This window comes from Cervus canadensis, chromosome 2 (assembly GCF_019320065.1).
Source record: "Cervus canadensis isolate Bull #8, Minnesota chromosome 2, ASM1932006v1, whole genome shotgun sequence".
NCBI lineage: Eukaryota > Metazoa > Chordata > Mammalia > Artiodactyla > Cervidae > Cervus > Cervus canadensis.
This window is the reverse complement of record NC_057387.1, coordinates 48882226-49109171: the sequence shown is the minus strand read 5'-3', so window position 1 is coordinate 49109171 and position 226946 is coordinate 48882226. Positions and strand designations below refer to the sequence as shown.

Below are 226946 nucleotides of genomic sequence, written 5' to 3'. Positions count from 1 at the left end.
CACCAATTTCTCAACTGTCTCAAATATGTCTTACTAACACACCTTTCCCTAGTCAGCTTTTTCTCCTGTTCTCTATAATTTTTTTTTTTTTAAGATTTATTTACTTCTTTGGGTGGCTGCACTGGGTCTTTGGGTGTTCGTTTTGGCACAAAGAATCTTTTTATTTTTTTTTAAGTTGCAGCATGCTCCTGCATTAGGAGATCAGAGTCCTATCCACTAGACCACCAGAGAAGTCCTCCTCTATGAAGAAGTGAAAGTGTTAGTCACTCAGTCATGTCCATCTCTTTTCGACCCATGTACTATAATCCACTAGTCTGTCCATGAAATTCCCCAAGCAACAATACTGGAGTAGGTAGTTGTTCCATTCTCAGGGATGGAACTGGAGAAGGCAATGGCACCCTACTCCAGTACTCTTGCCTGGAAAATCCCATGGATGGAGGAGTCTGGTAGGCTGCAGTCCACGGGGTCGCTAAGAGTCGGACACGACTGAGCGACTTCACTTTCCCTTATCCCTTTCATGCTTTGGAGAAGGAAATGGCAACCCACTCCAGTGTTCTTACCTGGAGAATCTCAGGGACAGGGGAGCCTGGTGGGCTGCCGTCCATGGGATCGCACAGAATCGGACACGACTGAAGTGACTTAGCAGCAGCAGCAGCAGGGATGGAACCTGCATCTCCTACACTACAGGCAGATTCTTCACTGTCTGAGCCACCAGGGAAACCCTCCTCTCTAATTATTCTAAATCTTTTCACCTTCTAACCTCCTTTTTGCCTTCTCCCATATTCAGCCTGGATTGTATTTTGGTTTTTGTTTGTTTGTTTGTTTTGTTTTGTTTAATTTTTTTTTTTTGGATTGTATTTTGAACTGTACAATAAACTTCCTATTCAAAATCTCTACCCATAAATCTTACAGGCACCCTGAATTCATCGCATTCAAAACTGCACCAATGCTCTTCCTTCCATTTCAAACTTGCTCTTCCCTCCTACAATTCCCTTCCCAGTAAATGGTGCATTCCTTAAGCCAGAAGCCCCAAATCATCTTTATATCCAATCTAACACCAAATCCTGTGAAATATACTCCCAAATTAATTCATTCTCCATATTTTTCATTTTGCAACCATTTTAAGTTTTTAAAAAAATAAAAACTCAAATCTGGTTTTGTCACCCTCCCTCTCCTACCCACCCCTACCCTTAATTCAAATCGGATTTTGTCACAGTTCTTAAAACTCAGCAGGATCAAGGGCTAATGGACTCAAAGATAATACACTTTAGAGCCTTTTGATAACTTGCACTCATTGTGCTTACTGTCTAGTGGGGAAAATAAGACATGAAATATACCCATGGCTATATAAGTACAATCTAGTAATAAGTGCTATATAATTAAGTTGTAATGAAAGTGCCTTAAACCTGAAGATATAATCTAGTGGAGGCCTCCTTGAGGAAGTGACTTTAGGTTGACACCAGAGTATGGGATGGAAGGAAAAGAGAGAAGAGCTCACTACAGAAGCAGAGAGACAGACGGAGAGAGGAAACAAGGCACTTACCAAAAGTAAGTGGCTGGAGATGGGAGCACTGCAGGAGGGGTGGTTGGAGCTGAACATAGATAAATCACATAAGACTTTGTAGTTCATCCTAAAAGTTTTGATCTCTATCTTTAAATAATGGGAAATAATTGAATGGTTTTAAGAGTGTTAACATGATGAGATTTAGCCTTTTTAAAAAAGATCACTCAGGTTTCTCTGTGGAGTATGCGCTTATTCCTTCCACTGGTTCTCAGGAGAAGGAGAGCCAAAAACATGAGAGTGAGCAAGATTTGCACTAACTCATTCCTGAGTTTCATTTCCTTTGACCTCTCTTAGCTCTATCATGGTGATGGTCACACCAGAGGTCTATACCTGGGTTACACCCTAAGTCTTACTTTTGTGCTGCATGATGAGGTTTTATACAATAAAAACAAGTATTAAATCTAAATAAAGTAAATGCTGTGGTATTAACTCTTCCATACAATTCTTGGTCATTGGGTTACTTGGAAACAAAGACTAAACAAACAAACAAGCCAAAAAAAAAAAAAGACTTTCTTTGAGTAAGATTCTTTCTGATGTAAAAATGCCTACAACTCATTATTTATGTTGACCTCTAGTAGTTGTGACTTTCTTGTGAACCCTTGGTCCTGATGACCTTTGCTCCCACATGAAAGAGACTGGATCAAGCCATACCAAGTTGTTAATGACCCTCAGATTTATGCTTCAGGAAACTGGAGTTGATTGGGTTTTGATGGGTTTATCAAGCAGTTCTCAGCTGTTTTTCTCCTCCCCTCCCTCAACCACTCTTCCATCTAGGAATGAATATTAAGGAATTTAGAAACACTGTTTGCAATTGGATCCAAAGGCAATTACTGTGCTGAATACATTTTTCGAATTCACTCCCACAAATAATGAGGAGGTACTGGCCAAGACTCTCAAAATCCAAACTGTCCCCTTACCCAGCTGTTGTGAAATACATCATTAAGTGCCATTTTAAACCCAAAGAGCTCGTGTTGGCTCCAATCTCAGGTTTTACCAAATGCTAAGCACTCACTACTTTCAAGAGAATGGAGTTTTGGGGAGGGTGGTAGGAAAGTATGAAAAACAATGAAAACATCACAAGGCAAACTCATGAATCCTCATGACAACATGGAAGCTAATCCGTTGATTTGTTTTGACGGTACACGCCTTTAGGGCGGCGCTCCTACTCCTATATCCTTCGCTCTCTGTACCCGGCCTGGCTCTCAGGAGGAAGCAAGCAGTCAGCAAACTTGCACTTGGTGCACGAAACACCCAGGCCCCAGCCTAGGACCTCGGAGCTCAGCCCTCAGGCACCCTTCCAGCCGTCGGGAGCCAGGCTGGGTCACGTGACGCGCTCCAGCCAATGGGCCCGCCGCCCGCAGACCGTCGCGGATAAAGGCGCCTGTCGCTGCCCGCTAGCGGCCGCCATTGGGGTGAGAGCTGGCGGCGACGGACTGTGGAGAACTGCTTCCCTGCACCGCTTCATCTTGTGCAAGCTGAAAGGAGCAATCCGAGAGGTCCTTTCCACAAGGGGTAAGGGAACCCCAGCAGGAAGCACTACTCTGGAATCCAGGCCCTCGCTGTCACCCTGGGTAGGGAGTAACCGTTTTTTTCCTTTTCCCCTCTCCTCCCCTCCCCCATCAACATTGTGCAACAGAAAAGGCAGTTACAGAGGCCATCCCGGTGTGTGGCTGCGGCCCAGGTGAGCTGCCGGTTGCTTTCCTTTGGTCTTACCAGCGGCAAGCTCCTTGCCCCAGTGGGCCCTCTAAAAAAAAAAAAATTTTTTTGTTTTTTCTCTTAAACCTTTGGTTCTTCCCCCCCCACCTCCACCCGCCAAGGAAGGAGTGGGGAAAGGGAGGTTGGGCGAGGGGGGTTGGGAGTCTAGTTGTGCAACCGCCTCCCATTTTGAAAAACACTCATGTTCTTTGTAGTTCTCGTAGGTCTTGGATTGGTGGATCGCTGCTTGTAACTGTAGTTTCGTGAATGAAGGAGAGAGCAAGGAGCTTTAGATGTAGCTGACGTTTTAGTTCTGTTTATTCTGGGCGTCATCATTTGGGACAGGAGATTTCTCGTCCTTGATTCATTAATCCATTCAACTTAACGTTATTGACTAAGCCCTTGGAACATATTAAAGCCTCTGTTGGGTGTTGCGGAATCTGGAGATGGGCCTGGCCTCAAGGCCCTGGCTTGTGTTAATAATTAAAATAAGGTATGTACAGGGTGCTTTGGGACCTGTGGGAAGCGCCTGTAGGGTTGGAAGGCAGCCTGGGAGGCTTCTGGGTAGGGGATTACTGATCTGGGTCTTGAGACCAATAGAAGTTAGTCTGAAGAGTGAGGTGAGCTCTGATGAGGAGGAGAAATTTTCCAGAGGCTTGGACATGCTGTGAGTACAGAGTAGGGTGGGACAGTGGAGAAGGGCACATTTTTTAATGTGACTGGCACCGTATTGGGAGAGTAGCAAGAGATGAGTCTAGTGAGGTAGGCAAGGGGCTATAAGAGGATTTGTCTGTGTATCATGAAAGGCTATGGGTTGAACAGTATGAGCTTAAGTTGATGAACAAAAAAATCAAAACATCCCCATTGCATTAATTTAGGTGGGAGATTATAAGTGATTGAATGAAGGAAGTGGTTTGGAGATAGAAAATAGGAACACTTAAATATTTTCTGAATATGTAAACTTATATTCAGATAAATTGTTTAGAGGTATTTGATACTTGAAGAGCCTGAGAACTGCAAAAAGGGAGTAAACAAGACCTCTGGGGGATATTAATGGGTTAAAGAAGATGAGATTATAATTCCTTTGAAATTCTAATCTGACCCACCTATTTGTTCCCTTAGCACCCTCTTCTTATCTCCATCACAGCAATAATAATATGTATCCTGTTTATAAATCTTTGTGAAGAGATTACTGTATCCCCATTTCCTAGCTCAGTCCACCATTGTAGGTGCTTTGTAAATATTTAATAAGTGAACAAACAGAATCTGGGGAAAGTGGTATCCTGGAAACCAGAAAAGAGTTTCAGGAGAATCACAATAGACTGGTGACAGATACAGCTGAGAGGTCAAGTAAGGTATAAGATTCAAAAAGTATCCATTGGATTAAACAAGTGAATATGGTAAGTATTAACTTCAGTCTAAGGGCAGTTTTAGAGGAATGGCAAGAAAAAGTCATGTTTGAGGTGGGGAGTAAAAACATCATTTTTCGAGGTGCTCTGATGTGAGATACAGAAGAGAAGATAGAGACCCCAGGGACAGAATAGGATCAAGAGAGGAATTTTTAAAATTGAGAAAGTTTATCTGGCCAGTAAGCTAGTATAGAAATACTTAAGATGTAGGCAAAAGAGAGCAAGTGTTATTCTAGAGTATCTGGGAAAAGAGTTCAGACAAGAAAATTGAGGGACAAGCAGATGAGAAGATTGAACTGTTATGAAGAATATACATCATCTACAAATCACCTGTTTGACCTTATTAAATGAAGCCTAAAGAAACCATTTTCTCCCTTGAACTGGAGATGTCTAGCAGTATTTGAGCTCATCACAAGGGCAGATTACTTTTGACCTGAGTCCTAGAGGCATCAGGTATTCAAAATCCACACTTACCATCACTTTTATTCAGGATATACAGGAGATAAGAGTGTTTGAAAAAAACTAAGGATTAAGCGGCCTTTCACAAACCTAATAAAGACAGAAAGCCCAAATACAAAAAAAGAATGCTTTGAGGGATGTAACACCAGAGGGATATAACACCAGAGGTGTATAAGCAAAAATAACTTAAAATAGGGAAGGAAAGATAGCTTAAATTTAAGGTATACAGTGTAATGATTTGCTTTACATACATCATGAACTGATTATCACGATACATTTAGTAAATCCATAATCTCATATAGGTACAAAATTAAAGCAATAGAAAAAAAAGTATTTATTCTCATGATGAGAACTCTTAACAGAATCCAAGTTCTTTATGCTGTACTGCTTCCTTGCATGTGTGAGATCTATGAACTCAACCAGAAGTGTCATCATTACAACAAAATAACCTATTCTCTGACACTTATCAAAATAGAAAATATTTTTAAACAATCTTTATTCAAAACATCAAAAAATTTCAACTCTATTTTACATTGAGAAGTAAGTGTGAAAAAACAGTTTCTAAAAGGAAATGCAAGAAGTTGCTAAGAGTTTGAGGAGGGGTATCTGGTTAACTGGAGGACAAAAATGGGAAACTTTGTTGTGTACTGTTCAAACCATGTGGATGTTAAAATTCAAATAAACAATTTTTATGAAATCCATAAATGGTATATTGTCAACACTCAGTTCTTAGTGATATGAGATTTCATCTACCCATGCTATCTATATATCTTTGAAGAAATATATCCATGAGTAAAATGTTAAAAGAAATAAGATGACAACTCATCATAAACATTAGAAACAACAGTGGATTTTCACATAGGCAGTAATAGGTTACAGTTTATGCATAGTTGCCAGCAGACTTGTAACTCCATCGTTCAGTATGTTGAAGTATAAGTGATTTTAGATGAGTGGTTACCTTGAAGTAACCAATCTATTTAAGTGACAAATTACTTCTGACACCTTACTGATTGTGACCTACCATTATGTCAATAATGGTAAATCTTTGGAGGCTATGTTGCTAGACCATTATGCTGGCATTTTGTGTTTACTCTTGGTTATTAAGAGTAAAAGCTAGAAAGAATAAAAGTCTTCGGAGAATGTAAAATAAAACTGAGCTATCTGACAGAAATTTGCCAGTTATCTTTTAAAGCCACATGAGCTTTTAAAAGGTTTTTAAATAAGGAACAAAATAGGGATTGGTTTCTCCAGTGGCTCAGCTGGTAAAGAACCTGCCTGCCAGTGCAGGACATGCAAGTTCTATCCCTGGGTCAGGAAGATCCCCTGGAGAAGAAAATGGCATCCCACTCCAGTATTCTTGCCTGGGAAATCCCATGGACAGAAGAGCCTGGTGGGCTACAGTCCATGGGGTCACAAAGAGTACAAGCACACACACAGGGAACTCCCTGGTGGGCCACTGGTTAGGACTGTCACTGCTGAGGGCTCAGGTTCATCCCTCGTAGAGGCTGAACTAAGACCTCACAAGCCTTGTGGTGTGGCTGGGAAAAAAAACAGGACTAACATAACTTTGAATACTAAGACTAGGATAATTATAAAGCAGTTTTATAAAGGAGTTAATACTTAGTCCTCTATTGCTGGATAGTTTCACCTCACACTAGAAACCAGGACCTCCAGCCAAATAATGCAGAGCACTTCTGAGATAATTATCAGATTACCAAATATTTGCTCTTTTTTTGCCCAGTGATGATTATCAGAGCTTTTGTCCATAGTCCATCTGCAGCATTAAGTCACAATGTACTTTATTATTAAAGATTGCTGACATAGAAAAATGGATAAAATAGTACAAAGGACCCCTGTACAACACCAACAGTTGTCAACATTTTCCTGTGTTTGCTTGTCTATATAGGTTTTCCCCCCAAATCTTTAAACATTTCACAAATGTGGCTATTCACACTGAAGTTTTCATTTATTTATTTTTTAATTGAAGGATAATTGCTTTACAAAATTCTGTTGATTTCTGCCAAACATCAGCATGAATCAGCCATAGGTATACATTGGAGAAGGAAATGGCAACCCACTCCAGTGTTCTTGCCTGGAGAATCCCAGGGATGGGGTCGCAGAGTCGGACACGGCTGAAGTGACTTAGCAGTAGCAGCATGCATATGTCCCCTCCCTCTTGAGTCTCCCTCCCCACCCCATTCCTCTAGGGTTGTCACAGAGCCCCTGTTTGAGTTCCCTGGGTCACACAGCAAATTCCCATTGGCTGTCTGTTTTACATATGGTAATGTAAGTTTCCATGTTACTCTCGGTACATCTCACCCTCTCCTCTCCCCTGCTCCCAACCCGTGTCCATAAGTCTTTCTCTATGTCTCCACTGCTGCCCTGCAAATTTCATCAGTATCACCTTTCTAGATTCCATATATATGCATTAGTATATGATATTTTTCTTTCTCTTTCTGACTTACTTCACTCTGTATAATAGACTGTAGGTTTATCTACCTCTTTAGAACTGACTCAAATGCATTTCTTTTTATGGCTGAGTAATATTCCATTGCATATATGTACCATAGCTTCTTTATCCATTCATCTGTCAATGGACATCTAGGTTGCTTCCATGTTGTAGCTATAGTACATAGTGCTGCAATGAACATTGGAGTACATGTGTCTTTTTCAATTTTGGTTTCCTCAGGGCGTGTGCCTAGTTGTGGGACTGCTGCATCATTTGGTGGCTTTATTCGTAGTTTTTTAAGGAACCTCCATACTGTCTTCCATAGCGATTGTATCAGTTTACATTCCCACCAACAGTGCAAGAGGTTTCCCTTTTCTCTACACCCTCTCCAGCATTTATTATTTATTGTTGTAGACTTTTTGGTGATGGCCATTCTGACTGGTGTGAGGTGACGTCTCATTGTAGTTTTGATTTGCAGTTCTCTAATAATAAGCAATGTTGAGCATCTTTTCATGTGTTTGTTAGCCATCTATATGTCGTCTTTGAAGAAATGTCTGTTTAGGTCTTTTTCCCACTTTTTTGATTGTTTTTCTGGTATTGTATGAGTTGCTTGTATTTTTGGGGAAATTAATCCTTTGTCAGTTGTTTCATTTGTTGTTATTTTCTCCCATTATGAAGGTTGTCTTTTTACCTCCTTTATAGTTTCCTTTGCTGTGCAAAAGCTTTTAAGTTTAGGTCCCACTTGTTTATTTTTGTTTTTATTTCCATTACTATAGGAGTGAGTCACAGAGGATCTTGCTTTGATTTATGTCATCGAGTGTTCTGCTTGTGTTTTCCTCTAAGAGTTTTATAGTTTCTGGTCTTAAATTTAGGTCTTTAATCCATTTTGAGTTTATCTTTGTGTATGGTGTTAGGAAGTGCTCTAATTTGAGTCTTTTACACATAGCTGTCCAGTTTTCCCAGCACCACTTATTGAAGAGGCTGTCTTTGCCCCATTGTATATTCTTGCCTTCTTTATCAAAGATAAGGTTCCCATAGGTGTGTGGCTTTATTTCTGGGCTTTCTATCTTGTTCTGTTGGTCTATATTTCTGTTTTTGTGTCAGTACCATACTGTCCTGATGGCTGTAACTTTGTAGTATAGTCTGAAGTCAAGAAGGTTGATTCCTTCAGCTCTACTCTTTCTCAGGACTGGTTTGGTTATTCAGGGTCTTTTGTGTTTCCATATGACTTGTGAAATTTTTTGTTCTAGTTCTGTGGAAAATGCCATTGGTAATTTGATAGGGATCAAGTTGAATCTGTAGATTGCATTTGGTAGTACAGTCATTTTCACATTATTTATTCTTCCAACCCAGGAACATGGAATATCCCCATCTGTTATTGTTGTCTCTGATTTCTTTCATCAGTGTCTTATAATTTTCTGTATACAGTTCTTTTGTATCCTTAGGTAGGTTTATTCCTAGATATTTTATACTTTTTGTTGCAGTGGTCACACTAAAATTTTTGAGCATGTATTTAAAGTAAACTTTTTTTCCTTACATAATTGTCCTACTATTCTCACACCTATCGAACCAATTCCCTCATTATCTCCAAAAATGTCTTTTTTTTTTTTTTTTTAACTACACCACACAGCACACAGGATCTTAATTCCCCAGCCAAGGTTGAACCTGTGCACCCTGCAGTGGAAGTGTGGTGTCTTAACCACTGGACCTCCAGGGAAGTCCTCGAAAATGTCTTTAATAGTTGCTCTCAAACCAAGATTTGACATAGGGTAATAAGTTGAGTTCAGTTATTATGTCTTAATTCAGAGCAGTTTCTGATTTTCTTTAAGTCTTGAGTTTTTATTAAAAAAAATGGGCCATTTGTCTTATAAAATATTCCATGTTATAAATTTGTCTCATGATTTTTGTTTTATTCTAGCACTGTCAAAAAAACTTTTCTGCTGTGATGGCAGTGTTCTGTAGCTGCACTGACCCATACGATAGGCACTAGGAATATGTGGCTATTAAACAGTTAAAATGTAGTTGAACTTTTTTAAAATTAATGTTTTGGTTGCGCTGGGTCCTTGCTAACGTATGTAGTCTCAGTAGTTGTGGTACCTGGGCTTAGTTGCCCCAAGGCATGTGGAATCTTCCCCAACCAGGGATTGAACCCATGTGTCCTCTGCATTGTCAGGCAGATTGTCAACCACTGGCCCATCAGAGAAGTTCCGAGGCTAAATTTTTAATCTTGGTAATTTTGGTTAATTTAAATTTAAAGTTACATATGGCTAGAGGCTATCATACTGTACAGCACAGCTGTAGCCATTGAATTTTCTGTTACAAAAATGTTAAATCTATAAGCTTGTTACAGATTTTTGGTAAAAATTCTTTATAGATGCTATGTAGACTGTAGTTTGTCTTGTCTGGACATGTGTGTGTGTGTGCGTGTGTCTGTGTGTGTCTTTTATCCCAATACATAGTATTTAAGTCTTTACTAGTTAGTACTGTTTTCCTAAATAATACAAAAGCCTCAGTTTTGGATTTGACTAATTTGGTACAGATGTCTGATTAAAATACCACAATTAAGAAAACGTGGACAAGTGTTGAAATAAAACGGTCATATGAGGAAGTGGTATGAGTAGTTATGGGTATATCGAATGCAAAAGGGAACAATTTTAAGAGTGTTGCTAGCCATTACAAATACTACAGAGGAGTCTGGGGAGATAACTGAGGAAGGCCAGAGAGGGATTTGGAATATTTCAAAATATGTTAGTGATCTTGGGAGAGCAGTTTCAGAAGAGAGCTGGAGAAATCGGATGGATATATTTGACCTTCACAAAATTTTTTGCATCCAAGGGTTTTTTGTTTGCTTGTTTTAGAGCAGCTTTAGGTTCACAGCAAAATTGAAATATACAGAGATTTCCCATGTATTTCCGGCCCCAGCACATACATAGTCTCTTGTTAGGAGCATCCTGAAACAAAATGGTATATTTGTTACAATAGATGAACCATTTTGTTCATCTCTATACTTTTCAATTTTGTTGATACAACATTATAATTTAAAATCTGTTGTTTGTATTAGGGTTCACTCTTTGTGTTATTCTTCCTAAAGATTTAGGCAAATGTATAATGGCATGTATCCATCATTATGGTATCATACAGAGTATTTTCATTACTGTAAAAATTCTCTGCTCCATTTTTTTCATCCTTCTTTCTCCCTACCTCCTGGCAACCACTGAGGTTTTTACTGTCTCCATAGTTTTACCTTTTCCAGAATGTCATATGTTGTTGTTGTTGTATTTAATATTCCTTTATGTCTTTTTGTGTCTGTATAAATCATTTCTTTTTAGCACTAAGTAATATTCCATTGTCTGACTGTTGCTTCACAGTTTATCCATTCTGCTGAGGAACATCTTTATTGCTCCCAAGTTTTGGTAATTATGAATAAAGCTACTATAAACATCCACATACAGATTTTTGTGTGGAAAGGTGTTTTTAAGAAAAATAATTTTAAGATGCTGATTAGAACATGTTTGTAGGCAGAGATATCAGCAGAAGTTAATAACAGATAAACACACAAAAAATGAGACCTTAAGACAAAGCAGGAAGCAGAACCATGTGTTGCATAATCTTTATTTAAGTAAAGGAAAGCCTTCATAAACATAATAAAAAAAGAAACATATAATAATGGAGATAAAGGAATAATGAAACAATAGGTTTCTGGAAAAAGGAAAAGAAGATCCTTATGGAAGAGAGGTGAGGCACTTAGGAAATAAGAAGAAATAGACTAGGAAATAAAAGAAACCAAGAAATTAATGTTTAAAGTTTCTTATAAACTTTATAGGATCTGAGATCATTTGCAAATGGGTATAGTGAGGCTGAGGTTTTTTTTTTTTTTTTACTTTTATATCCCAGTTGTAGCATGTGGGATCTTAGTTCCCTGACCAGGGCTCAAACCATGCTCCCTGCATTGGGAGCCCAGAATCTTAGCCACTGGACTACCAGGGAAGCCCTGAGGCTGAGACTTTGAGGAGTGGAACAAATTTGAAAACGGTGTTTTATAATTGATATACATTCATTCATTCATCATTATTGTTATTTTTTGAAGACAGATTCCTGAGCAGCAGGAACTAACTTAGAAGTAAAATATTCTTGATTTCTCTCCCCACTTCTCCCTATATAAACAAGTCATATCTGCTCTATCTCTAACATAAAATTGAACCTGGACACTTTAATTCAGCATATGTGGGCTCTGTCTTATGCACTGAATCAATGCAAACAAGGTCCATAAGCTGAAACAGCGTTTACATTTTGGGGATTAAGGGGAGGGTTGGATTGAAAGTCTGACAGTGACAAGTAGGTAAAAATAATAGTAGTGAAGAAGGTATTAGCTGATAAATTAGAACTGGGGAGGAGCTAGTTAAGTATGCCTATTTAAAATGAGAATGTGAAAGAAAGGTCACTCTAAGGAGCTGACAGTTTTGAATAGATCTGGAAGAAGAGCATTTCAAGCAGAGTGTAAAGGCCCAGAGATTAGAACTGGCTTGATGCAAAGAACTGAAAAAAGAGGATGGCTGGTGTGAAGTGATTGAGCTGGGAGAGTAGGAAAGGAGGTGGAAGGAACAATGAACCAGGCCTTGGAAGGTTTCAGCTGAGTCTGGGGGTGATGGTGTTAGTCTTTGTTAAAGGATGGTCACTGGGGCTAGGGTCATAGTGGTGGAAGAAATGAGAATTTGAGATTTATTTTGGAGGAGGAATCATCAGAGAAATAAAATCAAAATTACAGTGAGATCCCATCTTACACCCACCAGAATAGCTAAAATGCAAGCTGTCCATAATACCAAATACAAAGATATGGAATAACTGGAATTTTTAGACTATTGTTGTGTATATAAATTGGTACATTTTGGAAAACTGGTGGTATCTACTAAGGTTGAACATATACATAACCTTTGTCCCAACAGTTTTACTTCTGGGTTTATACCCAACATAAGGCATGTACATATACACTAAAGCATTTCATGGCATTGTTTGTCATAGTTAAATATTGGAAAACCTAAAAGCCCCAATAGGAATGGATAAATTTTGATATGATTTTACAATAGAATACAACAGGCAAAAACACAGATAAATCTCAAAACAATATTGGTTAAAAAAGCCAGATACAATGTAACACATAGTAAACAATACTATATTTATGTAAAATTCAAAAACAATCACAATTTAATGTAGGGATAGAAGTCATCCTAGTGGTTATCTGTGGAGAAGGGAGGATGTAGTGATTTGGATATTCAAAAGGTAGGCTACCTTTAAATAATTACAAAGCTAGAATAAGTGCCAGTTTCAGTTGCAACACTGAAATAGCACCTTCTTTCTTTTCAATGACTTTTTATTGAGTTCTAGTGCGTATAAGATGAGAAAAGTGAAATGGTGAGAGACTGATAATCATCTCCAAGTTAATTCATTTTGATGTAGTGGTTCTTTTGCTTAGTGGCTCAGTCATGTCCGACTCTTTGTGACCCCGTGGACAATAGCCTGCCATGCTCTTCTGTCCATGGGGATTCTCCAGGCAAGAGTACTGAAGTGGGTTGCCGTGCGCTCCTCCAGGGAAACTTCCCATCCCAGGGATCAAACCCAGGGCTCCATCATTGCAGGCAGATTCTTTATGGTCTGAGCTACCAGGGAACCCCAAGAATACTGGAGTGAGTAGCCTATTCCTTCTGCAGGGGATCTTCCTAACTCAGGAATCGAACTGGGGTCTCCTGCATTGTAGATGGATTCTTTACCAGGGAAGCCCCAGTAGTGGTTCTTAATCTTAACTATACATCAGAATGTCCAGGGAACTTAAAAAAGAAATAACGCAGATTCTCAAGCCATATCTCCAGAGCTTGGGACCTAGAAGTGGGTTTATTTAGATACACATTCTGTAGACAGTGATTCTCTGAAAAGGCAAGACAACCTTGGGAGAAATACACTCCACAGACAGTGGGTGGGCCATCTCAGAAGGGCACTGGTATTTTTTTAAATGATCCACAGTTCCTCACACCCATTACAATGGCTACTATTAATCAAAAGAACAGAAAATAGCACATGTGAAGATGTGGAGAAATTGGAACCCTTAGATGGTAGGAATGTAAAACAATGCTGCTGCTATAGAAAACAGTATGGGATTCCTCAAAAAATTAAAAATTTCCATATGATCTAGCAATTCCACATCTGCAATTGTGGGGATATATCCCTACAAATTGAAAGCAGGGTCTTGAAGAGGTATTTATTTGTTGTTTAGTCACTAAGTCATGTCTGACTCTTTTTGCGACCCCATGGACTGTAGCTCACTGGGCTTTTCTGTCCATGGGATTTCCCAGGCAAGAACACTGGAGTGGGCTGCCATTTCCTGCTCCAGGGGATCTTACTGACCCAAGGATTGAACGTGCATCTCCTGCATTGGCAGGTGGATTCTTTACCAGTGAGCCACCTGGGAAACCCATATATTTTTTTTATAGCAGCACTATTCACAGTAGACAATAGGTGGAAACTACTCAAGTGTCTGTCAGTGAATGAATGGAGAAACAAAATGTGTATACATACAATGGAATATTATTATTAAGATGAAGGAAATTCTTACACAGGCTACAACATGGATGAACCTCAGACCTTATGCTATGATAGATAGTGAAGTGAAAGTCACTCACATGTGTCCGACTTTTTGCAACCCCGTGGACTATACAGTCCATGAAATTCTTCCTGCCAAAATGCTGGAGTGGGTAGCCTTTCCCTTCACCAGGGGATCTTCCCAATCCAGGGGTCGAACCCAGGTCTCGCGCATTGCAGCTGGATTCTTTACCAGCTGAGCCACCATAAGCAAGTCACAAAAAGACAAATGCTGTGTGATTGTACTTATATGAGGTTACTGGAGTAGTCACATTCATAGAAACAGAAAATTAAACAGTGGTTGCCAGGGGCTGGAGAGAGGGGAGATTTAGGAATTGTTTAGTGAGTATAGTATAGAGTTTCAGTTTTGTGAGATGAACAAGTTCTGGCGATTAGTCGCTCAAAAATATGAAAATGCTTTTGAACAGTATGCTTAAAAAGAGTTAAGATAGTAAATTTTATGCTGTATGTATTTTGCCACAATTCTACAGCAAGAGTTGAAAACTAACACTGCTTTAATGCAATATATGTGTGTGTGTGTGCATATACTGGCTAAATGTTAACATTGATCTCTAAAAATGGACAATTTATTTAATAATCATACTTTTCATTTTGCTGATACACTTGGTAGTACCTTTGCTCTTTTATCCTTAAAGTAATAATATTGTCTAGGGAAGTTAGATACCATCTCTCTGAAATATTCATGAAGCTCTAAATTATTCTATGTTAGTTGTAGTAATATGCGCAGTAGAATTTTAACATTTGTCATTTTTCTTCCTAATAATTCACTTTTAAAATAAATCACTTTATTTAAATTAGCCAGAAAAATTCCTTTGCCTTTCTCCCTTCGCTAATTAATAGTTGTAGAATAAACTGTATACTCACATTACCTTTAATATTCCCTATTACTTCTTTTTTTTTAACCAGGAATTTATAGACTTTTCCTGCTAAGACCTCAATTTGTGTTTAAGAAAGGCAGAAAGAAATTATTGTAAAACACTGGAGTAACTTAAATCACCCAAAACGAAGGCATACATAATGAAACAACTTTTAGTACTTACATAGAAAAAGGTTCGTGTTTGTTTTTCAAATTGACTAATTTGTTTTTTTTTTCTTTTTTCTTTTTCTGTCCTAATCATGATATGCTTTAAAATATGAAATCTACTTTTGAAGGAAACTTTTCTGTTCCTATAGAAACCATTTTAAAGGTGCTTTGAAAATAACTCCATTTTTTTGTTGTTGTTTTGGTTTCTTTTTTTTAATAGGATAGGTACCTGTAGACAACACTAGAATATAAGGATTTGAAGCAGTTGAGAATGTCTCTGCCAAGTCGACAAGCAGCTCTTGTTAACCCTGCACCACCAGAGTACATAAATACTAAGAAAAATGGGCGATGGACAAATCAGCTGCAGTATCTACAGAAAGTTGTCCTGAAGGCTTTGTGGAAGCATAGTTTCTCCTGGCCTTTTCAGCAGCCTGTGGATGCTGTCAAACTAAAGTTGCCTGTGAGTATGTCTTATAATTATGTTTGTTTAAAACAAATAAAGCCCTGTAAATGTCCACTGACAGAATAATATTATGAAATATATTTAATAAATTATTCAGCACCACTAAAGAATATCCCAATGAATATTTTTTCCTTAGCCAAAAAACTCATTTTTCTGAGGATTGAAATTCTCATTTTAGCAATTTCTGGTAAATTATAAGTATATGCTTTCTTGTTTATAGCATATGTTCTTGATTTTTTATGTAAGGTTGTCTTACATAAAGAAGACAAGTTAATTTGTATGAATTTTAGAAGCTCCTTCGCCAAGAAGTCACTCTCGACAATTCCTGGCAGACACAGGTGCTTCATGCACAGAATTCAACTTTAGGTCTTATGTTAGAAATTTTTGTGCATACTAAGTCACTTTAGTTGTGTACAACTCTTTCGGACTCGATGGACCATAGCCTGCCAGGTTCCTCTGTCTATGGGATTTTCCAAGCAAGAATACTGAAGTGAGTTACCATGCCCTCCTCCAGGGGATCTTTCCATTCCAGGATTCAAACCCACCTCTCCTGCATTGGCAGGCAGATTCTTTACCACTAGCACCACCGTTTAGCCATCTGATAGTAGAATGCTTAAGAATTTGTAATGTAACTAGTAAACTATGGAGCTGATATTGTACTCATAAATCCTAGTTCCTTTTTCTTCATGCCCTTTACTTGTTATTTTCCAGGATGGTTCTACTCTTTTATTGTTTTGTTATGCTTTCTATTTTGTTATTGGCTTTTGTTTTTCTTCTCTCTGAAGAAAAATGTCATGGTAATCAACTTTGTTTCTTATCACAAAAGGTTTTATTTCCATATTATGGCTTTTAAAGGTAATCAATTTCTGTCTCTAGTTACAGATGTTTAGTTTCTTAAAATTCTTTATGTACCAATTGTTGTGAATTCATTTTTACAACTAACATTTTGAATTTCTTCTTACACCACAGGATTATTATACCATTATAAAAAACCCAATGGATTTAAATACAATCAAGAAGCGTTTGGAACATAAATATTATGTGAAAGCTTCAGAATGCATAGAAGATTTCAATACAATGTTCTCAAATTGTTATTTATACAACAAGGTCTGTAAGCCTTATGCCATACATGCTAATTCTTTGCTCTTACATAGAGGAGATGTATATAAATGAACAAGTGTGTGGATTTCAAATTTCAAGTATTGATTTGGGGTACATTACATATTTGTAAAAATACTGTTTTTTACTTTATTTCCTAATTTTCACATAGCAGTATTTGTTCATTTTGTTGTGTGAATAGCTATAATGGCTTATTACATTTTAAAAAAATAAAATACCAGTGATCCTGGTTTCTGTGAGTAAAGTGTTATTTCAGAATGTTCTCATTTACGCTTCTGCTACTTTAGTTATAAGATGAATGATAAATCTTATTATATGCTAAACTTAGTTAAATTTTTATGGTATGGATTGCTAGCTATAACCTAAGAAGCCAAATGAATGATATACTTCTAAAATTCATACAAATTAACTTAAACTTCAGACATGTTCTGTTTTATCCCAGCGGTAGTATTTGCATTTATGTTAATGTATTAGCCTGTATGATAATATATGTGTACATTGTGAGCTTAATCTTCACTTTTATTTTCATCCATAAAATTGGATTTGTGTACTCAGTCTTCCTCCATATGGGATTCCCATTTCCCTAAGTACAGCATCTTTTTCAAGTGGTCCTATCACATCTAGAAATTTTTAAAATTTATATCTCATTTATTCAGATACTGAAATGTAATAGAAATGTTGGTTTGGCTTCCAAGGTAATCATCAGTGCCACCTTATGTGTAATAGATTTAAGACTATAGTCAATATGAATTTTTTAAAAAATCATAACTAATGGTGTTCTGACAATACCATTGGTAAATTCATTTTAATTTAACAATTCTGAAGAGTCCACTTACATTTAATTTTTTAAAAGTTCAGTAATTTTCCTAAACTATTAATAGCTAACTTAGAACTGTGTCTCCACTTTAGGCTTTTGCTTTGTAATTTACTTTTTTCTCAGTAGTCAAGTAAAGCAAGTTGAAGACTTCTAAGCAGATAGTTAAGATTTAAAAACTTAGCTCTACAGTGTCACTTTATTGCTTAGTTAATTGAAAATTGAATCACATCAAGTCAAACCATGAGGTACTTTCCACAGCCATGAATATGTTTTGTTTGTAGCCTGTTTGTAAGGTGGAAATTCTGATTTCTAATACTTTCGTGTATAAGTAGATTGGTTGGATTATAACCCTCTAGTGCTCAGAAAGGCATCCCCAGTCCTTTTTAGAAGTTAAAGGGGTAGGATGTTAGAATTTTAAGTGTGAGCTGCTATACTGTTTTCTAAACTTAATTTAGAAGCAATAAATACTGTTTAGTAAATACTAAGAGTACTATGGCACTACCTTCACTAAGGTAGCCTGAATTATAGAAATTTGATACAGTGGCCATACTGTGTAAACTTATGTTGCATTTTGTGTATTTTCTAGCCTGGAGATGACATTGTTCTTATGGCTCAAGCTCTAGAAAAGCTGTTCAGGCAGAAATTATCTCAGATGCCACAAGAAGAACAAGTTGTGGGTGGTAAGGAAAGAATAAAGAAAGGTAAGCGAGAAAAAGTTTATGTTCTCTTTCTTTGTCATATCTATTTGAATGCTTGTGGATGTATGTATAAGTTTGATGACTGGAACTAAATAATAAATCCCTGGGAGTTCCCTGGTGGTCCAGTGGTTAGGATTTGGTGCTCTCACTGCCAGAGGAATGAGTTTGATCCCTGGTCGGGGAACTAAGATCTTGCAAGCCATGCAGTGCTGCCAAAAGTAAATAAATCCCTGAAAGGAGACAGACATCTGGAGGTCCTTCTGCATCCTATTATATTGGTATAAAATGTCCCTTTAAACAATCTGAACCTTGAGCACAAAGATGGCTGTCGTAATGACTGTCACACGAGATTAGGGTTACATCGATTATGGCCTTGCAGCCAGGTTTCCTGTAGAATAGGGCCATTCTCATTGTTATTGTTGTTGTCTAGTTGCTAGGCTTCTTTGTCCATGGGATTTCCCAGGCAAGAATAGTAGAGTGGGTTGCCTTTTCCTTCTCCAGGGAATCTTCCTGACCCAAAGATTGAACCCACATCTGCTGCATTGGCAGGTGGAGTCTTTACTGCTGAGCCACCTGGGAAGCCCTATGCCATTCCCATCATAGTGGGCACCAAAGAAATCATAGTTGCAATTGCTATTTTAGTGGATCATGTATCTGTGTTGTATTAATGAAGAGGGCCAAAATTGCCAATAATTTCTGTACCAAAAGATCCCCTAGCTAAGAATGAAAAGTTGCTCTTGGGTTTGAAGATTCTCTTTTTCTAATTCTTAACTCAAAACTCTAGGAGGGAGGGGAATTTCCCTGGTGGTTCAGTGGTTAAGACTTTGCTTTCCAGTGAAGCGGGTGCAGGTCTGATCCCTAATTGGGGAGCTAGGATCCCACATGTCTTGTGGCCAAAATAACATAAAACAGAAGCAATATTGTAACAAATTCAATAAAGATTTAAAAGTGGTTCACATAAAAAAATGTTTTTAACTTTAATGGGAAATGTTTTACAGCTAATATCATAATATTTAAATAAGAAATTATAAAATTAATCTTAGGTGTTCAGAAGGATTATTGAAGAGGTAAACCAAGACTGTCACAGTTCAAATGTTGGTTTATCTTTGGGTCACTGAAGCTATAAACCTTGGTTAAGTTCTGTAATCATTCCATGTTTCTTCATCTATGATACCTGGAAATTATTTAGCTTTCATTTTTATAAATATTTGTAAGGTATATGTTAAGTGCCTGGGACATAGGAAACTTGTTCCACTTCAGGGGATGGTTGAGGTTGTTTTATTGATAGTATGATATACTTTTTTCCTAGTTGTTAATAGATCTTTCGGGTGGATCATGACTTATAGCTTACTTTCATCCATCCTGTGAGATAGATACTTACTGATTAATAACTTTTTATTTTATTCTTATTTTTGAAAAAGATTGATCTTAAGTCTTACAGAATAAGCCTAAGCATTATAAAACTTCTTAAAATAATAAGGCAGTGCATTAGAATAACTGTCGGGTGAAATTACACATAGCATGTGCTGTGGTTTGAGTGAGAAAGTGACTTGCACTGGAAAAGCTGAAGAAGGCTTTAGAGGTGATAGAACTCAAGTTTGAGAAGGTGTAGATTTCCAAGTGACTTTTAGTAGAAGCTTTCTATTGCTTAAGTCATGTTATTTTTATGCACGTTGGTAGGTAAACTGCCATACGATGGTAGCTAGTCTAAATAATGTGATTACATGTTGATACTTTATGGCAAAGAAAAAACTTTGCCATAATTGAATTGGTGTTGATTTATTGATTGAACAGATATTTAGGTACTTCTTATGTACCAAAACACTATTCTGAATTAGAGTTTACATTTTAGTAGTGAAAGATATACATACATGATAGGTTCAAAGAACATTCCAGGCAGAGGGGTCGGCAAACGCCTATAACAGGATCCTTTTCTCTTTTGTTACTTTGGGCCATTGCCTTCATTTATGATCTGAATCTTGCTTCCCTCCTTACCTTCTTAAGGATTTTATTGCTTTGGGTTATCCCATTTCATGTATCATTAATCTTTCGTTCTCTATCAGGTTAATTTTATTATGCTATAAATATGCTCTAGTATTTCATCTTTAAAACTCACCTTTTCCCTGTATCCTTCCTGCTTTTTTGCTTGCTTCTTACATACTCATGAACTCACTTCAGTATAGGCTTTAGCCATACTATATCACTAAAAAGGTTCTTATCATTTCAATTCTTATCAATTCTTTATGTTGCTAAATTTAAGTAATATTTTTCTATTCTCATTTGTCAGTATTTGCTTTAGAAGGCTACTGTCTCTTGAAATGCCTTTGTTTCTTGGTACACATTAGTTCTGTGGGTTTACTTTCTATTCTTTAGTCCTCTTGGCCTTATCAATCTCTAAATATTGAGGTATTTTTCAGGGCTTGGTATTAGGTATACTTTTCCTAAATTCCATCTGTGTTCTATTAACTCCTAGATTTATAGGATTTGGGGAGTTAGGGATTCTTATATGTTGTATGTCAAATATGATAACAGCATAGAAAAAAGTGAACCAGCAACTGGTGGAATAGAGAAAGGGGGTTGTCTTATATAGGTTGGCAGGAGAAGGGAAGGTGATACTTGAGAATTTGAGTAAAGTCTGAAGGGAATGTTGAAGTGAACCATAAGGCTGTCTCCTGACAGGTGGAACAAATAGTCTGCCTATGCTTATCAGACTTGAGGACAGCAGGCCAGTAGTCTGGAGTGAAATAAGTGAACGGGGTAGGATGATAGGAAAAAGAGGTTGGAAGGACAGTAGACGTATGGGGAAAAGGGTAGAGAAGTTTTATGGGGTCCTGAGCAGCCACTGTGAGGACTTTAGCTTTTACTTGGAGGAAAAGTTAGAAACCACTGGGCATTGAGCAGAAGTGTCTCAATCTTATTTGAATTTGATTGTTATTTTTGAGAATAGGATACAGGGTGTAAAAAGCAGAAGGAAAGAAGGCCTCTTAGGATGCTAGTGCAGTAATGCAGGTTATTACCACCTGTAATAGTTGAATTCTGGATAAGAAGATAGAGCAAAATAGTTTGCTGATGGATTGGAAATGGGGTTTGAGAGAGAGAGTGGAGTCACAGATGACTCCAGCGTTTCTGACCTGAGCAATTAGAAGAATAGAATTACCCTGATGGAAGGATGGGCATTTGAAATATAATCATGCCTCAAAATCATGAGGGACAGGTTCCAGGACCCCTCCGTGGATACCAAAATCTTTGGATGCTTGAGTTCTTTATATAAAATGGCATAGTATAGTGGTCCTTCATATCCATGGGTTGCATCTGAGCATTGTATCCAAGGAGGGTTGAATCTGCATGTGCCCAACCTATGGATCCTGGGTGCTGATTGTAATAGATTTCAGGGTGGTGTGATCCAATTGTCTCCAGTCTTAGCACTCTCTGGGAACATACAGGACAAAAAAAAACATGTACAGATATTCCTTTGATGAGAGAATCTTGTTCACATCTGTTCTGTGTCGGCCAGTGATGGACTAATATGCAGAGCATTCTGAAGACCTCACACAGTACCATATAGTTGTCTCCAATGTGTCTGAAATTTTTGCTGAGGTTTACAGCTATGTGAAGCTAAAATCACAAAAGTTGAACTAAATGTATTAAAGTAGGATGCTAAGAGAAAAATTGCTTTATGTCTTACTCAGATACTGACTCTTGTTTACATTTTACTAGGTACTCAACAGAATATGACAGTTTCTGTTAAAGGAAAACAGTCCCCCAAAGCACTGGGAAAACTGCTTACACAGCAAGTAATTCCTTCTGTATTTCCTGAAACATCTGTTTCTCCTTCAAACCTGGCACAAGGTGCTCCACTCAACACTGTCTCACAAACAGTCACCCAGGTAAGTTTACTTTCACTTTAAAATGTTTCAATGTAAGTTTTTTTTTGTGATATCTATACCTTTTCTTGAAGTTTATAGAAAAATTGGTCTTAAGCATACAGCAGTCGGACTTCCCTCATAGCTCATTTGGTAAAGAATCTGCCTGCAGTGCAGGGAGACCTGGGTTCAATCCCTAGGCTGGGAAGATCCCCTGGAGGAGGAAATGGCAACATAGTATTCTTGCCTGGAGAATCCCAGGGACAGAGGAGCTTGGCAGGCTATAATCCATGGGGTCGCAAGAGTCAGACAGGACTTAGAGACTAAAGAGAGAGAGAGATACAGCAGTCAAAAGTCTTTTTGTCTGCACATATTTTGTGAACAGAGACCTGGGGTGCAAAACAAATTTTAGAAATTTCTTAGGTAGAATCTGAACCGATTTATTATCTCTGTAGTATTAGTATCAGTTGTCTAGCTACTTTTTGTGTGTGGGGGGGGTGATGTAACTTTTATTGGTTCACAACTTGGTGGGTTAACAATTTTCTTTTTAAAATTGTGTACTGATTTCAGGTATTCAGAAACTTTTTTTCCTTTTTTAATATAACCATGACTTTTCCCCACCTTTGGTTGGTCTCAAAGTTGACCAGACAATTCTTCCGGATGTGGGAAGGAAATATTTGAACTATTTATTTTACCTATGAAAGAAAAATTAACTTTTCCTAAAAACATGGATGACCTAGTGCTAAATATCATTTCCTTTTTTTAACTGATAAGGGTAACGATCAAAGTTTGAAAACTGTTGCTCTGGATGTCACCTAAAATATAATCTTGTTTTCAAATTGTTTCACTTTAGGTTACAAAGGGTGTGAAGAGGAAAGCAGATACAACAACTCCTACAACTTCAGTAGTTAAAGCAAGTGGTGAATCTTCCCCAACACTTACAGAAAAAAAATCAGGGAAAATGCCACCTATAAAAGAAAATATGCTAAAGAATGTTTTGCCAGATTCTCAGCAACAATATAAAGTTGTAAAGAATGCTAAAGTAACCAAACAATTAAGGCACTGTAGTGAGATTCTTAAAGAAATGCTTGGAAAGAAACATTTGTCATATGCATGGCCCTTTTATAATCCTGTTGATGTTAATGCTTTGGGACTCCATAACTACTATGATATTGTGAAAACCCCAATGGATCTTGGAACCATCAAGGTAAATGTTGTCCTAATAAGAGGAACTTCTTTTCTTGACTATAAAAGTAATCTTGTCATCATAAAGAAATTTAAAATTCAAAAAAAGATTAAAAAAAAGCACCAGTCATACCACCTGAAGTAAATGATGGGAACATTTTTAAATAATGGGAATATTTTAAAGTGTATCTTCTTATTTTCTTCAGTTCAAGCACATTCTTGGTTATTTTACCACAGTGTTTGAGTTATAGAATGTAATATAACTCTGTACCCTAAACTTTCACTTTGTAGATATTGTTATATATTTAAAATATTTTTAATTTGCATGATTATATTACAAAAAAATTTTTGGCAAGGCATTTATGTGGTTTCCAATCCTCTGCCAGATTGGTAAGTTTTCTTTATTGCTGATTTGGAAACTTTAAATTACTGGAAAATTTTCGTTATGTATATTTATAGGGAAACTACTAAAAGAATAGAACTATACCATTTTCAAAATGATGCATTATCTCAGTGTTCTTCCTAAATAACTACTCATTGTACTCCCTGTTCTTTATTATCTAGAAGTTTGGTTCTTCTTTTATTAAATAAACACAGTTTTGTTTTATTTCATCAACATTTTTAGTGAACATGTTACTAATTTTTGTGTTCACCCTTATTTCTTGCTTCTTACTCTTTCCTGTCTTGATTTTTCTTTTTGCCAAAGTGCAAGCTTTAGTGGTTCATCCATGAGCATTTATAGGTAGTAAACTCTTAATAGTTTTATCTCTGAAAGTATCTGTGCTTTGTCTATTCTTGAATGGTTCCTTAACTAACTGTGGCATTGTAGAACTAGTTGTTTTCCCTCAGCACTAGGACAGTATCTCTTGGCATGTATTGTTGCTGCTAGGAAGTCTGCTGTCAGTCTGCTTGTCATCCCTTTGTAGATAATCTCTTTCCTCTCTCCAACTGTGTGTTTTATTTTATTCTTCTTGATTGGAAATTAGCACTTTCAAGACGAGGCTCATGTTTTAAGTTCTGAAAAAACATCTAACCGTTATGAGTTCAAAATATGCTCTTCTACTTTCCCCTAATACTTATATTAATACAGACTGAAAGGTCATGAAACACTACCTGAAATAGGTAAACCTGGGCTGAGTCTTAAAGGGTAAATAGGACTTAATAAGTTACAGGACATTTCGGGCAGGGGAAGCAACTTGGAACACCCTGAGGTGATAAAAAAAAATCCAGAATACAATATTTAAGCCAACATGAAATGTAATATGAAGCAGTGATTAGGAGAAAATGAGACTGGAAGGAAACTGGGACTTGAACATGAAAAACCCTCATCGTAGAGGCCTAGAGCTGGCATTAAACATGAGGATTATGTCATCATATTTGTTTCCTATAATGACTTCTCTAGTAGCAATGTGAAGACTGGGCGATGAGGCTATTAAAGAATTCCAGGGATAAGAAGATAGTGACTTTATTTAATTTAGTTCTTTGAAATCATTCCAAATTGCCAGTGATCTGAGTGGTAGAAAATTATGCTTCTTGTTTTAGTTTTGTGTTTCTTTAATTACAAATAAAGTCTGGCATGCTATATTTGTTTATTGGCTTTTTGTATTCGTTCATAGATTTTATGTTAATATACACTTGTTTTTCCCAGCAGTTTATAGGATTTTTTTGTCTGATCATTTTTCATTGAACTGGCTACTCTACATCCTCACTCTTCTATCCACTTTATATGCAGCTACCTGAAAATGTAACCCATCCTGATATATCTCTTCTGTTCAGTTTTTAATGTCTTTCCATTCCCAGGAGAATTTTAATATTATAAACCCTTCATTTAGATGTTCAAGGCTGATTTAAGGAGTTTATTTACTCATTGTTTTGCTACAATCAAACTAGTCTATCCTAGGTTATCTGGAAACACTCCCTTTTCCCCTTGCTTTTGTGATTTTTGTTTCTGTTCTTTTCTTTACTTGGAATGTCCTCCTTCATCTCTACTTGTCAAAATTCATTAGGTCTTTTTCAAAGTCTAAAAATATAAAACAAATGTAGCAGAGTTTTAATTTTGTCAAATCTGGATGGATATCTGGTTTTGGTATTACCTGTTATTCTATTGTATGTTGGAATTATTTTATAATTTAAACACTTAATATAGGTGCTCAAAATTCTGTAATTTTTTAATTTAGGCAAAAATGGATAACCAAGAATATAAAGATGCATATGAATTTGCTGCAGATGTTAGATTAATGTTCATGAATTGCTATAAGTACAACCCTCCAGACCATGAAGTGGTTACAATGGCAAGAATGCTTCAGGTAAGTTTTTACTTGTGCTATGAAAGTAAGTTTCCTCTGAACATAGCTTAAAAAGTTTCATAACTCAAGAGATAAAAAATAACACCCCCTACCCCCACTAAGTAAAGCATAATTTGTACTTTTAAAATTGTGGGGGTGGGTTGTTTGCTTTATGAGGTATAGTATACATTAGTAGTAAATGTTTTAATGAAGCTTTCCTACATATAGAAGACATTGGGGAAATATTAGTGAAGAAAGGACAATAGATACCTGAGACAGAGTCGACTGGAGTCAGTGTCCCATTCAATGAGCCTGAACGGAAGGCTCGAGGACTTTTGAGGCTGAGTCATTGGGAATTAGTAGAATGATGCAGTCACAGGGCAGAAGATCTGAAAAGAAGTCCCCCAGTTAATCTGAAAGATCTGTCTTACCTGGAAAAACACAAAAGTTGCTAAGGTTGGTAGTCAGGGAAGCATGAGGTCTTAACTATATTTCTGGTAAATCTTTTTTTTCCCTCCAGTTTTATAGGTATATAATTGACATTGATTAGTTTAAGGTATATAAGATTATGATTCAATATATGCATATACTGTGAAATGGTTACCACAAAGAGAGTTCTCATCAACATATGACACTGAGGGAATTCCCTGGCAGTTCAGCGCTTAGGTCTCCACCACGCTTTCACTGCCAGGGGCTAGAGTTCAGTCTTGATTGGGGAACTGGGATATAGCAAGTTGCACGGTGCAGCCAAAAAAAGTGATAATGAAATGTGCATTTTCTTAAAAGATGTTACTGCTGCATTAAATCAGAAATGCAGAGGCCCTTAACAGTGTGATTTTCCATTATAGGATGTTTTCGAAATGCATTTTGCAAAGATCCCAGATGAACCTGTTGAGAGTATGCCTGTATGTTACATCAAAACAGATACCACAAAAACCTTTGGTAGAGAAAGCAGTAGTGAAGCTTCTTCTGAAGATAACTCTTCTGGTGATTCTGAAGATGAACGAGTTCAGCGTCTTGCAAAGCTTCAGGAGCAGGTAGTTCATTTTACTGATAGAAGTTTTTATTTTCTTTCTATGAGCTGCTGCTGCTTGCTGATGATGTATTATAAAATCCTATTTGCAGATTAAAAGTAGATTAAAAGCTGTTATATCTAGATCACTTAGCAACTGTGACTTTACTTATTGGTACATATTTAATGTTTAATAGTTTTTTCTACTCAAAAATCTATACATCTTAAAATTCTGTTATTTATATTATAACTACAATGAGTTGATTCTTACTGAAAAATTTATATAGCATAACCTGGATAGTTAATGGGTAGGATCTTTATTTAACATTTGTTACCTTTTATGATAAAATGTTAACCTGCTATGAGTTCAATCTTGAAAAATCAATGATTTAAGACTTAAGACTACCTGGAAAAATAATGATTGTTGGTCTGTTTTTAGATGAATATTTAAGTTTATGGGTTAAATACATAATATTCTTTGAAACACACCCTTCAAAGTGATGAATTTATGAATGAAATATCAGTCTGAAGTAAATGAATTTCATAAAGGATACTGTTGACTTTTGAGTGCCTTCATTTTTTTCTACTCTATTTAGAATCATTAATGTTTAAAGCATTTTTCCTTTATCAGCTTAAAGCTGTTCATCAACAGCTACAGGTTCTGTCCCAAGTACCTTTTCGTAAGCTAAAGAGAAAGAATGAGAAGTCTAAAAGGGAAAAGAAAAAAGAAAAGATTGATAACAGAGATGAAAATCCGAGGAAAAAGTCTAAGCAAATGAAACTAAAGGAAAAATCCAAGTGCAAGTAAGTATCTTTAATGATGCCTCATTAAGATAACATTATCTGAAATACATTTGATTAAATTTAACTTTTGTTACAGTCTGCCAAAGAAGAGGAAACAACAGGTCTTCACTATGAAATCTGAAGATGAAGATAATGCAAAACCTATGAACTATGATGAGAAAAGACAGTTGAGTTTGGATATAAACAAACTCCCTGGAGATAAACTTGGGCGAGTTGTTCATATAATACAATCCAGAGAGCCTTCATTGAGAAATTCCAACCCTGATGAGATAGAGATAGACTTTGAGACACTGAAATCGTCAACATTGAGAGAACTGGAAAAATATGTTGCTGGATGTCTAAGAAAAAGACCACTAAAACCTCATGGTATGTATTAGAAAGCAGTCTAGTATTTGTGTTGTACTCACTCTTTTGGTTGTACTCACTTTTTTTTTCCTTCTAAATCACATAGGTAAGAGAATAATGAAGTCAAGAGAAGAACTTAATTCAGAGAAAAAACTAGAGTTGGAAAAACGGTTACTGGATGTCAATAATCAGTTAAATTCTAGAAAACGTCAAACAAAACGTAGGTATCTGGTTTTTTTGTTGTTTTTTTTTAATTTATTTACTTATTTGTTTTTGGCTTTGCTGGGTCTTAGTTGCTGTGCATGGGCTTTCTCTAGTTGCAGCGAGCTGGAGCTACTCTTCTCGTTGCGGTGCATGGGGTTCTCATTGCGGTGGCTTCTACTGTTGTGGAGCACAGGCTCTAGGCACACAGGCTTCAGTAGTTGCAGCTCATTGGCTCTAGAGCTCAGGCTCAGTACACAGTTGTGGTACACAGACTTAGTCGCCCCGCAGTGTGTGGAATTTTCTGGAACCAGGGATCAAACCTGTGTCTCCTGCATTGGAAGGTGAATTCTTAACCTTTGGACCACCAGGAAAGTCCCAGTAGCAGTTTTTAAAATGTTCCTGTGACAGTTTAATATCTGCCATTTTTAATGTCTTGTCTTATTTTGTAGCTGAGAAAACTCAGCCGCCCAAGGCTATTGGAAGTGGCTCCCGACTGAGTGAAAGCAGCAGCAGTAGCAGCAGCAGCAGTTCATCAGAGTCTGAAAGCAGCAGCAGCGATTCCAGCTCTTCCGACAGCAGTGATTCCGAATCAGGTTAGCTTACTTCTGCTTGTGGGGAAATATGTCTCTTGTGATACTGAGACTTAATGTTTGTTACTTATCCAGAATCTACGGTGGGATGCCACACTTATTTAATTGCATGTTGACAGTCTTACAGCTTTTTCTTAAAAGAGATACTGTGTAAAGTGAAACTTCTTATTATACATATGTGACTTACAGGCTTGTAATATTGAAAATAAGCTTGTACTGTTGAAAATAATTTACTAACGGTGGGATAATATCAATATATAATTCAGATCTTAATATCAAAAATATCAAAGAATAAAATGCTGATCTTCTTTTAATAAAATATTATTTGAGGACATCTTTTACTTTGACATATCAAATCACTCTAATGTTGCAAAGTGTGCAGTGTTTTGACAAAATATTCTGAATTGGATAATCATTTTGAATTAAGAAACCAGTCATCCTAGAAATGGTGTAAAGCAGATTTTTTTTCACTTCAGTGTTTTCTTCACTGTAGGTTATCTTCCATTTGTAGAAAAATATACTTTAAATTCAGAGTCTCAGTTATGCTAAAGTATGATATTACCTCATAGAGTTTATCATCAACTATATCAACTTTAACTCATTCATTCATGTTTTGTTTGTACTCTTTCATTGACACTTACATAGTTGACAGGTATGGCTGCCCTCAGGATATGGTCTTGGTAGAGGCATTCCATCATTGTTCACCAAAAGGCACATTCAAATATAGGGCACTTTTAGGCATCAAATTTTGCTTTATTTTAAATAAGATATTTCTTATTTGTCATGAGATTCAGTTCTTTTTAAAACATCCCACACAAAATGTTGTCACATCAGGAATTCTTACCATTTGTAAGAATATCCATCTTATTTCAGTCTGGTATTAAGAGTCTGCTGCCTTGCAGTATATTGTTTCACTTCTGGTTCTTTTTAGTTTGTGGTGCTGATGGCCTCATGTTGTTTTAGATTTATAAAGTATATAGTGGTAAACATTTTTGTTAGAATAAACAGAATTTTTACTTTTATTGAAATTTGTCATCCTAGAAAATTTTTTAATTAATTTAGGACTCCGTATACATTATTTCCTTGTAGTTGACTTTTAAGCAAAACATGCTGGAAAACTCTTTAAGTTGCATTTAGTATTTTAAATTGTGACTAGCATTTGTAATGTCATCTAATAAAGCATTTGTTGCCTAAGAAGTTAGACCACTTTGTCTTTTATTTATAGGATAAAACTCTTATTAAGTTATCTTATTTTATATTGACTACTGATTAAGACCTTGAGTATTAGCAGAAAAATACTTCAGAGTGCTTCAGTGAAGTACTTTAATTTGAATTATCAGTTTCCAATAGAATCTTACAATATGTTGCTTGAGGGAAAGATTGTCATCTACTGTGTTCTTAAAATAGTGGTAGTATGTGTTTTCCTAACTTTCAAACAGAATAACTCAGCCTCAGAACTCTAATTTTAAAGCACTATTGAATTTTTATTTTATGACTGACGTTCTTGTTTGCTGTCATCTTTTTCAAATAATGAAGTGTTTTTAAAAACACCTGTTAAAATCAATGAAGCAAAGTTTTACATTTCAGTCTACTGTATGGAGAGTGTATAGATAGATTTATGACACTAAGGTCAGTTTGTCTTCTAAAATGATAGGATAATAAGAGTTTTTGTTTATGTTTAAAATTTTCATTGTTTTATAAACCAACTATGTACTTCATTGAAAAAACACTGAATATATATATAAGTTGCAAATGCAATGCTTAACTTAATGCAGTAATTAACTTTGCTTAATAAAATAGTAAATGAAGCAATAGGACCTTTTCTCCTATTAACTTCAGTTGTACCCTTTATAATACTGTAAGGCTCTTTATTTCTGGTGTATAAGTTAACAACATTTTCTTTAACTTTCCTGAGAACAACAAAAACTAAGTAAAAGGACTGCAAATTGTGAAAAATAATTAATTCAGACTATCATTAGCTATACCTATTGTAAAAATAAGCAAAGCATCTATCATTCTTAAATTATGCACATGATGTTATCAAGAAATGGACAAATCCCAAGTCTTAAGTTTCAGGGTGAGGGGAAATGGAGATCTGGAGAAAATAATAATTTGTAAAAATTAGGTATATTAGTAAAAGTTAACTGAAAATATAAGTAAGACTTTGTAACTTTAAAATTTATTATGATTTGTCAAGAGCTGAGACTTTAACAAGGAATATCTCAATTATCAGAACTCGGGTTAAATAAGAGTTTGGATTATTCAAAATAGGACATATGCATATAATTTCATTTCTTCAAAATTTTAGTAGTGGCATCTTTTCTGAAAGTTTGTGTGAGAAATTCTTCTCTGGTCTACAGTCATACCACCCTGAATGCGCCTGATCTCATCTGATCTCAGAAGCTAACCAGGGTCAGGCCTGGTTAGTACTTAGATGGGAGAAATTCTTCTCTGATAGAAGAATATTGATCTCAAGTAATTTTTCTTAATATATTTTTTAATACTTGTCTTCCTGGATTTTTATAGCAACTTGAGACCATATGCAGTTTTCTTAACCAAGTCACAATCTTTTATAATTTCTGTTATCAAGGACACATTTCTAAATTAATAGATCTCTAAATTAGATCTCTAATTTCTAAATTCCTTGACAGTATTGACTTAAAGTTCTCCTTATAGCTTTCTTGTATTATGAGTTGCTTTCTTTACTGCAGTATTATTCTGTTCCAGGCATATTAAAATATTTTAAGGGCGACATCTGAAAAACATTTATATGTTATAGATAGTGGTAGAGCTGTTTATTCCACATTAAATTGTTATGTTCTATGTAATCTTAAATCTTACTTTATGCATGTTTGAAAAAATGGACTAATTCTGCTTGGGCTAATTAAATTGGATTAATTAAATGGAAGAGGAGTAAGTTACAAGGAAAGATTTAATAATTCTTTAATTATAATTTCAAACAAGATATTAAATCAGTTCCAAGATAGAACTGTCATGAAATTCCATATCTTTGAAAAATACAAGCAAGAAATCTATTGGCTGGAAGCAGTACTTAATTGCAAATTTCAGTGTGACTTGATATTGTCATTTAAAGTATCTTCTTGAGTTACATTGGCATATGCAAATTATCATGTGCTGATAAGTCAAGAAGGATGATGGGGAATTCCCTGGCAGTTCAGTGGTTAGGCCTCTGCACTTTCACTGCCAAGGGCCTGGGTTCTATCCCTGATCAGGAAACAAGATCCCACAAACCATGAGGCATGACCAAAAAAAAAATAATAAAATCCTATCCTATTTATATTTATGCCAGTGATTAAACATTGGCATAAATATAAAACCTTTCTATTTTTCATAACCCAAAATATCATTAGATGCCAGATCAAAAGATACAAATAGCCTTGACAATATAAATGAATTTCAGATGCATATATCCTGTGTTAACTAGGCTGTACTAGAATGTACATACAAGCAATTGAGATTTTTTTAATATTCAACAAAGATTGGCTATCTTGAGTGATATAATGAGGAGGAGTATTAACAGATTTAATAATACTGAGAAACCATCAAATGGAGCAGCTCATAGATAATACTGCTTTTTTGATTCTAACTTTGTAGGAAATAGCTTCAGGAACTATCCAGATATTAGCTCAAATACCTAACTAGTGTGGAATATAATATTTTTCAGGAATGATTATCATTTCAATTCTTAAAACAGTTATATACAAAGAAACTGAATGGTTATGGCAACAGTTCTTTACCTGATTAAGACAAAATGAATTTGTCACTTCATATTTTGGATTTTTTGCTTTTATTGGCTTCAGTGTAATGTTCTGAAAGTGAAATTTATGAAATTCCTTAAGTAACAATTGTTCCTTTTTTTTTTTTAACTTTCTTAGTTACATTGACTTAAAAGTAGGAATAAAAGAATCATTTCGCATTTTAGCTATATCCAGGTCTTCTGTAGAAGTGACAATGATGCAGTTTTTGGTTTTTTTTTTCATTCAAGGAAGAAAGGGAAAAACTTGGTTAAAGTTTAGATTTTAGTTTACCTTTTAAGGGGGAGGGTGGTTTAGTAAATATAGGAAGTATGAAATGATGGATTCTTTACCAGCTGAGCCACAAGGGAATACTGAAGTGGGTAGCCTATTGCTTCTCCAGTGGATCTTCCTGACCCAGGAATCGTACCAGGGTTACCTGCATTGCAGACAAATTACCAACTGAGCTATCAGGGAAGCCATGAAAAGACAGTTTGGAGTAATTTTTCACCATTCAAGCTAGAAAGTTTAAGAGAAATGATTAGTATTCATCATTTAAGTATTTTAAACTTTCATTAGTTTCTTATCAATTAAGGTGTTTTTAAACCCCCAGAAGGATAAATTCAGGGACCCAGACTTGCTTAAAAACTTGCACATATTGAGGTCTGTACTTGAGCCAGGAGTCTTAGAAACAGGATAAATTGTGTCATGTGCGTTTTAAAAACTGCGTCTTACTGAATAAACAGGCTGTCTAGAATAATGTTTTTCAACCTTGGCAGCAGTACATTAGAAATCACCTGTAAAACTTTAAAAATAGTGTCCAGATAGCATTGGAGAGTGGGACCAGATAAATATAGTGTCAAAGTAAGTATCCATGTGACTAATGTGCTGCCATGTTTGAGAACCATCAATCTAGATGTTTTTGTTTGTTTCCACTTTCTAACTCTAGTTAAAATGACTTTGGTAAAAGGAAGAGACAGCTTCAGTTTGTTCTATATTAAAATAAGTACCACACACATAGATGAAAATGCTCAAAACATTCTTTAAAAGGGGCAAATTTTTTTCGGTTCAAAGTGGTTGATTTTTATTCGTAGAACTAGATGATAAACTTGGGCAGATTCTTTAACATCTCTGGATATGCTTTCTTTCCAATAAAATAAGGTAATGACCTCTAATCACTTTTCTGTACCCAGTCTTTTATAATAGAAGTGTGATTTGTTTTTCTAATTTAAAAATCTTCAGTAATTTTTTTCTGCTATAATAGCATTACATTCTGGTTTTACATTATGTATGGTATTATATTCATATTCAGTTTATCAAGTTTTTAAGTCAGTATTGGCTTGATGATAATATTTGGCATCACTGGAGCATTGATCTCAGTGCTTTGATAGATGATGGGTATTATTAACAAATCCTTCAATCAAATAGTTAACTCCAGATCTCTCTTTTTTGATTCTGTGATGAAAATTTGTTGGGTTGGAAGTAAAAACTTTCAATCAGAGTTTTATATTGAAGTTTTGGGGGAAATATGAAAATAGCACACATTATATACTGTACAAAATATTCATTTGTTCAGTAGTTAACATATTTTATCCAATTGGATCCTCATAAGGTAGGTATGCATGTTATCACAGTTCCCTGGAGAAGTTAGTTGATAAGCGTATATGTTGTCACTGTAGTGCTCAGTTTTATTAAGACCTGGCAGGGCTTCTTCATTTATTGAAATGTGGTCTTAAGCTTGATAGTGAAAATATATATATTTGCCTTTTAATTCCAAAGGCCAGGAACTTATAAACAAACAGAAATATGCACTTTTATTTTGTTTCTGGAACATCAACTATGTAAGAATAGGAGAAGCAAAATACTGAGTTTTAGGCTACCATTATTCATATATCTATAGTCTGTAAGACTTGTTTGAGGCATCCTATACTTGGTGTTGGGTTTTTTTTTAAATTAAAATTCTTTGATGCCTTTTGCTCATGTTTTTAGATTTTGAGGATAGTTTTTGTAATAGTTGTGAGCTTTAGTTTTGTATCAGAAAACTAAGATAATGCCCTTAAATTTTTCATCACAACACTAATGTGATATGTTGTATTTTTATTATAGTTAAGAGTTTATATCATTGAGTAATTTGTTTAGGTGCATATTTGGATAATTAAGATAGATATATGGATGTATGTATATGATCATATTAATGAAGTCTGTTTTTCGTTTTTGTTTTTTTGTTCAAAGCTGAAATCATAATTTTTCTTCTAAATGTGAAAGCTACCTGGATCTATACCCTCAGTCTTTGCAGTCTGTCTTCTTGCCTTCCCTTGCCCCTAACACTTAAAATAATATTTAGTGGAGTGACATTAAGATGGTTCATGTCATTTTAAATACTTAAATTTTTAAAATTAAAGCATGTCCTTGAGTGGCATTTAGCAATTTTAACAATGTCCAGCATCAAACATTTTAGGAAAGAACAGTAACACATCCAGTGGAAACTGATGGCATTTCAGGAAACAGAAGGTAACTATTAAAATTAGAATGTTAAGTTTGAATAAGATTTGGTGTTGACCAGCCTTGGTGCCCTGAAGCCTGAAGCAAATGATGCTCGGGTGGCTCATGAAAGCTGGCTTGGAGAGAGGGATCAAGGCATTAACTACCAGTTTGGTGCTTTACCACACCGACTCAGGCTTGTGACTGAGGAGGATAGCACCAGAATGAATTGTAGGATCAAGAAAGTGGAACCTGTGAACACCATGTCAGAGAGGCCTCTTTTAATATCCACTCTACTGCCAGTGTCAGCTGTAAAGGCATTTCTGCAGGTGAAGGAGGTGCTGTGAAACCCACCTGTTGCTCTGTAGCAGAGGCTATCCTATAGCTCAGAAGTAAACAGGATTAATTAGATGGGATCTTTACTATAATGCTTAGGAGCAGAGCAGACTTTATCATGCCTAATCAAATAGCTTCACTTTTAATAAGATTGTATCCTCTCAGATACATTCCTTTCTCTTATAGTAAACTTGTAATTATTTTAATTAAGCCTCTTAATGGCTATTTGGTAAAAGATGGTTTTAGTATAAATGGTACTGCTTGTTTAAACTCTTATCTCTGCTGTAACTTGTTTCTTTTTAAACTATCACTTATTCAAGTGGTTTACTCTGAAGTAACACATAATTCTTTTTGCCTAAAAATCCAAGTTGAAATTTGTAAGGAGAGATTTATTCCATTAGGTAGAAAAGAAAATATCCCTTTTCAAAGCAAGTATCTCTTTAGAAATTTTGACTGATTCCAAGAGGGCAGAAACCTGGTAAGTGTAAGAATTTCTTGATTTCAGAAGTTGACCGTTTTCTTAAAATCACTTTATTTCTAATATGCAAGACCTACAATTTAGATGATTTTTAAGTTGGCAAATAGTAAAATATTTTTTATATACATTTGCAGAAATGTTTCCTAAATTTACTGGAGTAAAACAGAATGATTCTCCTAAAGAGAGATTACAGGTAAGTTAATTCTTCATTTTACCTCAGAATTTTAAGATTATATGGGTTATAACTACATGGTTATAATTGTTTGATTTTATTTAAATGAAGAGTTATCACTCATTTTTAAAAAAGATTTTTTCTTATTTTTTTGTGTTGTCACTCATTTTTTCACGTAGATGTTCATAGATTTCTTCATAAAAAAGATTGAATAGTGAAATGATTTGGCTGCATTTTTCTAATGTATTTTTTTAAATATTAAGTCAAACTGTAAGTAGAACAAATTATAGAAGTTTTGGCTAAGTCTTAAGGCTCTAAATACAGAAGGAGAGTCTTGGTATCCCCATGTGCATGCAGTAAGATGTGCACAGTAAGGTGGAATTTCTCCCCAAAAAGTAGTAGGGGGGTGGTAGTAGAGTTTCTAAAGCTTATAATTACCATTTATTGATTTTAGCACATTTATGTTTGATTAATAGTTGACATGCTTTGAAAAGGGTAAATAATTTTATCTTTTACTACTAATTCAAGTTGTCATCCTCATAAAACTTTTAATCCTTTGTACCCATTTCAAATACAGAATTATAGATATATACCTTTTATTATTCCCCTGGAGAAGAGAATGGCAATCCACTCCAGTATTCTTGCCTCGAGAATCCCATGGACAGAGGCACACGGCAGGCTACAGTCCATGGGGGTCTCAGAGTTCGGATACAACTGAGCCACTAACGTACGACTTTTATTAAGGGCTCCTGATAACTCAGACAGTAAAGAATCCACCTGCAATGCAGGAGACTGGGGTTCAATCCCTGGGTTAGAAAGATCCTCTGGAGAGGGGAATGGCTACCCACTCCAGTATTATTGCCTGGAGCATTCCATAGAAAGAGGAGCCTAGTAGGCTACTGTCCATGGGGTTGCAAAGAGTCGGACCCAACTGAGCGACTAGCACAAACACCCCTTTTATTAGATCATAAGCTTGTGTAACAACATCCAACTCCAAGGGGAACACAATATAAATAATACTGTCTTGAAGGAGCTCTTAGTTGTAAGAAGAGAGATAATCACACAGTTAAAGAGATTGTATGGCTAGTGCTGTAATCATCTATAATCATCTATATTGAGAAAATGAAGGAGGAATATATATATATATATATACACACGCATATATATATACACACACACACATATACTACATGAAGGAGGAAATGCTTAAAATGGGTTTTAAATTACAGAGAAAGGGAAGAAATGGTTAGTATATTGACATGCTGATTAGGGACTTTTTTAAACAGAGTAGCATGAAGCGAGTCAAACAGCATAGGGAGGTGTGTTCAGGAAAATATGGTAGCAGATGGTGTTTGTATGGGATTAGTTGTCTTTGGAGATGTAATGGGGGGGCTTTGTACACCTAGATAAAATGTTAATATTTAATTTGCTAGATAAGATAAGCATTAACTCTTAAAGGTTTTTGAGTGGGAAAAAGATCCAGGTGATCTGTCTTGCCATAGGTATTAGTCGAAACAGAAATTTATGTCAAGTTATAAACAAACTTTGGAATAATTCTCAATATATAGAATTCTATCTTTATGATCTGTTTGTGACCAAGTTTTTCTCAGTGTCACTCACTGAAGAATTTAATGCTCATTCAAGACATAAAAACAAAGTATATTTATAGAATAATGAATAAATGTACATACTTATGTGTTTCAGAAAGTAATGTTTTGCTGATTTAAATCTTAGCATTTGACTTTAAAACTTTGGGCTTGGGTCTCTATTATTGTTGAGATAAACATTCCTATGGCCTTAATTTTATTCAAGCTAGCATAAGTATTCATACACTTGCTTATGCCTTATCAACTGATGATAATCCTAACCCCTTTATTCAGTGGAGAGGGAAGATTGTCTCATTTGTCTCTGTACTGTCTATAGTTTAGCAGATAAGGTACCTGGGCTTGGGCACTGTAACTTATCTTGCCACTGAATAAATGTGAGAATTTAAGTTACATCTAAGTCCTGTTGTAAACTGTGAAAATGAAAGTCACTCACCCAGTCGTGTCTGACTCTTTGTGACCCCATGGACTGTAGCCCACTAGGCTCCTCTGTCCATGGAATTCTCCAGGCAAGAATACTGGAGTGGGTAGCCCTTCCCTTTTCCAGGAGATCTTCCCAACCCAGGAATCAAACTCAGATCTCCTGCATTGCAGGCAGACGCTTTACCATCTGAGCCACCAGGCAAGCCCACTGTGAACTGTAAATGGGGATAATAACTATACCAAACTCATAGGATTATTGGAGAAGGAAATGGCAACCCACTCCATTTTTCTTGCCTGGAGAATCCTGTGGACAGAGGAACCAGGTGGGTACAGTCCATAGGGTTGCAAAGAGTTGGACACAACTGAGCAACTAACAGGATTATGGGCTTTCCCGGTAGCTCAGCTAGTAAAGAATCTGCCTGCAATGCTGGAGACCCTGGTTTCACTTTCACTTTCTTTCTTTTCATAGGATTATTGTGAGAAATTAACTATATAAAAGGCTCACCCAAGTATTAAATAAATATTTATTATAATACAGCTTTTCTTAATAAGTGGTTAGTGAAGTGAAAGTCGCTCAGTCATGTGCAACTCTTTGCAACTGTATAGTCCATGGAATTCTCCAGGCCAGCATACTGGAGTGGTAGCCTTTCCCTTCTCCAGGGGATTTTCCCAACCCAGGGATTGAACCCAGGTCTCCCGCATTGCAGGCAGATTCTTTACCAGCTGAGCCACAAGGGAAGTCCAATTAGTAGTTAACAGAATACTCAATCAGAATTTGTTGATAATCTGTGGGTCAACCGCCATGTGATTTTTTTTAAAAATAAACACACCCTCCATTTATAGCTCTAATTCACTAAGGAAAAGGAGGTAAAAAAAGTGGATTAGTCTCTAGATTTGGTATAAAAGCTCAGTTTTTATTTTCAGTAAGTCACAGGAAAACATTTGAAAATAGCACTGTTTAATAACATATGAGTTAAGTCTGTGTATGCTAGTAACTTAAGACCATAGACTTTGATGCCTGACTCTACTTACAAGCTATATAATGACCAAGTTGTTTAATCTTTCTAAACCTTTTCTCATTTGTAAGATCGTGATAATTATACCTTATAAATTTATGTGACTTTAATAACATATTCAAAGACAGTGTTAAGTTATATTCTATTCTCTTGTATTTTTATTTTGTTATACTTCTTCTGTGGTTAAAGCTCTGAAAGATTTGTTTAACTCTGTCTTAACAGGTAAAATCTTCTGTGCAAGATACAACCTCTGGAGTAACTAGCCCGGTTCATCAGACTGCACGTTCAAATGGAACACCACCAAACCACCACCAATTAGTATTTAATCATCAAGAACCAGAACATTCACAGAGTGTGGAAAACATTTCACCTTTACAAATTCTGCCTCTTTTAGGTAAGAAATTAATGAGTAAATAGCTGTGATTGAATAGTTGACTTCTAAATGAAAATGCCAAGGTCATCTTAAATGTTATGTATCTGAAATACTGAAAATCATAACTAGTAAATTCCAGGGTAGAGATAATCCCTGAAACATATTCCTTTATACCCAAATGTATTCATTACATTTGAATGAAAGAAAATTATATGTACAGTTCACTCACAACTTACTTTCATATAGATTATATACACTGGCATATGGGCCATACATAAAAACCTGTCACTGCTGTAGTTCATGGGCTTCCCTGGTGGCTCAGAGGTTAAAGTGTCTGCCTCCAATGCAGGAACCCAGGAATGATCCCTGGGTCGGGAAGATCCCCTGGAGAAGGAAATGGCAACCCACTCCAGTATTCTTGCCTGGAGAATTCCATGGACGGAGGAGCCTGGTAGGCTACAGTCCATGGGGTCACAAAGAGTCGGACATAGCAAGCTCTGAGCAGACTTGTGAAATGTTGCTCTAATTTCCATGATGTCTTTGTGTGTTGGAAAGGTAGATTAGAATGGGGAAAAGATTGTTAGAGACTCTAGAGGTAGAGAAATAGTTATAAACATTAAAAACTGTTCACAGTTAAGGAAACTTGAGCTAGAAATACTAGTGGTAGTTGCCATTTAGTAGTAGTTCCCACTACTAATACCCATTTAGTAATAGTAGTAGTGGGTAGTTCCCAGTAGCCTACGATAGTTCCCATTTACCAAAAACATCTTCCAAAACTGGAAATTTTTATATTGTTAGATTCATTTGACTTTATAAATGTCTCATCTATTAGTCTTGTCAGAAGTGAATTATCCCCTTTCTCATCATGGTTCTCCTGGGGATGCGTGGCACAGGGAGATGCTTCTCTGACAGGGGTGAGCCCACCTAATGGGGTGCCTAAACCTTGAGACAACACAAATGTATTCAGGCCTAGACTAGGAGCAGATGTGAACATACCATATCCAGGTCTTCTGTCTAGACTGCTCCATGGTTTCCATTTGACCTTCCAAGGGCAGAAGTTTCTCCAAAGCAGAAGAAATTTCTAAGATGTTTTACTGAAGCACAGATTAGGAAGAACATGATGATCCTCCTTTATTGCTTCCAGTAAAAGCTCCCTACTGTTCTGTGTTAGAATATTCCATTTTGTATTTAACTTGAGTTATAGCTCTTGACTGGAGGAGTGGAGATAAGGGGGAAAAATATCAGAGGCAACACTGGGGGGTATCCCAGGAAGAAGAATAAATAAAAGATCCAAAATATGAAATGTTTATATCCATTCTTTTTTGAAAAAATATTTTTAAGGTCTTTAGGAGAGTAACTGAAGATGTAGTTGTTTTTAAGTCATAAATTACCTTAAATACCATTGCTACATTTTGGATCTTTTATTTTGCACACAACGAGCAGGTTCAAACAAGAGCATGACAAAATCAAATTTTACATTAGGAAGAGATTGCTGCTTGCTATATAGGGGATGAACTAAGATGAAGATGCTCTGATATAGTTGGGACCAAGTAAAGAAGCTGAGTGCTGTAGTCTAGGAAAGAAACTATGATGACCAAAAACTAAGGCAGTAAGTACAAAAAGGATGTGGATAAATTAGATATTTCTGTGGCAGAATTACTAAGCTTTATTAGAATCAGTGCCTTACCAGAGTATTATCCAATAGCTGGCTTGAAAATAAAAGGGATTTTTCATTTTGGACATGTTTATGTGCTAAGTTGCCTTAGTCATGTCTGACTCTTTGTGACCCTATAGGCTGTAGCCCACCTGGCTCCTCTGTCCATGGGATTCTCCAGGCAGGAATACTGGAGTGGGTTGCCGTGTCCTCAACACTCCAGGGGATCTTCCCCACCCAGGGATCGAACCCACTTCTTTTTAAGTCTCTTGTATTGGCAGGCAAGTTCTTTAACACTAGCACCACCACATTTAAGATATTGCAGAATATCTAATTGGAAATATATAACTAGAAATAGGTTTCTGGAACTAACAGGGTATAACAGGAACTATATTTAGGAATATATAGAAGCTGTTTGAAGCTGTAAGAATGAAGGAAAAGATACAAAGCAGGAAGAGAAAGGTCAAGAACAAATTCTAGGTAACCAGACTCCCTCAGTAAAAGTAGAAAAAAATGAATGTTAAAACAAGAGGTAATCAAAACCTAGAGGAAAAGGAAAAATGGTATAATAGAAACCCGGCAGATACGTTTTTAGGAGGAAATCATCACAAGTATCACGTCCTTGTACAAAGCATTAAAGTACTGTGAGGAATGAGGAGAGAAGGTTATAATTGGCAATGTGATACTCTGGGTTTTTTGTTTTTGCGGGTGTTTTTTTTTTTGTTTGTTTGTTTTTTTTGATTTTACAAAAGCTTCTTTTGTGGCCATTGTGATGGAGCAGAGGCAGATTCTTGTAAATTGAGAGTAATGGAATCTGAACATAAACCAGTCCACTTGGAAGTTTGCTGGTGAAGAGAATGGGAGGATGGCTATGGCTTTAACCAGGAAGACAGGTGTTTGTTTTTGTAAGACTAGAAGAGAGATTGTTTTGTTTTGGACTTTGAAATGTGAGAGATTTGAATGTGTCTGAATGTCAGTTGGATAGGGAAACATTGTTTTCATTATAGCAAATTCATAGGAGAATGGTGGGGATAGCTTTGAAGAAGAATAGACACTGAAAAGTAATGGAAAGAATGCAGTCTAAATGGTCTTTGGAGACTTTCCTGGTGGTCCTGTGGCTGAGACTCCACACTCCCAATGCAGGGGCCTGGGTTCAATCCCTGGTCGGGGAACTAGATCCCACATGCTACAACTAAAGATCCGGCGTGCTACAACTAAGACCTGGTGCAGCCAAATATATATATGTGTGTGGCTGTGGGTGTGTGAGTATACATTTATATTTAACAGTCTTTTGTTCCTATTTTAACATCCTATCTATGAAATATCAGGCTTTGATTAAGTCTTCAATTGGATCAGTTGTATTTTCTTGTATTTTCTTCAATTTCTGCTTTTATATGATTGTTCAGTTCAGTCGCTCAGTCGTGTCCGACTCTTTGCGACCCCATGGACTGCAGCACGACAGGCTTCCCTGTCCATCACCAACTCCTGGAGCTCACTCAAACTCATGTCCATCAAGTCCGTGATGCCATCCAACCATCTAATCCTCTGCTGTCCCTTTCTCCTCCTGCCTTCAATCTTTCCCAGCATCAGGGTCTTTTCAAATGAGTTGGTTTTTCGCATCAAGTGGCCAAAGTATTGGAGTTTCAGCTTCAGCATCAGTCCTTCCAGTGAATATTCAGGACTGATTTCCTTTAGGATGGACTGGGTGGATCTCCTTGCTGTCCAAGGGACTCTCAAGAGTCTTCTCCAGCATCACAGTTCAAAAGCATCAATTCTTCAGTGCTCAGCTTTCTTTATAGTCCAACTCTCACATCCATACATGAGTACTGGAAAAACCACAGCTTTGACTTGATGGACCTTTGTTGGCAAAGTAATGTCTCTGCTTTTTAATATGCTGTCTAGGTTGGCCATACCTTTCCTTCTAAGGAGCAAGTGTCTTAATTTCATGGCTGCAGTCACCATTTGCAGTGGTTTTGGAGCCCAAGAAAAGAAAATCTGTCACTGTTTCCATTGTTTCCCCATCTGTTTGCCATGAAGTGATGGGACTGGATGCCATGATCTTAGTTTTCTGAATGTTGAGCTTTAAGCCAGCTTTTTCACTCTCCTCTTTCACTTTCATCAAGAGACTCTTTAGTTCTTCTTCACTTTCTGCCATAAGGGTGGTGTCATCTGCATATCTGAGGTTATTGACATTTCCCCCAGCAGTCTTGATTCCAGCTTGTGCTTCATCCAGCCCAGCATTTCTCATGATGTACTCTGCATATAAGTTAAATAAACAGGGTGACAACATACAGCCTTGACATACTCCTTTCCCAATTTGGAACCAGTCTGTTGTTCCATGTCCAGTTCTAACTGTTGCTTCTTGACCTGCATACAGATTTCTCAGGAGGCAGGACATGTGGACGGGAATTTTCCAGTTTGTTGTGATCCACACAGTCAAAGGCTTTGGCATGGTCAATAAAGCAAAAGTAGATGTTTTTCTGGAACTCTCTTGTTTTTTCAGTGTTTCAGCGGATGTTGGCAGTTTGATCTCTGGTTCCTTCTGCCTTTTCTAAATCTAGCTTGAACATCTGGAAGTTCTCAGTTCACGTACTGTTGAAGCCTGGCTTGGAGAATTTTGAGCATTACTTTGCTGGCGTGTGAGATAAGGGCAATTGTGCAGTAATTTGAACATTCTTTGGCATTGCTTTTCTTTGGGATTGGAATGAAAACTGACCTTGTGGCCAGTCCTGTGAATTTTCCAAATTTGCTGGCATATTGAGTGCAGCAGTTTCACAGCATCATCTTTTAGGATTTGAAATAGCTCCACTGGAATTCCATTCCACCTCCACTAGCTTTGTTCATAGTGATGCTTCCTAAGGCCCATTTGACTTCACATTCCAGGATGTCTGGCTCTAGGTGAGTCATCACACCATCATGGTTATCTGGGTCATGAAGATCTTTTTTGTATAATTCTTCTGTGTATTCTTGCCACCTCTCCTTAATATCTTCTGCTTCTGTTAGGTCCATACCATTTCTGTCCTTTATTGTGCTCAACTTTGGTATATAAAGTAAAAATAATTTGCCCAAAAAGAAATGAAAGTAAAATTTAAGGAGGTGAAGGAGGCAGAAATTACCTGATCTCTTTGAAAGATGAATATTTCTATATTTGTTGTCGTTTAGTCACTAAGTTGTGTCTGACTCTTTTGCATCTCCACGGACAGTAGCCCACCAGGCTCCTCTGTCCATGAGATTTTCCAGGCCGGGCTACTGGAGTGGGTTGCCATTTCCTTCTCGAGAGGATCTTCCTGACCTAGAGATGGAACTAGTGCAGGGATTAACCTGGTCTCCTGCATTGCAGGTGGTCTCCCCACCATTCCAAAGACCGGTCTTCATCCAAAGAAGATGTTGTATATGTGGAGGGATTGGAAGGGAGTCCTCTATTATGAGCTCCTTCCAGAAAACCAAATGATTAATTCCAAGGAGTACTGCTTCCAGTTAGACCAACTGAAAACAGCACTTGACATAAAGTGTCTGCAATTAACTAACAGATAGCATACAGATGCATATGTGTGTGCTTAGTTATGTCTGACTCTTTGCAATATGATGGACTGTAGACTGCCAGGCTTCTCTGTCCATGAAGTTTTCCAGGCAAGAATACTGGAGTGGGTTGCCATTTCCTACTCCAGGGGGATATTCCTGACCGAGGGATCAAACCCTCATCTCTTGCATCTCCTGCATTGACAGGAATTCTTTACCACTGTGCCACCTGGGAACCCCAGAAAAGGTGTAATCTTCAATTTATTTTGATCTTTACAAAATTCTCTTAATGGAAAAAATTTCAATTCCCTGGAAGACTGTAAAAGTCACCTGGAACAGTTCGTTGTTCAAAAAGATAAAAAGTTTGGGGAAGATGAAATTATGAAATTACCTGAAAAATGGTAGAAGGTAGTAGAACAAAATGGTGAATATGTTGTTCAGTAGTTCTTGGTGAAAATGAAAAATGTGTCTTCTATTTTTATTTAAAAACCAAAGGAACTTTTTGGCCAATAGATCAGGTTCAGGTCATAAATAACCTTAATTTCTAGAGACCTTGGACTTAATTGTAATGGTATAGTTAGTGGAGAGCCAATGAAAATTTCTGGAACAAAATGTGTGCTTAAGTGCAATTAATCTGCCAGTATTGTGTAGGTCAGTTGGAGGGATGGGGAATAGAGACCAGAGAAGAAGGCTAAAAACTAAGCTATTAAAGTAGTACAAAAAAATTAAGTGATAGAAAAAGGGAAAAGTTGAAAGAAAGCACAAAGGTTGAGTGAGCAGGTGTACTAAAGATGAATATATGCCAAGTTTTAATAACTAAAGGTGTATACACTTTGGGGCTCAGTCCATAACCCAGGACTGGATATGGGTCCAGGCTGACAGACCTGGAACACAGATGAATAACAGATGTCTGATGAAGGATGAGCTTTGTAGTGTTTTAAGGTGCCAGAGGGCATTCCTATGAAGTTGTTTTTCAGTCAGATCCTTAATATACTTGGTTTCTGTGACACTGTTCTCTTGATCATTACATCTCTGAATGTTCTTTACAGAGACCTACTTTTATCTGCCTGCTGTATATACTGATAGTACTCTGAAGTTACATCCTTAAGCCTTTATCATTTTACTTTGCTCCAGGCTTTTCTAGCCAGATTCTGAAGCACAGGCTTACTAAAGTAGGATCCCCTCTACCCTCAGCTTTCAGCAATAGGCTTGCAGCAGTCTTCCTACTTACTCAGGTATGCCATACATTGATCATCTTCCACTTATTATGGCATGTAAACCCCTTCATGGATCACAGCCTTGTCGTGGCGAAGGGGCTTGTGTAACTCAATGAAGCTATGAACCATGCCGTGCAGGGCCACCTAAGACGGACGGGTCATAGTGAAGAGTTCTGACAAATTGTGGTCCACTGGAGGAGGAAATGGCAACCCACTCCAGTTTTCTTGCCATGAAAACCCCATGAACAATACGAAAAGGAAAAATGATATGACACCAAAAGATGAGCCCCCCAGGTCAATATGCTACTAGGGAAGAGCAGAGGCCAATTATTAATAGCTCCAGAAAGAATGTAGCAGCTGGGCCAAAGCAGAAATGACACTCAGTTGTGGATGTGTCTGGTGGTGAAAGTACAGTCCAGTGCTGTAAAGAACAATATATCACATGAACCTGAAATGTTAGGTCCATGAATCAAGGTAAATTGGATGTGGTCAAGCAGGAGATGGCAAGAGTGAACATTGACATCTTAGGAATCAGTGAACAAAAATGGACAGGAATGGGCGAATTTAATTCAGATGACCATTATAGCTACTACTGTGGGCAAGAATCCCTTAGAAGAAATGGAGTAGCCCTCATAGTCAACAAAAGAGTCTGAAATGCAGTACATGAGTCTGTATCAAAAATAACAGATGTTTCAGTTCGTTTCCAAGGCAAACCATCCAAAATGTCATCTATACTTTATGTTGACTGCCTCCCCAGCCAAAAAAAAAGGAAGAAATATAGGGAGGTAAAATTTCAAGTGAAAAATGTTTATTTTACAGTGTTACAATTCTCCAACTAACAATACCCCAAAATTAAGAAGCATAAAAATACTGGTTATTTTGTTTTCATAGTTTCTAACATAGAAAGGGGGAAAATGTCAAACTGTGGAGAATCAAGACGAAATATATTAACTTGACTGTACTGTTCTTAAAATGTGTGCATCTAGATGATTCTGAACAACTTCTGAACGGCCTAACTGTGATGCCTCAGTCCAGCGATAATGACACAGTGATGTTAGAATCAGAGTATCAGGGTCGAGTTCCAGTGCAGAAGGTAAGAATAACATTATTTTTTTCTCACAGATTTTGAAGAAATTTACAATTGAATACAGAAATGGCACAGAGGTATTTTAAGTGCTAATTTGAATGAATTTTGGATCTCTAAGACTTAACTTTTGCTTATTTGTTAAAAAACAGAAGTTAAACTGTGAGCAACACCTTTCCCCACCCTCTACCATCAGTCCTCATATTTGTATTTAATTTTAAATTCTTGAATGCTGGTATTTGCCAGCTATCCTTATTTTTAAACATGTTATAAAACTAGCTTTTACAATCTGTTGTAGGTGATTTCCTCATGGAGTCTTCTGTGCACTTAATCTCAGACCACACATTGATCAGTCTTTCAACAAGTATTCTAGATGTTTGGGATACATTAGATACATCAGGTACTATTCTAGACATTTGAATATAGTTGTTGTTTTTCAGTCACTAAGTTGTGTCCGATTCTTTGTGATCCCATGGCCTGCGGCACACAAGGTTCCCCTGTCCACTATGTCCCGGATTTTACTCAAATTCACGTCCACTGAGTTAGTGATGTTATCTAACGATCTCATCCTCTGCCGCCCTTTCATCTTTTGCCTTCAGTCTTTCCCAGCATCAGGGTCTTTTCCAGTGAGTCGGCTCTTCGCATCAGATGACCAAAGTATTGGAATTTCAGCTTTAGCATAGTCAGGGTTGATTTCCTTTAGGAGAGCTGGTTTGATCTCCTTAAAGTCAAAGTGACTCTCAAAACTGTCAGAAACTGACCATGAATGAGATATTCACATATCCCCACTTTTTCCTCTCCCTTCCTCCCTTCCATCATTTCCTATTGACATTTTGGACTGGATAAGTTTTCGTTGAGAGTAGGGTCTATACATTGTGGGATGCTTCACAGGGACCCTCAGCTCTACCCACTAGCTGCTAGTAACACCCTTGTCTTCACCACTGTGTGACAACCAGAAACTTGACTGACGTCACCATGTGTCCTCCCTGGGCAAAGGAGTCACCCTCAACTGAAAAGCAGTACCTTAATTCTACCTCAGATCTAGCTATTGCCCCATCCCTGTAAAGCCCTATCAGAAGAACCAATGATGTCTGAAATTGCTGCATCCCTCCCAAAGTCTTGATGGTGTGAGGAAATCAGGGTCTTCTACTACTTCTCTCTCTGAATATCCACTGTGGTGATTTCCATTATGGTCTCTCTGCAGATGACTCAAATATATACTTCTAGACCTGGCATCCTGTGAGTTTTAATCCTTTTGGATTTCTCAGTCTCCTGAAGTCAAGGAATTGCTAATTTTATTTTCAAGATGTTTCCTTTTCCACTTCCACTTCATAGACCAGGCTTTATTGCCTTCAATGTAAGCTCTTTGTATTATTTATAACTGCAGGCTAACTTGAAACCCTCCTTGTTCTAATCTATTTTTATTTATTTATTTTTGGTTGCACTGGGTCTTCATCACAGTGCCCAGGCTTCTCATTGCATTGTCTTCTCTTGTTGTGAAGTACAGACTCTAGGCACATGGGCTTCAGTAGTTCCAGCATGCAGGCTCTGTAGTTATGGCATGCAGGCCCTAGAACATGGGCACGGTAGTTGTGGTACATGGCTTTAGTTGCTCCATGGCATGTGGAATTGTCACAGACCAGGGATTGAACCTATGTCCCCTGCACTAGCAGGCGAATTCTTATCCACTGTACCACAGGGAAGTCCCCATTCTGCTTTTAACATTCTTTTAACTGTACTTCTTGATGTATTGCTCTGATCATATAATTATTATATACAAAACCTTCAATAGTTTCTAGCCTCGACTTCAAAACGAAGACTAAGCACCTTTACATTGTGACTCCAATTTAGCTTTTCAGTCTTAAGCATATGCCTGTGTTCTTCCTTCAGTGAGGAATGCTTTCCATTCTCACCTCAAAATCTTCTTATTCTTCTCTGTAATATCTGAGAAACTGTCCCATACTCCAAACCCAAATATGAACTTTCCTGTTTTAGGGTCTGCCAGAATTGTATTGCAGTTAAATAGACATTTTAAGGACAAAGCCAGAGACCAGGGTTTCATCCTCCCTCTATTTCCTATTAAGTATACTACCATGTATTACCTGTTCTATTTTATGTCTCTATCTGAAGGCAAATATTCTTTACCTGACTCAATAGAAAAGTGAAGTGTGAAACTAGTATTTAGTCCATTCCATGGGTAGGAACAAAAACAGGTTTTATTGGCAACATATAAGAAAGACTTCATAAATACAACTGGGTGACCAATGGTGAAGGTTTGTGTGTGTGTGTGTTAGGGGTGAGGAAGGATGTTTTGACTCCTTTAATAAAATATATTATTAAAAGTTTACTTTTTAAAAAAAAATGTGGTACTGGAAGATTTTCAACTACATACATTTCTATTGGTCAGCCACTGACCTTTACCTTGGCCTGTCTCCATTAAGAAGAGCGATCACAAGCAGTTAATTCTTTTCTTCATACCAAAGAGAGGAAAACAAAGCTATGTCAGAGGGTTTTCAACAAATACTGTACCATTCTTACTTCTTACATTCTTTTTGCCATCATCTTACTTTGCCTCTGATTAATCACTTGTATACTTGCGTTAATTTTTGCATAGAATTATAATTTTTTTTAAGATTTGTAACTTAATTTTGTATTGAAATATAGTTGATTTACAGTGTTAATTACTGCAAAGTGATTCATATATACATATATATATATAATACATACACACACACATTTTCCATTATGGTCATGGAATATTGATTATAGTTGTCTGTGTGCTATACAGTAGGACCTTGTTGTTCATAAATGTCTTGATTACAGTGACCAGTTAATTTTTATATTCTTTATAGATTATCATACCCTTAACATATGTTTCATATTAAATTAACTGTCAAGCATGCTGTTTTAATTTGGTCTTAGATGAATAAATTGAATTTAGCTAATTTATTATCCTGTTTTTTTTTCTACTTTAGTAACCTTTAACTTTAGTAAAATTACCTAAAGCCTTTGGAATCTTTATTTTTTATCTATATCAAAAATAATGTTTTTCTTCCAAATAGTTGACATCTTTAGATGTATACTGAATCAAATATTTGTTTTAGGATATAAAGATCAAGAATGCAGATTCTTGGAAAAGTTTAGGCAAACCAGTGAAAACATCAGGTGTACTGAAATCATCAGATGAGCTCTTCAACCAGTTTAGAAAAGCAGCAATAGAAAAGGAAGTAAGAGCTCGAACACAGGAACTAATACAAAAACATCTGGAACAGAATACAAAGGAACCAAAAGTATTTCAAGAAAATCAGAGGTCTGTAATTTATTGGATTAGTGGAGATTTGGGGAGATATGGACATGTATTTTAAATATATATATATATATATTTATATATATACTATATATAGTATATATTTACTAATATATACTATATATTTATATACTATATATATATATATATAGTTGTTATTTGTGTATTTTAAATATATTAAATTTCTTTTTTGTAAGTGACTATATTCAGCTATTAGACCACAGAGCAAATTATATTTAAAATGAATTTTTACTAATTTTTAAAAAATTAAGTAGTAATACCTATTTTAAAGGGGATATAAATAATCAAGTGATTAAAGAAGCTATTAAAAATACTAATATTACTGAATTATGATGGTATCATTATTTTCCAGAAATGTCTTAATATTGTTTCCATTCTATGTATAAGAAGATAATGGTAAACTTTGGTCATAATTTTCCAAAACCTTCTGTTAACATATATTGCCCTATGTAAAATTTGACATCAGAAATATTAAAAAATAATGTCATAACATGAAGAAGGACATCTAGAACACTGCTTTATATTTGTCATTTAACAATGTATCTTCATAATAAAAGGTTTTAAGGAGCTTGAAACCTACTTTTCACTTTCCTGTTTCTTAAGGGACCATGGCTTCACTCTAGAATCTTTTCCAAATAAAATGCAAAACAAGTGTCTTGGAGAAGAGCAGAAAGAACATCAGCAGTCACAGGAAGCTCAAGATAAAAGCAAACTGTGGCTTCTCAAAGACCGAAATTTAGCACGGGAGAAAGAGCAAGAGCGGAGGAGAAGAGAAGCAGTAAGTAAATTTTAGTTTACTGAATCTAACAAAGGAAAGATTTAACAGAGCAGTGTCTTTACATGTTCAAAGATGTATTCTAGGTGGTTCTTCAGTAACAATTACCTCTTTAGTGTGAGGAGTTACTACTTTAGTGAGGATCAAGTTCATTCTAAAATCAGAGAGTAAAATTAAAATTTCATAGTCAAATGACAGAAGCATAGTATAATAATAGAGTATCAATCCTCGAGCCTTTGGGTTTGGGTTTGAACTTTGGGTTCAAATCCTGGCTCTTCCAATAAGCAGACCTTAGAGCCTGGGCTATTCATTTAACCTCCTTGTGCCTCATGGCACAATAATAGGGATAATATAGTAGGGATAATAAAGGTAAAAGGTGAAATGAATTTACTTGTATTAAGCACATCTGAAAATGCCTGGCACAAAGGTAAAATCACATATTGTTATTATTCTTGAAAAACCTATAAACTACCTGTGAATTTTGGCCAAAAGATATGCCATCTTGGTGTTTATTTAGTTCAACTCTGCATCAAGTTATATGTCAGTTATACCTTGATGAAACTGGAAACAAACAAACAAAAAAACCCACAAAACTCTGTTTAAGGTGTCCAAGGAAATGGCAATCCACTCCAGTACTCTTGCCTAGAAAATCCCATCGACGGAGAAGCCTGGTAGGCTACAGTCCATGGGGTCACAAAGAGTCAGACACGACTGTGCGACTTCACTTTCAACTTTCACTTTTCAATATTTAAAAAGTGTAGAATTCTTCCTTTTATCTGTGGATTATTTAGAAGTGTGTTACTTAGTTTTCCAAATATTTGGAAATTTTCTAGCTAGTGAAAATAATAGAAAAGTAGTGATTTCTAATTGAATTCCATTGTGGTTAGAGAACACACAATGTCTTGAATTATTTTAAATTCACTAATAATAAGACTTGTTTTATGGCCCAGATTATGATCTACCTTGGTAAATATTCTGTATGCACTTAGAAGAATGTGCATTCTGCTTCTGTTGGGTAGGGCATTAAACAGGACAAGTTGGTTGATAATGTTTTTTCAAGTCTGTTAACTTCTTGCTGATTTTCTGCCTGTTTGTTCTATCAAATATGGAGAAAGGGCATTGGTACCTATGACGATATAATTATAGGCTTGGCTTTTTACCCTTGCAATTCTATCAATTTTATTTCCTATATTTTGAAGTTGTTCTTCGGTACCTAAACATATAGGACTGTTATATCCTCTTGATTAACTGACCCCCTTTCATTATAAAATGACTTTTTTTATTCCAAGTAATATTATTTTCTCTGAAATGTAACAATTTCACCTTTTTTAAGACTAGTGTTGGCATGGTGCAAACATTTTTTCCATTCTTTTAACTTATCTGTGCTTCATATTTAAAATTATTTTCTTGCAACATATAGTGTAGTCTTGCCTTTAAAAAAAAATCCAATTTCTGCCTTTTACAGGAATGTTTAACCAATTACATTCAATATGATTATTGATATGGTTACATTTGAGTTCATCTTATTTTTTATGTGTGTCATCTATTCTTTTTTTCTCTGCACTCTTTTAGATTAATAAGTATTTTTATGATTCCTTTTTTCTTCCTTTATTGGCTTATTATAAGTAACTCTTTGTTACTTTAGTGGTTGCTTTATGGTTTATCATATATATTGATAGTTTAGCTGTCACAGTCTTCTTTCAACTTATATTACACCACTTCACATTTAGTATAATATCCTTAAAATAGTATAGTTCCACTTCCTCCCTTCCAGCCTTTAGGCTATTGTTTAAGCCGTCAAATTATCTCTCAAAGTTTAAATGACATTTTTAAAAAACTTGTATTTACCTAGTTACCATTTCCAGTGTTTTTATTCATTTAGATCTAGATTTCCAATGGTTTGATTTTCCTATTCCTTTAAGGACTTCTAAAGTGTTTTAGATTCACAGCAAAACTGAGTGACAGTAGAGTTCCTACATGTTCCTCCCCCTTCCCTACCAACACGGTCTCTCCCACATTAGTGTGGGACATCTGTTACACGATCTATGAATTAACATTGCCACACCATTGTCAATCTTGGTTTATCAAGCAAAGTCCATAGTTTGCATCAGGGTTCACTCTTTGTGTTGTAATTTATGGGTTTTGACAAATATATAATGACATACATCAACCACTGTGGTACGGCAACCATTATGGTACTCTCCCTTTGCTGAAACTTCCCTGTTCTCCTTATGTTCACCCCTCCCTCCTGAACCTTTGCAGCCACTCTTTTTACTGCCATAGTTTTGCCATTTCCAGAATGTTGCATAGTTGGAATCTTTAGTGATTCCAGTTACTTTTGTATTAGACCACTTGAAGTTGTCCCATCTCAGACATTATAGTCATCATATCAAGAAGTTTGATTTGGGTATTTTTAATGTTTTTAGTTAACTCTATTAAACTTTTGAACAATTATCATAATTGTTTAATGGGTTCTCTGCTAATTCTGACATTTGTTGGTTTCAATTGATTGATTAATCTCCTTTACGATAATGTTTTTCTCCTCCTTTACTTACCTGGTAATCATTGATGCCAGATATAAATTTTATCTTGTTGAGTGCTGGATATTTTTGTAATCCTGGAAAGGTCATGTGAATTCACAGGTCACACAGAAATGCTAGTTTCAGAAGAAAAAAGTCATTGGCTTTTGCTGTAGTGTTGACTGGGCTTACCAGATGGCTCAGTGGTAAAGAATCCACCTGCCAATGCAGGAGACAGGGTTTGATGCCTGGGTCTGGAAGATCCCCAGGAGAAGGAAACGGCAACCCACTCCAGTATTCTTGCCTGAAAAATTCCATGGACAGAGGAGTCTGGTGGGCTGTAGTCCATGGGGTCACAAAGAGACATGACTAAGCAACTGAGCACACAGGCACACATGTAATATTGCTTATGATACAAATGAATTTCCTAGGAAATAAAACACAAGTTTTATCAGCTTATTTATAACGTGAAGACAGAAACAAACTGTATTGACCAGTGTTGTAACATATGATGGAGTTTACTTTAGAGCAGCAGTACCCAATCTTTGGCACCAGGGACTAGTTTTGTGGAAGACAATTTTTCCACAGACTCGGGTGGGTTGCTTACTAAGATGATTCAAGTGCATTACACTTATTATGTACTTTATTTCTATTATTATTATTATACTGTGATATATAATGAAATAATTATACAGCTCACCAAGATGCAGAATCAATGAGAGCCCTGAGCTTGTCTTCCTGCAACTAGATCCCATCCCGGGGGATGGGAGACAGTGACGTCTGAAGTGTGTTGCTTGTGTCCAGTCTACTCCATAATCTCACTTTGGTTGCTGTCACTGCTTCACAATGACAGGATGTTGAAAACGGAAGCAGGCTTTTCAGTGCTTTTTGGGCAGTCCAGGACATTCTGCCTTGACTTGATCCAGGGTGTGGGGAGGTGTGACGTGTGTGGAGGTGTGACATGTGTCGAGATGTGAGCGAGCTCAAACATACCTTACGGCCACTGTCATTTGCAGTCTCAAGTGGTAATGTGAGCGGTGGGAAGCAGCTGTAAATACCAATGAGGCGTCACTCGCTTGCCTGGCATTCACATCCTGCTGTGTGGCCCAGTTCCTAAGAGGCCATGGACTGGTACCAGTCTGTGACCTGGGGATTGAGGATCTTTGTTACAGAACTTTCTACAATTACAGGAATGTGCTTAACTCAATCAACTATAATAGCAACTAGCTACATGTTATTGAGGACTTAAAACATGGGTAATGCAACTAAGGAAGTCAGTTTTTCATTTTGTTGAATTTTAATTAATTAGCAAATTTTTATACATTTTTTGAAGTTTTTTATTAAAATTTAATTAGTACTTTACTAGAAGTATTTCACTAGTGACCTAGGAATTTTTCCTTTTGGTACTCACAAGGGCCTGACTTTAGCTACCCACAAGTGTTATCTCAGCAAGCTTCCTCCTACCCAACAACCCAACTAGGTAATCTGGTATTTCTAAAATCCCAAGCATTTTTCTGGAACCCACTGAAATGTGACTAGAAGTGTCACCTCTAGCAGCTTGACAATTAAAAACTTGACTTTGGAGCTACCTACTATCATTCTTAACACTCCAAACTCTTATGCTGCAGCTTCTGGACCAGATTGGTACTGTAAATGGCAGCAGTAACTTGACATCTAGCATTAGCTCCCTAGGAGAGCCTCTGCCAGTTCCCTTGACCCAAGTTTTGATCTTAAGTTTGAATGGTTGAAGTGTATATTAGGACCACCGAAAAAGGAATATCCAGGTTATAGTGTCAGCTGCAGAGAGCCTTAGTATTTAAATTGTGGTATCTAAGGTTAATTAGTACAGGCAGTATCCAGTTTGATATCAATCAATATCCACAAATTCAGATTTAGTCAAGATGGAAGAGAATCTAAAATAAAGTACTTTTAAACAAAATAAGTTTCATTACATATTTTTGGAATTTTGTGGTAAGTCTGGATACTTACAGATAAGAGTATCAGTGATATTTAAACCAGGACAGTATATCCAACATTCACTGGAGCGTTAAAATAGAACTTCTGAGGAACTATTTGCTTGAGCTAAACATTTGGTATCCTAATAGCTGGCACTAGGAAAATAGCTGGGGTTAAGATCTAAGAATTTACCCTTGTCTCTAAATCATATTTAAAGGCATTTTCATAGTTTTTAAGAATCACACAACTTCTCATTAAATAATATCCTTTTGGTAGCCAAGTCATAATTCCAAATCTCCCACATAATCAAAGAACACTGATTCTCATCCAGGAAGTCAACCAACTGGTTACAAACTGGTGCTGCTACTGTGAGCTGTTACTGTTCACTGGTCTTAAAAAAAAAAAAATTTGAACTTTCATAGTTGGTGTCATTTTACATGTGGCAAAGACTAACTTGTGTCTCACGGACATTTAGAGATGTCTTCAGAGTATAGTAAGAAAACATTTGTTTCTTTTGTCTTAGTTTAGCTTTTCCTATACTTCAGCTTATTTTATTTAGTTTTTTGGCATTTAATGAGCAAAACTGTGCTGAATGTTATACTTTCAGTCTGGTTGCTCTTCATAAATACCTATATATAAAATAAACTTGGTTAGACAATTTGCCTTAGGTTACACAGTATTTGGCAGAATCATGACTTTAGCATTACATATTATAGTTCTCTCACATGGGTAAGATACTAGTTCATTTAGAAAATAATTTTGTGTGTTTATTCCTGTGTTGGTTAGAGAGATACATCAAACCATGTAATCTTAGTTCACGTGTAGATTAACACTGAGAACTTTCTTACTTGGAGAGAGAAATTATACTTGTTCTTTGTGTTCTTGTAAGTTTTAATTTTTATTTATCATGTGAGTGATATTTTAACAAAAATCAGTAGTTGAACAGAAATTAGAAGTTATATACAAACTCATTATGTTAAATGAAGTGCATTCATTTTCTGTGTTCCAAATACTGTCTTATCATTTTCTTATATAGATGTAATACAATGAAAGCATAAACTTTTAAAGTAACATTTATATTTTCTCTTCTTTTCTACAGATGGCTGGTACCATTGATATGACTCTTCAAAGTGATATTATGACAATGTTTGAAAACAACTTTGATTACAACTCAGTTTTTTGATTAACCATCAACTTAAATGAATTATAAAAGATTAAAATGCAAATGGTAAAATGATTGCTTTCCAACACCAAGATACTAACTTATATTGTATTTTGACTGCTCTAAGATGATTAAACAATTTTCACTTACATTTTTTTGACAACTATATGTTCATTTTTTTAATGACATAATTTATAGGAAATTTTATAGTTTTAGATACCTAAAAATTGAATAAACTCCCAAATGTTATTCATTTTACCAATATTCTACTATATATTATAGGTCCTATCTAAGCAATGAAAATCCAAAAAGATGGTCCCTTCTTGTTTCAAAGATGGTCACTTCTTGTTTTGATATAGGAATCAAAAAAATAGTTCTTTTTGAGTTTCTAACTTTGTTTTTTTTTTGTTTTTTTTTTACAGGGAGTTGTCCTTTAATGGAGTTCAGGCCTCTTTTTGGCGTATAGGGCCCTTTTGTAATGTAAATAATGTTTCAGTGAGCCACGATTCTGCCTGGGTTTCTTTAAATGACTCTGGGTGGCAAAATGTAGGGCCAACAAGCAGGGTTGTTTTGTTTTGTTAATTTATTATTTTATTTACTTTTTAAAATTGAAGTATAATTAATCTGTAATACTGTATTAGTTCCAGGTATACAACATAGTGATTCAATATGTCTGTATATTACAAAATGATCACCATGAGTTTTTAACTTTTAAAACAGATATATTTGTCTGCCTTCAGAAATATTTAGAACCTCTAACAAATAACACCTGGTTTCTTTGAGTGTCAGATTACATAAGATTCTCTATTGGTTCTATATTCAAAATTTATATTTATTATCTGTGGTTTGAAAGATGTTAAATTTGAGACAAAATAACAGTGAATATTAATTATGTGTCTTTAAGAATCTATACATTTCTTAATATGCATGTGATAGCAATGGATGTCTAAATTTTTACTTAACTATACTAAGTATTTAAATCTGTGAAATATTTTGTTTCATCACCCTCAAGTTGGAATTATGTATAATTATGTATATCAGCTTCATGTATTTTAAAATTTGGACTCTTGTAACATTCAGGCACTATTCCAGTATCATCTAAACTGAAAATTCAAAGTGTATATGTATTATAGAGAGAAAGAGAAAGTTTTCTTGACTTATTTTTATAATCAATATGATAATTTTCTGAAATATCTTTAAGCTGTCAACCATTTAAAAAATATGATTAACTAGAGGCTGAAATGGTGGTGATACCTTCATGAAACAGCCAGAATAAAAGTCATAGTCATACATATTACACTATATTTTTAACCGAGAAGTTAGTATGTATATATTAAACAGTATGCATTGTTATTTTCCTAAAAGAGCATATGGACTTATCTATATATTCTAATTTATATTTATATATAGTCTAATTTATATATCTATATATTCTAATTTGTTTTTATATATAATTTATATATGTATATATATATAGTCTTAGACACATCAGAAATGCATAGTGGTTATCTCTAGGTGATGGGATTATAGGGTTTTGTTTTGTTTTTTTTCTTTAGACCTTTCAATATTTTCTGGTTCATTTAAATATTATGTAAATGCTTTTAAGATCTATGGGAAGTTTTCCATTTTGAAGAGAATAAAAATACTAAATAAGAACTTACTTTTAAAAAAGAAACTAACTTCTGTCAAATACACATTAACTCTTTCAACAACTGCCTTTAAATAATAAAACTGCTCAATGAATGATCTTTGTCTACACCTAAAAAGAAAGTTCAGCTTCATTAATATCCTTTTACATTAAATGGTTTACTTGAGGTTTTTCTATAAACCTTTGGAACATCCCATATAGAGAGCGATGTTATGGTTATCAGTGTTTAACCAATTTAACACTTCAACCTTTGCTCAGTCAGTAAGAGATCTGGCACATTTTAGATAGTCAACAAAATTTTAGTAGGCTTGTTTAAGTCAGTTTTGCAGAGAAAATACTGATGTATAACTGATCTTTCCTCAATTTGTACATTATTTCTTAGTTAAAAAACGCTTGGCTTCTCTTAACTTCTTGCATGAATTTTACTTGTTAACATTATCTATATAATCAACCTTTTTGCTTTTTTTTCCTCTTTTTTTCTTGAGTTGTTCTGGAAGAGTGGTCCATGGACCAGCTTCATCAGCATCATTTGGGAACATGCAGATTCTCAGACTTCAGTTCAGTTCAGTTCAGTTCGGTTGCTCAGTCGTGTCCGACTCTTTGCGACCCCATGAATCACAGCATGCCAGGCCTCCCTGTCCATCACAAACTCCCAGAGTTTACTCAAACACATGTCCATTGAGTCGGTGTGCCATCCAGCCATCTCATCCTCTGTCGTCCCCTTCTCCTCCTGCCCCCAATCCCTCCCAGCATCAGGGTCTTTTCCGATGAGTCAACTCTTCACATCAGGTGGCCAAAGTATTGGAGTTTCAGCTTCAGCATCAGTCCTTCCAGTGAACACCCAGGACTTATCTCCTTTAGGATGGACTGGTTGGATCTCCTTGCAGTCCAAGGGACTCTCAAGAGTCTTCTCAGACTTAAGACTCACTATATCAGAACCTCTGGTATGGGGACCAGCAACCTGTATTGAACAAGCCCTCCAGTGATACTAACACACACTAAAGTTTGAGAACCACTGTTCTAACTGAATCCTGGCTGTCTGCTGCAGGCTGTCACTCAGCACCTATTTTTTCAGTAACAGTTTTCTTCCCTCTGGAGTGCTACTTGCAGACTATCCTTTCCTTCCATAAATACCCCAGGTTTTAAGTTTTTCATGATCATCAGACAATACCACCCATAGTCATTTACCATCCCTGGTTCACGCCTCCTTACTCCCCAGAGATCTTATCTCTGTTTCACTGTCACTCTCATAGTTGACAACTTCTCAGTCCCTTGACTTCTCTGCTAATGATCTTGATATCTAATCAACTTTAGCCACTCCCTTGTTATTGCCAACAAGTGTAACTCTTAGTCTCAATTTCAAGCATCCTAATCTCTCACTTGGAGAAGGAAATGGCAACCCACTCCAGTATTCTTGCCTGGAGAATCCCATGGACGGAGGAGCCTGGTAGGCTACAGTCCACGGGGTCACAAAGAGTCAGACACGACTGAGCGACTTCACTATCACTATCACTAATCTCTCACTACTTGCCCTTAACTTTTCTTACTCTGGGTAGGCCCTGACTCCAGCAATCATTAGACCTCACTAGAACCCACAGTCCTTTAATCCTAGTGCCTTCTCATAGTATTTCTCTCCTCTCTCCCTCACTTACCCAGAGTCTATAGTACATTATTATTAATAATCGCTCCCTTGCATATACTCTCAACTCTACCACTCCATTCTTCGTTGAATTACTTGGCAAAATTCCAGTCTTTATTAATCTTATTGCCTGCTCTGCAGCCATGAAATTGGTTAGAGAAAGGCATAAACCTCCAAGAAAAAGGCACAAGTCTACAGATTCTGATCTAATCACTGCAGATTCTAATCACTAAAAAGATAAAAGGGGATACTACAAATAACTTTATATTCATAAATTTGAAGAAATGGACCAATTCCTCAAAAAACATAACCATCAAAGCTCAATATGAAATCATCTAAATAGCCCTATACCATTAAAATCTTTTTAAATTCATAATTAATAGCTTTCAAAAAAAATCTCCAAGCCCATATGATTTCACTGAAAAATTATACCAAACATTTAAAGGATTAGTACCAATGTAAAGGAGACTCTTACAGGAAAAAAATCTATTTCAGAAAATATCTCTTCCAGAAATTGGCCTATTCTGTAATTTTTGTCAATAGGACAAATTCTATCAACAAGAATACGTCCCAACTAATGAGGCCAGTATTACCCTGATAGTAAAATCAAAGACAGTACCAAAAATAAGTAAAAGCTGCAAATTGTTTATCTCTAATCTTCAGCAAAACACTAGCAAACCAAATCCCACAATGTATGAAAAGAATTATCAACCCTAAAACCCAAGTCATATAAATTGGAAATGAATAAAACTCTTGTTTTTGGTGTGGTTTTTTCCTTAAATTTCTTTACCTTTAATTTTCCAAAATATTAAATAATGGAAGCAGGAATCATAACTCCAATTTTAAAGAAAATGGCTGCAGTATTTCACCATACGCTATTTTGGCGGGTAATGATAATGTTAAACAGTTTCTAAATAAATTCAGTAATAGCTAATGAATTTTTGCATGTGTCTTTCTACACACAAATCCAAAGAAATGTTAAATCACAGTTAATAAGTGATTTAAGCAGTGTCACAGGATACAAACTCAACATACAAAAATCTGATCTCTATATGCTAATGAGAATGTGAAAACTTAAAACGTGGAATATCTAGGTATACACTTAAGAAAACATACAGGAACTGTATGCTGTAAAGTACAAAATGCTTATGGAACAAATCAAAGGAGAAAGACCTAAATAAATGAAGTGACAACAACAAGTGGTGCTCAGACAACTAGATATCCACAGGCAAAAAAAAAAAAAAACAGAACGATCTCAACCTAAATTTCACATTTTATGCAAAAGTTAACTCAAAATGCATCTTGGACTTAAATGTAAAATAAACCATAAAACTTTCAGGAAAAAAAAAATCCTAAGGCTCTATGGTTAGAAAGATTTTCTTTTAGACTTCATAACAAAAGCATGATCCATAAATAAGAGACTGATAAATTGGATCTCTTCAAATTAAAACTTTTGTCCTATGAAAAGATAAGCTACAGATTAGGAACAAGAATTTTCAAACCACTTATCTGACAAAAATATATACAATAAAGACCTCTCAAAACAACTAAAAATTTTAACTAGAAAGTGGGCAAAAAGACATAAAACATACTCAGAGAATATACATATGGCATAACACATGAAAGCATGTTCACCCTCACGCCATCGGTGACATACATATAAACCACAAGGAGATATCACTGTACACCTATCAGAAAGGTTAAAAAAGAAAAACAGTGACAACACAAAATGCTGGCAAGAATGGAGAAAAACGGTCACTCATACATTGCTCATGGAAATATAACGGTACAGCCGATGTAGACACCAGTTTGCGGTTTCTTACAAACAAAACATGCAAAGCCATATGACCCAGAAATTGTACTGGGCATTTATCTAAGATAAATGATAACTTACATTCACACAAAAACCTGTACATAAATGTTTATACAAAAACCTGTACATAAATATTCATAGTAACTTTTTTTGTAATAGTGAAAAACTGGAAACCACCCAGACGTCATTTAATAGGTAAATGGTTAAACAAGTAGTATATACATATGGTGGAACACCACTCAAAAGAAAAAAAAAAAATTGATATATACAATAACTTGAATTTATAAGGGATTATTATTCTGAGTAAGAAAAATAATCCCCTAAGGTCATATACTGTATGATTTAATTTATATAACACTTTTGAAATGACAAAATTTGGCAATGGAGGACAGATCAGTGGTCAACTAAAGATCAGGGACAAGGTATAGGTATGGTTATTACAGAGCAACGTGGGGTATCCTTGGGGTAATGGAATTTGACTTTCGTGGTATGTACACAAAGCTACAATATTACATATAATTAAAAGCAAAAAATACACTGGATAAAGTATATGCAAGTTCTATTATTTCTCTTATGACTGGATATAACTATGTCATTTCAAATGCCAGTGTCAAAAAAGGTAATACTCAAAACTAAAAAAAAAAAATACTAAACACTGTGGTAATCATTTCACAATATATACAAATACTAAGTCATTATGTTTTTTTTTTAATTTTTTTATTAGTTGGAGGAAGTCATTATGTTTTACACTTAAAACTAATACGATGTTATATGTCACTTATATCTAAATTTTCTAAAATTGGGGAATCAGGCTTCTACTTGTGATCTAGAAAACTGGAAAAAGCATTTCTCACATCATTACAATGAATTAAAAAGCCAGGAATCTCTACATCCGCAACTTTTCTAACATTAATGAGGGCTAATATTGCAGGGTTACCTGAAATTTAAGAGGATAAATGCACCCAAGGAGAGACATAACATAAGCACTGGTTCACCTGAGGCAGACACCACCAAATGCTACATAACCTGGCAACAAGGACAACAGCAGATCATCTGAAAGTCGTAACAAACTGCTCAAGGCCGGGTGTAGGCTAGCTTGAGAATACAAAACCCTTGGGAGCACAAGAGAAATTTGTAATCACTTTCAGGCTCTTCTCCACAGACCTCCTCAGTACTTATAGAAAAGATTTAGGTGGGGACGGGACAGGATGAGGGTTCTAAGTAAGCCATCCTCTTGATGCAGGCTTACAAGAGAAGAGCCGCAGATGCAGGAAAAGCACAAAGACTGCCCAGAACCTTTTCCCCCATTTTCCCTACAAATTATAAACCCTAAACTTCTGGAGGAAGACTAGCAAACTCTTAACAATTTTAGGGCATAAATGAAGACCCCCTGCAACTGGTGGGAAGGAAATAGAATTAAAACTTGAAATCTTAGAAGACGTGCAGGAAATCCATTGTGGGTTCAGACCATTAGAGATATCCTGTCACTGAGGGCAGGGAAGGATCATTGAGAAGGCATCACTGATATCCAAAGACATAGTGCCTGCTGGCGTAGCTTAATTAATAGGACAGCAGAGAATGCTCCTCACTGCCCTGCACTTCTTACCATTAGGATAAAATGCATTCAATAACAAGCAAAAGCAGTCTACTGCAATCAGAGGTGCAAGAGCATAGAGCGAGTATAACACTAAGCATAAAGACTTCAAGGCAAGCGCGTAGCAGCTGTTGAGAAAAAATCCCTGGCAAACCAAGAGCCATCCTCATGGTACCACCAGAGACTACTGAAAATCTGTGGTGTGCTTGGGATAACTGTAGCAACAATAAAATTCAATTCCAGCTCAACTTCTGACTAGATTGATTTCACCTCCACAATTAAGGCTAGCAAAAGAAAAAACTGTTAATTTTCAAGCTTAAATATATGTATACTTTTGTCTCTTGTTTTATACAAAATGTCTTTCAACAAAAAATTATGAGGCATAAAAGGAAGCAAGGGAAAAAAAAATCCTACTGTTAAGAGACAAAGCAATCAACAGAAACAGACTTAAAGATGGCACACAGTTGACTATCAGAAAATTTTAAATGACTATGATTATTACAAGCTGTAGAGGAAAAACAGACAATGTGTGATCAGATAGGTAATTTCAATAGATAGAAATTATAGGAAAAATAAAACGCAAGTGCTAGAAAATAAAAAACATGGTAATAGTTATGAGGAATGACTTTGATGGCCTCATCAACAGAATCAACACAGCCAAGGAAAGAATCAGTGAAGCTGAGTTTAGATTAAAAGAAATTACTCAAACAAAAAAGCAAAGAACACAAAAAAGTGGGGCATGGTAGGACCAACACAACAGAATATCCAAAAGCTACAGCACAATATTAAAAGTCTAACATATGTCTAACTGGAATCTCAGAGACGAGAGAGAGAAATGGGAATGGAGAAATATTTGAAGGGACATCAGCTGAGAATTCTCTAAAATTAATTTGTATTGGGAAAAAACTAGTTTTTCCTTCTCCTTAGTAGGGAAAAACCCTCAGCTCTTCCTCCTGTGTGTCTAATCTCCAAATGTGTGTGGGATTCCCCACAAATGAATTCTCTGTGACATCATCTAGGTGTCCTACAATATAACTCAATTCTAAATGTATTGATATCCACCTGGAGATAGTATCAGATCCCATAGGTTAAGGGCTCAGTACCACAAGACTGATGCACATTTCAGATGCCAATCAGATGCCTAGATTACCCACAACTTGTCTGATGTAGACAAATCAGAGATTCCCATGACCTTTTGCCCCCTGGATTCAGTTATTTGCTAGAGCAGCTTATAGAACTCAAGGACACATTTATGTTTACCAGTTTATTAAAGGATATAATAAAGGATACAAATGAAGAACCAGATGATGAGATACACAGGGCAAGGTCTGGCAGGGCCCCAAGTACAGTAGTTTCTGTCCCTATGGAATTGGAGGTGCATCACCTTCCTGTATGTAGATATGTTCACTAACCTGGAAGTTCCCCAAACACCTTCATCACAGAGGCATGATCAATTATTAGCTCCATTTCCAGTCTCCTTCCCCTTTGGAGGAGGGAGGTGGAGCTGAAAATTCCAAGCTTTTAATCACATTTTGATCTTTCTGGTGACCAGCCCCTATCTGGAGCCATTCCAGAGCCCACCCAGAATGTCCTCATTAGAACAAAAGATCCTCCTGGGGCTCTTACCACTAGAAATTTACAAGGGTTTTAAGAGCCCTGTGTCAGATATGAGTCAGAAACCAAATATTAGAATAACACATGCTCTTAGTGCTCTTATTACTTAGAAAATAACAAGGGTTTCAGGATCTGTCAGGAACCAGAGGCAAAGACCAATATATTAATACATTTTCTAGTGTCTAACATAATGACAGGCTCAAAAGCACAAATTCAAGAAGCTCAGAGAATGCTAAACAAGATAAAAAAAAAAAAACCCACACTAGATATATCATATTTAAATTGCTGAAACCAAAGACCAACAGGAAATCTTGAGGCACCCAAAGGAAAAATAACACAACAGAGAGGAAAGAAGAAAAGAATACAGCAAACTTCTCATCAGAAATTATAAAAATAGTAAGAGAGTGGAATAACATCTTTAAAGTTCTAAAACAAAACCTTGTCAACTAGAATTCTATATCCACTGGAAATATTATCAAAATTGAAAGAGAAATACTTTTTCAAGCAAACAAAAAGTGAAAGAATTTATTGCCAGCAGACCCGCACTACAAGAAATGTTAAAGAAGGTTCTTCTGATAAAAGGGATGTGATTCTAGAGGTCTCACCTGTATCTATACAATGAATGAAGGACACTAGATATGGCATTTGTTGTTGTTCAGTCACTAACTCATGTCTAACTCTTTGTGACCCCATGGACTGTAGCACGCCAGGCTCCTCTGTACTCCACTACCTCCCACAGTTTGCTCAATTTTAGTCCATTGAGTCAGTGATGGCATCTAACCATCTCTCATCCTCTGCTGCCCCCTTCTTCTTTTCCCTTCAATGAAAGTAATTATTAAATTTGTTTTTATTGTTTATAAATGCTCCAAAAGATAACCGGCTAAAGCAAAACCAGTGGCACCGACAGAAGAGAAATGGGCAAATCCACCATTACAGACAGATGTCGCCATTCTTCTCTCAGCAATTGATAGAACTAGTAAGCAGAAAGTCAGTAAAGATCTAATGGTCCTGAACAACACTGCTAACCATCTTTAACTAATTGACATTAATGTTATACTCTCACTAAAAACAGCAGAATACACTTTTCAAATGCAGTTGGAACATTCACCAAAATAGACTATATTTAGAGGAGTAAAGCAAACCTTGACAAATTTACAATAGGTAGTTCATAAGCTATCACACCAGATTTAAAGTAGAAATTAATACAAAAAAGATATCTGCAAAATATTTGGAAATTAAGCTTTTCTAAATAACCCATCTTAAAAGAGAAAAATCACAAGAATAATTAGAAAGTATTTTGAATTGTATGAAAGTTAAAATGCAACACATTAAAATTTATGGGATGCAGTGAAAGTGGCATTTAGAGGAAAATTTTTACCACTCAGTGTTTATGTTAAAACAGAAGAAAAATCTCAAATCAGTTACTGAAGTTTCTATCTTAAGAAACTAGAAAAATCAAATTAAATCTAAAGCAGAAGAAAGAATAGGAAGAAGGGAAATCATTTACATTTAAACTTAAATGAAATCTTAAGCAAAAAAAGAGAGAAATCAAGGAAACCAAAAGCTGTTTTTTTTTCAAAAAGACAATAAAATTGATAAGCCCTCTATCCAGACCTACCATATAAAAATGAGAAAATGCAAATTGCAAATGTCAAGTGTGAAAGAGAATATTACAGATACACACACACACACACACACAGATCTGCAGACATTCAAGAAATAACAAGGACATATTATGAAGAACTCTATGGCCAGAGATTCAACAACTTACAAGAAGTGGATAAAATTCTTAAAAAATACGAACTGTAAAAGAGGAAATAATCATGAATAGTTCTATAAGTACTAAGTAAATTGAATTGTATTTTGAAACCTTTAAAAAAGAATTTAAACAATAATAACAACTCCAGGCCTACATGCTTTTTGGGAGAATTCTACCAAACATTTAAGGAACAAATACTACCAATTTTATATACATTATTCCATAATATAAGAACAAATATAGACGCAAAAATCATCAACCAAATATTAGCAAATTGATTTCAGTAATATATTAAAAATACACTATTTCATGATCAATTGGGATTTATCCTGGGAATGAAAGGCTGGTCCAACATTCAAAAATTTATAGGTGACCACATCAGTAGATTAAAAAGGAAAAACTATGATTATCTCCAGAGAAACAGAAAGCCCTTTTACAAAATTCCCCATTTGTGGGGAGAAGAAAAAAAAAAAAAACCTCTCAGAAACTAAAAATAAAAAGGAACTTCCTCAATATGATAAATTGCATCTTAAAAAAAAAATCTTCAGGGAATTCACTGGTGGTCCAGTGGTTAGGACTCCCTGCTTTCACTGCCAAGGGTGCAGGTTCAATCTCTGGTCCCAGGACTAAGATCCTGAAAACTGTGCAGCATGGAAGAAAAAAAAAACATTGAGCTAATAGTATGCTTAATAGTAAATGACTGAATGGTTTCCCCTTGTGGCTGAGAACAAAGTAAAAATTAGTATTGTACTGGAGGTCCTAGTTAGTGCAATAAGTGAAGAAAAATAAATGGCAAACATATTGGAAAGGAAGAAATAAAACTGTCTCTATTCACAAATGACATGATTATCTATATAGAACATCCCAAAGAATTTTTCAAAAAGCTACCAGCACTAAAAAGTAAATTTAACAAGGTCCAGGACCTGAAACAAACAAACAAAAAATCATGTAAGCACCTAGAATTAGTAACTAGAAATTGAAAAAATAACATTTACAATAATATTTTTTTAAAGAAATTCTTAGGTATAAATCTTACAAAATACATACAGTATCTGTATGTTTAAAGCTATGAAAAACTGATAAAGCAAATCAAAGAAGACTCTAAATAACTGGAGAGACGTATGTTCATGGGAATCCCAGCGAGTTGCAGTCCCTGAGGTTGCAAAGAGTCGGACATGACTTAGCAACTGAACAACAATGTTCTGAATAACTCAATATTGTTAAAATATTAGTTCTCTCAAAATTGATTAACAGATTCAATGGATTCCAATCAACAATTTTTGTCAAAATTGACAAGCTAATACTAAAATTTGTATGGAAAAGTAACTACAATAGCCAAAACAATCTTTATTTTGATAAAGAAGAACAAAGTTGAAGGACTCATACTACATGAGTTGTAGACTTACTATATTACTTCACTACTTTCAATAGTCATGACAAGTATGTATTGGGATTTCCCTGCCAATCCAGTGGTTTTAAGACACCTGTCCCCCAATGCAGGAGGCACAGACCAGGGAACTAAAACCCTGCATCGCTCATGGCACAGCCACAAAAAAGGCAAGTGTATACTGCAGAAAATATAGGCATATAGATCAATGAAACGGACTAGAGGGTTCAAATATAGTCCCACATGTAAAGTGAGTTTCAACAGAGGTGCAAAAGCAATTCAATAGAGGAAGAATATTCTTTTCAACAAATGATACCAAAATAATTGGATATCCACATGGGAAACATCAATGTCAACCCATATTTTGCATCTTATGCAAAAATTAACTCAAAATGGATTATAGACCTAAATACAAAACATAAAATAATTTTTTTAGAAGGAAACACAGGTTGGGGGTCACTTGCTGACCTTAACTTAGGTAGAGATTTCCCATATGCAAGACCAAAACTACTATATATAAAAGAAAAGTGATAAATTGGATAAAATCAAAATTAAGAAATTGTGCTCTTCAGAAGTCCTTAAAAATGAAAAGACAGACTGGGAAAATATTTGCAAATCACATGATGTGTGATAAAGCATTTGTATCCAAAATACATAAGGAACTTTCAAACTCAGTAAGAAAATAAGCAACCCACTTTTCTAAAAAATAAGTAAAAGATTTGGACAGCTGTTTTGTCAAAGAATAATACATTCAAGTGGCACACAAGTATATAGAGATGCCCAACATTATTATTATTGGGGAAATGTGAATAAAAATGTCAATGAGATACCACATTATACAACTCTTAGAATGGCTAAAATCAGGAATTTTTTTTTTTTAACAATATTAAGTGCTCTCAAGAATAGGACCTAACAATAACTCTCACACATTGCTAGTGTGAATTAAACTTGCAGCCACTCTGGAAACCAGTTTGATAGTTTCCTATAAAGTTAAATGCATACCTACCTGACCCAGCAATCCCACTTCTAAGTGTTAACCCAAGTGAAATGAAACTTACACGTTCCCACCAAAAATTTTACATCAGTGACTTTATTCATAACCACCAAAAACTGGGAAAAAACTCAAATATACCTCAACTGTGAAGTGTTCCGTAAGCAAATATGGTACATCCATCTAACAAAAGACTAATAATAATAAAACAATATATGTAACAGTATAGTTGAGTCTCAGATACATCACGCTAAACGAGAGAAGCCAGAAGCTAGAAGTTGACTAGGACATGATTCTATTTACACAATCTTCTTTTTTTTTTTTTTATTTATTTTTATTAGTTGGAGGCTAATTACTTCACAACATTGCAGTGGGTTTTGTCATACATTGACATGAATCAGCCATGGAGTTAGATGTATTCCCCATCCCGATCCCCCCTCCCACCTCCCTCTCCACCCGAAATCTTCTTGTAAAGGAAAAACCCAGAGGGACAGAAAAAAGACCAGGGGTTGCCAGAAGCTTGACTTTATAACCAGACACCTAGCTGGTCGGATAACGACTCAGAACCTAGCTGGAGAATAGCAACACCTTCAGATGAGCGTTGGGAATGAATAAAGAAATGTCTTTCGGGTGGTATGAAAATCGTTTACTGCTCCCCCTCCCCCATGCGCCCCATAATTCCACGATCCGGAAAGAAGGCCTTAAATTGGGGGGCAAGGAGGGGATATGAACACTGGTCAAAATGAATGGCTCTTCCTCCCACAGTATCTAGCATGGCTTGGGAAAGTCTCACCTTCATTTCCCCCCCAGTTTATCGGTTTTGAAATGGGGCTTTACTCCCTGCGGAGGAAGGCCGGCTCTCCACCCTTGCCTATCCGGTGCGGACCTCGCAGCGCTTGGGGTCCGCGGTGCGCCGCTCCGGGGCTGGGCGCGGCCGTCCCGAGCGCCCACCGTGAGTGTGGTAGCCCGGGGCTGTGACAACGGACCCGAGCCGGGCGCTGCAGCACGGGGACCCGCGGGGAGGCGTGCGCGGGGCAGGCGGCCGCCGACCGGCCGGCGGGTCTGACGCGCCGCCGCGCTCGCAGTCTCGCTCCGGCTCCAGAGTGCGCGCCGCTGCTTCCCGCGCCTCGGAAGCGTTGCGTTGCGTTGCGGGCCGCGCCGCTGCCGCCACCGGATGGCGAAGCTGCGGGATTGCCTGCCCCGCCTGATGGTCACGATCCGCTCCCTGCTCTTCTGGTGCCTGATCTACTTCTACTGCGGGCTCTGCGCCTCCATCTACCTGCTCAAACTTTTGTGGAGCATCGGCAAGGGACCCACGCAGACCTTCCGGCGGGTCGCCCGGGAACACCCGCCCGCGTGCTTGAACGACCCCTCTCTGGGTACCCACTGCTACGTGAGGATCAAGGTGAAGGCGGGCGCGGGCCCGGCGTTATCGCGAGGGAACGTGACGGCCGTGACAGCAGAGGCCGCCGGGCTGATCGCATGACGCCCAGCCCAGCGGCCCCTAGTGTTCTCGGGGCTAGCAGGGCGCGCTGCAGGGACCGAGAAGATGCTAGAGGGGCGAGGTGCCCCGGGAGAGGTCAGGGGGTTGTGTGTGTCGTCATGGTCCTTGCGTGTGTGTGAGAGAGTCTAATAATCTGGGTCCTGTTACTGTCCCCTACTTCTCCACCGCAACAGCCTTCTCCAACTGTAAGGGGAAGCGGTCGTCTGTCACCTTTTTGCCCTTTAGAGCTCAGATAAGCTGTAGGGAATTGTTTCTGGTGACGCCCTACTGTCTCAGGAGATGGTCCTTGCCCACATTTTCGCGATTGGAACAGTAAATAGAATAAGTCATTGCAAATCAGGAGTTTATTCAGATCAGCAGAATGGAGCATTCACAGATGACCTAAGCAACATCAAACAATAAATAAATGGTGCATGTTTGTGGAGGAGGAAGCAGTGCTATGATGCCAGAGACCGAAGGAATGGCACAAAAAGTAAATGTCAGCTCTTCATGCAGACTTTTTAATTGTCCATGCTTGTCCCAAGCTTTCTTACAGCCCACGATTATTCTATTTCCTGAGGCTCCAGTTGGTGAAGGGAGATGGCTTTTTGTGATGCACCCTACAAATCTGACTCACAGGCCTTTCAAAAATAGCCTCCATGAAGGAATATTTTTGTCACCAGGTCTGGGGTTCCTGTTAGGAGCTAGATTGCCCTGCAGCTGGAGTTCAGAGGGGCATGTCCTTTTTACCCTGCAGTTGACATGAGAATTAAATGAGTTAATATTTGCGAAAAACAAAAAAGCTAAAACCAAAAATCTTGTAACAGTGCCTGGTACATAGTAAAATGAGATGAAATATTTATTCACTAAATCCAATCAAGTTCCTACAGCCTTTCATCTTCTGAGACTCACTACCAATAAAAGAAGTTACTGAACTTCCAGGAAGGCATTCTGCAGTAGAGGGTAGAAGTCAGAGTTGTTATGTTCATCCTCCCTGAGGGGGAAAATCAGTCTAAGAATCATTCGGAATTCATCACAATGACTCTGTTCTGACTCTGGCCACTTAAAGAGTTTCCCCAGAGACCTAGAACCAAGGAATAGAAAGAGCATTGTCCTGGGCAGTAGGACAAGATGGAGGTTCTAGCCACAGTCTTGCTCTCAACCATCTTAATGACCTATAGTAACATCTTTGGACTTTAGTTTCTAACTCTGCAAAAATGATAGGGTTGAACTAGATGAGCTTTAAGATTTTTTTCACATCTGGAAACCCAATTACTTGGGCTATCTGATGTAAAACCTGGTCAGTCTCTGGGTTTTGTTTTTACCTCACTTCCTTCTGAGTTTTTTTGTTTCTTTCTTGCTCCACCTTCCTTTCTTCTATTTGCTTTGTGTTTGCTTTATATTTGCTTTATATTTCTGTGATTTTTCTCATTTCTATGATTTTTGTTTCCCTTGGGCAATCTTGTCTCCCATATGCAGAGCAAAGGTTTGAGCACCCAGAGCATTCGGCTGTTAGACATACACTGACGTGACGTGAGGAGCAGGCAGCCAGGGGAACTGTGCATGCAGCTCTCAACTGAAAATAATGTGGGAGGGAGAGAACTAAAAATAAGGAAAGGAGGTGTGAATTATATAACTGATGGCACAGCTCTGATGGCAAGCTGAGAAAAGTATATGACTAGGAGGTAAATAATGGCAGGAATATAAATGCAGATCACAATTACTTACTTGTCCTGCAGAATTTGAGTGAGAGGAAGTGTGACACATCAGTAAGAAAATTATAACTGTTTCAGAAGCTCATAATATAGATAAATTGACCTTGTAAGTAGAAGGGAATGTCAACAAAAGCGAATCTGTTAATTTACCCTGCTGATAAACAATGGTTATTTTTTCTTTCTGAAAATTAATGATAGTTATTTTATCTCTTGATATTAAAAATAATGCAAGTGAAATTTTTCAATGGAATGGAAATGCTAATTGTACTTTTACAGTCAACACAAAGCGTCACTGAAATCTTATGCACTCTATTTCTTACTGCAGGATTCGGGGTTAAGATTTCATTATGTTGCTGCTGGAGAAAGAGGCAAACCACTTATGCTGCTGCTTCATGGATTTCCAGAATTCTGGTAAACTTAACAGTAACTGTTTCTTTTGCACTAAAGATTTGGCTTACCATAGTGTCATTTTCTTGTAGTGATTTTTAATAGACCCCATGCTATGATCAAGTGCTGGCCTAGAGTTATTACTCCTAAGTGTTCCTCAATCACAAGAATGATATTCCTTCTGTTTTAAAGAAATGTGCATATTATTATCCTAAATTTATTTATTTTTGAGAATTAAAACAAGTATCATGTAGTGTTTCAAATTTTTGAAATAGTCAATTGAAAGACAGTTTTTAACTTTTTATTTTATACTGTAATATAGCCAGTTAACAATGTTGTGATAGCTTCAGGTGGACAGCAGAGACTCAACTATACATACACATGCATCCATTCTCGCCCAAACTCCTCTCCCATCCAGGCTGCCACATAACATTGAGCAGAGTTCCCTGTGCTATACAGTAGGACTTTGTTAGTTATCTATTTTAAATATAGCAGTGTGGCTCAATGTTATGTGGCAGCCTGGATAGGAGGGGAATTTAGGGAAGAATGAATACATGTATATGTATGACTGAGTCCCTTCATTTTTCAGCTGCAACTATCACAATATGGTTAAAGACTAAATTAGTACAGCAGTGTGTACATATCGATCCCAAACTCCCTGACTATCCCTTCTCCCTATTTTCCCCCCTTGGCAATCATAAACCAGTTTTTATAGTACCTACTGATGGACATGAGTTTGAACCAGCTCCAGGAGATAGTGATGGATAGGGAAGCTTGGCATACTGCAGTCCATGGGGTTGCAAAGAGTCGGATACGACTGAGCGACTGAACTGAACTGTGGACAAAATGCAACACTGGGTGGTAAAGGAGATTCGAAAGAAACCAAAGAATTAGAGTGCCTGGCAGCCTTTGGTAAGGCTTGGCTGAGGGGAAGGCAGGAGGAGAAGAGGGCTCATGGAAACTGAGAAAGGACTCTTTCCTATGCACATAGTAACAGGCTCAGATGAATTCAGGACAAATTAAGGATCAGAATATTTCATGTGGAGAAGAAAACCTATAGCCAAAAATACACATTTGCTAGTTACCTACGGGAAAATACTCTGTTCCCCTTTGGACCCCACAGAACCAAATAAGTACAGATGAAACAACACATGATGAAACTTTTAAAAAATGAATATCTTTTAAAAGATGGTACATATTAAGGTGGTAAAAAGAAAATCAGATTTTTGCTAGCTCAGGGTTATAATCTTGAAATGGAAAAATGGACCTGAAAATTATATTCTCTAAACTGACTTAAATGTAGAATGTGTGGTATGTTTTTAAAGTTCTAGGACAATGCCCTGTCCCCAAATTTCTCCTTTACTTTTGCTCTTAACACCTAGAATTCCACATTACATACTCCTCACTTCCTTTAGAATTTTAAAGATTTTGTGTCATCCAAATTCCTAATTTAAAATGCATCTAGCTCTGAAAGAGTATTTAGTTAATACTTTTAGAGTAAAAGGGCCTTTATTAATAAATGCTTTGAGATTGCTAGTGCACTAGGAAGTGTTAGGCATTGAAGAAGAGAATGGAGGGGGGCAAAACCCCATCTAGCTCATCATTTTTCTAGAGCAAAAAAGTCTATGACATGCATGCATGCTAAGTCACTTCAGTCGTGTCTGACTGTTTGCAACCTCATGGATGGTAGCCCGCCAGGCTCCTCTGTCCATGGGATTCTCTAGGCAGGAATACTGGAGTGGGTTGCCCTGCCCTTCTCCAGGGGATCTTCCCGACTCAGAGATAGAACCTTTGTCTCTTACATCTCCTGCATTGGCGGACAGGTTCTTTACCACTGGCACCACCTGGGAAGACCCAATGACATGACTGGCTTACAAATAAAATGTTAGTCTAAAGTATTCATCAAATCTGCATAAAGTAATATGGGCAGTGGATTCTGGCTCAGCCGCTTAGTTGCTGAGACTTCTGTTTGTGTAAGTCATACCCTAAACCGAGACCTCTATGTTGACATTTTGTCTTTCCTTCCAAATTACCACTGTTACTCGTTATGCAATCTAGTCAATTCCATTCATGAGCTCCATTCAGGAAAAAGTCAGTTCAAATCAGAATTTAGGATAACGCTGTTTTGATTAAACCACTTCATATCTCTCTTTCTTAGACTTTCCTTTTTCTGTTCCCAAAAGCCCTTTCTCTTGCACTTTTCCCCTTTTATGCTTGCGTGCTCAATCTCTCAGTCGTGTTCGACTCTTTGCAACCCTGTGGACTGTAGCCCACCAGGCCCCTCTGTCCATGGAGTTCTCCAGTCAGGAATACTGGAGTTTGTTGTCATTTGCTCCTCCAGGGGATCCTCCTAACCCAGAGAGTCTCCGGGGACTCCTACACGGGCAGGCAGATTCTCTATCCCTGAGCAACCTGGGAGGCCCTCCTTTTTTTTTTTAAGAGCCAAAAAGCTTTGGCATTTTGAACCAATTTCAATTTATGTTGCCCATGTAAACATCCCTTTATTAATCAAGTTTTGCCTAAATGCACATGAGTTTATAATATTGTAGATCAAGTAGGTCAGATTATTTGATTCAGTGAAAACAAAATAATCATAAACTGGCAATGTGTGTAAAAATGCTTTTTAAACAGAAAATCATTATACAAATATAAGGTATTATTTGCATTTATCATCATTAACTAAGAATAGCTGTTGAGAATTGGTGATGTTTAATATATACTATTAGATGTTATACAGAAACAATAAAATTCTGGGTCTTCTTAAAATATAGAGGAAACATCAAACAATATACAGATCTATGAATCTTTTAGCTAAATTAGTGCCAAATAAGGCTGTCACAGATGATTTTCTCCCCCTCTATCTCCACCTCAATTTGCATTGCTTTTAAAAATATTTTGAGCTGATGCAGGCAGTTTCTGGCAATAACACCAGCTGTAGGGACACACTCGTCATCACTCAAGTGCTGAGGCAAGTAAGGGCTCTTCATGCATGCAGCTGAGCACGGAGCCTGATGACTGTGGCTTTTTCTCCATTGTAAAAGGGAAGAGTATATTCTGCATCTCAAAGAGGCTAGCCTGGTAAACTAGGAGCCCTCCTTGTGTTAAGAATAACTAAGAAAGAAGTTGCTTTTTCTGAAGTATCCTCTGCTGCAGCTTCCCAGGTGACTCAGTGGTAAAGACTCTGCCTGCAATGCAGGAGACTCAGGTTCGATCCCTCGGTGGGGAAGATCCCCTGGAGACAGAAATGGCAACCCACTCCAGTATTCTTGCTTGGGAAATTCCATGGACAGAGGAGCCTGGTGGGCTATAGTCCATGGGTTAGCAAAGAGTCAGACAGGACTGAGCGACTAAACCACAACAAAGCAACTGGGTGGGGGAGGAGGGGGACAGTGTGGATGAAAGTAGCTAGTTTTGTTTATTTATAATATTTTCAGGAGTTACTGATTTTATGTTTCATTTTTGTCTCCAGGGGGTTATTTTGTTTTATTCATGTGAATGACATGCTCATCAGTCTATCACTGGGGTGATTTCTTTTTCAGTTTAATGTGTAAATCAAATATGCTTTATTGATGAACTCTAGGAAGATTACATTTAAAAAGTATTTTGTCATTTATTAAGATAGCAGTTGCAGCCTTTAAATATCCCTAGAAATGTTTAAGATATTGTTTGGCTCCACTCATTGATAATAGAAATACTTGGATTTATTTGGAAGGCAATTTAAATTATTAATAACATAATGACATATGCAGGTATTATATTTACATTAAATGTAAAACGCTATAGGATTGTACACATTATTTTGAGTCAAATTTCTACCTTGACATCTCTACTCAAATGAATTCTAAATGAAGACACAGGTATTTAGGATATTAAAACAATGCACAGAATTGCATGAGTAGAAATTGAATATAAATTTCCCAAGAGGAATCTGGGAACTTTAGTTCAGAGTTGTCTCAAGGTTTGAACTGGGACAGAGTTTTAATGAACAACTGGTATTTCTAGCACTAACATAATTCAGTGCTTTTGTTTTTCCATCATTTCACTCAGTCAACAAATCTTTATTGAGCACCTTCACATCTGCCAGGCAATTCAAGGAGCTCACAGTCAAGTGGAAATGCCAGGCACCCACAGATTAGTATAAAGCACATGCCCAGTACACTGAAGAGTGTGCAGACAAATGGAAGAATATGGAAGGGGCCACCCAACCCACCTGTGAAGGAGGGAACCTGGGACGTCTCCTAGAAGAGAAGATGCCCAGCAGGAGGAGTTCAGTGATGGGTGAAGGACAGGGGTTGTGGGGAGTAGGGAAACGCTGAGGAGGGATGATGTTTCAGAAAAAGGAAATTGTGTAAACAAAGTCATAAAAACAAGACCCATGTTTATTCACCGCAAGCAGAGAAGTGCTGCCGGGGCAGCATAGCATGGGTTCTCAGGCCAGACCACCTGGGTTTGGATCCTGGCTCTGCTATTTGCTAACTCTGTGACTTTCAGCACATCCACAAACTAATCTGTACCTTGGTTTCTTCATCTGTAAAATAGGGATTATAATAGTACTTACTTTATACTACTATTTTGAAGATCAACATCACTGTATGTGAAGCACTTAGAATTGTGCCTGGGCATGTAATAAGACAGATATATATGTTAGCCCTTTTTTATTATATAGCAAATGATAGAGGGTATAAGGTAGTCAAGCTGGAAGATTAGGAAGGTCAAATCTTAGAGGTTTTATCTGCCAAAATAACCTGCTTGGGCTTCATGTTGTGAGTAACAGAGTGTCAAGAAAGAGTTTGTGTTTTTATTACATCACTCTGGTTTTATAGAAGATAGAGCCAAGGGGAATGAAACAGACACAATTAGACCAATCGATGGCTGCTGCATAAATGGATGCCTGAATGAAGGTAATGATATCAGGGATGGATAGGAAAAGTGATTAAGTAAATATTAATATTTAAGAGGTTAAATTTACCGAACTTTATTGATTGGATATGAAGGATTATAAAGAAGAATTAGGCTTCAGTTACAAAGACATAAAAGAAATCAATTCAAAATATTAAGTAAGGCTATGAGAAAATAGGTGCATGGGTGGTTCAGTGGTAGAATTCTCGCCAGCCACATGGGAGGCCCAGGTTCGATTCCCGGCCCATGCAGCCAGAGCGTCCCCTTTTAGGGCTTCTCTGGTGGCTCAGAGAGTACAGAATTGGCTTGCAATGCAGGAGACTGGGAGTACAAACTCTTGGAGATGGTAAGGGACAGGGAAGCCTGGCGTGCCGCAGTCCATGGGGTCACAAAAGCATCAGACAAGACTGAGCAACTGAACAACAACTACTTGAAAAGTTAAAATCACATGTGTTGACAGATGAGTATCTTTTAAGGAATCAAATTGCTTCTTTTGTTTATTACAACCCAGAGAGAAGATTATCAAGATTGTTAAGAAAGACACTTTTGTTAAAGTTTTCAAATCCATGTTCATTGGCAGTGCTTTTGCAGATTTTCACAAATCATAGATATCCTAGTAATAGACCAAAGACTCTATCCATTCATAAATGTGATTGTGTGTCTGACACCTTTCCTGGTAATCTAGCTGTTGATGTAAAGTGGTCGATTTTTTTCTTTCTTCTCATTGCTTTGTGTTATTTTACATTGCAGTCTCCCTTCACTATTGGTTTATAATCTCAGATCACTCTGTTCACGTTCCTATTGTGCTCCAAAAATCTTTCCAGACAATGATCTACCATTTGGCTTTGTCAGATTATTTTATACTGTGTTTCCATGAACAGATGTGCATGCAGATGCTTTTAATGCATATTTTGAGTTCTGTAACACAGAGAGTCACTTTGAAAAATCCGAGTCTCTTTCTGTTTGTTATCCATAATGATTTTGCTCCTTAGACGAAGGAACTCTCATGGAGTTCTGTATTTCAGTTAATTCTGCAGTTTCATTATCAAGCACAGGGGGAACACCTGATCTAGCAAACTTCCAGGGCCTGGCTGTCACTGTGGCCGTTCTAACTGATCAATGCCTGGGCCATTTTGGTTGTTAAATGTTTTTAACCACACACCTGCTTGTCTTTATAGTTCAGGATCTCATCCTCAGAAGAATTTTGTTTTCGCAAGCAGAGGTTTATCTTTTTTCTCTCCTTTAAATTTTATTTATTTATTTATTTTCAGCTGCACTGTGTCTTCATTGCCACGTGTAGGCTTTCTATAGTTGCTGTGAATGGGGGCTGCTCTCTAGTTGTGGTGTTGGGGCCTCTCATTGTGGTGGCTTCTCTTGTTGTGGAACACAGGCTTTGTTGCCCCTCAGCATGTGGAATCTCCCCACACCAAGGATTGAACCTGTGTCTCTGGCACTGACAGGCAGATTTTTTTTAAATATACATTTATTTATTTTAATTGGAGGCTAATTACTTTACAATATTGTAGTGGTTTTGCCATACATTGACATGAATCCACCACGGGTGTACATGTGTTCCCCATCCTGAACTCCCCTCCCATCTGCCTCCCCATCCCATCCCTCAGGGTCATCCCAGTGCACCAGTCCCGAGCACCCTTTCTCATTTACCACTAGCTCTCCATGGATGTCTCAGAGATTTATCTTAAGTAGTTGTTTTATTGGATTCTTTCCATTATCATCTTTTTAAAAATCAGCAGACTTTTTCATCCATGAGTAACTGTTGTTAGGAATGAAAACACTGAGTACTATTTGACATGTAGCAAGCTGAGTAAAATCCCCCTTCTAGGAAAATATATTTTCATCTTGCAAGTTTTTTGAAAGAATCAAGTAGTACAATATACAGAAGCACTTATAGGCACAGACTAAGTGATAGAGGTAAGCATTATTTAAGCAAAGCTTAGAAAATTGACTTCTTAGGTACATTTCTTAAGGTTTTAGTATCTGGTATTTTGTAGTTTCAGTAAATCCTGGCCGTTTTGTTACATTCCCACTGAAGCTGGTAAAAAAAAAAGTCAATTTTAATAATGTGAGTGCTTTCTTTTCAAACAGGTTTTTTCTTTCCTGCCCACACATGGCTACATAACCTTTCTCAAAAATGAGAAGTTACTTACAGTTTTCCACTTAGACAATCTGTAATGGTATTCTTTATATTCGTTACTGTGGTATTTTTAACATATCTTATTTTCTGCAGGTATTCTTGGCGTCACCAACTAAGGGAATTTAAAAGTGAATATAGAGTTGTAGCACTGGATTTGAGAGGCTATGGAGAAACAGATGCTCCTGTTCATCGAGAGAATTATAAATTGGACTGTCTAATTACAGATGTAAAGGATATTTTAGACTCTTTAGGTAGGTTTTAAAAAATAGTATTAATTCTTTTTAATGGACTAACATTCAACAAATTGTGAATTGATAACCTCATTTCTTGGGAGGCTGCTTTCCATTTACCTGAGCTGTTATCTGGATCCTGTCATTTGGTGTATACAACTCAAAATATCTGTAGAAGAAATTTAAAATAATACATCCAGAATAACTATTCAGTTACCAGCCAAGAGTGACTCTCAAAATTTGTTTTTAAAAATTGACTTAATGTATACTATTTATTATTTTCAGAACTAATTATTAGAAATTTGATTCTTGTTCTCAGAAAGTTTATTTCTTCAGAACCCACACTTAAATATTCATTTAAACATATTGTTAGATGCAGAAACACTTGCATTATTTTTTATTGATCAGTTAGTGCCACAATAATATTGTGTAACAAACAACCCCAATCTCAGTGACATACAGTCAAAGGCATTCATTCCTATGCTGGATCTGCAGGTCAACCTTAGGCTGAACCCTTCTGGGTCTTAGCCTCAGGCCATAGGTCCAGCTAGGATTGACTTGTCAGTGTGAATTGGGTTGCAGCCCCAGCTAAAGGAGAGAAGCTACCTAGGGGAAGCTCTTCTCGCTGTGATTGAAGTGGCAAGAGGATGAGCCCCATAGCAAAACATATTTCAAGTTTCTGGTCACTGCTCATTGGTCAAAGCAAGTCACATGACTGAGCCCCAAATCAAGTCATACAGCCACCAAGAAACCAAAGCAAATCACACTGCCAAGTCTCACATGAAATGGATAGTAAAGAAACTTCCCTGGTGGTCCAGTGGTTAAGACTCCATGCTTCCATAGGAAGCACAGGTTCTATCCCTGCTTGGAGAACCTAAGATCCTGCATGCCTCAGACCAAAAATGGTGGGAGTGGGGGGGCTTGGTGGTAAAGTATACTACCTCTATGCACTGGGAAAAGGGGAATAAGGAGTAAATATTTTTTAGTAATAATCTAATCCACTACATCCCGTTTGACTAAAACCCAGTGTGTTTACAGAGCCAGTATAGTGAGAAACCCATGAAATCAAAGACCCATTTCTACAAGAGTCTAATGAGAGCATAGATCAGGTCAAGATTTTTAGAGGAGAAAAAATGGATGCAGTCTGGGGGTGTCACTGCAGCATTGTAATTTAGTGTGATTACAATAAAATCAGAGACACTGATTTCCAGCAGCCATATATCATTCATATTTTGTGGTAATTCAGTCAGACTTGGCCTAATTTTGTCATCATGCTATTTTCTAGTGAAATCAATAATGTAATCTTGCTTACGACCTAGATATGTGTAGTGTTTACCATGGTTTTCCAGGTTTATGTAACCAGAGCTGAACTATTTCAGATTTTTTCTTTAAGTATAAATTCACAAGAGAGGTTCTGAATCTTTCGGTCTATAATGGACCTGGGCATCTAAATTTTTGGAAAAAACTACACTAGTAGATTCAGACATACAGATTTTGGAAACACCAAACTCAGTATCTGGAGAAAGTACATAATTATGGTTAATTTTAGAAACATATCTAGTATATATGTGGTAAAGATGCACCCACCTGTTTCTTTTCAATGATGTCAATATTCATTTCTCAATTACAGGGTATAGCAAATGTGTTCTTATTGGCCATGACTGGGGAGGCATGATTGCTTGGTTAATTGCCATCTGTTATCCAGAAATGGTGATGAAGCTTATTGTTATTAACTTCCCTCATCCAAATGTATTTACAGGTGAGTTTAAATTTCCATTAAGACATCTTTGATAGCATGATAATTCACTGTTGTCACTGGCACTTTGGATTAAAAACAGTAAAAGTCAATTAATGTAATATTTTTTTAATTAAGTGATTAAAATATGATATTAGCACAATAGTATCAGTTATCTTGGCTTTAAATGTTCCTGAAGAGGCAAAGGAAGTATAGCTTTATATTTGCTTGCATAATCTTATTTTTTTTATAAGACATTTTACTGCTAACTTGGGGAGAGTTAAAGGAAAAATGCAGTAACATTACTTTGACAGTAAAGAATCTTGACAGCCTAGAAATAAATTTTCCTCTTGCTTGACTGCTTTGAATATCAAGAATGGCAGCATTCTTTAAAGCAGCAGTTCTCAAATTTTTGGTCTCCTATATACTTTTAAAAATTATTGAAGACCGCCACTGAACATTTGTTTATATGAGTTATACCCATATGCATTGACTGTGTTGGAAATTAAAAATGAGAAATTTCTAAATGTTTATGTATTCATTCATTAAAAAATAATTAATCCAGTACATATTAACATGTATAACATTCTACTGAAAACTAACTACATCTTCCAAAACAAAATTTTAGTGAAAAGGGTCATTATTTTACATTTTTGCAAACCTCTTTAATTTTTGGCTTAATAGAAGACAGCTGGATTCTCAGATCTGCTTCTCCATTCAATCTGTTGCAAATGTTTGAATTGAAGTATATGAAGAAATCTGGCCTCACACAGATTTGTAATTGGAAAAGGGAGGAGTATTTTAATAACCTTTTCAAATAAGTGTGGATATTCTCCTTAAATACTACACCAAACTCAAAAATTGGTGATTTCTTAAAGGTTAGTAACAATGTGCAATCTGATGTCATATTAATGAAGTTTTCATATTCTGTCACATTAAAATCCATTGGTCTCTGTAGCCCTTTGAATGGATTTTTTTTACCTATGCATGATTTTGCAGTCATCATGCATTGAAAGATATTGGGTCATTGAGTTATGCAGGTCTTCCATAAATTGACACGTTTCATTATATGATATCAAAGAATCACTTTCATTAATATCACCCCAGTTTCATCAAAAAAATCTTTATAGAAAAGCTGTTAAGCTCACAGTAGCAGACACAAGTTTCCAAAATTCTGATTTTCATTTGAAAGCTTGAACTTGATAATTGACAACAGACACTGTTTTCCCTCAAGTGACAGGCTTGCTTTGTTCATTTTCAGGAGACTATCTGCTAAATACCCAAGTCTGACTGATGACAGTTTGTTAGTCATTCTCTCAAGTAAAAATGAATTTTATTAAAAAGGCAGCTAATTCAGCTTAACAGCTGAAGAATTGCTTTTTCTCTAGATAATCATTGATTTTGGTGTTCAACAGAACTGCCTTAATATATATTTTCTAACTGCATCACAAGACACATACAAAAGGTAGAAATTTAATAAAATTAATAATTTTTGCTGTTTCATCAAACACATTCAGAAGTGAAACTGCCACTTCATTTTATGTATTTATTCACAGCAAGTGTGTGGTGTGAGGACTACGATGTATTATAAGCAGCGTGGTGTTGTTTAGTGCCACAGCTCTGATCTGTGCTCAGGCAACAACAGCTTTGTCTACTATTGCCTTTGTACCTTATGTGCAAATGTCAACAAAATGAGAAAAACTAATAGTACTGTACTGAAATGGTTTGACCACCCGGATCTTTTGAAAGGGTCTTGAGGATCCCCACAGGTCCACATGGGATATGTTTCAGAACCTCTGCTATAAAGAGAACTTTATAGAGAACTTTAAAGAGAACTTTAATCATTAAAAGAATGATCTAAAACAAGCAAGCAAACAAAAACAAAACAACAACCACCTGTGAAAATGGCTAGGCACATTTTTATTTGGTTTTGACGTAAGTTATAATTTTGTCCTCTTTAACTATTCTTGTCAAATTTTCTGAGATTCAGTACTGTTACAATCTGCAGTAGTCCCCCAAGGAAAAAAAATTATAATAACATAGATTTATTTTTTCTTCAAAATTGGAGAAAGTGAAGGAGAAAGGGAACATGATTACATAAATATTGTATAAATATGTATAAAAGTTAAATTTTAGATACATATCCAATTATCCTATCTTGGTTAAGGTAAATAGTGTGACTGCTTAGGAGTCAAATATCAAACTGAGGTTCATCATATTTCTCTCAGTTGCATTAGGCAATAGAAATTGTGCTACATGCTTGTTCAATTGATCAGGACCCTAGAGTAAATGTTATTTTGGTGATACTGCTTGCTATACGGGAGCTTCCTAGGTGGCACTAATGGTAAAGAACCACCTGCCAATACAGGAAACATGAGAGATGTGGGTTTGATCCCTGGGTCGGGAAGATCCTCTGAAGGAGGGATGGCAACCAACTCCAGTATTCTTGGAGAATCCCATGGACAGAGGAGCCTGGCAGGCTACAGTCTATTGGGTCGCAAAGAGTCAGACATGACTAAAGCAACACATGCACTGCTGTTGTCCATACTGGAATTGATCATTTTGGTAAGAAAATACTTGAATATTTCTGGAACCATTAATAATAGGTTCAACCCTGGTCAGGTCAATATGAGGTCTTCAAGTAATAGGAATATATTTTCCCCTTCATGGTATTGATATCCCTTAATGCAGGGCTAAACATATCTTACTGAATGATGACTTTACAAAAAGTATAAGCATAACAGTGCTCTACTTATCTGAGAAATAAAATTTTAAAAACTCCAACCATGTTGAGTACAGTTACAATATTAGAAATGAGGGGAAAAAAGTCACCTCTATAGTGAGGAAAATTTAGTACACAATACACAAGTATGCACATTTAATATGTGTGTGTGTTAGTCACTCAGTCATGTCCAACTCTTTGCGACCTCGTGGACTGTATCCTACCAGGTTCTTCTGTTCGTGGAATTCTCCAGGCAAGAACACTGGAGTGGTTGCCATTTCCTTCTCCAATATTTAATATGTATGATCACATTATTCCCTAGTTTTAAAACTTCAGTGTCTTCCCAAAGCACTTAAATCCATTATCATTCTGGCCTTGCCTAACTGGGCTTCTGCTTTTCTTTCTAACTCATCTCATACCATCTCCTCTCCTCATTCACTACACACCAGCCACCTGGCCTTCTTTCTGCTGCTTTAATGTGCCAAGCACAGGGCCTACTTTCTGTTCCTTGACATTCTTCCTGCATCCCCAGAGAAGCCTATTTCACCAGCTTTACTAAATAGTTCCTCTTCCACACCAGCCAACCATTGCTTTCAATCAGATTACCATGTTTAATTTTCTTTATGGTATTTTTGCTAACTAAAATGATCTTTTAAGTATTCATTACTTATTTATTATGTAAGTTCCTGGTGAATGGGAATCTCTTTTCTCTTGTTCACACTAAATCCCCTCACACATAGTAGATATTCAAAAATTCATTAAATGAATGCATTTTCTAGATACATGAATGAATTTAAAGGAAATGCTTTAGTTTCTGTTGAGGCCAAATGAATTTAAATCAACCTGCCAGGAAAATTTTTTCAACAATAGACAATTACTTCCCCATGTATCCTTAGGAAAAGTGTTAAGTCACTGATAATAACCTTGGAGAAAAGGTACTGTTGTTTGAGTTTTCTTATTCCTTTTGAGTTCATACTTCACGAAATGAAACTTTATTTTTATGCAAAGTGCTATAAATATTTAAAATACCAAAAATATCCAAAATAAAATATAAGAACATAGAAATTGTTCCAAAGAGAAATATACGGAAGCCTTATTTGAATACTTTTATGGGATCATCTCAAAGGTGAAATTGTCTTAAAAAGAAGTTACTTCAATAGTTAATTCATATCACTTGGATAAGGTCTAACATGGCATTTTAATTTCAGAATATATTTTACGACACCCGGCTCAGCTGTTCAAATCCAGCTATTATTACTTCTTCCAGATACCATGGTTCCCAGAATTTATGTTCTCCATAAATGATTTCAAAGTAAGTCAAATATGGTGATGGATGTTAACCAGACTTATTGTCTGTGAGCTTATTGTTTATGATTATTTTGAAGTATATACAAATATTGAATCATTATGTTGTGCACTTGAAACTAACATAATATGATATGTTAATTATACCTCAATTAAAGTAAGAAAAGACTGGTGCCCAAGAGGATAACAAATTAGGAAGTTAAGAATAAAACAAAGATAGACTAAAGTACTGGAAACAAATAAAAAAAAAACCCTAACAAAACTGGTCCTCCTTATGTTGCTCTGATTTTAAATTATCATTTATTGTATATCTGTTATGTGTTATGCACTGTCTTAGGCATCTCCTCCTATGCCAAAAAAAAGAGGTAAGTCAAACAAATGTACTGTATTAATGTAATATAATGTAGTAATGTATTATTATTAATGAAAAACATTTTAAATTAAAATCCATCTTTAAGAAGAAAAACAGACAAATGCTAAAACTTGATAAATGTTTGTAAGGTTTCATTTATAGGCATGCACATTTATTTTTACAGTCTGTTTGTATGGTTGAATGCCTGGCTGTTAATTCAAATTTTTGTGAGAGCCTGTGTCCCTAAAGGCATACCTCTTTCTAGAGAACATTCCATGCAGAGATAAATGAATATGAATGCCAGATGAGAGAGTGTGACAATAGTAGAAGCGGAAGCCCTTGGGAGTAATGAAAACCCCAAGACAAAGTTAAACCTGCAGGTATTGGTGTACCATCTACAGTGACACCAAGAGTCTTGTGTAGTATCTATTTCTTCAATTAATTGGTTGCTTCTTATTTGTCCAACATGGTGTTAAGTATTTAGGGAGGTTAAAAAAGACATAGTATTTTTTACTTGGAAATGATTCTGCATATACTTCTGACAATGAGGACTTTAAAAGAAAACATAACTCTATGCCATTTTCAAACCTAAGAAAATGAACAACTTCTTAATATCATTTAATGCCCTTCAGATTCTCTTAACTGTCTCAACTGTCTTTATACACTTTATTTGTTTGAATCAGGAACCAAATAAGGACTGAACATTGTATTTGGTTGTTAAGGCTTTTAAAATCATTTAACAGTTCTTTTCTTTTTACCACCACTTTTTTTTTTATGAAGAAATTTGTTCATATGTCCTGAGGAATGGTTCATATTCTGGATTTGACTGACTCCTTCATCATGGTATTATTTAACTAGTTCTGCTAACCCTTGTCTTTCCTACTTCATAGGTGCTACTGCTCTAGAGGCTTGATGGTTTAATTTGACAAGAATTATTTTATAGGTAGTACTGTATATTTCCTAATGCATTATGTCAAAGAAGCACAAAATGTCTAGTTGTTCCAGTTTTAGTAATACTAATACTCACCAGTGAGCTTACAAATTGTCAGGCTATCCAAATTGCCTAACAACATTTCACCAAATAATTCTAGCAGACCTTGAATATCACTGCCTAGGTTCATTTAGAAAATAGTGATTTTCTAGTTCTATTATTCTTTCTGCTTTTATTAACTAGAATTCTTCTATAAAGAAGAGTTTTCCACATCCGTATTTGGTTATTCTGAAATATAGTTCCCACAAGAATGGCAAGATAAATGCTTCATTATTTCCCTTTATGAACAATGTCCAGAGTAATGAGTTGGTGCCCTGGAAACCCCCAATGATGACCAATGCACGTTTTTTTCATATCATTATGAGTTCATGATTTTTGAAAATCTGTTTGCTATGGATGGCATCACTGACTCGATGGACATGAGTTTGAGCAAGCTCCCAGAGTTGGTGATGGACAGGGAAGCCTGGTGTGCTACAGTCCCTGGGGTCGCAAAAGGTCAGACATAACTGAGCGACTGAACTGAACTGAACTGATGTATCAACTGATCACAGTCTTTGTTCTATGTGATGCCCAGATTATTACAAGCATGAACTCCTCCTTGTTGGCTCCTGTGTCCCCGTGACACAAGAGCCCTTTAGTCAGGAGTAGCTTGCTTCCTTGATCTCCTAAGTTCATTATTTATGTCCTGTTCCAGATCTGGAATCAGTCATTTATTGAAGGAACTCTGGCTCCTATTAGCAGGATATAGTATTTAGAGACCATGATTTAAGTGATAATTGTTACTGAGTTTTCATTGCTTCTAGATCTTTCCAGTGGATGGGATTTGGACATACATATTTTTTAGACAGAAAAAAAATTATGAGTTCTTATCCACATTTCCAAAGCAAATTTAAGACTACAGGATTTTTACATAACTTCTGTGATGTTATATGAAACATATATATGGTTTTAAGTTAAAAGTCTAATAAAACAACATACATTCAGAAGAGTCTTATCTCTGTTTCTCTATCTCCATCCTATTTCTTCTTTCTCCCATAGAAAACCATTTTGGCTAGTTTTGTTTCATCTTTTTATTGTTTCTATTAAAAACATAAGCAAATGTGCATATATTTGTTTTCTCCTTTTTTCACAAAAGATAACATACTATTAATATAAACACTATTTTCCACCCTTGCTTTGTTTTGCCACTTAACAATATATCCTGCAGGTGACTCCATCATCAGCATAGAGAATGTCTCCATCTTTTCTTAGAGTGCTAAGAACACTAATATGCCATTGTGTGGCTATGCCATAGTTTATTCAACCACCGCTACCCCACCCACTGATAAACATTTGTTTCCATTCTTTTTCTGTCACAAATAATGTTGCAACGAATCACCTCCTGCACATGTCATTTAATATTTTTGCAAGCATGTTTTGGGGTTGAGGGTCTAATTTTAAACAAGAATCCCAAATAGCCAGTGGGAATCTGCTATATGGGAATCTCCTTGTATGACTCAGGGAACTCAAACCAGTGCTCTGTGACAAACTAGGACAGTGGGATGAGGTGGGACGTGGGGGGGAGGTTCAAGAGGTAGCAGACATATGTATACCTGCGGCTGATTCATGTTTTTATATGGCGGAAACCAACACACTGTTATAAAGCAATTATTCTCCAATTAAAAATAATTATTTTAAAAAAGAATCCCAATAATTCTGATTCAGCTAGTTAAGAGACACAATTTGAGAAATGCCGGTATAGAGATTTCAGATTGTAGGGGGGACCCATTTGTGAGTCATGATATAAGTTTTGCAATTCAGTAAAGTGACTTGCAATTTGAATTCTTAAATATAAAGTAGAACAGAATTGAAGATATCACTACATGCTGTAATAAGAGTTATTTCTTTAAACTTTTGTTTTAGAAATATATATGTAGATCTATAAACTGGATCATGATGTAAAATGTGTTTGTTACTCTAGGCTGTGGTCAAAAAGAAGTTCAAACGGGGTGGTGATAGATTCGTTGTCAGTAAACAGACAAACAGTTGTTAGCTGGAATATTAGGGAAGGCTTTAGGATAGAGATAGTACTTAGCTCAGCAGAATGTGAATAGACACCAAGAAGACAGGATACTTTTCATAAAGGTGAAGTGTGGAAAAAAAAGGTGAAGTGTGCATGGGGGACTAAAGGGAAGAATATAAAAAAATAAAGCCAGGTCGGCAGAAATGTATAAAATGTGCTTGTAAACAATGAGGTCTCCAGCCTGGCTAGAGCAGAAGTTGGGAGCAATCACTGCACACTGACCATCATTCTCTTTCAAAAGCCGGATATTTAGTTATTGTTAAGTAGCTGTAAAGTCTTAATTATTCTTTTCTCACTTACCAGGCTTTGAAACATCTGTTTACTAGTCATAGCACTGGCATTGGAAGAAAAGGATGTCGACTAACAACAGAAGATCTTGAAGCTTATATTTATGTTTTTTCTCAGCCTGGAGCATTAAGCGGTCCAATTAACCATTACCGAAATATCTTTAGGTCAGTATAATTTGTTCTTTTTAGTTAAACAAAATATTCATTCCATACAGAGCCAATATTTGATTTTTAAGATTAAGTTCACCATTTATCCAAATACTCAAATTATATTGGTTTTTATAAGTTGCATAATCTTTTTTTATAGAAAATTAAACATACGGAAAAGTAAAGAAAATAATACAGTAGATCTCCCATGTAGGTGTAACTTGTTTTATCCATAACTCTATCCACTTCTGTCCCTTTGGATTTTGAATAGATGTATATTTTTAGTTATATTTTTAAATAATCATTTAAAAAATATCTGTTAAGCACTTTCTATGTTCTGGACTATGCCAGCACCAATACTTTAAGGAGCAAAACGAGACAAGGTCCTTGATCTCACAAAACTTGTAGCTGAGTAGAGAAAACAGCATGAAGCAAACAACTGCAGTAACGAATGTATGGTTATAAACTAACATAAAGACTTTGAAAGAAAGGGATGAGAATGGAAGAAATAACGTTTGAATGAGGACATTAAGGATGAGTTTGGTATTGACTAGATAAAGTTTGGGGTAGGGAGACTGGCATTCCAGAAAAAGGAAACAGCCTCTTCCAAGGCTGTGCAGGAAGATGGAAGGCTATGGTTTTAAGGAACAAAGTGGCAGACAGAGCACAGAAAGTGAGGATGCAAAGAAGAGAGGGAATGAGAATGAGTCCGAGAGGTAGGCAGCGGCTGGTTAAGCAGAGCCAAGCAGACCATATTAAGAGCCATGAATGTGAAGCCAGTGAATGAGAGTTTCAAGCAGAAAAATGATCCAATTTGTATTTGGATATATTCACTCAATATGGAGAATGTGTTGAAAGAGCGAATGTGGCGAAACTTCAGAAATCCAGGCTAAAGAAGATGGCAGCTTGAACTATTCTGAAAGCAGTAGAGATGGGGAGAGTGGGTAGATGTAAGAGATATTTAAGAGATGAGTTGACACAGTTGGTAATGGGTTGGATGGAGAACTGAGAAGAAGAGAGATGTCAAAGATGACTCCCGAATCCCTGCCATGAACAACTCTACGAGTAGTCAGGCCAATCACTGAGACAGAAAGTACTAGAAGAGAACTCATTTTGAGGTCATAAATTATATTGACCTTGCTGCTGCTGCTGCTGCTAAGTCGCTTCAGTCGTGTCTGACTCTGTGCGACCCCATAGACAGCAGCCCGCCAGGCTCCCCTGTCCCTGGGACTCTCCAGGCAAGAACACTGGAGTGGGTTCCCATTTCCTTCTCCAGTGCATGAAAGTGAAAAGTGAAAATGAAGTCACTCAGTCATGTCCAACTCTTAGCAACCCCATGGACTGCAGCCTACCAGGCTCCTCCGTCCATTGGATTTTCCAGGCAAGAGTACTGGAGTGGGGTGCCATTGCCTTCTCTGTTATTGACCTTAGACTAGTTGAGTTTGAAATGGTGCCTTAGATTATTCAAATAGTCAGTAGGATATGAGGGTCTGGAACTCATAGGAGAGAATCTGGGGTGAGGATATGTGATATCTTGGAGTCACTAACAGATAAATGAGGCTTTTGTTTCAGAAGATACTGTCTAGAGAGAAAATATATTGTGAAAGATAAGACATGGAAATTTGTTTGAGTTTGGACTCTACACAGGAGAAAAAAGATTCTCTTTGAATATTAGCAGCCACAGACTGCCTTAAAAATGTTTAGGGGTTTGAATTTATGCTACTTCCATAATACTAGAATTCTTAGGAGAAAAAATTATATTTTAACATCATCATAGGCTGGTAACATTCCCTAGGAAACATGCAGAAACAAAGACAGAATCTCTCTGGAAGATACACCTCAATTCAGACTCACAATATCCCCACAGATAAGGTCCACTGAAGATGAGTTGATAATCCAAATTACAAAAAATACCAACCCACCAATAGTGAGTCAGAACACAATTGCAGCAGAACTCATAAAAATTTCAAATAATAGAAGTAATAAAGACTGTAAAGTAAGTTTAAATTGTTAAGTATATGAAAGAATAAAAACATGATTAAAGAATAAGAAAAATATCACGAGAGGGTGGAAAGGGCTGGAAAAGAACCAAAAGAACTTCTGGAAATGAAGTGTATGTTATTGAAGTCTTAAAGTCCCTAAGTAAGTTAAATAGCAGGTCAGACAAGCTAAAGAGGATTATGAATTGGAAGGTAGATCTAAAAAGAATTACCTAGAATGTAACTTAGAGAAATAAATGAAAATAGAAAAGACAGGTTATATTTGACATGTACAATAGAATTATAAATCATATAGATAGATAAATGATAGGTAGACATATAAAGTTGGAAATCACTCACATAAAATATATATGTAATAATTTGTTTTGTAAAATAAAATAATAGAAATAGAATGCATTATTTCCAAACCAGTAGAAAGGGACTAGAAAACTATCAATTCAAAAGAAGGCAGGAAAGGAAAAAAAGGAAGCAAAGCAGGGTAAATAGAAAGCACAAAATAAGATGTTAAAAATAATTTCAATATGTCAATAAACACAATAAATATTGATGTGTTACACCTACCAGTTAAAAACCAAAATGTCAGAATGGATTGAGACACAATTAAATCACAAAGACACAAGAAGGTTGAAAGTAAGAGGATGGAAAAAAGTTGTAGCAGGTGTTACTTTCAATGAAACAAAATCTCTCAAATTCTTTGAATATGGAATCCGTGAGACTATATGAATGAAAAGAGAGGTAAATCCACATCTTCTTTTTTGACTAACAACAATAGCAAAATGTACAAGTATAAAAATATATGTGTATTTTTTGCAAAATAGAGATGTTGATTTAAAAGGTACTTGTGTTAGTCACTCAGTCATGTCCTGGACTCTTTTCAACTCCATGGACTGTAGCCCACCAGGCTCCTATCTCCATGGAATTCTCCATGCAAGAATACTCGGGTGGGCTGCCATTCCCTTCTTCAGGGAAACTTCTCGACCCATGGATCCAACCCAGGTTTCCTGCGTTGCAGATAGATTCTTTACCATCTGAGTCACCCGGAAAGTTCCAAAAGATACTTGTAGGTAATAATTTATCAAGCAAGGCAGACATTGCAAAGGCTACAGGTTACATTTTATAGGATATAGCAACATTGTCTGAAGTTCATGTTTTGTCATTTGCTTTTCACAAATAACTTTTAAGAAAGTTATTATGAGAGAAAAATAGAACAACACATTTTCACACAAGTCTAAATTTTGAACAGGAGATAAGAATGCTGGTTTTAAAATGTTCTCAATTTATCCCTTTATCAGAGGGATAGCTTTGTGATGCAAAACAGTATGTTTTAAGTAGCTAAAAGGAAAGAGGGAAAATATTCTCATCTTTTTGAGATTCTCTTACTAACGATTGATCATTCATTAGGAGGACTTGCATTCCCAAGAGTAAGCTCTAGAATCCTGTTAATTAGCTTGGAGAGAAGAAACAAAACAAAATGGAGGCCTGTGAAGTTCAAAACTCACAGTTTTACATAAAGGCAAAAGATAATTTTAAACTAGATTGTTGTAGGTTAGTGTTGTGTTAGTTGCTCAGTCATGTCTGATTCTTAATACGACTCCATGGACTATAGCCTGCCAGGCTCCTTTGTCCATGGAATTCTCCAGGCAGGAATACTGGAGTGGTTTGCTATTCCCTTCTCTAGGGTACCTTCCCGACCCAGGGATGGAACTCAGGTCTCCTGCGTTGCAGGCAGATTCTTTACTGTCTAAGCCACCAGAGAAGCCCCTGCTGCAGGCTAAATCTAGCTCAAACCTTCTGAAAGCTCAACTGACCCTTGACTCCTTTTACATACAGTAATTAAGGTCAAGTACATCATTAAAAACAAGGTTATACAAATATAATAACTACAAATATAGTATAGTACATTATACTCAAATATGAAAGTCACCCTAAGGTCTCCCCAGGACCATACTTCCATCCAAGGACTCTCCAAAATTTGGATCCCAGGAATCATAATGAACTTGGAATTAGACTGCAAAAAGATTTTTGAAAGTCTAAACTCATAACAAAGCAAAATTTGACAGACTTACAAGAAAAAAATGGGAAATCCACAGTTACTATTGGAGATTTTCATCCACCTCTCTCAGAAGCTGATCAATCAAGCAGAAAATTAATAAGGATATAGATCTAAATGATCCAATTAACATCTTTAATATGATGATCAACTCTAGAATCCTGCACCCAACAATTAGAAAATACACAATATTTTTAAGCACATATCATATTTATAAGGAGTGATTTTTACATACTGGACCATAAAGCAAGCCTTAACCAAAGGATCAATATCACATAGATTGTGTTCTCTGAACACAATGTGGTGGGAAATTGACAGCAACAAACTTTTAGAAAACACAATACAGTCAGAAAAATCTCAAACTTCTGTTTTACTTGTGGATCAAAAAAATCATATCAGAAACTGGTAAAAACAGAAAAAAGTATTACAGCCTGTAGACAGTTAAAACAATGCTTAGAAAGAAATATATTTATGGTTTTTCTTGCTTATATTAAGAAAAGAAGATTTAAAACCAGGGAGCTAAGACTTCAACTCAAGATATTTGGAAAAGAACAACATGTAAACAAAAGTAAATTAGAAGGAAAATAAAATTAGGTAAAAAGCAGAAATTAATACAATAAAATAACAAAGACACAATAGAGAGAATCAACAAAAGCAGATTTTTTGAACACTATTAATATAGATAAACTTTGGGCAAGATTGGCTTAAAAAAGGCATGAACGAACTATATCAGGAAAGAGAAAATAGATATAAGTACAAACAACAGATATTAAAATATAAAATTTATGTTAATAAATTTGAGAATCTTGACAACATGGGTAGTTTTTAGGGAAAGCTTAATACACAAAACTGAGTCATGAAGAACTAGAAAACCTGAATAGATATACACATTAAAGAAATTGGGTTATTAATTTAAGCATATCTACAGACTACATATACATACACACCCATACAAATAGGCCTATGTGGTTTTACACATAAATTCTACCTCAGAAAGTCCCACTCTTAAAAAAAATTATTTATTTATTTTTGATTACACTGGGTCTTTGCGGTGATGTCTTTCTGTGGTTGCAGTGCGCGGGCTGCTCACTGTGGTCACTTCTCTTGCCACGGAGCACGCACGGGCTCTAGAGTACAAGGGCTTCGGCAGTTGCAACTCATAGGCCTCATAGGTGTGCTTCAGTAGTTGTGGCTTGTGGGCTCCAGGGTATGAGCTCAGAAGTTGTGGTGCATGGGCCTAGTTACTCCACGGCATGTGAGATCTTCCTGGATCAGAGGTCAAACCCATGTCTCCTGCATTGGCAGACGGATTCTTTACCAATGAGCCAACAGGGAAGCCCCAGAAAATCCCACTCTTAAATAGACTCGGCTCTTTCAGACATTATAAAAAGAAGGTATATACTTCAGCTCATTTTCTCAGGTTGGTATAACTTCCGTAACAAAACAAGGATTGTATAACACAGGAAATTAGATCAAATTGTGTTGTAAATATAGACCCATAAATTCAAAATAAAATACTATCAAACAGAATCTAGCATGCATTAACAATTAAACCTAACTTAGCATTAAAACCCATTAACTTACCACATTAACAGATTAAAGGGAAAAATAAGATCATCTAGGTAAATTAAGAAAAAGCATTTATTAAAATCCAACACATCTTCTATCTACTGTGTAGACTAGAAACAGGATAGAAGGTGGACCTCAGATAAACCTGAATTGCCTGAAGGGGTATTTCTGGGGGAAAGATATTTGCTTTACTCAGCTGTCCAAGAAAAAAATCAGGGGTTTGTACTGGAGCACTGGCAGGGATATAAAAATATATTCAGGGAATCAGGGCCAAGAGGATCAAAAACCTCCTCTAAAAGGGCAAAATACTTTGTGGTACTGTTCACAACTGTATTTTCATGGGAAACTGGGGGACCTGAGAAGTCCTAGTTCTGTCTAAGAGAATAATACATTATTTCCTGCTTTATAAAATCATCTTTATAAGTTTTCTTCTCATTTGCCATTAAACTTGATATTCTCTATGTCTATTAGTGTCTTTCTGTTAATCATGTTAGGCTTCACTTGTGGCTCAGATGGTAGAAGAATCTGCCTTCAATGCAGGAGACCAGGGTTTGATCCCTGGGTCAGGAAGATATCCTGGAGAAGGGAATGGCAATCCACTCCAGTATTCTTGCCTGGAGAATTCCATGGACAGAGGAATTCTGTTAATCATATTATGGTTCCATTATGACAACAATGCAGAAGGTACTTCTGTCTACCAGAAACCTGTAGTAAACGTCATACCTTGTGATGAAACACTGAAAACATTCCCTTGAAAAATAAAGACTAAAGATAAACTTGTCTGCCATAACTGCTTCTCTTCTCTTCACCACTGTATTGAAAGTCTTAGCTAGCACATTAAAAAAAAAAAAAAAAACTGAAGAAGTTTATGTATAGATAATGTAGTTATATGGGCTTCCCCGGGGGCACTGGTGGTAAAGAACCCACCTGCCAATGCAGGAGACATAAGAGATGCTGGTTCAATCCCTGGGTCAGGAAGATCCCTGGAGAAGGGAATGACAACCCACTCCAGTTTTCTTGCCTGGAAAATCCCATGGACAGAGGAGCCTGGCAGGCTACATACAGTCCATGGGGTTGCAAGGAGTTAGACACGACTAAAGCGACTTAGCACACACACACACACAATGTAGTAATATGGGCTTCTCAGGATGGCACTAGTGGTAAAGAATCTGCTGGCCAGTGCAGGAGACATTAGAGACGCAGGTTTGATACCTGGGTAGGGAAGATCCCCTCAAGTAGGAAATGGCAACCCACTTCAGTATTCTTGCCTGGGAAATCCCATACACAGAGGAGTCTGGTGAGCTACAGTCCATAGAGTTGCAAAGCATTGGACATGACCGAGCAACTGAACAGGCAGGCACGCAATGTAGTTATATATTTAGAGAAAGGGAAAATCTACAGAAAAAAATTACTAGAACAAAAACAGTTCAGCAAAGTTGGTATACGTAAGGTTACTATACAAAAGTTAAAATCTTATAAACCAACAACAGTTATAAAACATTTAAAAAATAGATATACCTACAATAACAACAAAAATATTAGGTATAAAGGAATGACTCTAACAAAAAATGACCTTTATGGATTATCAAAATGTATTGGAAGCAATAAAGAATATGAGCTAGGGGCCTTGTCTATTTACTAACCCATAGAGAAGTATTTTAATGTTTTAACATTGATACAGACTTGCTGATGTAAACTACTGAAAATAACACTCGTTTATCATCTTCACAAGTGAAAAACTTCAATATCATAACATTGTTGATTTTTCCCAAATTAATCTATAAACAATAAAATTTCAGTCAAAACTGTCAGGAGGTTTTTCATGAAACATAACAAGCTGATTTTAAAATTTGTATGGGGGAGCACAAGCCTGAGACAATTTTAAAGAATTCCATTTTAAAGAAAAGAAGAGGTAGGTAACTAAGCCTGTCAGGTGGCTAGGTAAAGAATCCACCTGCAGTACAGGAGACCCGTGTTTGATCCTGGATCTGGAAGATCCCCTAGAGAAGGGATAGGCTTCTTCCAGTATTCATGGGCTTCCCAGGTGGCTCAGATGATGAATCCATCTGCAGTGTGGGAGACCTGGATTCGATCCCTGGGTTGGGAAGATCCCCTGGAGGAGGGCATGGCAACCCACTCCAGTATTCTTGCCTGGAGAATCCCCAGGAACAGAGGAGCCTGGCGGGCTCCAGTCCAAGGAGTCACAAAGAGTCTGACATGACTGAGCGACTCAGCACAGCACAGCACAACCCTGTCAGATCTTAAAACTTACAGTGGGGCTAGAAACTAAACAGGATATGGTGTTGACTCTGGGCCAAAGTGACTAAGGGAGCAGAGAAGAAAGCCCCCTGATGGGACCGCATACATGGGAACTTGGTATGACAGAGAGCATTTAAAACAAGTGGTGACATGGAATATTACTCAGCCGTTAAAAAGAATTCATTTGAACCAGTTCTAATGAGATGGATGAAACTGGAGCCCATTATACAGAGTGAAGTAAGCCAGAAAGATAAAGAACATTACAGCATACTAACACATATATATGGAATTTAGAAAGATGGTAATGATAACCCTATATGCAAAACAGAAAAAGAGACACAGAAGTACAGAACAGACTTTTGGACTCTGTGGGAGAAGGCGAGGGTGGGATGTTTCGAGAGAACAGCATGTATATTATCTATAGTGAAACAGATCACCAGCCCAGGTGGGATGCATGAGACAAGTGCTCGGGCCTGGTGCACTGGGAAGACCCAGAGGAATCGGGTGGAGAGGGAGGTGGGAGAGGGGATCGGGATGGGGAACACATGTAACTCCATGGCTGATTCATGTCAATGTATGACAAAACCCACTGCAATGTTGTGAAGTAATTAGCCTCCAACTAATAAAAATAAATGAAAAATAAATAAATAAAAATTTAAAAACAAACAAACAAAATAAATAAATAAAACAAGTGGTGAAAATATTCAATGCATTTTCTTGGAACAATTGAATATCCATATAGAATAAAATGAAATTAGATCCCTATCTTTTACCAAGCAAAAAATAAATCTTAGGGAAATAAAAAATCTAAATATGATAAGCAGACTTTCAAATGTCTAGAAGATGATATAAGAGAAAACTTTCATGACCTCAGCTAGGAAAATTTTTTCAAATAAGACACAAACAGTTCAGCATATGGAAAGTGATGATTTTGACCATACTAGAATTTAAAACATCTGTATATTAAAAATATCATAAAATGATGAGACAGCCTCAGATAGGGAGAAGTTATTTGCAATGCACAATTAATCATGAATTAATATTATCTAGAGTTTATAAAGAATGTCTCCAAATTGATAAGGAAAAGACAACCCAATCAAAAATGAGTAAAGGATATGAAATGGCAATTTGCAGAAAAGGGATCTAGGGGCTTCTCTGGTGGCTCAGTGGTAAAGAATCTGCCTGCCAATGCAGGAGACACAGGTTCAATCCCTGGTCCCAGAAGACCCCACATGCCTTGGAGCAACTAAGCCCATGTACCACAGCTGTTGAGCCTGTGCTCTAGAGCCCGGGAACCACAACTACGGAGCCCACTGCTGCAACTACTGAAGCCCATGTGCCCTAAAGAGCCCATGCTCTTCCACAACAAGAGATGTCACCACAAGGAGATGTCCTAACACTGCAAAGGAGAGTAGCCCCTGCTCACTGCAACTAGAGAGAAGCCTGTGTAGCAACAAAGACCCAGCACAGCCAAAAATAATTTTTTTTTTTAAAAAAGGGATCTGTCAATAACATGAAAGATGATCCACCTTAGTAGTGGGACATAGGTTTTACTGCTTGCGATAAAGACCTAAAGTAACAGTGGCATTAAAAACGTTAATAGTCTAAGGCTGATATGGTGGCTGTATTGTGTGTAGTCATCAAAGCTGTTAGGTCACTCTTTGGTCAGAGATCTCGGTCTTTCTATTTTGTTATTCTACCATCCCTCATATATTGTCCTTATCTGTGTGGTTCAAGATGGTTTAACAACACATCTGCATTTCAGTGAGTGGAAAGTGAGAAAGGGAAGGGGCAGGCATACTGGACACAACTTAGATGATGCCCAAATCATTTCTCATAAACCACATACCCTCACCTTGCTGCAAGAACCCTGGGAAACGTAGTCAGTCTTCATTCTGGATGGTCCTTTGTCCAGCTAATAATTGGATTTTCTATCACTGTGGTAGAAGGGAAGAAGTTTGGGAAGTAGTCTCTATCATAACAGGTAAACAAAGTATCTTAAATTCATTTGATTGGAAAAAAAATTTAAACTTTTGAGAACAAGTGTTGGCAATGATATGGTACAAAGCAAATTCTTATATGCTGAGGGTGGAGCATATGGTCAGTTTGGAGAACAACTTGATAATATCAAGTAATATTGATGATGTGCATATTCTCTGAGGTGGCAAGTCCATTTGGGGGATATACTGAAAGAAAACTCTCCCACTTGGGCACAAGTGGATGGTTACAAGAATGACCTCAGTATTATTTAAATTATCAAAATAATTGGAAGTTTTAAAATGTCCAACAACAAGAGAATGAATCAGTTGTGGTCCATTGTATATGTAGTCATACAACAGAATTGTATTCAACAGTGAAAGTAAATGAAGTAGAACTACATGTATCAAAAAAGAAAAAGAACTACATGTATCATCAATAGATAAATCTTAAAAATATAATCTTAAGGCACAGAAGCAATTTGTGAAAGGATATCTGCAATCTGACACTAATAAAGTTTTAAAAATACAAGGCGCCTCTATGTACTATTTATAGAAATACATATGCTGTATTTGGGGGGACCTGACAAATAGCATCCCTTTTTCCTGCCCAGTTTCTTAACCAGTTGAGAAATCACATTGAAGTTAGCAGATGAAAACCAAAATATGAACTTCATGACCCATGAAGGATAGATTGAAGACTGTGGCCTTCATATTAAATGAGAGCTGAAATGGTCTTGATAACTGTTCCCAGTCTAGACTTTAGAGCAGTTCACCTATGGGAAAATTTGAAGGGCAAACTCAAATCTCCTCAGCCCCTCAGTCCATCGGCTCCCTCGACTCTGATAAGAGAGGGAAGGAAAAAGAGAGTAAATCTCGCCTCAGGACATATTATTTTATATACTCTCTTTAGTCCAGAACCCTGAATCAACAACCACCACTCAGCAGCCAGGGATGAGGCAAGGATCAAGGAGGGTTTAAGGAAAATCTCTCCTAAAGGAAACTAAAGAAATGAATGAGAAGTATCCTAACACTTATAACCGTCTCATGGGGATGGTAAGAACCAAATTTGACCTAGTTATTATTCCTAAGCCCTGTCTAACTCCCCAGGGACTGTAGCCCTCCCAGTTCTTCTGTCCATTTACCTATTCACAAAGAATTTAATTTTTAGGAGCGTTACAACCAGATGATGGCCACTTGCATGGAGTCAAAAGTTAAATCTTTGGTGGACATATGTGATATCCTGCACATTCCAGTAGCATCCTATCAACCCCAAATAGACACACATTAGGGCTTTTCTATAACTAGTGAAAATATAATCCAGTGCTGGAGAGTGTCTAGTTAGATGTTCATTCTCATTCTTAGTTAACAGGGATGAAATTAAGACCATCCCACCTTTCTGAAAAACAGCCTAGCAGAAGATGTCAAAAGCTTTAGAAATATGGAATTCCACTTCTAGGACTCTGTCCTAAAGAAGTTATCTGAGATGCCAACAAAGAGTTGGGCATAAAATGCTCATTGTAGCATGTAGCTTCATGTAAAACACCCTCCTCTTCTTTTAAGTGACGCTATAATCTAAATATTCAATTATACAGGAAGAGTCAAACCATTTATGGGTTATTATGCCATAAAGTCATGTTTTACAATTATTTTTGAAAAACCTTGTGAAATAAGAAAGTTATGATTTAGTATAGAATTTATATATGTATATTGTGTATAAACTGTATATTTGCTGTACTTATGATTTCAACTATATACATAGAAAATGACCATCTTTTAAATGATGCAATTATGCATGATTTTATTCTTTATATTTTTCTGTATTTAAGAAAATATATAATAAAAGCTTTATATTTTAAAAAGAATCTCCTTGAAAAATATAGTATCATGTAATATTAAAGCTCATTCCATATATATTTTCCGTCTTTTCAGTTCTAATTTTCACATAAAATGCATTAGATTATCCAACAAACAATTAAAATATATTTAAACAGTAACACTGTTTAAAAGCTCCCTTTTATCACACCATTCAGAAATTCTGGTTTCCTTTTAAAGCAAATTATCCTTCAAGTGATGAATTTCATATTTAATTTATAGCCTTCATTATCAATTTTGCCATCCTCATCCAATTAAAACTTTTATCGGGCCCTTTGCTAAATAGACCTTTAAATTTTTTATGATACGGATTGATTGCCTAATGCAGTGTTTCTCAGTCATGTATTTGTTTATTATCTTTCTTTGAGGCATACAGGCTTCACTCTAGTTATAGCACAGGCTCAGTATTAGCAGCATATAGGCTTATTTGCCCTGTGGCATGTGGGATCCTAGTTCCCCGAACAGGGATCAAACCCACGTTCCTTGCTTTGGAAGGTAGACTGCTAATCATTGGACCACCAGGGAAGTCCCCTCAACCATTTTTTGTCATCACCTCCCTTCAGAGCCTTTTTAGACATTTTTTCATAATTTCCCCCACCCCACAAAATTTTAATATCTGTTTATGTACTATGTGTATATTCATGGCTTATATCTAAAAAGTGTAAATTTTTCACTCTCCCAGGAACTAATTTTCACCCTTTTGGTGGTGATAACTGCCTTCCTTAAAAATATGTGGCCTAAAGAAACATTTTGGAAAAATGTTATTTTAACTCTTACACTGAGTCTCAAGTCCACATGTTTTGTTTTTATAGCTGCCTGCCTCTCAAACATCACATGGTGATCACTCCAACACTACTACTGTGGGGAGAGAAAGACGCATTTATGGACGTTGAGATGGCTGAAGTCACAAAGATTTATGTTAAAAACTATTTCAGGCTAACTATTTTGTCAGAAACCAGTCATTGGCTCCAACAAGAACAACCTGACATAGTGAACAAATTGATATGGACATTTCTAAAAGAAGAAACACGAAGAAAAGATTGACTTTTTCTATGAGGAATCTATAATGGAATCTCCAAATAATTTTTAAAAATTGTTCATCAACTTCTTTAAGCTTCATTAGGAAAAAATTGTTTTAATATGCTTTATTATAAATAAGTATCCTGACAAATGATATTGAAAAAAATCTGAGAATGTGTGAACTTGTAGTATAATGTTGATTTTCTTCTTCTGTTGTATTTTGCACAGAAAAGCATTTGCCTTAAAATGTATACACTTGGACAAAAAGGAAGTTGGAAAAAGTGGCTCAGTTTTGGGTTTTTTTGCATTCTTTACCTTGTTAATATATGGTGCCTTTTACAAATGTATATTAAAGATTAGTTGTGCCATATTAAAAGGCAAACGTGCAATGCTATACATTTTTATTTTATTGTTCAAAAGTTCTTTTTACTATTTTTTAACCATTAAAAAATTCTGTTATCAAATATCTTGGATTTAGAGTATATTTATTAGTTTGAAAGCAAATATGACAAGGTGAATATGCATCTTAAAATAGGCCATAAATACTACTTACACTGGGAAGAGTAACAAGAGAGGATATGAAGATTCTTATATTTACATACATAATTATTATTAAACATTATAGGGAAGCAAGTCCATTAAATTATTTGCCTTAATTCTCTAGTTAAATGGGTGAGAGATTTAGGAAAAGGATCAAAATGTCCTTTTGCCCCATTTAAAGCAAGAAGAAATGAATACTATACTTTCTATGTGCACTAGAATCTCAGCTCCACAGGGCAGAGACTTTTGTTTCATTAACTGACACAATATCCAGCATCTAAAATAAGAGCCTGATTCTTTGTGTGAGCTCAAATATTTGCTAAATAAATAAAAATTATCTGATACACTGTTAGGCACTGTGGGGGAAATATGAAAGAAACATAATATTGATCTTTCCCTTAAGAAGTATACACAGAATGCATGTGTGCATGCTAAGTTGCTTTAGTCATGTCTGACTCTTTGTGACCCTATGGACTGTGGCCCGCCAGGCTCCTCTGTCCATGGGATTCTCCAGGCAAGAATACTGGAGTGGACTGCCATGCCCTCCTTCAGGGGATCTCCTTGACCCAGGAATCAAACTTGCGTCTCTTATGTTTCCTGCATTGGCAGGTGGGTTCTTTACCACTAGTACCACATGGGAATGCAGTTAAATTAAACAAGGGTTCAAAAGAGTAATGAACATTACAAATAAGAGTGGGAAAGGAATTCCCTGGTCCAGTGGTTAGGACTCAACCCTTTCACTGCCGGGCCCAGGTTCAATCCCTGGTTGGGGAACTAAGATCCCACAAGGGTGTGCCCCCTCCCCCCCCAAAAAGAGGGAAGAATTACAGAATAGAGGATGACACCAACTTGAGAGATTACTACTCGTTCTCTTGGGTTGCTCTCATTTGGAATGGGAGACAAACAGAAACAATGCCAAATCATGGCTTTTTAGCGTCTACAATGGTGTTCCTAATGTTTCCCTCACTAAGCATAGTTCTGAGAAATGACAGAAGTGGAATGTCTCTAAAAATTCTTATTATCATATCCTAGCAACATGTGTTTACCAATAAAAGCCCAGTTTTCTATATACACTGTGGTGCATGAGGTACTTCTACCTCATAACATCGCAAGGTAGGGAGTATCACCACTTTAGATATGTAAAAATGAGATTGCTGCCCACAGTATAACAGTCAGAACCAGGATCTGACCTATATTTATTTGGTTGTAAAGTCCATAATCTTTCCACTTAGATCACATTTTGTTTAACAGTCTTTGGTATCCATACTGCTTTTCCTATTTTATGGGTAACCTGGTTATATTCCAATAATTAGAAACACCTTTCAGAAACCTACAATTTGACTTTGAATTCTGAAGGAATTTAAACTAGCATATAGCAAACAGGAATATTTTATATAGCAGATGCTACAAGCTACAGCAGAGAGCCTGGTTCAACCAACTTTGATTATGCTGCCCTCTTGATCATTTTCAAAGGGCAGCAACTAAGAAAGGAACAAGACTTTATTGACCATGTGTCGTGACATAATAAAGTAATCCTGACTTATTTTAACGAAAACCTGTTTCTGACAAATGTGATTTTAAGGTTTCTTGTTTTTGTTACTTATGTCACTTTGGAATGCTGACCAGTTCATCTGGACTAATATTAAGAATATGGGTCAAAACGTGCTATGGATGATCCTGGCCTATGATAATGGATGTTTTCTAATTTTCACTGGATGTTTCCATAGAAGAGTGCTTGCAACAGATATAAAGCCTCAAGGGTGCCATCAGTTAAACGTAGTATAAAGAGACAGTCCTGTCTCTGCAGAAGTCAATTTGTAGGAAGAGTAAATAAATTTGACTTACCAATTGCCAAAGCATCTCACAGTAAGCAAACTTGACTGGTAAAGGCATTTAAATTAAAAAGTTGTGATTAACAAATATTCATCTATTTGATAGATCCTTAGTAGGTATATAACAGACGACAGAAGTTGTTATGTGAAAATAATTTACTAAGCATATATGTCAAAAGGAGGCCATTTACAAAAAAGCAGAAAAGATTGTACAGTTGATAAGGTTCTAATTCTCCTGTTACATCATTTACCATTTTTTTATTCTTCTGATTTTAAAGGTAATACATCATTTCCTATTAACTCACAATTGCCTCAAAGCATTCCAATTATGTGCAAACAGAAAGAGCACTTAAATATAGGGAAGGGGTGCACTCCGGGGGCTGCCCCCAGATCCAAGCTACAGGCATCCTGAGACTATGGAAAAGTCAGCCTCATGGCACAGCCCACCTCGGACTTCGAGCCTGAAAAGTTGGACTCTGAGCCAGCGGTGTTGAGCTCCATGTCTCCATCCTTGGACTCCGAGCCTGCGGTGTTGAGCTCCAGGTCTCCGCCTTTGGACTCCGAGCCTGCCGTGTTGAGCTCCACGTCTCCATCCTCGGACTCCGAGCCTAAGGCGTTGAGCTCCACGTCTCCGCCTTCGGACTCCGAGCCTGCGGTGTTGAGCTCGCCGTCTCCACCCTCGGACTCCGGGCCTGCGGTGTTGAGCTCCACGTCTCCACCCTCGGACTCCGGGCCTAAGGTGTTGAGCTCCACGTCTCCGCCGTTGGACTCTGAGCCTGCGGTGTCGAGCTCCACGTCTCCGCCGTTGGACTCCGAGCCTGCGGTGTCGAGCTCCACGTCTCCGCCGTTGGACTCTGAGCCTGCGGTGTCGAGCTCCACGTCTCCACCCTTGGACTCCGAGCCTGCGGTGTCGAGCTCCACGTCTCCGCCGTTGGACTCTGAGCCTGCGATGTTGGACGCCAAGGCCGCGTTGGAATCTGCTTTCAGCCGACAGACGATCAAGTCCCTGTTCCCGCCGGCAGTGGACAACCCCTTCACGCAGCACACGCATATCAGCGCGTGGCGCTGGGCCTGCATCGTCCTCATGGGGACCGTGTTGGTGCCCGTGCGGGTGTCCTGCATCGCCTTCCTCTTCATCTTCCTCTGGCCCGTGGCTGCGCTTTCCACCATAGGCCGTCGTGCTCAACCAACCAAGCCCGCCAAGAACTGGAGAAGACTGATGCAACCAACTCTAAAGTTCTTATTTCGGGTGACTTTTTTTTTAGCAGGGTTCCTGGTTAAAGTGAAAGGGAAAAAGGCCACCCGAGATGACGCCCGCATCTTCGTGGCAGCCCCGCACTCCAGTTTCTTTGATGCGATCGCCTGTGTCGTGGCTGGGTTACCCTCGGTGGTCTCTGCGAGTCAGAACGTGAATATCCCGGTGGCTGGGAGATTCTTGCTGTCGACGCAGCCGGTGCTTGTGACCCGAGATGACCCCAATTCCAGGAGGACCACCCGGGAGGAAATCCTGAAGCGAGTGACATCCAACAGAAAGTGGCCACAGATCCTGATTTTCCCAGAAGGAGTGTGTACCAACCGCAGCTGTCTGGTCACTTTTAAACTAGGGGCCTTCTCTCCAGGGGTGCCCGTGCAGCCAGTGCTGCTCAGGTACCCAAACCCCCTGGACACCGTGACCTGGACCTGGCAGGGGTTTACAGGCTTCCAGGCCTGTATGTTGACCCTAAGCCAACCATTCACCAGGGTAGAAGTTGAGTTTATGCCTGTTTATATTCCAAATCTCCAAGAGAAAAGAGACCCTGTCCTTTTTGCCAATACAGTGAGGATCATCATGGCCAATGCTCTTGGGGTGCCAGTGACAGACCACACTTATGAAGACTGCAGATTGATGATTTCTGCAGGCAACCTGCAACTACCCATGGAAGCTGGTTTGGTGGAATTTACAAAAGTTAGCCAGAATTTAAAGTTAGATTGGGATAATATTCATCAGTGCTTGGATAAATATGCTGAAATTGCAGTTGCCTCCAAAGGAGGGAAGATAGGAATTGAGGAGTTTGCAAATTATTTGAAACTCCCAATTTCAGAGCCCTTGCAACAACTTTTTGCCCTCTTTGACAGGAATAAAGATGGCACCATAGACTTCAGAGAGTATGTGATAGGTCTGACCGTCCTATGCAATCCTGTCAACACTGAAAAGATTCTGCAAATGTCATTTAAGCTTTTTGATCTTGATAAAGATGGTTTCATAACTGAACAGGAATTAGCAGCTATACTTCGGGCAGCTTTTGGAGTACCAGATCTTGACGTTTCCACACTCTTTCGGGAGATAGCTGGACCAGACTCAGACCACATTTCATACAGGACCTTTAAGACATTTGCCCTGAAGCATCCAGTATATGCCAAGTTATTTAGTTCATACTTAGACCTCCAGGCGGCCTATGTATATTCATTACCACAACCAGTACAGGCTTGATGATTGCATTCAGATGTTAAAGTCAGCCCTGAAAATGGTGAAAGTAACATCCAAGTTGAAACTATGATTGAAATAAAAATTATCCTTTGAGGAAAAACACAATGGTTTTTATTCTAAGTGGCCTGTGTACTTAATTATGATATTTAAACTTTACTTAAGGAATATATATTTCAATTTGATTTTATAGTACCTAATTTTCTTCTTAAGATAGTAAGTTTGTTTCAGTGTGGTCTAAAGGTAGAAAAATAAGAAATCTGCTTGTAACTTTGTCCACTCAGCATGGTGCCTTTATTATTCTGCTTCAAGTAAGTAAAATGAGTAAATAAGTAAAAATGAAGTGTCTTTTGCTAAAGTAAAGCCAGAGGAACATTATAGCCCACCACCTCCCTCACTGTTGCAGAGAAAATATCTCATTAAGAGCTCTATTAGCAATAAATACATTGTTGCCATCATTAGTCTCTCCAAATAGGATTGGATCTGCTGCATAAAGCCTTCTTTGCTCTTTCTCAGAGTGGCCCAATGTCCATATTTTACAAGACAAAATAAAAATAAACATCAGGAAGATACAGTACTGGTAGTACCATTGAAACAGTTATAGATGGCATAGCTGCCTGTATTTTTTATTTATTTATTTTTAAGCTATGAAAGTGATTATTGAGAATGTGAAATCACAAGAGACCACAATATCTGGAAAGTTAACTAATATAATAGACATAGTTGTTATAAATACAGAAATTCTGATAAATTCTGTTATGTATGATTCTCACCAAAAGCAGAAAAGTTTATAGTTGCATGTTCTGCATTACTGAGAATATTCCTTCCATTCTGACTAGGCACTCATGAAAACTGAGGCTTCTGCTTATTTTTTTATACTTTCTTCATTATCCACATATGTCCAGCATCCTTTACTATAAGACATCTTCACAGAGTGATGTGATCTTGAGCCCTAACCCTTCATGTCACTTTGTAGGACAAATCAGTGAAGTAGTCTTAGAAGCCATTTCTACACCAGGACAGGGAACTACAACTTATCCAGATGTAGAAGTGATTTTGAACCAATAAATATGCCTTGCAAACTCAAACTACTGTATCCACAACTCAGATTGTGGCTGAATCCCCAAAATGCCTACAGCCACTCAATGCCACCAGATATGAGAGGACATTTTACTAAGGAGAAAGAGGCTGGATCACTTGTAGCCAAAATCTCTTACTTTTGCAAACCTTACAAAAACATACCCAAGTAGACACATTCCTAGGACTTTGCACCTACTAGAGCTTTGCAAGGGCTTGTGCAAGTGGGATCCCTAAAGCTTAACTGTTATTAGTTAGCTTCCCAGTATTTTGAAAGAGTAGAAAGAAGAGATAAGAATGGGAGAAAGGTAAGCAAATGGAGAAAGATTAAGGAAAGGGAAAGAAAAAAATCAGATTTTGAAATAATTTCCATGCAGTTCAGATTTGAGAAAAGAAGACGGATAAGTGACATTTCATAATCCACACTATTTTAGTCCATTCGGGCTGCTATAACAAAAATACCGTAGACTGGGTGCCTTAAACAACCAAAACGTATTTCTCACAACCCTGGAGGCTGCAAGGTTTAAGATCAGTGCACTGGAAGATTCAGTGTCTGGTGACAGCCTGCTTCTTGGTTCATAGATGTCTTCTCACTGTGTACTTACCTGGCCCAAGGGGCAGAGGGAGCTCTCTGAGGTCTCTCTTATTTATTTTTTCTAATTTTTATTTTTGGTTATGCAGTATAGCTTGTGGAATCTTATTTCCTCTAGAAGTGCTTGAACCAGTGCCCAGACAGTTAAAGCACATAGTCCTAATCACTGCACCTCTGCGACATCCCCTGGGCACTAATCACTCTTAGGCAGGCTCTTCCCTTGAGACATGATCATCTCCCCCTGAGGATGATCTCCCCTATCTCCAAATACCATCACACTGGGGATTAAGTTTCCACAAATGAACTTTGGGAGGACACAAATATTCATTCTCTAGTACCCACCCAGCTTGATAGTCCCATGAAAATAGTGCATACATATGTAGTTAAAATGCAGTAATTTTGTTTTAATTTTTATTTATTTGGCTGCATTAGTTAGTGTTAGTTGTGGCATGCAGGATCTTTAACTGTAGCATGCGAACTCTTAAGATGTGGCATGTGGCATCTAGTTCCCCGACCAAGGATGAAGTAAGCCTAAGTCCCTTGCAATGGGAGCCAGGAGTCTGCTTAACTACCAGGGAAGTCTCTACAATGATCTTTTTAAATGTACTGGAAATTACTCATTTAAAAAAGAGATTTTCACTTAAAAAAAGTTACAGGGTATATTTTTATTCAAACAATGGTACTATTACTCAAATATTCAGTAAACTTTGAAATTATTTCTAATTAGATAGTTAGCTATACAAAATATGGGCTTTCCTGATGGCTCAGAGGTAAAGAATCCACCTGCCAATACAGGAGACATGAGATGAGGGCTCGATCTCTGGGTCAGGAAGACTCCCTGCAGGAGAAAATGGCAACCCACTCCAGTATTCTTGCCTGGGAAATCCCATGGACAGAGGAGCCTGTTGGGCTGCAGTCCATGGGATGGCAAAGGAGTCGAACATGACTTAGTGACTAAACAACAACATACAAAATATGAGTCATTATTTCATTATACTCTACAAAATATTAAACACAGCTTTATCTAAACTCTCTTTAACACATAACATTTTTTATTGAAGTACATTTGATATACAATATTATATAAATAACAGGTGTATAGTATAGTGATTCACAATTTTTAAAGGTTATACTCCATGTATAGTTATTATAAAATATTGGCTATATTCCCTGTGTTGTACAATATATTTTTGTAGCTTATTTTATACATAGAGTATACCTCTTAATCCCCTACTCCTATTTGCAACCCCTGTCTCTCTCCCCTATGGTAACCACTAGTTTGTTCTCTATCTCTGTAAAAGGTAAGACTTAAAATAATCTTTTTATTGTAAAATGCATACAGATTAAAAACTATATCAAATAAATCTGTAGCTAATAATAATTACATGAGTATATTATATATTATAAATATAATCTATTTTAAGATAAACACTGTTGCAGCTAACTCAGATCAAGACATTAAAACTTTTCCAGCCTACAAGTTCCTCTATGCCACCAATCATAATTACAATCTCTTCCTTCTTCCCCAGATTAGATTATCTTCTTGATTTTTATAGTTTCACGTCCTGTATCTCTTTACATTTTTATTACCTAAATATGCATACTTTGATACTGTGACGATAAATTATATATGTTGTGAAATAACAGAAAATATATATTGGCCTCTGCCCCAGTTCCTAACACAAAGATCCTAAAAACTCTTGTATTTTCCTAAGTGATAAGAGGATTAGGTTTCCCAGCTAGCAGCTAGTGGTAAAGAACCCGCCTGCCAATGCAGGAGACATAAGAGATGAGGCTTCAATCCCTGGGTTGGGAAGATTCCCTGGAGGAGGGCATGGAAATCCACTCCAGCATTCTTGCCTGGAGAATCCCACAGATAGAGGAGCCTGATGGGCTACAGCCCATAGGGTCACAAAGAGCAGGACACAACTGAAGCAGTTTAGCACACGTGCAAGAGCATTAGGAGCATCCTTAGTTTTAACATTTGGTCTTCGATCCCCATTCTTGACATACGGTTTCTAAATCCCTTGGGATTTTGTGAGTGATAGGAGCCTCTTTTGTTCTTTTGAGGTGACTCTTGGGCTTCTGGTTGGGGGCTAGTCACCGGAAAGACCAACCCATGATTAGAAGTTTGAAATCTTCACCCCTTCATTCTCTAGAGGGGCTGGAAATAGAGTTAAAGATCAGTCAACTTATGTGATGAACCTCCATAAAAATCTTCAAGGTATAGATTTTGGAGAGCTTCTGGGTTGGTGAATACATGGAGGTGCTACCAGAGTTGCACACTCAGAGAGGACATGGAAGCTCTGTGCCCTTTCCTATATACCTTGCCTCTCTCGGCTGGATGTTTACTTGTATCTTTTATAACAAACAGGCCAACAGTACAAAAACTGTTCCCCTGGGTTCTGTGAGCTGCTCCAGCAAATTAATTGAACCCAAGGAGAGGATTATGGGAACCTTCTATTTATAGGTGATTGGTCCGGATCATAGTAAAACCCTGGACTTGCAATTGGCATCTGAAGGAGGGAGCAGTCTTGTGGGACTGAACCTTTAACCTGTTGGATCTGATGCTATCTCCACATAGTGTCAGAATTGAGTTAAATTGTCTGGCACCCAGCTGGTGTCACAGAATTGGTTGGTGCATGTGCAACACCCCACATATTTGGTGTCAGAAATATTGTGAATGTGGTAGTAGTGTGAGTAAAGGAGAGACACACAAGAAGAGAAGAGTGAATATTTTCTAAACATATGTCCACTTGCCTAGGCCATGGTACCCATATATCAGTATTTGGTCAGTCATTATTCTAGATGTAAAGGTACTTTTTAGATGAGATTAACATTTAAGTGAGTAGACTTTGAGTAAAGCATATTACTTTCTATAATATGAGTAGGTCTTTCAGAAAGGATAATTTAAATAAGATAATTAAACATTTATTCTGCCTTGGCAGTATGAAATGTATACCTGAATACCCAGTATTTCTAATAGATGAGGGAGAATTCTTCTTTACAAGAAGATTTCCAGCAAATTTCTATCAAATAAATGTAGAAAGAATGATAGAATTATAAAATGATTTTACTCCACAGTTCACTGATTAAAGTGAGTCTTCAACAGATAAAACTATCAGATGAAAATTAATGATATATTTTAGCAACATTAAATTGGGGATAACTAAAAATTATGTGCCTTCTGATTTGATTCAAAATGAATTACTTCTTGTAGAAGGCAGAATAATGCCTGCTCCCTCTGCCCTGAAAGATGTCCATGTTCCTAATTCTAGAATCTGTGAACGTGTTAGGTTACATGGCAAAGGGGAATTAAGGTTGCAGATGGAATTAAGGTTGCTAATTAGGTGGCCTTAAAACAAGGAGATTCTCCTGGATTATCCACTTGCTCCCCAGTAATCACAACAGTCCTCAAAAGAGGGAGAAGGAAGGAGAAGAAGACTTCAGGATGATGCAATATAAGAAGGACTCAGCCTGTTAGCTTTGATGATGGAGAAGCAAAGCCAAGAACTGAGGAACATAGGCAGCCTTGAGAAGCTGGAAAAGGCAAGGAAACTCTGCCCTAGAGACCTCAGTAAGGGATGCAACCTGGCCCAAGCTGGATTTTAGCCCAGTGAGATCCACATGGGACTTCCAAATTATAGACTTGAAAGTAAAAAATACGTATTGTTTTTAAGCCACAAAAAAAATGTATTGTTTAAAGTCTGTGTTGATTTGTTAAAGCAGCAATAGTATAAAATTATTTTTGCTAAAAAGTTAAACTTGAATATAATGAACCAGAGATCAAATTATCAACATTCACTGGATCATGGAGAAAGTGAAAGAGTTCCAGAAAAGCATATACTTCTGCTTCATTGACTACCTAAAGCCTTTGACTGTGTAGATCACAACAAACTGTGGAAAATTCTTAAAGACATGGGAGTACCAGGCCACCTTACCTACCTCCTGAGAAACCTATATGCAGGTCATAAGCAACAGTTAGAATTAGACATGGAACAACTGATTGGTTAAAAATTGGGAAAGGAGTACGTCAAGGCAGCATACCGTCACCCTGCTTACTTAACTTATATGCAGAGTGCGTTCTCCTGCATGCTCAGTCGATTAGTCATATCTGACTCTCTGCGATGCTGTGGACTGTAGCCTGCCAGGCTCCTCTGTCCATGGGATTCTCCAGGCAAGAATACTGGAGTGGGTTGCCATGACCTCTTCAAGGGGATCTTCCCAACTCAGAGATCAAACTTGATTCTCTTATGTCTCCTGCATTGGCAGGTGGGTTCTTTACTGCTAGCGCCACCTGGGAAGCCTGTATATGCAGAGTACATCATGTGAAATCCCGGGTTGGATGAATCAACCAAAAACTGAAATCAAGATTGCTGGGAGAAATATCAACAACCTCATATGCAGATGATACACCACTCTAATTGCAGAAAGTGAAGAGGAACTAAAGAAACTCTTGAGGAGAGTGAAAAGGCTGGCTTGAAACTCAACATTAAAAAACTAAGATCATGGCATCTGGTCCCATCACATTATGTCAAATAGAAGAGGGAAAAAATGGAAGCAGTGACAGATTTTATTTTCTTGGGCTCCAAAATCATTGCAGATGAGGACCACAGCCATGAAATTCAAAGATGTTTGCTCCTTGAAAGGAAAGATATAAAAACCTAGACAGCATATTAAAAAGCAAAGGCATTACTTGGCTGACAAAGGTCCAAATAGTCAAAGCTATGGTTTTTCCTGTAGTCATGTATGAATGCCAGAGTTGGACCATAAAGAAGGATGAGCGCCAAAGAACTGATGCTTTCAAATCATGGTGCTAGAGAAGACACTTGAGAGTCCCTTGGACTGCAAGGAGATCCAGTCCATCCTAAAGGAAATCAGTCCTGAATATTCATTGGAAGAACTGATGCTAAAGCTGAAGCTCCAATACTTTGACCACCTAATGGGAAAAACTGACTTATTGGTAAAGTCCCTGATTCTGGGAAACACTGAAGGCAAAAGAAAAAGGGGCAACAGAGGATGAGATGGTTAGATAGTATCATGGACTCAATGGACACGAATTTGAGAAAACTGGGAGACAGTGGCGAACAGAGGAGCCTGGCATGCTACAGTCCATGGGGTTGCAAAGAAAAGACACAACTTAGTGACTGGATAACAACAACAAACAATATGCCTCTTATTTCTCTTTTTACAATTTCCATTTACAGGAAACATATGGGATAAATGAGCATACCAAATGATGCTTGCAGAAGGCAGTCAAATTTAAAATGTGGCATACTCTACAGCTCAAATTGCTTAGGCTTCTGGCACAATGTCAATGTCATGAGGGAAAATCCAGGAGAGGGAACTCTTTTAAATTAGAAGAAACTCAGGAGACAAAAGAACCAAATATAACCTTGTATCTTATTTGAAAACTGATCCAAACAAATCAACTGCAAAATATAGTTTGTACAATAGTTGGGAAAATTTTACAATGGGCTATATCATAAATGGAATTATTGTCAATTTATAAGGAATACCATTAGTGGTTTTGTAATGTTATACAAGAAAATTTACAGCTTTTTTAAGAGATGCAAACTGAAGTATATAGGAGTAAAATGAAATGATGTTGGGTTTTTACTTGTAAATTTTTTAGAAGAAAGGGAAGAAAGAAAGAGAAAGAATGAAAAGAAGAAAGGGACTGAAGGAGAAGGGAGAAGGAGGGAGGACGGAAAAAAGGAAGGAAGCAATAAAAGATAAAAAAGGAAAGAAAAATTGGTACAGCATATATACCCAAATCGTGATAATTGCTGGTTTCTATTTGTTAATAATAGCCACAGCCTTGTCTAACTCAATGAAACTATGAGCCATGCTGTGCAATCCAAGTCTCTGCCACAACCAGTAATGCTGAAGAAGCTGAAGTTGAAGAGTTCTGTGAAGACCTACAAGACCTTCTAGAACTAACACCCAAAAAGGATGTCTTTTTCATTATATGGGACTGGAATGCAAAAGTAGGAAGTCAAGAGATACCTGGAATAACAGGTAAATTTGGCCTTGGAGTACAAAATGAAGCAGGGCAAAGGCTAACACAGTTTTGCCAAGAGAACACACTGGTCATAACAAACACTCTCTTCCAACAACACAAGAAAAGGCTCTACACATGGACATCACCAGATGGTCAATACCAAAATCAGGTTGATTATATTCCTTGCAGCCAAAGATGGAGAAGCTCTATACAGTCAGCAAAAACAAGACCAGGAGCTGACTGTGGCTCAGATCATGAACTCCTTATTGCCAAACTCAGACTTAAGTTGAAGACAGTAGAGAAAACCACTAGATCATTCAGGTATGACCTAAATCAAATCCCTTACAATTATACGTGGAAGTGACAAGTAGATTCCAGGGATTAGATCTGATCGACAGAATGCCTGAAGAACTATGGATGAAGATTTGTGACATTGTACAGGAGGCAGTGATCAAGACCATCCTCAAGAAAAAGAAATGGAAAAAGGCAAGATGATTGTCTGAGGAGGTCTTACAAATAGCTGTGAAAAGAACAGAAGCCAAAGACAAAGGAGAAAGGGAAAGATATACCCATTTGAATGCAGAGTTCCAAAGAAGAGCAAGGAGAGATAAGAAAGCCTTCCTCAGAGATCAATACAAAGAAATAGAGGAAAACAATAGAATGGGAAAGACTAGAGATCTTTTCAAGCAAATTAGAGATATCAAATGAACATTTCATGCAAAGATGGGCACAATAAAGGACAGAAATGGTATGGACCTAAGAGAAGCAAAAGATATTAAGGAGAGGTGGCAAGAATACACAGAAGAACTATACAAAAAAGACCCTTATGACTCAGATAACCACAATGGTGTGATCACTCACCCAGAGCCAGACATCCTGGAATGCCAAGTCAAGTGGGCCTTAGGAAGCATCACTACGAACAAAGCTAGTGGAAGTGATGGAATTCCAGTTAAGCTATTTCAAATCCTAAAAGATGATGCTGTGGCTGCACTCATTATGCTGGCAAATTTGGAAACTCAGCAGTGGCCACAGGCCTGGAAAAGGTCAGTTTTCATTCCAATCCCAAAGAAAGACAATGCCAAAGAATGCTCAAACTACCGCACAGTTGCACTCATCTCACATGCTAGCAAAGGAATGCTCAAAATTCTCCAAGCCAGGCTTCAACAGTGTGTGAACTGTGAACTTCCAGATGTTCAAGCTGGATTTAGAGAAGGCAGAGGACTCAGAGATCAAATTGCCAACATCCGTTGGATCATTGAAAAAACAAAAGAGTTCCAGAAAAACATCTACTTCTGCTTTATTGATTATGCCAAAGCCTTTGACTGTGTGGATCACAACAAACTGTGGAAACTTCTTCAAGAGATGGGAATACCAGACCACCTGATCTGCCTCTTGGGAAATCTGTATGCAGGTCAGGAAGCAACAGTTAGAACTGGACATGGAACAACAGACTGGTTCCAAATCGGGAAAGGAGTACATCAAGGCTGTATACTGTCACCCTGTTTATTTAAATTATATGCAGAGTACATCATGCGAAATGCTGGGCTGGATGAAGCACAAGGTGGAATCAAGATTGCTGGGAGATATATCAATAACCTCAGATATGCAGATTACAGCACCCTAATGGCAGAAAGTGAAGAACTAAAGAGCCTCTCTAAAAAGTCTCTTGATGAAAGTGAAACAGTGAAAAGTTGGCTTAAAACTCAACATTAGAAAACTAAAATCATGGCATCCATGATGGGCGGTCAATCCGAAGTGATCCCGATGGACGATCCGAAGTGATTGTCCCATCACTTCATGGCAAATAGATGGAGAAACAATGGAAACAAAGAGAGACTTTTTTGGGGGGGATCCCCAAAATCACTGCAGATGGTGACTGCAGCCATGAAATTAAAAGACGCTTGCTCCTTGGAAGAAAAGCCATGACCAAGCTGGACAGTGTATTAAAAAGCAGAGATGTTACTTTGCCAACAAAGGTCCGTCTAGTCAAGGCTATGGTTTTTCCAGTGGTCATGTATGGATGTGAGAGTTGGACTAAGGAAAGCTGAGTGCCAAAGCATTGATGCTTTTGAACTGTGGTATTGGAGAAAATTCTTGAGTGTCCCTTGGACAGCAAGGAGATCCAATCAGTCAATCCTAAAGGAAATCAGTCCTGAATATTCTTTGGAAGGACTGATGTTGAAGCTGAATATTCTGGCCACCTGATAGGAAGAACTGACTCACTGGAAAAGACTCTGATGGGGGGAAAGATTTAAGGCGGGAGCAGACAGAGACGACAGAGGATGAGATGGTTGGATGGCATCATCGACTCAATGGACATGAATTTGAGTATGTTCTGGGAGTTGGTGATGAACCGGGAAGCCTGGCGTGCTGCAATTCATGGGGCTGCAAATAGTTGGACGTGACTGAGCAACCGAACTGAACTTAACTGATTTGTTTGTTTGAAATGCTTCATATGAAAACATTTTTAAAGAAAGAAAAAACACTTCCAAGGGAATCACTTTTTCATGAAATCATAGTGCTTGGAGTGTTTCTTTGCCTTCCAAGGCAATTTTACCACATGAGGATCACAGTTAAGGCCAACCCTAAATAAAAATTATGAGATTAGTATTGTTTACACTCAGAGCTCCTGTTACAGTAGAACTTTCTAGTGTTCCTGATCATAAAGCCTCTGAGGGAAAATTTTTTATAATTTCACTCCTATTAAGGTATAAATGACTACTTTTGTAAATAAACTAAGAATATTTTAAATAAAAAATTTCAGACTGTGGAATACATAGCACCATTAATATTATTTTTGTTTTGTTTTGAATGAGGGTACTTTTTCTTGAATTACTTAACAAACTTGACTAAGCTGCCTAAGGTAGTTTAAGAGAATTAAATTTACATGAACCAGAAACCGTGTGTTATCCATTCCCAACCAGAGAGTAGACTAATTTTAACTTCATCAGCGTATAAAGGGGCATGGTAGAGATCTTAGGTGACTTTGAATAGAAAGGACCTGACGCTGACCTGCCTGGTTTTAATACCTGTATCACCACTTACTGGCTGTGTGACCTGGGCTAAGTTATCTAGTATCTCATGCCTCAACTTCCTCATCTGTAATGGGGCTCATAGCTGCTGCTGCTGCTGCTAAGTCACTTCAGCCGTGTCCAGCTCTGTGCGACCCCATAGACAGCAGCCCACCCAGCTCCCCCTTCCCTGGGATTCTCCAGGCAAGAACACTGGAGTGGGTTGCCATTTCCTTCTCCAATGCATGAAAGTGAAAAGTGAAAGTAAAGTCGCAGCCTACCAGGCTCCTCCATCCATGGGATTTTCCAGGTGAGAGTACCGGAGTGGGGTGCTATTGCCTTCTCCGGGGCTCACAGCAGTACCAACCTAAACAATGGTTGTAAAAATTAATTAAGTTAATACATAGAAAGCAGGTAGAGCAGCATTCTCACCTAAAAAGCATTCAGTAAATATTAACCTATTATCTCTGACACTCCTTTCTACAGGAATAATTAAGAACCAATTAGCCACTATGTTTTTCAGAAATAAGGTGTCTGAATAAGTGAGAAGGTCATTATTCTGAGAAAATGGCTACTTCTTGGCTAATATTATGGTACAAGATCCATGTATTTGCCAAGCAATTAGTGCCTACTTGTTATTACTTGTTACCTTGTACAGAGTTTCTGAATGAAGCAAAAAGACTGAAACTTCTTCCTTCGGAAGAAGTAATCAAACAAAAAAATACCAAAACACTTTTAAAGTGATTTCGATCTAGCTCTTTTCTTCACTCCAAAATAATCAAAACTCTGTAGTTCATCAATCCACCCACTTCCGCTCGAAATTCGAAGCTCTGCTCCTACAATCTTACTTCCTTTTCCCACCTCATACAACTTTATAGGTTTATACGCAGACCTCTGCAATATTACTGACATTGCTCTGCTAAAGTTCAAGGGCAGTTATATGAGCCACTCCCTGGATTAGAAGGGAAAGGAGTCTTCTAGAGGCTGTACACACCCTTTGCAGGGAGCTCAGGAGTGTTGTTAACTCCTATGATTTTACTAATTTCTTTCCTCAAGACACTTTGTGACCCCGTGGATTGTAGCCCGCCAGGCTCCTCTGTCCATGGAATTCTCCAGGCAAGAATATTGGAGTGGGTTGCCATTTCCTTTTCCAAGGGATCTTCCCAACCCAGGGATCGAACCCAGGTCTCCCACATTGCAAGCAGACTCTTTACCGACTGAGCCACCAGGGAAGGCTTCCTCAACACTCACACCCCCAATTTTTCTTGCCCAAAGCAGGTAAGTGAGGGAGTGTGACTCGCCGCAGGAAAGGGCCAGTGAACTTGTCTTTCCTGGGGGGGGGAAAGCGCTGACATCCAGGAAGATAAAGTGCTGAGAGACTGCACTTGCCGATTTGAACGCTGCTCTCAATAAAGCATTTATTTACATGACTGGTTAGTACCAACCAGAAAGCAGAGGGACAGGGCTAAAGGGCAGAATCGGTGAGTCCCGGCGGACAGTTCGCTCCCTGGGCAATAGGGGTCGGAGTGCCTGCTGGCGGAGGTAAACAGAGCTACCACGCTTGCGCAAACCCTCCCAGGTCACGTGCCGGCTCCGGCCCGGCCTCTGACATTCTCTTGAATTGAGGGCTGGCGGCCCTAAGGGACCGTCAACAAACAGACGAGAGGCCGTCAACCTTTTCCTTTAGGGGGCGGATTCCGGGTAGGAGCCGAGCTTTCGGTTGGAAACGCCCCCTTCTTCTTGAGGCTGGGAAGTGAGACCTTGTCCTGGGCCTGCGTGGTGGCGCCGTGCTGCTTTGGGACATGGCCCGCTGTGGGGAGGATAGCGCGCCCCCCGGGGTACTTCTGGGATCCCCCGGAGTTTGCAGTAAGGGGTTGCAAAAGAAGGGACCCTGTGAGCGGCGCCGGCTGAAGGCGATGCTGTCGGAGCAGCTCAGCCAGGATCTGCTCAGGTAGGAGGAGGCGGGAACTCAGGCTCCTTCCGTTCTAAACGCTCCCCTCTCTGGACCAGAAACTGTGGCTCTTTCTCTGTTTCTCCATCCCTCCCTTCTTTGTTCTCCCCGCCTCGGGCCCCCGAGGGAGGCTCTCTTGTCTCTTCACTAACTGGCGGGTTCGCTCCGCTTGTATAACCAATCCGGAGACCAAGTACCAGGTTCTAGAGGAAAAGCAAACTATCATAATTCTGTGCGGCATCAGTTGATGCCAAAATACTCCCAACACGGGCAGACTTAGGTCTTGAAAGGCTTTCGCTAATGTCGGGTGGACCCAGGTTTCGGGGTCCTGAAATACAACTTTATATAAGCTTAAACGAATACTCGACGTCTCCCGGCAACTCCCAGCTCCCGTGAGGACTTAAGCAAATGCAGAGTTGTTGTGAAGCTTAACTCAGGCTGTGATGAATCTCGGGAGAGTTATCCCTGTTTTTAAAGAAAATGAAGCTCAGAAATATTCCCTAGTTTCTATTTCTACCAAAACAGTGATTCTTGAACTTTAGTGTGCATCAGAATCACCTGGAGAGCTTAGCTATACTGGGGCCCAGACCCTTGTTCTGGTACAATTGGTCTGGGATGGGGCCTGAGATTTTTAAATGTCTAACGAGGTCCTAGGTGACTTTTGCGTTTTTAACGAGGTCCCGTAGGGTCGCAAAGTCGGACATGACTGAAGCAACTTAGCAGGCATGCACCCCAGGGAATGCTGATGCTGCTGGCCTGGGTCTCTGGTTGAGAACTACTCAACCAGTGTACACCTAATTACTGTCAATACTAATAACTAACAGTTGTGCAAAATTTAAAAGTACTTACTGTGGCTCACAATTAAAGCTCCAGAAGCTATTAATATAAACTGAACTTTATAAAGTTAAAAGTTATTTTTTTTTTTTTTTAAAGAAAAGTCCTTTTAATGTGGGCATTTCCATGAGAGAGTCTGCCTTGTCTCCACCACTCAGGGAATTGATGTAAAAGACAGAAAAATAAAGAGTGAAGTTGTTCTGCTTCTAGAATGAATCTCTAAGGATGAGGCAGCCTTTTCTTTTTTTTTTTTTTTTTTTTTGAGGCAGCCTTTTCTTAAGTGGCTTTATTCTTCTGGCTGTATTGTTAGCTCTGAAGTTGTCATGAATTTAAGGAAGGTAATACACCTAGTTTATATAAAAATGAAGTTAAAAGTATAGCAGGTGATGGATTTTGCCCTAGAGTAACTATAGCATTTATGGAGACTTAGTTGTACTTCCCAGTAGAGAGGAACCAACTCCAACAATAAATTTGATAATAAAGAAAGTATAGCAGATGAACAATTTATCCTCATTCTTGCAGCAAATATGGATAGGATCCTGAACTCCCAAGTTCTTGTTACAAGGAAAGGTTTTGTTTTTAAAACAACAAAAAATTTTCATATGCTCACCCAGCCACCTTGAATGCTATGTTAAATTCATCTTCAAGCACAGCAATATCATTGATTAATTCTACAAATATTAATGAAGTAGCAAGCACCCCCCATGTACTTAACACTGTATTACATTTTAAAGAATCAAAGGTTAGTAAGATACGATTTTGATATTATGCTTGCACTCTGTAGTGAGAGAGATAATAGCCAAACAAAAGGAATGGGGAAGGGGGTGATGTGGGTGAGGCTTTATAGGTGATGGTTGAGTGATCTCTTGGGGATTGATTAAAAATTTATTACGTAGAAATTAGGAAAGGAGAAGTTGGAGAGTATCTAAGGGAGGAGAATGGCTTTTATAAGGGCATAGAGATTTGGAAGAACTTAATTTTTTGGGGGGGAAGCAAGTTATATTGGATTGTACCAAACAGCAAGGAACAGAGACACCTCTGGGTTACCTGAGGCAATAGGATATATGGAGAAGTGAGGAAAAATGGGAAACAGTTTCAGTTGTCAAAAAGCTAGATTTGATGTAGAATTGGAAAATTGATTGGGATATGACAACAATTCTCTTGTAAGACCTCATTGAGATATGGATGATTGTTCAAGACAATTGTAATAAAAATACCTAATACTTACTACCATCCTACTGGACACTGGACTGACATGCAATGTTTTATTTATTCCACTGTGAGGTAAATCTTGTTGCTGGTCAAATTTAATGGATAAGGAAACTAAGCATCAAGTTCAGTTCTGTTCAGTCGCTCTGTCGTGTCCGACTCTTTGTGACCCTATGGACTGCAGCACACCAGGCTTCCCTGTCCATCACTAACTCCCGGAGCCTGCTCAAACTCATGTCCATTGAGTCAGTGATGCCATCCAAACAACTTATCCTCTATAGTCCCCTTCTTCTGCCTTCAATCTTTCCCAGCATCAGGTCTTTTCAAATGAGTCAGCTTTTTGCATCAGGTAGCCAAAGAATAGGAGTTTCAGCTTCAACATCAGTCCTTCCAATGAATATTCAGGACTGATTTCCTTTAGGATGGACTGGGTGGATCTCCTTGCAGTCCAAGGGACTCTCAAGAGTCTTCTCCAACCCCACAGTTCAAAAGTATCAATTCTTCGGCACTCAACTTTGTTTATAGTCCAACTCTCACATCCATACATGACTACTGGAAAAACCATAGCCTTGACTAGACGGACCTTTGTTGGCAAAGTAATGTCTCTGCTCATGCTGTCTAGGTTGGTCATAACTTTCCTTCCAAGGAGTAAGCATCTTTTTATTTCATGACTGCAGTCACCATCTGCAGTGATTTCGGAGCCCCCCAAAATAAAGCCTGCCACTGTTTCCACTGTTTCTCCATCTATTTGCCATGAAGTGATGGGACCGGATGCCATGATCTTAGTTTTCTGAATGTTGAGCTTGAAGCCAACTTTTTACTGTTTCACTTTCATCAAGAGGCTCTTTAGTTCGCCACTTTCTGCCATTAGGGTGGTATCATCTGCATATCTGAGGTTACTGATATTTCTCCCGGCAATCTTGATTCCAGTTTGTGCTTCATCCAGCCCAGCATTTTGCATGATGTACTCTGCATATAAGTTAAATAAGCACAGTGACAATATACAGCCTTGATGTACTCCTTTTCCTATTTGGAACCAGTCTGTTGTTCCATGTCCAGTTCTAACTGTTGCTTCCTGACCCACATACAGATTTCTCAGGAGGAGGTCAGGTGGTCTGGTATTCCCATCTCTTTCAGAATTTTCTAGTTTATTGTGATCCATACAGTCAAAGGCTTTGGCATAATCAATAAAGCAGAAGTAGATGTTTTTCTGTAACTCTCTTGCTTTTTTGATGATCCAGAGGATGTTGGCAATTTGATCTGTGGTTCTTCTGCCTTTTCTAAAACCAGCTTGAACATCTGGAAGTTCATCTGGAATATGCCAGCAAATTTGGAAAACTCAGCAGTGGCCACAGGAATGGAAAAGGTCAGTTTTCATTCCATCCCTAAGAAAGGCAATGCCAAAGAATGCTCAAACTACTGCACAATTGCACTCATCTCACATGCTAGCAAAGTAATGCTCAAAATTCTCCAAGCCAGGCTTCAAGAGTACCTGAACCATGAACTTCCAGATGTTCAAGCTGGTTTTAGAAAAGGGAGAGGAAGCAAAGCATCAAGAGAAGTGGTTAAGTCTGAGTAAGAACCTTGACAGTCTGGTTCCAGGGACATTAAAGTGACTTGCCCAAGGTCTCATGGCCTGAATAGAGACCCAGTCAGTCTTCTTTCTCTAAAGTATGGTAGTTATGTGAAATGATCTTCCAGTATCTTTATTCCTTCATTACTGCTTCTCTCCTTACCCATTCCCTTTTCTTACTATACCTTGGATTTTCTTTGAAACTCCCTTAAGAGTTCTATCAGTTGGCTCTTGATTATTATAGAATATCTCTGCTAGAGTTCACTTGTTTAACTACCACATTGGCTAATGGTTAACCTTGGCTCAGTCGATTGTCCATTCAGAGGTGACTAAGAGCTTCAGGGACATGTGGCACAATTTGGTAGCTTTATTTGGGAGGGGACTGTGGGTATGGCAAGCAAAGTGACAGTAGATGAGGGTGAATGGGTAAAACTAAGACTAGATCATAGAGACCTTTCTTCAGTGAAGAATTTGGAATGTATTCTGGAAGCAGTGGAGAATCATTGATATTTTAAAAATAGAAGATTTGCATAATTAGATCTTGAATTGAGGAAAGAAATTGGAAAAAAATAAAAGGAAACCAACTAGATTTTGTGATAGTCAGGGGATACATAATGGCAGTGAAAAAGGAAAAGATAAAATGGATTTCTGTGCAGTTCATGAGCATGGTGACCAATTACATGTGGAAACACAGAGAAAGAGAAACAGAAGATGGTGCTGAATCTTAGGACATTCAAAAGGGAGGAGGAGGGTGAATATTCAGGAAGCCTTATCCAGGGGACAATTGAAAATATGTCTGGAGTTTAGGAGGGAAGTTAGCATAGAAGATAAAATGAGTGGTGGCATCACTAGCACCCAGCTGTTTAAGCTAAATATGAGAGAGATCCTAGATTACTTCCTTTTTTTTTTTTTTAAGATCATTATGATTTTTTTTCATTTATTTTTATTAGTTGGAGGCTAATTACTTTACAATGTTGTAGTGGTTTTTGCCATACATTAACATGAATCAGCCATGGATTTACATGTGTTCCCCATCCCGATCCCCGCTCCCACCTCCCTCCCCATCCCATCCCCCTGGGTCTTCCCAGCACACCAGCCCTGAGCACTTGTCTCATGCATCCAACCTGGGCTGGCGATCTGTTTCACACTTGATAATATACATGTTTCAATGCTATTCTCTCAGATCATCCCACCCTCACCTTCTCCCACTGAGTCCAAAAGTCTGTTCTATACATCTGTGTCTCTTTTTCTGTCTTGCATATAGGGTTATCGTTACCATCTTTTTAAATTCCATATATATGCATTAGTATACCGTATTGGTGTTTATCTTTCTGGCTTTCTTCACTCTGTATAATGGGCTCCAGTTTCATCCATCTCATTAGAACTGATTCAAATGTATTCTTTTTAAGGGCTGAGTAATATTCCATTGTGTATATGTACCATAGCTTTCTTATCCATTCGTCTGCTGATGGGCATCTAGGTTGCTTCCATGTCCTGCCTATTATAAACAGTGCTGTGATGAACATTGGGGTACACATGTCTCTTTGAGATCTGGTTTCCTTGGTGTGTATGCCCAGGAGTGGGATTGCTGGGTCATATGGCAGTTCTGTTTCCAGTTTTTTAAGGAATCTCCACACTGTTCTCCATAGTGGCTGTATTAGTTTGCATTCCCACCAACAGTGTAAGAGGGTTCCCTTTTCTCCACACCCTCTCCAGCATTTATTGCTTGTAGACATTTGGATAGCAGCCATTCTGACTGGCAGGTAATGGTACCTCATTGTGGTTTTGATTTGCATTTCTCTGATAATGAGTGATGTTGAGCATCTTTTCATGTGTTTTTAGCCATCTGTATGTCTTCTTTGGAGAAATATCTGTTTAGTTCTTTGGCCCATTTTTTAATTGGGTCATTTATTTTTCTAGAATTGAGCTGCAGGAGTTGCTTGTATATTTTTGAGATTAATCCTTTGTCTGTTGCTTCGTTTGCTGTTATTTTCTCCCATTCTGAAGGCTGTCTTTTCACCTTGCTTATAGTTTCCCTAGGTTATTTCCTTACCTTCACCTTCTGCATCCAGTTACCAACTCCTGCCATTTTATTACCTAAATATATTTTAAGTTAATCCCTCATTTTCTGTCACCATTGTTTCTCTCCTGGCTCAAGCCATGTACATCATTCATTTGTGTTGTGCAGTAGGTTTTCTCCCTCCAGTCTCATTTTCCCCTGATTCCTTTTCTACACAATAATAGATGATATTTTGAAAAATAAAATTGCCCATGTTGTGAACTATTTGGTCATTCCCCTTCAGCTGTGAGATAGAGTTAAGCTCTTTGCCTCTTACTCATCTTTATCCCTGCATCTTCATCTGTCACTTCTTACCTCTCAGTACTCTATTGACCAGTTTGTAGCTCCACACTCACACAAACTTTTGTAAGGAACATGGAGGCAGGAATCCCTCCTACTTTGCATTGCTTTCTTGACCAACTCTTACTCAGCCTTTAAAATTCCATATGGTTTTCCTGTCCTCTATAAGGTCTTCTCTTATAACTGTCCCTGAAAAAATTTTACTGGTTTGTCCTATTGAATATTTCATACTTTTTAATTTCCAGACCTGGCCTCCATCTCTTCTATAAACTCCTTGAGGGCAGATACTATGTTTTAGTCATCTTTGTGTCCCCAGTGTTTAGTTCATGTTACACACTCAATAAATCTTTAGTGAGAAATTTGGTTTAATCAGTGGACTAAAATGCTTTTGATAGGTGAATACAGTACCTGACAGAGAAATAAGATGCAAGGAAGCTGGGTCTGGATACCACTGAGCCTTTCCTCCAACCTATCCTTCTACTAGGGTTTATTATTAGATGAACCATAAACCTCCCCTTAGTCAGATATTGTTACTTGTAACAGATAACAAGGGCTTCCCTGGTGGCTCAGTGGTAAAGAATCCTACTGGTAATGCAAGAGACTCAGTCTGATTGCTGGGTCAGGAAGATCCCCTGGAGAAGGAAATGACAACGCACTCCAGTATTCTTGCCTGGGAGAGCCTATGGACAGAGGAACCTGATGGGCTACAGTCCATGGGGTCGCAAAACAGACCCAACTTAGCAACTAAACAACAGCAACAGATAACAGGATATAACAGGATCCAAGTGGTTTTATATAATAAAAAGCACTGTATTTTCAGGTTAACATTTTAAAAAACACATTAACTTTTTTTATTTGACAAATACTTATGAGCATCTATTATAAACAAGGCAGATTCCCTAATGAGCTGTATGGCTGTCAGCTCCCCCAAGTAAATGCTTGTTTATTTATTTGGAGAGGAGCAGGGGAAGGGTAGAAGATGGGTGGAAAGGAGAATAAATGGAGTATTTGTACAATTTGAGTTTTCATTAATGTTTGGAAAATCAGTACATTTTTGTGTAAATTTAACAATCACTTATGAAAATAATTTATTAAAATAGTAACTAAAATGCATCTTGTTTGGTCATTGTTTCCAAGGTTCTAAAAGCTTTGTGCTCTGAAACATTTGTTTTGTTTAGGGTAAAATACAACAAAATCCAAAAAGCAGATATTGAGCTATCTAATGAAGATACACAGTTTTTGCCTTTAGGGAGTTCATTATCTGGTAGGGAGAAAGATATATAAAAATAATAATGATGTGATGACAGAAGTGCTATAGAGGTATGTACTGAGGGACCAGAGGAAGGAGCCATTAACTGAATCTTGGGGGAGTGTGTCAAAGGCAACATTCTAAGCTTTTACTGTAATGGATGTCTTTATCCATACTTGTACCTCCTGTAGTGTTTTAGTGTGATCAGCAGTTATATCCTGCAATACAGAAGTCCTCTGAGAATGCATAATGTTGGTAATGTTATGTAATATGAACTATTATTTAATGTTTGCAGAGTAAAAATACAGAGTTAACACACAGAAAAAGAGATAGATGACAGTTTTCTCTTATGATACTGATTTCTGTTCTTCTGTCACTTTACATGACAGCTTTACCATAACTATGTCTGCACATTAGCTATTGTCCACACTGAATGGGCTTTCCACATCAGTCCATTATTTTGATAATAGATTAGAGCATGATTAGTTCTGTTTTTTTTTGGGGGGGGGTGGTCGATGAAAAAAGGCTTAAATGTCACATTCTTGACAGCTAAGCCTGCACTTCAGACTTGTATTTAACAATGGAACACAATAGTGTACCAGTTTCTTACCACATCTGGTTTGCTGTTTACTTTTTTGGCTTCAGTTTTAGTAAGATTTTTAAAAGTTGATTCAATAGTCAGTGAACACATGACTTTGTGTTCTCTTTCCAAAATAAATCTAAAGTATGTACATTTTAAAGGAAAATCAAACTATGTAGAAGAGAATTTTATTGTTAGAAGGAATTGAAAAGATATTTTTTGAAAAAGTAGTCTTTTTCAGTGTAATTACCCTTGTTTTCATTATAAATTTTAGAGAATTGCATTCTAAACCAACATTAAACAATGTTCTTTGAATGAGTTGAGAATAAACTCATTTTCATATTATTTTGTTATCTGTATTTTTAGTTTATGTGTTATTTTAAAAACTTATTTTATAAAAATGAGTGTATTATATATTTCTAAGCATCACTAATTAAACTGTGGTTCCTTTTTATTCCTTATAGGCTTCTAAGAGAAGAAGTGCATACAGATGTTACTTTCTCTATAGGTTGTACTCTGTTCAAAGCACACAAAGCAGTCCTTTTAGCAAGGGTTCCTGATTTCTATTTTCATACTGTTGGACAAACAAATAACTTAAAAAATCATGAACATGTTGCTGTGGAGAACTTTGAAGCTTCAGAATTTAAAACATTTTTACAGTAAGTGCTTTCTTATCTTTTTTTCTCTTACTTAAATCTAGTATGTATTTGTTTATCTTTTAAACATATGTGTCTGTGTATTTCATGTATTTTCATAGCTGTTTTATAACCTAAGAAATTCATTCATTTAAATTCCATATTATCTTAATAATTAGTGTTAGTAGAGTCTAAGTGTTAGTATTAAGAGTTTTTAGAGGATTAGTATTCAGAAAGGCTAATTTCTAATTTGAGATTGATCCTGAGAGAGGAGAAATGGTACCGCTGCCCAGTAATTTGAATGAATTACTCTATGCTGAGGTTTCTTAACCCTGGCACTATTAAGTTGGATAATTCTTTGTTGGGTGGGGGCTGTACTGTGCATTTTAGGATGCTTAGCAGCATCTCTGGCCTTCAGCCACTAGCTGTCATTGGCACTTCTCCTAGCCCTGACCCCAAGTTGTAAATACCAAAATGTCTTCAGAGATTGCCAATTGCCCTCTGTGGGGTAGAATTGCCCCCTGTTGAGAACCATTGCAACATACTGACTTCTGTATTATTGTTATGTAAAGCATTAAATTATATATGTTTACAAAAATATGAGGTCATAACTTTTTAATCTCCTGGCTTGTATGTGGTCAAATTTTTGAAGAAATGACCCAATCAAAAAATGGGCCAAAGAACTAAAGAGACATTTCTCCAAAGAAGACATACAGATGGCTAACAAACACATGAAAAGATGCTCAACATCACTCATTATCAGAGAAATGCAAATTAAAACCACAATGAGGTACCATTACCTGCCAGTCAGAATGGCTGCCATCCAAAAGTCTACAAGCAATAAATGCTGGAGAGGGTGTGGAGAAAAGGGAACCCTCTTACACTGTTGGTGGGAATGCAAACTAGTACAGCCGCTATGGAGAACAGTGTGGAGATTCCTTAAAAAACTGGAAACAGAACTGCCATATGACCCAGCAATCCCACTTCTGGGCATACACACTGAGGAAACCAGATCTGAAAGAGACACGTGCACCCCAATGTTCATCACAGCACTGTTTATAATAGCCAGGACATGGAAGCAACCTAGATGCCCATCAGCAGATGAATGGATAAGGAAGCTGTGGTACATATACACCATGGAATATTACTCAGCCCTTAAAAAGAATTCATTTGAACCAGTCCTAATGAGATGGATGAAACTGGAGCCCCTTATACAGAGTGAAGTAAGCCAGAAAGATAAAGAACATTACAGCATACTAACACATATATATGGAATTTAGAAAGATGGTAACGATAACCCAATATGCAAAACAGAAAAAGAGACACAGAAATACAGAACAGACTTTTGAACTCTGTGGGAGAAGGTGAGGGTGGGATATTTCAAAAGAACAGCATGTATACTATCTATGGTGAAACAGATCACCAGCCCAGGTGGGATGCATGAGACAAGTGCTCCGGCCTGGTGCACTGGGAGGACCCAGAGGAATCGGGTGGAGAGGGAGGCGGGAGCGGGGATCGGGATGGGGAACACATGTAAATCCATGGCTGATTCATGTTAATGTATGGCAAAAACCACTACAATATTGTAAAGTAATTAGCCTCCAACTAATAAAAATAAATGGAAAAAAAATTTTTTTGAAGAGGACATCCATCGAACTTCTTAGTAATTTGGGCTACTCATGTTTGGTGAATTGTCATTAGTTAAATCATGGGAGACACTAAATTAATCCCTGTTCTAATTAAATAGAATTCCATTTTAATGCTTTACTGTTATCTGCATAGATGTGTAATTATTTGACCCTCATTCTTTGCCAAATGTATCCAGAAGGGAAATACTTTCTAAGGTAATTCTTCAGAATTACATCTCTTTTTTTAAAAAATCTATTTCAATTACTTTAGAGGGGACTTTAACACTTTAGAGTTTAAGAACATGTACTGTAGAGCTAGAGTGCCTGGATTCAGAGTCCCTGCTCTGCTGTTCGGTAGCTGTGTGCCTCAGATTTCACCCCTCCTGCCTAGAATTTCCTCATCTGTAGAATGCCTGGCACACAATAAGCACCATAAAAATTGTTAACTAAGTTTTTGCACTTGTGAAGCTTGAGGTGCTTATTTGTACCTCATTTCATTCATTTAAATCCTGCCCTCTCATAACTTCTTCCCTTTCTCCAGTATATGGAAGGTAGTATTGTTCTAATGATATTCTAAATTTTTCTGTCACACCCCCATCACATATACTTATTCATCAGATATTTATTTGGTCCTGTTTGTGAGGTCTAAGTATGTACTGATTAGTGATTCTTGATTTTAGTGTTTAATAATGATGTTATGTAAATGTGGAACTATGTTTTGAAGCCAGTACTGGTACTTGTGTCATTGTACAGTACTATAGGTTTGTCAATTACTGGTTTTTAAAAGCATCTTTATTGAGGTATAATTCATATATCTCAGATGTAATTCATCTGTTTCAAGTGTATGATTCAGTGATTTTAGTATTTATACAGAGTTATGATCACAGTTTAATTTTGGAGCATTTTCAATACCCCCAGAAGAAACCCCTAACCCATTATCTATCACTCTACACTCCCTCACCTCCTGCCCTAGATAACTAATCTATTTTCTGTGACTATTCTGGACTTTTCACATAAATGAAATCATGCAATTTGTGGGTTTTGAGCCTGGCTTATTTCATTAAGCATAATGTTTTCTGGGCTTATCCATACTCCTGCATATATCTACTTCATTTCTTCTTATTGCCAAATAATATTTCACTGTATGGCAATACCACATTTAATATGTCCATTCTTCTGTTGATGGACATTTATGTTGTTTCCACTTTTGGTTAATGTGTCTATGAATATGCCTATACAATTTGTGTGTGTGTGTGAACCTGTTTTCATTTCTCTTGAGTATATACCTAGGAGTGGAATTGCTGGATCATATGGTGCTTTGAGGGCTTCCCTGGTAGCTCAGCTGGTAAAGAATCCGCCTGTAATGCAGGAGACCCCAGTTTGATTGCTAGGTTGGGAAGATCTCCTGGAGAAGGGATAGGCTACCCACTCCAATATCCTTGGGCTTCCCTGGTGAATCAGACAGTAAAAAATCCACCTGCAAAGTGGGAGACCTGGGTTCTATCCCTGGGTTAGGAAGATCCCCTGGAGGAGGGCATGGCAACCCACTCCAGTATTCTTGCCTGGAAAATCCCCATGGACAGAGGAGCCTGGTGGGCTACAGTCCGTGGGGTCACAAAGAGTCTGACACGACTGAGCGACTAAGCACACACAGCATATTGTGCTATGAACATTGCTATGCAGTTTGTCTGTGTGTGTGTGTCTGTGTGTGTGTGTGTCTGTGTGTGTGTGTGTGTGTGTGCGAACCTATGTTTTCCTTTCTCTTGGGTCAATATACCTAGGAGTGGAATTGCTGGATCATATGGTAATTCTATGTTTAACTTTTTGAGGAAGTGCCAAACTCTTTTTCCAAAGAGGCTATACCATTTTATATACCTCCAAACCGTGTATGAAGGTTTCATTTTCTCTACATCCTTGTAACACATGCTGTTATCTTCTGTCATTTTTATTATAGCCATCCTAGTGTATGTGAAGTGATATCTCATTGAAGTTCATTTGTGCTTCCCCAGTAGCTAATGATTTGGGCATATTTTCTTGTGCTTGTTATTTGGAGTACTGTTTATTCACATCCTTTGTCCATTTTTCAATTGGATTATTTGTCTTTATATCATTGAGTTATAAGACAGTTCATGTATTCTAGAAAGTAGACTCTTATCAGACATATGATTTGCAAATATTTTCCTCCGTTCAGTGGGTTGTCTTGATGGTGTCATTTACAACAAAAAGGTTTTAGATTTTTAATGTAGCCTGCTGCTGCTGCTGCTGCTAAGTCGCTTCAGTCGTGTCTGACTCTGTGCAACCCCATAGACGGCAGCCCACCAGGCTCCCCCATCCCTGGGATTCTCCAGGCAAGAACACTGGAGTGGGTTGCCATTTCCTTCTCCAATGCATGAAAGTGAAAAGTGAAAGTGAAGTCGCTCAGTTGTGTCCAACTCTTAGCGACCCCATGGACTGCAGCCAACCAGGCTCCTCCGTCCATGGGATTTTCCAGACAAGAGTACTGGAGTGGGGTGCCATTGCCTTTTCCATTAATGTAGCCTAATTTATCTAATTTTCTTTTGTCACTTGTGCTGCTGGTATTATAGACAAGAAACCATTGCCTATTCTAGGATCACAAAGATTTATTCTTACACTTTTTTTCTACAAATTTTTGGGGTTTGTGCTTTTAGCTCTTACATTCAGGTCTGTGATCCATTTTGAGTTAATTTTTGTATATAGTATAAAGAAGGGGACCGACTTTATTCTTTTGTGTGTTGGATATCTAGTTGTCCCAGTACTATTTTTGAAGAGACTGTTCTTTCACCATTGGATTGTCAGTATATCCTGTTGAAAATCAGTTGCCTATTGCTGTGGACTGAGTTGTTTCCCCTGAAAACTCATGTGTTGAGGCTCTACTGCCTAATGTGATGTTATTTGGAGACTGTGCCTCTGGGAGGTAAATAAAGTTTAGATGGGACCTCATGATAAGAACAGTACCATTATAACAAGAGACACCAGAGAGAGTTGTTCTCTCTCTGTTTATGCCATATAAGGATACAGTGAAAAGGTGACTAACTGCAAGCCATAGAGAGTTCTCACCAGAACCCCAGCATGGTGGCACCTGATCTTGATGTCTAGCTTCTAGAACTGTGAGAAATAAAGTTCTGTTTAAGTCATCAGTCTGTGATTTTTGTTATGGCAGCCCAAGCTGACTAATACATAGACATTAGGGTTTATTTCTAGTCTCTCAATTCATTTCCTTTGGTCTATATGTCTGTCTTTAATACTAGTGCCAATTATCAGTTTAACTTTTATGAGAAATCAGAGTTGGATTTTTATGTTGTTATGTCCTGAGTCCTAGCATTTTTTAGATGCTAGTCTTTTAGTTATTTGCTGACATCCTTTTTGCCTATAATAAAAATCATGTTGACTTTAGTGTAGAAAATTCTTTTGAATAATTAAACTTTAAATATATGTGAGTGATTTGGCTTATTTGTGTTCATTTTATGCTCTGACAGTTGCTTAAATGATCTGTTTTTATTATTTGAGTTTTTTCATATGAAGCTACAATAAGCATAAACAGAAAATTGTCCAACTTTGGCTTTCTGTTTGTAAGAACAGTATGATATGCTATAATTTAAACAGATACTTTAAGTGTAATTTAGGAAATCATCATTTTCCAGTATAGATCATCAGTTCATTGTTGAGTTCCAACCATCAATTTTAAAATACGATATACACTTTTGTTATTCTAGCAGGTGGTGGTATAGTGGCTTTGTTATAGAGTAGGCTCTGTGGTCAAGCAAGTCTACCATTTCTAACTGTGTGAATGTGGATCACACTAATTGCTTCCCGTTAGTTTTATCACCTTAATAAAATGGATATAATAAAAATACTTACCTCATAATGTTGTTGTGAAGGTTAAATTAGATGCTTTTCAAGCACTTAGCCCAGTGACCTGGCATATAGTAAGCGCTGAATACATTTTAGTAAGTATTATTCCTAGTAGTAGCCCTGTGAAATTATACATTTCTCCAGCTACTGAGTGTACGTTTAGAAAAAGATGCTTTGGGAAAGGTCAAATTTTGTGTATGAGAGAAAGAGAAATTATATTAATGCTACCCTTTATTTGTTATCATTGAAATGTTAGGGGAAAAGATCAAACGAGAGACAGTATGGTAGAGGAGAGCAAGCACTGACTCTGGCAACAAGACAGAGCTGCCTTCCGCCTGTGCATTACCTTGTTTTATGATTTCTTTGAGTCTCAGTTTTCCATATTTAGAATAATAAAGTTGGAGTAAATGACTTTGTGCTTCCTAGCACTTCACAATCCTCTACTTTAAGCCCTTAAATCACATTCTGCTTCATGTTAGATTAGTGATGTATGTCTGAAGTATGTTAGGTAAGCTCCTTGAGATTAAATCTGCTCATCAATGTGAACATTCCTAATGATATCTCATCAGTGTCTTCCATATAGAAAGTTCTTGTAACATACCTCCCCCTCTTTTTTAAAGTTTATTTTTTTATTGAAGGATAATTGTTTTGAAGAATTTTGTTGTTTTCTGTCAAAGCTCAATGTGAACCAGCCATAGGTATACATATGTCCCCTCCCTTTTGAACCTCCCTCCCATCTTCCTCCCCATCCCACCCCTCTAGGTTGATACAGGGCCCCTCTTTGAGTTTCCTGAACCACACAGCCAATTCCCGTTGGCTATCTATTTTACATATGGCAATGTAAGTTTCCATGTTACTCTTTCCATACATCTCACCCTCTCCTCCCCTCTCCCCATGTCCATAAATCTATTCTCTATGTTTATTTCTCCATTGCTACCCTGTAAATAAGTTCTTCACTACCATTTTTCTAGATTCCATACATATGCATTAGAATATGATACTTAACCTTTCTCTTTCTGACTTACTTCACTCTGTATAATAGGTTCTAGGTTCATCCCACCTTAGTAGGACTGACTCAAATGCGTACCTTTTTACAGCTGAGTAGTATTCCATTGTGTATATGGCCCACAACTTCTTTATCCATTCATCTGTCAGTGGACATCTAGGTTGCTTCCATGTTCTAGCTATTGTAAATAGTGCTGCAGTGAACAATGGGATACATATGTCTCTTTCAATTTTGGTTTCCTCAGGGTATATGCCTAGGAGTGGGATTGCTGAGTCATATGGTGGTTTTATTCCTAGTTTTTTAAGGAATCGCCATACCATCTTCCATAGTGGCTGTATCAATTTACATTCCCACCAACAGTGCAGGAGCGTTCCCTTTTCTCCACACCCTCTCCAGCATTTATTGCTTGTAGACCTTTTGATTATGGCCATTCTGACTGGTGTGAGGTGATATCTCATTGTAGTTTTGATTTGCATTTCTCTAATAATGAACTGTGTTGTGCATCTTTTCATGTGTTTGTTAGCCATCTGGATGTCTTCTTTGGACAAATGTCTGTTTAGGTCTTTTTACCACTTTTGATTGGGTTGTTTGTTTTCCTGGTACTGAGTTGTATGAGCTGCTTGTATATTTTGGAAATTAATCCTCTGTCAGTTGTTTCATTTGCTATTATTTTCTCCCATTCTGAGGGTTGTCTTTTCATCTTCTTATAGTTTCCTTTGCTGTGCAAAAGCTTTTAAGTTTAATCAGGTCGCACTTGTTTCCTTTTGTTTTTATTTGTTACTCTAGGAGGTGGGTCATAGAGGATCTGCTTTGATTTATGTCATTGAGTGTTCTGCCTATGTTTTCCTCTAAGAGTTTTATAGCTTCTGGTCTTACATTTAGATCTTTAGTCCATTTTGAGTTTATTTTTGTGTATGGTGTTAGGAAGTGTTTTAATTTCATTCTTTTACATGTAGCTATCCAGTTTTCCCAGCACCATTTAGTGACGAGGCTGTCTTTGCCCCATTGTATATTCTTGCCTCCTTTGTCAAAAATAAGGTACCCATAGGTGCATGGGTTTATGTCTGGGCTTTCTATCTTGTTACATTGGTCTATATTTCTGTTTTTGTGCCAGTATAATGCTGCCTTGATGACTGTAGCTTTGTAGTATAGCCTGAAGTCAGGAAGCTTGATTCCTCCAGCTCCATTCTTCTTTCTCAAGACTGCTTTGGCTATTCGGGGTCTTTTGTGTTTCCATATGAATTGTGAAATTTTTTGTTCTAGTTCTGTGAAAAATGCCATTGGTAATTTGATAGGGATCACATTGAATCTGTAGATTGTGTTTGGTAGTATAGTCATTTTCATAATATTAATTCTTCCTACCCAGGAACATGGAATATCTCTCCATCTGTTTATGTCATCTTTGATTTCTTTTGTTAGTGTCTTATAATTTTCTGTGTACAGTTCTTTTGTCTCCTTAGGTAAGTTTATTCCTAGATATTTAATTCTTTTTGTTGCAATGGTGAATGGGATTGATTCTTAATTTCTCTTTCTGATTTTTCATTGTTAGTCTATAGAAATGCCAGTGACTTCTGTGTATTGATTTTGTATCCTGCAACTTTACTAAATTCACTGATTAGCTCTAGTAATACCTCCTCCCCTTTTAAAAAGAAGATTGTATTGAAATTTGTCTGTGTTAATATAAAACATGAGGAGAGGAATAGAAACTATTGAGATTATGATATTTTTAGTAAAAATTCTGATCAAATAGTCTTTGAAAAAATTTTTTATATATAGCGTCTTCAGATATGGCTCAAATGATTGGCAGTGGAAAGTACTGATAGTTTCTTTATGACCTCGTGATAAAAATCTTTGATTTCCTAAGACTTACTGCACTATAGTTGTCCGAGAATGTGTATGCATGTTTATGTGTGGTTAAAACGGGAAGACCTTTAAATTTTCGGTTTAACATCAATGCTAGGATAAAATATCAACCAAGTAAACACATAGAACAGCAGCACAGCATGAACGATTCCATTTTCCCTACAGCTTTCTCAAGTGGTGGCTGTTTTCTTTCCCAAATCCCTTATACTAGTAGGGCTGAAGTGGGTGGAACAGGTGCCTTGTAATATTAACTATATGTATAGACAGCATGGCAGCCCACTCCAGTATTCTTGCCTGGAGAATCCCGTGGACAGAGGAGTCGCGTGGGCTGCAGTCCACAGGGTAGCAAAGAATTGGACATGACTGAAGCGACTGAGCGCAACAGAGCACACGAGTATAACTTGGACCCTCACTGACTGGGGAAAGACTGCCCCGCCCAGAGTTAGCTAATTCCCAGAGCATGCCTTTGATATACAAACCAAGTAATCCTGAATCCATTCCTACACCCATCTTTCCATCTGGTTCTTAGACTCTAGAAGGCAACACTCCTCTGCCCTAATTATCCCAGACCCAGATACCAGACAACCAGAGACCACCTTTATAGCTCAGAGCCCCCTCTTACCCAAATTATTCAAACTCTTTAGTCCTAAACTTGCTCAGCTGCGTACTTTGCCTCACTCATTCCTTCCTCCCAAAACACTTTTGCTCCCTCCTTTTGCCTCCAAATCTATCCTATTGCTCAATTCTACCCTTTGAGTACTTTGCTTCTGACACTTCCGGTCACCAGATTTGTAGTTTTTTTCCCCTTACCAAGCAATCTTAGGTTCTCCAGATACCAGTTGGGTGTCCTACAGATTTAATTCAATTCTGACACTGTCTACCTGGAGATTGTTACCTGTGCTTCTGACCATCTAAATGCAGATTCTTATGGCCCCTCCCTCAGGTTCAGCTCATTTGCTGGAGCAGCTCGTAGGACTCAGGAAAATATTTCACTTGACATATTATTGGTAAAAACTGAGAAACAGCCAGATGGAGGTGATGCACAGGGCATGGATTATGGGAAGGAGCTTCCATGCCCTCTCTGGCTTCACTACTCTCCCAGTACCTCAATGTGTCCACCAAGCCAGAGGCTCATTGAAACCCATCTAAAGATGCAGGCTTCATTACATAGGCATGATTGATTAGTGTGTGTGAGTAGCTCAGTCGTGTCCAAATCTTTGTGACCCCATGGACTGTAGCCACCCAGCTCCTCTGTCCATGGAATTCTCCAGAGAAGAATACTGAAGTGGGTTGCCATTTCGTTCTCCAGGGGATCTTCCTGACCCAGGGATCGAATCTGGGTCCCCCACATTGCAGGCAGATTCTTTACCATCTGAACCACTAGGGAAGCCCACTCATTGGTCGTTGGTGGTTAATTCAGCCTCTCTCCTCTCCAGAGGTGGAGGGAAGAACTTAGTTCCAATCTTCAAAGCACTTGGTTGGTTTTCCTGGATTCCAGGGCCCATCCTGTGGGCTTTCTAAAAGACACCTACCTCACTAATGTAAACTCTGGTGTGTTTTAAAGGGGCTTGCTATGATTAACGGAAGACATACATTTCATTTTTATCCTTCTGGAGCTATTTCAGGAACTGGAAATAAAACTAAGTGCTGTAATAAAGTTTATTCCCCAACCAATAATGCTGAAGAAGCTAAAGGTGAATGGTTCTATGAAGGCCTACAAGATCTTCTAGAACTAACACCCATAAAAGATGTCCTTTTCATTACAGAGGACTGAAATGCAGAAGTAGGAAGTCAGGAAATACCTGGAGTAACAGGCACCTTTGGCCTTAAAGTACAAAATGAAGCAGGGCAAAGGCTAACAAGAGTTTTGCCAAGAGAACGCACTGGTCATAGCAAACACCCTCTTCCAACAACACAAGAAAAGGCTCTACACATGGACATCACCAGATGGTTAATACCGAAATCAGATTGATTATATTCTTTGCAGCCAAAGATGGAAAAGCTCTATACAGTCAGCAAAAACAAGACCAGGAGCTGACTGTGACTCAGATCATGAAGTCCTTATTGCAAAATTCAGACTTAAATTGAAGACTGTAGGGAAAACCACTAGACCATTCAGGTATGACCTAAGTCAAATCCCTTACGATTATACAGTGGAAGTGAGAAAAAGATGCCAGGGATTAGATCTGATAGACAAGGGTGCCTGAAGAACTATGGATGGAGATCTGTGACAATATACAGGAGGCAGTGATCAAGACCATCCTCAAGAAAAAGAAATGGAAAAAGGCAAGATGGTTGTCTGAGGAGGCCTTACAAATAGCTGTGAAAAGAAGGGAAACCAAAGACAAAGGAGAGAGGGAAAGATATACCCATTTGAATGCAGAGTTCCAAAGAACAGCAAGGAGAGATAAGAAAGCCTTCCTCAGTGATCAATGCAAAGAGATAGAGGAAAACAATAGAATGGGAAAGAAAATTAGAGATACCAAGGGAACATTTCATGCAAAGATGGGCACAATAAAGGACAGAAGTAGTATGGACCTAACAGAAGCAGAACATATTAGGAACAGGTGGCAAGAATACACAGAAGAATGATATAAAAAAGATCTTCATGACCCAGATAACCACAATGGTATGATCACTCACCTAGAGCCAGACATCCTGGAAAGGGAAGTCAAATGGGCCGTAGGACATCACTATGAACAAAGCTAGTGGAAGTGATGGAATTCCAGTTAAGCTATTTCAAATCCTAAAAGATGATGCTGTGAAAGTGCTGCACTCATTATGCTGGCAAATTTGGAAAACTCAGCAGTGGCCACAGGACTGGAAAAGGTCAGTTTTCATTCCAATCCCAAAGACAGGCAATGCCAAAGAATGATCAAACTATCACACAGTTCCACTCATCTCACACGCTAGCAAAGTAATGCTCAAAATTCTCCAAGCCAGGCTTCAATAGTACATGAACTGTGAACTTCCAGATGTTCAAGATGCATTTAGAAAAGGCAGAGGACCCAGAGATCAAATTGCCAACATCCATTGGATCATTGAAAAAGCAAGAGAGTTCCAGAAAGACATCTACTTCTGCTTTATTGACTATGCCAAAGCCTTTGACTGTGTGGATCACAACAAACTGGAAAATTCCAGACCACCTGACCTGCCTCCTGAGAAATCTGTATGCAGGCCAAGAAGCAGCAGTTAGAACTGGACACGAAACAACAGACTCGTTCCAAATCAGGAAAGGAGTACCTCAAGCCTGTATATTGTCACCCAGGGTATTTAACTTATATGCAGAATACATCATGCGAAATGCTGGACTGGATGAAGCACAAGCTGGAATCAAGATTGCCAGGGGAAATATCAATAACCTCAGATATGCAGATGACACCACCCTTATGACAGAAAGTGAAGAGGAACTAAAAAGCCTCTTGATGAAAGTGAAAGAGGAGAGTGAAAAAGTTGGCTTAAAACTCAACACTCAAAAAACTAAGATCATGGCATCCAGTCCCATCACTTCTTGGCAAATAGAAAGGAAAACAACGGAAACAGTGACAGACTTTATTTTCTTGGACTCCAAAATCAGTGCAAATGGTGAGTGCAGCCATGAAATTAAAAGACCCTTGCTCCTTGGAAGAAAAGTTATAATCAACCTAGATAGCATATTAAAAAGCAGAGACATTACTTTGCCAACAAAGGTCCATCTAGTCAAAGCTATGGCTTTTCCAGTAGTCATGTTTAGATGTGAGAGTTGGACCATAGTGAAGGCTGAGTGCTAAAGAATTGATGCTTTTGAACGGTAGTGTTCGAGAAGACTCTTGAGAGTCCCTTGGACTGCAAGGAGATCAGACCAGTCCATCCTAAAGGAAGTCAGTCCCGCATATTCATTGGAAGGACTGATGCTGAAGCTGAAACTCCAATACTCTGGCCACCTGATGCGAAGAACTGACTCATTGGAAAAGACCCTGATGCTGGGAAAGATTGAAGGCAGGAGGAGATGGGGACGACAGAGGATGAGATGGTTGGTTGGCATCACCGACTCGATGGACATGAGCTTGAGCAAGCTCTGGGAGTTGGTGATGGACAGGGAAGCCTGTCATGCTGCAGTCCATGGGGTTGCAAAGAATCAGAAATGACTGAGGAACTGAACTGAACTGAACTGTAATAAAAGATATCCTATGGCTTTTACATAGGAAGTTAGAAAGGTTTTGGAATCTATGTGCTGGGAATGGTGTACAAAATTCATATTATAAATCACCATGTCACAACACCCCTGTCACTTCCCTGGTGGCTCAGCGGTAAAGAATCTGCCTGCCAGTGCAGGAGACAGGGGTTCAATCCCTGATCCGGGAAGATCCCACGTGCCTCGGCACAACTGAGCCGTGTGCCACAACCACTGGGGCTGAGCTCTAGAGCCCGGGAGCTGCAAGTACTGAACCCACGTGCTTAAGAGCCCAAACTCTGCCACAAGAGAAGCCACCGTCGTGAGAAGCCCAGACATAACAACTAGGGAGTAGCCCTCGCTTCCCTCAACTAGATAAAGGCCCACGCAGCAACGAAGAACTGGCACAGCCAAAACTAAAATTAATTAAAAAAGAAAAAAACACCCCTGTCAAAAATCAGTTGCCTATAAATGTATGTTCAGTTCAGTTTCATTGATCCATACATCTGTCCTTATGCCAATATCACACAGTATTGATGGCTGTAGCTTTGTAGGAAGTTAATTCAGAAAATGTGAATCCTCCAAATTTGTTCTGTTTAAAGATTGTTTTGGCTCTCCTAGCATTTCTATTTGAATTTGAGGATTGGGTTCTCAATTTTTGCAGAAAACTAGCTGAATTTTGATAGGTGTTGCACTGAATCCATAGATTAATTCAAAGAGCATTGCCATTTTAAAAATATTAAATTATCAATAGAATGTGTTTCCATTTGTTTAATTGCTTTCAGCATTGTTTTGTAGCTTTCAGCATATAAGACTTGTGCTTTTTGTGAAATATCAAGATATTCCTAAGTATTTTATTTTCTTGATGCTGTTGTAAATGGAGCTATTTTCTAATTTAATTGTGGATTGTTTGTGATTTTTGCATATTGATCTTCTCTTTTGCAGCTTTGCTGAACTTGTTTAGCAAACAGTTTAGGGATGAATTTCCAAGGATTTTCTATGTTTATGTTTGCTATTTGTAGTTGAAGATAGCTTTATTTATTCCTTTCAAGTCAAGCTATTTCTTTTTCTTGCTTAATTGCTCTGGCTAGAATCTCCATTTAAATGTTGAACAGAAGTGGTAAGAGCAGACAGACATCCTTGCTGATCTTAGGAAGAAAGTTTTCAGTTGTTTACCATTAAGTCTGATGTTAGCTGTGGGTTTTTCATATGTATGCTTTATCAGGTTGAGAATGTTTCCCACCATTCCTAGTTTGCTGAAAGTTTTATTATGACAGGGTGTTGGATTTTGTCAGTATACAATTTTAGGGGACATAAACGTTAACAGTGGAGCATATGGTGTATAACATTGATTTTCATATGTTTAATTACCCTTGAATTCCTAAAATAAAGCCCAGTTGGTCGTGATGTATAATTCATTTTATATGTTGTTGGATTCACTTTGCTATTATGTTGTTGAAGATTTTTTTCTCTACATTAATAAGAGATATTGGTCTGTAGTTTTCTTGTGATGTCTTTGTCTCCTTTTGAGTCAAGATAGTACTGGCTTCACATAATGAGTTAAGTGTTCTGTCTTATATTTTTTGGAAAAGTTTGTAAAGGATTGCCATTAATTAATTTTCTTCCATTTGGTAATGTTCACCAGGGAGGCCACCTGGTCCTGTGTCCTTCTTTGTGAGGAGTTTTTGAATACTAATTCAATCTCTTTACTTGTTATTTGTCTATTCGGATACTCTTTCTTCTTAAATTAAGTTTCATAGTGTGTGTCCTTCCTAGGAATTGTCCATTTCATTTAGGTTATATAATTTGTTGGCAATTATACATTCTTTTTTAAGACTGTTTTTTTATAGACTGCTTTTCAAACTTCCTGCTATTTTAGATGGACCTTTCTTTAGTTAGTATAGTTTAAGAAGATTTTCCAACTATGTGGCTGTTATCTATGAAAGCCACAGATTGGGAAACTAGGTTTTAAGAATAACCAACATTATTTTTATTAATATTTTGCATTTTGTCTTTTAGGATTGTATACTCATCAAACAGAAATATAAAAAACTACGAAGAAGAAATTCTTAGGAAAAAGATAGTGGAAAGTGGAGTACCACAAAAGAAATGTGACTTCAGTGTTGGAAATTGTACTGACAATGATAGAAGGTTATCTGTAGAGTTCTTAAGTAAAAGATCATCTGATAATTCTCTTCTGAAACATGAAATTCCAAAAGATATCAACAGCAAAGAGGAAAATGTAATTTCTACTGGTGAGGTATTTTTTGTGGATTTTTATAAAATTTTATAGCCATGAAAGTAATTATATTCTAAACACTTAGAGAAAAACATACTTCAAAGATCAGCTCTATTGAACATTTTTTTATAAGAAGATGAAAGTCAGTGTAAATGAAAGTAAATAATTTATGAGTAAATGGAAATAATAATATGGCCTACTCCCATTTTTCCCATTTACCCAGGGGGTAGATCCTGCCACCCAAGTAATTAGAGATGAAGTTATTATTTAAATATAGACATAATTCACAATTTTCCTTTTAAGCTTCTATATATTTTCATTCTTATTCTAATGTACACCAGCAAAAGCTTTAGCAAACTGTAGAATCAGTTCTAACACAATATATGCATTCCTTAAAAAACTCCATGCAACACAAAAATCACCAATACATTTTGTCATGACATAAAGTCACTGAAACTTTTATCATGACACATTTTTAAAAGATAGGAACCTCATAATGGTGGCATAGTTTTATCCATATTAAATGGTTCAGCAATACATAAATACTACAATAAATATGGCATTTGACCTTGAAAAAGAGCTCTAGTTTGTTTGTAGAAGTGGGTGTCAAAAGGGTTGCAGCTTGTGAATTACTGTGAATTGGTGGAAGGAGGATGTTAAGGGTGTAGATATAGATACAGTAGATATTCCAACAGGAGACTCAAGAGCCTTGAATAAGAGAACAAACTGTTTATTACTTATAGAGCATCTCAGAACCACTTCCCAACCCTCAGTCCCCATGAGGGCTTAATGTTACCTGCCGTTCACATGCAATGGGGTTGCACCATAGGAGCGGAACACCAACTTCATGAGACTTTTATAGGCTTCTGGCAGACCTGCTCATCTGCCTCCGCAGGGGGAGGGACCTTTTCTTTGAAAGGTAGATAAATCTTATCTGGTGAGGGGAAGGTAGGAGTGTCAGGAGGTGATTTTGAGGAGAGGATAGTCTCTGAATCTTTCTGGAGCATCTCATTATCTCTAACTTCCAAGATGTGTTTCTTGTTTAATCACCCTTTATCCAAATTTACCAGTGCTCTACTCAGAAAGGACAGACCATACAAAAACACAAAAATATTCATAGAAAATGGTCTCCAAGCAGTTATCTAAAATCAGATGGAAATTTGTAACACCAGAAATGAGTAGGCATGGGTGAACTGAGGTTTCTGGTAGGTGTTTTAGGTATTTATGTCTTACGTATATTCTTTCCTGGCTCAGTCCAACTGGGTACAGTTCCTTGCATTAACTTAGTATTTCTTATGGATTACCTTTCACCTAAGGAAAGGAAAAATTCCCATTATGCAAAAATTGTTCCCTAATATGTCAGTTGTGTTGGATCAAACTCATTTTCAAAACATGTTATAGTTGAACTGACTGTACGTGATAGTATCTATTAACTAAAGGATTTTTATTACTGATGTTTAGTGCAGCAACAATAAAAAGAAACAAACAGATTTAAGCTCAGTTAGCTTTCTTTTATATATGTTCACCATATTGTATTATGGTAAATGCATGCATGCATGCATCTTCTAGGCTTGAGATAGATCTGTTCACATTTTAAACTATCTCATTTAGTCTCAGCCCTACAAAGAAAGTGGTTACAGTCTGATTTTATAGGTAAGGACAATAAGGCTCAGAGAGTGTAAGGGACTTTCCAAGACCACACAGATGGAGCAGTTGACTGAGTGGATATTCGATACCCATTTTTCTTGCCTCTAGTCTAGAACTCTGCCATGGGCCCGCAATAGCCGATTAAAGTGGCCAAACAGATTTTTAGTGTAAATAGAAAGAGTTCATTTGCCCCTCAACCCCTTGCCTTTTTCTGTTTTCTCCTCCATCACTCCATGGAAATCCCGCCCCCCCGTGTTGACCAGTGTTATAGACACTTGTTTGTCCACATCTTAGAAAGTCCTTTGCCATCCTCCATACTGTACCACCCTCCTTGAAAACTTCCTCTGTCTTCTCTGACACTGTGCTGTCTGGATTTTCCCTCTCAGTCCCTGCTCAGTCTCCTTCACCGGCACTTCCTCTTTAATTTTTTTTTTTTTGAGCTTCATATCCAACCACTGACTAGACATAACTGTCTAACTATACTTCTAAATATAAATATCTCAAAATTTAACCCGTTGTCAGACTGATCTAATCACCTATCTTTCCCAGCCTGCTCTTCTCTTAAATACTGCATAGTGTGAATTATATTAATTATATTACTATCTTTCTTTCTTCCTTATTTTTTTTTTAGTCTTTCTTCCTTATTTTTTTAATTCACTCTTTTATTTATTTATTTTAGACCTCACCATGTGACATTCAGGATCTTTGTTCCCAGCCCGGGGATCAAATTCATGTGTTATATTGTTTCCCACACTTCTACCAACCCAAATTTTGTGTTAGAAAAATGTATATAAAATATTTGTTAATGTTGCAGGCTTTATGGTCGTATCTTTTTGCCTTTTCATGCTGTTCATGGTGTTCTCAAGGCAAGAATGCTGAAGTGGTTTGCCATTACCTTCTCCAGGATGTCATATACCTTCCAGTTATATTCATTTATTGATGCTTTGGCTTATAGGACTAAAAGTTAGTAAACAAGACTGATAGTTCCAGAAAACATTTTAATGGCCTTGGACGTTTTATAATTCCTTCCTGTTATTGCACTGTAAGTGTTAAAGGGGGGTAGATCCTGCCACCACGAATATGCGTCTTTGGCATGAGGTTTATCGTGCCCCCTGCGGTGGAATCATGGACCCTAGCCACTGGACTGCCAGGGAATTCCCTATATTAACTGTCTTTCTTCTCAGTTACTCTTTTACCCTTCACTCAGTTCATGAGCATGTCTGTTGATTTGCCTCCTAAATATTCTTAAATACTTCTCTCCTTTATCCTCCTGCCATTTCTTTATTTCAGTAAGTTGCTATTTTCCTTGAGTATTTGAACCTCATCTGGTCACCTGCCTTCTTGTGCCACCCTCTATTTCTATTGTATAGAACAAAATTTGTTCATTGCAAGTCTGACCATGGCACTTGCCTTACTAAAATTCTTTAGTAGTCTCCCACAGCCTTAATATAAATCCCAGCTTCTTTCCATGGTATAAGGGGATTTGGGGAACTGACTGCCGCCCAGTACTCTGCTGCCTCCTGTCTTCACAGCCGCTCACACCCGCTGAGCTCTGCTCTCACTGACTTGGCATTTCATCTGAAACAACTGTATTTTGTCACTTCTGTGCTTTTGTACTTGCTATTTGTTCCTGCAATGCCATTCTAATCATCACATTATTCAAATACCAACTTTTGAAGATTTTATATTGAACAAAACAGATAGTGTTACTGTCCTGCAGTTTAGTAGGAGGTATAATCAGGTTGGTTATGTACCAAGTGTGTTAAGGACTCAAACAGGGCACATTAACCTAGACTTAGGCCTTAAGAAAAAACTACATGGAAGGAATAATAGGCCTTCAGAGAAAGCTGCATGGAAGGAATAATATCTGAACTGAATCCTGAAGAAAAAGCAGATGTTGACCAGATATAGAGAGTTTAGGGAAGAAGTATTCCAGGCAAAGGAAACAGCACTCCTGGAGGCAAGGAACCAGGCACATAGCAAATTTGGAACACCACACGTGGTTTGTTGTGGGTGTAGGGTGAAGGAGGGGAGAAGAATGGTCACAGTAAGGGATGAGCCTGGATATGTAAGCAGAAGACAGACAATGAAGAGCCTTATTACATAAAGGATGACTTTATATTTTGTGGTCCAAACAAAGATTCTTTTGAAAGAGTAAAAAATAAAAATTATCATTGCTCTTGAATATTATTCTGGGGCAACAGGCATTAACTGGACTGCCCCAGGCAAACCAAGAGATATGGTGGCCTTATTCATAAGCTCTTTTAAGGCATTTAAGTGGTACTATTTTGCAGGCTTAAAGAGTATGAACTGAGCAAGTTTAAGGTAGAATGGAATGATGACTTCAGATTGAGGAACAGTTTTGGGTTTCTCTAATTGTGTGTTGTTGTTTTCCTTTTCTGGGTACCACTTCTGACTCCAAATGTGTGTGGTTTTTTTTTTTCCCCACACATAACCAATTCTCCTAACACCAGCTGGGCATCCAACAGTTATTCTAACGGTAACTATCCAGAGTTAGCAACAGATAAATCCCACAGGTTAAGGGCCTAGTCCTGTAATATTCTCCCCACTTCAGATGTTAAATGCAAGTCGGGTGCCTAGGCTACTGTTGGGGAGGAAAGAGTTCTTTCTACCCTCTTAGGTTCTGTGACTGGCCTAAGAATTAAATTGAAATAAGGTTAACAGGAGGGGGGAGAAAATGGTTTTCATCACTTATTTTTGCACCAGGAGTTTCACCAAAAAAAAGGAGATTCAAAAAGATGGCTAGATAATCGAGGATGATATATCATCTTGACCTTCCCTGGTGGCCCAGCAGTGAAGAATCCTACTGCATGAACCACCTGCAATGCAGGAGACGTGGGTTCGATCCCAGAGTCAGGAAGATCCCCTGGAGAAGGAAATTGCAACCCACTCCAGTATTCTTATCCTGGAAATCCCATGGACAAAGGAGCCTGGTGGGCTAAAGTCCATGGGGTTACAAAAAGAATTGGATGCAATTTATCGACTAAACAACAAAATATCATCTTAGGCTAAGTGAAAGAAAGGCATTCTGAGCTACTAGATGGTAGAGGCAAGTTATGGGAAGGTGAGGGGATAAAATGTATGGTGAATAAGGATTGTCTTGTTACACAGATAATAGTCAAGTGAAGAGAATAGTTTCTTAAGAAGGAGAAAGCTTTGCACATGGAAATTTCCTTTACAAAAGGGAAATTTTTTACTTTTATTTTTAGGCAGTTGGGGGATGTAAATAGCTTTCCCTGCATCTGCTCCTTCTCAAGTACCTTTAGCTCAAAATAATCCTCATGCCAGAGTGGCATGTTTTGGGGTGACATATCCCCAGTACTACCCACGCTTGTGCCCAGCGACTACAAATTCCAGAGTTCTCATGACCACCCTCCTCCAAAGTTCAATAATTTGCTAGAATGACTCACAGAACTCAGGAACATTTCACTTATATTTACCTATTTATTATAAAAGATATAATTTAGGAACAGCCAAATGAAAAAGATGCAGGGCTAGGTATGCGGGTTGGGTGGAGAAGGGAAGGTACACAGGACAGATATCCATGCCTTCTCAGGGTGTGCCATCGCTTCAAAAGTCAGTGTGTTCACCAACCCAGTAGTTTTCTGAATCTTATTGTTCAAGAATTTTTATAATGCAGTCTATAGCCCCCTTTCCCTCCCTAGAGGTAGGGGGAAGGGCCTGAAACTTCCCCCTCTCTAATGACGTATTTGTCCTTTCTGGTGACCAGCCCCCATCCTGAAGCCCTTTAGGGGCCTTAACCCAGAGTCACCTCATTAGCATTATGGTTTCTAAATATATAAATCTGTAAATTGGTTACTGGGAATCTGTTCCCAGGGACCCATCCTCACCAGTTATACTAACAAAAATTTCCAGACTGATAGAGCTATAATATACAATGTAGTCTTTTTCTTTTTTTAATATATATACATGTTTTATATTTCACTTCCCAGTGCCTAAATTGTGAATCTTTTAAAGTAGAGGTAGTTCTTAAAATATTTTCTATAACTCTCTATACTGTATACAGTACTAGGCTCATAATAAGTACTCTATAAGTCCCATTGATTTTAGTTGAATTTCTGTTGGTTCACAGATCGTCCTAGCCGTAAATCCATGAACAGAAACAGGAAGAAACTAAGTGATGAAAAAGAATATCAAACTTGGGAAATTTTTTAACTTTTTAAGTCAGATGTTTGTGAAGTGGCTTCAATTTTGGTGTATAATTTGTAATAATATTACAATATTTAAATGTGTATCTATATTTAAAGGTATATCTATATTTAAGTATAAGTAGAAATATGTATTTCAGAGCAGAAAGAATTGATGATTTTAAAGTTTCATTTTACTTTGAATTTACCACTTAAATATTTCAGTCACTGTTATTTTGTTTCAGTAACTAATCAGGATAACCATGTGGAAAAACATTTTGCTAGTATTAGAATACAATGGACATGAGTTTGAGCTAACTCCGGGAGATAGTGAAGGACAGCCTGGTGTGCTGCACAGTCCATGGGGTTGCAAAGAGTTGGACACAACTGAGTGACTGAGCAACAACAAGAATACAAAATTTTGAAATATATATACTATTAAAGAAACTATTTTTTGTCTTGTTTTTCTCTTTTAAAGATATTTATGACTTGGAACCTGCATCTGAATTAGGAGAAGATTTATTGAAGCTTTATGTGCAACACTGTTGCCCAGATATTGATATTTATGTTGATGGAAAAAGTTTTAAAGCTCACAGGTAAATAGGCATGTGATTAATTGGTGTTCTGGTTGTGACAGAAAAGTGTCAAAGGGTGGCTGTCTTTTTCTAGCACAGTGGTTTTCAAGATCTGATTCACATAGGCTGCAGAGGTTCCACGGTGATGCCTCAGGAGGTCTCTGACGGGAAGAGTTTGGACCATAGACAGGATTTTCTGTCTGCAGTTTCACACATGCACAGATGACCCACTGAGACATGTGCACATGCTCAGCTAGAGCAGATCTGCGCTGTGCATTGGGCATGAACCTAAGATTTCATTAGAAGAAAATATACTGTTGCCTAAAATAGATTTGAAAGCCACTGAAAATGTCATTAAACGCAGTTTTTAATGTCATAGTCATTATGGTATTGAAAATGATTATTTCTACATGAATGACATGTATTTTCTCTGAATGCATTTTGGCTCAAAGTCTTTAATTCTCAATAGATGATTCTCATGAATAGCATTGATTAGGAGGTTTAATTTTTCAGTGTACTTTTTAAAAACCATTATTCTGCTGTAGAATTGGGTTGCTTAGGCATTCCAGGCTTTTAGAGTTTAAATTAAAGCCTGCTGCCTGTTTAGGTCAGGCTCTTTTTTTGTAAGTAACTAAAATCTGCTTAAAGAAAGAAAAGATGTTATAAGAAATAGAGATTTTTTTTTTCCTGGAGCACAAGGGAGAGAGGTACAGCTGGGCCTCACAACAGACTAGAATTGGAAAGCTGAGGAACCCAGAGTTATCCTCCCTGCCTCTTTGTGTTTCAAATAGAATGTTAAGTTATTCTGGTACTGCGGAAGAGGAAGAAGCAGACTATTTTTGCAGAGGCTAGAAGCAGTCTTGTAGGTTCAAGGGTGCACAGCCTTTAATGAAGTTAGCAGTGGGTTTAGGTTATAGAAATCCAAGCCAAACAGTAGCAATGTTTTGTATTCTCATACTGGTTTTGCTACTTAATTGACTGAAGTACCTTGCTGAACTCTTAAGACTGCCAGTCTCCATCTGACTGCCATTCAGAATTTGAACTTTTCTTTCTGAGAACATATGTTTTGTAAATATATATACACATTTTCCTATTTTTTATGAAATCCCCATTATGTATAGTAAAACACAGAGTGTGATAGAGATTTATTTATATATTTTCCATATTATGGATCTGTATTTTCCATATTTGGGGATATAAATATACATATTCCCAAATGGTATGTGTGCGTGCCTTTCTTTCTTCTTGGTTAGTGTGAGGGGACAACACAATTTTACTTTTAAAATGAATTTGCTTTGAGTTTATTTTATGCCAGATTTTTCTTGAAATTTATGGAGCCCTAGGACTGTTGTTGTCATACAGGGAAAGCAGGACTCTGTGACCATTTGCCGTGTGTTTTCCAACAGTGTCTGTATTTGGCTTCTTCCTGTGTACTGCCTGACACTGGACTGTTTTAAGAGCTGGATCTAGAATATTAGCTTTGTATTTTAGGACAGCTCTTGCTACCTTTCTGCCTTATTTTGTTCACCTAGCGATAAAAAAGAAATTTATATTAACTAGAAAGGCAATTTCCTGAGGATAGGTTTGAGGAAGATCTGGCTTAAGTTTTCTTACTTTGTCGGTACCCTTATATGAGTTAAAGTGGCAGATTCTAAATCCCAAGGTTACCTTCCTATTCCAAACTTGAACGTTTTTCTGTTTGTACCTACAATTTTATTATTCAGTTCAAAGATTATCATGTCAATAGTTCAGAAAACACAGGCATACTTCGTTTTCCTTTATTGCACTTTGCAGATAATTGCATTTTTTACAACTTGAAGATATGTGGCAGGTCTGCATCGAGCAAGGCTGTGAGCACTATTTTCCCACAGCGTTGGCTCACTTCATGACTCTGTGTCACCATTTTAGTAATTCTCACAACATTTCAGACTTTCGCTTGATCCACAGCCCAATACCTGGAGTCCTTTATTTGCTGCAAGATGATCTGATGCCAGTCACTTGCTTGTGGTGGCACAACTAAGCTGAAGAAGTCATTTATAACTGGGTAATTAAGAGTGTGTGGACTGTGTTGGAACCTGTCTGCCTGGGTTTGAATTCCAGCTTCACCATCTTTAGCTGTATGAGTTTGGGAAAGTTATTTAATAATTCTGTGTTTTAGCATCCTCAGCAAAGATGGAGATTATATTAGTACCCATCTTAGAGAGTTATTACTGCGTTTCCCTGGTGGCTCAGTGGTAAAGAATCTGCCTGCCAGTGCAGGAGACTCAGGTTCTATCTCTGGATCAGAAAGATCCCCTAGAGAAGGAAACGGCAACCCACTCCAGTATTCTTGCTTGGGACATCCCATGGACAGAGGACCCTGGTGGGCTACAGTCCATGGGGTCACAAAAGAGTCGGACATGACTTAGCAACTAAACAACAACAGGATAGAGGGTTATTATGGTGATTAAATTACTAAAAGCGTTTAAAGTACTTTGAACAATGCCTGGCACGTAGTAAGCACCATGTAAGTGTTTGCTGTCATCATCCAGGTAATAGGCCTTTGATATGAGCTTTTGTGTAGATGGTAGCAACAGCTTGAGTGTCCTTTATTTATGTGGGACATGCAGAGAAAGGTGATTTGAATCACTTGCATTTCTCCCCAATCCAAGGTGCAAAGGGGTAGCAGTAGGCTTCCTACACTGTTCTGTCTTTACACAGGCCTGACCCTCACCACAGTGTTACTTCTCCACCCTTCCCCTGTCTTAGTTCTTGCTGCTCAAAGGAGAAAAAGAGAGCTCTGTTTATTTGCAGGCAGAGAGGTTATAGTAAAAGGACTCATTAGAGTTCATGGATCCCATTTGTTAGTTACTGCTTTTCTGAGTGTTGCTTCCTGGAGTACTACAACACATCACTCCTGTTGTGGATCTCTGTTACATCACTTTTCTGCCTGAATTGCTCTCAATCCCCAGATGAACACCATCTGTATACTCAGCGTTTCTCTCTACTTGTATTTCCTCCTGTCTTCTTTAGCCTACCTCAAAGTATCTACCTGATCTCTCATTTTATAGTGTTAATTATTATCCTGTTATTTTCTTAATGAAATTTAATCTATGTTTTTTAAACTAATTGTTGTACTTCAGTATTCCATAATTAAGATTCTCTTATATTACTTTATTGAAAAAGCAGGGCAGTGATTCCTAATTTTAGCTTTCTAACACTTAAGATCCTATATCCCTTCCAAATACCTTTTTTATTTTTTTCTTCAGTGCCTGATATTGTACCATCAGACTTTCATTCATGGGGTTAAGATGCCGTCAAATTTCCCTTTAAAATGTAGATTCTCTAGGGCTTCTCTGGTGGGTCAGTGTTGAAGGCTCCACCTGCCAATGCAGGGGACACGGGTTCAATCCTTGGTCCAGGAAGATCCCACATGCCATGGAGCAGCTGAGCCCATACACCACAATTGTTGAGCTTGTGCTCTAGTGCCTGGAGCCGCAACTACTGAGCCCGTGTGCTGCAACTACTGAAATCCCTGTGTCCGAGAGCCCATGCTCCACAAGAGAAGCCACCACAATGAGAAGCCAGCACACTGCAACTGGAGAGTAGCCTGCTCACCACACCTAGAGAAAAGCCTGTGCAGCAACTAAGACCTAAGGACAGCCAAAAGTAAATAAAATTTTTTTTATTGTTTTTAATGCAGATTGTCTGAAACTACAATTTAATAAGTCAGCACTGAGTTAGGAGATCAGTGTCCTTCAGTCAGTTCTGGACACTAGCGTCACTCAGTCGTGTCCAACTTTTTGCAACCCCATGGACTGTAGCATGCCAGGCTTCTCTGTCCATCGTAACTCCCAGAGCTTGCTCAAGCTCATGTCCATTGAGTCGGTGATGCCATCCAACCACCTCAATCGCTGTCATCTCCTTCTCCTCCTGCCTTCAATCTTTCCCAGCATCAGGGTCTTTTCCAGTGAGTCAGTTCTTCACATCAGGTGGCCAAAGTATTGGAGTTTCAGCTTCAGCATCAGTTCTTCCAATGAATATTCAGGACTGTTTCCTTTAGGATTGACTGGTCTGATCTCCTTGCTGTCCAAGGGAATCTCAAGAGTCTTCTCGAACACTACCGTTCAAAAGCATCAATTCTTTGGCACTCAGCTTTCTTTATAGTCCAACTCTCTCATCCATACATGAGTACTGGAAAAACCATACCTTTGACTAGACAGACCTTTTTGGCAAAGTAATGTCTCTGCTTTTTAATAAGGTTGGTCATAGCTTTTTTTCCAAGGAGCAAGCGTCTTTTAATTTCATGGCTGCAGTCACCATCTACAGTGAGTTTGGAGCCCAAGAAAATAAAGTCTGTCACTGTTTCCATTGTTTCTCCATCTATTTGCCATGAAATGATGGGACCGGATGTCATGATCTTGGGTTTTTGAATGTTGAGTTTTAAGCCCGCTTTTTCACTCTCCTCTTTCACTTTCATCAAGAGGCTCTTTAGTTCCTCTTCACTTTCTGCCATAAGGGTGGTGTCATCTGCATATCTGAAGTTATTGATATTTCTCCCGGCAATCTTGATTCCAGCTTGTGCTTCATCCAGCCTGGCATTTCGCATGATGTACTCTGCATATAAGTTAAATAAGCAGGGTGACAATATACAGCCTTGACATACTCCTTTCCCGATTTGGAACCAGTCTGTTGTTTCATGTCCAGTTCTAACTGTTGGTTCTCGACCTGCATACAGATTTCTCAAGAGGCAGGTCAGGTGGTCTGGTATTCCCATCTCTTGAAGAATTTTCCACAGTTTGTTGTGATCCACACAGTCAAAGGCTTTGGCGTAATCAATAAAGCAGAAGTAGATGTTTTTCTGGAACTCTTTTGTTTTTTCAGTGATCCAACAGATGTTGGCAATTTGATCTCTGGTTCCTCTGCCTTTTCTAAATCCATCTTGAACATCTGGAAGTTCACAATTCATATACTGTTGAAACCTGGCTTGGAGAATTTTGAGCATTACTTTGCTGGTGTATGAGATGAGTGCAATCATGTGGTAGTTTGAACATTCCTTGGCATTGCCCTTCTTTGGGATTAGAATGAAGACTGACTTTTTCCAGTCCTGTGGCCACTGCTGAGTTTTCCAAATTTGCTGACATATTGAGTGCAACAATGTAATAGCATCATCTTTTAGGACCCTTAGTCTATGCAGTATTAATTATTATAGACCTGTGTGTGCATGCTAAGTTGCTTCAATCCTGTCCGACTGTTTGCGACCCTGTGGTCTGTAACCCACTGGGCTCCTCTGTCCAACGGATTCTCCAGGCAAGAATATTGGAGTGGGTTGCCATTGCCTCTTCCAGGGGATCTTCCCAACGCAGGGATCAAACCCTCATCTCTTTATGTTTTCTGCACTGGCAGGTGGGTTCTTTACTACTAGCGCCACTTGGAACCCTAGTCTGACTAATTAGCTATATAATCCTGAGTTGTTTAGTCACTAAGTTGTGTCTGACTCTTTTGCGACCCCATGGACTGTAGCCCACCAGGGTCCTCTGTCCTTGGAATTTCCCAGGCAAGAATACTGGAGTGGGTTGCCGTATCCTTCCCCAAGGGATCTTCCTGACCCAGGGATCAAACCTGAGTCTCCTGCATTGGCAGGTGGATTCTTTACCACTGAGCCACAAGGAAGCCCATATTCTTGAGTACATCAGCTGAAAACTTTTTTCAGAAGTATACACTTTAGTAGTTCAGAAGTTAATCTTTCTGAGTTTTGATTGCACCATTTATTAATTGTTGAGAAGTTACTTAATCTCTCCAAGTCTCAAATTCTTTATCTGTAAAAGAAATAATGATAGTAATTATAGCATAGGATGGCAGTGAGGATTGAATCAGGTAATGTACATAAAGTACTTAGCATGGTACTGTGGCACATTGAAGCATTCAGTAAACATTAGTTGCTAAAAGTATGTATTAGATATCTGGGAGGCAGGCATTTTGTTGTCTGTCTGGAGGTTGGCAAACTGTGGCCCACCCTAAAGAATAATATGCAAAAGGGACCTGAAAAACCTAATATACTTAAATTTTTATTTACTATCCGGCCCTTTGCAGAAAAAGTTTGCTGTTCCCTCCCTTACTAGGATTGCCAGGGAGCATTAAAGAAATAATTATAATAAAATTCCAAATTATCATACAGTAAAGTGGGTTATGAATCTCTCAATATTAATTACTTTATTAATGATAAATGGTCAACCCTATCCTCTTAAAAGGTTTAAAATAATAAATTAGATGTGGGAACAATAGAGAGAAAAGAGGTGAGATTCTTTAGTACCATGGGCCTTTGAGAGAGGCTGCAGTGGGGAACCAAAGCCAAAGAGAGTGGATGCCTAAAAGGAAAGAAGTCACCTAGAGTAGAAGCTCCTTAACTGAACTTGACTAAACCTGCTCTTCACATGGTCTCTGCAGAACATGCTGACATGGTAGGCAGAACTCTCAAGACTACAATGCCATTCTCTAGTATAATCTGTAACATTTCCATTCCTATCATTGAGTTTGTGTCTCTTGAGTCGCTTGGGTTTATTCCCAAACCTGTTTGATGCCATTTGAATTTCTTATTTTGATAGCATGACTTAATGAAGTATCATATAAACCAATGACACATGAAATATAAAAGAATTGTTGTTCCAGTGAAAACTAAAGTGAATGTTTTGGAAAGCTTAATAAGGGAGAGGCATTTAAAAAATTGTTATTGAATTCAGTTTAGATGAAACAATACAAAAACTTGAGGGGAAATTATAAAAATCTTAAATGCTTCTATACTTCAGATTGCTTCATACAAGTTTTAAATTTCTTCATTTTAGAGAAGCTTGAATTAGAAATCATAGACAAGGTGTATAGGTGTAGTTTTTGCAAGACATAGGAGGCTCCAATCAGTGAATTCACACTAAAAAAAAAAGATTGGCTTTATGGTCAAAGATTTGTGAATGAATACATACTTATTTTCTAAGTTAGAATAAAATGATTATGGTATAGACAAATGATTTTAAAAATTCTCTCCTAATTTTTTGATTAACCAGACAACTATCAGTCTTCATTGTACTAGATAGCAAGGTATCCACTCTATTTTTTACAACTCATTTTTTAAACTTAGCTAATCCAATGAAAGCTGTCGTCAGTGTATATTAAGATGAATGTCTCAAGAGAAAGCTGACTTACCATTTTTAAAGTTTACATTCTCTAAAATATTTGCAGAGTGTCATGGGTGATAGTGACAGCTCCAAAAAGTTTGGATTCACTGATGTGGGTTTAACCCTTATTCGGTTATGCGGAACTGATAGGGGAAAAAATATATATGTATACACACACACACACACACACACACATATATATTCTTGGAGCAAGACTACTTAAAAAACAGTCCTAGTGAAAAATTCTTTATTTAGAGTTTCTCTGAGTAATCCAGGCCATTATTATGCCTGGAGTCGTGAGTCTGGTTGAGCTAACATCAAAAAGTATTGAATAGCAATGTACTATAAAGCAAGAGTAAGCGGGAAATTAGGGCACCTCTGCAGAGCCAGAAGCAGCCTTGTCAGTGGAGATTACATTTAGTCAAAAGGAGAAAATAGTTTTTGGTGTGTTGGAAAATAAAAAATCTGTTAAAGATTTTAACACACCTATCTACAACATATTTTTTTTTAAACTGAGGCTTGAATCCAATTAAATAGGAATGTTTTCATAAGTTTCTCTCTTAAGAACAGTGTAATTGTTTAAGCCTCAGTCACTCTTAGTCTTACTTAAATGGAAATGGCTAGCATGCAGCGTTTAGTTCAAGTCTTCCATATTCTTCACTGATTTTTTTGTGTACTTGTCCTGTTAGTTACTGAGAAGAACGTTGATGTCTCCATCTCATCCTTTGTTGCCCCCTTCTCCTCCTGCCTTCAATCTTTATACTCTGTGACAACCTAGAGGAGTCGGAAGGGGAGGGAGGCTGAAGAGGGAGGTGACATATGTATACCTAGTATCGCTCCATGTTGATATATGGCAAAAACCATCACAATATTGAACTCTGTATGGAGCAACTGATTGGTTCAAGATTGAGAAAGTAGTACAACAGTGCTGTCTGCTGTCACCCTGTTTGTTTAATCTATATGCTGAGCTCATCATGAGAAATGCCAGGCTGGATGAATTACAACCTGGAATCAAGGTGGGTGGGAGAAACATCAACAACCTCAGATATGTGGATGATACCACTCTTAACGGCAGAAAGCGAAGAAGAACTAAAAAGCCTCTTGATGAGGGTGAAGGAGGAAAGTGAAAGAGTCGGCTTAAAACTAAATATTAAAAAAAACTAAAATCATGGCATCTGGCCTTATTGCTTCATGACAAATAGAGGAGGAGAAGGAAGAAATAGTAACAGATTTCTTCTTTTTAGGCTCTAAAATTACTGCAGATGGTGACTGCAGCCATGAAATCAAAAGACATTTGCTCCTTGGCAGGAAAGCTATGACAAACCTAGACAGTGTGTTGTAAAGCAGAGACATTATTGCGCCAACAAAAGTCCGTATAGTCAAGTCTATGGTCTTCCCAGTGGTCATGTGTGGTTGTGAGAGCTGGACTGTAAAGAAGCTGGAGCACTGAAGAATTGATGCCTTCAAAAACTGTGGTGCTGGAGAAGACTCCTGAAAGTCCCTTAGACAGCAAGGAGATCAAACCAGTCAATCTTAAGAGAGATCAACCCCGAATACTCCTTGAAAGGACTGATGCTGAAGCTGAAACTCCAGTTTTTTGGTTGTCTGATGTGAATAGCTGACTCATTGGAAAAGTCCTGTTGCTGGGAAGGATTGAGGGCAGAAGGAGAAGAGAATGTCAGAGGATGAGATGGCTGGATGGCATCACTGATGCAATGGACACAAACTTGGGCAAACTTTGGGAGATGGTGAGGGACAGAGAGGCCGGCATGCTGCAGTCCATGGGATCGCAAAGAATCAGACACAGCTGAGCGACTAAACATCACAATATTGTAAAGTAATTATCCTCTATTTTTAAAAAATGAACTCAAAAAAGAATTCATATACAATCAAATGAACACAACTGAGAGTCTAATTTGATGAGTTTTGAAAAATATATAAACATGTGTAACTCCCACCACAATCAAGATATAGAGAATTTTTATTACCTAAAAATCTCTCCTGTGTCCATTTGCCACTAGTACTGTCCTTCTCTCTGTTGTTGTTATTTAGTTCCTAAGTTGTATCTCACTCTTTTGGGACCTCACTGCCCACCAGGCTCCTCTGTCCATGGGATTCTCCAGGCAAGAATACTGGAGTGGGCTGCCATTTCCTTCTCCAGGAGATCTTCCCGACCCAGGGATTGAACCCATGTCTCCTGCATTGGTAGGCGAATTCTTTACCACTCAGCCAGCAGGGAAGCCCTCTCTCTCTCTATCCTCAGGCAAAACTGAGTTTCATATGCTTATTTTCCATCTGTATTTCTTTGGTGAGTTTTCTCTTCATGTCGTTTGCCCATTTTTAATTGGACTTCTTTTGTTTTCTGATTGTTGTGTTTTCTAAATTATAGTTTATTTTACCTGTCCTAGAATTTCACATAAATGATCTCAGACATATTATTGAACTTCTTTTGCTCAGGATAATGTTTTTGAACCTCATCCTTAGATATAATGTATATCATATTTCATTCAGTTTTTGTTGCTGAGTAATATACTACACTGTGAGCTTCCCTAGTGGCTAGTAGTACAGAATCCACCTGCAAATGCAGGAGACGTGAGAGACACGGATTCAACCCCTGGCTCAGAAGCTCCCCTGGAGGAGGAAATGGCAACCTGCTCTAGTATTCTTGCCTGGAAAATTCCATGGACAGAGGAACCTGGTGGGCTACAGTCCCTTGGGGTCACAAAGAGTCAGACACGACTGAGCAGCTAAGGACACACACACTATATTTAGGCTAGATATAGATCACTTCAATCCAGTCAGGGATTGAGCTCATTCAGAGCTGGGCTTCGGTTCTAAAAAAGGCTTATCTATTTCCTGTTCCTTCTTCTTTCAAAGATGTAGTCCTTTAGAGTCCAACTGAAATTCTGGGACATCCACCAAAGTCTCTCCTCTTTTTTGTTGCTGTTGTTCAGTCACGAGGTCCTGTCTGACTCTTTGTGACCCCATGGACTGCAGCATGCCAGTCTCCTCTGTCCTCCACTATCTCCCAGAGTTTGCTCAGACTCATGTCCATTGTGTTGGTGATGCCATCAAACCATCTCATCCTCTGTTGCCCCCTTCTTCTCCTGCTCTCAGTCTTTCCCAGTATCAGAGTCTGCCAGTGAGTCAGCTCTTCACATCAGGCTGCCAGAGTATTAGAGCTTCAGCTTCAGCATCAGTCCTTCCAATGAATAGTCAGGATTAATTTCCTTTAGGATTGACTGGTTTGATCTTCTTGCAGCCCAAGGGACTTTCAAGTGTCTTCTCCAACACCACAGTTCAAAAGCATCAGTTCTTCAGCACTCAGCCTTCTTTATGGTCCAGCTCTCACATCTGTACATGACTACTGGGAAAATCATAGCTTTGACTGTGTGAACCTTTGTCATCAAAGTGATGTCTCTCCTCTTTGCTGGATCCCAAATTCCAATTTTGTGCCTCCAAGCCTGTAAAGATTGCCAGAAGCAATCTAGATTCAGCTTCTTAGCTTCTCAACCTTACTTTTGCTTTCAGATATATGTGTGTGTGTGCGTGTGTGTATGTGTGCATATATTTTTCCCCCTTATCTTTCCAAGCTATTTAGCAGGAAGGTTAGTCTGAGACAACCTAATAAGCCATTGCCAGAAGTGTCTCTTTATTCTTCTTCTCCCCTTCCCCTTTTCCATCCCAGCCCCTGCTAGAATATTCACATTTTTGCTGTATCTAATTTACTGTTATAGTCCCTAGAGTAGTGCCTAGCACAGAATAGAAGTCAGTAGGTATTTGTTGAGTTAAATAATGGATGAATTAACATTCTATTTGAGGAGATAGAATGGGCATTCAAAACAAAATATTTTTCCTATAATTTTTCGAATTTAAGAGAAAGGTATCCATGAGCATAATTATGCTGAGTTTTAAACTGGTACTCAGGACTTTTAGAGTTCTAGTCTCTTACTGATATTTCCGCAAGGTCTTAACATCATTTGTTTTTTATTTCTGCCTTTGTAAATGATCTGTTATTCTCTCACTGATGAAAATTGTTATTAAAATTTAAGAGCTTTCAAGAGAAAAAATTAAATGGGATTTCCCTGGTTGCCTAGTGTTTAGGATTCTGGGCTTTCACTGCTATGGCCCAGTTTCAGTCCCTTGTCAGGGAACTGAGCTTCTGCAAGCCACATGGTGCAGCCAAAAAAAAAAAAGAGAGAAGAAATTAAAAAGATGAAAAAAAACACTGGAATTAATGTTCTAATGAAGCAATCAAAATACTTTGGTATAAGTTTAGGTTTATAACTTCTTTTATTAAATTCTACCAGTGAATACAAATGACAGGTAAATTGTTATCATGTTTTAAGAGGTAAAGATGAAAAATTTCATTAAAAAATTATATTTTGCAGTTGTGCGTAAATGTTTGTCTGTGTTTTCTCCCCCTCTTCCTTTAGAGCCATTTTAAGTGCCAGATCTAGTTATTTTGCTGCAATGCTGAGTGGCTGTTGGGCTGAAAGCTCCCAGGAGTACATTACTCTTCAAAGGTAAGCATAATTTTTACAAGGAAGCTTGACTGCAAATGATTGCAAATAATACATCATACAGAGCGCTTTTCATGAATCTGATTACTCTGTCTGTTCAATGAAATGTTTTTCATGTGATGGAATTCCACAAGTACACTTTCTGAAAATGAGAGGAAGTTGAGAGCTTTTAGTGATAGAGATAATGTGTTACTCTTCTGAGACTTCCGTAACAAAATAGCACAAACTGGTTGCTTTAAGCAACAGAAATTTGTTCTCTCACAGTTCTATAAGGCACCAGCCAGCAAGGTTGAGAGCTCTTACCTTAGGTCCTTTGAATGTGGATAGGCACTTTCTGCTGTATGCTCCAGTGACCCTTTTTTTAGTGCATGGAGCTGGGGGACCACAGAGGGGAAAGGAAGGTGGAGGGAGAGAGCTCACTCTCTGGTGTTTCTTATAAGGACACTAATCCTATCAAATCGGCTAGGGCCCTACCCTTATTACCTCATTTAACCTTAATTATTTCCCTAGAGAGCTTCCCTGGTGGCTCAGATGGTAAAGAGTCTGCCTGCAATGCAGGAGACCGGGTTCGATCCCTGGGTCTGGAAGATCCCCTGGAGAAGGGAGAGGCTACCCACTCTGGTATTCTTGCCTGTGAAATCCCATGGACAGAGGAGCCTGGTGGGCTGTGGTCCTTGGTATTGGGAAGAATTGGACACAACTGAGCCACTAACACACGCACACACATTTCCTTAGAAGCCCTATATCCATATAGGTACACGGGGGTTAGGGCTCCAATATGTGAATTTAGGTGTATGGGGGAACATAGATTTTTAGTCTGTAACAGGTAGTTTCTTTATTAAAGAATAATTTGCATAGGTGTGGATTTCAGTGACCTATGATAGTGCATTGGTGAATCTACAAAATTGGGGCAGTTTATATCAACTGCTGAGACAGTTATTAAGAGATGAACTACTTCCTTACATGGTGAAATGGAATATTTTTTGGTCACAGATGATCACTGTGAGAATCTAGAGTGTATAGTAGTGGGGAGGGCTTTCTCAATAGGAAAACTGCCTGGGAGTTCTGAGGGAGAACTCCCAGCTTTCATCATTCTCACTGCTGATGCTTCCTCAACTGAGTCAGTCTTGGCTAGAGACTTGAATGTGGAATGGTGGTAGTGATGATTCCATAACAGTGGATGTGTGAAAAGTACTGATAAACTCTCACTGTTTTTCACACTAGTCTATAATCTTTAGCCTTGTAGGTTACAGCTGTCTGATTCCTTACTAAAATCAATCCCCAAATGCCTCTCATTTGTAATTTCTCACTCTATTGAAAAGTGGAAAATTAAAACATTATTTTTAAGAATATGTTATGTGTTTTTATCTCTTTTCATGTTTCATTTATTTGATAGAAATGAAACATATGCAGAAGAACCTAAACCTCTTTTCTTTCATACCAGGGTTTCTAGAGAGTTACGTTTTAGTTCTATCACCTACTGTTTTGATCTGGCAACCACTAGGTAGTTTTTGATTATGGAAGATTTTACATGCCAAGCAAATAGTTTATTAGCCTGTGGGTAAAAAGAATGTGTAGTTGAGTCAGTCAGTGAAATTTTATCATCACTGCTGAATTTTAGTATATGTGCTGCCGAAGCGAGCACTATCATCACTGTTGAAAAACAGCCTGAAAAATATGTGTCCTGCCAATAAGATCTCTTCCTTTATGGTGAATTTAAAATGTCTGCTGAGTATTGGAAGAGAAATAATGTTTGCAGAGGCCAGAATTTCTGTAAGTGTGTCAGTTCTAGGGATAATCATCATTCTAGTGTAATTTTGGAAACGTGTCCAGGGATTGTGTTTCAGATGTTTTAGATATCTTTTTAAAAAACTATCTACTCTCATTAGAGGTGAAGTCACTAAAAATTTAAATGGAGAGGTAACCATGTGATTCTGCTTAGTGAGATAGACGTCAAAAGAAGTGTATGATTATTGGACCTTATTTGACAGCAGGGGAAAGTAATTTACAGAAAACACTTTGTCTAATTTCCTAGAAGAAGTCTTAGTTGCTTATAGATTTAGTGACAGTGTTTTTACCATCTGATACCAATTGCATACACCTTTGTTCCTCTTTCCAAATAGATTGTGTCCTTAGCAGTGATAATACCTTACAATAACATGTATTTTCCATGTTACTTCCACAGTTACTATGCTCTTTAATTTTTAGATTCAGTCTTTGAGAGAGCTGGTGTATTCACAGATTACAGATGAGAAGAAAAGGATCAGATAAATTAAATCTCTTCCAGGGGTTCCTTGGCAAATAAGTGCTATGCTAAATATGTTACATGTTTGTTGATTCTTAATTCAAAGTCCTGCAGTCACTGAAGAAATTTAAAGTTTCCCATTGGTATGTGTTCTTGAACTAATTCAGACTGCTCTTTTCCACTGTTTAAATCAGTGATTTTTCCATAGGAATGGAAAGTTCCTGGTAGTCCCTTAGGGAATACATGGCATGGGGTTGGGATATGGGCACATCTTCCACCAGAGCTGCTCTACTGTTACCTGTTCTTTATCACTCAAAACAACCTCTGTGTTTAGCTATGGGAATAAGTTAAAGTGAAAGTCAAGTCATTCAGTCGTGTCCGACTCTTTGTGACCCCGACCCCGTGGACTGTAGCCCACCAGGCTCCTCCGTCAGTGTGATTCTCCAAGCAAAAATACTGGAGTGGGTTGCCATTTCCTTCTCCCGGGGATCTTCCCGACCCAGGGATCCAACCTGGGTCTCCCGCATTGCAGGCAGACACTTTCAATACTCATGAGTGATCAGATTAAACTTTCAAAACACAGGCTTTTAAAGGTGGAGTCTGTTTATTAAGAGGTTAATAAATAAAGAAGTAGTAGCTTAACTGTTGGTCTCTATTCCACTACCTATAATTTTCCATCTTCCATTATGATGGAGGTAATGGATAAATATCTCCTCTTATAATATGGCTCAACTGCTGCTGATCAACTTTAGTGGTATGTTCAAGGGAGAACCAAATAGAAATAGCCAAATTTGTTTCAAACTGTCATTACGAATAAGTAGACTGTACGTTGTAGCAGTGCCAGCAATCATCAGGCTCTCTCCTCCTACAGTATGTTCCCTTTACTTCTGTTGTAAGCTAGGGTCTACTCCTTACCGGCTCATCTTGCACAGAGCTGCTATTTTGTCATTGGAGGCTTATTCCTAATCAGCTCCTTTATTTCTAATGCTGTTGTTGTTGTTTAGTTGCTAAGCTGTGTCCAACTTTTTTGTAACCCCATGGACTGTAGCCTGCCAGGCTTTTCTGTCAACGGGATTTCCCAGGCAAGAATACTGGAGTGGGTTGCTATTTCCTTCTGCAGTGGATCTTCCCAACCCACGGATTGAACCCATGTCTCCTGCATTGCAGGCAGATTCTTTACCACTGAGCCAGCAGGGAGGCCCACTTCTAATACTAGCACATCAGAAATGAAGATGCATTTCTTTTTGACTCTTTCATCTTGTTTGATATAACAAGGCATTCTAATGCCAAAACAAAAGGGGGATTTCCTGACAGATTCTGGGTTTTATCTACATCTTTTATTATTATTATCATCACACAATATGTTTTGCTTTCCCCTCTTGTTGTTCAGTCACTCAGTCATGTCTGACTGTTTGTGACCCCATGGACTGCAGCATGACAGGCTTCCCTGTCCTTTGCCCTCTCCCGGCGTTTGCTCCCTGTCCATCATCAACTCCTGGAGCTTGTTCAAACTCATGTCCATTGAGTCGGTGATGCCATCCAACCATCTCATCCTCTGTCGTCCCCTTCTCCTGCCTTCAGTCTGTCCCAGCATAAGCCTTTTCTCCAATGAGTCAGCTCTTAAATAAATAAAAATAAAGCATCAATTTTTATTTCAGGCGGCCAAAGTATTGGAGCTTCAGCTTCAGCATCAGTCCTTCCAGTGAACATTCAGGCTTGATTTCCTTTAGGACTGACTGGTTTGATCTCCTTGCTGTCCAAGAGACTGTCAAGAATCTTCTCCAACACCACAGTTCAAAAGCATCAGTTCTTTGTCTATCAGCCTTTTTTATTGTCCAGCTCTCATATCTGTACATGATTACTGGAAAAAACATAGCTTTGACTCTACGGACCTTTGTTGGCAAAGTAATGTCTCTGCTTTTTAATATGCTATCTAGGTTGGTCATAACTTTTCTTCCAAGAAGCAAGCATCTTTTAATTTCATGGCTGTAGTGACCATTTGCAATGATTTTGGAGCCCAAGAAAATAACGTCTGTTACTATTTCCATTTTTTCCCCATATATTTGCCATGAAGTGATGGGACCAGATGCCATGATCTTAGTTTTCTGAATGCTGAGTTTTACACCAGCTTTTTCACTCTCCTCCTTCACCTTCATCAAAAGGCTCTTTAGTCCCTCTTCAGTCTCTGCTATAAGGGTGCTTTCATCTGCATATCTGTGGTTATTGATATTTCTTCCAGCAATCTTGATGCCAGCTTGTGCTTCACCCAGCCCAACATTTCACATGATGTACTCTGCATATGAGTTAAATAAGCTGGGTGACAATATACAGCCTTGACGTACTCCTTTTCCAATTTGGAACCAGTCTGTTGTTCCATATCCGGTTCTAACTGTTACTTCTTGACCTGCATACAGGTTTCGCAGGGGGCAGGTCAGGTGGTCTAGTATTCCTATCTCTTGAAGAATTTTCCACAGTTTGTTGTGATCTACACAGTCAAAGGCTTTAGCATAGTCAGTGAAGCAGAAGTAGATGTTTTTCTGGAATTCTCTAGCTTTTTCTATGATCCATTGGATGTTGGCAATTTGATCTCTGGTTCCTCTGCCTTTTCTAAATCCAGCTTGTACATCTGAAAGTTCACAGTTCACATACTGTTGAAGCCTAGCTCAAAGGATTTTGAGCATTACTTTGCTAGCATGTAAGATGAATGCCAATTGTGTGATAGTTTGAGCATTCTTTGGCATTGCCGTTTTTTGGGATTGGAATGAAAACTGACCTTTTCCAATTCTGTGGCCACTGCTGAGTTTTCCAAATTTGCTGGCATATTGAGTGCTGCCCTTTCACAGCCTCATCTTTTAGAATTTGAAATAGCTCAGCTGGAATTCCATCACCTCCACTAGCTTTGTTCATAGTGATGCTTCCTAAGGCCCACTTGACTTCCCTTTCCAGGATGTGTGGCTCTAGGAGAGTGATCACACAATTGTGCGTATCTGGGTCATGAATATCTTTTTTGTACAGTTCCTCTGTGTATTCTTGCCACCTCTCCTTAATATCTTCTGCTTCTGTTAGGTCCATACCATTTCTGTCCTTTATTGTGCCCATTTTTGCATGAAATGTTTCCTTGGTATCCCTGATTTTCTTCAAGAGATCTCTACTCTTTCCCATTCTACTGTTTTCCTCTATTTCTTTGCATTGTTCACTTAAAAAGACTTTCTTATCTCCTTGTTATTCTCTGGAACTCTGCATTCAGATGGGTATATCTTTCCTTTTTTCCCTTGCCTTTCACTTCTCTTCTTTTCTCAGCTATTTGTAAGGCCTCCTCTGCTGCTGCTGCTAAGTCGCTTCAGTCGTGTCCGACTCTGTGCAACCACGTAGACAACAGCCAACCAGGCTCCTCTGTCCACAGGATTCTCTAGGCAAGAATGCTGGAGTGGGTGGCCGTTTCCTTCTCCACAGACAACCATTTTGCCTATTTGCATTTCCTTTTCTTGGGGATGGTTTTGATCACCGCCTCCTGTACAATGTCACGAACCTCCGTCCCCTTCAGGCACTCTGTCTATCAGATCTAATCCCCTCTTGTATTACATATCAAATTGACTGTGTCAAATTACCACCTGAAATGTTATTAGTATCATGGTGTATAAAGCTGTCAGAAGGTTAAAGCATATTTAGGAATTTTACTTTTTTAAAAAATCACATCTTTAAAAAATTTTTATAATGTAACAAAGTAATCTATAAAACAAATTGTCTTTCACATTAACTTATATTTGTAAACCTGAGTAGATGTTTCCAGGGGTAGTGTGGTATAGTAAAAAGATCATGGACTTTGGTGTCTTTATAGGAAGTTCTACATCCAGGCCCAAACTGTTACATGACTTTGGGACGTTGCTTACCTTCCCTGAGCTTTCTGAGGTTGTTGAAAGGAAAAGCTTGGCATAGTGTTTGGTGTATAGTCTGTAGTGCTGATTATTATTTGCCTTTTTTTCTTTCCTTAAATGGTGGTGTTCTCATTTTTCAAGAGAGTAAAGGGTTCAAGTGAGGGCCATTTCCAGGACTAGGACAGCAACACCTGCTTTGCTTGGTCAGTAACCTCTTTTGGAACTGTGCCACTGTTGTATATCTGTAGGATGTTTTCTGCAATAGATTAAAATTGAAATCTTGTCTGTCCTTACGGAAAAGAACCAATTGTTTTTTGGTTCTGTTTTGAGTTGGTAGCTCAAAGATGTAATGCATGTGACATTTTAAAATGGAACAGCCTTCAATAAATTAAGGTAGGAATAGTGGAATCCTATTATCCTAGTTTTAGGGCTTCCCAGGTGGCGTAATGGTAAAGAATCTGCCTGTCAATGCAGGAGATGCAAGAGACATGGGTTTGATCCCTGCATCAGGAAAATCTTCTGGAGAAGGAAATGGCAACTGGCTCCAGTATTCTTGCCTGGAATCCCGTGGCCAGTGGAACCTGGTGGGTATAGGCCACAAAGAGTGGGACATGACTGACCAACTGAGCACACACATGTAATCCTAGTTCTACCCATGTCCCAGAGTTGGAAGGTGGGAGGATAAAGCTGAAAGGAAGTTCCCCTGGTGGAAAGGGGACGTTTTCCACATCCAATACTGGAAATTGAACAGCCAGTATTTCCATAAAGAAACCTCACGTGTTTCCATTTTATGTAAACAGAAGTCTTCCGGTGGTGGCTTGAGACTTTAGAATATAAATTTGGATTTTTTCATCTCCCTTCAGAGACTCCTGGCTTGCTCTGAACCTTCAGGATGACCTTTTCAAATGTAAGTCAGGTCATATTTCTCTTCTGGTCAAAGTCCTTCAATGCCTTCTCATCACAATTAGAACTGAACCCAAATCTTTATCGTAAGCTATAAGAACCTATATGATCTGACCCATAAGATTCTCCCAGACTTCCCCACCTAAAGGAGCTACAGCCCAGCTCTCCAGTTACTCTTTTCTGTTATTCTGTTGATTGTCTTCATTTTTCACTGTTAACATCATCTTCATGTATTTGTTGACATGGGTTTCCCTGGTGGCTCAGACAGTAAAGAATCTGCCTGCAACGCATGAGACCTGGGTTCAGCCCCTGGGTTGGGGAGATCCCCTGGAGGAGAGCATGGCAACCCACTCCAGTATTCTTGCCTGGAGAATTCCATGGACAGAGGAGCTTGGTGGGCTACAGTCCATAGGGTCACAAAGAGTCCGACTTGACTCTTGAGTGACTAAGCACACACATTTGTTGACATATTTATTGTCTGTGTTCTCTCTTTAGAATGTAAGGTCCAGAATAGCGCCTAACATTCAATAGATATTGAATGTAAATGAATGATGAATAAGGCCCTTAGCCCACATATGCAAAAACCTGAAACTTTAGGAAACACGTATATAGCACAGAGGTTTTAGACTGGGTGCATGTTGTCTCTGATCCTAGTGCTCTGTTCTCTCATGGTCTTTTTATTTTTTCTAACTGTTGAGTGTATGTAATACTTTCATCTCCTATAGGATTTTATTCTGTTTACATTTAAATGGGAATAGTGCCTTAAATCTTTCCATTTATTTAAACTGTGGGTTATTGCAGTAATTTTTTTTTTGGCGAGTCAGTTGATCATGTCTTTATAAACATTTTTCATAAAAATACAGATGACTTACAATAATGAGGCTGCAGTTTAATAAAACAGCTGTCAAGACAGCAGGAAAACAGTTTCTTGCTGTTTTTATAGCTATCATATATATTGATATATAAGCTCAAATATCCAGATTTTGCTGTTTATTTTAATAAAAGTTTTATTTCTACCTAGTCATCATTTTCCTTTGCTTAAATATGTCAAGTCTTAGAAGAAACTATTCTTATAAATATTCAATCCTCATTAACACTAATAAGAATGGCTCTTGAAATTTCAAGGAAAAGTGCATGGGGTGTAACTATTATGGTACTGTTTTTTTATGAACAAACTACAGATAATATAGCATAATTATACTGAGATCAACTCTTGTCATATCCATGTGTATAAATGAGCATATTTAGAGATTTGGCTTTTTTCTAAGTATTAAAGAAGAGATGTGGAGTTTTGAATCAGCAGAAATGAGTAGCTGGCCATTGTAGAAGCCAATAAATATATATTAAGTAAATTTAAACATATTTATATGTTTTCAACTCAGTATTCCTTCTGAAGGCTTGGGAGATGCTTGCAACTACCCTAATAAGCCGTTCATTAAATATTCATTAAACGTTTGTTGAGCATATATTATTTAAGGCCACAGAGTCAAAGCAAACACCTTTCTGAGTCGTACCCTGTGGAACTCCCTTTCTTTTCTTCTTGCCTTTCTCCTTGTCTCCCTTCAGCAGACATTAGATTCTGTGCTTAACAAACTGTGAATGTCTTATCAGCACTGTCCCCAGCCTGCTTCCATGCAGAGCTCCAGTATTATGCAGGGAAAGGAAATTCTGATCCTGGGAATATTGACTCAATGCTGACATTCTGCTTCTGCTAGAGATGCAACGGTAAATGAGACACACATCCTGCCCTCACAGAATTCAGTTTAGAAGAAGAAACAAATATGTAAACAAAGATGTTATAAGTCAGTTTGATAAATGTGATAATGGAAGGGTGTTGGGGGGGGTGGTGTATTATACTGCTTAAGAGCCCAGGCATTGGAGTATGGATTTAAATTCCAAATTCCAGTGCAGTCTGCCTGGATTTAAATTCCAGTGCATCACTGGCCACTTGACGTTGGGCAATTTATTTTTTTCCCAGCACCCACCTCCATGGGCAAGTTACTTAATTTCAGTTTTTTCATTTATAAGATAAGACTAATAATAATAACCTCCCATTAAGTTGTTATGATTCAATGAGCTAATTGCATTGAAATGTTTATTAGCTCAGTGACTAAATCATAATAAATGCTCAATAAATGTTAGTTATTATTTATGTTTAACACTCAATGATTTCCTTTTTTTCCCCCTTGAGAGTGTTAAGGAAACAATCAGAGGTAAAGAGCCACGTGTCTTGTGTCTAAAAGATGAAATAAATAGAGAGGGAGAGAATTTTAAGCAGAGTAAACAGTATGTGATAAGGAACGGATGTATAAGGAACTGTAAGTCGTTCAGGTATAGGAAATGGTAGTTTGCTTATCCTGGTCTTGGAACAGCTGCTAGAGAGAGAACCAGAGATCATATAATAAAGAACATTCTATGCCAAACTAAGGAATTTGGTCTTTTTTTCCTAGGTCCTATGGAGAATTGCTAAAGGGTTTTAAAAATCAGGGACTATGTCAGATTTCCATTTTAGCAAAGTCACTCTGATTACAATGTGTGAAATGGGATGCAAGGAGGTGATTTCAGGCAAGAAGCCTACACGAGAGTACTATGATGAAGTATAGTACAGATGAAAGAAACTGAGAGGCTAAACTGGGGCAACAAAAAGGGGAAACATGTAGCAAATGGGCTTCCCTGGGGGCTCCATGGTAGAGAATCTGCCTGCCAATGCAGGAGACAAGGGTGTGATCCCTGGGTTGGAAGATCCCCTGGAGAAGGAAATAGCAACCTACTCCAGTATTCTCAGGTGGCTCATTGATTAAGAATCTGCCTGCAATGCAGGAGCCACAGGAGACATGGGTTTCAACCCTCGGTCAGGAAGATTCCCTGGAGGAGGGCATGGCAATCCACTCCAGTATTCTTGCCAGGAGATCCCTTGGACAGAGGACCTGGTAGGCTACAGTCCATAGGGTCACAAAGAGTCAGACACGACTGAAGTGACTTAGCACACACCAGTATTCTTGCCTGGGAAATCCAATGGACAGAGTACAGACCATGGATCACAAGTCAGACACGATTTAGTGACTAAACAACGACAGCAACAGACAGCAAAGGCTGAACTCAAAAACATTTGAAGGTGTAAAGTGATAGGATATAACGAGAGAGAGGATTAAGATGAACCTCCAGCTCTGACTTAGGCATCTAGATTATTCTTCAGTCTTCTGTTATTCCTGTTTTGTTCATAGCACTGTTACAGGACTCCTTGCATCTTGTCCCACCTTCTAATCCTCTGTACCAAAAGAGTGAATTATCTAGTAACCATTGGGCATTGGTCAGGACAAACTCTGACCTGAGAGTTAATTTGATGATGAGAGGTAATTTGATTTCTTTTCTCCTTTCTTTGCTGAATCTGTGGAAAGAGGTGATGGGATGAAGGGTATCTGCTATCCATCTTTGCTATCCGTCGGAGTTCTGAAGGGGGCCCAATAAATTTCTTCCTGCTCACAATAAGACAAAAGAATCAGCAGGTGAAATTAGAAAACATTTCCTTAATTTTTGATAAGGCAAGCTCTGGGAAATAGTGAAAGACAGGGAAGCCTGGCATGCTGCAGGTCAAGGGTTGCTTTTATGCAAAAGTCAAAGTTGATTTGCTTGCTATGTCTACTCTAAGACAGGCCACTTGAGAGAAAGTCTGAATCTGGATAGCAGTACGCTTCTCCCCCACCACCTCTTACCACTGGTTCAGCAGTGAAAAAAGGAGAAAAGAAATCAGTTTACCTCTCATCTAGAAAGCTGAGAGCCAAAAATTGATGCTTTTGAACCATGGTGTTGGAGAAGACTCTTGAGAGTCCCTTGGACTGCAAGGAGATCAAACCAGTCAGTCCTAAAAGAAATCAATCCTGAATATTCATTGGAAGCGCTGACACTGAAGCTCTGATACTTTGGCCACCTGATGAGAAGAGCCAACGTTAGAAAAGATCCTGATGCTGGGAAAGACTGAAGGCAGGAGAAGGGGATGATGGAGGAGGAGATGGTTGGATGGCATCACCAACTCAATGGACATGAGTTTGAGCAAGCTCTGGGAAATAGTGAAAGACAGGGAAGCCTGGCATGCTGCAGGCCAAGGGTTGCAAAGAGTTGGACACTACTGAACAACTGAGCAACAAGAAGAAGTTCCTCTTGATCAACAACCAGTGGTTGTTGTCCACCAGCCAGATAATTAACCTTCCCTGATACAGAGGAATAGGGGAGCAAGGGAGGGCCAAGATGCAAGAAGTCCTGTAACAGTGCTATGAACAAAATATAAGTGTAATAGAAGGCTGAATCTGGGGTGCTGGGAGAAGAAGTCGAGAATTGAGAGCCTGAGATCTAGTAGTCAATGGAACATAAAGGTTATCACCTCAGACTGCTTCTTTACGTCATGTCGTTTAAGTCTGTAAAACAAGGATGTTGGCAGAGCTAGAGCCGCTGGATAGGTATTACAAATTAAGAAATCTGTATGGCATAGCAAGAATCTTTCTAATGAATGGAGTAGTTGTTCATCCCAGGCTTTAAGCAGAATGAGAGGCCATTTTTCAAAGATGCTGAGGAGGATTTCTTAATGAGCCAGAGGTTGAACTATGACCTCTAAAGTCCTTTCTAACCTTGTCTCTCATGGAAGATGCCCAACAAAGAATTAATTATTTTATCATATACTAATAACATTCTATAATATATAAAAACCCACACATAGCTGCAGTTATAACTTCATTTTTAAATTAATAGCATACCTCATGGGTGTTATTTGAAAATAAAATGAGATTAGAACTTTATCTTGACTGAAAATTTATGGGAAAATAGAATATATCACTGATATCAGTTAAACCTTAATTATTTCTGGATTTGAATTTAGTTTTCTTCTATTTTTCAGTATAAACCATGTAGAAATGAATGTTATGATGCACTTTATATACGGAGGAACTTTGGACTTTCCTGTCAAAGCTAATGTTGGGTAGGTATTATTTTTTAATCATTTTAAATATAAAAATATTGATATTTTGTGGCTTCTGCTTTATTGAGCTATGTTTAAAAGTGTCAGTGAAGTAGAAGTTTCACTTTTATTATTTATTTTGCTGTATGTTTGTACATATTTTGGTAACATCTAAAAACAGTAAGTCACCTTATTTAGAAGAAAAGATGATCTAGCAATTCACAGTAGTAAGATTAAGAAAAGTCTTTATTAGACTTAAATAGAAGGAAATGGCCACCCACTCCAGTGTTCTTGCCTGGAGAATCCCATGGACAGAGGAGCCTGGTGGGCTACAGTCCATGGGGTCCCAAAGAGTGGAACACAACTAAGTAATTGCTGCTATGTTTGAAAAACTTAATATTTGTTTTGGAAAATAAATGACAGATTTTTGTAAAGTTAATTCAACTTTAGTCAAATTTGGAATTTGATAAATTTTTTTGCTACTTTATTTTTAAATTTTAGAATGTCGAAAGAAAAAAAAACCCTAAAAGTAATTTGAGAATATAGGCATCCTAAAGATCAACAATGGTATGGTTCTTTAGTACTCTATGACAACATGCCATCTAAGCTGCTGAAATCCTACTGAAGAGTGAAATCTATCTTGCTCTTCTAATTTTCGGGATGTTCTCTCCTTTTATTGCTATTCTAACATCACATGAATGAAGGCTGCTCTTTTAATTGTAGATATTTATTAGTTCCTTTAGTTATAAACTGAATGAATATGATTTGAGGGAGAAAGTATCATGAGTCACAGGGATTGAGTACTGAAGTTTTGCCCCTGGAAACCGGTATGAAATTTTATCATGGAATTGAGACTTGCAGGTTTCCTAAGTACCTAGCGTATGTATGGGCACTTAGAACTCCTTGCCAATTGAAAGAAGCAACAGAAACCCTCTGAGTCATTGGATGCCACCTCTAATCTCATGGTACTCTGTGGGCATTTTCAATGTGATAAATGTCAATTAGTTGCCCTCCCCCTAAATTTTTATTTATTGTGAGGAGCTGTAACTGTGTAGCCTTTGAAGCAGTTTCCTGGGCCTTGTATATATCACTGAGAATATGAGGGGAAGTTGTAAAACATCTCCAAATTTACTTTGCCTTATTCTCCACAAATCAAATCATGCTGCAGTGCTTTCAGCTTTTGACCTATCTGCTTTTTATAATCTGTATGGAGTACTATGTAGGGCAGAAAGTTCGAATTAAAATAGTTAAGATTATTATTTTCTCTAAACAAACTGTTTATCATTAAGAAATTATTGTGTATTATGCCTTGGTATTTAAATAGAAGAATTAACAGTGCATCTATTTTTATTTTAGTCAGATACTCAATATGGCTGATATGTATGGACTAGAAGGATTAAAAGAAGTAGCAATCTATATTTTAAGAAGAGATTACTGTAATTTCTTTCAGAAGGTAATTATTGAGTCTCAGAAATCTTTTACATAGTACCTAAAGTAATCTATTATTACCTCCTAGATTCTTAACTCTGTTAGTATTGTCGTTTTAGCTAATGGTAACTCTATTGAGAAATAACTCTTAGGATGTGCTTGTGTAAAACAGAAATCAATTCAGATCATTTTAAATAAGATAAAACTGAGGTGGGGATTTACTGAAAGAATATGGCAATATCCTATATAATTCGAAACTGGAGTACACAGTTGGGACTCTCAGTTAGGTAGGGTTTGGAACTGAGAGAAAGGAAGCTGGAAACTAGGGTTACTTTCTGCATTTATCAAAGGGCACCACAGTGCTTCATCAGTTTTTTCCCCTGAAAAAACTCCTCCTTCCTACCACTTCTCTTTTATAGCATGTACTTGGAGTGGGATATAGTTCTCTTCTACTTCTCCAGGTGCTATATGAATACTGACTTTTTAATTTTAGTTTATGCAAACTTAAATTTGTTGTCTAAAGAAAGGTATTGTACTGTTTATTTCAAAGCCATTTGTACATTGTTTTAATTTTCTCTTGTTTTTTATTTTCTTATTTATGCTTTTCTTTGTAAACAATGGCCATGTATTATGTTTATAATCATCAAAAAACAAGTATTAAAAGGATTGTTTACATAAATAGTCCCCTCTTATTGGATACTTGAACCAACAGTATGCATTGTAATGAGGTAATTTTAATAATTTTAAGCATATTTAAATTTAGATTTTTATGTTGGGTAGGACTTTTCCTATCTCTTTATAAGTTGTATATGAGATATCACCCCATGGGTTAAAACAGAGGCATGAACTGGGTCTACCACCACTACCAGCCCTTCCCGTTTTACTGAGAAACAGTTAAACTCCTCAGGTACCTTTATCAAGCCTTTAATCAGTTACCGTTCATTCCAGCTTTTATAAGGAAGGGAACTAGAAGGGGCACAGTCTGTGGTATCCTCAGCACTGTAGAAAGTAAAGAATCCTAGTAAAGAGAGTTTTCCTTCTCTTTCATCTCTTTTCCTCATCTTCCCTGCCAAGTGAATGTCAGCAGGGAGATCCAAGACTATCCCAAATAAACATTAAAGATAGGGATATTTGCAACGAGGGTATAGTGTCCTCTCAGCCCTGAGATGGGAATCTACCATGGACATCTGTATAACCAGACCACTCTGGAACTTCTATCAAAGAAGAAAATACTAAGAGATTTCTTGAAAGAGCCTAGAATATGTCTCAGGAACCAGTGAGAATATACTTGAACATGGAGATTCCTCAAAGGAGGAGGAGGCTTGCTGGAGAAGCCAGTACTAGCCTGGTGACTAGAGACAATAGTTACTGTCATAGATAGAAAAAAAATAAAAGTCCATTCCATACCCCAAGTATACATGGTATGCAAGGAAAGAAAAGGACCTTAGTGATTCAGTGAAGATTAGAAGAGGCTAATACAGGGTCAGATAACACTGTGTCCCATGTAGGGAGGCATCGAGCATCGTGAATCCTAGAAGAACCTTTGTCCCCTGAGAGGCTGGGGAGAACTTCGGTCTGTCACTTAATGAGCCACCACATTAGCAAAGGCCACGAGCATCTGGATTAGATCATTCAAGGACATCTTCCTATTACCCTGCTGGTCACTGGTTAGTTACTTAAAGTGACCATACCCATCCACAGCCCTATTCCAAAGGAGTTAGACCCACAAAATGGAGGGGCAAGGGATCATGCTCTACACTGCATTCCAGATCTCGCCAACTAAAAGTGTAGTCAGTGATGGGGAACAAAAGATTTAAATTAAGTGTGAGATAGGTGTTAAAATAGTACCATACTGATTTTAAATACCAAAAGTAACCAGAAGATACTGGAATGCACCTGTAATCATTAAAGGATGGAAAAAAGGTGAATTTGACACAGCTTGGTTGATAGCACTAACTGGGGATAAAAAGTTTTATGTTAGTATCTGCTTTAAACTGAGATTCCTCAATAAACCAGTTACATGAAACATTTTGAGACTAATCTCTATTATGGATTGTCTTTGGACCATTGCTTCTACTTTTTAGTATGTTCAAGAGTATACATAGGTTACGTACAGCTTTCAAAATTCCACTTAATTTTAAAAAATACAACGTATTTGTTGCCATTAAAAGAATAGAAGGGCCCGGCTAGCTCAGTCGGTAGAGCATGAGACTCTTAAAAGAATAGAAGGTGAAATTCTTCTGAATTATCAATATGGTGTGTTTTGTTGAAAACCTTTTTATTCTATTTTACTATAGTCTATATTACTGTGGTAACAGATATTTAAGAGCAAACTTTTTATTGATCTGATCTTGAAATTGTTTGCTTTACTACCTTGACAATATATATTTTAATAAATATACTTTTGAATATACAATTTTTAACTTCTAGATCTCAATTATACAGTTTCTTGCCAGTGACTTAAATATGGTAAATCTATAGTAGCTCATCCCACAGTAACATATGTTGGGGTAAAATGTGGTGAACTGGCCCCAGAACTCATCAAGCTAGCTTCAGTCATTTCATTAACGTCACAGTCTTGCCTTTATTCAAGTAAATTTTAGAACTTCATTTATATGATTATAGTGGGTTTTACATTACATGCTTTTTGCCACTGATTTAAAAATATATTTTAGGTTATGATTTAAATAGATGTCTTCCCAAATTTTATAAGCAGGTTTGGAAAATGACTAAAAGGTCCATCATCCTATTACAAAAACACTTAGGAAATCAGCATTTCCATATAAGTAAAATTCTTAGAAAGCTAAAGTTATCCCTTTAAGCCAGGGATTAGTAAACTTTTACTATAAAGGCTAGATAATTAGTATTCTAGGGTTTATGGGCCATACGGCCTCCATCACGGCTACTCGGCTTTCTGTTGTAGACCAAAAGCAGATATGGACCGTATGTAAATAGAACAGCATAGCAGTGTTCCAATAAAACTTTATTCACAAAAAGAGTGATGGGCTAATTTTGGTGCACAAGCTGATTTGCCATCCATTGCATGTAAGCAGCAAATTATTTTGCAGTTTAATATTTTGTATGGAATATTATGGAAATTATGGAATTTTATGGAAATCCAACATCTGTTGGATCATAGAAAAAGCAAGAGAGTTCCAGAAAAACATCTACTTCTGCTTTATTGACTACACCAAAGCTTTTGACTGTGTGGATCACAACAGACTGTGGAAAATTCTTCAAGAGATGGGAATACCAGACCACCTGACCTGTCTCCTGAGAAATCTGTACACAGGTTAAGAAGCAACAGTTAGAACTGGACATGAAAAACAGACTGGTTCCAAATCGGGAAAGGAGTACATCAGGGTGTATGTTGTCACACTGCTTATTTAACTTATATGCAGAGTACATCATGTGAAATGCTGGCCTGGATGAAGCACAAGCTGGAATCAAGATTGCTGGGATAAATATCAATAACCTCAGATATGCAGATGACACCACCCTTATGGCAGAAAGCAAAGAGGAACTGAGAAGCCTCTTGATGAAAGTGAAAGAGGAGAGTGAAAAAGCTGGCTTAAATCTCAACATTAAAAAAACTAAGATCATGGCATCTGGTCTCATCACTTCATGGCAAATAGAAAGGGAAACAATGGAAACAGTGACAGACTTTATTTTGGGGGGCTCCAGAATCACTGCAGATGGTGACTACAGCCATGAAATTAAAAGACGCTTGCTCCTTGGAAGAAAAGCTATGACCAACCTAGACAGCATATTAAAAAGCAGAGACATTACTTTGCCAACAGAGGTCCATCTAGTCAAAGCTATGGTTTTTCCAGTAATCATGTATGGGTGTCAGAGCTGGACCATAAACAAAGCTGAGCGTCAAAGAATTGATATTTTTGAATGGTGGTGTTGGAGAAGACCCTTGAAGAGTCCCTTGGACTGTAAGGAGATCCAACCAGTCCATCCTAAAGGAGATCAGTCCTGAATATTCATTGGAAGGATTGATGCTGAAGCTGAAGCTCCAATACTTTGGCCACCGGATGCAAAGAACTTACTCTTTGGAAAAGACCCTGATGCTGGGAAAGATTGAAGGCAGGAGGAGAAGGGGACGACAGAAGATGAGATGGTTGGATGGCATCACCAACTTAATGGACATGAGATTGAGCAAGCTCCAGGAGTTGGTGATGGACAGGAAAGCTGCAATCCATAGGGTTGCAAAGAGTTGGAACTGAACTGATGGTGGAGGCATTTCTGAAGAAGCTTTTGCCCTTCTCTGAGTGCACAGTATCTTCAGAAGTACATATTTAGAGACTATATATACAAATTGGCTGATTGCTGGTCTTTATTAAGTGTATAAATTCAGATCACAACTAGTGAATGTGTACAAAGAGAAACTGAATTGTATACACCCCAATAGGGCAATAGATGTGCTTAGGAACATAGTCCAAAACCTGAAAATACATGGCACAGGCAATATGTAGCACATATTGAGGCTTACCACTCAACTGTAACTTAAATCAAATCCCTTACAATTATACAGTGGAAGTGACAAATAGATGCAAGGGATTAGATCTGATAGACAGAATGCCTGAAGAATATGGCCGGAGGTTTGTGACATTGTACAGGAGGCAGTGACCAAGACCATCCCCAAGAAAAAGAAATGCAAAAAGGCAAAATGGTTGTCTGAGGAGGCCTTACAAATAGCTGTGAAAAGAAGAGAAGGCAAAGGCAAAGGAGAAAGGGAAAGATATACCCATTTGAATGCAGAGTTCCAAAGAAGAGCAAGGAGAGATAAGAAAGCCTTCCTCAGTGATCATTGTAAAGAAATAGAGGAAAACAATAGGATGGGAAAGACTAGAGATCTCTTCAAGAAAATTAGAGATACCAAGTGAACATTTCATAAAAAGATGGTCACAATAAAGGACAGAAACGATACAGACCCAGCAGAAGCAGAAGATATTAAGGAGAGGTAGCAAGAATACACAGAAGAACTATACAAAAAAGATCTTCATGACCCAGATAACCACAATGGTATGATCACTCACCTAGAGCCGGATATCCAGGAATGTGAAGTCAAGTGGACCTTAGGAAGCATCACTACGAACAAAGCTAGTGGGAGTGATGGAATTCCAGTTGAACTATTTCAAATCCTAAAAGATGATGCTGTAAAGTACTGCACTCAACATGCCAGCAAATTTGGAAACTCAGCAGTGGCCACAGGACTGGAAAAGGTCAATTTTCATTCTAATCCCAAAGAAAGGCAATACCAAAGAATGTTCAAACTACCAGACAGTTGCACTCATCTCACATGCTAGCAAAGGAATGCTCAAAATTCTCCAAGCCAGGCTTCAACAGTGTGTGAACTGTCAACTTCCAGATGTTCAAGCTGGATTTAGAAAAGGCAGAGGAACCAGAGATCAAATTGTGAACATCCGTTGGATCATTGAAAAAGTAAGAGAGTTCCTGAAAAACATCTACTTCTGCTCTATTGACTATGCCAAAGCCTTTGACTATGTAGATCACAACCAACTGGAAAATTCTTCAAGAGATGGGAATACGAGACCACCTGACCTGCCTCTTGAGAAATCTGTGTGCAGGTCAAGAAGCAACAGTTAGAGCTGGATATGGAACAACAGACTGGTTCCAAATTGGGAAAGGAGTACATCAAGGTTGTATATTGTCACCCTGCTTATTTAACTTCTATGCAGAGTTAAAATGCAAAATGCTGGGCTGGAAATAAAACACAAGCTGGAATCAAGATTGCCAGGAGAAATATCAATAACTTCAGACATGCAGATGACCACCCTTATGGCAGAAAGTGAAGAGGAACTAAAGAGCCTCTTGATGAAAGTGAAATAGGAGAGTGAAAAAGCTGGCCTAAAGCTCAACATGCAGAAAACTAAAAGCATGGCATCTGGTCCCATCACTTCATGGCAAATAGATGGGGAAACAATGGAAACAGTGACAGACTTTATTTTGGGGGGCTCCAAAATCACTACAGGTATGACTGCAGCCATGAAATTAAAAGACGCTTGCTCCTTGGAAGAAAAGCTATGACCAACCTAGACAGCATATTAAAAAGCAGAGACATTACTTTGCCAACAGAGATCCGTCTAGTCAAAGCTATGGTTTTTTCAGTAGTCATGTATAGATATGAGAGTTGGACTATAAAGAAAGTTGAGCACCGAAAAATTGATGCTTTTGAACTGTGGTGTTGGAGAAGACTCTTGAGAGTCCCTTGGACTTGCAAGGAGATCCAACCAGTCCATCCTAAAGGAAATCAGTCCTGAATATTCTTTGGAAGGACCGATGCTGAAACTGAAGCTCCAGTACTTTGGCCACCTGATGTGAAGAACTGACTCATTTGAAAAGACCCTTATGCTGGGAAGGATTGAAGGCTGAGGAGAAGGGTACGACCAAGGATGAGGTGGTTGGATGCCAGCACCAACTCAATGGACTTGTGTTTGAGCAGGCTCCAGGAATTGGTGATGGACAGGGAGGCCTGTCGTGCTGTAATCCACGGGCTCACAAAGAGCTGGACATGACTCAGCGACTGAACTGATCTAAACTGACTGACTGAGGTTTAACACCAAGAGCAGTGAGTTTTTCTATACTTGTATCTACATTTTATTTATTTATTGTTTTAGTTCATTACTTCTGTATATGTACTTCTTAAAATATGTTCATATAATCACGATCTAATTAAATTCTGTCATTTTGCCTGAGGTCAGTGTAGGATCTCCCATTGCACATGTACTTATATTTCTACTTTAGGAAGCAGATTAGACCGTATGGTTTTGTTTAAGTGTGATGTGCTAGGAATTATTCTACCACATTTAGTCTAGAAAATATTTATGCTCAAAGAAATTAGAATAAAAACTGCATTGTGGCAGCTAAAAGAACTCAAATGCTATAAAAACTAAAGGTTATCAGTGCTACTTGATTTTAAAAGAATAGACACTTTTGTATTACATATATTTATTCTGTAGTTTAGGTATATAAATCAGATCATTTTTATGAACCAAATACTTTTAGCCTTATAAGTTGAAAAAGAGTAATTGTAGTGTTTTCTGTCAATTTTAGCCTGTTTCCAGAAGACTGGCATCTATATTAGAATGCCTGATTATTGCTCATTCAGTTGGAGTGGAAAGTCTTTTTGCTGACTGCATGAAGTAAGTGATCTGAAATAGTACTGATACTATTGATTTAGGGATTTTGTTCTTCCATTCTCCTAAGTTTCTGGGAAATTTTAAACTTGGCATATTTTCTTGAGCACAATGTAAATAGCTTAATGCTGTACTAGTTACAACAATTGAGAAGAAGTATTGACTTAGATATTACTCAAGATGCTTGGGATCGACTTTTTTAGCTGAACCATGGTTACTTATGTTAAAATCCATGCACATAACCCAAAGTGGGCTTAAAATATGTGTTTACAGAAAAGGAAACATACTTAAGTCCATTACAGCACTCACAAAATTAACTGTTAGTGTTAGTTAAAACATATTTAAATTTTATATCGTATCATATCATATTTATTTATATCATTGATAACCAAAATGTTATTGAATATTATAATGAAAAATATTTTCATTTCTTTAACTTGAGATTCTTTGATTTTCAATAGGTGGATTGTAAAGCACTTTGCAAGGTTTTGGTCTGAGAGAAGCTTTGCAAATGTACCTCCTGAGATTCAGAAAAGTTGTTTTAATATGTTGATTCATTCTTTAGTAAGTATAACCTGAATACTTTGTGTTTGTCATCAAAAAGTTTACTCAGTTTTATATAAGTATATAAAAGTTTTATATACTTTCTCAGTGTTTTAAATACAAAAGTAAAATTGTGTTACAAAAGCAAGATGAAAGAACCAATTCCAGATAACCCAGAACCAATTCATAGAACCTGTCTTTAAGACTGTTCCTCCATACCAAATGGAGAATTCAATCAGAGAAGCACAATGACTAGAAAGTATATATTGGTTGATGAACAAAAAGGGCAGGGGCCTTGGCTCAGTAGTATGGACCTCCACTTACTAAGGTGGGTTAGGGTATAAGACTGAAACAGTGGCACCATTAACTGCATTGGATCACGTTCCTTCATCATGGAAAAGGCAGTGCCTTGTTCTTAGTGTAATGGACATTTTCTCTGGATATAGATTTGCCTTCCTTACTCACAGTGTTTCTAGTAAAACTGCCCTGCATGGACTTATTGCCTTTTTCACCACCATACTATTGTACACAGCATCACTTCTGACTAAAGAGCTCACTTCACAGCAAATGAAATACAGCAGTGGGCCCGTGTTTACTAGTTTCACCTGTCCCACCATCGCCCTGTCACCCTGAAGCAGCTGGCTTGAGAAAATGGAAGAATGGCCTTTTGAAGACTTGGTTACAGTGCAGCTAGGTGGCAGAGCCTCGTAGGATTGGGGCAGTGTCCTCCAGGAGGTTGTATATGCTCTAAATCAGTTTTTTACTTATTGTGCTATTTCTTGACATAACTAGGATTCATAAGTCAGAAGTCAAGGTGTGGAAGTGAAAGTGGCTTCCCATGTAATTATTCCTAGTGGTCCACTATCAAAATTTTTGCTTCCCATCTCTGAAACTTTAGGATCTGCTGGTCTAGAGGTCTTAGTTCCAAAGAAATGAATGCTTCTACCTGAGGACACACATGATACCATTGAAGTGGAAGTTGGGACTGCCTCCTTATGGCCACTTTGTAAATCAACAGATAGAGAAGAGGAATTATTGTTAGATTGAGCCTATTAGGGAAGAATTGGGTTGATGCTCCATAATGTGGGTAAGGAAGAGTACATCTGGAATTCAGTATTCCCCTGTCCTGTGATTAAATCCGTTAAAAACCCCAATTTAAACAGCACTTTAGGAATAAAAGCTTGGGCCACCTTACCAGATAAAAGAGCTATAAATAGCATAGTACCTTTAAATAGGTACTTGTTGAAGGCAAAGGAAACATGGACTGGTTGTGGGAAAAGGTAGTTATAAACACTAGGTGTGACCACGTGGCCAGGTACAGACATGAGCACTGTAGTAGTTGTGATATAAACGTATTCACTTCCCCCCGCTTGTTTTGGCTGTGCTGGGTCTCCATTGCTACATGTGGGCTTCCTCTAGTTGTGGTGAGTGGGGCTGCTCTTTAGTTGTGGTGCCTGGGCTTCCTACTGCAATGGCTTCTCTTGTTGCAGAGCACGGGCTCTAAGTTCTTGGGCTCAGTGGTTGCTGCTCATGGGCTCTGGAGCACAGGCTCAGTAGCTGTGGCACACAGGCTCAATTGCTGCTAGGCATGTGGAATCTTCCCAGACCAGGGATTGAATTCATGTCCCCTGCATTGGCAGGAGGATTTTTAACCACCAGGGAAATCCTCATTTCCCCTTTTTATATGAATGTTTTTGTATATATTAACCAAGTATTTTTTTCCCCACTGTCTCATTTCCCTACCATTTAATATAAGACATGTTGATAATTGTTAATTTTATATATCTTGGTATCTCAGGATACCAAGGGGGAGTTTGGATCAGTTTGAAGAATGTGAACATCACCCAAAGACAGAACAAGAGACTTTGTATCCTATTTTAGGGAAAGGGTTAGCATATTTGTTGTATAGTTGTATTTGTCAGTCTTTAGCACGACTTTTTGTCTCCATTTAGGAGTTAACTATGATTTAAAGAAATTGTGTGGGTGCCTATTTAACAAGGGATGGACTGTGGTGTCTCTGCAGTATGTCAGCTTGGTTAGGATGAACTGTGCTTCCCAGAATTGCCTTCTTTGCACTGCTTCACTTTGCTCCCTATTCTCTTTGCTTTCTCTTACCCCTGGGCCAGGGACATGTTTTGCTCTGTGATGAAGGGCTCTAGCATCTCCTGAAGGACACTCATTGCATCCAGGTTGGAGGCAGTGAGACCTGAAATGAGCCCATCCATGTGGGTTATAGCTTGCTCTTCGGTGTTAGCTTGTCCTTACCCCTCCATCATCCCTTCTCAACTGCTTTCCCTGTGGACTTCAAACCACACCACCATATACAAAGATTGCTCAGCCAGCTCCCATAATAGCATATGGTCAAATCCCTTTAATAATACTTTATATATATAAATATATATATACCTCCTAGTGGTTCTGTTTCTCTGTTGAACCATGAACAGTATGTCATACTGGGTTACATAGAAGATGATATCTAGATCTCACTAGGGAAATAAGTTTAGGCCATCAGCTGGTGAGATACCACTGTAAAAAATAAATCTAAATCTGTTTTTATGGTGATGAAGGACATTTTAGTTTTTGTTACTTACTGTTTTGCATTATTTAGTATAATTATTCTGCAGTTTGTGGGTCTTCTGCTCAGCAGCTCTGTGGTGGGGTTAATGGCAACCTCCTCCAAGAGGGCTTTTGCCACATGCTGTGTGATCCAGGTCTGCTGCCCCCAGAGCCCCTGCCCCTGCGGCAGGCCACTGCTGACCCGTACCCCCACAGAAGACATTCAGACACTCAAAGGCAGCTCTGGCTCAGTTTTTGTGGGGTCTCTGGGTCCTGGTACACACAGGGTTTTGTTTGAGCCCTCCGAGCGTCTCTGGTGGGTATGGGGTTTGATTCTAAACATGATTTCACCCCTCCTACCGTCTTGCTGGGCCTTCTCCTTTGCCCTTGGACATGTGGTATCTTCTTTTGGTGGGATCCAACATTCTCCTATTGATGATTGTTCAGCAGCGAGGTGTAATTTTGGAGTTCTCGCAGAAGATGAGTGCATGTCCTCCTACTCCGCCATGTTGTTTTAAAAAAAACAAGAACTATTTTTGAGCTATTTCAAATCCTAAAAGATGATGCTGTAAAAGTGCTGCACTCAATATGCCAGCAAATTTGGAAAACTCAGCAGTGGCCACAGGACTGGAAAAGGTCAGTTTTCATTCCAATCTCAAAGAAAGGCAATGCCAAAGAATGTTCAAACTACTACACAGTTGTACTCATCTCACTTGCTAGCAAAGTAATGCTCAAAATTCTCCAAGCCAGGCTTCAACAGTCCATGAAACTGTGAACTTCCAGATGTTCAAGCTGGATTTAGAAAAGCCAGAGGAACCAGAGATCAAATTGCGAACATCCTTTGGATCATTGAAAATGTAAGAGAGTTCCAGAAAAACATCTACTTCTGCTTTATTGACTATGCCAAAGTCTTGTGGGTCACAACAAACTGTGGAAAATTCTGAAAGGGATGGGAATACCAGACCACCTGACCTGCCTCCTGAGAAATCTGTATGCAGGTCAAGAAGCAACTGGACATGAAAGCATAGACTGGTTCTAAATTGGGAAAGGAGTATGTCATGGCTATATATTGTCACCCTGCTTATTTAACTTCTATGCAGAGTTAAAATGCAAAATGCTGGGCTGGAAATAAAACACAAGCTGGAGTCAAGATTGCCGGGAGAAATATCAATAACCTCAGATATGCAGATGACACCACCCTTATGGCAGACAGTGAAGAACTAAAGAGCCTCTTGATGAAAGTGAAAGAGGAGAGTGAAAAATCTGGCTTACAGCTCAACATTCAAAAACCTAAGGTCATGGCATCTGGTCCCATCACTTCATGGCAAATAGACGGTGAAACAATGGAAACAGTGACAGACTTTATTTTGGGACTCCAAAATCACTGCAGATGGTGACTGCAGCCACGAAATTAAAAGATGCTTGCTCCTTGAAGAAAAGCTATGACCTAGGTAGACAGAATATTAAAAAGCAGAGACATTACTTTGCCAACAAAGATCCATCTAGTCAAAGCTATGGTTTTTCCAGTAGTCATGCATGGATGTGAGAGTTGGACTATAAAGAAGGCTGAGCACCAAAGAATTGATGCTTTTGAATGGTGGTGTTGGAGAAGACTCTTGAGGGTCCGTTGGACTGCAAGGAGATCCAACCAGTCCATCCTAAAGGAAATCAATCCTGAATATTCATTGGAAGGACTGATGCTGAAGCTAAAGCTCCAGTACTTTGGCCACCTGATGCAAAGAACTGACTCACTGGAAAAGACTCTGATGCTGGGAAAGATTGAAGACAGGAGGAGAAGGGGATGACAGAGGATGAGGTGGTTGGATGGCATCACCAACTCAATGGACATGAGTTTGAGCAAGCTGTAGGGGTTGGTGATGGACAGGGAAGCCTGTCATGCTGCAGTCCATGGGGCGGCAAAGAGTGACACAACTGAGCGACTGAATTGAACAGACTGATTTTGCATTAGTTTTTTAAGTCATTGAATAGTTAATCTGTATTCATGAAGGCAAATAAATGGCCCAGTTGTAATTCAGTTCAATACAAGTGAAAATGTCATTTATTACTATTGCAACTATTATTATTATTTAGTGGATTTTTAAAGGACCTCTATGGTTCAAAGTTTACTTTTTATTTTTTGAAATTATGTATAACATGGGTACTATTACCTCCATTTTATGTATGAAAAAACGAATCAGAAAGGTAAATGCTTTATTCACATTCACAGTGTCATTAAATGACAAAGCTAGATATTAAAACCAATTGCTGCCATTCTAAAGGTAATATAGTAGATGTTCAACATGGGCAAAGAAGCTTTTTTTGGAAGTGTGGGCCCTGACTTCAAGGAACTCACGAATCTCTGGAAGAATAGTCACTTAAATAACAATGCAAAGTACAAGTTAGACTGTGATGAATATGAACATTAAGTTCCATGTGAGTCTAATTTACCTTTGTAGCTCCAGCCTTAGGGCAATGCCTAGCACATTGTAGGTACTTGGTATATGTTGATTGGTAAATAAATGAATAAGTATAATTTATAATTCAGGTATATACATGGAATCACAGAAGTAAAAAACAATTGATTCTGATTAGGAGGATAGAAGTAACATGAGATGAACCTGAAGAGAGAGGACAATTTCAAAATTAAAAAGTATGTTAGGGCATTCCTGACAGAATTTTAAAATGTGAGCAGGGCCCTAGAGACCAAGCAGTGCCAATATTCTGTTGTAACTGAAATAATGAGAGAAGATGAGTCTGGGGAGAGACTAAGGCCAGATTGGGAGGGATCTTAACTGACTGTCTCAAGAAGTTTTTTTTTTAAACAAGTGGTAAGTATATTTGAAGAATAAGCTCTTCATACTATGCCTCTCCCTCTCTTACAATATTTTATGTTGGTTTTATAGCTCTAATCAGTTTCTTGTAAGCTTTGTAAATCCTTGATTTTTCCTTTTAAGACATATAAAAATGAGCATCAGAACAACTAAACATTCCATATGATTAAAAGCCTTTTGACATCATGGTGATTACAATGAAAATGTAAAATTTTGTCTTTCTTTGTGGATATTCAAACCTTAATGTATTCTTCATATATTATTATGTAGATAAAATATATTTGCTTTTTTAAATAAAAATAGAATGTTTTTAATTTTTTCAAATTAAAATTTAAAATATGTTATCCAAAAAAATGAAAGGTTAACAGCGGTTTTCTTTTCTTTGGCTCTAATGCAGTTCAATGGCAGGGACATTACTCTATCAGTAATATGCCCAACACTGTCCTATACCAGTGGAGGTAAGAAAGTGCTGCACTGGACTATTTATGGAGAATTTTTTTTAAATTTTAATATGAGGGACTTCTTGGTCACTCTGCTGCAGTTCAGTAAGAAGTGGCTGCTCCCTCCTACCAAGTACAAACTATTGCTTTGGGGAAGAAGAGACAGCAGGGTAGAGAAATGAGTAGAAAGAGAAAGGTGTTAGTTAGGGCTTCTGATTACTTGAGCTATTTCAAAGCATGATTAAATTTTCAGTTTCAAATGTTTTGTTTAAGCCTTTTTTTAAAAAAGCAAATTATGAATCATTCTTAAATATAGAAAAATTGAAACAAAAATAGTTACTGGGGTAAAACTGAAGTTGTGGTTGTGTGTGTGTGTGTGTGTATACACACACACATATATATATAAAATGCTGTTAGTCCTAAGACCAAAAGATAACTGAAGGCTATTTAATTGACACAGTATCAAAAGAATTAAATAGTATGAGTCATAGTGTTTATTCAGTATATGATGTTAGGACAACAATCAGGAAGTTTGCTGCAAAAAAGCTGGATCTATACATCACATCTTGGCATGCCGGTATACATGACAAATGGATCAAAGATTTGAAAGTAAAGATGAGGCCATTAAAATACTACAGTAAGCCCTGGAAGAATTAGTTTACAACCTCATCAGGGCAGTGAGGATACAAAATTTAGAAGTCATAAAATAATTTAGTTCCATAAAAATGCAAAATTTCTATATAGTAAAAATTATCATCAGTTCAGTTCAGTCGCTTAGTCGTGTCCGACTCTTTGCGACCCCATGGACTGCAGCTTGCCAGGCCTCCCTGTCCATCACCAACTCCCGGAGTTTACTCAAACTCATGTCCATTGAGTCGGTGATGCCATCCAACCATCTCATCCTCTACAAAATCAAAAGGCAAAAGACAGTTTATATCATACTCTTACTCTAATTTTTCTTTTACAGAGAGTTCCTACTGGTCAATTTTTTTAAAATAGCTAAATGTAGGATAAGATTAGGTAATTCACAAAACAAATACAAATGCCTGTTATTTGATGAACAGTCCTCAGCTTCATTTAAGAGAAATGGACATTAAAATTACAGTGTCTCGACTTCCCTGGTGGTCCAGTGGCTATGACTCCATGCTCCCAATGCAGGGGACCCAGGTTCAATCACTGGTCAGGGAACTAGATCCCACATGCTGCAACTAAGACCCAGTGCAACCAAATAAATAAATTTTTTTTAAAAAATTACAGTGTCAGACCATTTTCTATCAATACATTTTAGTAGGGGACAAAAAAAAGGAAATTTGTACTATTTTAACAAGGATGTAGGAAAGAAGTACTCCATTCCTGGGAAGGGAATATATTGGTACAACTTATGCTGTGTTTTTCAAACTTTTTTGACTGACCCAGAGCAAGTTCTTTTTATATTATAACCCAGTACACTCACACATGTAGAACTGAAACAAGTTTCAAAAGTGAGTACATACCATATTAAATATGATGTTCTGATATTTTATATTTTTCTCCTTTCTCTTTCTTGTTTTCTAATGCTGACTGTAAGCCACTAAATACATTGCTCTAGGTTGCTAGGGGAGAAAACTACAGTTTGGAAAACAGCACTCTGTTGAATATGTGCTAGCAATGTTTTATACCCTTCTGGTGCCCCGCCTCATGTCCTCTTGACTCCAGCCATTGCTGCGGCATGCAGCTGCACGCGGGTGTAACCTGACGGCACTGTCCTCGTCCACCTCACACACACTCCTCACTTTCTGTTCTGAGGCTTCACTGCTGCTCCACCCTGGGCACCCACAGTTACGCAAACCTGGAAGTGAAAGGGAATATCCCAGGGCACAAACCTTGACCAACAGGAGACGGGAACCAGTGATTAAGTATATCCCTGATCTAGCCCTTGGATCAGGTGAATAATTCAAATTGTATTATCTGTAGCTCTTCAGGGGATACCCAGCAAGACTGATCCCCTGTTGCCTGCAACAATTGCTATATATCATTGCTTCTCAAACTTTATATACAAACAGGATCAGGAATTCCTTGGCGGTCCATGCTTCCACTGCAAGGAGCACAGGGTTGAATCCCTGGTTAGGACTAGGACAGTTATTACGGGTATTTTGTGGGGAGCTGAGATCCTGTACACAGCATGACATGGCCAAAAAAAACTACTTCAGAGTCTTGGTCAAATGTAGATTCTAAATCAGTAAGTCGGGGGTGGAGCCTGAGATTCTGCATTTCTAACAAGCTTCAGGTGATGGGTATTGTGGATCACACTTTTGTTAGCAAGGAGCTAGGAAACATACCCTTCCACTGACTCTCTCTCCATCCCTATTTCACTCTCTTGGGATCACTGGCTTCCAAGCCTCTTCCTTAGGCTCAGTTATTAGGCAGTTCCTCGATAAGACTTGGAGAAGGCAATGACAACCCACTCCAGTACTCTTGCCTGGAAAATCCCATGGACAGAGGAGCGTGGTAGGCTACAGTCCATGGGGTCACAAAGAGTTGGACACGTATTGATCCAGCAATATTGACCCAGCATATTAAGTTTATCCCATAGATATACTCACATTCATGTGAAATAATGTGATCTACGTGGTTCTTCATTACAACATTGTAATAGCAAAAACTGAAAACAACAGAAATATCTACAAGTAGAGGACTGGTTGTATCTTATATCCGTATTAGGGACTGTTCTGTAGATGTTGAAATAATAATAAGGCTCTTTATATTCTGATAACAAAAATATTCAAGGTATGCGCTCAGTATAAAAGCAAGTACAGAGTACTGTGCATATTAATGCCTCCATTTGAGCAAAATGAGGGGAAAATTACCTTTTTTATTTGTTATACATAAGGTAACTCTGGAAAAATACAGAAAATAAATAATAGTGATTGGGACAAGGGAAAATAGGTGGCTCAGGACAGGAAGGGGTGGGAGACTTCTTAGTAATGCCTTGCATATATTGTTGAAGTTTGAACCATGTGGTAACTATTGAATTTAAAATCTTATGTTTGCTCTAGAAGTATATTACATTTCCTCCCTTCTTTGAACTTCAAGCTACTCTTAACATTTAATGTTATTATATATTCAGATCAGTATGGAATAAGATGACATACCATCTGTTATCATTTATGTCCATATTTTAGTTTTCCAATAAATTTCAAGCTTAATTATGACAACTATACATCTATATTTTTTAAAAGGATTACTGTCAGAGCACATAATATTATGAATATAGTAAGCATTTCATAGATAACCTGCCAAGTTTATTTGAATTATCTATACTTGTCTCTAATACTAGAACAGTCCCTATAGTAGAACAAATTTGGTTTATTGCCTAAAACTCTTAGTAATTGCACAATTACTCAGGAAGTCACCAGAGGAGGAAAGGATAACAGTAAATTATAATAAATACGTAAATTTTTAAAGACTTGAATTATAGCATATTACAATTTTTTTTACTCAAATAAAGTAGGGGAAATATATGTTTTGAAAGAATTCTTGCTAAATGGGTGAAATTTTTAAAGTTTTGATGTTCAGAGCTTTAACTTAATTTATCTTAAGAATTCACTTACAGATTCTAAGTCTCTGATGTGCTTAGAGATCAATAAACATTTGAGTGTCTGCTATGACCCTGTTCTATACTAGGCCCTGTGGATACAATGATGAGCCAAAACGAACATGGTTTCACATTCGGTAAACATACAGCCTGGTGAGAGAGATGAGTATTAATCAAATAGGTATTTCATCATTGAAAAATTACAAATAAAGTCAATGCTCTAAAGAGAAGGGACAGGTTCTCTGATGACATGTATAAAAGGAATCTGATATAGGTGAAGAGACTGGGGAAATTTTCCAGATTTTCTAGTTATTTATTGCTATGTAGCAAATCACCCCAAAACTAAGTGGCTTTAAACTATTGATAAAATTTATTCTCCTCTTGAGAAACCTATTATGCAGGTCAGGAAGCAACAGTTAGAATTGGACATGGAACAACAGACTGGTTCCAAATAAGAAAAGGGTATATATTGTCACCCTGCTTATTTAACTTATATACAGAGTACATCATGAGAAATGCTGAGCTGGAAGAAGCACAAGCTGGAATCAAGATTGCCGGGAGAAATATCAATAACCTCAGATACGAAGAAGACATCACCCTTACGACAGAAAGCGAAGAGGAATTAAAAGGCCTCTTGGTGAAAGTGAAAGAGGAGAGTGAAAAAATTGGCTTAAAACTCGACATTTAGAAAACTAAGATCATGGCATCTGGTCCCATCACTTCATGGCAAATAGATGGGGAAACAGTAGAAACAGTGGCTGACTTTATTTTGGGGGGCTCCAAAATCACTGCAGATAGTGACTGCAGCCGTGAAATTAAAAAATGCTTACTCCTTGGAAGGAAAGTTATGACCAACCTAGATAGCATATTAAAAAGCAGAGACTTTACTTTGCCAACAAAGGTCTGTCTAGTCAAGGCTATGGTTTTTCCAGTGGTCATGTATGAATATGAGAGTTGGACTATTAAGAAAGCTGAGCGCCAAAGAATTGATGCTTTTGAACTGTGGTGTTGGAGAAGACTCTTGAGAGTCCCTTGGACTGCAAGGAGATCCAACCAGTCCATCCTAAAGGAGATCAGTCCTGGGTGTTCATTGAAAGGACTGATGTTGAAGCTGAGACTTCAGTACTTTGGCCACCTGATGCAAAGAGCTGACTCATTTGAAAAGACCCTGATGTTGGGAAAGATTGAAGGCAGGAGAAGGGGATGACAGAGGATGAGATGGTTGGATGGCATCACCAACTGAATGTACATGAGTTTTGTGAACTCCGGGGGTTGGTGATGGACAGGGAGGCCTGGCATGCTGTGGTTCATGGGGTCGCAAAGAGTTGGACACGACTGAATGAACTGAACTGAACTGAACTGAACTGAATTCTCTGTGAGTCAACTGGGTGATTTTTTTTGCGTATCTTGCCAGAGTTTAGTCCTGAGGCAGCTTTCAGCTGATGGCCAAGTTGGAGGCTGGGCCTCCTGCACCCTTGGTCTTTCTTACTGGGCTTCTTTTTGGCTTTGTGGTCCCAGAAGCAAGAGGGTAAAGATACAGGCTGCAAGGATATTTGAGGTCTAGGCTCTGAAACTTGCACAATATCTTTGTTTGTGCCAGCAAGTAAACTAGCTAGTTCAGAATCAAGGGATGAGGAGTCAAGTCCACCTCTTGAAGAACTGAGCTACAAAGAATTTGTGGCCATGTTTTTCAGTCTACTACAATTGATCAGATAACTATTTATTCAGTAAATAGGTATGTCCTAAGGATTGTTTAAGAATTAAAAATGAAACATGAATAAAATATAGTAATTTATAAGTTGCCATTTTTTCCTTTTCCTTGGAGCACATGGTATTTGTGAAGTGTCATTCCATTTTTTCATAGAGATAAGTATTCATAATATTCTTTCCTATGGTGTAAAAATGAATCATTATTAAATAAATAAAATGTACAAAGAAGAATCTTACCTAATTAGAGAGGAAGGAGCAAGTCACTTGGGTTTAGAAGTAATTTTTACCCTTTCTAAATTTATAATAAAGAATATGTATTTTATAGTCAGAAAAGAAATAATACTGTGTCAGTGTATCTCCATGCAGCTGTGAATATCTGTAAGCACAGAAATTAATTCAGTAGTGAAAAATCTCAGGGAAGTCAGGCTTTTCTTTGTAGTTATTTTGTAACTTTGCTCTCGTGTTTCGTTTAACTATGCTTTAAAGGTGATTTGTTTCCAGCTCAAAGTTTGCCCTTTAGGATAATTTTGAATAAATGAATAAATATATAAAGCTAATGACAAAGATATTAGCTATCTGGAATTTGGGATTTTTACAGGAAGTATCACAAGAAAACAAAAGTATTTAATTTGCTTGGAAAGTTTTTTTTATGAGCAGTAATCTAACTTTTTCCCCCAATATTTTCAAAATTATAAGAATGATAAGAATGCTGCTTTTCTTCTGATGGAAAGTGACAGGCTAATCGTCAGTTTACCCAGAGTGAAGTGGACAGAGTCAGCATTGATCATGGCATCTCAGCTCCAAGAAGAATGTATTGCATTTATTATAGAAAATTTCTCCAAGATCATTCAAAGTGAAAATTTTGCTCTTCTCTTACAGGTACTATGTCTAAAATTATATCCTATATTTAGTCCCATCTTTGTGTTTTGATTATAATTATGTAAGAGTTTTCAAATGCAGGTTCCTTTTGATTAAATTAGTATGACATAAGTAAATTCCATACCAGATGGCATGTTTGCCTAGGATTTAGGGCAGTGATGGACAGGATTTTTGGCTCATACATAAGATAATGAAGGGAGGAGGGGACAGGTTGGAGTGCCCTGGCAAGGCACAATGTAACTCTAGCCAACTCCAGTCCTCAGTCAGCTAAGCCTTACTTTAGAAATTGAAGTCATAAAGATGTTGTTTGGAGCAGTAATACAATTATGGTCCATGCAAAATTCTCTGTCTTACTGGGCCCCACATTCTCTAAGTTTTGTTACTAAAGGACTTTTATTACTCATTTCTAGGCTCTGTCTTAGCACTGTTTTGGCTCTTAGTGTGTGTGTGTGCACACGCAGATATTTTAAACAGAGGAAAGGGGTTAGCATAATATTTATTATTATAATAATTATTATATTAACAGAAGAAATATGATTTTTGATTGAATTCATAAAGCCAGTTATGATAATGGCCAGATGTTATGCCAGACTTCCATGTTTCTTACACATATTCCTATTAAATGTCAATTTCTGTGTTTTATAGTCACAAGCAATGAGTAGCACATCTGATCTGTTGGACAAAATTTTAAAAGCTGTTGAAGAAAACATTACCACGGAGAATAGTTGCTCGTTTCTTATGGCTCTGGACACATTACTGAACTCTGACAGTACAAAAGAAATGGTATTAAATGTCATAAAAATTAATTAAAATGATAGAATATTTAAAGTGTTATAGGATTTAAAATATATACATATTTTAAATGTTGCATGATTCATTAAAACTAAGTGTTTGATACCTGGGGGTTGGTTATAGTCTGTAGTTTTATGTATATTTGGAATTTCTTGTAATGCATAATTTTAAAAATTTCATTTACCTCTAAATGGACTTACTATAATTATAGGAGTTTAGAAATTTAGAAGTTTGGCTAATTCTAAGCATAGTTTGGTAGCCATATTAATTGGTACAGCCTAACTTTAGTATTTCTTCCCAGTCACTCCATTAAATTTCCTAATATAAAACTTAAAGAATTTTAAAGAATGTTTTAGAGTTTTAATCATCAGGGTCTTTTAATTTTACAATATATTTTTTAATTCCTTTTTGTCTTAAGAATAAAATCATTTAAAGTTGGGTTGACTGGGAAAAAGAAAAATTAAAATATATTTTATTTTTAAACAATTCATGAATGGTAATAAATAAGCTAATTGCAAATATTGACAATTTGTTCAACAAGAATGACAAAAAATCGTCATCATATTTATTATTACTGCATAGGGTATTTGACCTTGTAATGTCATAGTTGATTTGAAAAGGATGTGGACAGTATTTATATAAAGGTTATTGGTAGTTTAAAACAGTGTTTGGTTAAAAGGACAAGACTGAAAGCATAAGGTTCATGTTCACTATAAAATTCTGTTGTTGAAGAGTAAGCCTTCATAAATAACTTGTACCCTACGATCTTAAAAATCTAAGTGATGACATCATTGATCTAGCTCAGGAGTAAGTAGATTCGGAAAGGAATAATGGCTGGTTGCTATGACAATGTGGCTCTCTCACCAGCTGCTGATTTGTTGCCTGAACACAGGGTTTTACGTGCAAGATCCAGGCTCTGCGTGATAAGCTGTGGATCTTCCTGGTTCAGTCTTTCTATGCTGTTCGTCACACAGAAAGCTGGAAGCTGATGAGCACAGATGATCAACAGAAAATCCAAGCAGGTATGTTAGCCTTGAGATTTTTTATTCCTATAATTGTGACAAGGGATATTTTAAAGGAATTCCAATAAGTGGTAGGGTTAATGTTTATTTGCTTCTGTTCGATAATAGCCTGCTGATTGAAACTAGTGATAGTGTGTTTAGGCAGTTTAATAAATCATGTTTTATTTTTGTTCTTCGAAACTGAAACTCATTTTCTTTATACATACATATATAATTCTACTTTGTATTAGCAAGTGTTCTAGCAAATTTGCTTAAAAGCATTCTCGTAGAGAGATTAGAAGTATAGAAAATGTAACCCATACAGAACAGATTACCAAACATACTTTCTCTCCCTTTCAAAATATATTTTTCCATAAAGCTTTTCTATCTTCTTTTGCATAAGATACCCTTTCTTGTGGTTTTGCTTAGATTAGATGGCTTTATTTCACAATCGATTGGTTCAGTGATATGATGTGTGCTATTGCAGAGTGTCCCTCAGGAGCTGCACAGTGGTCTTTGACATTTAATAGGTACCATTTGAAATATTAGCATTAAACAAAGGAGGTATACTGCTCAGAATGTGTTCAAATGTTACAATAGAAAATTGTGGGTGTGGAACTAAAAATGGCTTCATGACTATTTTTGGATTAAAGCAGGTACCTTAAGAAAAATATTGACAGATTCAGTAAGTTTATTTTTTAAAACATTTTACGAGACTGTATTTTATGAAGCAAACATTTCTGTACTATAAAACATGGAAGGTATATGTGATATATTCTTGATAATACATGGGTATATTAAATTCTTTAATGGTTTAGTCAGAATATGATTTGCTCTGTCTTGTGTTAGGAGTATAACATGCTAGTGTAGCTAGATGTGATCTCAGGAATACTTTGCAAAGAAATCCAACAACATAATAAAACAACAAAATCTATGAAACAACGAAAGTCATGAGAAGGTCTTTAGAAATTGGAATTTTTTTCCTGTGACTATTTCTGTACTGATTTTTAGATGACAGTTCATCTGTATGATTCAGTGTGAAAAAATAATATCAGCATTCCATGCGTAGGTGTCAAGTCAACTCTCTTCTGTTTGAGAGTAAACTTTGCTTTTCTCTGTTTTTTAAAGGATTTCATAGTTAAGTTGGGTCCCAAACAATCTCCTTTATCTTAGTTCTGCAGAGTGCTAATATAAAATACATGTAAATACACACACTTATATACACATATCTACAACAGAATGTTATTGGCATTCCAACTAATTTGTCAAAAAGAACTTTTCAATCTACTACATCAGTGTAAAAATGATTTTTAAAATCTTACATATGTTGAATTATAATGAGTACTGACCTATGCATAATTACTGCATTGGTAAATTCCAGATAAAGGAGTAATTCTGGGTTCTCTTTTTTTGGGGGGGTAGTTCCATTTTTATAACATTTCTTATGTTCTAGTTTGAGTTACTGATCTTTAGGAGAAATCTTATATTAATTTCTGCCTGTATATTTTTGTGCAGTCATTTGCTGACCACAAACTAGTCCTTGTAATGCTATTTCTAGGAACCTGCTTTGCCTTATAACATAATTCCTATAAAACAGAGATAGTAGAAGGTATATGGTAGAATTACAGATAATTTAATGTATTTTTCATCAACTATTTTAATAAAAATAAATTTGGAAATTATATGTATTTCTTCAAAATATATTTTAAAGCTACATGACCTTCAAAAGGAAGAAATCCATTAGCTAAACTATATTTATAGCTCTTGTATCATTATTCCTATATTTTTCTCTGACGTCATTTAAATTCTTATTTGAAGAACATCAACTTGGTTCCCAATAATTCCCATATAAACCTAAATCTATAAAATGAATTTTTATATAATTCTAAAAAGAATGATATAAGTTTAAGGATTGTCTCGTGTTTTATTTTCAACAAAACCTTATTTTTTTCTCTTTACTCTTTCCTCCTGACATACCTGCAAAATTAGAAAATTTTAACAGTGCTTTTATATTTTTTAGGATAGAAATTTTCTCATATTTGATGGTTTATAAAATATTACATTTGCCATAATCTGTAATTTTTTTAAATTTGGAAAACCAGCTAAAAGTAAGTTATCTCTAAAATTTTACAACTTGAGAAAATTCTAGGTTTTTGTAAATGTACAAATCTTCTCCACAAGGCTATATGTTTCTCATGTATTAATTTTAATAACATGAAATCCATAGGAACAAGAAAATAAGATTCAAAATAAATTTCTTTAAGATAACTTCTAAAGCAGATAGTTATTTAGTATATTAGATTGGTTTCAGCTTTTTAAACATTATTTCCATCAAAATGTAACCATTTTCTGCTGATATATTATTATCCCTTTACTTCTGTGGTAATAAGAGTGCTTCCTATAAAAATAAATTGCTTTTTTTCCCCCTACAGCTGCATTTGACAAAGGTGATGACCGAAGACTTGGCAAAAAGCCCATATTCAGTAGCTCTCAGGTAAACTTTTACAGTTTTATAAGCCCAGATGAAAAATAATTTAAATTTTATTATTTTATATTTCAGAATAATTTTTAAAAATTTATTCATTAACTAAAGCTGTTCCTGGATGGAAATAATTTTGAGGTAGACAATATTTCACTTTCCATGTCAACTAGATATAAAAAATGCACATCACTTAAAAATTTTAAACTAAATCAAGTAAACAGTTTAAAATTTTTAAGTGATGTGCATTTTTTATATCTAGTTGACATGGAAAGTGAAATATTGTCTACCTATTTTATTTCCTTGAAAACTTTTTTGGCAACTAGCATATTGGAACTATTCCAGATCAGAAATTGTCCAGAATTCTAAATCGATTTCCATGTCTATTTTTCTAATTAACCTACTTCTTAAAAAGATTTTTAGTTGTCCCAGTTTTCTCTAAACTATGATTTTAATCCACATAAGGTATTTTTGATGTGAAAAAGGAAATTAACATCAAGAGTACAGTTGTGTTCACTTTAAAAGTTACTTGGTGTACTTATATGAGGTAACTAAAAATAAAACAGTCAGACTCTTAAAAACAAAGTAAAATGGTGGCTGCCAGGGTCTGGGGAGACAAAGCAAAGGGGAATAATTGTTCAATGAGGATGAAGTTTCAGTTTTGCAAGGTGAAAAAGTTCTAGAGGTTTGTTGCACAGCAAGGCTTATATAGTCAGCCTGACTGTACTGCCCACTTAAAAATAATTAAGATGGTAAGTTTTATGTTATTTGTTTTTTAGCACATTTACACATACACACACATACACACACATTGTTAATGATGGTTAGAGTTTCAGTCTAGCTAACTTAGTATATGTGAAATACAAAATTATCCTAACCTAGACATGCATTCCAATGATATGAAGACATACACTGAGAGTTCCAGTTTGAAATGCAAAGAATATGTTGCCCTTGCAAGAATGGAATAGAAAATCTTTTCTTCCTTATCAGCTAGTAGATATGAACTCATACAACTCCAAGCCACAACCAGTAGCTCTCATGGCTGTGGCAGAGGTCAAGGTGTAAATGTCTTGGGTGAAAAACTGTGGGACACTGTAGCTTTTTGCTAGTATACCTCCTGGACTATTTTCCTAAGTCTATTTTATAACATACTAGCTCCATCATTTAAAAAGTTAAAATATAGTAACAACAATGTAAAGGAATAGTACTACACCTGAAAGTGTGTCTAAGAGGAAGGCTTTAAAGGATTACTCTTTTTTCTTTATCATGTGCTGACCATGCCTAATTGGTCAATTGTATATAAGAAACATATGTAAACTTTGTAACTATAAATCACAGATTGTCTAAAAATGTATATATATTGAATTCTTACCATGCAATTGTTAATGGTGAAATTTCTAAAGGAGTATAGTTACTCCATATACTATATAAATACTTTAAAATAGATAGACTCAAGGATAGAGTAAATTAAGTAAGATTAGTTTTAAAGGTGGGAAGAGATCTAATATCAGAGTCTTCCTGGTCTTAAGTATTAAAAATAGAGAAATTTATTTTTTGAGCTAAGATTTGATCAAGAAAACAAAAAGCGAGGACCAAGCCTATTTGAAATTTACATTACACAGAATCCTAGTACACTCTGCTGAATGGGACCAGTCTCTACCCCTAAATATGCATAATCTGAGGCCCAGAGATGTTAATAATGAGTTCTTAAATATCTGAAATTTTTTTCTTCAGTTAGAAGCAAAGTTAGAATAAGAATCTAATTATTCTTTATACCTTGCTTTTTGCTAAACTTAACTAGCTTATTTATTATTTATGTATGTATGTATGTGTGTGTGAATATAAACACACACTTACCTTACCTATATGTTATTTTTATCTTAAACAAATTTTCATTGTAAATAGAAGCTTTCTATATTTAGAAATAACTAGACCCTGAACTGTATATCAATATATGCTCAAGGTTGATAACCATCATCACATGTTCTTTGAGTACCCAGTGTGTGATGGGCATGGTGCTAAGGGATCAAAGAAGACGACAGCACAGGTTCTACCTCATACCTCTACAATCTCATAACAGCCTTCCAAAGGAGGGGGGGCAGTGTTTACATAAAAAATGGCAATATATTCTTAAAATTTTATTCTATAATTCATACCAGTTATATATTATATATATATATTATATATATATAATTCATACCCTTCCATACAAGGTTGGTTCTAACAAAAATGATAAAGTAGGTGAATTGAATTTAGTGCCCTTGTATTTTCCTCTTTTTACCTATTTTATTTGTTTTTAGGACCCCTTTTATTTTCTCCAGACAACCAATACTATATTAGGATGCTGTGGGCGGTATTTATGGGTTTCGGTTGTTTTTTTTTTTTTTTTGCTTTCCCCTTCCCCCAAAACCAAACTTTTCAAATGTCAATGTGTTATTTCCCAGGAGCTTCCCTCTGGCCCTTGCCTCCAGAGGACTAAATATTCAGTGATAAAGTTTCTGGCATTCGGTATATAGGATTGAAAAGAGAGTTTTTGGTGAAAAATCACTATAATGTCCCTCAGAGTTTACCATATAATGGCTACCTGCTTAAGGCAGTAAATCTTGAGCTCAAGTCCTAGTTCAATCCCTTTTCATCATGTGCATGCATGTGAATGCTAAGTCGCTTCAGTCATGTCTGATTCTCTGTGACCCTATGAATTGTATAGCCTGCCAGGCTTCTTTATCCATGGGATTTTCCAGGCAAGAATACTGGAGTGGGCTGCCATGCCCTCCTCCAGGAGGTCTTCTTGAGCCGGATACTGAACCCGTGTCTCTTACATCTCCTGCATTGGCAGGTGGGTTCTTTAGCACTAGCATCACCTGGGAAGCCCATGGCCTTGGGTAAATTACATACCTGCTTTAACCCCCAGTTTCTCGTCTAAGAAATGGAGATAGCAGCAGGAGATATCTTACAGAATTGTTGTGAGGAATAAACGAGATGATATATGAAAAGCATTTTAGCACAAAACCTGGGAGTGGGCCCTCAAAAAATGTGGGATACTATCATTTACCCAAGGCATCCTAATACCATTAAGTGTTCATCTCTACCATAATTTCATAAAGTTAAATAGTATGCCTTTTTAAAAGTAGAATTTCCTATTAATTATTGTTTGTTGTATTTCAGATTTGATTAAGGTAAGGTGATCAAAGACACATTTAAGTGATCCAAGATAATTCAAGTTTTAAGTGGCCCTAAATCATAATGTGAATTTTGCTGCTTTTTCCTCTTTGAAAAACTGGCTATTGAAACATGAAGCATTACGTGTCAAAGACTTTTGTCAAAATACCAAGTATTTTTTTTTCTTTTTTGTAGCAAAGAAAACAGGTTTCTGACTGTGGTGCTATAAAAAACAAGTCCTCTGGAGGAAGTAACAAGAAAGAGTGTCTGAGTTATCTCTCTACTCATCAGAAGATGAAATCTGATGGATTAGGAGCATCTGGACATTCATCAGGTACTAATAGAAATTCTATAAATAAAACTTTGAAGCATGATGATTTAAAGGAAAAGGATCCAAAACCAGCATCCAAGAGCACAAAAGAATTAAAAACTGTGGGAAAAAATGTTTCGGGAAAGCCCAAAGCTATCATAAAGCCCAAAACGGAAAACAGTGATAATGCAAAATCAACAAACCTGTCACCTAGACAAGCTGTGGAAAGATCAGCAACAGCAGCAGCAAATGAACAGAAAAATTCAGGAAATGGAAAAGGAGTGAGAAATCAGGAAGAGCAAATTACAGGTGCCAGACCCAAGGTACTCACTGGAAATTTAAATGTGCAAGCCAAAGCAAAGCCTTTGAAGAAAGTGACAGGCAAAGATTCCCCACACCTCCGAACTGCAGGGCCCTCGAGCAGATCTACAAATTCAAGTATGGAGTTACTGACTTCCACTGACTGTCTGGATGAACCAAAAGGAAATGGGTCAATGAAAGAGAAGCTTTCTGGTCATAAACCTTCCTCTTGTGACTCTCGGGGACAGACTGTGAAAAACAGTGTAGAAGGTATCAAAACTTCCACTGTAGGTGAGTTTTAGCACTCTGATACTTTTATTTAGTTTCAAATGCCAAAAAGAATTTAGTTACATATATTCATGCAAACTGAGGAAAAAGTTTTTCTCACTCTAACATTTAATTTTTTATATACTGTATGACCAGTGAGTTTATACATAATTATTACATATTTATTGTTCAGTCTCATGACTCACTCATCTTCATTTACAGCAATGAAATCTCGACCTGTTTCAAAAGATACCAATGGAATTTCCAATAAAAAAAGCATTCATGAACAGGAATCTAATACACATAACAGGTAAGTCTTCATTATTTTACCTAGACATTAACTTTCTCTGGAAGTCAATCATATACTAACTTCTAGCTAAATATTGTTGAAATATTTTTCCTTAGAAAATTTAATATATTTACATAATGATACTTTAAAACTTATTATACAAAACGATAGAAGAATAATGTATCCTTGTGGCACCTAATTATGCATTGCTTTCCCATAGTTGAGCTATAGTTTTATAAACTTAAACACTTACAAACATATGACTTTTTCTATTTTCAGAAAGGAGATATTTTTTACTTCTTTGAGAAAAAGTATTTTTCTTTTTGCTTTTTTTTTAAATTGAAGTTTAATTGATTTACAGTGTTGTAAAAAACTATATTTCATGCATGGGTCTTTTAAAAAATTATGTTTCAGAGTCTCAGTGTAATACTGAACACAAATAATTTTTCTTAGTGTGCTAAAGAAGATCACCAACAAAGGATACAGTGATCCAGTACCACAGGCAATTTTTAAAAAAAGAGGAAATGGCAATGGATGTGCTACAGCTCAGCAGAGGACAAAGAATGCCACAGCTAATCTTGCTAAAACTCAAGGTAAAGTTGGAATACTCCTAGGTTTTACTTCTTTGTTTAAATAGAATAAGCAGAACTCTGATTCTGGAACTTCAGCAACAAATAAGCAAAATATAACATGACTTCAGTCATTTTACATTCATTTCATACTTCAGAGACAAGATTTTATTCTTCCACTTTTCAGACAGGTATTTTGGGGTATAAGTTTACTCTTTATTTTCTTTTGTGAAAATCATATTAAGGGAGTCACTACGTTATCTGCATTTCTGGTCCTTCTATATATTATGCCTGTGTTTCTTCAAGGCTTCATTGATAACTCTAAGAATTCTATTTGCAAAGCCAACACGAAAGAGCTCTTTAAAAACTAGTGGTACAATCTAGAGAGCTGTAATACATAGGGAGGAAGAATTTTCTCTCTAGACTCTGTGCTGTGCCTGTTGTTTTCCATGTTCTAAGAAAGAAGACTACTGATCAGATTGCATAATTTGCTAATTAATAACAGATTTTAAAAATTAATTTGCTTCATTCATTAAGTATTCATATATGTAAGAGCAGTTTGTAAAATGCTAAATACAGTTCTGAGGTAGGTAATGAATTAATACTGAAAGTAAATTTTAAAATAAGCCAGAGAAAAATTGTTCATGTTCTAGTAACAGATAAAAATTAAACATCTACAAAGATTTGGTATTTCTGTTTGACAGTTTTAAATGCTCAAAATATCATCTCTAGAACTTCAACCATTATAAACAAGTGAATTCTCAAAATCAATCCTCCCTTCCAGTAACCAGCATTAGTTTCAACTGCAGATTCATGAGAGTTGTTAACCCTCATGACCTATAATAATAATGATCTTGTTATGAGAAATAAATTAGTTTTGTTACTGTTGGAAGAAAAAAATTGGAACAATTTCAACATTTCTATTTTGTATTTAGTTTGATTCTCCTTTTCAGCTGTGTGGAACAGCCTATTTTCCACCCCTAGAGCTTCAAAGGGAAGATGCTTACTACTCTCTTGGCATAAGAAAACCAGATTTTTCTACCTGCATATATTTATGCAAATCCAATTCTGGCATAATGCTCAATGCTCTTTGCTTGAAGAAGAGAGGACCTATTTTAATAATTTTATTAAGCTGCTGCAATAGGTTCTCTATATTTGTAGTAAAAGGTATTTTTTAATTTTTCAAGTCACTAACTCCTAATTTGTAATTGTCCATTTGATCTTATGTTACCATTTTATCATGTTATCTTTTTGTTTCTTTTAAAGGATTTTAAAAACCATATTGAATTTCACTCACAAACTGGAAGATATATTTTTAAATTTTCTTTTCTTAGGATCCCAAGGATCACCAAATTCAGTAAAATCTTCAGTCTCTTCAAGGCAATCTGATGATAATGTGACAAAATTGGACTACAGTGTAACTACAGATAAACAAACACCTAAGAGAAAAATTGTCAAGCAAGGACAAACAACTTTGCCTAAGATTGGTGCAAAAACAGTCACAATGCCTAAAAACCTAAATCAATCTAAAAAAGGTGAAAATTTGAATAATAAAGATTCAAAACCGAAAACACTTCCTGAACAGGTTATACCGAAGACTCTGCCTTCTCCTCAGAGACCTTTAAAAAGTGAACCATCTGTTGTCCAAAAAAGTGTGTTTCTTGACGTATGTGATAATAATAACAAAGGCAGTGTTTCTGAACAGAAGCCTCATGAACCTCTAACTAATCTCACAGCCAAAACCAGTGATGCAGAAGCATTTCCGTCACCGTGCATACTCGACCTAGAGAAGACACTGAACAATCAAGAAAATGAGAAGGTGGTGTTAGAGTGCCAAAATATTTCAAATCTGGATAAATTAATAAAACATGAACTGGAATCAAAACAGATGTGTTCAGTTAAAAGTGAAACAAATGTTTCTGGTCACAAAAAAATAGATCACTGCACCACAGCTAAAATACCTTGTCATTCTGATGAGAGTGACAACGTCGATCCAAAATTTTATAGTACCACTGTTCTAAAATCCATGATTTCAAACCCAAAAGAAAACTCTTTGAACTCTAATCCAGTTTGTGACTTAGACTCAGCACATGTAGAACAACTCCATTCAGAATCAGATAGGGAGAAGCAAGTAGGGAGACAAGATATAAACCAAAAATTAAGCATTAAATGTGTGAAAGATGTTTTACCTTGGGTTCCTGAAAAGACAAATGGTACCTTAAATTCTGGTCAAGATGACAAAAAATCTAAAATTCATGTAGAAGAGACAATTCTTACTCAGTTGTCTGATGACTCTGCCATGAATGAAGACAATCATGCTACAGTAGATTCACATATTTCCTCCAAGTGTTTTTTGGAACAAATATCAGGGAAAAATTCTCCTAAAGATACAGAAACAACAGAAACTCCAGAGAGCCACGAAACTCCAGAAGCGCCATTCATGAGTCGCTGGAATTTGAGTACCAGTGTTCTGCATCAGAGAGAGAGTCCTGAATCAGACAGTGCCAGTGCTACAACATCATCTGACGACATCAAGCCCAGATCTGAAGACTATGATGCGGGAGGGTCTCAGGATGATGACGGGTCAAATGACAGAGGCGTCTCTAAGTGTGGCACTATGCTGTGCCGTGATTTTCTTGGAAGAAGTAGCAGTGATACCAGCACTCCTGAAGAATTAAAAATATATGATAGCAACTTAAGAATTGAAGTGAAAATGAGAAAGCAAAGTAGTAGTGATCTTTTCCAAGTTAATTCAACTAGTGATGATGAGATTCCTAGGAAAAGGCCAGAAATTTGGTCTCGATCTACAATAGTTCATTCTAGGGAAAAAGAAAATATTCCACGAGGCAGTGTCCAGTTTGTACAGGAGGTAGATCAGGTTTCTTCCTCAGCAGATGAAACAGAAGATGAAAGGTCTGAAGCTGAAAATGTTGCAGAAAATTTCTCTACATCTAACCCAGCTCTTCAGCAGTTTCAGGGGATAATTAATCTAGCTTTTGAAGATGCAACTGAAAATGAAAGTCACGAGTTTCGTGTAACTAAAAATTTTAAAAGGTCTGTTTTACTTTCTGTAGATGAATGTGAAGAGATAGGATCTGATGAAGGGGAAGTCCATGCTTCCTTTCAACCTTCTGTAGATTCTCTTTCACCTTCTGATGTTTTTGATGGTGTTTCTCATGAACATCATGGAAGGACCTGCTACTCCAGATACTCACAAGGAAGTGAAGGTAGTGTTTTAGAATGCAGACAAAAGAAAAGCAATAGTATATATAAAAACAAAAGCTCTCCCTTGGGTCTTAGTAGCATTGACTCGTCAAGAAAAGATAAACAGAGTGCTTCAGCCACAGAAAAAAAGGGCACAACAGATATCCTGTCCAAAGGAGGCAGACAGCTTCCTCCAGGAGATAAAAAAGTATATAGTAGAAGCAATGTGGATAATGACTTTGAGACACACAGCAAATTTTCAGATAGTGATATAAAATCTCAAGAAAGACCATGTCATTTGGAACTTCATCAAAGAGAATCCAATTCTGACATACCAAAGAACAGCTTCACAAAGTCTCTGGACTCCTGTCGGAGTCAAGTTCTGCCTCAGGAAGGTCAAGTGAAAGAAAGCCATTCTACAGCTACCGAAAAAGCTAATATTGCTTTATCTGCAGGTAATGTACAGAAATAGACATGCTAAATTCATAAGAAAATGAATTTATAGAATCTTAAAAGTTGTCGGGAGCCTCTGAATGTTATATTTTAGACAGAACAACTGCTTAAGCAACAGATTGAAATTTTAATGAAAACTGAAATTTCTTAATAGAATGAAAATTAGCTAGTTGCTCTTAATTGTTCACCTAAAATCTTAGTGAAAAATTAACATCTAATAAGAATTTTGGTTGTTTATTAGAGCTAACCTACTAAAAGATTTTACATGAAAGAATAAAGAGAAAAACATAGTTTGCTATTATTTAGTTATTTATGTCTAATTTAACATAGGAATTCTTGACTATTAGAAATTTTATTATACATTGGATATGATTTATGAACTATGCTAATACATATCTAAGAGGGCTGTGCAATAAGTATAGTAATATGTAACTAAAAACACTGAACTATTTTAACTAGATTAATTATTAAAATTTATATACATTTTACAGAGATTAAGACTTTCAGGATCACTATAATTATGTTCTAAAATTTTCAAGTAAAAAGATAAATTTCCTTAAAGAGATTATATTTAGAGAAATGATAACATGAAAAAAGCCCAGGCTTATTTCATATGTATAGATGGTTTCCTGTCTAATTGTTTTGTGTGTTTGTCTTCCTTATTATTGTAATTTGAATTATGACCCACATTTAAAATATGCAATAGTGGCTGATTGAGTAGCTATTGTATACCAGAACAAAGAAAAATAGTTACCAATAGTCCCTGTTCAGCAAAATCACAAGAGTAGGGAGCTCTTAAAGTTGTACTTTTTTGTTTGTCCTTGCTTGCATCCTTCTTTGCATGTGCAATATACAAGTAAGTCTTTAGATAAAATGTATTGATTCTCCCTTTGAAACTGACTTACCTTAAACATCACCATCAAATAACCATGTCCTTTTTTCTCTTTAAGTTTCTATTGTAGTGAATTAGATATATGTGTGCATTCTGTTTATGTTTAAATAATTTTTGTTTTCTGTATCACAAGCTTTTAAATTAAATTATGGAGAATTATTGTTAGTTTCCTATGTTGATTTTCCTGCTAAACATTACCATCGTTTTTTTTTAAACAGAGAAAAAGAAATGCCTCAGAAATCTTCTCAATTTTGTATAAATGTTATTTTTCCCATTCTGTGGGGGTTTCTTTGGACTATAACTGTTATATTGTGTTAATAGTTCTACAGAACTCTGAGGGGTACCAACATGTGCAATTTTTACATTGTGTAGTATTATGAATCATTTCAGGAGACATAGATGGTTGTGACACAGTGGCACAAATCTACATGTATGACCATCGGCCTTCAAAAACCCTATCTCCAATATATGAGATGGATGTAACAGAAGCATTTGAGCAGAAAATGGAATCAGAAACACAAGTTACAGACATGGATTTTGAAGATGAGCAACACTTTGCAAAACAAGACTGGACACTATTAAAGCAACTGCTCTCTGAACAGGACTCTAACTTAAATATCACAAATTCTGTTCCTGAAGACTTAAATTTAGCACAGTATCTAATTAATCAGACACTACTTTTAGCACGAGACAGCTCAAAACCTCAGGGTAAAGCACATGTAGACACTTTGAACAGGTGGAGTGAACTAACATCTCCATTTGATGATTCCTCAGCAAGCATTACCATGGCTAGTTTTTCCTCTGAAGAATGTTCACCCCAAGGGGAATGGACAATTCTGGAACTGGAAACTCAGCATTAAGAGTGTTAACACTTCAGAAAATGTTAAAATATGCCACCTCTTTATTTTTTTGATGTTTATATTGTATGCAAATGATAACTGCATTAGCCAGAGATAGTCTATCCTTACTACTGAGGAAGTCTTTCCAATTTAGTTCGTTTGTTAATATGATATCATACATAGAAAAAAGTGTTTTTTTTTCTAAAAATCTTGAGCATGTTTTCTATAATTATTGGAGAATTTAGAAGACCTGTAAGGAAACCCTTGCTTTAGTTTTCCTTTCCTAACTGGTCAGTTACTTGTTTATCATTCAATAATTTAAAATGTGAATGCACAAGTAGAACAGTCCCTTTTTGCTCTGCATATGGTAACAGTAATTTAACAATAAAAAAAAACTTATCATGCTTGTGTCAATTTATGTAGAGTTCATCTGTGACATTCAAACTCAGGTTGGTGTGGTTAGGCTGATAGCTAGTATTAGGAAAAACCTTCACTTTTCCAGCCATTAGATCCAGGAAATTGTTAAGTAAATGCATCTCAAATTTCATTGACATTTTTACTAAAAGAAGAGAAGCAGAATTTCCTGTACCTCTTTTGGGGGATATATCCAGAGAAAGACATCTGCGGTTATTCAAAAGAAGTGGGAAAACTGTCCATCGGTTTTATCTATACAGTAATTCCTTTGGATGAGGGGATATAATAGAATTGGCATCTCTCAAAGCTTTGTAACTGACTCATAATTTCTCTAAAATACATCAGAAGTAAAAAATTCTTTTGGTTTAGAATTTCTTTTGTAATTTTACAGTTTTGGGGGAATTCCCTGGTGGTCCAGTGGTTAGGACTCAGTGCTTTCCTGCTGTGGCCCAGATTCAATCCCTGGTCAAGGAACTAAGGTCCCATAAGCCAAGCAGTGCAGCCAAAAATGAAAATAAATTAATTCACAAAGTTTTCAACAAATGACAGTAGAGATAATCTGTAACTATTTTGAATATCAACAACTATATAAATATACAGTCATTTGGTATTCTTACACATTAGTTAATATTAGCTACTAACCTCTTATACCATAAATTCGCTATACTTTTTTTAAACTATAAGGTCTGCAGGGGGCACTCATTCATTCAGTCAAGACACACATTTGTTCTAGGCTCTGAAGTGTGAAGATAAAGTTTGATTCCTGCTCCCCAAAACTGAGTTCAGTTTCTAATGAAGAGAGGAAACCATAAAAGGTCAAAAACAGTATTATAAGAACTTTATACCTTAAAAGCTGGATGGAAATTCAGAGGTTAGTTTAATCCCTTCAAATTCCTAAGGAAGATTCTGAAGCCCAGAGGAATTTTTATTTTTTTTATTTTTTCTTTTTTTCCAGAGGAATTTTTAAAGTGCCCAAGGTCCCACACTGATTTGTGAGCCAGGATCCAATATTCCTTAATTTCAGTTTGATGTTATTTCTATTCCACGACATACTTCATTTGGTATATGACAGAGTCAGAAAGAGCACAGATTCTTAAGACAGTGTGTTATTTTCTTTTTCTCCAAATGTAAAATTGTTATTTTAATAAACTACCTCAGAAGTTTACAAATTTATTACTGAAACTTCATTTCTTTCATGTCATACATGCAAATAGATAGTAGGGAACAAAATTTGCTTAAGTATGACCCCTTAGGTAATTTCAGGAGTATACTTTCTTATCATGTGCTTTTGTGAATAACATATCTACCAGTCTGTTTCCTGTGGGACTCTGGGCTAGTTCTTTATCATTCAGCAAACATATGTTGAAAAATACTTGCTGAAATGTACTTAGCACTTATTAGATGTTAGACACTGTGCTTGTTGTTGGTCACTCAGTCCTGTCCAGCCCTTTGTGATCCCATGGACTGCAGCACGCCAGGCTTCCCTGTCCTTCATTGTCTCCCAGAGTTTGCTCAGACTCATGTCCGTTGAATTGGTGATGCCATCCAACCATCTGTTGGATCTGTCCTCTGTTGTCCCCTTCTACTCCTGCCTTCCATCTTTCCCAGCATCAGGGTCTTTTTCCAGTGAGTCAGCTGTTCGCATCAGGTGGCCAAAGTATCGGAGTTTTGGCTTCAGCATCAGTCCTTCCCGTGAATATTCAGGACTGATTTCCTTTAGGATTGACTGGTTTGATCTTCTTGCTGTCCAAGGGACTCTCAAGAGTCTTTTCCAGCACCACAGTTCAAAAGCATCAATTCTTTGGCGCTCAGCCTTCTTTATAGTCCAACTCTCACATCCATACATGACTACTGGAAAAACCATAGCTTTGACTATACAGAGCTTTGTCAGTAAAGTGATGTCTCTGCTTTTTAATACACTGTCTAGGTTTGTCATAGCTTTTCTTCCAAGAAGCGTCTTAATTCCATGGCTGCAGTCACCATCCGCAGTGATTTTGGAGTTCAAGAAAATAAAGTCTGTCACTGTTTGTATTTTTTTCCCATCTATTTGCCATGAAGTGATGGGACCAGATGCTGTGATCTTAGTTTTTTGAATGTTGACTTTTAAACCAGCTTTTTCACTGTCCTCTTTCACCTTCATCAAGAGGCTCTTTAGTTCCTCTTCACTTTCTGACATTAGGGTGGTGTCATCTGCATATCTGAGGTTATTGATATTTCTCCCAGCAATTTTGATCCCAGCTTGAGCTTCAACCATCCCAACACTGTACTAAATGCTTTAAATGCACATTAACATTTAATTCTCACAACAGTTCTATGAGATATGTGTTCTTACCTTTTTTTTTTTTCAAAATGAGACACCTTGGGAAGGGGCACCTGGCCAGAGAGCAGCAGGGTAAGGGAACCCAGGAGAGCTGCTCTCTTCTTATCTTTTATTACACCTGAGGAAACTGATGTGGCATCCTTACCTGAGATGAGTACCCCAGTGGAAGGAACTAAAAGAGAATTAACACATTATACTGTTGTTTGGTGGATAACAATTGTATATGGTCACAGTTGTAAGAGCTCAGAGAGAAAAGCTATGAACAGATTGTCAGGAAGAAAAGATTAGAGAAAGCTGCTTAGGGCAAATAATATTCAGTGAATGACTTTATAGAATTTATTTAAAGAAAGGGCTTGGTGGCTGCAATCTTGTTGGAAATGTAGGTCAGGCAACTTGACTTGAAGATGCACTTTTATAGAAAGTACTTTGCTTTTTCTTAGATTGTGTGTTAGAGGTCAATAAAAATATTGAATAGAAATGTTTTAAAAAGATGCTTTTACACATAGTTTACCTAAGACTCAAAAACTCCATACCAAAAAAAAAATCTAACTTTTTAAAAAATTTGAGTTCTTGGTGCAGGACTGATAAAGATTACCAAGAGAGAAGCAACCAAAACTCATATATTGGCTGTGGGAATACAAACTGGTACATTCTCATTCAAAAACTGACAGATGTAACTAAACGTATTCAAGAAAAACTAATGCATATGCTCTAAATAAAAAGTACCTGTACTAAATGGTTTGCAGCAGTAATGACGTATTGCCTCACACCAGTCAGAACAGCCATCATCAAAAAGTGTACAAATAATAAATGCTGAAGAGGGTGTGGAGAAAAGGCAACCCTCGTACACTGTTGGTGGGAATGTGAATTGGTGCAGCCACTATAGGAAACCGTATGGTGCTTTCTTAAAAAACTAAAAATAGACTATGGGAAACAGTATGGTGTTTACTTAAAAAACTAAAAATAGGCTAACATACAAGGGAGATAGAGTCCAGAGAGTAGAGTAGAAGGATCAGGTTTGCATTTTAGAATGATCACTCTGGAAGCAGTAAGGAGGACTGCGTGGAGCAGGATTCAAGGTAAGGAGACTAGTGATGAATGTTAAAATAACCAAGGCTTCAACTAGGGCAATAGCTGTGGAGAGAGAAGGGAGTGGACACATCTGAGAGATTTAAGATGTGGGTTGGAAAAACTTACTGAATTAGGGACAAGAGGACGGAATCATCTTGCAAGACTCAGGTTTCTGACTGAAGTGCCTGGGTAGTGGATGATGTCATTAGCCAAAAAAAATGAAGCAAGCTCAGGAGTGAGGATGAGTTTAATCTAGGATATACTGAGTTTGAGATGCCTGTGGGACATTCAAGAGGCTTGACAACATACTGTGGAAGAGTCAGAAAAACATGAGAAGACCGAAAAGGAGTGTTCAGAAGTAAGAGAGCTAGGGAGCCAAGGATAAGAGGAGACAAGTGAATATATAATCACCACTCATTGGAGATCGGCAAATCAAGGCTGAGATTCTACTTTAACCTATCAAAGTGGCAAGGATTTTAAAAGGCCTGTAAAAACAAATTCAACATTAGCAAGAGAATTAGTAAGTTTGGGGTCCTCTGAATGTTGTTCTGGGAGTGTAAATTACCTTTGCGGGAAGTAATTAGGCAGTCTATGTTAAGAATGTTCGTAACATCATATCCTTAACCTAGTCCTTTCCCCTCATGGGATCTACCATTAAGAAATAAGAATTTGAGACAAAATTTGTCTACAAAATGTTTATCAGAGAGATCTACAAGTGAAAACTGACAACCAGCTAAATGCCAACAGTAGGAGAAAGGCTAAATTATGATACAACTATATAACACATGCAATGATTAAAATTGCTTTCAAAAAATTCTGTTTAATGTCAAGAGAAAACACAAGAAAAAAACCAAAGTATTTATTTATAAATAAAATATCCAATTTTGTATACTAGCAAGTACATAGAAGGGACTAAGTGTTAACAGTGGTTGTGATTACTATTTTTATCTTTTAACTCATATTTTCCATGTTTTCTACAAGGCGCAGAAGAATAGGTAGGGTTTTGGTTTGCGTTTGGGTAAGTTGTAGTGGTTAATAGTGCCAAATGCTGTTTGAAATGTCAAGGTGCACTCTGAGACTAGTCCATTGTGTTTGGACATTAGGACTTTATTGATAGTTTTCGTCAGTTTTCTTTAGTAGCAAGTACAGCAACTAGACTACAGTGGGTTGAAGGGTGAACAGGAAGTAGAGAAGTAGAACTTATCTTTTCAAGGAGCCTGACTGAAAAAGAGAGTGATAGCTTTAAGTTACTGTTGTTTTTAAAAGTAATTTTAGTACTTTGAAAATAAGAGGTTGAGAATAATCAATGAATCGGGGGCAATCAAGGAAGAGGAAGGAGGAGGTGGGATCAAGCACAAAGAATACTAGCTGATACGGGGCATTTCAAGGAACTTCAGGTGTTTAACACAAAGCGCTGGATGCATGCGGGACAGCAGCGGAAGACAAGGCTGGCAAAGTACAGGAAGGCCAAGACATGAAGAACCCGAAAGCCTTGCCAAAGTCTGTGGGAAAGCCATTTAGGCAAAGACATTAAATATTTAAATGTATTGTCAAAGGCAGACATAGAACTATTTCTAAAGATTACTCTAGCTGCATGTGTGTGTGCTAAATTGCTTCAGTTGTGTCTGACCCTTTGCGACGCTGTCAGAGGTCTGTCCATGGGATTTTTCCGGCAAGAGTACTGGAGGAGGTTTCCGTGCCCTCCTCCAGGGCAACTTCCCACCCAGGGAATGAACCCTTTTCTCCAGGTTCCCCTGTACTAGCGTGCAGGTTCTGTACCCCCGTGCCACCTGCTTGGGAACATAGAGAAGAGGCTGCAGGAAGGAAGAGTCATGCTGTGCTGTGCTTAGTCACTCAGCTGTGTCCAACTCTGCAACCCAGTGAACTGGAGCCCACCGGCTCCTCTGTCTATGAGGATTCTCCGGGCAAGAGTACTGGAGTGGGTTACTGTGCCCTCCTCCAGGGTAACCTCTCAACTCAGGAATTGAACCGGGGTTTCCTGTATTACAGGTGGATTCTTTACCAGATGAGCTACCGGGGAAGCCCATTGGAATAATTAAGGAGAAAAAGAGGCCCAAACTAAGGGAAAAATGGCCAAGTTGGAAATAAGAGGATGAATTTAAGAGATAATTAGGAGGAATTTTGATAGAATGAACAAGTTCAGTTGAGTTCAGTTCAGTCATTCAGTCATGTCCAACTCTTTGTGACCCCACAGACTGCAGCACGCCAGGCCTCCCTGTCCATCACCAACTCCTGGAATTTACTCAAACTCATGTCCATAGAATGAACAAGAAGTGGTTACAATTTGAATGTGAAGACCTGCAAGAAAGGATGAAGGGAACCCCTGTTCATATCCCAGATTTCTAATAGGTAAAAAACGGAAGGCTGATGGTTTGTAGTTGGAAAAAAGATAATTTTCAACTTGAACACATCTTATTTGAGATGCAATTGAGATAACCAAGGTATGCAATATGTCTTTCAAAATTCAGAAACCTAACAAATTAGTGGTTACCAGCGGGGAGAGGGGAGTGGGGAGGGGCAAGATAGAAGTAGAACATTAAGAAGTACAAGCTATTATGTATAAAATAAGCTACAAGGGCTCTTTGAGGAAAACACAGTCGCTGCTGCCACAGCGTCCCGAGGTCGCCGGCTCCGGCCCCTGACTCACCGCTGTTTGGGCAGCCACGGCTCTTACAGATACTTGCAAGACTCCTGTGGACCCAGAGGTGACCATTCACCAGATTAGGATCTGCCTCACCAGCTGCAACTGTGAAGCCTCTGGAGAAGGTATGTGCTGACCTGATCAGAGGCCTGAAGAAAAGAATCTCAAAAGTGAAGGGATGCGTTCAGATGCCTACCAAGACCCTGAGAATAGCTACAAGGAAAATTCCTTGTGGTGAACGTTCTAAGACCTCGGGATCATTTCCAGATGAGGATCCACAAGTGACTCATTGACCTGCACAGTCCTTCTGAGGTTGTCAAGCAGATCACTTCCATCAGAGTTGGATCAGAAATGGAGGCTGAAGTCACCATTAAAAATGCTTAAATCAACATTTTTAATAAATGGATAATCAGTTGTTATCCATAATAAGCTACAAGGATACACTATATAGCATAGGAATATAGCCAATATTCTATAATGACTATAAATGGAGTATAATCTTTAACAATTGTTAATCACTATATTGTACACCTGTAACTTATATAATATTGTACCTCAACTATGAAAAGTGAAAGTGAAAGTTGTTCAGTCGTGTCTGACTCTTTGCAACCCCGTGGCCTATACAGTCCATGGGATTCTCCAGGCCAGAATACTGGAGTGGATAGCCTTTCCCTTCTCCAGAGGATCTTCCCAACCCAGGGATCAAACCCAGGTCTCCTGCATTGCAGGCGGATTCTTTACCAGCTGAGCCACAAGGGAAGCCCGTACATCAACTATACTTCAATAAAAAGAAGAAAAATAAAACATGTAACATGTGATACTTTAATATAATCTTGCAATAAGAAAGCACATGAAACCCAGAAAAACACATAGAACTCCAAAACAGAAAATGTAAAATACAGGGACTTTCCCGGTGGTCCAGTGGCTAAGACTGAGTTTCCACTGCAGAGGGTCTGGGTTCAAGGCCTGGTCAGGGAGCTAGATCCTAGATGCCAAGACTAAAGATCCTGCATACAGATCTCTCATGCTGCAACTAAAACCCAGCAGAGCCAAATAAATAAATAAGATATAAGATTGTTAATTTGGTTATTTAAACTTTGGAACTTGTATATGTCCCAGATATCACAAACAGAATGAAGGGGCAAAAGATAAAATGAGGGGCAATTTTTTTCTTTTTAACAAAAGTTAAAGTACAAATGGTTGGTAAATGATCAAAAGATGTTTAACGAGACTCAAAGAAGCATCAGAAAAAGAACCATAAAAGTTTTTGAAAATAATTGTAGATTAATAAGTAATAAATTTGATAATTGAGACTATTATTACTGACTACCCACTAAACATTTTAATTACTTAGGAACTATGAATGAAAACTAATTAGACACTTTGGCAACATAATAAATTATTGGAGTTAATCAGATCTAACTAAGCAATTGAAATATATTAAAGTAGAAAAACAACTCCAAGTATTATTATACTATACAAGTTTACATTATTGGTCAAATCAGATACCTTGCTTGCAATTCAATTTCACTTCTAATTTTGAAAATCAAGCTAAAATTCTGGGCAGATTACATTAAAATCAATCTAAGAACAGTGTGTGGGATGTATTTTTCATTGTCAATGAGACAAGATTTAAGGAGGAAGTGAAAGCATTGTGGGCTGTGGTGTGTGGCACAAATACCTGAGTCTGTTTGTATTACCACACAGATCTACTTACAGCATATCAGTTTCAAACAGCTATTACTGCCATCACAGATTTAACACCCTTATTTGCTGCTTTTAAATATTTTTTAGAAACATATAAATGATAAGATCCTTGTTCACCTCCTTTTGCCATAATTTTTTTTCTTAAAAATTACTGGTCTGCTAACTGAAGAAAAATATTACATAGGTAAGAATTCTTAGGGGAAAAAAAAAAAGAGTTTTCTCAAATGCTTTTTTTGGAAAGATGTGACTAGATACTTGACTCATCTGTGGGAGTAATGCTTCATTTGTATTTGAAAATATAAATCATCTCATTATCATGTTTCAGTCCCCTTTATTTTAGTCACCAGTAATATGATTGTGTCTTTATCAATTTTTATTGACTATTTACCCTAAGTGAAAAGTTGAAGTATATATAGTTTCTTTCTTTAAGTAATTTGTATCCTAAAACTTCATAAAGAAAAAAGTAGGAAAGCAAATTAGGAATATTTACAAGAGATATGACAAAGATTTATCTTCTTAATATATATACATCATTTATCAATCAAAAGAATGCTAACAGCCCAATAGAAACCTAGGTTAAAAGTAAAATAAATTAACAGAAGAAGAAATAGATGGTCAATAAAAATACAGGGATGATATAATATACTAGTTATATATATATATGTATATGATATATATACTATATATATGATATATATACATACATATATACATATATATACACATACATATATGATATATATGATATATATAGTATATCATATACTATATGATATATATACTAGTTAGTTCAGTTAAGTTCAGTTGCTCAGTCATATCCGACTCTTTGTGACCTGCAGCATGCCAGGCTTCCCTGTCCATCACCAACTCCCAGAGCTTGCTCAAACTCATGTCCATCAAGTCAGTGATGCCATCCAACCATCTCATCGTCTGTCATCCCCTTCTCCTCCTGCCTTCAATCTTTCCTAGCATCAGGTCTTTTCCAATGAGTCAGTTCTTCGCATCAGGTGGCCAAAGTACTGGAGTTTCAGCTTCAACATCAGTCCTTCCAATGAATATTCAGGACTGATTTCCTTTAGGGTGGACTGGTATCCTTCCAATGAATATTCAGGACTCATTTCCTTTAGGGTGGACTGGTTGGATCTCCTTGCAGTCCAAGGGACTCTCAAGAGTCTTCTCCAACACCACAGTTCAAAACCATCAATTCTTTGGCACTCAGCTTTCTTTATAGTCCAACTCTCACATCCATATATGAGTACTGGAAAAACCATAGCTTTGGCTAAACAGACCTTTGTTGGCAAAGTAATGTCTCTGCTTTTTAATATGCTGTCTAGGTTGGTCATAACTTTTCTTCCAAGGAGCAAGCGTCTTTAAATTTCATGGCTGCACTCACCACCTGCAGTGATTTTGGAGCCCAGAAAAATAACGTCTGTCACTATTTCCACTGTTTCCCCATCTATTTGCATAAAGTGATGGGACCAGAAGCCATGATCTTAGTTTTCTGAATGTTGAGATTTAAGTCAAGTTTTTCATTCTCCTCTTTCATTTTCATCAAGATCCTCTGTAGTTGTTCACTTTCTGCCATTAGGGTGCTGTCATCTGCATATCTGAGGTTATTGATATTTCTCCTGGCAATCTTGATTCCAGTTTGTGCTTCATCCAGCCAAGTATTTCTCATGATGTACTCTGCATATAAGTTAAATAAGCAGGGTGACAATATACAGCCTTTCCCAATTTGGAACCAGTCTGTTGTTCCATGTCCAGTTCTAACTGTTGCTTCCTGACCTGCATACAGATTTCTCAAGAGGCAGGTCAGGTGGTCTGGTATTCCCATCTCTTGAAGAATTTTCCACAGTTTGTTGTGATCCACATAGTCAAAGGCTTTGGCATAGTCAATAAAGCAAAAGTAGATGTTTTTCTGGAATTATCTTGCTTTTTCAATGATCCAATGGATGTTGGCAATTTGATTTCTGAGTCCTCTGCCTTCTCTAAATCCATCTTGAACATCTGGAAGTTCACCGTTCACATGCTGTTGAAGCCTGACTTGGAGAATTTTGAACATTACTTTGCAAGCGTATGAGATGAGTGGAATTGTGGAGTAGTTTGAGCATTCTTTGGCATTGCCTTTCTTTAGGATTGAAATGAAAACTGATCTTTTCCAATGTGTGACCACTGCTGAGTTTCCCAAATTTGCTGATTGAGTGCAGCACTCTCACAGCATCATCTTTTAGGATTTGAAATAACTCAACTGGAATTCCATCACCTCCACTAGCATTGTTCATTGTGATGCTTCCTAAGGCCCACTTGACTTCACATTCCAGAATGTCTGGCTCTAGGTGAGTGATCACACCATCGTGATTATCTGGGTCATGAAGATTTTTTTGTATAGCTCTTCTGTGTATTCTTGCCACCTCTCCTTAATATCTTCTGCTTCTGTTAGATCCATACCATTTCTGTCCTTTATTGTGCCCATCTTTGCATGAAATAATAGTAGTTAGTAAACAGGTATGAAAATATATTCATCTATTTAATTGTAAAGATGAAATTATGAAACCTAATGTAAAGAGTACAGTGAGATTGGCACTGCATTCATACATGTTTGTGTAAATATAACTTGGTGCAAACTTTCTGGAAAGCATTTGGCAACTGGCAACTGGAACTTAAAAAACTTCATAATTGTTGAATCAGTATCTCACTTTGAGAAATGTAATGAATAATCAGAAATGGTTAAAAATAAGTACATACATGTATGTAATATTTTAAAGTCCTAAAACATAATAATGGATAAGTTATTTTGATATGTTGGGATATTAAGCTACTTTATTAAGTGTCACATTCAATAAGAATATTTGATGATTTGGGGAATGTTCACAATAAATGAAGGGGTTAGATATTAATATGTATGTATATGTAGTATAAAATATTTATGAAAAACACTGCTGTGATAGTCTTATGTATCAATCTGGTTGGAATGGTATCCAGTTATTTAATCAAACACTAATCTAGGTGTTGCTGTGAAGGTATTTTATAGGTGTATATAATCTCTACAACCACTTGGCATTAAGTAGAGATTATCTTCAATAATGTGAGTAGACCTCACCAATCAGTTTAAGACCTTAAGAATACAAACAGATTTCCTGAAGAAGAAGTTCTGTGTTAATATCGAAACATCAACTCCTACCTGAATTTCCATCGGGCCCTACAAATTTTGGACTTGCCAGCCCCCATAATCCTGTGTGCCAATTCCTTAAAATAAATCTCTTTAATATACTATCCTATTGGTGCTGTTTCTCTGCACAGTCCTGACCGGTTTAACTGATAATATCCTATCCTAAATTCTAGTTTTCTTTTCCTTCCCAACAGAATTCTGAATTTTATAGCTGGGCACTTGGCTACTCAGAATGAAGATTAGATTTCCCTGAACCATGTGACAAGGTTCTGACCAATGCAGTATAAATAAAATTGCTGAGTGATACTTCCTGAAAATCTCTCTAAAGTGGATGGGCAGTCCTCTTCTTTCCCTGAAAATTTCTGTAAAGTAGATGGGCATTCCTTCTCTTCCTTTCCAGAGCACAAACGTATTCTTTTTCTTTTCTAAAAATATGGAATGCTTCATGAATTGACATGTTATTCTTGCGCAGGGGCCATGCTAACCTTCTCTGTTTCATTCCAACTTAGTTCATGTGCAGCCCTGGCAGGGCTTCCCAGATGGTGCTAGTGGTAAAGAACCCTCCTGCCAAAGCAAGAGATGTTAAGAGACGCAAGTTCGATCCCTGGGTTTTTCCTTCTTTAGTTGCAACATGCAAACTCTTAGTTGTGGCATGTAGGATCTAGTTCCCCAACCAGTGATCAAACTCAGTCCCCCCTCCCCCCCACCCACCCACATTGGGAGTATGGAATCTTAGCCACTGGACCACCAGGGAAGTCCCTCAACATTCTATTTTTAATTCTCCAATCAGTTAACCTTATTTTCCCTAAAACACTCTTGGACTTCTATTTCTCCAATTTATAAGAATCAAATGTGTAAGTCCACTTTCTGAGTTTCCCCTATTTAAGATGAGGAATTAGTACACCTCTCTCTTCATCACTCTCCTCTGTTATGCCCTTTTCTTCTTTCTCTGATATTGAGATATTTTGAATGTATAGATCCTGATTATGATTCAGAATTTTTCCATATCTTCCCTTTTAAGAATATTTTGACTTGTTTTAGCCCAGCTCCCCAGAAAACAGAAGCTAAGGCAAAGCTTGGGGAATTAATGTTTTGTTGGAGGGTTCAATCTCAGGCAAGCGGTAATGAGGGAAAAACAGAGAAGGAAAAACAGAAAAAAATGAGAAGTAAAACAGAGAAGGAAGCAAACAGAGGGTGGCAAATTGTGCTCAGCTTTACGAGAAATGGCTGGTTTCTCGGTTACACAGGATAGCTTAGGAGAGGCTAAGGGAAGTTCTGAAGTTTGGAACAATCAGAGAAGAAGAGTGAACAATTTATGTGCTCACTCCTATCTTTTCTCCCATTGCTCAAAATACCCTCAGTGGGGGTTAACTCAGTTCTAGATTGTGACAGGGCCCCTACTGGCAGCTACTGGAGAATCCATTGCCTACGTGGATACCACTGGGCCTTACAGCTCCCACTGCAGCGTGTATGAGAGAGCCCATGACAAAGCTGGCCTGAGAAGGCTGGGCCAGCTGGTGTTGTCAGGAGACAGAATGCAGTTGGAGCAATCAGGACTTACTATTGAAGGAAGGATGAGAGCCCTTAACAGAGTTGCTTGGGCTGGGAAGCAGAGCAAGTGTTGAGCCTTGGGGGACAAGAAGTGGAAAGGATCTGAAGTCATGCGTAAGTGAGTTGCATTACATTTGTGCTTAGCTTTGTGTGGTCATATTTATAATTCTTTAGATTTATATCTTCATTTAACTTGTCTAGTACCTGTTGTCAGTCCTTCTTATCCCTCAGTTGACAGAAAAATAGCATGTAGTAATTAACTTGGTGTGGCAGCAGAAAAGGGCAAGGCAAACATGATTTTTTGTTCTTTCTGGGTATCATCTTTTGTTTCCTTCACAGATGTCTAAACTGCTTATTCTATAGCACTGCAATTTAAAAATCGTTGTCAGGCCATGTCTAGATGTAGGTATCTGACATTTATTTTGCAAAAACATTGCTATTCCTCTCTGCATCTATGGGCTTTTTTTCTCATCAGGAAACCATTCTTCCCATCAGACATTTGATTTTTCTCCCATTTGTTTGGTTTCTTTTTCATGAATACCAATTATCTTTTCTCTCTTTTCTTGCCTTTATGTGTATCACCTATCTCTGACCTTTCTTTCTTCATCCTGGAGTATTTCAAATAATCCTCATTATTTATTAAATATTCCACCAAAATCAAGTCTTTTTTAATTTTTAATTGGAGGATAATGGCTTTACATTGCTGTGTTGATTTATGCCATACAACAATGAAAATCACTCATAAGTATACATATGTCCCCCACCTCTGCAGCCTCCCTCCCCTGCCATCGCACTCCTCTTGGTCATCACAGAGCACCAGGCCAATGTCCCTGTTATACAGCACCTTCCCATTAGCTATCTGTTTTACACATGGTAAAAGTGTATGTTTCAATGCTACTTTCTCAGTTCGTCCCACCTTCTTCTCCTCCCCAGAATCAAGTCTTTCTTTACTGCCAAGGCGGTTTTTAATTCTGTGGTTGCATATTTTCTGTAGCATTCCAATCCTCCTTTATTTTATTCACAACTTTCTCTTTTTTTTTTTTTTATTCATAACTTTCTATTGACTTTCCATTTCAGCCTGTTGCTTATCTCTTTCTTCTCATACTTTGGTTACATATCTATAGAACAAGTATGGCTTTTTGTATGCTAAGGATGCAAGCTGTCTCAAAGTTTTCTTTCGGATCATGCTTTTCCTCTGAGTCTTTATGATGCCATTTTCCTTTCCCTTGTTCTGAAATATTTTGCCATAGGCCCCACCTTGATTTTTTTGTCTACTCATAAGTAGAAGTCCTTAGACTTAGTGATTACCAGCAGACAAAATATGTATATTTCTCTTAGTCCTGTTCCCTACGCACTTGTATGTATGCCATTTCTTATTTCAATTTCCATGTCTACTAGGCATTCACCTACTGCTGTTTTGCTCTAGTGACTTTTCCTACCCCACTGTTTGAGCATCTGTTACTCTGAAATGATGGAGTGAGCACATGAAAAATTACAATATTCTCAGTCTGACTGCTCCTAGGTTCATCCTCTCTCTGCCGCTACCTACAATGCTATACTAGACTGGGACACTACATTTCTCAACATGCAGTCCACTCCCTCTTCCCAATCAGCTTTTTTCTTGGAGCTCATCTCTCTGGGATGTAGAACAACAGGAGAAGATAATGAAGGTAGAAGGAGGAAAAGAGAAAGAGGTGATTAATACAATTCTGGCTTCCTCAAATAATGGGGCCTACCAGGTAAAGTGATAACCACAAAATTTTCTAGTTGGTGCAGACCCTTGATCTGAAGGGCAAAGAGACAGATATTACAATTCTTTTATCCTTTTTCAGACAGTGTCTGACTTACATGTTAAAACTTGACTAGGCTTTGAAGGGAAACTTAGATAGGAATTCCTTCTTGTTGTTGTTATTTAGTTGCTAAGTTGTGTCTGACTGCTTTGTGGCCCTAGAGACTGCAGCCTGCCAGGCTCCTTTGTCCATGGGATTTCTGAGGCAAGAATACTGGAGTGGGTTGGCATTTCCTGCTCCAAGGTATCTGCCCAACCCAGGGATCAAACCCGAGTCTCCTGCATCTCCTGCATTGGCAGGCAGATTCCTTACCCCATGAGACACCTGGGAAACACCAGAAATTTCTTTATCCAGCTTAATATTAAACTTAGGAATTTTTATGTTGTCAGACTCACCTGTTCACTGGTGTGTTGAGTTTTCATCTTAGTTTTTTTTTTACATTATGACTGAGGACTGCTGGCTAAAAATAAGAATCTGTCAAAGTATCTAAACCTTGAGGAAGTTGCCACTGAATTACAGCTATGCTCAATAATCACGTTAAATCAACAGCATCATGTGATAGACAGCTGAGAACCAGGAGAGATTTAAGTCAAAGCAGACGAATAGGACCAGTGAGGTTGGTGAATGCAAAATCTTTTTCTTAGTGCCTAAGTAGAGAATTGAATGTTTTGCTTTTATTTCTAAGTCATACACATTCATACTCAAACCTATTTGGAAATAGAGAAGCTTTTGAAGCCAAACAACCAGGTATTTTTAAAACATCCGATAGTTTCATTAAATTGAGCCTGTTGTTTCCAAAACAATAAATTGTTTAAATCCAATCATTTAAAAATAACAATTATACCTCATCAGGGTCTGAGAATATAGTACTATGTCAGTTTTTCATATCAAAGAAAAAACTGGTGAAAGTCACTTTTCTTTCATCTAACAACCTCTACAATTCCCTTTGTGTGTTGGGGCGGGGGATATGTATGTGTTCCCTTTTCATGGGCAACAACATCAAGATCAGAACATCGGGAAAGAAGCAGATAACATAAAGAACATGCAGCGGAGCCTCAAAAGAAAATGACTGTTCAATATTTGCAATTGACAAAAAGGTCAAAATACTGAAGTACATTCATTATTTTAGATCTATCAGAGCATTCAAGCCACTAAATAGATTCAAAGGCTTTGTTGTTACTTCAGAAATGGAGGCAGCTCACAGAGAACATTAAGCTCTTCTTGCAGCCTCATAACAGGTTGTCACTGCGCAACTAATGTGGAAATATGGCATTGCAAGGTTTATGAAATATATATTTCTTATTGATTCTATGCTTTCAAGTTGAATTTTCAATCCAGGAATCAATAATTTATGGAATTAATTTTTCATTGTAACTTTCTCACAGCTGCTGAAATAGGAATGTTCTGACACTAAGCAGGAATATAAATTGAACATATTTCTGTGTAGCATTCTACGGAGTAGTGAATCAGAAAGTTGAGCTGTTACAGAATTGCCAAATGTATTTGTGTATTCAATTTCAATACATTTGGGCCTGAATCATGAAGACACCTCTAAAAGCACAACTTAAACAGCTTTATTTGTTCTATAAATGAATGAATTATGGTAATACATAAACCTCCTGAATAAAAATTCATTAGCAGGATTAACTGTTAAACTTTTATTTCTAGCAAATATCTCACAAGTTAGTTAGCCCTAACCCAGAAGATTGAAGCTTGAAATAAATTAATTCAAGCCTAAAAGTAATAAGGGTAAGAATTTTAATAAAAATAGAGGCCTCAATTGGTACTATTCAACTTACAACTATTAACATTCAATGAAGTCTGATACGTCAGTATTGAGACATAAGCCGAGTGGGACTTTCTAAGTAAGAGTAAATACTTCAGTATTTGACTATACTTATTCTATACTTTTTAGGGCTTCCCTGGTGGCTCAGATGGTGAAGAATCTGCCTGCAGTGCAGGAGACCTGGGTTTCATCCTTGGGTCGGGAAGTTCCCCTGGAGAAGGGAATGGCAACCCACTCCAGTATTCTTGCCTGGAAAATCTCATAGACAGAGGAGCCTGGTGGGGTACAGTCCACGGGGTCGCAAAGAGTTGGACACGACTGAGCAGCTAACACTTTTCATTAGTGCTTAAGAGGTACCAGACATTATAATAAATGAAAGAGATTCATCAGCGGACAAAAGAGAAAAAAAGCCCTGCTGTTGTGGAGTTTACATTCCAGTGAGAGAACAAAGGCTATAAACAATAAACACAGTAAGTACATGCATTATACAGCATGTTAGAGGGTGACGAATGCTATTAAAAAAACAAAACAGGCTAACACAGATCAAGAATGGTTCCAGTTTTAAATGAGCAAACGAGGGTGGGTGGGTTTCACTGGGAAGATGACAGAGCTAAGATGTGAAGGGCAGAGAAAGTGAGTTAAGAATATATGGTTGGCGGTGGGGGTTAGGTGGGGGGCTGGCTGAGTGGTAAACAATCTGCCTGCCAATGCCAGAGACATGGGTTTAATGCCTGGTCTGGAAGATCCCACATGCTGAGGGGCAACTAAGCCCATGTGCCACAACTATTAAGCCTGTGCTCTAGAGCCCAGGAGCCACAACTGTTGATTTTGTGTGCTGAAGCCTGTGTGCCCAAAGGCCTGTGCTCCGCAACAAGAGAAGCCACCACCACAAGAACCCCACACTAGAGAGTAGCCCCGCTCTCTGCAACTAGAAAAAAGTTCACACAGCAATGAAGACCCAGTACAGCCAAAAATAAATAAAATTACATATATGTAAAAAGAATATGTCTGGGGAGAAAACACTTTAGACAGAAGAGCTGGTGCAAAAGCAGGAGCATGCCTGGTAGGCATGAAGAGCAGGAAGGGAGTCAGTGTGGAACAGAAGCAGCAAGTGAGAGAGAGAGCAGTAGGAACGACAGGGAAACTGGATCACATAGGACCTTGTAGATCATCATGAGGACTTTAGCTTTAATTCTGAGAGCTGAGAGCCATTAGAGGGTTTTAAGCAGAGGGAAAACAAAATCCATGTTCTGCTTTAACCAGATTACCCTGGTTGCTACATTGAAAAATGACTTTAGGGAGCAAGGCATACATAAACATGGAAACCTGTTAGGAGGCTAATGCAATAATCCAGATGAGAGTTGCTAGTGGCTCAGACAAGGGAGGTGGTTAGGCTCTGAATATTTTAATATTTTGAAAGTACAGGCAAGATTTTCTGATGAGTGAGAGAGAGGCAAATAAGAGAGAGGCAAGGTATTTAAATCTAGCAACAGGAAAAATGTGAGTTATTAACAGAAATGGGGAAGACTAGGGGTGATATAGGTTTGCAGGGGAAATTAGAAGTTGTCTTGACCATGTGAAATTTGAGATGTCTGCTGGTGGAAATATTAAATAGGCAGTTGTTTATACCAACCTGAAGTTCAGGAGAAAAGCTAAGGCTGGAGATAGAAATTTGGGATTTGTTAGCATACTGATTACATCTAAAGCCATGAGTTGATGAGATCACTGAGGGAGTGAATAAGTGGACTCTTGAACAACACAAGGGTTAAAGGCACAATCAGAAATCTGTAAACAACTTTTGACTCCCCCAAAACTTAACTGCTAATAGGCCACTGTTGACTAGAAATCTTACCAATAACATGAACGGTTGATTAACATATTATATGTGTGATATGCTCTACAATAAAGTAAGCTGGGTCTTCCCTGGTGACTCAGACA

General features: G+C 37.5%; 4 protein-coding genes, 1 non-coding gene and 1 pseudogene across 12 annotated transcripts; 5 read left to right on the top strand and 1 right to left on the bottom strand.

Annotated features, from left to right (window-relative positions):
* The first annotated feature begins 2964 nt into the window (after positions 1-2964).
* Positions 2965-56991, top strand: BRDT (bromodomain testis associated). Its single transcript, XM_043447275.1, has 20 exons — positions 2965-3135; positions 15134-15277; positions 15472-15711; positions 16684-16821; positions 18237-18351; positions 22066-22235; positions 23065-23418; positions 25574-25702; positions 26530-26718; positions 27325-27497; positions 27574-27863; positions 27949-28062; positions 28496-28639; positions 35821-35879; positions 39124-39295; positions 46651-46757; positions 49853-50058; positions 50680-50854; positions 56426-56554; positions 56911-56991. The coding sequence occupies exons 3-19, from the start codon at positions 15523-15525 to the stop codon at positions 56507-56509; spliced, it is 2808 nt and encodes a 935-aa protein (XP_043303210.1). The 5' UTR covers positions 2965-3135; positions 15134-15277; positions 15472-15522; the 3' UTR covers positions 56510-56554; positions 56911-56991.
* Positions 56992-69416: 12425 nt separating this feature from the next.
* On the top strand, positions 69417-102616 carry EPHX4 (epoxide hydrolase 4). 2 transcript variants are annotated; one of them, XM_043460672.1, is made up of 7 exons: positions 69417-70338; positions 72457-72542; positions 79666-79823; positions 81433-81561; positions 85468-85571; positions 89273-89421; positions 101945-102616. In XM_043460672.1, exons 1-7 carry the CDS (start codon positions 70108-70110, stop codon positions 102174-102176), a joined length of 1089 nt encoding a protein of 362 aa, XP_043316607.1. In that variant the 5' UTR covers positions 69417-70107; the 3' UTR covers positions 102177-102616. The 2 variants fall into 2 exon arrangements, with proteins under 2 accessions (XP_043316607.1, XP_043316608.1); XM_043460673.1 differs by lacking the exon at positions 101945-102616 and adding an exon at positions 95517-95798.
* A 636-nt stretch (positions 102617-103252) lies between these two features.
* LOC122436699 (lysophosphatidylcholine acyltransferase 2B-like) lies at positions 103253-107091 on the top strand. Its single transcript, XM_043460671.1, has 2 exons — positions 103253-103301; positions 104803-107091. The coding sequence occupies exon 2, from the start codon at positions 104958-104960 to the stop codon at positions 106992-106994; it is 2037 nt and encodes a 678-aa protein (XP_043316606.1). The 5' UTR covers positions 103253-103301; positions 104803-104957; the 3' UTR covers positions 106995-107091.
* A 12185-nt stretch (positions 107092-119276) lies between these two features.
* BTBD8 (BTB domain containing 8) lies at positions 119277-208948 on the top strand. 7 transcript variants are annotated; one of them, XM_043460665.1, is made up of 18 exons: positions 119277-119623; positions 127892-128086; positions 142605-142840; positions 149119-149236; positions 160800-160889; positions 172798-172878; positions 174214-174310; positions 181369-181457; positions 181913-182015; positions 193802-193984; positions 194630-194767; positions 195669-195798; positions 198210-198271; positions 201611-201749; positions 202515-202602; positions 203035-203174; positions 204485-206809; positions 208090-208948. In XM_043460665.1, exons 1-18 carry the CDS (start codon positions 119475-119477, stop codon positions 208557-208559), a joined length of 4833 nt encoding a protein of 1610 aa, XP_043316600.1. In that variant the 5' UTR covers positions 119277-119474; the 3' UTR covers positions 208560-208948. The 7 variants fall into 7 exon arrangements, with proteins under 7 accessions (XP_043316600.1, XP_043316599.1, XP_043316603.1 ...); XM_043460664.1 differs by having other exon boundaries at positions 201611-202316; XM_043460666.1 differs by lacking the exon at positions 119277-119623 and adding an exon at positions 122985-123032 and having other exon boundaries at positions 201611-202316.
* A 4817-nt stretch (positions 208949-213765) lies between these two features.
* On the top strand, positions 213766-215389 carry LOC122428792 (annotated as a pseudogene).
* Positions 215390-220308: 4919 nt separating this feature from the next.
* LOC122437472 lies at positions 220309-220414 on the bottom strand. The gene has a single exon (XR_006268296.1). It is a non-coding gene; the product is annotated as a U6 spliceosomal RNA (small nuclear RNA).
* Between the last annotated feature and the right edge of the window lie 6532 nt (positions 220415-226946).

Bases quoted from the DNA above. Each gene is read 5' to 3' on its own strand.
- BRDT (XM_043447275.1), top strand. From the start codon at position 15,523: ATGTCTCTGCCAAGTCGACAAGCAGCTCTTGTTAACCCTGCACCACCA. The intron at 18,352-22,065 runs GTAAGCGAGAAA...ACATTTTACTAG, and splicing joins TAAGGAAAGAATAAAGAAAG to GTACTCAACAGAATATGACA. The intron at 50,855-56,425 runs GTAAGTAAATTT...TCTTTTCTACAG, and splicing joins AGCGGAGGAGAAGAGAAGCA to ATGGCTGGTACCATTGATAT.
- EPHX4 (XM_043460672.1), top strand. From the start codon at position 70,108: ATGGCGAAGCTGCGGGATTGCCTGCCCCGCCTGATGGTCACGATCCGC. The intron at 81,562-85,467 runs GTGAGTTTAAAT...TTTTAATTTCAG, and splicing joins TCATCCAAATGTATTTACAG to AATATATTTTACGACACCCG. The intron at 85,572-89,272 runs GTAAGTCAAATA...CTCACTTACCAG, and splicing joins TCTCCATAAATGATTTCAAA to GCTTTGAAACATCTGTTTAC.
- LOC122436699 (XM_043460671.1), top strand. From the start codon at position 104,958: ATGGCACAGCCCACCTCGGACTTCGAGCCTGAAAAGTTGGACTCTGAG.
- BTBD8 (XM_043460664.1), top strand. From the start codon at position 119,475: ATGGCCCGCTGTGGGGAGGATAGCGCGCCCCCCGGGGTACTTCTGGGA. The intron at 181,458-181,912 runs GTAAGTGATCTG...GATTTTCAATAG, and splicing joins CTTTTTGCTGACTGCATGAA to GTGGATTGTAAAGCACTTTG. The intron at 195,799-198,209 runs GTATGTTAGCCT...TTCCCCCTACAG, and splicing joins TCAACAGAAAATCCAAGCAG to CTGCATTTGACAAAGGTGAT.